The 288,358-nt window shown below is 43.2% G+C and overlaps 1 pseudogene; it reads right to left on the minus strand.

Moving 5' to 3' along the window:
* Positions 1–175,142: 175,142 nt before the first annotated feature.
* LOC147728644 (U2 spliceosomal RNA) lies at positions 175,143–175,318 on the minus strand (annotated as a pseudogene).
* Positions 175,319–288,358: the final 113,040 nt, after the last annotated feature.

Raw genomic sequence — 288,358 nt, forward strand, 5'->3', positions numbered from 1 at the left:
AAGACGCGGCTTCCGTCAGCTCTTTATAATATGCGGTCGGGTTCTTTCTAGAGTCTGGCAACTGGGCCTTCAAGGCCAGTACCTCACTTCTCTTCCATGGTGTATATACCCATTGCTCCTGGAAATGTGCATCTACCCTGTCCCTGGTGACAGCATTCGTGACCGGATCTACCATCTCAGGGATCTCGGGGTGAAAGATAGGGTGCACTTCACGCATTGGATGTATACCTGGAAAATGGGGTGTACCTGCAGAGGGCAATTCATTTCTGTACTGTAATATGGCTCGCAGACTGCGCATCACCTCCTTCACCCCAGTGTTAGTTCTGTAGGCTCCACTTTGTATATCTCGTAAAGTCGCTGGAGCCACACCTCCATACCCCTGCTCCCATAACGATATTAATACATTTGACATGTGCCACAAAGCTGCTGCATCAAAGGCTCAAAATCTTTCATCGTGGACCAAATGTCTTCAAATGAATAAATGTTATTCCTAGCCCACTGACAGGCTTGGTTGGCCACCACTGTTTTCTCATCCAAACCAACCGTAGAACGCGTGAGCAATTTCCGTACCTGCGAAAACAGTCCGCTGCCTGCGCCTCTACTCGGCGTTAACATCTCCTGACTAGGGGTAGTGCTAGCGGAGACAGTAGGGAGTGCTAGAGAAAATTGGGATGGAGCAGGCGAACTGGCCGGGAGTAAAGAAACGAGGGGTGTCAATGATGATGGGGAGGCAGAAATCGCTGCGCCAGGCTGGTGCGGGGCACTCGCTTGTGAACCCGAAACCCCACCAGTAGAGGCAGGAGCTGGTAGGGTGGGATACAATGACTGCGGGGCATAGGGAGGAGGGGGTCGAGTATTCAATATGTCTTCCATCTCATCCTGTTCATCCTCACGTGCTACATAACTTTTATTTTCTTTCAACCTACAGAGCCTATCTTCGCGCTCCAAACGTTGCTCATTCTCATTCTTCGTGTGTTCTCTCGCTTTCTGCGCCATTGTCTGTGCTGACTTTTTTAGAGCCGTCTTCTCTTCTCTTAACTTACGTTCCCTAACTTCCTTCTGCCACACCCTTAAAGAATCGAACATACTTTGACGAGTACGCCTAGCAAATAATTTATCTTGCAAATAATTCAATTTAGCTACCTCGAAGGAACCGGTCAAGGGCCATTGCAAATCCACATTATCAGCAGTATATCGGTGCCATAAAGTGCCAAACAGGATCGGGGGCAACCCGTGTTTGACGTACATGTCAAAGTTTGGAGTGCCCTCTGGAAGTGCAGGTTGGCTCTCAGCCAATCTAGAGTCTGATACACGGCAACAACACCCAAAACATCGTAACTTACTGAAACACGGCATCTTTACTCCGATGTGAAATAAAACCCTTCCTCATAAAATTCGTCACCTTTAATCACTAGCCCGAGCTCGTTCACACACATATAATATACATTGGGGAACCATACACACACATACACATCCTACACATATAAATCCTTCCAAACACTTGTTACCAAATGGGACAAGGCCCGTCGACCAAGTCCTGGGGAACCTGGACCCTACCGCAGACCGAACAGTACACTAACTGTTCTGAGGATGGAGAACACATCCGCCACCCGAGCGGCACTACGGATCACTGTGCACTTTACCACAGGAGACCCAGGACTCACCTCTACTGAACCACCACTCTAGGAGTTCAGGGTAAGTTCCGGAGTCTACCCGTAATGAGCCACGCCTTCACCACAGTACCACCCGGTCGGATTACTACAAACAATATACACAAATATTCTCCCAACCCCCGTTAAGTCTGTCAGAGCGCCTACTCGCCCTCTGAGTTCCCCGGAGCACACTAGCCCCAGGAGCGCACCGGCTCCTCAAACCATTGGAGACACCCTAGTCTCCCGGAGCACTCCAGCTCCTCAAACAACAACAGGTGGACCACTCACCTTCCGTATGCGGTACCGACCTCTACCGTTCTCCACCTCTGGCTGCCAGGACCAACACGGTCAGCTCCAGGTTCCGCCTTCTGGACCCCGGCATAAGATCCGAACCGGGACCTCTCCCGATCAGCAGGGTGGGGCAGCACTGCGAGAACAAAGCTCGGCATCAGATGGGTACCCAGACCCACCGTGCCGACCAGCGGGTCCCCGGTCTTCTGCTACCCCCCACGGGTGAGAAAGATCTTTATCGCGGGGTCCCTATTCGGGCGCCATCTGATAAGCGTGGCTCAAATCCACCCGAGTGACTTACCACACTCACCTATAGTAACTCAGTAAAAAGTCAGCCGGACAGTGGAGAAGAATAAACAGAGCAATTTTAATAGGCCACAAACTCCCATATGAAAGGGCCCTGTCCGACCTCACTCCTAAGAGTGCGCCGAGAGGACTGACTCTTATCATCACAGCAATACATTATAATGTGGTACAGTACATTGGGGTACGCCCCTTCTGGAAAATTACTGAAACCCAGACAGAGGAACAATGTCCTCATGCAAAAGGCATCTGCACCTGCAAGGGATACATTTGCTATCTTTGCCCAAGGCCGCGGAGCTGAGCCTCAGCGTCTCTGGTGCATGAGAACATTACTGATAAAAGACTTGTTAGTTTCGGCCACAGTTAGCCGAGAAACAAAAACTGCTGCATTAGTGAATTTTCCTATTCCTACGGGAGGGGTGGATGAGCGAGTGCGACTCGCAGGCACAGGGTGATACACAAAATGGAGGCACACGAGCTAAGCTAAGAAAACTAATATCATCACACATATAAATGAATAATCATGTAAGGAGTAAGAATAATGCAAAAACGTGTATATATACTTCATCAGTTAGACACATGATGCTAACTCACATATGTAAATAGAGATGGATGGGGCATCGAAAAGTGAATTTTATCACACTGCCGGTGCTTGCTGGTGCCTGAAGTCCAATTCATCACGCTGCAGTGCGCTGCACGCTCAATGTCTAAATTGTTCAAAAAATTAAAACCACAGTGGGCCAGGAAATTGCAATCCTCATTCCTGCGCCATGAATGCCCCCCTGCAACACGACATTCCTGCGAGAATCACGCTGCTCTCAGTTAGCTGCAGCATGAACCACTGTTGCGTGGGGGGGCTCTTCCCGACTGGGACCGGCCGGTTAAACATCCAAAACTAAGGTCATCCCACTTTGAAGAGCCTCCAAACAGGTAGGTTTGAATCTTCGTTTTTATTGCAGGTTACAGCGCAGAGAGGGAAGAGCAGAAGTCCTGTTTGAAATGAAAGCCTGACGCGTTTCGTGCTCGCTGGAGCACTTCCTCAGAGGCTTGTTCGACACTGCGCTGAGCATAAGAGTTCTTTAATCACTTGCACCTGCCATGGTGGGCGTTAGCACTTCCGGTGCTTGCTGGTGCCTGAAGTCCAATTCATCACGCTGCAGTGCGCTGCTCGCTCAATGTCTAAATTGTTCAAAAAATTAAAACCACAGTGGGCCAGGAAATTGCAATCCTCATTCCTGCGCCATGAATGCCCCCCTGCAACACGACCTTCCTGCGAGAATCACGCTGCTCTCCGTTAGCTGCAGCATGAACCACTGTTGCGTGGTGGGGCTCTTCCCGACCGGGACCGGCCGGTTAAGCATCCAAAACTAAGGTCATCCCACTTTGAAGAGCCTCCCAACAGGTAGGTTTGAATCTTCGTTTTTATTGCAGGTTACAGCGCAGAGAGGGAAGAGCAGAAGTCCTGTTTGAAATGAAAGCCTGACGCGTTTCATGCTCGCTGGAGAACTTCCTCAGAGGCTTGTTCGACACTGCGCTGAGCATAAGAGTTCTTTAATCACTTGCACCTGCCATGGTGGGCGTTAGCACTCCCGGTGCTTGCTGGTGCCTGAAGTCCAATTCATCACGCTGCAGTGCGCTGCTCGCTCAATGTCTAAATTGTTCAAAAAATTAAAACCACAGTGGGCCAGGAAATTGCAATCCTCATTCCTGCGCCATGAATGCCCGCCTGCAACACGACCTTCCTGCGAGAATCACGCTGCTCTCCGTTAGCTGCAGCATGAACCACTGTTGCGTGGTGGGGCTCTTCCCGACCGGGACCGGCCGGTTAAACATCCAAAACTAAGGTCATCCCACTTTGAAGAGCCTCCAAACAGGTAGGTTTGAATCTTCGTTTTTATTGCAGGTTACAGCGCAGAGAGGGAAGAGCAGGAGTCCTGTTTGAAATGAAAGCCTGACGCGTTTCGTGCTCGCTGGAGCTCTTCCTCAGAGGCATGTTCGACACTGCGCTGAGCGTAAGAGTTCTTTAATCACTTGCACCTGCCATGGTGGGCATTAGCACTCCCGGTGCTTGCTTGTGCCTGAAGTCCAATTCATCACGCTGCAGTGCGCTGCTCGCTCAATGTCTAAATTGTTCAAAAAATTAAAACCACAGTGGGCCAGGAAATTGCAATCCTCATTCCTGCGCCATGAGTGCCCCCCTGCAACACGACCTTCCTGCGAGAATCACGCTGCTCTCCGTTAGCTGCAGCATGAACCACTGTTGCGTGGTGGGGCTCTTCCCGACTGGGACCGGCCGGTTAAACATCCAAAACTAAGGTCATCCCACTTTGAAGAGCCTTCAAACAGGTAGGTTTGAATCTTCATTTTTATTGCAGGTTACAGCGCAGAGAGGGAAGAGCAGAAGTCCTGTTTGAAATGAAAGCCTGGCGCGTTTCGTGCTCGCTGGAGCACTTCCTCAGAGGCTTGTTCGACACTGCGCTGAGCATAAGAGTTCTTTAATCACTTGCACCTGCCATGGTGGGCGTTAGCACTCCCGGTGCTTGCTGGTGCCTGAAGTCCAATTCATCACGCTGCAGTGCGCCTGCTCGCTCAATGTCTAAATTGTTCGAAAAATTAAAACCACAGTGGGCCAGGAAATTGCAATCCTCATTCCTGCGCCATGAATGCCCCCCTGCAACACGACCTTCCTGCGAGAATCACGCTGCTCTCCGTTAGCTGCAGCATGAACCACTGTTGCGTGGTGGGGCTCTTCCCGACCGGGACCGGCCGGTTAAACATCCAAAACTAAGGTCATCCCACTTTGAAGAGCCTCCAAACAGGTAGGTTTGAATCTTCGTTTTTATTGCAGGTTACAGCGCAGAGAGGGAAGAGCAGAAGTCCTGTTTGAAATGAAAGCCTGACGCGTTTGGTGCTCGCTGGAGCACTTCCTCAGAGGCTTGTTCGACACTGCGCTGAGCATAAGAGTTCTTTAATCACTTGCACCTGCCATGGTGGGCGTTAGCACTCCCGGTGCTTACTGGTGCCTGAAGTCCAATTCATCACGCTGCAGTGCGCTGCTCGCTCAATGTCTAAATTGTTCAAAAAACTAAAACCACAGTGGGCCAGGAAATTGCAATCCTCATTCCTGCTCCATGAATGCCCCCCTGCAACACGACCTTCCTGCGAGAATCACGCTGCTCTCCGTTAGCTGCAGCATGAACCACTGTTGCGTGGTGGGGCTCTTCCCGACTGGGACCGGCCGGTTAAACATCCAAAACTAAGGTCATCCCACTTTGAAGAGCCTCCAAACAGTTAGGTTTGAATCTTCGTTTTTATTGCAGGTTACAGCGCAGAGGGAAGAGCAGGCAGAGGGAAGAGCAGAAGTCCTCTTTGAAATGAAAGCCTGACGTGTTTCGTGCTCGCTGGAGCACTTCTTCAGAGGCTTGTTCGACACTGCGCTGAGCATAAGAGTTCTTTAATCACTTGTACCTGCCATGGTGGGCGTTAGCACTCCCGGTGCTTACTGGTGCCTGAAGTCCAATTCATCACCCTGCAGTGCGCTGCTCGCTCAATGTCTAAATTGTTCAAAAAATTAAAACCACAGTGGGCCAGGAAATTGCAATCCTCATTCCTGCGCCATGAATGCCCCCCTGCAACACGACCTTCCTGCGAGAATCACGCTGCTCTCCGTTAGCTGCAGCATGAACCACTGTTGCGTGGTGGGGCTCTTCCCGACCGGGACCGGCCGGTTAAACATCCAAAACTAAGGTCATCCCACTTTGAAGAGCCTCCAAACAGGTAGGTTTGAATCTTCGTTTTTATTGCAGGTTACAGCGCAGAGAGGGAAGAGCAGAAGTCCTGTTTGAAATGAAAGCCTGACGCGTTTCGTGCTCGCTGGAGCACTTCCTCAGAGGCTTGTTCGACACTGCGCTGAGCATAAGAGTTCTTTAATCACTTGCACCTGCCATGGTGGGCGTTAGCACTCCCGGTGCTTGCTGGTGCCTGAAGTCCAATTCATCACGCTGCAGTGCGCTGCTCGCTCAATGTCTAAATTGTTCGAAAAACTTAAAACCACAGTGGGCCAGGAAATTGCAATCCTCATTCCTGGGCCATGAATGCCCCCCTGCAACACGACCTTCCTGCGAGAATCACGCTGCTCTCCGTTAGCTGCAGCATGAACCACTATTGCGTGGTGGGGCTCTTCCCGACCGGGACCGGCCGGTTAAACATCCAAAACTAAGGTCATCCCACTTTGAAGAGCCTCCAAACAGTTAGGTTTGAATCTTCGTTTTTATTGCAGGTTACAGCGCAGAGGGAAGAGCAGAAGTCCTCTTTGAAATGAAAGCCTGACGCGTTTCGTGCTCACTGGAGCACTTCCTCAGAGGCTTGTTCGACACTGCGCTGAGCATAAGAGTTCTTTAATCACTTGCACCTGCCATGGTGGGCGTTAGCACTTCCGGTGCTTACTGGTGCCTGAAGTCCAATTCATCACGCTGCAGTGCGCTGCTCGCTCAATGTCTAAATTGTTCAAAAAATTAAAACCACAGTGGGCCAGGAAATTGCAATCCTCATTCCTGCTCCATGAATGCCCCCCTGCAACACGACCTTCCTGCGAGAATCACGCTGCTCTCCGTTAGCTGCAGCATGAACCACTGTTGCGTGGTGGGGCTCTTCCCGACTGGGACCGGCCGGTTAAACATCCAAAACTAAGGTCATCCCACTTTGAAGAGCCTCCAAACAGTTAGGTTTCAATCTTCGTTTTTATTGCAGGTTACAGCGCAGAGAGGGAAGAGCAGGAGTCCTGTTTGAAATGAAAGCCTGACGCGTTTCGTGCTCGCTGGAGCACTTCCTCAGAGGCTTGTTCGTCACTGCGCATTAGCGTAAGAGTTCTTTAATCACTTGCACCTGCCATGGTGGGCGTTAGCACTCCCGGTGCTTGCTGGTGCCTGAAGTCCAATTCATCACGCTGCAGTGCGCTGCTCGCTCAATGTCTAAATTGTTCAAAAAATTAAAACCACAGTGGGCCAGGAAATTGCAATCCTCATTCCTGCGCCATGAATGCCCCCCTGCAACACGACCTTCCTGCGAGAATCACGCTGCTCTCCGTTAGCTGCAGCATGAACCACTGTTGCTTGGTGGGGCTCTTCCCGACCGGGACCGGCCGGTTAAACATCCAAAACTAAGGTCATCCCACTTTGAAGAGCCTCCAAACAGGTAGGTTTGAATCTTCGTTTTTATTGCAGGTTACAGCGCAGAGAGGGAAGAGCAGAAGTTCTGTTTGAAATGAAAGCCTGACGCGTTTCGTGCTCGCTGGAGCACTTCCTCAGAGGCTTGTTCGACACTGCGCTGAGCATAAGAGTTCTTTAATCACTTGCACCTGCCATGGTGGGCGTTAGCACTCCCGGTGCTTGCTGGTGCCTGAAGTCCAATTCATCACGCTGCATTGCGCTGCTCGCTCAATGTCTAAATTGTTCAAAAACTTAAAACCACAGTGGGCCAGGAAATTGCAATCCTCATTCCTGCGCCATGAATGCCCCCCTGCAACACGACCTTCCTGCGAGAATCACGCTGCTCTCCGTTAGCTGCAGCATGAACCACTGTTGCGTGGTGGGGCTCTTCCCGACCGGGACCGGCCGGTTAAACATCCAAAACTAAGGTCATCCCACTTTGAAGAGCCTCCAAACAGGTAGGTTTGAATCTTCGTTTTTATTGCAGGTTACAGCGCAGAGAGGGAAGAGCAGAAGTCCTGTTTGAAATGAAAGCCTGACGCGTTTCGTGCTTGCTGGAGCACTTCCTCAGAGGCTTGTTCGACACTGCGCTGAGCATAAGAGTTCTTTAATCACTTGCACCTGCCATGGTGGGCGTTCGCACTCCCGGTGCTTGCTGGTGCCTGAAGTCCAATTCATTACGCTGCAGTGCGCTGCTCACTCAATGTCTAAATTGTTAAAAAAATTGAAACCACAGTGGCCCAGGAAATTGCAATCCTCATTCCTGCGCCATGAATGCCCCCCTGCAACACGACCTTCCTGCGAGAATCACGCTGCTCTCCGTTAGCTGCTGCATGAACCACTGTTGCGTGGTGGGGCTCTTCCCGACCGGGACCGGCCGGTTAAACATCCAAAACTAAGGTCATCCCACTTTGAAGAGCCTCCCAACAGGTAGGTTTGAATCTTCGTTTTTATTGCAGGTTACAGCGCAGAGAGGGAAGAGCAGAAGTCCTGTTTGAAATGAAAGCCTGACGCGTTTCGTGCTCGCTGGAGCACTTCCTCAGAGGCTTGTTCGACACTGCGCTGAGCATAAGAGTTCTTTAATTACTTGCACCTGCCATGGTGGGCGTTAGCACTCCCGGTGCTTGCTGGTGCCTGAAGTCCAATTCATCACGCTGCAGTGCGCTGCTCGCTCAATGTCTAAATTGTTCAAAAAATTAAAACCACAGTGGGCCAGGAAATTGCAATCCTCATTCCTGCGCCATGAATGCCCCCCTGCAACACGACCTTCCTGCGAGAATCACGCTGCTCTCCGTTAGCTGCAGCTATATATTACCTACTGGCGAGTAGGTATATATAGTTAGGACCTCGTTACCATAGGAAATTCCGAACATTCTATTGAGAATAACTTTGGCGCCGATTGAGGGATCTGCCTGTAATTTTCCTTAAATTTGCCTCCCTGGGCTCCGGTCCTTCCCTGAAAGTTTCGGGGGGATTCGTCAAGCAGGGGCCGAGAAAAAAGGGGGTCCCAAAACATGTTTTCCCCATATTAATTTCCATAGGGACATTCTGACAAGGCTCCAGCTCGAACGGCTGAACGGAATTACACCAGATTTGGCAAAATGGTAGGGACTGGTATGCAGCAGTGCCTTTTGTATGTTTGGTGTAAATCCCTCCAGTAGTTTTTGAGTAAATTTAATTTGAAATTTTTCAAATGGCATTTTCTATGGGACCTTTAGACACGGCTACAGCCCGAACGGCTGAACGGAATTACACCAAACTTGGCAAAATGGTAGAGACAGGTATGCAGTAGTGCCTTTTCTATATTTGGGGAAAATACCTCCAGTAGTTGTTAAGAAAATTGAATTTGAGCAAATTATATATCGGTATGCGCTCAACATTCTATTGGGAATAACTTTGGCGCCGATTGAGGAATCTGTGTGTAATTTTCCAGAATTTACGCCAGCTCCACTCCGCTCCTTCCCTGAAAGTTTCGGGGGGATTTGTCAAGCGGGGGAAGAAAGGGGGGTCCCAAAACGTGGTTTTTCCATGTTAATTTCCATAGGGACCTTTAGACACTGCTACAGCCCGAATGGCTGAATGGAATTACACCAAACTTGGCAAAATGGTAGGGCCTGGTATGCAGATGTGCCTTTGCTATGTTTGGTAAAAATCCCTCCAGTAGTTCTTGAGAAAATTGAATTTGAAATTTTTCAAATGCCATTTTCTATGGGACCTTTAGACACGGCTAAAGCCCGAATGGCTGAAAAGAATTACACCAAACTTGGCAAAATGGTAGGGACAGGTATGCAGTAGTGCCTTTTCTATATTTGGTGAAAATCCCTCCAGTAGTTGTTGAGAAAATTGAATTTGAGCAAATTAGATATCTATATGCATTCACCGTACGCGCACCGTAAGCGTACGGTATGCGTACCGTACGCGCGCGTACCCTTACGTGTGCGAGCGAGTTTCTGATTGGCTGGCAGTCGACTGTCAACATTCCAAACTGTCCAAACCAGGAAGTGTTGGCCACCATCTTGTTTTTCAGGAGAACTGAGGCACAAGAGAGCCCAAAAACAGGAGTGGAAAACACGAAAAGGGGGCAGGGTAGAGACCCCCCAACCCTCTAGCCCTTCTCAGGGGGTCCCAAAAGGACCCCCAAGGGCAAAAAAAAAAAAAAGTGGGGTACCCCGCGATTTAAAAAATAAATAAAAATTGTTTGCACTTGGTGGTCCTTCTGGGACCCCCTGAGAAGGGCTAGGGGGCCAGGGGGCCTGCCCCCTTTTCGCGTTTTCCACTCTTGTTTTGTGCTCTCTTGTGCCTCACTTCTCCTGAGAAACAAGATGGCTGCTCAGGTGGTCCCAGAAGGATAATAACATATATAAACGGTAACCTCTAATAGAATTAGCATTTACAAAACCTTTGAAATTTATTGAAAAAAATATAGGTTTCACGCCTGATATAGTTAGGAATTAGCATTTAAAAAACCTTGCAAATTCACTGAAAAAACCATAGGTTTCAAGCCTTATATAGTTAGGAATTCACATTTTAAAAACCTTGCAAATTCACTTAAAAAACCATAGGTTTCAGGCCTTATATAGTTAAGAATTAGCATTTAAAAAACCTTGCAAATTCACTTAAAAAAACATAGGTTTCAGGCCTTATATAGTTAGGAATTTGCATTTCAAAAACCTTGCAAATTCACTTAAAAAACTATAGGTTTCAGGCCTTATATAGTTAGGAATTGAAACCATTGAAATTGATCCTATATAGTTGGTTGTACTAACTATATTTCGCGCACCCGCAATCCACTGCTGATGCTGTCACATATTACATCATTCATGACATGGTCAGTGACATCACTGATGACATCACTGATGACATCTCAAATGACATCACTGATGACATCACTGATGACATCTCATTTGACATCACTGATCACATCACTGATGATATCATTCATGTGATAATACGATGCACCTCCTCACACTCTAATATAACCTTTGATACACCCAGTGTTAAATACAGACTACCATTCTTGAAACCATTGACACACCAATACCAGTTACTACATACACACTCACTGATTCCTAGGTCTACACACACATTCACTCATTCACCCATAGAATCACTCATACATACTGTCACTCATCAATACAACACTATCATATGCACTCATACACCTATACAGACACTCACACACTGCCCCTCATCCATGGAGTTACTCACACACCTAGTCAGTCATGCAAAGAATCAATCACACTTCCATTTCCTCAACTATACAGTTATACACACAACACCTTACTTATTCAAACATATACTAACACATACTTACTCTCTTATACAATCACTGATACAAGTACACAATGATCCATACAGCCACTCGCACATTCACTGGCTCTCATGTATAGTCATTTATATATGCCAATTCTCACATGCACTGTGTTTTACATATGTACTTACTTGGACATGTAGCGCTGAGATATACATTCACTCACCAACACACCCATGCACACAGTCAACCGCCCATATAGCTGTTTCCACATGCACTCTTGAACTCTTACACCTAGTGAATCAACTGCTCACACATCTATGCACAGAGTCACACACCTCCCAGCCACTCACACACACATTCAGTCTCCCATTCAAATACTTGGGCAACCAATCAATAACCCATATAGCCACTCATAAGCTACTGATCAACACATGCAGCAGCTTACACAACAACAGACATACTGATGCACTCATTCAGACAGTTTAGTCACTAACCCATGCATTTAGTAAGACACATTTCATCACTCACTCATACAGTCAGTCACGCTGATGTGTTTTATCTAGGAACCCGATCAATATTGTGACCTTATGCCCCTATACGGCTATAATCAATAAATATCCCTATAATGGCATAATAATCAGAGCCATATTTCAGTAATTCGCCTCTGCAGTCCATGACACAGCAGAAGCCACTTCCTTAGATTCCTAGAGAGCACACCGAGTTCTTTCGACATACCAAACCCCCAGCAACCTGGGAAAGCCCCGCTTGCTTTGTTTTTATTAGTAATAGAACTCCTGCGAGCACAGTAAGAATGACCAGTTCTTAGTGACATCTTTATTGACGTCTTATGTCCAAAAACTTACGTAAAACTCGGCACCTTTCAGGTATAAATATACCAACGTTGCCTTTAACAAACACGGTGGTGGTGAATACTGGAGCAGAACAGCAGTCCCCTTGCAGAGAGCCCAGCAGATGCGAGAAGCCCACGGACGCTGCCCCTCCTACTTGACGCGCTGAGAAAGACCTGTCTTTTCTCCTGCCGAGAAAATCCAGCTCCGGCGTTTCCAGCCTACCCTTGCGGGTGACTGGGATATCGGGTCCTGAGAGGGAGATACCAGACCTCCTACATTCCATTGCAGAGGTACGGTGCTGACTAAACCCTTAGAGAGAATTATTGAATCAAACTCTTGGCAAAACCAACTTAACTTAAACTGCTACTTACTTACTCCCTCCCACGTATTAGGCTTAGGTCAGGTACACCGGGGTAGGCATAGTTAGAAGCACCAGTTGAGGTCGTTAGCCAATGTATATGTGAATGTATATATTTTATTCATTTTAACTATCTTATGGCTAAGAAACCATATCAATGCTTTTACAGTATTATTTCATAATACTCCTTTTACTGTACGCACTTTTCATAATAACGAGTCTTGCAATTGTGGCAATTCATTTCTCTTGCATGAGAAAGAAGACTGCTCAATAAATATTATCTTTTATTGAAAACACCCGTCTCTCTATTCTCTGCACCCTGGTGAAACTAAGAACGCACGTATTACTGAGTGAAATAGCTGTCTATTGTTTCACACAACTCTAGAGATTGACTCTTATTCTGGAGAGCAAAGTTGTCATGTTTATGCAGTTGTCGGAAGCTGAATCCCTTCTGTCTGAGCCAGGGAAGCTGATCACTTCCTATTCAGTCAAGAAAGTTTCCAGTGACCTCTGAGCTAGCTGGCGCAAACCTAAATGAGGTCTAACATAGTCAGTAGAGACCTAGAAGACCTCAGTCCTACGTCTACACTGCTGTTTATGTTATTTCAATGCACAGGGCCTATAGGGAAAATAGGAACTACACTACATGGCGCCCAACGTTTGGTAAGGCGATAAAACTAACGCAAGACGTTAGAGTAACTCAGTCGTGCTTTTTCACACAGACCCTTTCTCCCGTAAATACTACAATAGACGTCTGGAGTGGGTGAAAGGTTAAAATCCGCCGGAACTTAGTAGGAAGAGATTCCTATGTTGAGTTTCTGGTTTAGTCAACGTTGAAGGATACAGTGTTCCAAAATATTTGGCACCTAATCTTTGTTTCCTTGAAACCTGATCTGCAACAAAAAACCTTTCTGACAGTAAAATGGCAGATAGTGATGAGGAAAGGGATGCTACTATATTAGCAAATCAACTAATGGAGGACGACACGAGTCTCCTACAGAACGACCGGGATGCTATCCTCATTCCGGTCAACATAAGAAAAACTATAACTTTAAAACTTATAGAAAATGGACTGTCATCACGAGGTGGTACAGTCATTTTCGTGATAGAGGCACACGAATATCGGCAGACAGAGGTATTCTATTCTTGGATAAACTTTCCAGCGGCAAACGCTACAGCACACGAGTTCCACTATTACAAAATAGAGGAACCACCGGAAGAGTACGCTCCTTTCGAGGAGATTGAAATCCCATTAAAATACCAAGAGCACCTGCTCTGGTTTAAAGGCGCCCTAAAACATAATGATCAAATCACCAGGCTCGGTCCACTAGGTAGACCAGGAGCAACGTGGCCGGTTCTAGCCAGCTACACACCACATCCAGACATTGAAAAAATGTCAAGAGAAGAACTTTTAGCACAGCTAAAATTATTAATTAAAATACACAGACAGTTAGTCCAATATGTAATGCTGACAGCAACAGTCAAACAGCTGTTAATATTCCACAGCTAACCCCTCATCAGGGAAACACAAATAAAATCACACCACAGAACATACAATCATGTCTTGGAAAAACTCCCGCAAAACGGGAGCAAATTCCTTTCTGGTTAGCACAGAAAATTACTCAAATAGAGGCAGGATTCCCGAATACTACCCCTATTGAGAAACACAGAATTCTGACTATCTGCCTTCCAATGGGGGTTGCACCACATGTGGAGGACTGTGACAATTGGGGTACAGTCTTTGCTTCCATTTACACAAAAACACATGGTGTTCCGTCCATGGCGGTAATACCAGATGTGCTAAAACAAATTCAGAATGAATACGGTCCAGAACCTGCTTTAACTCTTGGTATTAAATTACTGAAAGACTTCAAGCAGGTCTCGGCTATATTACTAGCCAACATAAAAGGAGAAGCAGCATCTGTGGCGATCCGCCAGAAATTGAAAGAAACAGATATAACAGATCAACCAATTGAGCTTGCCTGAATAATAGAAAAATGCTATGAAGAATTAGGTAGAGATAGTTTGGGTGGGAAACCAGTAAAACCCCAACTACTTGAGAATAATGAAAAATGATTTATTAAAAATAATCTAAACACTCCTAAAAAGTGCTGGGATGGAAATAAACAATCCACTCCCAAAGAAAACGTTTTCCAGTCCAGAGGAAGGTCTCCTCGACGGAGAGAAATAACTCCGAATCGAGAACACCAGTCTCCCCAGAGGGAGCACTCTGAGAAAAGATATAACCTTAGAAATAGGGATAACTTGAAAAAGCCTGATAGATATCAAAGTATTGATACACGTCCCTCTCAAACTTTTTCGCAGAAATCGGAAAGAAGAGGACGGTCCGATCCAAGGGAAGAGCACACCAAGTCCAAAGACAAGGAACCTGCTCAAAGTAAAAAATTACAATTTCCAAGAAAGAAGGTAGCCAGTATAAGAGTAATCGAACATGCCAAGAATACTGAGGACACAGCTGAAAAACGGAGAGTGGGCACAGACAATGCTAGACAGTGCAGCAGAAATCAGCATAGCTCGCAAGATCCTGATGAGTCATCTGGAGACAGTGGACACGAATGAATACATTCAAGTAGAAACTGCAGATACCAGAGTTAGCAAACCTCATAATATATACGAAATAACACTGCGTATAGAGGGAGATAAGACTAGAAAAATAAGGGGTCTATTTTGGGATAGCCTCTCAAAAGGCTATGACATCCTGTTAGCTGAGAAAGATTAGCCCCCAGAGTTTGTCAGGGAGTGCCCTCAGGGCGAAGAAATGATTATGCCTGCCTTCTCAAATCACATTCCAATTCACACTAAATATATATATGCAAGGAAATTGGCAGTAGCCCAGGCACCAGCATTATATAAGAATCATTTAGGATGGGATGAGGACTCTCCTCCTCACAAAATCCAACTAAAATGTCAACCAACTGCACAAAGGCAGTGCCCAATTAAGCAAGAAGCTAAAAAACAAGTCAGGGAGATTTTAGATCAACTTGAATACCAAGGGGTGATTGAAACATGCACCTCTCAAATGAACAATCCTTTGTTTCCTGTCTCCAAACCGGACGATTCGTATCGTCTAGTCTTGGACTACAGACACCTTAACTCATGTTGCAAAACATTTGCGGTACAAAATTCGTACAGTGCGGCACTAATGAATAACATAGTTCGCAAAAAATACAAAACAACATTAGACATATCTAATGGGTTCTTTTGTCAAAATATTGCGCCTGAAAGCAGGTACTTGACCGCTTTCTCAATAATGGGGTCACAGAAAAATTTCTGTAGGCTCCCACAGGGATTCAAGAACAGCCCAGGACTATTCTCAGCCAGAGTAACAGATTTACTACAAATGTATGATGATGACGCATTATCTTATGTCAATGACATCTATCTCACTGACGACGACTTGGATACTCACTTGAAAAGAGTGAACACCATAATACTAGGGTTCGCACCAGAGGGTTACAAATTCAACTTTAAAAAGTCACGAATTGCCCATCTAACAGTCCTATTTTTAGGATACGAATTATCAAGTGAAGGGAAAAGCCTAGCGGACAACTTCTTAGAGAAGTGCGCTGTACACCAAGCAACAAAAACGCTGAAGAACTTACAATCGATTCTAGGCTTCCTGAATTTCGGAAGAACTTACATTCTAAACTATGCAGAGAGGGTTAAACCTCTCTACGAATTAATAAAACCTGATTTTAAACCAATCAACTGGACTCAAAAACACACAGAAATTTTTAGATCACTGCAAACAGACATGTTAGCTAAAACAAATTTAGAAACACGTGACAATACACGCAACCTTGTAATCCGGGTCATCCCAGGAAGATGCAGATTCACGTACCTGACCTCTAATGAGGGAGAAACGGTACCAATAGCTTACAAATCACATTTGTACACACAAGCAGAAAAAATATTCAGTCTCACAGAAAATACTGTAAAGGCAGTTCAAACTGCTATAGCAAGAGAACGAACCCTAGCCCAAGGCAAAAGAATAACTGTTTTCACAGCAGAATCAGCCTTCGAGGCACTATTCAGCCCAGTAAATCTAAAAACAGTGGCACTAGATCCGAAATGGATACAGTGGGAAAATTCTCTTGCTGCAAAAGACGTGACATACTATTTCGTCCCGAACATGAAAAAACTCAATGATTTAAAATATGAAAAAGAATATCCTCTGCCAATCGAAATTCTCCCTCTAGAACAGTACTCCTGTATAATCTATACAGACAGATTTGTACAGCATTACAATGTAGATGATAAATCATACAATGCAGCCTGCGTGATTATTAAAGGTCACTGGCTCTGCGGTAAATTCAGACCGAAAATAACAAAAACTGAATCATTGAGAAAATGTTCGGCTCAGCGAGCTGAAATCAGATCTTTAAAGATGGCGCTTGAAAATGCCGAACGTGAATTCCCGACACTAATGGTGTGCGATTCGCATTTTTGCGTCAATTCTTACAATAATGATTTGCAGAACTGGGTTCAAAATGATTACAAAGATGACACAGGTGCCACAATCAAGCATAAAATGCTTTGGAAACAAGTAATTCTTTTACAGAAAGAACTACAAAAGACTCACGTGATACACACTCTGAGTCATCAACGTGATGGCGTTCACGTTGCAGAGAATTCATTGGCTAATTCAGCCACAGCGGAAGCAACTACACCGGCTTCCGTAGCCACAAAAAAGCGTTCAGAAAAATACATAGACGGGAAAACCATGCTGGCGGTAAAAAAGTCTTCAAAAGGCAACTGTGCAGCACTACCTGTGAACTATCGACTCAATTATACATACGTAATTGATGCAAACTCTGTTCCTTTTGCTCGAATCCCTGGAGTGGGGGATAGGATAATTCCAAACACGAATCAGAGAATCTTTTTAATAGCAGACGCACACATGGGATTGGGTCCAAGGCACAAACAGATGAAGGAATCTCTGATAGAATTACAATCAGAATACTGGTGGCCGGGGATGAGCCTGCACCATTATAAATTTGTAAAGAGCTGTCCAGACTGCGACAGAGACCGCAGTAACGAGTCAACCGGAGTAATGCCATGGCCATTTCTGTAGGTAGCATAGGGCTATCTACACATGAAATCCAGCGTTCTATTGACTTTTTGGAGACTATATTCACTTACAAATATGGCCCCAGCGCTCGGCTGACGCCAGAACTGTTATAAAAGATTTGCGAGTCTTTATCGGCACATACGCAATTGCCATGCTTCATTCTGACCAGGGTTCTGCTTTTAGCTCTCGAGCTTATAAGGAGGCCATGACCAGCATGGGCATTGGATTGCGGTTCTCTTGTCCCTTCCATCCTGAGGGAACCGGGGTAGTGGAAAGAAAAAACCGAGACATAAAGCAATCTATAACGGCAAAGGTATTAGGTTCGGGTGATGGGTGGGTCCAGCGTTTAACAAGTGTCCAACGTAGTCTTAACAACTTGCCAAGAAATTCTCTAAAAGGTTTCAGCCCGTACGAACTATTGTTCGGAACTAGAATGTATGTTCAGGACTTAGATAGTCATGCTTCAGTGGTAGAAGATAAGAAAAAAGACTTTGACATCAAAGATCATTTGGCTGTTTTACAGGACTTAAATGAAACAAGAAAAGCCCTGAGCAACATAAAGTTAAAGCAACTGCCAACAACCACTGAAGACACACCACCTGTCCCAGCAAGACCTGTCTGGATTCCAAAGATTGGGGATCTGGTCAGAGAGAAAATAGCAGTAAAGAAGGAATTTGGGCCTTCTTACAGAAAAGCAGTACCTGTCTTAGCAATCGACGGAACAAGATCAGTAGTACTACCGCCATTTGCTGGTAAAAAGGAGAACAGAGTTGTATCCATCGACCTGGTAAAACCACAATCATGTGGCCTATAATAAATAGTAGGCCCAGTGGACTCCGAAGAATACCCAAATTTGCTAGCATCCAAGAGGTTCAAACTGAAAGACTAATCACATTTGATAAACCTGCAGTGAATAAAAAAGGACTATGCAGAAATGCCATGGAACTTGTGCCTCTTGAAACCCAAATTGAAACAGTTCGTCATGAAACACCAGTCTACAATGATGTAGCATCAGAATGTGCTAATGAAAGGCAAATTGAGAAAACAATTCCAACAATTGACAGAACTGCATCTGGCTACTTCATCAATTTCGATAACTTTTGAAGATCAAAGCGACCCTGAAGTGACGCCAGCAACAAAGACTTTTAAAGAAAAAGCAACAGAACTCTTTCATCAACTCAAAGAAACCTATCTTATTTCTCCATGGTTAGAATTTTGGATTGGGCTAGGTGTATTTTTTCTCCTGCTTTGGCTCATCATGGTACTTTGGGAAAATTCATTGAGGGAAAATACAGTACAATGGACACAGCAAGTCAGAACATCAACTTAGTTCTGAAGCCTCACAAATCATCTCACATCGAGAAAAGAGAACTATCATCAGTGAATGTCACAGCCATTCCAATACCCGGAGGGGTAGTTTGGGACAAGACAGACTACGAAATATATGGCCCGGTCGAACTCTTGAAATATCCTCATCAATTTAAGGTTTCATTAAGTGACTTCATAAAACCAAGTACATTCTCTGATGATTGGGACTTTAAAAGTATAAATAATATGATGTTGGATTTAGTTTTGTCAGCAAAATTTACTGAACATGATTATTTGCAAGGTTCATCGAATTATGAACAGATGTACTGTTTTACTCATTATGCAGCCCACTATTTACATAAATCTGCTCAACCTAGAAATGTTTTTAAATATAACCAATGGGAAAATTGTGCTACTCCACCTAAAAGCAGTTCAAAAACATTCTATGAGAAATTCCAATACTTCTCAGGGTTTAACACAAGTGATGCAGAAACATTTTATTATAAACTGTTAGATACAACAGGGACAAAAACCATGCTGACAAATACTAAATTGATATATTCGGAAGCATTTTATGAAAAAATGATTACATTTGGTTTTGATTTCTGGAAGAATAACATTGAAACAAAAACCATCTGGGGTACAAAAGATTGGCAGGTACAAGGCCTAGAAGCATTATTTCGAGCCTGCATGATCCCAGAACAAATAATGTTCTTGAATGACACAATTCAACAAACGACCTGTCTTGGCCTAGCCAAGATTAAAGACCTTAACAAACCGTCTATTCCAAAGCCAATACCTGATAAAGCAACCACAGATATTGAGGTAGACGTATCCCAAATTTTAAATGAAAACAGAACACATCCGGATTGGAAAAAGTGGTTAATCTGGCCTACAGACACGAATAACTGTCAAGACAGATTCCTGAACAAATTACAGGGGTTAAAAATGACCGGACCAGACCCTAGATACTCCCAGAGACAACATCCAGGGATAGTAACAACATACAGTGTAGGGAAACTATGCCTTGAATGGCTACAAACATCCACACCGGCACAAATTAAGCAACACTTGTCTTTACTTAAAGATGGTGCTGACTTGCGAGATTTCATAATGGGACCACGCAAACAGCGTCAAAAACGTTTCATAGCGGCCAGTATATATGCTGCTTACAACGAGGCATGGAAAGAGACTCAAATTGAAACAGCAGAGACAATACGAGAAATTGATCGTATTAATTTGGAAAAATCACTTTCTGTTGTGGGCAATGGGTTAATGACTCTGTCCTCCAGAATATATTCACTGGACAGTATTGTATCATCTGCTATTGATATAATAGACCAGGATTTGCTAATGTTACAACATGGCCAGTCCCAATTACGTTCTATTGTACAGCTAGGCTGGACGTTGCAAAACCTCCGTTCGGGCTATGTGCCATGGCGTTTAATCAACACAATGTCATTGTTTTCTATCTTTAACCTTACTGATAAACAAATCAGTTTGGCACAAAAAGAAGCAGATTATACAATCCTGAGCATCGAAAAACTTGAGAGATTACCATTGACAATGTCAGAAAGACCTGTCATTGAATGGATAATACACGGGATTATCACAATTCCGATAACAACTTTCCAGTTTAAAAATTGCCTTGAGTATATACCGGCAGGCCAGTATGAAAGGTTGGGTAAAGGATACATTAAGTCATCGTGGAAATTACCTTATACACATACATGTTATAGTGACAACAACAAAAATGTATTTCTTAGTGGTAATGAGTGTAAACAATCACTAAGTGGTATACTTTTGTGCCAAGGTATTAACTTGCATGGGGCCTGTGAGGGTACTTCAAATAACCATTCATGCCACCAGCACGGCACACCTGCCAACACAGATAGAGCCATTCTTTAGGCAACTTTCTAACGGGAGTTACGTTCTAATAACGGATCACAGCTGTTGTGGCTTGGTGCTAGGGAAAGCATATCTCTTAAGCGTCAATTCCATGGTCACTTGCGGTATGCAAGCATTGTATCCAAATGGCCCTGGAGACTCAGTGGCTCCGATTTGGCCCCCGTTGAATATCTCTTCTATACGAATTGATACTTTAAGCAGAATTAAGTCTGTGCTTTTGCAGACAACAGTGCCCCTCACGTCATCAAAAGAGACGTATGATCTCCAAGTTGCAAGGACAACTGCAGAGATAAATACACTTTTATCAACAAATTGCCCCGTGCATTTCACAGAAATGCTCAGCCAAATCCTAAATATGTTGAATGCCAGTGGTATCTCGAATGTATTTAAGACAATTTTTTCGAGACTGTTAACACCCTTCGAAGCAGTCCTGGGCATCTTTCCCAATTTTGTCCATTCGGTCTTTGGCGGCCTACCACTACTTTTGGGACTCGTAGCAGGTATTTTATTTTTGACCCTCCTGCTCCGATATGGCAAGCCAAAACGCAGACATGACTCCGGCAAGGATGGAAGAAACGATCCTAGGAATACGCTACCGCAACCGTTAGACACCTGTCTTGCACTACAATCAGCAGTACCAATGGATGTCAATACTTTGCTAAGTCCAGTAACGGCTCACGCATCGTGTTGTCCCCAGCGGTTACCAATCCTGATGACGGCATTCGTTGAGACTCCTGCGCTACGATTAGGTGGTGGCAGTGAAGCAAGAAATGAAAGCAACATCACCCAGGCACGACCTTCTGTGAGCATTGCTGATCCTGAAATCGATGATAGCAATCATTCTCACAACTGCCAAGTTACAGCATTATCAAACTTGGTCGAACTGTCACCTGAATATGTAGACCAATTCTTTGCGAGCCTGTATGAAATGATGTTCTCCCTGAACAGAAACAATAACTTTTTGGAAAACAATCCGGCACACAGCGTTCCCATGAACTCTGAATTCGGCCTTCGGCTTTGATAAACAAGAGCTACTGAAAAGCGTTTGGAACTATTTTTGCCCCGCTCAATATGAAATTATTTTTTCCAAAAAATTCCAAAATATTTACCTTTTTTCTGGCACGTGTACTTTGCTTAAAGTAGAACTATTCATAAAGAACAGAGCTTCTTTTTTTAGTAGATCTAGAGACAAAATATTACCTCAGCCTCTAGCACATTTTACAGCAATTGTATTTATATGTGATGAAATAGTCTCGCCCTTCTTTTCTGTATTGAGAGACATTTCATGTGTAATTTTTCGCAAAATCGTACAACTGACTATATATGCAAATTTATTTTGAATGATTACTCTGCTTAAAACTTACAGTACCTATTATCATTTTCATGTATTTCATGTACACCATTTCAAATGCAAAATGTATTTTGGGGTGGGTAGGAATACACGTGCATCTTATTGCTTAAGTTTTTAGTAATTGATGGACATAAATTCGTGGAGTGGGTGATGTGTTTTATCTAGGAACCCGATCAATATTGTGACCTTATGCCCCTAAACGGCTATAATCAATAAATATCCCTATAATGGCATAATATTCAGAGCCATATTTCAGTAATTCGCCTCTGCAGTCCATGACACAGCAGAAGCCACTTCCTTAGATTCCTAGAGAGCACACCGAGTTCTTTCGACATACCAAACCCCCAGCAACCTGGGAAAGCCTCGCTTGCTTTGTTTTGATTAGTAATAGAACTCCTGCGAGCACTGTAAGAACAACCAGTTCTTAGGGACATCTTTATTGACGTCTTATGTCCAAAAACTTACGTCAAACTCGGCACCTTTCAGGTATAAATATACCAACGTTGCCTTAAGCAAACACGGTGGTGGTGAATACTGGAGCAGAACAGCTGTCCCCTTGCAGAGAGCCCAGCAGATGCGAGAAGCCCACGGACGCTGCCCCTCCTCTTTGACGCGCTGAGAAAGACGCTGTCTTTTCTCCTGCCGAGAAAATCCAGCTCCAGCGTTTCCAGCCTACCCTTGCTGGAGACTGGGATATCGGGTCCTGAGAGGGAGATACCAGACCTCCTACATTCTATTCCAGAGGTACGGTGCTGACTAAACCCTTAGAGAGAATTCTTGAATCAAACTCTTGGCAAAAGCAACTTAACTAAAACTGCTACTTACTTACTCCCTCCCACGTATTAGGCTTAGGTCAGGTACACCGGGGTAGGCGTAGTTAGAAGCACTAGTTGAGGTCGTTAGCCAATGTATACATTTTAACTATCTTATGGCTAAGAAACCATATCAATGCTTTTACAGTATTATTTCGTAATACTCCTTTTACTGTATGTACTTTTCATAATAACGAGTCTTGCAATTGTGGCAATTCATTTCTCTTGCATGAGAAAGAAGACTGCTCAATAAATAATATCTTTTATTGAAAACGCCCGTCTCTCTATTCTCTGCACCCTGGTGAAACTAAGAACGCACGTATTACTGAGTGAAATAGCTGTCTATTGTTTCACACGACTCTAGAGATTGACTCTTATTCTTGGGAGCAAAGTTATCATGTTTATGCTGTTGTCGGAAGCTGAATCCCTTCTTGTCTGAGCCAGGGAAGCTGATCACTTCCTATTCAGTCAAGAACGTTTCCAGTGACCTCTGAGCTAGCTGGCGCAAACCTAAATTAAGTCTAACATAGTCAGTAGAGACCTAGAAGACCTCAGTCCTACGTCTACACTGCTGTTTATGTTATTCCAATGCGCAGGGCCTATAGGGAAAATAGGAACTACACTACAACGCACCTACTAAATATTTCATCAAGACACTTATACATCCACTCATTCTTCAATATGTAAAACATATTTAAACTTTACAGAAACACACAGTCACTGGATGATGTCATCAGTGATGTCAAATGAGATGTCATCAGTGATGTCATCAGTGATGTCATTTGAGATGTCATCAGTGATGTCACTGACCATGTCATGAATGATGTAATATGTGACATCATCAGCAGGGGATTGGGGGTGCGCGAAATATAGTTAGTACAACTAACTATATAGGAGCAATTTAAATGGTCAATGGTTTCAATGGTTATTTAAATGCTAATTCCTAACTATGTAAGGCTTGAAACCTATGGTTTTTTAAGTGAATATATATATAATCACAATTTTACTGAAGCAATTATGCGAAGATTATTGAGGGTTGCAAATACAGGATATCTACAGTTTAGATCCGAGTAGCAACTATTTCGGTCTCAGAGGTAAACGAACGGGAGGAGGCAGCATTAAAGATATTTAATGACAGCAATACAAGTGCAAGAAGAGCACCCACAGAAGTAAGCAAGTCTGGGAAATCAGATGACGTTATATCAAGATTAAAGAAACTGGAAAAACTAAAATGCATAGAATTATCCAAATGGTGGGAATCTAAATCGCTACAAAGATATTTCGGAAGTGAAGCGTGTCCCGAGAGGTCTACTCATCTTAATAGCACTCACCTATGAAGATCTTAAATATGATAACAGTGAATCCTCTAGCAGAATGATCTGTTAAAAATTCTGTAAGAAATCGACAAACTCCACGCATCTTTAACTAATGAGTCTGATCAAGAATAACTCAGCAAATATTATGTTGGGGTGAAAGAACGTATTTGCAAACTGGAGGAATCAATAAAAGCAAGAAAGGCCCACAAGTTTGCATGTGATAAAATGGATTATGTCAACTTGAAACTGTACACCTTTGCCAGAAATTTGACAATCTACAAAGACAAAGATTGACAGCTACTAAGAAGCCAACCATTGAGGTACACTCAGATCAAAGTAGTGTGAGAGTTCAAAAGTAGACACTGATGCTGATGAAGGATTGAGTGGGCAGATAAAAGGTCCAATTCCTTCTGTAATCGATTAATTGGACTTTTTTAAGACAGGACAGAAGATTCAATCTGCGGCCAAGGCAGAAAAATTAAAACCCAAATCCTCCAAGAGGAAGAGGCAGAGGAGGAAGAGTAGGAAAGGTGCAAAGCAAAGAAGACCCACTTGAGAAAAAGAAGTGAAGCAAGAAATAGAAGAAATGGATCTGAAAATGAAAATACCATTGTCAACTTATCGGATATTGTCCTTTCAGATCATGAAAAGAAGATCTTGAAATTAGGACTATCCTTTTGCCTGGAAGCAGACATGAATTAAGTGCAAACAAGAATTGAGTTGTTCAAGTTTATAAGGATGCTATAGTTAAAAAAACATTTCATGATACACCAAAAACCAAGACAACAGACAAGGTCAATGGGTGAAACGCAACAAGGAACTCTTTCAGTAAATGATATGAACTTGAAGATGTAGTTAAAGGAGCTACAGAATGAGAGTACAGGGATAGTGGTAACATATGATGAAGAAACCTTAGCACAAGAGCAAGGAGTGGTGGTTTCCGATGATGCACCATCAGGATTCAGACCTAGATCTCGATTCACACCAATGACAGGAAGAGACACTATTGATATTTACAACAAACTTGTGACTAATGAACTTAAAAATCTATATACTTGTGTAAGCAATGAAAAACATACACAAACAAAAGGAATATTATGCAATGATTAATAAGTTATCGAACATTGATGATTGTATTGTCATGAATTCTGATGAAGGGGGCAATAAAGTCCTTTGGGCTAAAAGTAAATACTTGGCCGAGGCTTATAAACAGCTCAATAATAGAACATGTTATGCTAAAGTAACAGAAGATGTCATGTTAACAACATATACCAACTACAATGCAGAGCTACATGAGTGGCATGAACAATGATTGATTAGTCAAGAGGAATATATGTTTTCGAAGATTAATAATCCCACTACACCTGTTTTATATCCAATTCCAAAAGGTGCATAAAGATGCCGTTAATCCACTGGGTTGCTCAATAATTTCAGCAATAGGGAGCGCATTTGTAAATACCTCCAAATGTGTTGATTCCTTTTTGACCAGCTTTGTTAGAACTCTCCTATCCTTCATAGAAGATACAGGAGAATTCCTAAGGAGGATCTATGACCTCCCTTGGGAAGAGGACTTTTTGCTGATTACAATTGATGTATCCACATTATATACCAGCATCAGGCATGAAGATAAAAAATGTTTTTAGGGTGCCAGACCATTAAAGTTATGGCAGCATACTCAGATGTTTTTGAAGATGGTGGAGAGGTGCCTCACGAGCCATTATTTTTGTTCAATGGGGAACTCTTCCACCAGATGTGCGGTACGGTGATGGGCACCAGCTTCGCCCTCAACTATGCAAATTTGCATATGGGCTGGTGGGAGGAGCAGATGGTCCGAACCGATTACCATGATACTTGGGACAATCATATTAAACACTGGTGTCGATTTATTGATGACCTCTTTTTGGTCTGGAAGGGAACAGAATTGGAGAAACTTTTTAGATCAAATAGAGGTCAATGATTTGAACTTACACTTTTCGAGTAACATCAGTGCCCAGAGTGTAAACTTTTTAGATCTTACAGTGTATATCAAAAACAAAAAACTGGAAATAAAGTTTTCAGGAAACCCATGGCTGGGAACATGTTGCTTCATGCAACTAGTTTTCACCTAAAAACCCTGATCAGAAGCATTCCGTATGGGGAATGCATATGGGTAAGACGGAATTTTAGTGTATTGTCAGAAACTAACAGGGAGATCACAACTCTGAAAAGTTGATTCAAAGCATGGGGATACTCTCAAGAATGCATTGAAGCAGTAGTAACAAAAGTAAATAAATAGTCAAGAGAAGAAGAAAAGATCATAAGGAGGAGACACACTTCAGGCTGATAACAACATATAGTAAACAACAAGCCAACATCAGAGGCATTTTAGGAAAAATACCGGTACATCGTAAATATTATCCTATTTTTGGAAAGGTGGCGCCTCTCAAACCACTGATTACATTTAGAGGAGCAAGAACAATGAAACAAGCACTAGTAAGTAATACCTTGAAGGAAACTAGAAAAGCAAGACCAATACGGTTAACTAGTAAATGTAAATCACACTTGTCAAATGAAACAAGAAAGATAAAAGGGAAAGGTACGTGCAAAACAGAATTTTCTGTCTATGAGCTGCAGTACCCATGTGGTCTGCAATACATAGGCAGTACAATTCTGGAAGTTCACAAGCGTATATAATAGCACTTGCGAGCCATTAAAAATGGTGATACCACCTATCCAGTAGTGCGTTATTTTGAAGCCTGTCATAATAAAAACACAAAAGGTTTGTCATATATTGTAATCGATGCAGTGGCTGCCAACATCGGGGTAGGAAACAGAGAGAGCAGTTAAGGAGGCTGGAAACTCACTATACTATAAAGCTTGATACCAAGACTCCAGGAGGCCTAAATATGGAAGAGGATCTTCACACTCACTTGCAATGCGGTCACCATAGTAGATAGGGGCAACTGAACCTTCTAATCCTAGTGTTTTATGTATATCCATTTTTAATTTTCACTGAGAACGAATATTGAGTACCTTTTCGAGATTGGTCTTATAATCAGTTGGTGAACCGATGGTAATATTGCCCACTGGTGCTTAATTATATCTCCGCATTAAATAAAGCAATGAGTTCCTGAAAACAGGATTAACAAAGCGGGCATAGACTTTGAATCATTTTTTGCATTGATATATAATTATTTTTATTAAAATTGTATTTGTTGAATTTATTCAACAATTCACAGCAGTGCACATAAGTCTGTATTGATTAAAAAATACAGCAGAGAGCAAATAAATGATCAGCACAATAAAAGTATCACATCACAGTCTACAATTAGATATGAAACAGAAACAATAGCCACCTGTCAGCCAGTACAACCAAACAAATGGGTCTTCATCACAGCTATAACATCGACTTAGCATTGTACACTGGAATGGCCCACATCATCACACCCTTGCATGACTGACATTATTCGGCACAATAACTCTAATCATCATTTGTCTCACCCACATCTCTTCCCAAAAGATCAAGAGGATGTGGTCAGAGGGCTAGATTGCCGGCCTTGCTGGGGGGGGGTGAGGATGTGGCCTGATGGCTAGATTGCTGACCTTGGTGCTGGAAACCAAGATTCGAGCCTCGCGGTAGCGTCCATATCCTGTGATTCTGGGCAAATCACTTAATCTCCCTGGGCCTGAATGTGTCCTTTTGTAACGTAACCAGTGCTCATGTAAAACTCTCCAATACCTTTGGGTCGAGTTTGCGCTATATAAAACTCTATATAAAAAAAGAAAAAAAAAGATACTGTTTATACAAACCCCAGAATCTTTTGGGGCAGCTCTATGGGTGCATTAGCTCGCTGTATATTTCAGACTGTGTATTACAAAATATCATGTCTTTTTCCCATTCAGACTTTGAGGGAGGAAGGCCGCGTGCCCAGCGCAGCACTATCTGCCGTTTTGCTAAGAGCAAACCCAAACTGATGAGTTTCCTAACATCTGTGTTCAGGGACATTGTATATGCCAATAGTGCCATGAGGGGTTCAGGGAAGAGCGGCGCTCCTATCACATCACCTAGTTCCTTAAATATTTGATTCCAGAAGGCTGCAATCTGGGGACAGGACCATGCCACATGGAACAAATCTGCGCCACTCATACGGAATCACTGTCAAAATATTGACCTACAAAATATCGACCTACAGGAATATCGATGCAGAAATAGGGAAGGCAAGAATATCGACATACTACCTACAACATGGTAAGTACAAAAATATATAGATGTTAAAAATATCGAAGTTAAAAATATGTTTTTTTTCTGTCAAAATATAAATGTAAAATAAAGTAAATGAAACTAATAAATAAAATAAACGTAATTAAAAATATCTAATATTTAAAATTAATAAATAATACATATATAATAATAACACAATAATTAAACATACATAAAATATATAATATATACATACCTCATAAGTTGTAATCATTATTTAAATAATTTATAAATTAACAAAAAATATTATAAATTACAAATACATTAACAAACATAAAACAAAAACAAATAAAAAGTAAAGAATTATGTTTAATAAATTAAAAAATGTTTATATACCTTTAATATTTTAAAAATTAATGATATACTACATTATATAAATTTATACAAAATAAATTAAATAACTAAATAAATAAAAATAATTTTCAAAATCCATAAGTAAAAAAAATACATTAATAAAAATGTTGGATATCATAGAACTTAAAATTAACATTCCCACTCCAGAGAGCGCAACAGTAGAGAAACTGTTGTATAGCGTAGAGGTAAAAATTTCAACTCCAGAGAGTGCAACAGTAGGGAAAACATTGGATAGCGTAGGGGTAAAAATTACTATTCCAACTCCAAAAAGTGCAACAGTAGGGAAAGCGTTGGATAGCGTAGGGGTAAAAATTACTATTCCAACTACAAAAAGTGCAACAGCAGGGAAAGCGTTGGATAGCGTAGGGGTAAAAATTACTATTCCAACTCCAATAAGTGCAACAGTAGGGAAAGCGTTGGATAGCGTAGGGGTACAAATTACTATTGCAACTCCAGAGAGTGCAACAGTAGGGAAAACATTGGATAGCGTAGGGGTAAAAATTACTATTCCAACTCCAAAAAGTGCAACAGTAGGGAAAGCATTGGATAGCGTAGGGGTAAAAATTACTATTCCAACTCCAGAGAGTGCAACAGTAGGGAAAGCGTTGGATAGCGTAGGGGTAAAAATTACTATTCCAACTCCAGAGAGTGCAACAGTAGGGAAAACGTTGGATAGCATAGGGGTAAAAATTACTATTCCAACTCCAGAGAGTACAACAGTAGGGAAAGCGTTGGATAGCGTAGGGGCAAAAATTACTATTCCAACTCCAAAAAGTGCAACAGTAGGGAAAGCGTTGGAGAGCGTAGGGGTAAAAATTACTATTCCAACTCCAAAAAGTGCAACAGTAGGGAAAGCGTTGGATAGCATAGGGGTAAAAATTACTATTCCAACTCCAAAAAATGCAACAGTAGGGAAAGCGTTGGACAGCGTAGGGGTAAAAATTACTATTCCAACTCCAAAAAGTGCAACAGTAGGAAAAGCGTTGGATAGCGTAGGGGTAAAAATGACTATTCCAACTCCAAAAAGTGCAACAGTAGGGAAAGCGTTGGATAGCGTAGGGGTAAAAATTACTATTGCAACTACAGAGAGTGCAACAGTAGGGAAAACATTGGATAGCGTAGGGGTAAAAATTACTATCCCAACTCCAAAAAGTGCCACAGTAGGGAAAGCGTTGGATAGCTTAGGGGTAAAAATTACTATTCCAACTCCAAAAAGTGCAACAGTAGGAAAAGCGTTGGATAGCGTAGGGATAAAAATGACTATTCCAACTCTAAAAAGTGCAACAGTAGGGAAATCATTTGATAGCGTGGGGGTAAAAATGACTATTCCAACTCCAGAGAGTGCAACAGTAGGGAAAGCGTTGGATAGCATAGGGGTAAAAATTGCAATTACAAATCCAGAGAATGCAACAGTAGGGAAAACATTGGATAGCGTAGGGGTAAACATTACTATTCCAACTCCATAGAGTGCAACAGTAGGGAAAGCGTTGGATAGGGTAGGGGTAAAAATTACTATTCCAACTCCAGAGAGTGCAACAGTAGGGAAAGTGTTGGATAGCGTAGGGGTAAAAATTACTATTCCCACTCCAGAGAGTGCAACAGTAGGGAAAGCGTTGGATAGTGTAGAGGTAAAAATTACTATTCCAATTCCAGAGAGTGCAACAGTAGAGAAAGCGTTGGATAGCGTAGGGGTAAAAATTACTATTCCATCTCCAGAGAGTGCGACAGTAGGGAAAACGTTGGATAGCATAGGGGTAAAAATTACTATTCAACTCCAAAGAGTGCAACAGTAGGGAAAACATTGGATAGCGTAGGGGTAAAAAAATATTATTCCAACTCCAGAGAGTGCAACAGTAGGGAAAGTGTTGGATAGCGTAGGGGTAAAAATTACTATTCCAACTCCAGAGAGTGCAACAGTAGGGAAAGCGTTGGATGGCGTAGGGGTAAAAATTACTATTCCAACTCCAGAGAGTGCAACAGTAGGGAAAACATTGGCTAGCATAGGGGTAAAAAATACTCTTCCAACTCCAGAGAGTGCAACAGTAGGGAAAGTGTTGGATAGCGTAGGGGTAAAAATTACTATTCCAAGTCCAGAGAGTGTAACAGTAGGGAAAGCATTGGATAGAGTAGGGGTAAAAAGTACTATTCCCACTCCAGAGAGTGCAACAGTAGGGAAAGCGTTGGATAGCGTAGGGGTAAAATTTACTATTCCAACTCCAGAGAGTGCAACATTAGGGTAAGCGTTGGATAGCGTAGGGGTAAAAATTACTATTGCCACTCCAGAGAGTGCAACAGTAGGGAAAGCATTGGATAGCGTAGAAGCTAAATATAACATACTTATAAATAATTGTTGTAAATAAAAAAAATTAAAAAATAATTTTTAAATAACTCTACATCATTTGCAAATACCCATTAATAATTACTAAAAACATATTTACCATTGAATTATTTAACCATAAATTAACATTAATACCAATAAATATGAATTAATAAATATAAATGACCAAATAATAAATATTGAACACAAAAATATTTTTCAAAACAAAAAACATATTGATAATTAATAATTGATTAGCAATTAAAAAATAATAAACAAGAAATTTATTTTTAAATAAAAAAATTTGGGAAAAATTAATTACCAATTAATAAAATAAATTTCCAATTAATAAAAAGTAAATAACAATTACAAATATCAATTACCAATTGTAAAAAATTAATTACCAATTAAAAAAATTGCCAATTAAAAAATGTCATTTCCAAATAAAAACCTTAATTAATTACCAATTAAAAAGATTAATTGCCATTTACAAAATGTAATTACCAAATACAAACCTTAATTACCAATTGAAAAAACGAACTACCAATTAAAATAGTTATTTACCAATTAATAATTAATTAGAAATAAAAAAATTATCAATACCAATAAAAAATAAATAATTACTTGATTACAATTAAATTACTTCCCACCCAATTCCCCTATAAACCCACAACCCGCTACAGAACTTAAACGCAAAAATTAATTAAAATTAAATCACAATTACTAAAAATTCATAATTAATTTACTATAATTAAATGACTTCCCACCCTATTCCCCTATAAACCCACAACCCGCTCCAGTACTAAAACATAAAATTTTATTAAAAATAACATTTTTAATATACAAAAAATAGTACCATATAATTTAAAACAAATAAAATACTTTAAAAAAACATATAACACATACATAAACAATACATAATAAAATACATAACAACAAACAAATATCTATATTAGTAACATCGAAATTAGTAACATCGATATAATTGATATCGATATAACTAACTTCGATATTACTTACATCGATATAAAAAAAATCGATATTACTTACCTTAGGGTTGATATTCTGTCCAACGATATTCTTGACCTCGATATTCTTCACCTTCGATATTTTAAACTCGATATTAATGTAACTCGATATTTTGACTGTGCACCCTTATACCACAGCGCTCACAGCAGTCTGAGTCTCTCAACCCATACCTGTGGAGTCACGCCGGAGTGTAATATACCCTGTTAAGAAACTTGAAGTGGATCAATCTTTGCCTTTTGTTTAATGACACTGTTTGAGTGACCTCGCAGAAGTACCTCCATTTACTATAATCTATAGGAGCGCCCAAGTCTAGCTGTCACTGTGCTCTAGGCGGAGAATAATTTGTATGGTTGTATTCCTGCATCCGTGGTGTATACCAATTTCTACGGGGATTTGTTGCGAAGGTGGTAGGTGAAAGAAGGGAGAGTGGGAGGCTGCAGATACTTATCCCCCAGCAGTGCCCTCATGGTGTGACGTGCCCTGAAATAATGAAATTGTGTGAGAGTTTTGGAGCATAGCCCCCGGTGGCAACCTTGCCCCAAGTACGGACCCTATCCTCAGAGAAAAAATCACCCATATTAAGGATCTGAACACCGCTCAATGAATAAGTCAACACAACCTCTGCACTCAGTAAGAACGAGTGACACCAGCCCAGTGGAAGCAGAGGAGAGTATAGTAGAGTACCCGCTTGTCTTTTTAATAACTCGTGCCACGCATGAACGATCGAGTTAACTGAGTCAAGAACTCCATAGTGTCGAATGGGTGTCTGGGTGAGTAGCCTGGGGAGAGGGGATGGATCGACTGCGATCCTCTCTATGTGGAGTTGTGGGAGAGTATTTGAGCCATTGCACTAGGAGTAAGCATGTGAGCTCTGAGCTGCTCTGTAGTATAGTTTGAGATCAGGGGCACCCAGTCCACCCATCGAACAAGGAAGTGTAAACGTGTCCATCTTGACCCTGGGGGATTTCCCCTTCCACGCCATTTTGACCATCAATGCCTTCAATATTTTAAAGATGTGTTATAGGATTACCATAAGGATATTGTTAAAGAGAAATAATAATTGAGGCAATACAATCATCTTCATCAGCGAAATGCGACCCACGAGAGAGAGTGGCAGCTTAATCCATCTCTCAATGTCTACCTCTAATTTGGTTATTGCTTTACCGTAGTTATCACACAGTATTACCACCGAGTCAGTGTGCACCTGTATTCCTAAGTATCTCACCGAGTCGGTGGTCCACCGCAGTGGGAATTCCAACTCAAAGGGGACCATAGTAGGGGTCAGTGTAAAAATAATAGATTTATTCCAATTCATTTTTAACCCAGAGATGCCGCCAATTCTTATCACCTCACGAATCAGAGAGGGAAGGTTGAAAGCGGGGTCCAATTTGTATAGTAGCATGTCATCAGCATAGGCTGGCTTGATCATGTCGTAGTTAGGAAATCGAATTCCCCGCTGCCTGTGATATTCCCTGAAGGAAAGAGCCAAGGGCTCTGACACAAAGGCATATAGTAAGAGATATAGGGGGCAGCGCTGTCCAGTGTCAAACGCTTGTTCTGCATCTAAAAATACAGCAGTGGCCTTGACTTTGGGTCTGACATGCTGTATAACACCGAACACTGTCCTTAGGTTTTGAGTTAGTGTGCGTCCGGGTATGAAACCAGCTTGTTCTGGACCTACGAGGGTCAAGAGGAGGGGAGCGAGTCTGTTCACTTATATTTTAGCAAAAAAGTTTGTGTCCACATTAAGAAGTAAAAGTGGTCATTAGGATGAACAAATCTGGGGGATTTGCCTGGTTTTAGCAGTGTGTCTATAAGACCTTCCCTCATTGTTTGTGGAATTAAACCAGTGTCACCTATTTTTTCAAATAGCCTGCTGAAGTGGGGCACCAACAGATCAATGTAGGCTTTATAGAAGGGGACAGTGAGTCCATCCAGCCCGGAGTGCTCCCATCTCACATTGAATTCATGGCTATACGGATTTCTGTAAAGTCCAAAGGTCTCATCAGGTATTCCCTATGCGAGTTAGACTGCCATGGCAGCTGCACATGTTCCAGATAGTCCTGCACAGCCTACTCATTAACTGTGATATGTGACCTATATAAATCTTTGTAATACTGACTGAATTTATTCGCAATATCAGAAGGGTCATTAAGTATAGTACCATCATCTTCAATCAGTTCTGAAACCCCCTTTGTATCCCTCTAGTGTCGAGCCAGTGGCGTTAGCACCCCTCCTGGTCTGTCACCCTCGCCATAGGATTTGGCAACTGCATACTTCCCCATATGCTTAACTTAATTGTCAGCCTCCTCGCTATACTCTTCCAATGTATTTTAATAGCGCCCGTAACCTGAGGATCACCACACCCAAGGGGGTCCGACTCCAGTTCACCAAGTTTTTTTCCCAAGGTTAAATGTCTACCCCTGATAGACCGGAGAACACCTGCATGCTTACTGATAGCAACACACCTAATGTACACCTTGAATGCCTCCCAGTCTGTGGCAAAATGCTCAACCGAGCCTATGTTAATGTCGACAAAATCCATGATAGCCGAGGCCAACTCAGCCTTAAACACCAAATCAAGTAATGAATACGGCATAAACCTCCATGTGAGCAGGGCAACAATGTGTGGGGGAATTTTGACCTCAAGAATGATTGGGGACTGATCTGAGAAAGTGCGAGGCAGCACTGTGCACTTGTGGACAAGGTGGAGGAGCGAACCAGCCAGCACCAGGTAGTCTATTCTAGTATGTATATTGTGGGGGGCAGAGTAATGGGAGAACCCGCCCACCTCTGGATGCCTCGCCCTACACACATCCACGAGGCCCAACTACATTGCAATGTCAGAGATAGCTTTGGCAGCCACCAAGGGGCGTCACACTGGGCCACCGGACCTATCAAGTAGGGGATTCAGAACACAGTTCAGGTCACCGCCCCATAATTGAGGTAACGTAGGATAGTTTGAAGTCTGAGCTAGTAGAGAATTATATGATAGAGGATCGTCCTGGTTCGCCCATAGATATTTACAACCTGGATGTCCAAACCCCTCTCATGACACCTGGAAACAGCATATCTGCCATTAGAATCCGTCTTCAGGGCAACTAGAGAAATCCCCGCTTTAGGGTTAATCCAAGTCATAACCCCCTGGCAAGGAAAGCGCCCTGGAGCCTCCTGTTATTAAGCAAGTTATTATTGAGGGCTAAGTCAGTTTCTTGCTATTTCACTACATCAATCTCATGACGCTTAAGATAGGCCGATATTTTGTGCAGCTTCCTAAAATCCTTTAATCCTCTGACATTCCAAGTGATGAACCGGACTTTGCCCAGATGGCAAAGGGGCATGTCCCCTAGCATCTGTTGCTGCCTACATATTCTATTCTTTGTAGATAGTTACATGTAACGCGCTCTGCTGATCCGAATGTCTCTTCAGTGTGTACACTGGCTGTGAATACAAAACAAAAACACCCCACCACCCGCGCAATGCCTTTCCCAACTAAGCATGTGCGACATATAACCCACCCTCCCATAACAAACCTGAACATTCACTGTGAGATAAGAGATTAAACACAGAACAAAAAGGTCAATAGACCATCCAGAGGTAACCTTCGGAGGCGGATGTTGCCAGACAAAGCATCTAACAACAAACATAACCCACCGTCTAATAAGAAGTGATTTAACATCTCAGGGGGACCGCTGTTCAGGATCATGAAAAAAAGGACCAAATGGAGCTGTAGCATAATTAACGCCCCATCTATGTGAACTACTGATTAGGCCAAATCGCCCGGCCCAGTGAGGGACAAAGCGGACTTAAACTGTAGACTAAATATTTAGTGTAACGGACTGAACATCTATGTGATGCGGAAATCTGAAAAAGAAAAGGGAGGTTAGAAAGACAACTCCAAACATTATAAGGCCTTGATACAAAGCTAGTCGTTATCGTCTAAATTTCCACTCGGGCCCTCATCGCCCTCTCCAGTAAACAAGGCAATCTTCTTGGGCTTCGCCAAACTCCATCCTTTAAGGGACTTTTGAAGAGACTTGGGGCCTGAAAAATCTTCGCCGAACCATTAATAACTGCTCTCAGTCTCACTGGGTAAAGCATGGCATATTCAATGTGCTGTTCTCTCAGTTTGCGTTTCATCAGGACAAATTGCCTTCTGGCTTCTTGGACCTTAAGAGTAAACTCTGGGAATAGTGAGAGTGAGGAACCTTCATATTTTAATTCTCCCAGTTCACTGGCCTTTTTAAGAGCAGCATCCCTGTCCCTGTAGTTGAGTAGCTTAGCAATGATGAGGCGTGGAGGCGCACCCGGGGAAGGCCTGGGACCCAAGAACCGGTCCACCACAAACATAGATGAAAACGTCTCAGCACCCAACAAGGTAGTAAGCAGTCGCTCAACAAAAACTTCCATGACCCCAGTAGCAGTGGATTTTGGAAGGCCAAAAATACGCAGGTTATAGCACCAGGATCTGGCCTCCAAGTCCTCAGCTTTATCTTGTAGCACTGTCAATGCCTTTTCCATCTGCTTTTAGGTGTTGCACGCTTTAGTTTGCGCCTCCTCAACCTCCAAGATTCGCCGCTCTGACATATGTAGGCGTTCCGCGGGCTTGTCCAGTCTTTCAGACATACGATCCATCCAATATGATAAGGAGTCGATTTTGCCGTCAATGGAGGATAGACTTTTTTGCATAGTGTCCAAGATCTGCTTGTTGTCTCCACTCGTGGGCTCAGATTCATCCTCCGACCCAGCTGCTGATGTCTCAGATGCCGCCTCCCTGTGCCAAGTTTAACGTTGGTCGAAGCTCAACTTAGGTTGGGATTTGTCCGGTTTGCCCATAGCCAAAGTATTGCCAACGCAGTTAGGAACATAACAGACTCCAAGGAGCCCCACCCAGCGCAATCTCAAAAAGATGAGTGGTATAATAAAGGTTTGACTCTGTCAATAAAGCGGATAAGAAAAAGAAAAAAAGGGGTGCGCCAAATACAGGTCGAGGGCGACATTCGGCAGCAATCCACAGTCCAAAAAGTGTTTTAGCCCAGCAGTAATTGCGCTCAGCGTGTAGCCCGGCGGAAGAGCCCAAGCAACCAGTACGCCACGCACCAACCCTGTGCCAGGGCAAGGATGCAGCCAAACACAATACTGAAGAGTGTCTTGGGGAGGGAGAGGATACTAAATAACCAGCAAGAGCTCCCCTCCTAGTTGGGGCACTCCGAACAGATGGCAGCCCTCCCAAAGCGCCGCACCCCAGTGCCAGGACGAACAGGAGCAAAGATCGCCGGTCAGGAGGCGGAAACAGGCAGACTCCCGCACCCAATCTCAGGTGCGGGCCGTAACAGGGCAGTTCAGATAGGGCACAGGTACACCGGAAGGCCTTAGGCAGGGCTCAGGGGAGCAGCCAACGCCACACTCTCCATCAGCAAAACCCCGGACAGAGGAAATCCATCAGCCGCCTCAGAAGTTGTGAGCGATAGGCCCGCATTAGGCAGCATCCCCAGGATCCATTAGTTGCTGCGCCGGATGGCCCGCATAGCAGTCAGGTCCACCTCACAGTACCAGGAGTGTTTCCAGGGTCAGCATTGTTTTTCAATAAGGGGAGCTGCTGACATGCAGCTCCCCTTATGGAAAAGCAATCCTGCTTATCTTCATTGAAGCGAGAGCAGGTTTCCCTGCTCTCGCTTCAATGGAGCAAAGAAATTTGCAATGACAGGGCGGGAGCCGCGCCCCCCCCTGTCATTGGAAACAGCAGGATGGGCAGGATGGGCCCCACGGACACTATAGAAGCCGGCCCTGGGGGGTGGCAGTCCCCAGGGCCATGAAGGGCTCCTCCCAGCGTGTGTGAAGCCCCGGGTAGGTGGTGGTCTCCGGGGGTCGGGGGTCGGGGGTCGGGGGTCCCGAATGAGCATACTTAGTGCCCCGGGGAGGTGGCAGTCCATGAGACTTGAGGGGGGCTCGAGCCCCCCAACAGTTTGTTTACATTAAAAAAAACAAGCCCGGTGGTGGTCCCAGGGCTGTGGGGGGCCATGTGCCCCCGCAAATATTTTGTTAAAGCCCGGGGTGGCGGTCTCCGGGGCTTGGGGGCTGCGTACCCCCCCCGAAACTCAATTATTTTGCCCTGGCGAGGTGGCTTTTTTTCACTGTCCCCGGGACCTGGCCCACCCGGGGGCTTCAATACAACGAAGTGTGGAAGCCCACGCTTTGTTTTTTAAATTTTCTCGGCCGGATTCGCGCACCCAGTGCAAATTTGGCCGATCTTTTTTTAAAAAAAAGCTTTTTTTGGCCTTTGGGGTCCCTGTGGGAGCACCTGAGCAGGCCTAGGAGGTGGGGGTGTTTATACCCTGCCCCCTTTTCCTGTTTTTTGCATTTGTTTTTCTGTTTTCTTGTGCCTCGGTTACCGAGGCACATGATGGCTGCCAAAACTTCCTGGTTTGGAGTGTTGACAACCAATTAGAATAAAGCTCATGGTCTGGAGTGTGCGTGGAGCCACTGCGCATCTAAATATCGAAACATTTATTTTTTTATTTTCTCAGTAACTACTGAACGGATTTACACCATTTAAAAAAAAGGTCTCTTTCTGAACCAAGTGATATCTCTTTGCCAAATTTGGTGTAATGCAGCTGTTCAAACTGTAACCGTGTCTAAAGTTTCCTATGGGAAATTGATTTTCTGACCTCTATTTTTTACATTTCTCAGGAACTACTGAACGAGTTTACACTATTTAGCAAAAAGGTCTTTTTCTGAATCAAGGGCTACCTTTTTGCCAAATTTGGTGTAATTCCATTCAACAGTTCGTGCTGTAGCCGTGTCTAAAGTTTCCTATGGTAATTAACATGGAGAAAACATGTTTTGGGACCCCCCTTTTTCTCGGCTCCCGCGTGCCGAATCACCATGAAGCTTTCAAGATAGGAGCTGACCGGAGCGGGCCATAAGTTATAAAAATTTCACGAAGATTTGTCTACTGGCGCCAAAGTTATTGGGAAAACAATAAACGCTTTTCCTGTGGAAACTAGGTCCTAACTATAACTACCTACTGGCGACCGCCGCTAGTTTATATATATATATATATATATATATATATATATATATATATATATATATATATATATATATTCACTGAAAAAACCATAGGTTTCACACCAGTTATAGTTAGGAATTAGCATTTAAAAAAACCTATTAAATTCACTGAAAAAACCATAGGTTTGACACCAGTTATAGTTAGCTGGAAATTTTACTGATATAAAACCATTGAAATTCCCACGTTATAGTTAGTTGGACGCACTATAACTTGCGCGCCTGCAATGCACTGCTGATGACGTCACATATTACATCACTCATGACATGGTCAGTGACATCACGCCAGTAGGAAATTATATATATATATATATATATATATATATCAACCAGTGCTAAATAGGCTCTGCAAATCTCCATTGTCCCTTCCTGTGGTGAATGGGTATTAGAAATGATGACACTGGCACCTCATGAGACGTTGATGTTTAGGCTACAAGATCTCTAATACATCAATAGGGCAACCCAATATTCCCCAAGGAACTGGATATAATCAATAACAGAACATAATTGATCCTTGAGGAATCATTCAACTTTTGATTAATACTTAAGCTGTCACAGCAGTGAACACAGTTTGACAGAACTCAAAAGATCTTCTTCACAAACCAATTCTTTATGTGATGGAATCAATCTATTATCACAATCAAAACATTTTCTTCAAATAACATACAACACTGTGCATAAATCGTATCATACATGGCAACAGAAATGACCACTGTGTAATTTCCTCTTGCATATACAGTAGTCTATGACACCTTTTGTACAGAAATATGGACCATGTATATATCAGCCATATATTATAATGAGTTCAATATTTTCCATTTGTTTCAATAAACCATCCGTTGATACACAAATATACAAAAGAAGTTTCGGTCTCACAATCGGTTAATCAAACCCACTCAGGACATATGTTGCACCGTGAATCTAATAATAAACTATTCAACAAACATATTCTGTAAAAACTCTTTAGTTCCAATATGTATCGTCTGCTTACACCTCACTAAATAAATAATGTGCCTATACACCTTAAGCCAACACTCTTGAACTCTACAGCACTACTGTGATTCTATCACCACCTATGTGAAACACTACCTGTGTAAAACACTAATCAATAAACCTCCACCATGCTTCTAATAAATCACCAGGAACACCTCAATGAAATTTCTCAAAGATTTCCAAAGTTTACTCACGAAGTCTTTAGGCTATTACTTCAGCAACACCTAAAAACAACCATGTCCATCTGTGAGTTAATCATACAACCACGTCAAACACCACTCTCCACCGAGTGAATCTATAAAAATAAATCTTACCAATTGTCACCTTCACATTTAATCTACTAACAGAATACAAAAATGTCAGTAATACAACCCTGCTTGTCCCCGATACCCTCATTATACACATCTATTGTGTCCCTGTACTCACGTTAGATTCTGCAATTCAATCTGCAATCTGTCCAGAAAGTAGAAGACAGAATAATGAGCTAACTACCTTACTCTATTTACAAACTATTAAAAACAACTACTTCCTTCTACAACTGCATGAGTACCAAAACTTGACTTACTAGTATAAATGGCTTGACTTAATCCAAACTCCACTCGACAAACAGACCAAGTGTAGATGCTGCGTCTCATATAACCTCTATGACACGACGTAATCACGCATATACGTTGTATCGGCCATCTTTGTAGTCTTTGTGCGTATGATCTGCGGTATCTCTAGCAGACATCTGAAACCTCATTTATTAGTGTAATATAATAAGGGCAAGATATGTATAGCATTCTTTAAATATTTCATCAAAGTCAGCGTGGCGGCATAAACACTGTATCTTATCAATTGCACATACTCCAACATGGAACCTACATTTAAAACCGAACAGGTATCTCGGTCTTCTAGAAGTATCTAAAAATCGTGCCTTAAACCAGGACACCCTTCAGAATTCTGTTATGTATACCTACTCCAGGTATCACACCGCGCATCATACCTGGGGCATTTAGTTACTACCACTGTAGTTAAAAGCCTCAGTTAGTTTTTCATCAATTTTTTAGCTGAAAATCGGCACTCATTGAACTTCAGCTTTGAGTGTTTCAAACCATAAACGATGCAGAAAACAATGCAAAAATCGATGCCAAAATCCAATGCTCAATGTCTAGATTAATGACATACTTGTACACTAGCAACACCTCATTTGGCAAGGAATGACCTGATCTCTATAAAGTCGCCAGAGTTTGCCACTCAACAAAATAATTCAACCCTTTCTCCACTGTCTTAACTGACCAGATCCACCTGTTTTCTTTTAGTATAAGCAGACGATCCACATTCTGTCTCCTTTTAGAGCTTTTTACAACCTCTAAAACAAACCATTTTATTTCTAACGGAGTATGTTGTTTCTACAAATAATGCTCCACCAGGGGAGCACCTTCAATTTTGCATTGAATGCGAGACTGGTATTGCATTATTCGTTTTTTTACCTCCTGTGTTGTTTTGCCTATGTAATACAACAAACACAGGCATTGAATACAGTAGATAACAGTTCTGTCAAACTGTGTTCACTGCTGTGACAACTTAAGTATTAATCAAAAGTTGAATGATTCCTCAAGGATCAATTATGTTCTGTCATAGCTCCCCAAGTTTCACCCTATCTGGGGCAAGTCCCTAGAACCAGAGAATCGGACGACCTTCTAGTAATGGGCAAACTAAGTATACTTTCCATCGGCCTATAGACTAGTCCGTTGTAGCAACAATATAGTTGCTGATGCTGCCAAACCACACATTAGCCTGCTTTTTCCAGCGAGTTGCATGTTATACTTCTTGCAATCATTATTTACTATACTCAAACCATCATCTTGCTATCCCCCTACACCTCTTCCTTCTTATTTCCTCTTTACATGTTTATTTAAAATGTGTACAGATCCTCATCCTGGTTCAGTAAGGTGTTGTGCGCTGGAACGGTTAATAAGATTATTACATATTATAAAGTATATCCTTTATGCATATTTGGTTAAAATGAACTGTATTCTGTATATCATCTGTGAAACCCATCAATAAATAAATACATCACAAAACAACACTTTAGCAACTGTGTGAGAGGAACCAGCAAATTCATGCTCCTTTCCTCATCTATAGGTGTATTTAATACATTCATGAAGAAAGATATTCACCCCAGTGGTGTGTGCACTGTTGAAATAGTGGAAACCACCAGACATACCACGCACATTAAAAAACATGAAACACGGGAATAAAAAAATCTAACTTCTGAAATGTAGTACCTAAACTATAAATAGCTATGAGCAGGTACCAAGTAAGCAATTCACAGCGATATTGTCCAAAACGTGTTGCCTACTTAATTTGTATATATTGTCTATTCATGTGAGTTTCGACTTTTTGCTAATGAACAAACATTTTCTATTGCCTTCTGATAAAAATGTGTAAAATGTATTTTAAATACCAACAGAAAATGTTTGGAATTCATAATTTTTTTTAACTACGCATACTTAAGGTATACATTTGCTATTCTAATAAGTGCATCAAGTGCATTTAAATTTTTGGGGCAATGCCTATAGTGTCTACTACATTTGGTGTAATGACTACATTTGCACTACATGTCCTTGCCATTTCTCTTTCGCTGCTGTTTTCCGCGGTTACATCCCTCGGAACCAGTGGCGGCTCGCAACGGTAACGCTGTGGGACGGGGAGGCGGGGCAGGGAGGGGATGGGTGGGGGGCAGTGGAGGCAGGCGATAATTATTTATTTATTTACATTCGCCTTTGCTGTCGTATGTCAGACTCCACTACCCCCACCCAGCCCCTCCCCGCCCCGCCTCCTCACCCCACAGCGTTACCTTTGCGAGCCGCCACTGCTCGGAACTTCCATACTTACACGCCTTGCCACATCTTACTCATGAGTGAATTAACACGTGGGTGAATTACAAATGGTTAACTTTGCTTGTTTAGAGTCTCTTGTGCATAATATAGACGTTTGTTGCTTTGAATTAAAATTGCTAAACATCATACTTAACACTTATGCCCTGATAAACAGTGAGCCAATCAAGTTGTAAATTGATACTTGTTGTAATACTGGAGACATGTTGCCTCATTTCCTAATCCCTGCATAAACCCTGACTTCTACCATTTGGAGTTTGGGGGCAGGAGACACATTCAATTCAGTCTTTTCATCAATCAAGTTTTTCAATTGATGTGTAGAAGTTATGGATTGTTTGAAACAATAAAAAGATTGACAACGTCAATAGTTCTGTTTTTTTGTTAGGGGAAGTGAAGTATTTGGTAATAGCTAGTCCACTTTGTGTGTTTTGCCCCAAGTAGTTCTAGAAAGAATATCCCACGATGAAGCAACATACAGGGCTACAACAGTTTGGAAGCTGGGAGTCGTGCCTCTTCGCTGAACAGACAATATTAGCAGAGTTCAGCTATACCCTCAAAGAAGAGTGTTGTAAAACGGATTCTGAAGATGACGTTTGTCTAAACATAAAAGGCAAACCAGTAAACAATTGCATCATATATACTTTTGACAAAGGACCAGTATCTTTGCTGCATCTTTAAGAAATCCTTTGTATACACACAGCATTACTTTGTGAACAAAAAAGCTCTAACTCAAACACAAGGATTAGGGTGATTAGTGACAAGCTAAGTCATCCAAAGCGTAGGCATTTTCTGAACGAAAAAGCCATAAACCAGCATTAAAATGTTTTCGTTAGCAAAGAAAATACAGCAAAGAAAACAAAGTGGCTAAAATATAACAAAATGACTACCTGATGCCTTACCAGCAAAACAGGAATACAAAAAGGACAATGTAACTATTCACAAAATGCCATGGCCTTGATGAACAGCCCTCGCCAGCAATGGCAGTCCATTACAAGCATATGAAAACCAATCTCTGAAGAAGACTGACCAAGCAGTAGCTCATTCTCTCTGTGCTTTGGTTTGTACTTTTGATAAGGAATAGAGGACATGAGAGTTTTAGGACAACTAAAGCTGTCTCTAGCTAGGACTAAAAACCATGTGATATATGAAAAAGAGAAGAATGTAAAAACGTATAAAGAGTTCAAAAAAATGTCTGACGGCCTACACTTCACCCGTAACCATGTTCGTGCATAAACTGCAGTGGTATGTCTGAAATCTGGCAGTCTTACAACTGTGGTCTAGGTTCTACCAAGCCAAGGTAGACTATGAAAATGTAACCATAGCCAGCCTTGTTAAAGTGAATCTGGTACATTGGAAAGCTATGCTTTTATGCAGTAGCAAAGGTAGTCACTCACATTCGCTGCTTCGATTATATCCATCTAGTATAAATATATCTACAATGGCTACCTTCCGAAGCACATGTCACATTTAAAAATGGATGTCATTTTGGTAAAGCAGTACCACTCATGATGTCTTGATCGCCTTGCCAAGAAATTGTGAGTATCAGACAGTCAGCGCGGTTTGAGAAATAAGGATATGCTATTGCTTAAGGTGCTAAGACTGAACAAATATTGACATCAGCAGTGTCCACCTTCAATGCAGGAGAGCCAAATCTGCACTACATTTCCAGGATCACCTTTTTGTTTGTTTAAGGAAACTTGATTAGAATGATTTCTTCAAATGGGTACATATTAGTAACATTGGTCTAATATCTGAACAGAAAGATAATATAACACAGTAATACAGTGAAAGCAATAACCAATATAAAACAAATCTTTAAAATACTGCATTGCACAGTCTATAGAAAGAAGAATAAAAAGAGCAAAACCTATTGAAAAATAGTACCATAATAAAACTGCATTTTATATTTTACATTAAGAAGGAAGAAGAAAATAGGAAAATGAAAACGGTAAAGGGAAAAGGAGATAGCAAAGGAAATAGTGAATGTAGTAATATAAAAAATCAAATATACCAGAAGTAGTTCTTATGAATTAACAAAAAGTATGATGAATAAAGAGAACAGTAAATAATAACATCTTAATGTTATAAACTATAAATGAAAAGTTCAGGGAAATTGAAATTGCTGTCCCACCTTAATGCAAGAAGATTAGATAAATAAGTGGTAAAAGGTGATCACAAAATGTCCTTCTGAAGAAGTTGAAGAGTAGATGTTGTAGACTCTCTGTCGAATCTGTGGTGATGACACATTCAAATTCCACCATCAATTAAAGGTTACTTGGGTAGCATCTTTCCAGTTGGACGTAATGATTTGAAAACCAACATCAATAAGCAAATCCATAACTTACCCATTTTATAAGCACCAATTCAAGTAGAAAAGGAACTGCCTTAAAAAATAGATTTAATCTTAAACAGGGACTCAAAAGAACACATAGGTGTAATCATTCCTAGATAGTGCAATTGGATATCTTAGTATATTTATTGTATCATATTGAAGATTCTAGAAAAGCATATAGTAGTGTGAAAGATTTGGTAAGAATCGGATATAGAATGAGTGATGACGGATGATACAAAATAACGTGCAGGATGGGAAAAATTTACCAAGGCATGGAAAGGAAAAGGGAAAATCGTAGAATCTTCCAAGAGACGCCAAACCATCAACTGTGATTCACAAGAAGAATGAATGTGAGGTAAAACTTGTTTAATTAAAAAGGATGAATGATATGTCGTAAACTAGGAAAATTAACACCTCCTTTATCTTTTAGTTTGCACAAAAAAGATAAAGAAATGCAAGGTTTCCGTCCGTTCAATAAAAATTTACTAAGGAGATTATTGAGAGATTTAAAACATTTTAAAGGGATTTTGATTGGTGATATAGATATATAAAAGTTAATGACAGGGATCATCATCATTTTTATTGTATCTAATCTGCTCCACCAAGATGAATAGAGAGGAGGCAATTTCTCAGACATGTGAAGTATTTTTTGAAGGGCATGCTCTAAATTAATCTGGATGGTTTTAGTGATGGAGGAGGAATATTTGATCCCTAGACGCTTAATATAATTAGAATTTCACTTAAAACCAGTTCCTGCAAACATTTCCTTTAAACAGAATGTACTTAATGGAAAGACTTCAGATTTTGTAAAATTTAATTTGTAACCTGATACACAAGAATAGGTGTTTAACAAATATGTAAAGACAGATATGGAATTTAGTGGGTCAGAGACATATAGAGTAATATTGTCTGCATAGGATGTACATTTAATTTCAGCATGTTTTTTTGATGAAACCATGAACAGAAGGTGAATGACGCAAGGTGTGCAAAAAAGGTTCTATGGATGATATAATAAGTAACAGCAATAAGGGGAAACCTCGTCTAGTCCCACATTGAAGAGAGAAATATGGAGATTGAGTACCTTTAACAAAAATAGGTAGTAGTAGGAGAAGAGTAAAGCAGACTGATAAATTGCTAATTTTGTGGCCAGAATTATATCATTTAAGTGCTCTCATCATAAAGTGCCAATGCACACGGTCAAACACTTTATTACATCTAAAGTAATAATGGCTATAGGAGTGGAGCATTTTAAGGCAAGGTGAATAATATTTGGAAAGAGTCTTGAGTTATCAGTCATATGTCTGCCCTTAACAAACCCAGCTTGTTCAATCCCAATGAGGTCGGGGATAAATTGGTCAAGTCGAAGAGCTAACATTTTTGCTAAAATCTTAAAATACAAATTAATAAAGGAAATTTGTTGCTAATTAGCACAGGAAAAGAAGTCATTGTCTTTTTGGAAATCAAGCATAGCATGTTTCTTAAAAAGGTAGCTCGAGCCTCATTATTGAGAAGAAAATATTGATATGAAGATGAGGAAGTAAAATATGAGAAAACTTTTAAATTAAATTCAGTTGTAAAACCGTCCGGTACAGGCACTTTATCTTTAGGTAATTTAGGTAAAGCAGACTTGATATCTGCTAAAGAGATATTCTTGTCAAGAATAGAGTGATCTTGAGGCAGATGAGAATGGGGAGGAAGAGAATCAAAGAAAGAATCTAGAGCAGTATCTGAAGGAGAGAGTTCCGGTGTGTACAAATTCTGATAAAAATCCATAAAACATTATAGAATTTCATCATCCTTAAGATGATTGACCCTTTTGTCATCTATAATATTTATTATTTTTGATTTTTGAGATTTTACTTTGATGTTGCTCGCCAGCAGCTTACCTGCTCTATTCCATCCTCCATAAAACGTAGAATTGTTTTTTGTTAAATGCCAATTTGATTTGAATAAGATGTTTGAGTGGTTTCATTATTTGAGGTATAATATTCATGTTCCAGTTTTTTAATGGATGAGAGTAGAAGTGCAGATTCCTTAAGAATAGTTTTCTTTTTAGCTACAACAAAATCAATAATATGACCATTTGGCAGATGCGTTAAAAGCGTCCCAAATAATATGAAATGATAGATCGGGAGTTATAGTAGAGTCGAAATAGTCCTTCAGAAAAGTTTCTAAATTATATACAAGGATTTGATATTTCAAGGGATGATTATAAAAATGCCATCTCTTTGGTCTAGAGGATGCAACTGAGACCTCTAAGTCAATAAGAACAGGTGCGTGATTGGTTATTAGAATAGATCCAATTTCAGCATGCACTAACTCTGGAAGCCCATAGACTGCATAGCACTTTTGAATGTTTTGTGCATTCTGTTGTAAAAGGGCCCATAACTTGGTTGCAATCGCCTCCCAAGAAAAGATTAGCATTGGGAAAATAATGTAAAATGTGAGATATATGATCACCAAATTGAACATTTATGCCAGTGGGGCCATTATGTTGAAGAAGGAAATGGGAGTATTATTGATAATAGTGTGAAGAAGAAGCCATCTTCCATTATCATCCTTCTCTTTTCCAATAGAGACAGAAAGTGACTTATGAAATGAAGTAAGGGCCCCAATTTTATTCTGCTGTGCGGGGAGCAGAATACCTAGCTTACCCAATGCTTCTTTAAAGAATGAATATCTTTATCAGTAATGTGAGTTTCTTGTAACAAGCCAATCTTACACTGTAACCTGATTAAATTAACAAGCACTCTCTGTTTCTTAATAGGATTGCATAAACCTTTGACGCTCAAGGACATTAACCATACAAAGAGCGGAATATCATTTAATGTAAACAGAACCGTAAATTAATAAAAGCTATAGTGCAAAATGGAAAGTAAATCCAAACCATTCAATTGAACAAATAATTTGTACTACCACAATGAAGTACGAATAAACCAAAGAGAGAGAGAAAAGGGAAAGGAAGAAAAAAGATGAAGAAAGCGAAGAAACTGCTGATTGAAAAAGAAAAGATGGCAAGAAGCCGATTGGCTTCCACCATATAGAAACTTAAGCACATCCAGTGTAGAAACAGTATCAAATAGGGGGGAGAAGTGCAAGCAACAAGATGAACAGCAGACTCATGACAGCCAGAGATAAGAGACAAAGGCCACAGAGACAATTAATATAAAAATATGAAGTTAGACGGCAGATAAAAAACATAGAATAATCCCTAAGAAATAAACCAATAAAAACAGAAAAAAATGAAACTGACTAATAGAAAACACTTTCCGACAAATGTAGATAAGGTATGTACAATAGGACTGGGATAGGAAGCATATGTGAGAAATAACAGCTAGGGAAGGCATCCGGGTTTAGATAACAGGCATCTGAAAAAGAAAACGTGTTAATAACATTTGAAAAAATATAACATTTCTTAGCATAAATACAATAAGAAAAACTTCAGTCAAAACATTATAATGTTAAATACAAAAAAAAATATCTAGGGGCAATGTGAAGGATTATACTTAGATTTATGATTTTCAACATATAAAAGTATAATATGTCACAGAAATAATGTATCCTTACCTTAAGTAACCCCACATTAATTTGTGCATCGTTAACATTCGCTTTTTGCTAGGCGATTTCATGCTTTTAACATGATTCAGCTCCCCCCCTTGAAAGCTGACTGGTTCATCCAGTATTTGTGTATGTATAATGACCACATTTGCGATAATGATGTAATAGCACATTGTGTATCTGTAATACCTTATTATCAGGCTGCACAATCAAACATGGTAGCTGGGTTATTGCTCATGATTACATGAAAACCAAAAAAGCAGCTTACCGTAGGACTCAAAGCAAGTCCATAAACCAGCTGCTCTCTGCATATGCATCTAGAACCTGAGATCCCTTACATGTTCCTTTGAAACTAAAAACAATTTTTTCTGAAATTCCAACTAGAAATTGAAACAATGCTTTTCCAAAATAGTCTTAATTAATGCTATGTCCTCATTTAGAGAACGTCGGATTCTCTGCAATCATGCTGAAATTCAACAAGCATTGGCAAAGCCAAGAGATCTCGCCTAGGAGAGCTATTGGCTTTGGCAATATATTGTAGCCATGCTGTACAGCAGCATGGATGCTTTGATGTGGTTAAAATAAATTTCAGAACGCTCTATGATGCAGCGAGGGCCAATGCACTTTGTTATGTGCATTAGTGCTGGATTGATCATGGTCAAGGTCACTGCAATTATGCGGCAGGAGATTGTCAAATTATGCAGCAAGGTTAATTAAATTATGAGGCAAGAAAGCCAAATTATGCAGCATAATGAGGCCGATTTTGTAATAGTAATACCTAAATATTTCAGCATTTTTAAATTTAGTAACACTGTCTAGGCATTGGTTGCACCTCAGTAGTACTGGTTTAATACCCAAATAGACTAATAAGCACCAGAAAGGTGACCCATGCATCTTATATTTTTTATTTTTTTATTAGGCCAATAACAATAAGTGAACAAATACATAAAGACAAACACAAGAGGATAAGGCATAAGACATATTGAGCAGTCCATACATAAATAACTTCTATAATATCATATTAACATAAAGGTCGAATGCTTCCTCCTATCTAAGACGAAAATACATACATACATCTTGCTTCATGGATGCCTACGATATAAGGGAGTGGGAATGTAGATGGTACATCATAACCAACATCCCGGAGATCATGCTTTAGCCGTTGTAGGAGCTAAATGCTCAACAAGGGCCGCCCGGATCTTTTTGGCCAATCTCCGTTTCTGTAGCCCTTTAATTGCATATAAGCTAGTTTCCAGCTTACATATAGCATATAGTCTTCCTCTCCACATTTTGAAAGTGGGGGGTACTTTCTGCCACCAAAGTGATGCTATACACAATCTAGCCACCGCCACAGCAATAAATAGGAGATACCTAAATGCATACATTTCCTGGGCGAGCATGCCATCTTCCAGAACTCCCAAGAGCATAACTGTAGGTGTAATCACAATCTGTGCCCCTGTAACCTCAGTCAAAAAGACCTGCATCCTATTTATCAGCTGTCTCAGCTCTGGACATTTGAAAAACATATGAACACTATCAGCCTGATCCATTCCACAGAGAGTGCATTTGTCCTCATTTAAACCACCCCATTGTGCAATTTTTGCGGGAGTATAATATAAATTGAACATAGTTTTATATTGTTGTGTTTTAAGGCTGGAGGATATCAAAGGTTTATCAGCCAGTGCAATTGAATCTTGTAAAATATGTTCTATGTACACGTCGAAAAGTAGAGGGGAGAGGGGACAGCCTTGACGGGTTCCCCTTGTAATAGAAAAGGGGTCAGATAGTTCCCCATTCACCAATATTCTGGCCGATGGGTTAGAATACAAGAGGCTGATAGCACGTGAATAATGCTCCCCAATATTAGCTTTTACCAAGACCTCCGACAGGTATACCCAATTCACCCTGTTGAAGGCCTTGGTTGCGTCAAGTGTCAAGATTGCCAAAGGGAGAGAATCAGTTGTCGCCATATCTATGGCTCCAATCAAGTCATAGGTAAGCTCATGGAGTTGCCGGCCCATCACAAATCCCTTCTGATCAGTGTGTAAAAGAACTGGAGCTACTAGACTTAACCTCTTTGCTAAAACAGTGGCAAAGATTTTATAATCCACGTTTAATATTGAAATCGGCCTATACGAGCCGCATGACAGAGCAGATTTCCCTGGTTTTAGGATCAACGTAATTGAGGCACTATCCCAGGAGACTGGAGGTGATATGCCGTCCTGCAGGATATGGTTAAATAGCTCTGTTAAAATTGGAACAATAGATTGTACCAAGGCCCTATAGATCTCAGCAGGGAGACCATCTGGTCCTGCCGCCTTCCCTTTCTTACTGTTAAGTATAGCTGCCCTCACCTCCTCCTCCGAGATTGTAATATCCAGGGAGGCCCGTTGCTCAGAAGATAGGGATGGGAGTGCCACTCCCTTCAGCCAATCTACGATTTGGGATCGATCTAAACTTTTGTCTTCTTGGTAGATGTTTTGAAAGAAGTCTTTAAAAATTTTCCTTATCTCCCCATCACGTGAGTAAGATACATTATTAAGAGATATAGAATCAATGTTGTTTCTGACCCAATCTGTTTTGGCTTTCCATGCCAGAAGTTTTCCTGCGCCTTCACCAAACTCAAAATGGGCTAACTTACTTGCTTCCCATTTCTCAAGCAGACGCTGGTTCAATCCTGAGCCCAATTGACCCTTAAGTGATGTTAATTTATTTTCAAGTGCCTGCAAAGAAGTTCCAGGTGGAGTATGGTCAATCTCAGCCTGAGTTTCCAACAACTGCCCTTCCATGGAGGCCACTTGCTCCCTATTCTGCTTCCTCCGATAAGAGACCTTATTAGTAATGAGGCATCTTAAGAAGGCCTTTTAACAGTCCCACACAGTCCCCGGAGCAGTAGAACCCAGATTGGTTTGCATAAAGTACTGGGTTCCCAAGCTAAGAAATGAGATATCGTCCGCTGACGATAAAAGCGAGCGGTCGAATGACCAAGACTTAACTACCTTAGGAAGACCACTAAGCTGAATGATCTGATAGGTGAGAAGGGAGGTAAATTATATTTTTTACAACATCTACCAGACCATGATTTATTAAAACCAAGTCGATTCTAGACCGGTGATGATATTTCTGATTATAGAAGGAGACACCCGGCTTCTTTCTATTTACATTTCTTATGTTTTCTTTATTTCTTCTACTGGGCCAGAAGAGGGAAAGAAAAGTATCTATCTACCATACCCACCTCTAACTCACCCTGAAGAGCCTGATGCACCTCCCTTACCCCCCCCCCCGAAGGAGAGCAGTAGCTCATCTGCCTCCTGCACTGATCTTATGTTGAACGTTTTATTATTGTGCATTATTCTCAAGGAGGCAGGGAACTTAAGTTGGACGCTAGCACCCTGGCTCCTGAAAGCCTCCAAACGCCTCCCCAACCCCCATTGCTTCTCCAGGGTAGCCCTGGCTAGATCGGATCTAATTTGGAAGTTAAAATCTTTACCGGCCAGGGATTTCTGCTTCAGAGCTAAATTCAAAATAGTTTCCTTAAGGGTATAGGTATGAAAGTTTACAAGAATTTTACGTGGCTTCGATCTCTGAAGATTTCTCTTAAAAGGTTCCCTGTGAATACGTTGAATGCCTTTATCCAGGTCTTGAATTGAGTCTGGCAGCTTCAGAGAGACCTTAAGGAGATCAATCACATATGATTTAATGTCAGATCCTTCACTTCCCTCAGGAACATTTAGAATTCGTAGATTACTAAGCCTAGCCTGGTTCTCCATCCTCTCCGCTAACATGAGATCTTCCTTCTTAAGTCTGCTGATATCCCCTTTTGCCTGCTCCAAATGTGAAGAAATACCAGCGACAGTTTCTTCAAGAGCTGATGTCCTGGCATTAAGGCCATCAATTTTATTATCCAAGGATTCACAGAAATTCTTTATATCCAGCCGATTCGCTTTGGATGCTTCAAAGCCACTCTTGATATCTGCTGATAAGGCTAAAAGCATAGACTGAACAGACTTGCTTATAGGGTCAGTGGGATCAAACCCTTCGTCTTCCTTGAGCTCCTCCTGTGTGCCCTCAGCCTCCAATCTCATCTTAAATCCTGGTATCACCTCCAGCTCTGCCTCTAAGTCAACCCCTGACTGTGCCTGGTCCAATAAACACGTAGGGTTCCATGATACTCTCAGCCCCAGCTCCAGCTTTCGCTCCCAATACCTCTATAGTTGCAGTCTCTCCCACCAAACCATCAACCTTTGGGAGAGGTGCTTCCATAGTCGCACTACCCCCACACGAATTGAGGTGGTTATTTTCAGGTTCACCAGGTTCACTAGGTTCACTAGGCGGAGGATTAGGAAGAGCCTGAACCTTCTCTACAAATGTAAAACCTGTGTTATCACTTTAAAATATGACCACAGTGAAGGGGTGATTTTTGAGCCACACCAGGGCTGATGTGGTGGTGTTTTTTTGTGTGTTTTTTTTGTTGTTGTGCTTATCCCTTTGGAGAAGGCGGAGAAAAAGCTGTGCGCCGCTTCCTGTGTGGGGAAGGAACGAGGTTGGATTCTCCGGTAGTAGGTGCCGTGCCTCGGTTTCTGACGTGGACATAGTACACTGCACCGGTGCATATACCTGTCTCTCGGCGCGAGCTGCAGGGGATGGATGCATCATTCATGCCTTACGCCAACCAGAGATAGCCATGGGAACGGCAAGCCTCCTGGAGCGGGCGCCTCTAACCTCACCCACCTCAGAGGGCTGACCTGTTCTTCCACCCACGGGGCCCACCAACGAATGGGGGAGGGAGAACCTCCGGCCAGTCCACTGAGGGCCATGTAGCACTGACAGCCCTATCAGGGCCAGATCGTTTCAGTTCTAACACGAACAGATCGTGTTAAAAAACTGTCGCATCATTTAGAACCTGCAGCCCAGGGCAGCGGTGGCACCAGAGGCAGTCTTTTCATTTCAGGGTTTGCCAGACTGCCTGTCCTGACTACCATGTGCCCCATCATGAACTACACACCTAGATTCACGTGCACCTCCCACCTCACCTTCCCCCCAGACCTACAGAGGGGCATCAAGCATGGTGCACCCTCCTAGGCTGCATGGGATAACTATCCAGGTTGATCTGTTCCCCAGAGAGGCTCTGCAGTGCCTTTCTTGTGGGTTCCTTTCCCTGCCAGGCCAGGGCCGACCTCGAAGTCTGCACCTCCCCAGGCTCTCTTCTCTTGGGCCGGCAGCCCAGGCCTCAAAGTGTGCCGCTCGTGGGCTTCAGGATGCCCAGTTCTACCCTTGTGTGATGTCCTTCATGCACCCAGGTGCCACACATAAAGGCTCATGGACGGACCTCCCAGGTTTCTATGTGATCTGTGATGGACTGCTCTCCTCACCACACCAGAGTTCTAGGTGCTCGGTGAAGAGTTGCCAGCGACCTCCTCATGGGCACCAGGTTTGCAGGTGCACCATGTAGGGCTGCCCTTCCTTGATGCGTAGTGCCTGCCTCATGGACTGACCTCCCAGGATACCCTCGTCATGGGCTGCCTTCCCAGGTTTCCGGGTGCCCTGTGAATGGCCGGCATTGTAGGATGCCCAGTGGTCTCTCGTGGGCTCACCACCCAGGTGCTGAGATGGTCCGACCTCCAGGGTTTCCAGGTACCCTCCCAGGTTGCCCGGTGCTCTCTCACGGACCTCCTTTCCAGAGTGCTCTATGTCCCGTCACAGACAACACTGCAAGGCACCTGTTCCCCTCCCCACCCACGATCGCCCCTCCACCCCTGAAGGGCCACCCTGCCTAAGCTCCCAGATGGACCTTATGAGCTCCCTTCCCTGGATGCTTGATGTTGCTTCTGCCACCCCCCATCTAGGGGTTTCCTTACAGACTTCACTGCACACATGCTCTTACTGCCTGCCCCCTTTCATGCTGGCTTGTGCTTCCTCATAAGGGCACTCTATGCCCCTCCTATAAGGGCACTCTATGCCCCTCCACGCTCAAGGATGCGTGACTTCAAGCCATTCTCCCAAGCCACTCCCCCGCCTTCAATTTCAAAGCTTTCTGTCTCTCCCCCTCATGGTTGGCCCATGGAAGCCAATTTGTGCACAAGTGCAGGGGAAAGCACAGGGATGCATTGTATGTTGTTAATATGACGCATCCCTGTGCTTTGAAAATGACGCAGCTCGGTGCAGCTAAATGGCTTGTGGCGCTGCACAATTGTCTTGTAAATGAGGCTCGTAGTGTTATCTTGAGATCACTTCAGAGTGCTGAGATTTATAGAAGAAGGGAATACAAACAGTAAATAGGAGCCTCTCAACTGGAGCCCAGCAAGATGCGTGGACAACTCTTGTCCGCCATTCTACCCTAAAAGAAAGTTATATGAAAGCTACATCATAAGCGCTACAGTGGACCTCTCAGGGCTTGGAAACAACCCCAGATGGGGGTGTGAGAGTGCATAGTGAGAAGGTACAGGACGAAAGAGCAGTTACATATTTGTATTGAGTAAATAACATATAAGGAGTTATAGTAAACCAACATTATACATTAGAAGCTATATTATAGACTAACATTATATATTAGGATATAGACCAACTGTACATTTCCATCTCTTCGGAATGTTTAGAACTCATTTGAGCCGGGTGAGAGACCCACATGAAGCTGTGATTAATTACAAATATTAGACACGTAGCTTAAGATGTAAAGCAGGCAGCTGCCTCGGTTTTGGTTTAAAATTCCATGCAGTACTCACACTGTCAATGATCTTGCTCAGTCTACCGGATGGAGGGGGTGTTGCACTACTTGCGCAATACTTCAGGTCTGTGGTTTTCGAGATAATGAACAGCTCCTCATTTTGGAAGAAATAAAGCTCCTGTCATGAGAGCCATATATTAGGTTGAAGCCTACCAGACAGCAGACAGCTGTGCTGTCTGGTTTGCTAAAGACATCTTTGGGACATTCAGAAAGTTTCCCTGGGAATTCATTCCGCCCGTTGCTTACCATTCGTTTTGAGGTTTTGCATTTCACATGTTATGACTTTCTATTTGTTGGCTTTGTTTTAGACTGTCCAGGGTGAGTTCATCCCTCCCAAGGAGCAAAGTCTTTTCACACCAACTCTCATATTTTTCCACAAGTGTACTTCTGTAAACAGGGCTGTAAATCTTGTTCTTATCTTGTCACATTTTATGTGAATTCAAAGACAGAGGTCATATGTCAGGCTCTGTCTTTCGAGGGAGATTGGTGTTTCATTTCTTTCTCTGACTTCAAAGTGAGAGGATTTCTGTGACAACCTTGCTGGATGCTAGGGACAGAAAAGTTTTTTTTTCTAGCATGCAACATTTAAGTGCAAGTATTTTAGAATATATCAGAATCAGGAATGCACAAATGAAGCACGTTTTTTTGTTAATTCTGAAATGTGTTTGAAACACATACTTTAATGTGATCAAAACAAATCAATGCACTAGGTGATGACATTTCCACACATTATCGTTTGTGAACTCTATCGCTTGATAAGTAAAACTGTATGTCTGTGCAAAAGTAATGTTTTATCTGTAATAGCAGTGTACTACCACAACGTGCATACTCCACTCTATGCCACTCCACTCTACTCTGCACCAATCCATGCCACTGCACTCTACTTAGTGCCACTCCACTTTACACTGCTACACTCCATTACACTCTGCACCACTGCATTCTACACTTCTCTACTCTTCTCTGCACCACTGTACTCTATGCCAATGCATTCTACACCACTGTAATCTACACCACTGCACTCTTTGCCAATGCACTTTACACCATTCCAGTATAGGTCACTACAATCATCTCTGCACAAATCCACTCTACACCACTCTGCAACATTTCACTCTACGCCACTGCACCCTCTGCCAATACACACTAAGCCAATGTACCTTACTCTGTAGCACTCAACTCTACACCCCTGCACTCTACACAAATCCACTGTACGCAACTCTAATTTACTCTACACAACTGCACCCTTTGTGAATGCACTCAACACCATTGCAGTCTACAACACGCTACTCTGCAACACTGCACTTTCTGTCACCTGCACTCTATGCCACTCTGCTCTGCACTACAGCATCCTATGCATATGCACTCTATGCCACTCTACTCTGTATCACTGCACTCTATGCCGCTGCACTCTGTATCACTCCACTTCACGCCACTGCACTCTATGCCTCTCCATACCACGCTACGCCACTATATTCTGCATCCCCCCACTCCACAGCACAGCACTGTACACCACTCCACTCCCCTCTACGCCACTGCACTCTCCGCCACACTACATCACTGCACTCTATGCCATTGTACTCTATGCCACTGCATTGTATGCCACTCTACTCTGCACCACTCCACACTGCACTCTACTATGCACCACTCTAATCTATGCTAATGCATTCTACAATGCTGCATTGTATGCAGCTTAGCTTTATGCCACTGCACTCTACATCATTATACTCTGGAAAACTCTATGTCATTGCACTCTATACCAGTCCAGTCCACTCTACTCTTCACCACTCCACGCCAGTGCGTTTTACTCTACTCTGCAGCATCCTACTTTACGCCACTCAACTCAATGCCACTGCAATCTACAGCACTGTATTCTACTCTGCACCACTCTACGCCAAAGAACTCCATGCCACTCTACTTTAATCTGTATCAGTGCACTCTACACCACTGTATTCTACTTTGTACCACTCACTCTGAACCACTGCACTCTACTATGCAACACTCTAATCTATGCTACTGCATTCTACGACACTGTATGGTAAGCCACTGAATTCTAAATCGTTGCACTCTATACCACTACACTCTATGCCACTCTACTCTGCACCACTCTACACCAGTGCATTTTGTGCCACTCTACTCTACACCACTGCACTTTACGCCACTCTACTCTACATCACTGTACTCTGCATCACTCAACTTTGCACTATTGCACTCTACGCCACTGCACTCTACAACGAAACACTCTAATCTACGCCACTGCTTTTAAGATGCTTCATTGTACACCACTGAATTCTATGCTGCTGCACTCTACACCACTATATTCTGGAGCGCTCTACGCCAATGCACTCTACACCAGTCCACTCAACTCTACTCTACGCCTCTCCAATGTACATCACTCTACTTGACTCCACTCATTGCCATTCCAAAACACAACACTCTCTGCCACTTCACTCTACAGCACTCTTTGTCATTCCACTCTTTGACACTCCATGCCACTCTCCTCTAAGCCACTAACTTTAGCCACACTTAAGAACAGCCACACTGGTGTATAACATGGCTAAAACACATTGGCAAAGCCAATAGCTCTTGCATAGGCGATACCTTTTTGCTTTTTAATGTTTTTTCTGAAAGCACGGTTCCCATAACACGCCTTTTGGTTCCCCAGAAAATCATGGGACATAGATGCAACGGTTGCCATGCATTAAGTACCCCTCCCCTTCTGGACACACAAACATGCCATAAAGTTCTTTCAAGTACAAGGATAGTTTGGGAACCAATACAAGGAGAGCAGCATAAAACAAGCAGGTCTTAAACAGACAATAAACAAGGGAAGTAAAATTAAGATGCAGTTTGTTTTAAGGTATTCTTACATAAGTAAACACTGGGCAAAAAAGTAAACAAGTAACTCAATCACAGCGAGGGCAGTGGAGCGACACTAATTAAGAATCATCAATCTGTGCTAGGTCCATGAGTCGAAGAAGAAACAGGAAGTGACACCAGGCCTGCACTGTCCAATTAGGAAGCAGCAAAGAAGTGACACTGAATCTAATGAATAGTAAGCAATAGGTGGGCTCCAATCCCTTTTTCTTTTTTGATTTTTTTTATTCATCATCATCAATTTATCACATCATTGATACACAACCATAAAACTGAAAGACAATATAAGTTCAGCATGAATTGTCATCTTATACTAATACAAATCTTATACAATTGCAATAAATCCTTATTACTGCACTTATTATGATATACGAAAAACAACATAAACATCATTATGATCATCCCTTCCCAATGATCCATCGTTAATGCAGCCCTACTACCATCCTTCCCCTCTTTTCTCCCTTTCAAGAGGGATCCCTCTAGCTTTAACCTGGGGAGAACACTGCTTATACCTATTCACAGCGAGTTACTCTCCAGCCTGCGTTTCCATTCTGTTAATGGAGCCCAAATACGCTTCCCTAATTGCTTTGCTTTCCATCCTTCTATATAACAGTCGTGACAGCTATTCTTGAAATGTTAGAGGATTTGGGTCTTTCCATAAAGATGCTATACAAATCCTAATAAAAGCCATTGCCAAAAATAAAAATTCCTGGTGAGCTACAGAAGTTCCCTCTCTAATCACCCCCAAAACCATTAATTCATTGTTAAATTTTATCTGGATCCCCAGTGCTCGTCCCATAAAAAGTTCTATTTCCTTTTTAAGAGGGGCTAGGATAGGGCACGAGGCAAACATGTGAATCGTGTTGGCTTCCATACTTTGGCAGCGCGGGCAGCTTATGCCACTTGTACCACCCCATCGAGCTATTCTTTCTGGTAAATAATACAATTCATAGATAGTTTTGTAATGTTGGGCCTGGAGATTCGCCACCTTCAATACTGTGCTTGCCAATTTGAGTGAAGTTTCAAGCTCATTCCATCTATACCCAATTTCATTCCCCACTTTTTGGAGACTTTCTCCAGATCGTCCTGCTTATACTGGTAATTCTCTGTATATCTGTGTGATTGAGCATCCCTGCTGACTTTGCAATCGTTCCATGACCGCTTCTCTTTCAAATGCCTCATTTCCTCCTTGCTTTTTTAACAAAGCAGACCTGATCTGCAGGAACTTATAAAAATCTCTACGTTCTATATAATATACATTTTGTGCTTTATCAAAAGAAATTATACCAGTAGTGTCCGTAAAAAATCCCCAATAGTCCTTACACCAAGCTCATCCCATTGTCTCATTATGTTATCATGAAACACCTCCGATAATGAGGGGTTCTTAAATAAGGGGGTGTAGTAATTCATTCTTCCAAGTCCCAGCTTTTTCTGGACTGAAGTCCAGACCGCTATTGCTGCCCCAAAGCGTGTTGAACTTAACTTTCTTATAATAGCTTGCCTCACTGAACCTTAAAAGCCAGTTATGAGCCTCACCATTTAATAAAAGTTGATAGATATCTGGTATACCCTTACCTACCCTCCATTTATCTAAAGTTGTACCTCCTAGTAGCCCCCTCATATACTGGAGAACCAATACCCAATAATATGCCCTAAAATCAGGTACTGCCCAGCCCCCTCTGTCTCTAGGGAGGGACATAAATTTGATAGCCCTTCTTGTTCTTCCTTGCGCCCAGATAAATCGATTAGCAACTCCTTCCAGCTCTTTAAACCAGTTATTGCCAAATTTCAATGGAATAGTCCTGAATAGATACAGGACCTTTGGGAGGAATATAATTTTTATTATGTTACAGCGCCCTACCATAGTCAAATGTAGATTATTCATTCTATTTAAATCTTTTTTAGATTTTTGAATTACAGGACCCACATTTTTTCCACTATTTTCGTTAAATCTGATGTTATTATTACTCCAAGATATGAATCCGAATCTGTTACTCCTTGGTCTATCAGGGTTACTTTGTTATTGACCACAATTTGTGTCTTGCCCTGGTTTAGTTTATAGCCCGATATTGCCCCATAGATAGCTGTTTCCTGCTCTATTTCCACCAAAGCAGACGCGGGTTCTGCAGACGTAATTGCCAAGTCATCTGCGTAGCCTAGGATCTTAGTTTCACACCCATTCAGTGTTATCGGTAGTATGTGTCTATTTAACTCTATTCTCCTAATAAAGGAATCAATATAAAAAGCAAAACGTAGCGAATAACAAGGGCACCCTTGCCGGGTTCCTCGCCAAATATTAATTACATCGCTCTGCTTGCCCATAGCTTGGAGTCTAATCTTAGGGTTTCTATATAGTGCCTGTAGTGCCTTTATACATCTTGCCCCAACATTTACTTTTTCTAACACAGACCAATGGAAGCCCCACGAGACCCTATCAAACGCTTTCTCCGCGTTAAGCAGTATGAGGGCCCTAGGGTCTTGTGAAGTGCTGTGCCATGAAATAGGGTACAAACTCTTCTAATGTGGTCTGCCATACCCCTCCCTGGGATGAAACCATGCTGTCTAGGAGAAATTACCTTCCTTATTATCGAACTGAGGTGATTAGCTAAAATCTTTGAGTATATTTTAGTATCACTGTTCATGAGACTGATTGGTCTATACGAGCCTGGGTCTGTTGAGGGCTTACCCTTCTTCAAAAATACCACCATTGTGGCTTCTCCCCAGGATTGTGGGGGTGTTTCTCCACTCTGGGTTTGGATCAATAGTTTACAAATGTCTTCTTTTGAAACAAAAAAAATTCTTGTAAAATTCTAGGGGGATAAGGTCAGGCCCTACCACCTTTCCGGCAGGTAAATCATTAATTGCCCCCTGAATTTCTTCCAGAGAAAAGCAAGCCTCCATATCTGCAGCATCCTCATCAGAGAATCTCTCAATTAGAGCCGACTCAAGATAATCATCTATTTCCTTTCTATCCATGTCCCTACCCCTATCATATAATGTTTTATAAAATTCCTGAAAGACCATACATATCTCTTTAGGGGTGGTGGCAGCTAGCCCAGTGTCTGAGATCATCTCTGATATATCCCCTCTAGTTGTTGCATGTCGAGTTTTAACTGCTAAGGAACTTCCTACTTGTTCACTATATTCATATTGGTCTTGTTTCCAGGCCAAAAATTTCTGGTCACTTTAGACGCAATTGTTTCCCCTGCTGCGGCCTTGGCTAATGCCAATTTTTGTGCTATCTCCTCTATACTATGATCAGAACCAATCACCCGGTTCAGTTCTTCCTCTAATGCTATAATTAGCCTTAGCTTCATCTCCATCTCTGCCTTTTCTGCCTTATTACGTTTTGTAGACTAGCTCATGGTTTCACCTCTGATACCGGCCTTCATGGCATCCCAGGCTATCCCAAAATGGGTGCTCCCTCTATTAATTTCAGGAAAATCCTTCAGCCAGCCCTCCATGTGTGCCACATATCTTATATCTTGTAATAAAGCTCGCTCAAATGACCAGCTAGTTGGTTGAGGCTGATTGTTCAGGGTTAAGACCTCCAGCACTAGGGGATTATAATCCGAGATTCCACGCGGTAGCCTGCTTATTTTGGAGATGGAAAGCAACGTAGGAGAGATCAAAAAATAGTCTAGTCTCGCTACAGCTTTATGCAGTGCCGAATAATAGGTGCTGCCACCCCCGCCAGCATTTTGTTGCTCCCACAGATCTATAAGCCCGTTCTCATTCATTATTTGGACTAGAGCCCTATGGCTTTTCTTTTTTCGTCCTACGAACTTGCCAGGATCCCCCTTCCACAAACCATTTAGTCGATTATTGTTGAAATTCTCGCACATTATAATTGGAAGAGGCCAGTTGGCCATTTGCGTGTTAACTTGATTAAGCCTTTCAGGTTCATCAACTGTTGGGGCATATATTGTGCAAAGAGTGAAATTCAATCCTGGCATTTGACACTCTACCATGGCCCATCGACCGTAGGCATCCAAGGAGCATTTTTTAACTATTACGGACTTAGCCCGGGCGAGTATCGCCACCCCGTGTCCTAGCTCCTTGTGTGGTGCATGCTAGTAGTTGAAAACCCAGCTGTTCCAAAAGAAATTTACGTGATACCTCAAAATGGGTTTCCTGTAGGCATGAAACATCCGCCCGCAGAGATCTAAGATATTTTTTCACATTCCTACGTTTACTCGCATCATTAAGCCCGCATACATTAATGGTTACTATTCGCATATCATTTCTTCAGTTTCCCTTACTTTTTTCATGTGTATCCTAGTGTCACTTTTTTTGCTAAAAGATGATGATTTTTTCTCCCCTTTATCTCCCACACCCCACCCCCTCTGCGTTACCTCCCCCCTCTCTCCCCCCCCCCACCCTCCACCCAACAAAATGAAGCAAGCAGACTTAAGGTCTCTATGATGGAGTCTGAAAGTCAGCCTCCCTTTGCCGCTTTCTTACCTAAATTAAAACTAAAAGATGTGCTGAATAAATCTTACGCCTCCTCCTCCCCCTTATGCTCTAACAAGCGCCCCCTTCCTTCCTTTTTTTCCCCACCTTTCCTCTTTTTTAAACCCTAAACAAGTTTATCACATATAAAAATATAAGAATAGGAAAAAGGGGTGTCGAAATCTGGTTAAGTGCGTTATCCCACAATTTCAAACAAGTACCTTCTAATAGAAAAAAAAACAGACATGTTAACCGTCTCCATCATACAAAAAAGAAATGACCGGTCCACTGTGTGTTGCTGTACGAGTAACTTAGAAAACAGGGCTCATGCAAAAAGTGAATGAGTTACAACTGGCTGAGATGTTCCCATCAGCCCACCCTTCTGGCGGATTCTCGTCATGTGGGATTTGTTAATCCATCCAAACGGCCGCCCAAACCATCAAGTGACGGTGCGGCTATGGATGTAAAGTAGAAACTCTAGCCCGAATGTTACTCAAAGGGTAGTGCTAAAGGTGTGTAGTACAGTGCTGTGGTGAAGTGAAATTAAAATTAACGACTTAGACAAAAAATATGTTTAATGTGGATTGTCTAAGTGTCAAGGTTAAAACCCCGCCAGGTAGTCTGAATATATAACTACACTGCGGCGCTGTGCAGGACGGTCAACATGTTTCAGCCAAGTTGGAAATCTCTCCGGCTTTCGTCAGGACCTAGATGATAACAAGCTACTGCAACATGAAAAAACGTGAAGTGTGCAAGATGGTAACAAAATAGGTGTTTAAACTATATAAAAATGTTTATATCTACCAGGAACTTGGAGCCCCAATGTTCACTGGAAGAAGTAAATTATGTCTTAATCCTGATGAGGAAAACATACAAAAACAGACACATATTTACATGTATAACCACATATTCACAAAGAAACTGTACAGACAACACACTAGCATAAGTATTTTATACTCAGCTTATTCTTGAGCATACTAACTCTTTCACAGAAAAAGTAACCTATCTGTGAATACTCACCCCGCTTTGCGTGGGAGACGACCTCACCTCACCCGGCAACCGCTCGGGAATATGAGGTCCCGCTCTAATGTGTAGAAAAGAAGAATGAGGCATAAATACCAAAGTTGTATATACCCCAGCTAATAGCTGGTACATCCAATCTCTAACAATCTAAGATGTGGACACAATCAATGCAAACCATGATCTCAACCACACTGGTATTGGCAAAGGAGAAGAACACATGCTCCTGGCAAAAAAATTTATAAGGAACTAATCACTGCAATCCCAAATCTATCACAGGTTAGATATGATTAAAAACCAACCTGTTCCAGGGTCAAAGATTAGACCTTGTTTGTTGTTATTACTTTTTTTGAAAAAGGTTGGTCAAAATAGCACCAGAAGGTAGAGACCTTACCTGTCTGTCGGTACCTATCTCTGTCATCGGAGAGGAAGTGGAGGTACCGACTGGACCGGCCTCCTCCTTTTTATATTGGAGTCAATTGAATAATTGCCTTGTTTGGCTCAGTTTCGCCCGCCAAACTCAAGGCTGATTGGTGATTACGAAGCGCTTTTATCATTGCGCATGTGTGTAGCTAAATCATAATTGTGGCCCAGTTTGCAAGCTTGCGCGTAAGTGTGGTATCGTGATCAACACAAAATGCGGCCACTAATATTCGGCGCTTGTTAACCGCCTCCCCACAATACTAAGGTGTTACATTTGCATTTCCTGGCTTCAACGTGTCCATATATGCCTTAGCTTGGATTTTAGAGGTAAAAACCCTAGGATTGTTTTTGTAAATAATCTTCAGTTTCACAGGGTTCCTCAGGTACGCCTGCAGGCCCATCTCTCGGCAAGGCTCAATCAACTCTCTCAGGCGCCACTGTCTTTCAACTGTGGTATGACAATAGTCAGGGGTGGTAAAGAATGACTGGTTCTCAAAGGACCGTTTAGCATTCGGGCGAGCTTTAGAGTAAACCTCCTCTTGAAGTAGAAAATTCCCGAAATACACTAGGATCGCTCTGGGTCTAGATACTCCCTCTTGAGTTCTCTGCGGGTTTTTCTTCAGGGTCAGAGGGAAACAGTGGACCCGTTGGATTTCTGCTTCCCAGTTCCAGCGCAGTAGCTCTGGAAAAGCCCCCTTCATTAATTTCAAGACATAGGCCCTAATGTCTTCACCATCCACCCCTTCTGCGATCCCAAGGACTCTAAGGTTATTTCGTCTCTGGCAATTCTCCAGGTCTTCCATTTTCCATTGAACCTCTGTAAATTGTTTATCATAAGTTTTAATCTTAGCTGAATCTTTCGCCTGACAATCTTCAAGGAGGCTTGTACGGTCTTCCAGCTGGAACACTCTGATGTTAGTATCTGTGCATATCTTGGCCACTTTCCTTACTGCCCCTTGTAGATTCTTGGTTTCCAAACTGTTCTTTTTGCCGTCCATTCGTGTCTTTTCCTGAAACTGTTTGATCAAATCAAGTATAGTCCGTAGGGAGGGGGCATTATCATCCGCCCCTGCTACCACCTGCCCTGTGTGTTCTGGATAAACGCTCCTGGTGGCTGATTAGTCCCATTTTAATGTTGGATCTGTATAGCCTCTGCTACCCCGTCGATGTTCATCAGTTGTTTTCTCCAGGGAGTGGGAATTCCTCTGTTTCCTTGAAAGTTTCTTCCTTCTTACAACCGTGTCCTTCGGTGGGGTTCCTGTGCCAGCATCGGAACTCGAGATTGGGCTAGAGAGCAAGGCGTTGCCGCTATCTTCAGCTTCTGAGGGGCTGAGCTCGGATTCATCTGTAACTGAATAGAATTTATCCTCAAGATCCAGTGTGTCCTCGGGGCCACTAGGGCCGCTGCTAACGATGATCCCTTGTACTAAAGCGCTCGTAATCAGCTGCTCTCTGTATTTTGGGTCACCTGATACCCAAGTGTTTTTGCTCACATCTTCCTTTTCTCCCACGAATAGTTCTTGACAGACTTGAGATTCAAGGGGTTGACTAATATTTGCACTTTCACCACCTCCATCTTTACACACATATATATATATATATATGTGCAGTTTTAGTTAAGCACAAGAGTACAATATCATACAAAAAAACAACACAACAAACAATATACAAAATTAGAGTTGTTTCCAGCAGTGGGCCCCCAACCTTTAGATGGATATGTTGGATCCGCTTTGGAGCAAAACAATTGCAACCAGGTGTTGACTCTGTGTCTAGGATGGCCATGCCTAAAATATATTAGTTCACAGTTTACTGTGGTTTAATTGTTATTTAGGTTCTGTACAGAAATCGTTTCCCTGATTTGATTACTAGTGTCCATCTGGCATGTTGAGCTATTTTCTTCTCTTTCTGTTTGTCCTGAAGAGGCCAGAACTTGTCACAGCCGAAATGCATTGACTTTCTTTATAGAGGTGTCTTTCTGAATGGACTGTTGGGTGTCATTTTGACCAACGAGGAGTAACAAAATAAGTGAAGTCTCTCCAGTTCTCTCCTTGGTTTAGTGGTTACCTCTCTGGTATACTGTGGAATGAAATTAGCACAAAGGCACCATTTAAGTTGAATCATTTTTTGGGACAATAAACAACTCTAATTTTGTGTATATATATTTTTTGTGTCTTTTGTTTGTTTGATATTGTAAACTTGTGTTCAATACTTATGCAAATCTGCACATCTATGTATACTCAGGGGCTGTTATGAACTTTAGATTTATTTATTTTGTTTCCATTATTATTAAATTTCATTAATTTGTATATTAAGCTTGATTAAATTAGGTTACCAATGACAATTAATTGTCTCATTGTGAATAAAATATATTGGTCATACTTGCTCCACACTTCAACCCGTTTTTTAGGTCTCGCCTGAGCCAGCGCATGCACTGACTGGCGAGACTTTTAGTAAGTGGACTTCAGAAAATGCTACCACACGCTTTTGCTTGTGGCCTAGAGCTTGCAGTTACGCGCGCGGTTACGAGCACAACCACCATCTGCTTTCCTCTTATCATGGTGCGCGAACTTCGCACACCACTCGCCAGACGTGACGCTGCAGCTGCTTTCACTTTTGCCGCCACATGAGTACGCACCACTCTCAAGCTTTTTTTTCGTTCTTTTAGTGCTCGGGGGCACACAACTCCCGGGCTTACAACTGAGCTCCCTAAACGTTGTGGGCCACCACAGAACTCAAACTACCCCAAAAAAAGAAGCCTCCTCTGAGCATTGCCACACTGCTAACGCTACCCCAATTAGCATTACCCATCGAGAATGAAATAGCACAGCATACTTATGCTAGCTATTCACCTCCGGCTCAAATATTACTGCTTTGTCAGTGAGTGCTCCACCTTACATCATCCACCAGTAAAGTGCAAACGATTCCGAATCCGAACCTCGTTGCACCCAGTCACTATCGTAGGACACTTAGGTGGGCAGTGTTTATGCCGAGTGGCACGTGCGAGCTCCATGGCCACACGCACTGGGATTGGTTGAGGTGCTGACAGTACTCCAATCCTGGGCCGCTTTACACATTACAAGTATTCCCTCCCACTCGACTACCAAAATTGTATTCAGTCAATGCCACGTGTCAAAAGAGAGATAACAGACAACGGATTTAAATGTAGAATTACTGATAGTCTTTCTTATTAGCGGCCAGCGACTTTAGCTGTAAGCAGAATGGACAATTGGAGCTGGTTGGTGCTGGCAGTGCTTAAGGTCTGAACGTTCGTTGGACGGTCTCTCTAAACTCTTAATCTGGTGAGGCATTATGCCACCTCAGATAGAATTTGCTCAGGACTGGTAATAGAAAAATTCACTGCTTTCGCTCTTTTATAGGTGCCACGTTTTTTTTGTGCATGTGTTTCGGGTGTGCCAATGTGGTGATGCTTTCATGAGTCAAGCGCTACACTTAATTGGAATCAGTAATTCTGTTTGCTTGCGTTCGGGAACATGCAATTTTGTATCTAATTGAATTTTTATTTTATGGCTCACATTTTCCTGGCTGTTGTTACATGAGAAGCGGATAATGAAAACATCATAACTACAAGTACTAGAATGCAAATGATAAAGTAATGACTCAATGAACTACTCGCACTGAACGTGGGACCAGCGTGCGCACCACTCCACTCCTCTTCCGTTTCTCCTTCTCTCTTTTCGATTTCGTTTCCCTTGTACCACCGTAACCCCTACTTCAAAACACCTCTCCCCCTTAACCCTAATCTCCCCGCCCCTCTTCTCTCTTCCTGATCTTGCTTCTCTCATTTTCACTGTGTTCTTTTCTTCTTCATATATACCTCTCCCTCTCCATTCTGTTCCTAGAGTTCTCGCGCTCACTTTCCGCCCCTCCGCCTTCACCTCTGCAACTTCGCTCCACTCTCTCTCTCATAGGCCTCAGCCCATCTCCCTTTTCTTTCTCTCAATTACTACCAGTGCCACCCAAACCCCCGTCTTTATGTTCTCTGCTTCAATCACTCTCCTTTTTCTACCATATTTTCGGTGCCCAGATCTCACTCTGCCCTCCCTCTCCCTGTCTGACTCTGAACAATTTCATCCCTTCCCATTCCAGCCGGCTCTCTTCCATTTTCGTGCCCTCCTTTCTCTTGTCGGGTTTTCACGTACCAGGTGCTTTAAATGGACATACCGGAGTGCCAGTACTTTGTACCAGCCCATTTGAAGCACTGGGCCCTACCCAGCAGGTATCAGCGGCTTTCCAGCCAGACGCTGTTTGACACCCCAGGTGACATAGTGCAATAAGCATTGGCATAGTGTAACGACCGGGTTCTCGAACCAGATGGGATCAGCTCCTTAGAGCACCTCCAACCCAGCCGGAATGTAACCACCTCCCTCCTCAGGACCCATCTATCCAGGCACCTGGGTACCTACCTGAGGATGGGGAACTCGCAATATACAAGCTCATATCATCAGAAACACCACTAAATCTATAGGGATTACTAGGAATACTCACTGATTACTAAGGACGTCCATGCCCTACACCACACTCATACCTCATAGTCTCGCGACCACATGGGTCCAGACTAATCTACCCTGGGGCAGTTCTGATTATTTACCATTACACACTGATCACCATCAGTGCTCACTCGACACGCAATCCGGCGTGTCTACACACTAGGCTGCAGCCCTAGTGCTCTCTTCCTCACAGCCCGGTCCACAATCCGGCGGACCTACACATCAGGCTTCCACCTGATGCTCTCTTTAACGCCGCTTTCCCTAGAGGCGATCTCATTACACACCGTATCCCCCCGGTGCTCTCTCAAGCCACAATCTTGTGGGTATACACACTGACCACAATCAGTGCTCTCACTAACGCCGCTACACAACGACGATCACTTTCCTATGAATACCTTCAGCTCTCTCTCTCTCTATGTTGGGAAGTTTCTCTCACTATTCACTAAAGGTTCGCTACTACAATAATAATATGGGATGGCCGAATCACTTAGTGTATCAATGTTATTCCAGCCCAAGGGCTCCTCTCTCTCCCTAATTATTCAGTGGCTACTTACCGGATCAGGGGCAGCATCTGTTCTGGCTGTAACACCTGACTAGAAGGAAAGGTTACCTGTGCTTTAAGAACAAGAGACACACACTGTATGCAAGAGTTATTCCCTGATTTAAATGCTCTCTATTATAAGAACAACCCATGCACACTGGTTCACTAAGAACTGGGGTATCTTTATTACAATAACAATAGAATGGGACACATACACAGATCTGCGAGGTCTCTGTAACTAACAGGAACTGTAACACACCGCTGAACAGGGACAATGTTATCTGCGGGGTCTCTTTGACTAACAGGAACTGTAAAGAAAAGGGATTAGACATACAATAGCCTAGGGAATAAAGACAAGATTAAGGTGTAAGTGTAAAGCAAACTAATTTAGACTACCTCACCTATTAGAAGGAATGTTTCTCTCTCTCTCTGGTAGGATCAGGGCTCTCTGTCTCTCCCTCCGTCACCACAGCTTCACGCCTCTGGCTCAACTGCTTCAGCTGACAGCCTCAACTCCTCCATCTGCTTTAATGCATTCTGATAAACTGGCAGCCCCAGCTGATAGTTCCAGCTTTGTTCATATGACTGCTCTCTCCAGCTTCAGCAATCATCTGCCTTCTTTCTCCATTCCAGAAAACCAATAGAACTGAACTGTACTCTTCAGCTCCAGCAAACATTCTACTCTTCACTCTTCAAGAACCAAACTGACCACTCCTCCTCTTCTGCACTTCGCTAATATGGAATCCTCTCCTCTCATGGAAATTTCCAACAGAGGGCTGCCTCCCACCGAATTCCTGTGCTAGCTCCAGGGCTCTCCGCGCAACCGCAGTGGCCATCTGCATGTTACGTCTGGGCCCAAGAGACAAACACATTCTTCCGATAAGAACCAGTCCTGGCTGGTTTTCCCCTAGCAGACAACAGGCTTAACTATAAACATTACCTTTACCCTTCAAGCATCTCAGCTCTGCAGGGACAGAAAGCAAAATGGAGTCTCTCTAGTTCTGGGCCTTGTAGGCCTGAGAAGGATGAAATAACCCTTAGCTCTGTCAGAGTACCTACACAAACCATACCAATGTGTAATATAAAGTCAGGACCACAGGATCCACCCTCTACTATAGGCAGGATAATGAAAGGACACATAATTATGTCAAAGCCAATAGGCAATAGATGGATTAGAGTCAAGAATAAGGGCTCTATCATCATGTAAAGCAGCTATCCTCTTCTAGGTCTGGAAAAAAGGGCTTAAAAGGGCCAACACAAGGTAAGAATACAGATCCTAGATGTGAGCAAGCTTAAAGTCTTCATCACTCCAAAATAGAGCCAAAAACCCTGTCAAGACACATAGCCAATAGGTCTTTCCTTTGGGACCTTTTAAGTGTTTAGCCATGCAACAGTTGTTGTTGCACCAAGAATATTGTGTTGCATAACTATATACTTAGAAGGTCCCAAAAGCGAGACCTATTGGCTATGCCAATGCTTGTTGTTCTTTTTGCATGCTGTTGTCCAGGTTATGTGGAGTTATATGGGCGTTTTTTTGTTACACAGATGAAAATGCATTTAAAAACTTGCAAAAAAAGGAAATAAATGATTCAACTTAACAGTATGTGCCTTTGAGTTTTCCATGAAAGCATAGAAGATGAAGTTGAGGAATAGTGTCAAAAGAGTCTTCTTGAGATTGGCCTTTAAATTGTCCCCTTTTCACTCTTTGTTTCATGCTTACAGGCTGTGAACTGACACTGTGTGTGAATGGGGTGGTTGAGTTCTTGCCAAGAACACTATCTGATACCCCCGCCCTGGTGGGAGAAAGGATTCCTACACTCCTGTTTGCTGACGACACCCTTCTCATCTCAAAGACCCCAAAGGGCCTGCAGACCCTTTTAGATGGTTTTCAATTATTTTGCACCTCACGAGGGCTGGTCATTAATATTTCGAAAACAAAGTTCTTAACATTGAATCCACCAAGGTAATTTAGAGACCCTCCTTCACTGAATGGAGTCTTACTAGAGAGGGTTACCACATTTGACTATTTAGGTATCCGCATCACTGACTCAATGCTCTGGAGGTCCCACACTCAAAAGATGCTCTTGAACCACAAAAGGGTTGTGGGGGCAATATTGAAAGAACACCGCTCTTCATTGTCCAGACCAATTGCCCCCGCGCTTACGATATATGCAGACAGAGCAGTTAGCTCGGCCCTCTATGGTGCCGAACTGTGGGGCTTTACTAATGTAGATGAAAGTTCCAGATCAGAAAATAAATTTCTGAAAGATCTGATGATGCTTCCTCAAAGAACTCCCACCAAACCCCTATTGCATGACCTAGGTCGCCACCCGTTTAGAGACATTGCCAGACTTCGCCCCCTTTTGCTGTGGGCCAGACTGTGGCGGACACCAGAACTATCAAAATACGCAGCAGGGCTAAGCGAGATAATGGATCTGCACGTGTGGCACAGGATCGGCTGGCTAAAAGATGTTAAAAAACTTTTGTTTGATCTTGACCTTAGAGAGGCTTGGGAAAATAGAACCTGCCCGCCCAAGGCAGAACTAGAGAAGGCGTATTGGTTGTGGGTTAGTAAGAATGACCTCCTTAATCCTAAAGTTGGCAGATTGACAGAGGAGTTTATGCAGCACAAGTACTCCACCTGCCTAGAACCCTATCTAGACATTATACAGAAACCTTACGATAGGGCTCTGTACTTTTAGTTCAGGGTATGCTCACTGCCCAAATGAGAACAAACTGCGAAATGGAGGCCTCCTTATCAGACACCAGCTTCCTGCCCAAGCTGTGAGGCTATTATCGAGACAATTCCACATATCATGTTTGTATGCCCAGCTTACAAATTACCGAGAGAACGATGGCTAAAACCAATTTGTAACCATCTGGGCAATCGTAGCCATTATGCAGCCTTGTGCATCTTGAGGACTGATGCACGGGAACTTTATGTTTGTGGATTGGCTAAATTCTTCAGATGGGCGTGGACAATAAGATTAAGAAATTTGAACGTCAACTTTTAACCTGCCCCAATACTATCTGCTTGCTGCTTTTAAATTTTGTATGTTTTTTTATACTGTATAGCTATTTTTATTTATTTATTTTTAAACAAACTTTTGAGATCATTGAATATGGTACACTGTCTTATGATAATTTGTATTTTATTCTATTTATATAAAATTATGTGAAATTTGCAGCTTTTAAGATATGTATTATCGAAATAAAGCTATTTTGACTGACTGACTGACATTGTGTACCAGTTGTCAGACTTTGTGGGGTGTGCCAGCCTGCAAACATGTTGTCCAGTTAAGGTAGGACTGCTGAGGTAGCCATCAATGCCTCTTGTGCTAATGGAAGGTTTGAGCTCTTGTCAATGACTAACAGCATTATTCTTTCCCACATAAACAGTCCACAGAAGACTGCTCCAAATGACTCCCACAAAGTTGGGAGTACTTGCAGTGTGCACAATGCTTTAGGTGTGAAGGTTCACTGGCATGTGACATAGTGCCATTTATTCAACTTATTTATTACCATGGTATCTAATGATATAAATTACCACTATAGAAAAGTTTCACATTTGCAGTTTCCATGATTTGTTGCCACAATTCCCTTTGGGACTGCCATACAGTTCCCACACAGGTTAATTTTATCACAGCACTTGGGTAACTTATTTTGAATGTGTCTGAACATGTTCATGTTGACAGGTGACATTTGCATACATCCCTGCACCAATGGTGTAGCGTTTCTATTGATGTCTCATCAGCTTGTTGTTATCTTGAAACACAGGGTCAATTCCAGTGAATTCTGCAACTTTGGTGAGTGTGATCTAACCTGGACTAACCTACTGTGCTACTAAGTTAATGTATTACCCAGCAAGAGGTGGTTGGGACATTGTATGAAGCAGGGAATTTCTTGCCATGTACTCATTGTACTCATTGCATAGCTTGTGTAGTTATCTGGAAGCTAGAAGGGATTGGACATCTGTTAAGATTGTGACTGGCTTTCTATAGAGGAACAAGTGATGTGCTCTCAGGTCCACACTACTTCTAGGCATTCCATTTCCTTTTCTGGTCATAATTGAATTAGATCATGTGTTCTCCAATTGGCAGTATTATTCTTCATCTGTTGAAATACCCTCTTGCACTTTAACGGCCACTCAACACCGTAGCCTCATATTATGGCCTTCCTGAGCAAGGTGATTGTGATTTCATAAGGATAATATAAAATGAACACTAATAAACCTATCCCATGAAGAATAAAAGTCCCCCATTGTTAAACATTGAGTTTCTAGTTGTCAAATGTATGCACCCTGCCAAGTAGAAGCCACAATCCTAGTCCTAGTAAGCTAGATACTCACTAAAAGATAACCTGTGCCTCCCTCTGGTATCTTGGCACACAGCTGTCAGGCAAAGAGGCAATTTGTAAAGTATTTGTGCAACACACACACAGTAACATACTAAACACACCTCGAAAAGACTCCAAGTAGGTTTATAAAATTGACAAACAATCAATGTATAGAAGTTGAGATATAGAATTTTAAAGAATAAATGTAGTAAAGAGCTTAGAACAAGTAGCGCTAAAAGGTTACTTTAGGTTGAGCTGGCCCAAGGCAAAGTCAAAGTTCAGGCTGACCTTGTGAAAGCGCAGGCTGGCTACAGGACCAACGCAGTCCCCAGTAAACAAGGTACCTTTCCTCGCTGCAAGCAACAAAATGCGTTGGTCTTCTCCACACAGTGAAAGCAATGTGTTGGTTCTGAAGATGGGTGCTGGTGTTGAGAGGCATCGAACGATGTGCCAGAGTCTGCCACGCAGTCGAGGGGATGAGTGGAACTCACCAAGCTGTAGAAGTGACAATAGGCTGTCCGGTGCGTCAGTCTTGGAGAGGAAAGTGCTGTTTCTGATGCGATGCAACGATTTTACTCCAACAACCAGGTTGATGCGCCAGTTCTGTAATACAAAGACAGGAAATGCATTGAGATCTGTGTCACAAGTATCTTGGACACTTCCAGTGAGCCAGGCACAGGAGCAGGTGTACAGATTTGATGTCTCAAACAACATGAGGCAAATCGACAAGTCCTGAGGATCACTCGGAGGGAAGGCAGAGTCCTGCTCTCAGTCAGCAGAGAGCAGCAGGAAGCAGGGCAACACAAGAGAAAAGCAGAACTTCCAAGTCTACAGTCCAAAGATGAGCCCTTGAAGCAGCACAGCAGTCCTTCTGACTGAGGTTTAGTTCAAGATCCAGAAGTGGCTGATTTAAGGATGTCAGAAACTGAGTTCTTGTACCCAAAAATGTCTTTGATGTGGGGGTGACTTCAAAGAAGCTCACTGAAGTGCACAGGTCCCCCTTTCAGCCCAGTGGTTACAGGGGAATAAATCCGCATTTTGGGGCACATTAGGATTGCTGATTTTGCGCATCCTCCGGGCTGGCGGATGCCACCGCCGGCCCGGAGGATGTGGAAAAACCGCAGCGGACCCACCAAAAACCCACAGCCGCATTAGGATGGCTGGTGGGTCCTGGTTTCAGTCCGCAGCTTTTCCGCCGCAGTTGGCTTACAACCACGGCGGAAAAGCCCTAATATGGTGGCGGTGTCTCTGAGACACCGCCAGCCATATTAGGATGTCCAAAAAAATATGCTTTTCCGCTGCGGGTTTTCCGCCGTGGAAAAGCATATGGACCTTCACTGCGGGGGCCCATTGCGGGCCCCCTGGGTAAAGGGAGGGGTGGGGGTGGACATGGGGGGTACCTATGGTACCCCCCTGCATTTGTATGCAGAAATCGGCAGGCATCGCACGGTGCCTGCCGCTTTCTGCATACAAATGCATTGCATGCATTTTTAACATTGCGGCGGGTGCAGCTTGAAGCCGCACCCGCCGCAATGTTAAAAATAGAGGATGTGACCGCCATGGTGGCGGTCACATCCTAATTGCACAGGAGGGAACTCTGCAGGCCATGCGGAGGTTCCCTCCTATTCAGTGATCGCGGACGGACTCAAGTCCGTCCGCGATCATAATGGGCCCCTAAGTGTGGGTACAGGACACTACCTTTTCAAGTGAAGTGCTAGCCCCTCCCTTCCATCCTGCCCAGGCAAGGGCATCAGAATGCAGATGTATATAGATGGGTACTCACACACACCTATTCTTCCTGTGTTGTGGCTGTCTAGAAGGAATACGCAAAGTGTAGCTAGAACCGACCCCAGGTGTGTATTCGAGGCAGGCTATCAGGCACACAGAGCAGTAAGTGCAGCGAAATGCCCACTTTCTAAAAGTGTTTATCGTAAAGGATAGTGATCCAGTTGAGGACCTTGGAGGCTAGGATCAGTATACATTTTATCATAAAGAGGTACCTCCAAGACCATTAATCAAATATTTTCTATTGAAGAAACTAAATTATTGTTTCTTCAAGCTTCCGTGATTTAGCAGATTTTTTCTTAATGAGTTTATTAAATCGTAAACATTGGACTGTAGGACGCCACAATCAAGTATTCCAAATAATTTTAGGAAAAATTGACAAAGAGTCCTCTTTCTCAATTCATTTTGTTTTTTTGAAAGAATGAAAGAATCTTTGTCAATTTTCCTAAAATTATTTGGATTACTTGACACTATTAAATAAACTCATTAAGTAAAAATCGGCTAAATCACGGAAGCTTGAAGAAACAATAATTCAGTTTCTTCAATAGAAAAGATTTAATTGATGGTCTTGGAGGTACCTCTTTATGATGAAAACACTTTCTAAAAGTGGCATTTCTAAAATAGTAATGATAAATTCAACTTCACCAGTAAGTAGGATTTATCAATACCGGCTATCCTGGGGTTGCACCGATGTGGGCGGGGTAGGTGATTACACGCCTTTGCCAGAAGCAAGTCAGGTGCCAACTACGTAGCACTGGCCCCACCAGGTCAGCCGGTGGGATTACCGACCAGGGACTGCGGTCCCAGGGAAGGGTTGATCCTGCGACACAATACAGGTCGTATACCCGATTCCTTAAATATTGGGGAATCCACTAGCAATTTTATGAGCATTTTGGTCCTGATGAATTGCCTTAGAGGCATGAAACATGTCGACCATACCTGGACTGAGGGTTGAATGAGGCTTGATTACCCTAACCGTCACGCCTCAATACCCCTCATTTTTTCACGCATTTTAATGAGGCAGTGAGCCATGTTATTAAAGTTTTCCCTATTGGACTCTACTGACCTTTTTTAACCTCACTCACGCTCACTTTTGCACTTCCTAGGTCCCTCACACACATGCACTCATTGGCAAAGGAATAAAAGACCTCCGCTAAAGTGCAGCACCTTGTGCTGCCCGACGGGCATTGCATCGCCAGCCTGCCGTAGGAGCAGGAAGCCAATGATGACACTGGACAATCATCGGGTGGGATGACAACAGTCATCCAACCTTTGACTTGTGTGAGGCATCCTTAATTCCGAAAAGGGATTATCACATTCCCTGCCCTGTCACACCCCTTGAGAGAGAGGTTCTTTTGAGTTACTCTAGTTAATCCCTTTTGGGGAACTCTGTACAACTTTTGTTGATTTCTTTATCAATACCATTCCAAACATATGAAACACAAAAAAGCTATTCTTCCCTGATCAGGAGTTGCATCTTAAAAGTGTATTAAGGAATTCTCAATGCTAACCTTTAAGAGGAGTATGCATCATAGTAGTGAAACACGAAACAGGCTGTTTTGTATATTGTATTGTATGATTCACCCTTGTATATGATTTTTTTTCCCCAGCGAGCGTGCACCCAGGATTGTGAATGTTTATTAGCATCTTACCACTTGATTCAATGCTTATAAGCCCCATATAACTCATGTTTAGATTTTACTATATTGTTGACTATTATTCATGTTTGATTATTCACCTAATACGCCTTCTAACAGGAAGCAAATAAATTCCTCATGAAGAAATTCTTACCTTAATAGGAGGGAAATTATATATACCTTTCTTGTACTTTATTTTACGCCCGAAAGGTGTTGTTCATTGTATAGTATGATTCACCCTTGTATATGATTTTTCTTCTCCAGCGCGCATGTACTCATGATTGTAAATGTTTATCGGCTGCTTACCACTAGATTCAATGCTTAGTATAAGCCCCATATAACTCATGTTTAGATTTTACTATATTGTTGACTATTATTCATGTTTGATTATTCACTTAATACCCTTAGATCACCACACTACTTCAAATAGCCCCTTTGCCCTCTCTGGACTATATTTGATTTGTTATGCGTGAACTATTGATCTTATGTTTATTTTACTACCCATGTTTGACTCAAGTTCTGATTGTTACCGTCCCTACAACTTTAAAGCGCTCTGATATCCTTCGAGATCTAGTCCGCGCTATATAAAACTTTATAAATAAAATCCTGCCCTTAGAGCTTCGAGGGCCTACCTTAGGGGTGACTTACATGTAATAAAAGGGGAGTTAAAGGCTTAGCAAGTAGTTTTAAATGCTAAGTTGAAGTGGCAGGCCTGGGACAGGTTTGGAAGCACATGCACTTTAGCACTAATTAACAGTGGTAACGTACTCAGAGTCCTAAGGCCAACAAAAAGATTCAGCAAAACATGGAGGCAAAAAGCAAAAAGATTGGAAGAAGACCACCCTATGGCTGACAGATCTAAAACTCATGTGTATGGGTACTGTTGTTTAGACTGGAGTTAATTGTTTTCTTTGGATTTTTTCTGAGACTATGTCCATAGTATTTAAGTTCAAGTTTATCAAGTTGACATTTGTTGGGATATAATGAAACAATCAGGCGGCGAGTGGGTTATTCATTTTTCCAATTGCCACATAGGACTATTTCTGCTTTGGAAACATTCAATTTGAGATGGCTCCATGTCATCCACAAATCCACGGCTCTGAGATAACTGAAACTTTGTGAGTGTATAATGTCTTTGGGGCTTTCCAGTTTAAAGAGTATCTGTGTGTCATCTGTGTATTTATAGCATGTGAGGTGAAATTGATTAGTAATAGGTTTTCTTCATAGATATTTGTATTCTTTAGCTGTTACCTCATGAATTGAATCCTGGTTAAAACACAATATAAAATCAGGCTGGTTGATGGCTCTGTATCTCTCATGTTTTTGAACAACTTTCAAGCACTACATATACCAGCAGCTGCAGAAGTATGATGGATGTCACAACACCATTATTTTTATAGATGGGCTTCAATGTGAAAACATTTTTAGTTTTGTCAGGGTTTTTTTAATTACTTTCACTTTTTTATTTCAATGATTAGTGGAATTGAGAATCCCATAAATGATCTAAACAATCACACCTTGCTGAATTCAGAATTGTTTCAACTATTTAGAAATGTACAGCTTTCCTGTTCACCCACTGGTTTCATACATCTTCTCCCCTACAGGCTGCAGGGACATAGAAACTGAAAGTAACAAACATTATTCACACCACTTGGAAAATTGCAAAAACTTTGATGCAAATAGAGGGGGGGTTTCAACCCTGGCTGTTTCTGAAAACCGGAAAGACAGCAATCTTAATACAGTTAACATTTTGTTCATGCCCTTTTTAGAAACAAGCATTTGCAATGCAATAGGTCTCGCATTTACACGTGTTTGATCTATTGACATGCAAACGACAATGCCTTTTATTTTTGTTTTCGTTTTCAAAACATTAATAAAAGCCATTTTCATTTAAAATGCCAATAGCTTAAACTCACGTATATGCGAGACCTATTTGCATTGCAAATGTTTGTTGTAGAGGGAGGTACTTTTAATACTTCGCAACAGAGCGTTTTGCACGTGCAAAGCCTGACATTTTTTCACCACAGGTATGAGCATAAACAGGCATTTCGTCCCCTTTGCAGAGCGATCAATTGATATGCAAAAAAATCTCTCAAGGATTTCAATATATGTAAATTTGCTTCATAAATATTCATTGAGAATGTATCGAAAATCGAACTGGGCTTTCAATTTGATAGGTCGCCGAGCCCAGCCATGATTTGATAGGATGTGCATGTGTACAGTAGCAGAGCTGTATTTAACACCAGTCCTTCGGGTGCTTCTGTCCATACAGAGATAGGGGTTCTTTGGTGGCGCTCTATATACGCCATTATGATAATTTATGAGTGTTTTAAACCGCGGTTTCCATGTTGTGCCGTGCGTGTAGCCGGCTGCTGAAGAAAAATGTTTCCTTCATTTCCACAGACCCTGCCCGTGGAGTTCTTTGCAAGCCAGACTTTCCCATTCATTATAATCACCAGATTTCACACAGTTTGAGTAACCTGTTAGAAGTCGCAACTGGTCACATCTCCTCTTCATCAAGGGGTAAATGTCTGATTCCTGAGACCGCCTAACAATTCCCAGTGGTTGACATATGGAGAGAAGACACCAATTAGCTCCTTCCCGCCCTCAAACTGCAATTATTGTTTATGCTTTTTGTCACGCTATCATGTAAAAAAAGGAATGGAAGATGCATTGGGAATCAAGCTTGTGACTCGTAAGTCACACATCTTGATAGGTGCATTAACCCATCAAGCTCTACATTCTGAGACTTGTGTATATGTGCGGTCTAAAACAAGCACTATTCCTTCGTATATATGGGCTTGCTTAAAAAATGCAAAAGTCAGCCAACAGCAATTGAGCGGACCTGCCTATATTTGCGTGTCTCACTGAGCAGTTGGATGTTGTTGCAGCTTCTCATCAGCGTGTCCTGAATCTCCTTTTGCGGCGGAAGCGGAAGGCTTTTTCAGGTCCCGGTGGGCTACAACAGCCTGTTCGCTTTCATGAACTTCATGCAATTAGTAATGCCCCGTCGTCCCGCAGGCTGCACACTTCCGGAAAAGTCCAACGGCTCCTCGGGACGGTCTCCTTGGTGATACAGAAGTAGATGCCTGCTTGTGCCCCGGGGGAACTGCAGGGTGCGCGCTGGTTCTGAGATATGTGGGAAGCAGCATTTTCATTGCTATAGCAACAAAATGGTGTGGGACTGTCCACAGTCCCTACGGACACTCGCATGCTGTCTGCTATGGACAAATGGCAAGAGCAGCCATGTTTGTCCATGCAGGCGCGCGTGCATTCAGCTTTGGCTGAACTGATTATAAAAGGTGCTCTCCATGGCGAGAGCAGCGCATGCGCTGCTTTCGCCAGGCGAGACCTAAAAATGCCTGTGTTCTTGACAAAACTTGTTTCATATTTTTTGAAAAATACTTTATCAGTTCCCTGCAAGGGATACCAATAACTCGAGATACCCTTTCTTTCCCTACAGTGATCGAGGAAAGGATAAAAGTTTATCTTGGATATCTTTCATTAAAAACGTTTTGAAGGCTTATCCTAAAACTGCCCAAAATATCTAAGAGGGCTCAGTAGGTGGAGCATGGGGAAAACAGGGAGGGGGATATCCTCAGTAATTATTGGGATATAAAAGGCAGGGTACATACCTTTGGAATACAGGCCCCATGGTGCATTATGTGCGACAGGCATCTTACAGGAATGGATTAGTTGGAGAATGGCCATAGTAATTGCTTTTTGCGTGACACAACATTCAGTTGGCCATGTATCCATGTCATGTAGTGTTTGGTACCCACATACCAAACAATAAGCTAACAGGGGTGGGAAATTAGTACAGACTATTACAGAGTCAAGTTGAGTGCCTCTTAGTAAAAAGCTTTTTAGATAAAATTACTCAGGCAACGCAATGTACTTTCTTTGAGCTCGAGTGGCAGGTGATTTCGCAATTTGACAACAAGACACGGGCACATTTTAAAAGAATGTCATTTTTGTCAATCTGGGTGGCATGCTATACTCCCAAAGCGCTCCATAACATGTATGCAGAAGTAAAGGATAGATGCTTTCATTGCCAGCAACTGGGAGAGGGAAGCTGGCTTCATATTTTTTTTACCTGCCCAATGTTAACACAGTACTGAGATTTCTGCTGCTCTTAGCTTTGGTTTACAGAGAAGACTCGAACCAGAGGCGGCAATAGCGTGTTTTGGATTAGCAAGGCAGAGACAAAACTTGCCAATGTCTAAAGGGGAGGAAACATTCATAGCAATTGCCTCTCTAGTGGCACGATCCTTGATTTTCCAGAACTAGGTGACAACTTAAATTCCACATTACCTAGTACGGCATATTAAATGATTAGAACAAAAACATTTGAAGAGGCCTAAGTTAAAAGTGTTGATGCCATTAAATGATTTTCTGCTGTATGGAAATCTATAGATGAAGTAGAAAATCTACAAGTGTGAAAATGGGGTAAAAAATTTGAAAAAAGGTTGTTTTGGGGCTCCGGGAATGGGGGGATTTTATGCTAAACTGTTTAGGCATAATTGCTTATATCATGAGTTGTTTGCTGCTAGTGGTGGAATACGAGTTGATGCACTTTATTAAGGTTTAGATTAATTTTATTGGGAGGTAGGGAAAAATGCACTTTATGGAAGTTAAATACATTACACTTTATCAATAGCACCTTGTTTTTCCCGAATTAATCAATTAATGTGTCTAAAAATGCATGCTCAATTACTGTGAATTGGCACAATGCGTGATTTACTTTTTTTATAAGAAGATGTATTTTGAATGTTGCCCCTGCACACTGCACTTTCTGAAATGACTGTTTATTGATGAAACCAATAATGTGTTTTATATATATGATATAATGGTTTATCTTATGCTTCTGCTCAATAAATAATTTAAAAAGTTTAAAAAATATATAGTGTTTGGCATTTTTATTTCTTTGTTACATATAAGGCAGGACTCACCTGGCACAGTAGAATCAAGAGGAGAAGAGGCAATATTGCTTACACATGTGACCTCATCGAGTTGGGATACGCTGTCCATCAGTTCCTCCATGGGGATAGGTGTTGGTTGTAAGCTTGGTCCCACACCTGTTGTTGCTGAAACGAAACCTTTACCACGCATGCATTACAACGCATGCGTGGTAACAACAAGAGCCTTTACCACGCATACCTTTACTACGAAATACGTAGTAAAGGTATGTGTGGTAACTGAAATAAAAAAGGGGGGGTTTGGGGGGTCTCCCCCCTTAAATTAAAAAAGTGTGGTATTAATAAAGGGGGTGGGGGGGCTCCCCCCCAAAAAAAGAACTAACCTGAAGTGCTGCAGATCAAGCAATCAGCGTTGTTAAAGAGGAAGCGGAATTAAACTTCCGCTTCCTCTTTACGACGTACGGCCGACGTAACCAGGAAGATGGAGAGGAGGCGAGTAAAAAAGGTAAGGGGAAATGTAATTTTAAAAAAAAATTAAGGCAGGGGTAATTATAAGGAGTGGAGGCTGGGGACGTGTAAGGGGAGAGGTGTAACCTTTAACAAGAATATGCCCTCACCATGCATACATTAACAACGAAAGTTGTTAATCTATGCGTGGTAAAGGAATATTAGTGGTAAAGGTTATGCGTAGAAAACGAATTCCGTTGTAACGCATGCGCGGTAAAGGCATGCGTTGCAACGGAATTCGTTGTAACGATATATAACCGGACACTGGATGGTCTTGTGCAAAAAACTGGCCACGAGCACGTGCACCCAAGCCCTTTTATTTGGGTGCCACGTCACTCGTGACACCCGTGTTGGATGCGTGTGGGGGTGCAAGTGTGTCTAGCCCGGTTATATGTCGTTATAACGTATTCCGTTGCAACGCATGCCTTTACCACGTGTCCGTTATTGCCCACCATGTGGGCCTGAGGCCCAACATCGCACCAATTACAAAGCTCGCTTTGGAACATTTCACTGAGCACGGGTGTAGGCATTGACATATAAAAGTGCAGGTACTCAATCATTCGAGTACCTGTTTGCTCCTGAGAAGTGTCGGTGGTGCTCTTCCCTTAAAAGTATTGCAGCAGGGCTGAGAAGTGCATGCACTTTCCTTTTCACATTAAAGACATGCATGCACTCAGTACCGGACACTGCTTGGCTATTTAAATCCCTGAATGTGGGGGTGTCTTGTGGCAGCATAAAGCATCATACCCAATGTATCAAGACGGTATCTGGAAATCTTTGCAAAAAGGCTGTCAATGGAGGTCAAATAAAGCTAGATTGAGCCGCGCAGTGTGAGTCATAGAACAACAGAGCTACATCCGGCAACGGTAATGGAATTACTTTGATCCCTGAACTGATTAAAAGAGTAAGGCCCACTTTTAGATGCCAGGAACACAGCGGTAATACAACAAATTGGTAATTGTATGACAGCACCTGGAATCTGTACACTTACTGTAAACATAATTTTGAATGGGGAATAACATAGAAAGCAGTGTTCCAGCCCGTTTGCTGAAAATAAAACTGTGGGGTTAGCTGAAGCTTTTGCAAGCTGTGTTGTATTATGCGTAGACATGCAAATACACCCTCGGTATATCAAGGGTATGTAAATGTTCTTAACATAATGGAAATTAACACACAGAAATATCACACTTTTGCTTTAAAATCTAAAATGTTTTAGGTGTTATAATACATTTACCCATACTTCCACTTACTCTAAAATGATGGCTTAAATTAGTCAGTTTAGTAACATACAAGAAATTGTCAAGCATTGCTTACGCTTACAAACTCAACAGTGCACGTGGTTAACTCTTATATTTTCACTGTGACATAGCATTAGACTATATTATATGCCTATATGTTATAATCAAGGTGATATTATAGATCAGGCCGCAAGCAGCTGTTTTACACTGTTGCTCTGCCAAATTTAAAGCATGCTTTTAGACCTGGCATCATTGGCATAGGTTTCCCCTGTAGTTTTTGCCTTTGCCTTCTGTTATTTTGCTTTGTGTGTTGACTTCATTTTGCTGGTCTAGATGCTTTGGGCACTTGGCCACTGCTGTTTGGTGCCAAAGTTCAAGTGCTCCCTCTGTAAATTGTCATCATAGATTGGTGTTTCCATAATTGACTTATCTGGTTCTTATTCTGGAATGTGGCGGGTCTACGAACAAAGATCAAAGACCCCGTGGCCATTAATTTTTTAGAACAAGGCAAAATAATTTGCCTCCAAGAGACCTGGGCAACCTCAGAGCTCCATCTATTGGGGTACAAAACCTACTCCTCATTTGCTACTCAAAGCGCAATAGGCAGACCCAAAGGAGGCTTAACAATCTACATTGCTAACACTCTATCCCACTTAAAAGTGATTAATCTTTTCACCGACTCTAACTGTCAGATATTCTCTCTCTCCTTTGCAAATGAAGACACTATTACTCTTGTCAACTCATACAACAACTTAACGGAAAATGACTTCCTGACTTTTGTCGAAAATATGCAGGAGAGACTAAGATCCTTTCAACACCGGGAGGACAACTCTAGAACGATCCATCTTATCTGGGGAGGTGATTTCAATACACATCCGTGCCCAATGGCAGACACCCAATGTTGCGGATTTGTAGACGACAACGACGTCCCACTAGCCCACTTCGTCCACAATAAATCTGGCAACGCTCTGAATAACACACTGTCAGAGTTTGACTTATTCATTGCTAATTCCCGGAAGGCGGAGAAAAATCAGTTCAATCCAACTTACGTGGCTAGAGGCCACCAGACAACTGTGGATTACACCCTGCTGTCCCAAAGTCTCGCTACAAAAGTCACAGATCACCAAGTAATTGACAACACACTAAGTGATCACTACGCATTAAAGATTGAATTCCATCCATCGGAATACAAATCCAAGGTTACAGATATAGCAACAGCCCTTACCCAAGATAGCCTGCAACTGCGCAAACATAATGGTTATTCCATAAAATGGGAAAAGGTTGACCCACAAAAACTCACAAAAGAATTAGTTAACCAGGCGTACCCACATATCGTTAACTGCCTGGACCCAGCCCTAAATCATTCCGAGGTCCTGCTGAATTTCGCAGAAATTCTGACAGTAGCCAAGAGACTACTCACGGGGAAAATAACCAACAAACATACAGAAAGGAAAGGTTGGTTTAACCACAACTGCACGAGAGCTCTAACTGACCTAAAATCTGCCCTCCATAAAAAACTAAGGGACGTGGGCCTTATTCAACTTCTGAGAAGAAAATACAAACTGGAACGCAAATTAAAACTACAACAAATGAAAGAGAAACTCTGGAATGACCTAGACAAGAGCTCCCTATCAAAAAACAGCAAGGACTTCTGGAGAACGATTAGATCCCCATTCTTCTCGGACAACAACTCTCCCAAGATAGAGGTGGCTATAGATGAGGGAACTTGGATAGCCCACTTTGAAAATATATTCAAAGACCAAGGAACCACAGACCATCCATCTCACCTCCACAACGAAGTACAATATCCAATTCCAATATCTTTTGACATCTCCGAAATCCTGGCGGCTCTGGAAAAAAGCAAAACAGGAAAAGCCCCGGGCCCTGATGGCGTCCCTGTGGACCTTTTTAAATTCAACCAGGAGCTTTGGGCACCTATCTTGACGAGAGTTTGCACAGCAGCAGCCAGTGAGGGCATCTTGGACTCCTGGACCAGATCAATCATGGTCCCCATCTTCAAGAAAAGGGAACGACAGGACCCAAAATGCTATCGTCCCATATCTCTCCTGGACTCCCTTGGCAAAGTGGTGGGGAGGGTCATTCTGGAGAGACTACAACAGTGGAGTGAGGAAAAGGCTATTATCTCGGACTTACAATTCGGCTTTAGAGAAGGCCATGGGACAGTAGAGCAGGCACTTAACCTCAGCCTTATAATGGCTAAATACACGCACGCAAAGAAATCGACGGTATACATGGTCTATGTGGACCTGTCTGCCGCTTTTGACTGTGTCGCACACGACAAATTATGGACAGTTCTAAGTGAAATGAACGTGGATCCTTCATTGCTGGACCTTCTTAGAGAGCTGTACTCCGGGGCCTCGGCTAGAGTTCGGTTCGGAAAGAACGGTGAGCTGACAGCATCATTTGGCGTGGAGCGAGGAGTTAGGCAGGGCTGCGTCCTGGCCCCCTTCCTTTTCTCGCTCTACACAAATGGCTTGGAGGAGGCGATGCTGAGGGGGGCCCAGGACCTCCCAAAAATGAAACAGAGACCGATTCCAGCGCTCCTCTACGCGGATGACGCCGTCATCCTGACCCGAACGCCGCGTGAACTCCAGCATTCACTAAATAGATATACCACCTTCATGAACGCCTTGGATCTAAAGGTTAATGTAAAAAAAACCTTTGTCATGATCACGGGGGGGCGAAGAAAGGAAAAAAAACAATCTTTCTTGACAGTCAACCACTGGAGATTGCCACACAATATCCATACCTCGGGATCATGATCGATGATAAGCTAACATGGAAACCAGCAGTAGAAGCGAGATGCCACCTTCTTAAGCGCTCAATAGCAGCCCTGCAGACCTTCTCACGGAAATTGGGAAGGAGGCGTCCAGCAGAACTGTTAAGAATCTACAACGCCAAGTGCCAGGCGATTGCTCTTTATGGAGCAGGGGTCTGGGGCCATACAGACGTCGGAGCCCTACAAAAAATTGAAAACCTATTTATAAGATTTCTTCTCGCCACCCCAAAAGGCTCATCAACCTACGCCTCCCACATGGAACTGGGAATTCCTTACTTGCAGGATCTACTCAAAATCCAGCAATTGCTTTTGTGGAGGCGTATATGGACTTCGGATGCTAACATGCTATCACAGTCGATAGTGGCCGACACAATGTCACTTGACCACTCCCTTAGATTAAAATGGCTCCGCTACATTAGAAACTTTTTTACTGACCTTGGCCTCGAAAAATATTACCATCACCCAGAATCGATTGTTGCCCTCCCAAAAAAGGAGCTCAAGGAACTTGCACTACGACATCTGGAAACACTAAGACTGATAACCGAGGCTGCAAAACCTTCAGTGGTTCACGCGAACACAGTCCAGCAAACTTTTGGCATTCAACCGTATCTCACTCTGCATATCAAAATATACGAGAGGATGCTGCTTACCAGGCTCAGACTGAACCTCTTTTTCAGACTGGTTGCTTTTCCCCTAAATAAGGCCTGGGACTCAAACCTGCCTCCGTGTCCCTGCGATGCGATATCAACTCAATCCAATATCCACGTCATTATCTTTTGTAAATTTTACCAACCCCACAGAAAACTTTGGATACTTCCGCTATGTAGGCGATGGGGCCTCAGACAATGTCGACCGGCCTTCCTTAGACTGCAAACCCTAGAGTCTGAAGAAGTCTGTTACCTGGTCTTAAACTTTTTAAAATGTATTATGAACCATAGAAAAAACCTTTAGCAAACTGCACTAGGAAAAAGAAAAATAATGTTTTTTAGAAGCAAAACTCCTCCTCTTTTTAAACAAATGACAGCTGCTTCTTTCTTCCTTATTTGTATAAACGTTCCTATGAAATGTTTTTTTTTACTTGTGTATGTATGGTCCTTTTTATGCTGATTGCTTCTTTTATGGTTTTCTTCGTGATTAACCGAATAAAGAATTATTATTATTATTATTATTATTATTATTATTATCTGGTTTACTGTTCAGTCCCTAGTACAGTGCACTGGGTGTGCCCAGGGTCTATAAATCAGATGCTGCTAGTGGGCTTGCAGCACTAATTGTGCCACCCACACAAGCAGACTTCCATCAGGGTCTCAGATCTGCCATTGCATTGTCTGTAGGAAGTCTGGTACTGCCATGTCGACTTGGCAAATACACCCACTTGCCAAGCCCTAACCTTCCCTTTTCTTACATGTGAGTCACCCCTAAGGAAGGCCCAGGGCACCCCTGTGGGCAGGGTGCAGTGTATGTGAAAGGTAGGACATGTTTTGATGTGTGTAACTTGTCCTGATAATGAAATACTTCCAATTTCGATTTTCACCTGTTGAGAGGCTATCTGTCACATTTGATAGAATGGGGAGTTTACTTATAACATTTTATAAGTATAACATACCCATGGGAACAAGATAGGAAAATAAAGTTTAGTATGCCTGAACTCAGAATATAAAGATGCATCTTTTAGTAAGGAGGATTTTTACATTCTGTGTTTGAAATAACCACTTTTTAGAAAGTTGGTATTTTTATTGCTAAGCCATTCTGAGTGCCTCTGCTAGGTTTGTGTATTGACTGTCTGGCTTTGGAGTGACAGGGGCTTTGGGTGTGCATTCTTTTCAGACAGGCACTGGAGGGTTGAGGTGTGTCCTGCCTTTCCAGGCTGAGTCAGGGCTGGGCTGAATAACCCTGGGCTGCATTTAGAGTAGAGGGAGGAGATTCCTTTAAGCCCTGAATGGGCCTGGTCCACTTTGGCCAATGCTGTCTCAACATCCTGCCAGGAAGCTGCACTGGAGAGGACAGAACTGGTTTGGGCTGGGAAACCGGCTACTCTGCCACCAGAGACAAAATATTTTGTACTATAAAGGTTGGGGCCCAGAACCCTGAATTTTAGATCACTTATGGACTTCAAGAGGGAGGAGGAATACTGCCTCTTTGTTGTGTGCTGTCTGGGGTTGGCATGCCGTAGCTGTTTCTGCCAAGGAGAGGACCTGTGTGTGCATCCTGCTTGTGAAAGTATCTCCAAGGGCTTGGAAGTGGAGCTTGCACCCTGTTCAAGAGGTCTCAAGAACAACAAAGACCTCACCATCCTTCTGGGCAACATCTCTGGAACTGTTGGTTTCAGTCGCCACTGAAGAAAAGGGCAACCGACTCTGTCACCGAGTCCATTGCAGGATTCTGTGTACTGAAGGCCCCGCAGAAGGCACTACTGCACTTCGCACGGCGTCCTTGGTCTCACCGATGCTGTGTTGACGATCGTCACCGAGCCATTGCTCGCACTCCGTTCTGTGGGCATGGCATTCCTCACCGCCTCGCTTCACTCTGCCTGCGGGCACCGCATTACACACCACCTCACTTCCCTCTGCCTTGACATCACTGAAACCGTCGCTGCTTGACCAGAACATCAACCGGCTCCGTCACCTGCACCGCAACCTGCCAGCACCACATCGAGCACTGCCTGACCCTGCACCGTAAGCCTTGGCCTCATCTGACGCCATCTGGACGATCGTCACTGAGCCGCTGCCTGCACCGCAATGTGAGGGCACCGTACCCTGCACCGCTTCCATTTTTGCAATGCATCCGTGGTGGCTGCCCCGACACTGCTCGTACCATCATGTCAGCCGCAATGGGAAAAGTACTGTTTTCGAGTCTTTCAAAGCTTTAGCTGACCCGTACCGATACGGTCGGCTGGAATTGTTAGACTCTGTAATTTTCAGCATCACAGTAGCCCCGGACGGAGATACCGACTCGGAGGAACTGTGTTTTTCAGCTATTTCTGCAATTTAAAGGTTACCTTGCAAAGTAACTATTTTTACAATGTTTTATTGTGAATTTTTGTTGTTGTTGGTCTTGTTTGGTTTAGATAAAGAATTACTTATTTATCTAAACTGGTGTGGTGTCCCTTTGTAGTGTTTTCACTGTGTTACTATATGCATGCACAAATGCGTTACACACTGCCTCTGAGATAAGCCTGTCACCTCGTGCCAAGCTACCAAGGGGGTGAGCAGGGGTTATTTTAGAATTGTATCCCCCTTACCCTGACTAAGAAGAAGGGTCCCTACTCGGACAACGGTGCAAGCCATTGCCAATTAGAGACCTCAATTTCTAACACGTGCCCTATCCTACACATGCTTTCCTTTGACGAGGCTAAAGCTGCTGAGACCTTACAGTGTGTTGCACATGTGTGGGAGGTAAAGATGAAAGACCAGTGTTTCCAGGAGTATTGTGGTAACAAGTTGACTTTGTGGTTGGAATGCATGTGCCGGGAGAAGATCTTGACTATTACATTTTGAGGAAATAGTGAAGAGAATATTGGATCTCAGTCTTGCATGAGCATCGAACAGACGGCTCTGAGATGGAAAAAATATATTAAAAAAACAACACCAGGAATGTAGAGTTAGGTTGTTATTGAGACTCTGGGTGAACTATTTGTAAAGTATTTCCTCAGTCTGGCTCAGAGTTGAAGAGTACCTGCAGGGTGTGCAAGCAAGGTGACAAGGTTGACCATCAATTGGGCAACATATCTTTTCCCCGAATTACCACGGACTCCAAGCTATCATGGAATACCCAAGTGGACAAACTAGCAAGATCAAGTTTTTTTTACTATAAAAACTCTGCAACGCATCTTCCCCCACCTGAGATTTCCACACAAAGTACTGGCTACCATTTCTCTTATTCTGTCTAAACTTGATTACGCCAACAGCCTCTACTATGGATCATCTTTAACAACTATGCAAAGAGTGCAAAGTATTCAGAACTCTGCTGCCAGACTACTCTTACATATAAAGCCAAAAGTCCACATTTCCCCGGCCTTGAAATCCTTACATTGGTTACCGGTTGCCAGAAGATCCACATTCAAGCTGCTTTGTATCACCCATGAAGCCATACATGGAACAGGTCAGCTCTTCATTAGGAATAAAATCACTAAATACATTCAACAAAGGAAACCTCCACTCTAGATTGGCACCTCGCATCAAAATCCCATCATACAAAAAAAAACATAGGTGGCACATCCTTCTCTATTCAAACAGACAAAATATGGAACTCTTTACCCCAAACATAAGATCCATGGATGACCACCTTATCTTCAGAAGACTACTAAAGAGTTGGCTCTACCCCACATAGCCACCTTACTCAAACCTAAATATACAGCATATCCCTCTCTATATTAGCATTTATTTGGACTATTGATGTGTACCTACATATGTGTGTTGCTTTGTATAAACGTGTACACATTTTTAAGCAATATATAGATATTTGTTAGTTCTGCTTAACAAATGTACATATTACTTATGGTTATGTTATTCATTGTTAAAAATATATAAAGGTGACTGCATAAATAAAGAAATCTTATATCAAATCATAACAACTTATCTACAATGGATTCACTATTGAATTACAAAAACAATTTAATAAAAACAAATAAATTGACTTCAAATACAGCAACACTTGAAAACCTGAGTTATTAAAAACAACTTAAATCTACATATATTACCTTCCTTACTATACCTTGCATGCACAAATGTATCTTTACTACTAATTCAGCATCTCCAAGGCACTACCCTATATCACACCAAATCCCTCTCTCAATACATCCTCTACTCCCCCCTCTCACTCATCCTGAACCCCATTTTACTACTACGATCTCCCACACATCCCTACTCTACCCCTCCTTGCATCATCTCATAGCTCTTTTATTATTCAGATCTCCCAAACAAGCTTTTCTACACCTTTCCTGCTGATTCTTTCCCCCTCCACCTCCTCTTTACTCGTCCCAAATAACTTTGCTACTGCTATGAGCTCAAATAAAAAATTTGAAATCCTTCCCTCTTCTATCACCCCACTATCCTTTATAATCCAAATAACAGACTAACATCCACTACTCAAATTAATTTCATATTACCCTATAATAATTACGCACTAATCCTGTTTGGGTTCCGGAGTAGAATGCTAAACACTGAAAAGCGCTTTGACACCTCATCAAGGGTAGCAAGCGCTAAATAAATGTAAATACAAACCCTTCACTCTTCTATCCCACCACTATCCTTTTCAATCCAAATATCAGATTAACATGTCCACCACTAAAATTAATTTCATATTTCCCTATACTAATTCACCACCAATCCTTTTTGAGTTCCAGAGGAGCGCACTAATTGCCGAAAAAGCGCTTCAATGCCTGGTCAGGTTGGCCAATATCCAGGGAAACAGGTCATCGCTTGTGTGCGTGAGCTTATTGACTTCGACAGTAGAGGTCCAGAAATGCACCTTGGAAATGTCAGGAATTTTTAACTTATATGAATTCTCAAGATGTGGGCAGCTGCAGCATTTAAACCCAGGGTTGGCCAGGACCTATGGAATCCTGCCAACCCCAGACATTTCGGAAAATTAGAGCCCTAGTAGAACCCAGGGTTGTGTAATTTTGAGTGGATTTCCTACCTAGAATGCTCTTCGATCATTATTAAAAATGCCTAAAATACACAGTTTCTTCTCACTCTCCATGGGGGATGGCCACAGTATTTAGATCCAGGGTCTCCTGGCATCTTCAGAATGTGACTAGCACTAGGCTTTTCTGAAACCTAGCAGCCCAGTGAAATCCAGGGTGGTGAAATGTTGTAAATGTTGTAAATCCCATCAAGTATTCTTACCCAGAAAGCCCATGTCAATATCAAAGCATGAGTTAAAAAAAACAAGTATTTAGGAGCATCAACATTTGGGGCATAGGCCTTGATAGAAATGGGGTCTCTAGTTGGCAGTGGCTGGCCACAGTCCAAGTAGGGACCCTTCTTCCTAAGTCAGAGTAAGGGGGCTACGCCCTTTGATAACCCCTGCTCAACCCTGTGGTAACATAGCACAAGCAGCTAGGCTTATCTCAGAGGCAGTGTGTAAAGCATTTATGATCATACGCAGTAACACAGTGAAGGATACTACAAAGGGACATCACACAAGTAGTTATAAAAATAAGTATCTTTATATGTATAGACTTAACACAAGACCAATAACGGTAAAAGCCACAATACTGAAAAAGTGGGGTTACTCTTGAAAAGCTGGAAAAAGTTTAAAGTGTTCAAATAGGGGTTCAGTTCAAAGCAGGGGTCTCTGCGACCCTTTTACTTACAAAGTACCTGGATTTCATAGCTAAACAAGCAAAATGTTCCAAACGAGTTGTAGCGATGATTTTCCCCTCGCTAGGCCGGCGATGTGTTGAATCCTTGCCGCAAGGGAGGATGATGCTCTGATCCTGGTGCTTGTGCGATCTTGTTGCGATTAAAGAAAATGGCACCCCGCGAGGGAGCGACGATCCGGGTGCGATGTGAGGAAAATGGCAGACGCAGGGCGCCCGTCCTGTGATATGGTGATGCGATGATCTTGATGCGATGATCTTTGGTTTGCGAGCGCTCGGCGGCAGCATCGCGATGATATTTCTTACGCCCTCCAGCTGCGGCAGCTCGCAAACAGTCGTTAGCGACGATTACAGCACTCTCTTCTCTATAGAAGAACTAGAGGCCCTGGAACTCACAGAGGCCTCACCTACATATAGAAATCCTCGCTGGGAGGAATCAGGAGGCTGGTGGGGTAGTCAGATGTGCCTGTGACTCCAGCAGGAGGCTAGCTCTCTTCTTGCCCTTGGGTGATTGCTTAGCCAAATAAAAGTCTCTCAAAAGTCCTTTTCCCTCTTCTTCCAAGTCCAAGGGGAAGTACTGCAGGCCAATCCAAGAAACAGCACACAAGCACAAGAACAGGTCCTCTCCTACAGATTCCTTCAGTAACATGGACAGAGGTTCATCTTGACATCCAGGAGCAATACCACAATCAGGGGTTTGGGCACAGATATTTATACCACAAAAGTCTTTGTTCTCAAAAGTCTCTAGTCACTGAACCCAGCCAGAACCAGTTCTGCTCATGCCTGGAGCACTTTGTTTACCAGGCTTCATCCTTCCTTTCAGAAAGAGGGGGTCTTCCATCAGACGCACAGTAGGAGGTGGAACCAGCATTCACCTTGCCAGGCACAGCCCTATTCAGGTCAAGGAGCTACCCCTCCCCAATACTCAATGCAAATCTCTCTATTCAACCCAGGTCTGACTCAGCCTGCTTTGCCCCTCTAAACCCAGACAGCCAATACACATTACAGCAGAGCACACTGGAAGGCTTAGGCAAGAAAGGATCACTGACAGAACCTCGACAGACAAAATATCGAGAGGACAAAATATCGAGGTTAAAATATCGACTGACAGAATATCGACTTCCTATCTTCAAACAGGTAAGTGCAAAAATATCGACTCCAAAATATCGAGTGTAGAAAATATAGAATGTCAAAATATCGAATTTTTTAAATATGTTAAAAGTAACTTAAAAGTATTATAACAATAAAATTAAATTAATATAAACATATTTAAAATACTTAAATAAACGTAAAATTAAGAAATAATTAATGTAACTTAAAAAAAAATGTTATATACATATACATATATATATATATATATATATATATATATATATATATATATATATATATATATATAATTAAATTATTAACTAAACATATACAATATTTTTACCATAGGATAGCGAGAGGGTTAAATGTACTGTAACGACTCCAGTGAGTGCAACAGAAGAGAAAACGTTGGATAGCGTAGGGGTAAAAATTACTATTCCAACTCCAGAGAGTGCAACAGTAGGGAAAGCGTTGGATAGCATAGGGGTAAAAATGACTATTCCCACTCCAGTGAGTGCAACAGTAGGGAAAGCGTTGGAATCCCCTATAAACCCACAACCCACTACAGAAAATAAATTACTAAAAATAAATAATTCATCAATGAATCAATTATATGTAATTACCAATTATATTTTAATTAATTACCAATTAATGATTAATTAACAAATAATTTTAATTAAATACCAATTAATTAAATAACATTTTTAATTAATTATAATTAAATTACTTTCCACCCTATTCCCCTTTAAACCCACAGCCCGCTACAGAAAATAAATTACAAAAAAAAATATTTAACAATTAATCAATTATATTTAATTACCGATTATATTTTAATTAATTACCAATTATTAATTAATTAACAATTAATTTGAAATAATTACCAATTAATTAAATAACATATTTAATTAATTATAATTAAATTACTTCCCACCCTATTCCCCTTTAAACCCACAACCCGCTACAGATAATAAATTACAAAAAAGTATATATTGATCAATTAATCAATTAAAATTAATTACCAATTATATTTAAAATAATTACCAATTAATAATTAATTAACAATTAATTTTAAATAAATACAAATTAAATAATAACATATTTAATTAATTATAATTAAATTACTTCCCACCCTATTCCCCTATAAACCCACAACCCGCTACAGATTTATATTACACAAATATTAAACATTAAACATTAATATTAACTTACCTTAAATTAGATATTTTTGTTGTCTACAGTATGTCTAGTCGATATTATGTCCATTCTATATTTTTGATTCAATATTATTGCTATTCTAGTCAATATTACATTTTTATAGTCGATATTTTTGTAGTCTATATTATGTCTAGTCGATATTATGTCTAGTCGAAATTAAAAACTCGATATTATGTCCAGTCAAAATTAAAAACTCGATATTATGTCTACTTACCGGCAAGAAAATACCTACTTTCTAAAAGTGTTATTTTTAAACACAGAATGTTAAAACCAACTTCACTAAAATATGTATTTTGTCATTCTGAGTTCAGGCATACTAAACTCGAATTTCTACCATGCTCCCTGAGTCAGATAGGACTATAAGATGTAATAGCCAGTCTGCTCATTCTAGCCTATGGGGAACAGGTAGCCTTGCAGCAGTGAAAAACAAAATGCAGGGTAATTCACTACCAGGACATGCTACACATATCAAGGTCCTACCTTACGCACACAATGCACCTACCATAAGGGTGACTGACATGATGCTAAGGGAAGGTTCAGGGGCTGGGAAGTGTGGCACTTCACAGCCGAGATGGCAGTCCTGGACTGCACGGATACACTGCAGTGGCAGGTCTGAGGAACACTTTACAAGCTGCTTCTGTGGGTGGTGCAAACCAGCGCTGCGGACACACCAGCAGCATTTGGGTTACCAGCCTGTGGGTACACACAGGCCACACTACTAGGGACTAACAGGTAAACCAAATAAGCCAATCAGGGATATACCAATTCACAGTCATATTTACACAGGGAGCGTTTGCGCTGTGGCACTGAATAGCAGTGGCACTGCGCCCAGAGCATCTAACACCAGCACAAACAGAGAAGACAACAGGGAAAAATGGAAGGGAGACCCACGCCAATGGTGCAGGGTCTAACAGGCCTTGATACCAGGTCTATAACCAGTTTGGGAATCCACACCTTACCATCCATATCAGTAACACACGCTTTGTTACCAACAACCTGTATGTTTGCAGAACAAGACATGACACCATCCCACCGAAAGCATACATTAGTCGGGTAACTCAGGGCCTACCTGAGGGGACAGCACCAATTGTCAGCTGATGATAGTGTATGAGTATATTTAGGGAATGTAGTGTGTTAGAGAGGTCTATGCTGCTTGTGAAAGTATCTCCAAGGGCTTGGAAGTGGAGCTTGCACCCTGTTCAAGAGGTCTCAAGAACAACAAAGACCTCACCATCCTTCTGGGCAACATCTCTGGAACTGTTGGTTTCAGTCGCCACTGAAGAAAAGGGCAACCGACTCTGTCACCGAGTCCATTGCAGGATTCTGTGTACTGAAGGCCCCGCAGAAGGCACTACTGCACTTCGCACGGCGTCCTTGGTCTCACCGACGCTGTGTTGACGATCGTCACCGAGCCATTGCTCGCACTCCGTTCTGTGGGCATGGCATTCCTCACCGCCTCGCTTCACTCTGCCTGCGGGCACCGCATTACACACCACCTCACTTCCCTCTGCCTTGACATCACTGAAACCGTCGCTGCTTGACCAGAACATCAACCGGCTCCGTCACCTGCACCGCAACCTGCCAGCACCACATCGAGCACTGCCTGACCCTGCACCGTAAGCCTTGGCCTCATCTGACGCCATCTGGACGATCGTCACTGAGCCGCTGCCTGCACCGCAATGTGAGGGCACCGTACCCTGCACCGCTTCCATTTTTGCAATGCATCCGTGGTGGCTGCCCCGACACTGCTCGTACCATCATGTCAGCCGCAATGGGAAAAGTACTGTTTTCGAGTCTTTCAAAGCTTTAGCTGACCCGTACCGATACGGTCGGCTGGAATTGTTAGACTCTGTAATTTTCAGCATCACAGTAGCCCCGGACGGAGATACCGACTCGGAGGAACTGTGTTTTTCAGCTATTTCTGCAATTTAAAGGTTACCTTGCAAAGTAACTATTTTTACAATGTTTTATTGTGAATTTTTGTTGTTGTTGGTCTTGTTTGGTTTAGATAAAGAATTACTTATTTATCTAAACTGGTGTGGTGTCCCTTTGTAGTGTTTTCACTGTGTTACTATATGCATGCACAAATGCGTTACACACTGCCTCTGAGATAAGCCTGTCACCTCGTGCCAAGCTACCAAGGGGGTGAGCAGGGGTTATTTTAGAATTGTATCCCCCTTACCCTGACTAAGAAGAAGGGTCCCTACTCGGACAACGGTGCAAGCCATTGCCAATTAGAGACCTCAATTTCTAACACGTGCCCTATCCTACACATGCTTTCCTTTGACGAGGCTAAAGCTGCTGAGACCTTACAGTGTGTTGCACATGTGTGGGAGGTAAAGATGAAAGACCAGTGTTTCCAGGAGTATTGTGGTAACAAGTTGACTTTGTGGTTGGAATGCATGTGCCGGGAGAAGATCTTGACTATTACATTTTGAGGAAATAGTGAAGAGAATATTGGATCTCAGTCTTGCATGAGCATCGAACAGACGGCTCTGAGATGGAAAAAATATATTAAAAAAACAACACCAGGAATGTAGAGTTAGGTTGTTATTGAGACTCTGGGTGAACTATTTGTAAAGTATTTCCTCAGTCTGGCTCAGAGTTGAAGAGTACCTGCAGGGTGTGCAAGCAAGGTGACAAGGTTGACCATCAATTGGGCAACATATCTTTTCCCCGAATTACCACGGACTCCAAGCTATCATGGAATACCCAAGTGGACAAACTAGCAAGATCAAGTTTTTTTTTCTATAAAAACTCTGCAACGCATCTTCCCCCACCTGAGATTTCCACACAAAGTACTGGCTACCATTTCTCTTATTCTGTCTAAACTTGATTACGCCAACAGCCTCTACTATGGATCATCTTTAACAACTATGCAAAGAGTGCAAAGTATTCAGAACTCTGCTGCCAGACTACTCTTACATATAAAGCCAAAAGTCCACATTTCCCCGGCCTTGAAATCCTTACATTGGTTACCGGTTGCCAGAAGATCCACATTCAAGCTGCTTTGTATCACCCATGAAGCCATACATGGAACAGGTCAGCTCTTCATTAGGAATAAAATCACTAAATACATTCAACAAAGGAACCTCCACTCTAGATTGGCACCTCGCCTCAAAATCCCATCATACAAAAAAAAACATAGGTGGCACATCCTTCTCTATTCAAACAGACAAAATATGGAACTCTTTACCCCAAACATAAGATCCATGGATGACCACCTTATCTTCAGAAGACTACTAAAGAGTTGGCTCTACCCCACATAGCCACCTTACTCAAACCTAAATATACAGCATATCCCTCTCTATATTAGCATTTATTTGGACTATTGATGTGTACCTACATATGTGTGTTGCTTTGTATAAACGTGTATACATTTTTAAGCAATATATAGATATTTGTTAGTTCTGCTTAACAAATGTACATATTACTTATGGTTATGTTATTCATTGTTAAAAATATATAAAGGTGACTGCATAAATAAAGAAATCTTATATCAAATCATAACAACTTATCTACAATGGATTCACTATTGAATTACAAAAACAATTTAATAAAAACAAATAAATTGACTTCAAATACAGCAACACTTGAAAACCTGAGTTATTAAAAACAACTTAAATCTACATATATTACCTTCCTTACTATACCTTGCATGCACAAATGTATCTTTACTACTAATTCAGCATCTCCAAGGCACTACCCTATATCACACCAAATCCCTCTCTCAATACATCCTCTACTCCCCCTCTCACTCATCCTGAACCCCATTTTACTACTACGATCTCCCACACATCCCTACTCTACCCCTCCTTGCATCATCTCATAGCTCTTTTATTATTCAGATCTCCCAAACAAGCTTTTCTACACCTTTCCTGCTGATTCTTTCCCCCTCCACCTCCTCTTTACTCATCCCAAATAACTTTGCTACTGCTATGAGCTCAAATAAAAAATTTGAAATCCTTCCCTCTTCTATCACCCCACTATCCTTTATAATCCAAATAACAGACTAACATCCACTACTCAAATTAATTTCATATTACCCTATAATAATTACGCACTAATCCTGTTTGGGATCCGGAGTAGAATGCTAAACACTGAAAAGCGCTTTGACACCTCATCAAGGGTAGCAAGCGCTAAATAAATGTAAATACAAACCCTTCACTCTTCTATCCCACCACTATCCTTTTCAATCCAAATATCAGATTAACATGTCCACCACTAAAATTAATTTCATATTTCCCTATACTAATTCACCACCAATCCTTTTTGAGTTCCAGAGGAGCGCACTAATTGCCGAAAAAGCGCTTCAATGCCTGGTCAGGTTGGCCAATATCCAGGGAAACAGGTCATCGCTTGTGTGCGTGAGCTTATTGACTTCGACAGTAGAGGTCCAGAAATGCACCTTGGAAATGTCAGGAATTTTTAACTTATATGAATTCTCAAGATGTGGGCAGCTGCAGCATTTAAACCCAGGGTTGGCCAGGACCTATGGAATCCTGCCAACCCCAGACATTTCGGAAAATTAGAGCCCTAGTAGAACCCAGGGTTGTGTAATTTTGAGTGGATTTCCTACCTAGAATGCTCTTCGATCATTATTAAAAATGCCTAAAATACACAGTTTCTTCTCACTCTCCATGGGGGATGGCCACAGTATTTAGATCCAGGGTCTCCTGGCATCTTCAGAATGTGACTAGCACTAGGCTTTTCTGAAACCTAGCAGCCCAGTGAAATCCAGGGTGGTGAAATGTTGTAAATGTTGTAAATCCCATCAAGTATTCTTACCCAGAAAGCCCATGTCAATATCAAAGCATGAGTTAAAAAAAACAAGTATTTAGGAGCATCAACATTTGGGGCATAGGCCTTGATAGAAATGGGGTCTCTAGTTGGCAGTGGCTGGCCACAGTCCAAGTAGGGACCCTTCTTCCTAAGTCAGAGTAAGGGGGCTACGCCCTTTGATAACCCCTGCTCAACCCTGTGGTAACATAGCACAAGCAGCTAGGCTTATCTCAGAGGCAGTGTGTAAAGCATTTATGATCATACGCAGTAACACAGTGAAGGATACTACAAAGGGACATCACACAAGTAGTTATAAAAATAAGTATCTTTATATATATAGACTTAACACAAGACCAATAACGGTAAAAGCCACAATACTGAAAAAGTGGGGTTACTCTTGAAAAGCTGGAAAAAGTTTAAAGTGTTCAAATAGGGGTTCAGTTCAAAGCAGGGGTCTCTGCGACCCTTTTACTTACAAAGTACCTGGATTTCATAGCTAAACAAGCAAAATGTTCCAAACGAGTTGTAGCGATGATTTTCCCCTCGCTACGCCGGCGATGTGTTGAATCCTTGCCGCAAGGGAGGATGATGCTCTGATCCTGGTGCTTGTGCGATCTTGTTGCGATTAAAGAAAATGGCACCCCGCGAGGGAGCGACGATCCGGGTGCGATGTGAGGAAAATGGCAGACGCAGGGCGCCCGTCCTGTGATATGGTGATGCGATGATCTCGATGCGATGATCTTTGGTTTGCGAGCGCTCGGCGGCAGCATCGCGATGATATTTCTTACGCCCTCCAGCTGCGGCAGCTCGCAAACAGTCGTTAGCGACGATTACAGCACTCTCTTCTCTATAGAAGAACTAGAGGCCCTGGAACTCACAGAGGCCTCACCTACATATAGAAATCCTCGCTGGGAGGAATCAGGAGGCTGGTGGGGTAGTCAGATGTGCCTGTGACTCCAGCAGGAGGCTAGCTCTCTTCTTGCCCTTGGGTGATTGCTTAGCCAAATAAAAGTCTCTCAAAAGTCCTTTTCCCTCTTCTTCCAAGTCCAAGGGGAAGTACTGCAGGCCAATCCAAGAAACAGCACACAAGCACAAGAACAGGTCCTCTCCTACAGATTCCTTCAGTAACATGGACAGAGGTTCATCTTGACATCCAGGAGCAATACCACAATCAGGGGTTTGGGCACAGATATTTATACCACAAAAGTCTTTGTTCTCAAAAGTCTCTAGTCACTGAACCCAGCCAGAACCAGTTCTGCTCATGCCTGGAGCACTTTGTTTACCAGGCTTCATCCTTCCTTTCAGAAAGAGGGGGTCTTCCATCAGACGCACAGTAGGAGGTGGAACCAGCATTCACCTTGCCAGGCACAGCCCTATTCAGGTCAAGGAGCTACCCCTCCCCAATACTCAATGCAAATCTCTCTATTCAACCCAGGTCTGACTCAGCCTGCTTTGCCCCTCTAAACCCAGACAGCCAATACACATTACAGCAGAGCACACTGGAAGGCTTAGGCAAGAAAGGATCACTGACAGAACCTCGACAGACAAAATATCGAGAGGACAAAATATCGAGGTTAAAATATCGACTGACAGAATATCGACTTCCTATCTTCAAACAGGTAAGTGCAAAAATATTGACTCCAAAATATCGAGTGTAGAAAATATAGAATGTCAAAATATTGAATTTTTTAAATATGTTAAAAGTAACTTAAAAGTATTATAACAATAAAATTAAATTAATATAAACATATTTAAAATACTTAAATAAACGTAAAATTAAGAAATAATTAATGTAACTTAAAAAAAAATGTTATATACATATACATATATATATATATATATATATATATATATATATATATATATATATATATATATAAGTAAATTATTAACTAAACATATACAATATTTTTACCATAGGATAGCGAGAGGGTTAAATGTACTGTAACGACTCCAGTGAGTGCAACAGTAGAGAAAACGTTGGATAGCGTAGGGGTAAAAATTACTATTCCAACTCCAGAGAGTGCAACAGTAGGGAAAGCGTTGGATAGCATAGGGGTAAAAATGACTATTCCCACTCCAGTGAGTGCAACAGTAGGGAAAGCGTTGGAATCCCCTATAAACCCACAACCCACTACAGAAAATAAATTACTAAAAATAAATAATTCATCAATGAATCAATTATATGTAATTACCAATTATATTTTAATTAATTACCAATTAATGATTAATTAACAAATAATTTTAATTAAATACCAATTAATTAAATAACATTTTTAATTAATTATAATTAAATTACTTTCCACCCTATTCCCCTTTAAACCCACAGCCCGCTACAGAAAATAAATTACAAAAAAAAATATTTAACAATTAATCAATTATATTTAATTACCGATTATATTTTAATTAATTACCAATTATTAATTAATTAACAATTAATTTGAAATAATTACCAATTAATTAAATAACATATTTAATTAATTATAATTAAATTACTTCCCACCCTATTCCCCTTTAAACCCACAACCCGCTACAGATAATAAATTACAAAAAAGTATATATTGATCAATTAATCAATTAAAATTAATTACCAATTATATTTAAAATAATTACCAATTAATAATTAATTAACAATTAATTTTAAATAAATACAAATTAAATAATAACATATTTAATTAATTATAATTAAATTACTTCCCACCCTATTCCCCTATAAACCCACAACCCGCTACAGATTTATATTACACAAATATTAAACATTAAACATTAATATTAACTTACCTTAAATTAGATATTTTTGTTGTCTATAGTATGTCTAGTCGATATTATGTCCATTCTATATTTTTGATTCAATATTATTGCTATTCTAGTCAATATTACATTTTTATAGTCGATATTTTTGTAGTCTATATTATGTCTAGTCGATATTATGTCTAGTCGAAATTAAAAACTCGATATTATGTCCAGTCAAAATTAAAAACTCGATATTATGTCTACTTACCGGCAAGAAAATACCTACTTTCTAAAAGTGTTATTTTTAAACACAGAATGTTAAAACCAACTTCACTAAAATATGTATTTTGTCATTCTGAGTTCAGGCATACTAAACTCGAATTTCTACCATGCTCCCTGAGTCAGATAGGACTATAAGATGTAATAGCCAGTCTGCCCATTCTAGCCTATGGGGAACAGGTAGCCTTGCAGCAGTGAAAAACAAAATGCAGGGTAATTCACTACCAGGACATGCTACACATATCAAGGTCCTACCTTACGCACACAATGCACCTACCATAAGGGTGACTGACATGATGCTAAGGGAAGGTTCAGGGGCTGGGAAGTGTGGCACTTCACAGCCGAGATGGCAGTCCTGGACTGCACGGATACACTGCAGTGGCAGGTCTGAGGAACACTTTACAAGCTGCTTCTGTGGGTGGTGCAAACCAGCGCTGCGGACACACCAGCAGCATTTGGGTTACCAGCCTGTGGGTACACACAGGCCACACTACTAGGGACTAACAGGTAAACCAAATAAGCCAATCAGGGATATACCAATTCACAGTCATATTTACACAGGGAGCGTTTGCGCTGTGGCACTGAATAGCAGTGGCACTGCGCCCAGAGCATCTAACACCAGCACAAACAGAGAAGACAACAGGGAAAAATGGAAGGGAGACCCACGCCAATGGTGCAGGGTCTAACAGGCCTTGATACCAGGTCTATAACCAGTTTGGGAATCCACACCTTACCATCCATATCAGTAACACACGCTTTGTTACCAACAACCTGTATGTTTGCAGAACAAGACATGACACCATCCCACCGAAAGCATACATTAGTCGGGTAACTCAGGGCCTACCTGAGGGGACAGCACCAATTGTCAGCTGATGATAGTGTATGAGTATATTTAGGGAATGTAGTGTGTTAGAGAGGTCTATGCTGCTTGTGAAAGTATCTCCAAGGGCTTGGAAGTGGAGCTTGCACCCTGTTCAAGAGGTCTCAAGAACAACAAAGACCTCACCATCCTTCTGGGCAACATCTCTGGAACTGTTGGTTTCAGTCGCCACTGAAGAAAAGGGCAACCGACTCTGTCACCGAGTCCATTGCAGGATTCTGTGTACTGAAGGCCCCGCAGAAGGCACTACTGCACTTCGCACGGCGTCCTTGGTCTCACCGACGCTGTGTTGACGATCGTCACCGAGCCATTGCTCGCACTCCGTTCTGTGGGCATGGCATTCCTCACCGCCTCGCTTCACTCTGCCTGCGGGCACCGCATTACACACCACCTCACTTCCCTCTGCCTTGACATCACTGAAACCGTCGCTGCTTGACCAGAACATCAACCGGCTCCGTCACCTGCACCGCAACCTGCCAGCACCACATCGAGCACTGCCTGACCCTGCACCGTAAGCCTTGGCCTCATCTGACGCCATCTGGACGATCGTCACTGAGCCGCTGCCTGCACCGCAATGTGAGGGCACCGTACCCTGCACCGCTTCCATTTTTGCAATGCATCCGTGGTGGCTGCCCCGACACTGCTCGTACCATCATGTCAGCCGCAATGGGAAAAGTACTGTTTTCGAGTCTTTCAAAGCTTTAGCTGACCCGTACCGATACGGTCGGCTGGAATTGTTAGACTCTGTAATTTTCAGCATCACAGTAGCCCCGGACGGAGATACCGACTCGGAGGAACTGTGTTTTTCAGCTATTTCTGCAATTTAAAGGTTACCTTGCAAAGTAACTATTTTTACAATGTTTTATTGTGAATTTTTGTTGTTGTTGGTCTTGTTTGGTTTAGATAAAGAATTACTTATTTATCTAAACTGGTGTGGTGTCCCTTTGTAGTGTTTTCACTGTGTTACTATATGCATGCACAAATGCGTTACACACTGCCTCTGAGATAAGCCTGTCACCTCGTGCCAAGCTACCAAGGGGGTGAGCAGGGGTTATTTTAGAATTGTATCCCCCTTACCCTGACTAAGAAGAAGGGTCCCTACTCGGACAACGGTGCAAGCCATTGCCAATTAGAGACCTCAATTTCTAACACGTGCCCTATCCTACACATGCTTTCCTTTGACGAGGCTAAAGCTGCTGAGACCTTACAGTGTGTTGCACATGTGTGGGAGGTAAAGATGAAAGACCAGTGTTTCCAGGAGTATTGTGGTAACAAGTTGACTTTGTGGTTGGAATGCATGTGCCGGGAGAAGATCTTGACTATTACATTTTGAGGAAATAGTGAAGAGAATATTGGATCTCAGTCTTGCATGAGCATCGAACAGACGGCTCTGAGATGGAAAAAATATATTAAAAAAACAACACCAGGAATGTAGAGTTAGGTTGTTATTGAGACTCTGGGTGAACTATTTGTAAAGTATTTCCTCAGTCTGGCTCAGAGTTGAAGAGTACCTGCAGGGTGTGCAAGCAAGGTGACAAGGTTGACCATCAATTGGGCAACATATCTTTTCCCCGAATTACCACGGACTCCAAGCTATCATGGAATACCCAAGTGGACAAACTAGCAAGATCAAGTTTTTTTTTCTATAAAAACTCTGCAACGCATCTTCCCCCACCTGAGATTTCCACACAAAGTACTGGCTACCATTTCTCTTATTCTGTCTAAACTTGATTACGCCAACAGCCTCTACTATGGATCATCTTTAACAACTATGCAAAGAGTGCAAAGTATTCAGAACTCTGCTGCCAGACTACTCTTACATATAAAGCCAAAAGTCCACATTTCCCCGGCCTTGAAATCCTTACATTGGTTACCGGTTGCCAGAAGATCCACATTCAAGCTGCTTTGTATCACCCATGAAGCCATACATGGAACAGGTCAGCTCTTCATTAGGAATAAAATCACTAAATACATTCAACAAAGGAACCTCCACTCTAGATTGGCACCTCGCCTCAAAATCCCATCATACAAAAAAAAACATAGGTGGCACATCCTTCTCTATTCAAACAGACAAAATATGGAACTCTTTACCCCAAACATAAGATCCATGGATGACCACATTATCTTCAGAAGACTACTAAAGAGTTGGCTCTACCCCACATAGCCACCTTACTCAAACCTAAATATACAGCATATCCCTCTCTATATTAGCATTTATTTGGACTATTGATGTGTACCTACATATGTGTGTTGCTTTGTATAAACGTGTATACATTTTTAAGCAATATATAGATATTTGTTAGTTCTGCTTAACAAATGTACATATTACTTATGGTTATGTTATTCATTGTTAAAAATATATAAAGGTGACTGCATAAATAAAGAAATCTTATATCAAATCATAACAACTTATCTACAATGGATTCACTATTGAATTACAAAAACAATTTAATAAAAACAAATAAATTGACTTCAAATACAGCAACACTTGAAAACCTGAGTTATTAAAAACAACTTAAATCTACATATATTACCTTCCTTACTATACCTTGCATGCACAAATGTATCTTTACTACTAATTCAGCATCTCCAAGGCACTACCCTATATCACACCAAATCCCTCTCTCAATACATCCTCTACTCCCCCTCTCACTCATCCTGAACCCCATTTTACTACTACGATCTCCCACACATCCCTACTCTACCCCTCCTTGCATCATCTCATAGCTCTTTTATTATTCAGATCTCCCAAACAAGCTTTTCTACACCTTTCCTGCTGATTCTTTCCCCCTCCACCTCCTCTTTACTCATCCCAAATAACTTTGCTACTGCTATGAGCTCAAATAAAAAATTTGAAATCCTTCCCTCTTCTATCACCCCACTATCCTTTATAATCCAAATAACAGACTAACATCCACTACTCAAATTAATTTCATATTACCCTATAATAATTACGCACTAATCCTGTTTGGGATCCGGAGTAGAATGCTAAACACTGAAAAGCGCTTTGACACCTCATCAAGGGTAGCAAGCGCTAAATAAATGTAAATACAAACCCTTCACTCTTCTATCCCACCACTATCCTTTTCAATCCAAATATCAGATTAACATGTCCACCACTAAAATTAATTTCATATTTCCCTATACTAATTCACCACCAATCCTTTTTGAGTTCCAGAGGAGCGCACTAATTGCCGAAAAAGCGCTTCAATGCCTGGTCAGGTTGGCCAATATCCAGGGAAACAGGTCATCGCTTGTGTGCGTGAGCTTATTGACTTCGACAGTAGAGGTCCAGAAATGCACCTTGGAAATGTCAGGAATTTTTAACTTATATGAATTCTCAAGATGTGGGCAGCTGCAGCATTTAAACCCAGGGTTGGCCAGGACCTATGGAATCCTGCCAACCCCAGACATTTCGGAAAATTAGAGCCCTAGTAGAACCCAGGGTTGTGTAATTTTGAGTGGATTTCCTACCTAGAATGCTCTTCGATCATTATTAAAAATGCCTAAAATACACAGTTTCTTCTCACTCTCCATGGGGGATGGCCACAGTATTTAGATCCAGGGTCTCCTGGCATCTTCAGAATGTGACTAGCACTAGGCTTTTCTGAAACCTAGCAGCCCAGTGAAATCCAGGGTGGTGAAATGTTGTAAATGTTGTAAATCCCATCAAGTATTCTTACCCAGAAAGCCCATGTCAATATCAAAGCATGAGTTAAAAAAAACAAGTATTTAGGAGCATCAACATTTGGGGCATAGGCCTTGATAGAAATGGGGTCTCTAGTTGGCAGTGGCTGGCCACAGTCCAAGTAGGGACCCTTCTTCCTAAGTCAGAGTAAGGGGGCTACGCCCTTTGATAACCCCTGCTCAACCCTGTGGTAACATAGCACAAGCAGCTAGGCTTATCTCAGAGGCAGTGTGTAAAGCATTTATGATCATACGCAGTAACACAGTGAAGGATACTACAAAGGGACATCACACAAGTAGTTATAAAAATAAGTATCTTTATATATATAGACTTAACACAAGACCAATAACGGTAAAAGCCACAATACTGAAAAAGTGGGGTTACTCTTGAAAAGCTGGAAAAAGTTTAAAGTGTTCAAATAGGGGTTCAGTTCAAAGCAGGGGTCTCTGCGACCCTTTTACTTACAAAGTACCTGGATTTCATAGCTAAACAAGCAAAATGTTCCAAACGAGTTGTAGCGATGATTTTCCCCTCGCTACGCCGGCGATGTGTTGAATCCTTGCCGCAAGGGAGGATGATGCTCTGATCCTGGTGCTTGTGCGATCTTGTTGCGATTAAAGAAAATGGCACCCCGCGAGGGAGCGACGATCCGGGTGCGATGTGAGGAAAATGGCAGACGCAGGGCGCCCGTCCTGTGATATGGTGATGCGATGATCTCGATGCGATGATCTTTGGTTTGCGAGCGCTCGGCGGCAGCATCGCGATGATATTTCTTACGCCCTCCAGCTGCGGCAGCTCGCAAACAGTCGTTAGCGACGATTACAGCACTCTCTTCTCTATAGAAGAACTAGAGGCCCTGGAACTCACAGAGGCCTCACCTACATATAGAAATCCTCGCTGGGAGGAATCAGGAGGCTGGTGGGGTAGTCAGATGTGCCTGTGACTCCAGCAGGAGGCTAGCTCTCTTCTTGCCCTTGGGTGATTGCTTAGCCAAATAAAAGTCTCTCAAAAGTCCTTTTCCCTCTTCTTCCAAGTCCAAGGGGAAGTACTGCAGGCCAATCCAAGAAACAGCACACAAGCACAAGAACAGGTCCTCTCCTACAGATTCCTTCAGTAACATGGACAGAGGTTCATCTTGACATCCAGGAGCAATACCACAATCAGGGGTTTGGGCACAGATATTTATACCACAAAAGTCTTTGTTCTCAAAAGTCTCTAGTCACTGAACCCAGCCAGAACCAGTTCTGCTCATGCCTGGAGCACTTTGTTTACCAGGCTTCATCCTTCCTTTCAGAAAGAGGGGGTCTTCCATCAGACGCACAGTAGGAGGTGGAACCAGCATTCACCTTGCCAGGCACAGCCCTATTCAGGTCAAGGAGCTACCCCTCCCCAATACTCAATGCAAATCTCTCTATTCAACCCAGGTCTGACTCAGCCTGCTTTGCCCCTCTAAACCCAGACAGCCAATACACATTACAGCAGAGCACACTGGAAGGCTTAGGCAAGAAAGGATCACTGACAGAACCTCGACAGACAAAATATCGAGAGGACAAAATATCGAGGTTAAAATATCGACTGACAGAATATCGACTTCCTATCTTCAAACAGGTAAGTGCAAAAATATTGACTCCAAAATATCGAGTGTAGAAAATATAGAATGTCAAAATATTGAATTTTTTAAATATGTTAAAAGTAACTTAAAAGTATTATAACAATAAAATTAAATTAATATAAACATATTTAAAATACTTAAATAAACGTAAAATTAAGAAATAATTAATGTAACTTAAAAAAAAATGTTATATACATATACATATATATATATATATATATATATATATATATATATATATATATATATATATATATATATATATATATATATATATATAAGTAAATTATTAACTAAACATATACAATATTTTTACCATAGGATAGCGAGAGGGTTAAATGTACTGTAACGACTCCAGTGAGTGCAACAGTAGAGAAAACGTTGGATAGCGTAGGGGTAAAAATTACTATTCCAACTCCAGAGAGTGCAACAGTAGGGAAAGCGTTGGATAGCATAGGGGTAAAAATGACTATTCCCACTCCAGTGAGTGCAACAGTAGGGAAAGCGTTGGAATCCCCTATAAACCCACAACCCACTACAGAAAATAAATTACTAAAAATAAATAATTCATCAATGAATCAATTATATGTAATTACCAATTATATTTTAATTAATTACCAATTAATGATTAATTAACAAATAATTTTAATTAAATACCAATTAATTAAATAACATTTTTAATTAATTATAATTAAATTACTTTCCACCCTATTCCCCTTTAAACCCACAGCCCGCTACAGAAAATAAATTACAAAAAAAAATATTTAACAATTAATCAATTATATTTAATTACCGATTATATTTTAATTAATTACCAATTATTAATTAATTAACAATTAATTTGAAATAATTACCAATTAATTAAATAACATATTTAATTAATTATAATTAAATTACTTCCCACCCTATTCCCCTTTAAACCCACAACCCGCTACAGATAATAAATTACAAAAAAGTATATATTGATCAATTAATCAATTAAAATTAATTACCAATTATATTTAAAATAATTACCAATTAATAATTAATTAACAATTAATTTTAAATAAATACAAATTAAATAATAACATATTTAATTAATTATAATTAAATTACTTCCCACCCTATTCCCCTATAAACCCACAACCCGCTACAGATTTATATTACACAAATATTAAACATTAAACATTAATATTAACTTACCTTAAATTAGATATTTTTGTTGTCTATAGTATGTCTAGTCGATATTATGTCCATTCTATATTTTTGATTCAATATTATTGCTATTCTAGTCAATATTACATTTTTATAGTCGATATTTTTGTAGTCTATATTATGTCTAGTCGATATTATGTCTAGTCGAAATTAAAAACTCGATATTATGTCCAGTCAAAATTAAAAACTCGATATTATGTCTACTTACCGGCAAGAAAATACCTACTTTCTAAAAGTGTTATTTTTAAACACAGAATGTTAAAACCAACTTCACTAAAATATGTATTTTGTCATTCTGAGTTCAGGCATACTAAACTCGAATTTCTACCATGCTCCCTGAGTCAGATAGGACTATAAGATGTAATAGCCAGTCTGCCCATTCTAGCCTATGGGGAACAGGTAGCCTTGCAGCAGTGAAAAACAAAATGCAGGGTAATTCACTACCAGGACATGCTACACATATCAAGGTCCTACCTTACGCACACAATGCACCTACCATAAGGGTGACTGACATGATGCTAAGGGAAGGTTCAGGGGCTGGGAAGTGTGGCACTTCACAGCCGAGATGGCAGTCCTGGACTGCACGGATACACTGCAGTGGCAGGTCTGAGGAACACTTTACAAGCTGCTTCTCTGGGTGGTGCAAACCAGCGCTGCGGACACACCAGCAGCATTTGGGTTACCAGCCTGTGGGTACACACAGGCCACACTACTAGGGACTAACAGGTAAACCAAATAAGCCAATCAGGGATATACCAATTCACAGTCATATTTACACAGGGAGCGTTTGCGCTGTGGCACTGAATAGCAGTGGCACTGCGCCCAGAGCATCTAACACCAGCACAAACAGAGAAGACAACAGGGAAAAATGGAAGGGAGACCCACGCCAATGGTGCAGGGTCTAACAGGCCTTGATACCAGGTCTATAACCAGTTTGGGAATCCACACCTTACCATCCATATCAGTAACACACGCTTTGTTACCAACAACCTGTATGTTTGCAGAACAAGACATGACACCATCCCACCAAAAGCATACATTAGTCGGGTAACTCAGGGCCTACCTGAGGGGACAGCACCAATTGTCAGCTGATGATAGTGTATGAGTATATTTAGGGAATGTAGTGTGTTAGAGAGGTCTATGCTGCTTGTGAAAGTATCTCCAAGGGCTTGGAAGTGGAGCTTGCACCCTGTTCAAGAGGTCTCAAGAACAACAAAGACCTCACCATCCTTCTGGGCAACATCTCTGGAACTGTTGGTTTCAGTCGCCACTGAAGAAAAGGGCAACCGACTCTGTCACCGAGTCCATTGCAGGATTCTGTGTACTGAAGGCCCCGCAGAAGGCACTACTGCACTTCGCACGGCGTCCTTGGTCTCACCGACGCTGTGTTGACGATCGTCACCGAGCCATTGCTCGCACTCCGTTCTGTGGGCATGGCATTCCTCACCGCCTCGCTTCACTCTGCCTGCGGGCACCGCATTACACACCACCTCACTTCCCTCTGCCTTGACATCACTGAAACCGTCGCTGCTTGACCAGAACATCAACCGGCTCCGTCACCTGCACCGCAACCTGCCAGCACCACATCGAGCACTGCCTGACCCTGCACCGTAAGCCTTGGCCTCATCTGACGCCATCTGGACGATCGTCACTGAGCCGCTGCCTGCACCGCAATGTGAGGGCACCGTACCCTGCACCGCTTCCATTTTTGCAATGCATCCGTGGTGGCTGCCCCGACACTGCTCGTACCATCATGTCAGCCGCAATGGGAAAAGTACTGTTTTCGAGTCTTTCAAAGCTTTAGCTGACCCGTACCGATACGGTCGGCTGGAATTGTTAGACTCTGTAATTTTCAGCATCACAGTAGCCCCGGACGGAGATACCGACTCGGAGGAACTGTGTTTTTCAGCTATTTCTGCAATTTAAAGGTTACCTTGCAAAGTAACTATTTTTACAATGTTTTATTGTGAATTTTTGTTGTTGTTGGTCTTGTTTGGTTTAGATAAATAATTACTTATTTATCTAAACTGGTGTGGTGTCCCTTTGTAGTGTTTTCACTGTGTTACTATATGCATGCACAAATGCGTTACACACTGCCTCTGAGATAAGCCTGTCACCTCGTGCCAAGCTACCAAGGGGGTGAGCAGGGGTTATTTTAGAATTGTATCCCCCTTACCCTGACTAAGAAGAAGGGTCCCTACTCGGACAACGGTGCAAGCCATTGCCAATTAGAGACCTCAATTTCTAACACGTGCCCTATCCTACACATGCTTTCCTTTGACGAGGCTAAAGCTGCTGAGACCTTACAGTGTGTTGCACATGTGTGGGAGGTAAAGATGAAAGACCAGTGTTTCCAGGAGTATTGTGGTAACAAGTTGACTTTGTGGTGGGAATGCATGTGCCGAGAGAAGATCTTGACTATTACATTTTGAGGAAATAGTGAAGAGAATATTGGATCTCAGTCTTGCATGAGCATCGAACAGACGGCTCTGAGATGGAAAAAATATATTAAAAAAACAACACCAGGAATGTAGAGTTAGGTTGTTATTGAGACTCTGGGTGAACTATTTGTAAAGTATTTCCTCAGTCTGGCTCAGAGTTGAAGAGTACCTGCAGGGTGTGCAAGCAAGGTGACAAGGTTGACCATCAATTGGGCAACATATCTTTTCCCCGAATTACCACGGACTCCAAGCTATCATGGAATACCCAAGTGGACAAACTAGCAAGATCAAGTTTTTTTTACTATAAAAACTCTGCAACGCATCTTCCCCCACCTGAGATTTCCACACAAAGTACTGGCTACCATTTCTCTTATTCTGTCTAAACTTGATTACGCCAACAGCCTCTACTATGGATCATCTTTAACAACTATGCAAAGAGTGCAAAGTATTCAGAACTCTGCTGCCAGACTACTCTTACATATAAAGCCAAAAGTCCACATTTCCCCGGCCTTGAAATCCTTACATTGGTTACCGGTTGCCAGAAGATCCACATTCAAGCTGCTTTGTATCACCCATGAAGCCATACATGGAACAGGTCAGCTCTTCATTAGGAATAAAATCACTAAATACATTCAACAAAGGAACCTCCACTCTAGATTGGCACCTCGCCTCAAAATCCCATCATACAAAAAAAAACATAGGTGGCACATCCTTCTCTATTCAAACAGACAAAATATGGAACTCTTTACCCCAAACATAAGATCCATGGATGACCACCTTATCTTCAGAAGACTACTAAAGAGTTGGCTCTACCCCACATAGCCACCTTACTCAAACCTAAATATACAGCATATCCCTCTCTATATTAGCATTTATTTGGACTATTGATGTGTACCTACATATGTGTGTTGCTTTGTATAAACGTGTATACATTTTTAAGCAATATATAGATATTTGTTAGTTCTGCTTAACAACTGTACATATTACTTATGGTTATGTTATTCATTGTTAAAAATATATAAAGGTGACTGCATAAATAAAGAAATCTTATATCAAATCATAACAACTTATCTACAATGGATTCACTATTGAATTACAAAAACAATTTAATAAAAACAAATAAATTGACTTCAAATACAGCAACACTTGAAAACCTGAGTTATTAAAAACAACTTAAATCTACATATATTACCTTCCTTACTATACCTAGCATGCACAAATGTATCTTTACTACTAATTCAGCATCTCCAAGGCACTACCCTATATCACACCAAATCCCTCTCTCAATACATCCTCTACTCCCCCCTCTCACTCATCCTGAACCCCATTTTACTACTACGATCTCCCACACATCCCTACTCTACCCCTCCTTGCATCATCTCATAGCTCTTTTATTATTCAGATCTCCCAAACAAGCTTTTCTACACCTTTCCTGCTGATTCTTTCCCCCTCCACCTCCTCTTTACTCATCCCAAATAACTTTGCTACTGCTATGAGCTCAAATAAAAAATTTGAAATCCTTCCCTCTTCTATCACCCCACTATCCTTTATAATCCAAATAACAGACTAACATCCACTACTCAAATTAATTTCATATTACCCTATAATAATTACGCACTAATCCTGTTTGGGATCCGGAGTAGAATGCTAAACACTGAAAAGCGCTTTGACACCTCATCAAGGGTAGCAAGCGCTAAATAAATGTAAATACAAACCCTTCACTCTTCTATCCCACCACTATCCTTTTCAATCCAAATATCAGATTAACATGTCCACCACTAAAATTAATTTCATATTTCCCTATACTAATTCACCACCAATCCTTTTTGAGTTCCAGAGGAGCGCACTAATTGCCGAAAAAGCGCTTCAATGCCTGGTCAGGTTGGCCAATATCCAGGGAAACAGGTCATCGCTTGTGTGCGTGAGCTTATTGACTTCGACAGTAGAGGTCCAGAAATGCACCTTGGAAATGTCAGGAATTTTTAACTTATATGAATTCTCAAGATGTGGGCAGCTGCAGCATTTAAACCCAGGGTTGGCCAGGACCTATGGAATCCTGCCAACCCCAGACATTTCGGAAAATTAGAGCCCTAGTAGAACCCAGGGTTGTGTAATTTTGAGTGGATTTCCTACCTAGAATGCTCTTCGATCATTATTAAAAATGCCTAAAATACACAGTTTCTTCTCACTCTCCATGGGGGATGGCCACAGTATTTAGATCCAGGGTCTCCTGGCATCTTCAGAATGTGACTAGCACTAGGCGTTTCTGAAACCTAGCAGCCCAGTGAAATCCAGGGTGGTGAAATGTTGTAAATGTTGTAAATCCCATCAAGTATTCTTACCCAGAAAGCCCATGTCAATATCAAAGCATGAGTTAAAAAAAACAAGTATTTAGGAGCATCAACATTTGGGGCATAGGCCTTGATAGAAATGGGGTCTCTAGTTGGCAGTGGCTGGCCACAGTCCAAGTAGGGACCCTTCTTCCTAAGTCAGAGTAAGGGGGCTACGCCCTTTGATAACCCCTGCTCAACCCTGTGGTAACATAGCACAAGCAGCTAGGCTTATCTCAGAGGCAGTGTGTAAAGCATTTATGATCATACGCAGTAACACAGTGAAGGATACTACAAAGGGACATCACACAAGTAGTTATAAAAATAAGTATCTTTATATATATAGACTTAACACAAGACCAATAACGGTAAAAGCCACAATACTGAAAAAGTGGGGTTACTCTTGAAAAGCTGGAAAAAGTTTAAAGTGTTCAAATAGGGGTTCAGTTCAAAGCAGGGGTCTCTGCGACCCTTTTACTTACAAAGTACCTGGATTTCATAGCTAAACAAGCAAAATGTTCCAAACGAGTTGTAGCGATGATTTTCCCCTCGCTAGGCCGGCGATGTGTTGAATCCTTGCCGCAAGGGAGGATGATGCTCTGATCCTGGTGCTTGTGCGATCTTGTTGCGATTAAAGAAAATGGCACCCCGCGAGGGAGCGACGATCCGGGTGCGATGTGAGGAAAATGGCAGACGCAGGGCGCCCGTCCTGTGATATGGTGATGCGATGATCTCGATGCGATGATCTTTGGTTTGCGAGCGCTCGGCGGCAGCATCGCGATGATATTTCTTACGCCCTCCAGCTGCGGCAGCTCGCAAACAGTCGTTAGCGACGATTACAGCACTCTCTTCTCTATAGTAGAACTAGAGGCCCTGGAACTCACAGAGGCCTCACCTACATATAGAAATCCTCGCTGGGAGGAATCAGGAGGCTGGTGGGGTAGTCAGATGTGCCTGTGACTCCAGCAGGAGGCTAGCTCTCTTCTTGCCCTTGGGTGATTGCTTAGCCAAATAAAAGTCTCTCAAAAGTCCTTTTCCCTCTTCTTCCAAGTCCAAGGGGAAGTACTGCAGGCCAATCCAAGAAACAGCACACAAGCACAAGAACAGGTCCTCTCCTACAGATTCCTTCAGTAACATGGACAGAGGTTCATCTTGACATCCAGGAGCAATACCACAATCAGGGGTTTGGGCACAGATATTTATACCACAAAAGTCTTTGTTCTCAAAAGTCTCTAGTCACTGAACCCAGCCAGAACCAGTTCTGCTCATGCCTGGAGCACTTTGTTTACCAGGCTTCATCCTTCCTTTCAGAAAGAGGGGGTCTTCCATCAGACGAACAGTAGGAGGTGGAACCAGCATTCACCTTGCCAGGCACAGCCCTATTCAGGTCAAGGAGCTACCCCTCCCCAATACTCAATGCAAATCTCTCTATTCAACCCAGGTCTGACTCAGCCTGCTTTGCCCCTCTAAACCCAGACAGCCAATACACATTACAGCAGAGCACACTGGAAGGCTTAGGCAAGAAAGGATCACTGACAGAACCTCGACAGACAAAATATCGAGAGGACAAAATATCGAGGTTAAAATATCGACTGACAGAATATCGACTTCCTATCTTCAAACAGGTAAGTGCAAAAATATCGACTCCAAAATATCGAGTGTAGAAAATATAGAATGTCAAAATATCGAATTTTTTAAATATGTTAAAAGTAACTTAAAAGTATTATAACAATAAAATTAAATTAATATAAACATATTTAAAATACTTAAATAAACGTAAAATTAAGAAATAATTAATGTAACTTAAAAAAAAATGTTATATACATATACATATATATATATATATATATATAATTAAATTATTAACTAAACATATACAATATTTTTACCATAGGATAGCGAGTGGGTTAAATGTACTGTAACGACTCCAGTGAGTGCAACAGTAGAGAAAACGTTGGATAGCGTAGGGGTAAAAATTACTATTCCAACTCCAGAGAGTGCAACAGTAGGGAAAGCGTTGGATAGCATAGGGGTAAAAATGACTATTCCCACTCCAGTGAGTGCAACAGTAGGGAAAGCGTTGGAATCCCCTATAAACCCACAACCCACTACAGAAAGTAAATTACTAAAAATAAATAATTCATCAATGAATCAATTATATGTAATTACCAATTATATTTTAATTAATTACCAATTAATGATTAATTAACAAATAATTTTAATTAAATACCAATTAATTAAATAACATTTTTAATTAATTATAATTAAATTACTTTCCACCCTATTCCCCTTTAAACCCACAGCCCTCTACAGAAAATAAATTACAAAAAAAAATATTTAACAATTAATCAATTATATTTAATTACCGATTATATTTTAATTAATTACCAATTATTAATTAATTAACAATTAATTTGAAATAATTACCACTTAATTAAATAACATATTTAATTAATTATAATTAAATTACTTCCCACCCTATTCCCCTTTAAACCCACAACCCGCTACAGATAATAAATTACAAAAAAGTATATATTGATCAATTAATCAATTAAAATTAATTACCAATTATATTTAAAATAATTACCAATTAATAATTAATTAACAATTAATTTTAAATAAATACAAATTAAATAATAACATATTTAATTAATTATAATTAAATTACTTCCCACCCTATTCCCCTATAAACCCACAACCCGCTACAGATTTATATTACACAAATATTAAACATTAATATTAACTTACCTTAAATTAGATATTTTTGTTGTCTATAGTATGTCTAGTCGATATTATGTCCATTCTATATTTTTGATTCAATATTATTGCTATTCTAGTCAATATTACATTTTTATAGTCGATATTTTTGTAGTCTATATTATGTCTAGTCGATATTATGTCTAGTCGAAATTAAAAACTCGATATTATGTCCAGTCAAAATTAAAAACTCGATATTATGTCTACTTACCGGCAAGAAAATACCTACTTTCTAAAAGTGTTATTTTTAAACACAGAATGTTAAAACCAACTTCACTAAAATATGTATTTTGTCATTCTGAGTTCAGGCATACTAAACTCGAATTTCTACCATGCTCCCTGAGTCATATACGACTATAAGATGTAATAGCCAGTCTGCCCATTCTAGCCTATGGGGAACAGGTAGCCTTGCAGCAGTGAAAAACAAAATGCAGGGTAATTCACTACCAGGACATGCTACACATATCAAGGTCCTACCTTACGCACACAATGCACCTACCATAAGGGTGACTGACATGATGCTAAGGGAAGGTTCAGGGGCTGGGAGGTGTGGGCACTTCACAGCCGAGATGGCAGTCCTGGACTGCACGGATACACTGCAGTGGCAGGTCTGAGGAACACTTTACAAGCTGCTTCTGTGGGTGGTGCAAACCAGCGCTGCGGACACACCAGCAGCATTTGGGTTACCAGCCTGTGGGTACACACAGGCCACACTACTAGGGACTAACAGGTAAACCAAATAAGCCAATCAGGGATATACCAATTCACAGTCATATTTACACAGGGAGCGTTTGCGCTGTGGCACTGAATAGCAGTGGCACTGCGCCCAGAGCATCTAACACCAGCACAAACAGAGAAGACAACAGGGAAAAATGGAAGGGAGACCCACGCCAATGGTGCAGGGTCTAACAGGCCTTGATACCAGGTCTATAACCAGTTTGGGAATCCACACCTTACCATCCATATCAGTAACACACGCTTTGTTACCAACAACCTGTATGTTTGCAGAACAAGACATGACACCATCCCACCGAAAGCATACATTAGTCGGGTAACTCAGGGCCTACCTGAGGGGACAGCACCAATTGTCAGCTGATGATAGTGTATGAGTATATTTAGGGAATGTAGTGTGTTAGAGAGGTCTATGCTGCAAATTCATCAAAGGCAAAGCAATTCAGGTGTTGAGAAAGGATGGGTCATGTCAAATCCATTGTCAACAATCATGAATATCAAAGGTGCCTTCTTGTGAAAATGACTTTTTTCCTAATTCAGTCTAACCCACTGTGCTGGAAACCTGCATTTGATGTTTACATGATGGTGGTAAATGGCATGGATGAGAGTCCCTTAACCTGGGGCTTTCTCTTGTTTTGACATTTGTGGCCTCATTTCACTGACTATGTCCTCCTTCACAACCAGGAAAACATTAAAGTGAAGGTCATCATGGTGGTGCAGCTTATCCCATGGAGGCAGGTGGGGTAAAGATGTAAGGGGCTATTAACACCTCTTTTGTGTCTGTTCTTGTGGAGGGAGGTATGGGAGTTCTTTCCGTTGACCCTTTTGCATTTGAACTTTCCTGATCATAGCCTATTGAGCCTTGCAGAGGTCCAATGTGGGGGAATCTTTGTCCTTTCATGGAAACATTCATTCACTAGGAACTATACTAGGGGTTCTAGTCACTCTTTGCATCAGGCCCCTTTCTGCTCTTTCTCTAGAGCTTCTATGCTGTTGTTTCCACACCCACACACATGTAACTTCTACTATCCTGGGACTACCCTATACCTACCCAAGCCAGTTTATACAACCGTCACCTGACCAGATGACACATTTCTAAATTCTCTTCAAACGTTTTACAATTAATAAACCTATTCACACTTCATTTTCCATACATTCTATACAGCTCTGTCTGATTTAATTGGTGAGTGGAAGCTCAGGCCTTCATCCATAAAAATTCCCCCTGTAGGAATCTTCATTTTAACTTTGGCGCATGGGGTTATCTTGAAGAATTTATCAAGCTCCACTCCTGACTCTGGCCAAGCATAAGCAGTTCCTGGTCAAACATGGCAGGTGTGTTAAAGAAAATTTGCCCATGTAGAGACACAATACAAGTTTATACCCTTTCATTAACACTGTCAATGGAAATTATGTAATGAGACTCAAACAAATAGTTACACAGGTGCGGAATTCTGAAGTCCTGAGCAAGAACACAATCGACCTTCATTTAACTACTGAAATGTGAACTTTTGTCATTGACCAAGCTATTCAGAAGCATGCAACTAAGGCTTTACACGTCATAGATGGGCAAAACATGAAGACATAGCTACCATGAGCAGAAAATGTCTGAAGCAGTTGCAATTGCACCAAGACAAAATGTTTAAATCTCACAAAAGGGAAACCTTTCCTCCCAGAAAGCAACTTCAGAACTGCAATTCAAGCTCTTCAACTTTCACATCTGGAAGACAGCAGTGCTTCATGACGTCCCGAGATTGACACTGTCCCCTCCCCCCTTTAAGGACATTCTGCAGGATGCAGCACAACTCATTAAGGACCAGAGGAAAGATGGATACATCACAGCCACTGTGGTTGAACTCCACTGGCTCGTTTATCGTCCAACGTCATCTCGTCTTCAAATCCATCACGGCCGGCAATCCTGCCTAACTGGCTGACAAGCTCACCATCTCCACTGGCTCTAGTTACACTTGTAAAAAGAACAATTGATGGACAGGATGCAGAACAATGTCCTACATTCACCCCAGTACAGAGATCAGGGCCCAATTCCATAGTTTTTTTGCTCACCATGCCATTCCAGTTTGGACGCAGCCAAATGCAACCCTGCGCTCAACAGTCCAGCCCAAAATGCCAGGCCAGGTTCTCCCTGGACTGGAAACAAACATCTTAGGACCGGTTTCTGGCTTTCACCCCTTCTCAGCCAGGAAAGCTTGATTCTAGTGGCATGGGGAGCACGGGACCCACGTCTGGGCATACCTGTCCCACTCGGGGTGACAAATGCAAAAAGAACAATTGATGGACAGAATGCAGAACAATGTCATACATTCACTCCAGCACAGCGATCAGAGCCCCAACCCATTGTTTCTTTGCTCACATTGCCATTCCAGTTTGGACCAAGCCATATGCAAATAAGTCTTGAACAATTGATGGACAGAATGCAGAACAATGTCATACATTCATAGTTAAGAATTCTGCATTTGAGATAGGAAATAACACACAAGGGAGAGAGCAAGAAAACAGACGCACTCCCATGGAGTACTGAAGGAAAAAAAGTAGTGTCCTGAGTGCAAGCATTGGAATGACACAAGCCATCCAATACACAATGAAGAAGAAATGCAGTTGCAGGACAAACAAGGAATAGGGAGGGAAACCATTGAATAATAAAAAGCAGGGAGATGAGATTGAGATATACTAGAAAAGCCATTCAGTCAAAAGCAAGGGCTGACCCACCTCACACTTTATATCACACTATATGTATGTATTTAAATGTATTAGTGACAATAGGTCTTCGACAGCAGATAGCTAAACGTTATCTCTAGACAGACCTAAAAAACAAGGCAACAGGACTTCTTTCTCTATGCACCTGAGATCTGGAACGAAATCCCCAAATCCATCTCCAACCCTGCTCCATTTTAGGGAAAAGCTGAAAACTTGCCTCTTTAAAGAACACTACTACATCATGGTGCAGTAACAGTTCACAGGTCAGTACCCCTCCTCACACATTGACTGTGTCTGGGCCTTTCATGCTGTACGGCGCTCACTGACTTTCGCCTAAGTTTGTTCAATATAAATACCGTACATTTCAGATAAACAGTATGATTGTACCTCAAGCCCCACATAAACAGTCGGCAATGTATTTATTGATTTTAGACCAAGCTGGAGCTAGTAGTTCAGTCTCATCACTTAATGGGGTGCCGATGCGTTTCAGGAATGGAACAAGAGCTCTCACTCTTGTCCAGGAGTTTGTAGGAAGTATCAGTCACTTGTCATTAGCCCATAAATGTAAGTTTCGACTCAGCCCGCGTCAGTTACTGCCGAGTTTCACTTCGCTCCAGTGCGGGAGCGCTGGACGGGGGATTGATTACACCTCTCTCAGGAAAGGGAACTCAAAACTATAAAAACAAACTGCAGAAACATTTCATAGCATGGGGCGCCTTTCCTCTAAGGGCCCTTTTCAAGTCCTCTGGCAGCTGTTCAGGTTTTATTTATCTTTCACCTACTTGATAAAAGAGCGGCATTATTCACTCTCATATAAGGTGGAAACTTTTTATGCAAAACACAGTTTCTCTTTACTTACCACCCATGCAGAAGTGCTGCCATTTAAATCTGCTTTTGTTTATTTTGGTTTTGTTGTTGGGTTTACGAGACCTCAGCCACCAACCAGGGCCTGGTGGGCGGCTCCTTACAAAAATATATTCCATCTGTCTACCACACAGGGTGCAGGCGGTGACGCAGCATGAAATGAGGCGAGAAGGAGGCCTTCTTGCCCACACAAACAGCAAACACGCACAATGCTTTCTTAAATTCAATATTCAAAGTGTATCGCGTTCTGTTTTTTGTGAGTCAAAGAGATCATTCATTGTTTTTTAATATAATTATTTAGATTACCTAAACCGAACCCCGTGGCAAGTCATTCGAATGTGGCTTTTTCTTTTTCAAGGTGTCTGTTTTCTGCAAAATAAGTTGCTAAGGATCGGTTAAATTTGTGCGGGGAGGAAGGGGTTGCTGAGCTCCCTCTACACAGGCTCTTGCGCCACCACTGAGGGCCCCCCCTTTACCAGTGGTTCTGGCCACCAATTTCTCTGCAGCCGCGCATAGTTTGTTTCTTCATTGATGGGGGGACACCTTTGAGGACTTAGACCATCAAAGCTACAACATCCAACACTTGCTCCTGCGTCGACACCACCTCAGTACATGCTTGGGATTTCAACATCGGTGCAGTTAACTACAGACACGCACGGCCACCAAACTCCCACACAGGGGAGGAAATTCTCAGAGTGCGGCTGTGGCAGCCGCTATACAGCTCTCTGCCTCTAAAGGACATGGCGGTGTTTCAGAAATAAAAAAAAAAAAAGAAACCTTCGTTCTTCCTCCAGCTAAAGGGTCATTTCTCTCTGGAGTACCTCTGATGAGAACGTAGAAGGAGTTATAGTTAGTGGCAGACAGGGTGCAGCGAGCTGCATCAGCTGTTCGCGGAAAGTGATTGGTGGTATAATCCAACTGGAAAACAGGGCAGTGGAAACACGTAAAGAAGGCTAGAATGGCCTACCTGCCACTGCCACTTCCTGTTTCCAAGGGTCAGTTTCGAGATGCCCGTGTCAGTAGAACAGAAGCATGCCTGCCTTCCTCCAGGGCCAGGAAATGCTACATGTTCTATGGGTTTAGGGTTTCTCGTTTTCCAGTTCACTCGTAGTCCTAGTTACTAAGGTTAATGTGGCAGCGTTCTAGTGTCCCGCTTGACGGAACAGGAAGGGGAATAGCGAAAGCGGAAGGCGGCCATTTTGTATATTGGCGCCGACCGTTAAACTGAAAGGTTGAGTTTCCAGGCGCTCCGTGGAAATAAAGGTTTAAGTAAAACTCGCACAGTGTTTGCCTCCATATATTACCATCTTTACAATGGCGACGAGGCTTATGGCATAACGCCCGACCCACACACAGCGTGCTGCACCAGAAGTGCCGATCTGGCGGAGCACAGCCCAGCCTTACCACGGAGCGTGGCAGAGGACCCCTGCGAGCGCAGGACGGCGCGTACCTCGAACTGCCGAGTACTGCAGGAGCACTACTGAAGGAGGTAGGCCCACGAGCGCCCCACCTTACCCAGAGTACCACGAGGAGTGGAGGTGGACTCTGACAAACTGGCGGAACAGCGCGAAGGCGAAAGGGGGCCGAGCACCACTCACCCTGAGGGAGAAGGGGACCCACAGGCACTGCATGAACCCGCGCACGCCCCGCCAGAAACAGACAGTGACGGCGACCTTGGCGAAAGGGACTCAGCGGTACAACCGGCGCCAGGTAGCCCCCCCGGGGAGAGCAATCCCCGTCCAGCCCGCCAGACGAAGAGCCAACAACATGGCGGTGCAGTCATCATCCCTCACGCAACTTGTGCCTTTCCTGACCAATTCGGGGGAGCCGGAGAGGCTATGGGAGGACTGGAAGAGGTATTTCCTCAACTACCTCGACGCGTTGGAAGAAGAGGCGGGCGCGCCGTACTCCAGCAAGAGAAGAAAAGAAATCCTGTTGCATAATCTGGGCCCTGAAGGGATAAGGGTCTACGACACCATTGTCAAAATAGAAAGAGATGCCACAGATACCGACGTATTTAGCCACGCCATTGCCGATCTGGACGCGCACTTCAGACCTGTCGTGTGTGTTGCGATTGACCGTTACAACTTTTTCCAGAGGAAACAGAAGAGCAATGAAACGGTGGACGAGTATGTAGTAGCCCTGCAGAAATTGGCACTCACATGCAAGTTTGGCGCACTGCACGACGACCTGATTAGGGACCAGATCATCATGCACACGTCAAGCACCCATGTCCAAGAGAAACTATGGGTGAACGGAGATTCCCCCTTCAAGGAAATCTGGGCGATGGTGAAGAAGGTTGAATTGTCCAAACGATGCGCCCAGGCGGCCAAGAAGGAAACAGGAGGGACGCAAACAGTATGCAAGATAATGACGCAGGGGAGGGGTGAGCGTCCCTAGCAGAGAGATCAGCAGAGAAAACAGGAAGGAAGACGTCCTAACCAATCCAATCCAGCAGACCAGAGAGCGAACAAAGGAGGGCGGCAAAGCTGCTACAGGTGCGAGAGTACAACGCACCTAGGGAATGATAAAGTGTGCCCAGCGTTTCGAGCGAAGTGTTCGTATTGTGGAGTGTTCGGTCACTACGAAAAGGTATGCCGCCGGAAACCTAAGGGAACAACAGTCAAGTATGTGGACCAGGAGCAACAGGACGATACAACTGGGTCAGAGGAAACCGAAGACTTGGAAGAAATCCTATACATAGACGTCCAGGTGCTGGAAATGGATGGGTCTGGAACTGACACATCCAGACTGGACATGTACATAGGTGGAATACCTTTGGAAATGATAGCGACAGCGGCGCTCCCATCTCCATCATACAAAGAAAGGTATGGGAAGAAAGATTTGTGTCAAAACACGGAGAGAATCTGCACCCTATGGACTTGCGGCCTGTCACATACACTGGGCAGAAGATCCCGATGTTAGGGTATTGCCCCCTATCGTTTGAATTCAGAGGCCGCCAGGCCATGTGCAAACTATATGTTGCGGAGAAGGGCCCCTTGGTCTTGAGTTGGAAAGACCAAGGTGCCTTAGGGATACAACTTAACCCTGGAGGCATCGAGAAGATCCTACTTATGGATATGGACAGGAGAGATGACGCTGACTTGTGGAAACGAGCATACTCCAAAGTCTTCAACGGCCAAATAGGAGAACTTGCGAGATACAAGCACCTCATAAAGTTGAAGGAGGGAGCGACTCCTGTGGTGCACAAGGTGAGGAACATCCCGTTCAGGAGTAGGGAAGCGGTACAACAAGAACTGGACAGACTCGAAAGAGAAGGCGTGATCAGAGCCATAGAAAGTGCAGAATGGCTTTCTCCCCTGGTGGTAGCCCAGAAGCCAAATGGAAAGGTCCGGCTGTGCGTGGACCTTAGGGAACTGAACAAAAACATTATCATTGACAAGTTTCCCCTGCCGCGCATTAATGAAATGCTGGTGAAGACGAAAAACATCAAATGGTTCCCCACAGTGGACTTATCATCAGCCTACCACCAGGTGAGACTACACCCCTCGTGCAGCCATCTCACGTCGTTCATCACGCCATTTGGCTGTTATGAATTCGTGCGGATGCCGTTTGGCCTGGCCTCGGCGGCTGCCGTTTACCAGAAGATGATGCACAGACTACTGAAGGGAGTGGAAGATGTATAGTTCTTCCAAGATGATATCTTAGTGATGGTAAAGACCATACATGATCACAATGAAAAACTTCACAAAGTACTAAGAACCTTGCAGGACAATGGGCTAACAGCAGAGTGGTCAAAGTGTAAATTTGGAGTACAGTCAGTCACGTACTTAGGTCACGAAGTGAGCGAAGAAGGGATCAAACCTAAAACATCTAACATGAAGGCGATTCTGGACGCCCCCACCCCGGGCAAGAAAGAGGATGTTCGGTCGTTCTTAGGAATGGCCGAATATTACAGCAAATTCGTGCCTCACTTTGCCACCAAAACACATCACCTACGTAAGCTACTCAAGGAAAAGAACAAATTTCAATGGGGCCAGGAGGAGCAGACCGAGTTCGAATCGCTGAAGAGGGAGATGAGTACTGCCATTCCACTCAAGGGATTCGACCCCAGTGCAGAGTCTATTCTCACGACAGACGCCAGTGACAGGGGTCTAGGAGCAGTCTTGATGCAACGGGCAGAGAATGGCGAGACAGCGACAATCAGCTTCGCATCCAGGTCCCTAGCACCCAACGAGGAAAAGTTTAGTGTGATTGAGAAGGAGATGTTGGCAGTAGTGTGGGCCATGGAGAGATTCCGCCAATACCTGTGGGGAGCAAAATTCTTAGTGAAGACAGACCACAAGCCCCTGGTCCGAGTGTTAACCTCAAGTGGCCATGCTCACGCCACACCCAGGATCGCAAAAATGACTCTGCGACTGTTGGACTTTGTATACGATGTAGAACACATCCCGGGACCGCAAAACAAGGTGGCGGACTTCCTTAGCAGGGCGGCAGCCATGGAAGATGCATGCGGCCAAGAGAAACAGAATTGGGAAGGATATGTGGTCGCCACCATTCAAGATGCCAAAAAAGTGATAAGTGCGCAAGAGTGGGAAGAGGCATACAAAGAAGATACCGACCTAGAAGCCATCAAAGGGTACGTCATCCATGGATGGCCAGAGAAAAGACACCTCAAAGAAGAACTCCGGAGGTACTGGGAAGTAAGGGATGAACTATCGCTGTCCGAGAATCCCACTTTCCTGTTGAGAGGGGACAAAGTAGTACCACCTCAAGGCATACTGGAACATTTGATGGTCTTATTACACGAAGGACACCAGGGCATCACCAAGACCAAAGCCCTTGCCAGGCAAGCATACTGGTGGCCGGCCATCGACGCACAAGTTGAACGACATGTGAGACAATGTGAGTCATGCGCCAAGGCGGACAAGTCCCAAAGCATGATCAGACCCCCTCTAGGAAAATTCCCGATACCTGACGGACCCTGGGAAATGCTGTCTGTGGACATAATGGGGCCCGTCCTAAATAAAGCGGGGACACAGAAGTACGTGGTGGCTCTCATCGACAAGTACTCCAAATGGCCGGAAATAGAGGTGAGGGAGAATGTGGACACAGAAGCAGTGGTAAACTTCCTGCGAACCACCTTTGTCAGAGAAGGAATCCCGAAGGTCATCATCAGCGACAATGGGCCGCAGTTCACCTCGGCTAAGTGGATTGCCTTCATGGAGAGAAATGGAATAGAAGTGAAACACACGCCCATCTATCATCCCTCAGGTAACGGCCAATTGGAGCGATTTAATCGTGTAATCATGGGTACCATCCAGGCAGCCATCAACGATGGGCTAGATTGGGAGAAGGAACTGGAAAGGATGATCTGGGCCTATCGGATCACCCCAGGGAGCACAGGATACAGCCCCTTTAAAGTCCTGAGAGGGAGAGAAGCTTTCACCAAGGATAACACAGCGTGGAGGAAGTTGGTGATACAGAGCAAGTGGTCTCCAGCGGTGGTAAAAAGGAACTTGGAAAGAGCACAGGAGGTGTACACGACACATTTCAATAAAAATCACAATGTGAAGAGAGCAGAACTGGAAAAGGGTGACTGGGTGAGAGTCAAGCTGGCCATCCTCAAGAAGAAAGGAGAAAGCAAGTTCTCACCACCCTTGCAAGTGCTAGAGCCGTACGCCCGGTCGGCCTTACTCAGTGATGGGAAGGTATGGTCGCAGGACAGGATGGCCAAATGCAGCAAGATCATTAAATGGGAACGTGAAGTGGAAGATGGAGCTGAGAATGTCGTGGAGGATGGAGAAGAAGGAAGTTGTGGGAGGCGAAGTGAGAATGTAGAAGAAGGAATGCAGCAAGTGGAAGATGGCGAAAGCGAGGAAGGTGCGAGTGAAGGGCTGAGGAGCTGGTGCAAGGAAGAAGAGTATGAGGAAGTGACGAACAATGATAGTGGAAGCGCAGGGAAGCCCATGGGAATGAAGGAACAGGACAGTGATGTAGGAGTAGCGAAGGTGAAGACCAGAGCTGGAAGGGAAGTGAAGGTGCCAGAGAAGTATAAAGACTTTAACTTGGACTGGAAGTAAGAACTCAGTTTTATTGTGTTGTTTGCATAAAGGGGGGAGATATGTGGCAGCGTTCTAGTGTTCCGCTTGACGGAACAGGAAGGGGAATAGCGAAAGCGGAAGGCGGCCATTTTGTATATTGGCGCCGACCGTTAAACTGAAAGGTTGAGTTTCCCGGCGCTCCGTGGAAATAAAGGTTTAAGTAAAACTCACACAGTGTTTGCCTCCATATATTACCATCTTTACAGTTAATTTCCTCCTTGGTGACCAGGGGCATAACACAGGCCCCCCCTCAGCCCGGGGTCGCGGGGGGCTCCATGCTCCAGGGGCTCCCTCACTCTCAGCGGAGGGAGACGGCTGCGCCTGCAAGCAGGCCTCTTCAGTCTTCGCAAATAAAATGGTGCTCTTGCGGGCACTGCCTCCCCAAGTCCCCATCAATGAAACTGTGCGGCATGCCACAGTGACGGCTTCTAAGCCTCCGATACTTCCCTCTCTTTCTGTCTCGCTCCTCAGTGAAAACCAACAGGTATTACCCTCTTTTTACTCCGTTCGTTTATTTGCTCCCCTGTGAAATGGATCCAAAAAAGAAAAACATTTTTGCTGCAAACATTGTCTTTTTCTGACACAAGTGCAGCCTCAGGGTGGTCGGGTGAAGAGAAATAAAACACTCCAAATGTGAAAAATAAATAACTAATAAAAGCAACATAGAGTGGTTGCAAGGTGGCCAGATTTATTTATTTACACCTAAACACAGTAGCGCCACTTTACAGTGTTTGCCAGTGAAGTGATACTTTTGGTTTCTCCTCTCTCTTTGAACAACACTGTTTCCCCTATGTGGGAAGGTGCTCCTTGTCTGGAGGCACAGAAATTGTCTGGAGGCCTGATTGGTGAATTGAAAAATAAAATGTGCACAGCGACTGTGTGTTTACGAATGCGGTCTTTTTAAACCATACCGCCTATGTTTTGAAAGGATATAAGCAATGGGCACTGAAATAGGTCCCTCCGGGCCCTGTAGTCATGGCCTTACCTTTTCATGCAAAAGCACTCACTAATTTCAGAATAATGAGTGTAAAAGGAAAAAGGTAACCATGTTGTTCCTGCTTACATTTCACATGCTTTACTTAATCTTGTATTCCCTATGAGTGTTTGCTTTTTCTAGGAAGTTGTTAATTTTTTTAGACAGCATATTGCTCTTGTCTAGTGGATAATTAGAATTGAGTCACATCCAGGTGTTTATAGCGGGTCAGTGCAGTGCAAGTTTCTCTTAGTGGGGCAGTATGGTGTTCAGTGGGTGAGAGGATGTGGCGCTATGGTCAGAGCTGCTGAAGTGGAACTGGTGAACCAGGTTCAGACTTTAATGACCAGGCTCCCAGACCACTCTCCTGAGGGAGCACATTCCTGTGCTACACCTTAGAAGGCGCCGCAAGATCTTAAAAGCCCTGGGGCCTTATTTATGAAGGCCTTGCGCCATCTGTGCGTCACTTTTTCCCATGTTAAAAGTGACGCACCGGCGGCGCAAGGCCTTCATAAATAAGGCCCCTGGTGTCTTAGCACCAGCAGGTGGACCCTAGCGGTGGCAAGTGTGGATTAACCTTGAAGGCCTATTCACCACTATCCATGAAGTTCCCGTCCAGTCTTGGGGACAGACCTATGAAGCAGCACACCATAGAGTGGCAGTGACTGTCACTGAGGTCACAGGACCTAGGCAGTGCGACCGCACTGGGCACTAACTTCAGGCTGGGGCGTCGTGTTTGTAAGTATAATATGGTTTTAAAAGCACTTGCTGCCTCCTTCCTGGCCTCCAACATTTTTGGGCAACAATAAACATGTCTTGATAATTCCAGTAATTAATGTTTTCATTAGAGAGAGATGGTGTTTTGTCTAGTGGAAGGTTTGACTCATGCAAAGGAATGGCAGAGGTGTAATGTGCATGCTGCTAAGAATATGTGCCATGCAGATCACAAAGTGCACATAATGTGAATAGGTCAGTGGGTTACTGCTTTTGTCAGAGAGACCCTATTGTTACTTGCAGTAAATACATTATAATCCTAACATAGAACAGTGAGCTATTAACTGTCATGTAAGAGCTGCATGCAAACGCCTAGGTATAAGCTAGAGCGTTATGTTTTTTTTCCCCAGTCTTCGATTATCCTAATGTTGCAAAAAATGGTTCATTTCTTTTTTTTTTTTCATAACAGTATTTATTAGAAGTTCAAGCAGATCAAGTGTACAGTCCTCCAAGAACAGGAGAACACATCAGCAGGCAAAATACAGTAGAATATACGTATAGCTCAAACTTCTGTCTAGCCCCCACCCGCCCCATTATCCCCCCCCACAACTGTAACATTTCCCACTACCCACCCCTTATCCCGCCCTAACCCGATGCACGTGATCACAATCAGCTGCAGTATACATAAGAAAACACGACTAAGTGTCTTGGAGCTATCCAGGCCCTGAGATCTCAATCAGTGGATAGACCATCTTCTGTTTCAGCGGGAGGTTCCAATGTCAGGTCTCTATAGTCCGCCCACCGCTTCCAGATCTTGTAATGTTTCCGAGGGCAGCCCCTGGCCTCAAACACCGGCAATTCCAGCCCCATGAGGAAGTCCAAGCCCGCCTTCCATGCGCAAAGTGGGGGGGCGCGGTCACTCTTCCAGGCCCTCGCCAGATCCCTCTTGGCTATAACAAGGCCTAATAGAAGGAGATGGTACTTATAGATGTTCCCACCCACTTGATCTAGGACATGAAGAAGACCCAACCTAGGTGTACGAGGTAGGTCCCATTCCAGCACCTCAGATAGGCAGTCCCACACCCCACCCCAGAACCGGACCAGGCTCACACACGACCACACAGTATGCACCAACGTGCCTCTCTCGGCCCCGCAGCGCAGGCAGTCTGGGGAAGCAATAAGGCCCGCCCTCCACAGTCTCTCTCTGGTGTAATAAGCCCGATGCAAGTATTTATATTGTATGAATCGCAACCTCACTGCTATAGCCGTGCCTCGGGGGGACTCCAGCGCCTCCCGCCAGTCATCCTCATCCAACGGACCAACATCCACCTCCCAAGAGGCCTTCAAAAATGGTTCATTTCTGATACTTTATTATTTTGACATTTTTACACATGCAAACAGTCTCTGCAAAGATTTTTCCTTATTAGTACTAGTGGAACATACAACTGCAGCAATGAGAAAGGTGACCAGTCAACCTTTGCAAAGGGCCCTCCACTTCAAAGCAGCACACGTCAAATGTTTTAGTAACTTTTGATGAGTTTGAGCTATAAACAATTTATTAGTTAAAATCATCAGATTATGCAGCAGATGATGTATTATGTGGCAAATATGGCAAAGCCATATTTATATGGAAAACATTTGCAAACTAGGATATTTTGCCATTCATGTTTGAACTGCTCTTGTGGAAAAAGGGTGAAGAAGTGCTGATGACAGAAACTCCATGTCTGGGAGACAAATGTCTTGCGATTCCACTTTTAAGGATGGTTGGGACATTCTGTGATTGGAAACGTATCCCACTTTGTGAATGTATTTTAATGTCAATAACACATAATTAACCTGAAATAAACATGTGTATCTATTGGTTAAATTAAATAATGTAATAAGCTGTAACAGGTTAGTGAAATGGAAAACGAATACTAAAAATTGGGATATTTTGCTCTTTCTGCCACACCTCTCACTCCGCCCACTGACCCAATCCATTGTTTATTCCCGCCCTCTGATTCTCCTCCCACAGTTCCCCTACTTTTTTCCCCCACTTCTACCACTGCCTGGCACTAACATGCATTAGAGACAACTGTGGGCTTTTACCACTGGGTCTCTTTGAGAGTGACCCCTCAGGTCCATACACTGGGCAAAACACAGCACGTTTCTGGGTTCTCCGCACAACGTGTTTGCTATTTGACGCTAGACTTCTACAGCTTGTGTTGAGGAAATTAAACATCCCCTTGTGCTTGTATAAAACATAGCTGCCAAGTGGCATTGGCACCATATTGTGTCCATTCGTAGCTTTTATCCAACAACACCTTGCATGCTGGAATTTTTAACCCCTTACTTAGATGGTCACAGCACAACTCCCTGAATGCAAGGCGCTGTTTGCTTAAAATCTAGGCCTGGCTGGCGGTGTTATGATAGAGCCATTTGGAGGCAATGGTGAATCTGTAATTTAGGAGGCATGTTTATACTCTTAGTAAATTGTAAATATTGCCCGTGTTGACACACTGAGGTCCGAGGCCTCTTTTCGTTATGAAGTAAGGCCCAGTCTGGTGGTTCACGTCAGTCCTTGCAAGAGAAGCTGCTGGACTTGTTTTTACCATGCACTTTGAATGTATTTTCACCTTGATGCAAGAAGAAAGTTGGTTTGTTTTACAAAACATGCTTGATTTTTGTATATTGCTGGACTGGTGATTGCTTTATTTTGCACTTTGAAAGTATTTGCACTTTTTCTTTTGCTTTACCAACTACAGTTTGTAAAGACTGTCATTAGGTACTTGCTGATATGGTTTGTTTTTATTCTACATGTAGTGTTATTTATGGTGTTGCTTGCACTTGTCTGTAATATGTGTACCTTACATCTTTTTTTTTGTGAACTTTTTTTGTCCTCATTTGTCAATATGCATACTATCAGGAAAGGAGTCCATTTCTACTAGGACAGGGGGGCTCAGTCTCTCCATAAGGAGGAGATGTTAAAAACATTCCGGGTAACTTTAAGGGAAAAATATCCCCCCTCCCCCCTCCCCCTCCCCCCGCCCGGTCAAAAGGCTAACTTCACTGAAAGAAAAGGGAAGTTTGGCATTGGCGCAGATGAGCCAAGTGTACCTTACATCTTGTATTTAGCATTGTTTACACTACAGAAATGATAAATTAAAACAGACAAACATCTGCATCAATGTTCTGAAGCATCCAAACAGTTTTCGGCCTCAGCCTTGTTTGCCTGCCTGGTTTGCAGTGCTTACTAATAAGACATTATGATTGAAATTGCTTCCTCAGTTCACGTTATTATCAAGCACAACCCTTGACAGTCGCTAGTGTGTGGCATGCAGATAATTCACTGGTCTGTTTCTCTTGACTTTCACAGGATACTGAGTTATAGCTTGTGTACTTCTCATGTATATTGTCAGTCGAGTTTTTATGGAATTGCAGATTTGGGTTGGTCTTTCAAAGTTTCAAGGTATTTCAATTCTATTTCAGATCCTTCATAGTTGTTCTTTATTCTTCAGCCAGCAGTACCTGAGACAATAGGATCACTCCTTGGCATTGTTCTGATTGCTGCCTCAGTTACATAATCTGCTTTTGACAGTATTGTTACAAATGGCATAGCTTGTATATTAAGAGTGTTTCCCTCTTTCTCATTAACACTTAGAGAAAGACAATATAGAGACATTTCATTTAAATGTTGGATGTTTCAAATCAAAATATGCTAGATTTCTGGGTGGTAGGGCAAAGTGGTAGATGGTGGGCCGCGCTGCCAGTGGAGGGTGGGGCCCTCCATGTGCTTTGCAGGGGGGCCCCCTCAAGTTTCGTTACGCCACTGTCTTGGTCAGGCTCCACGGATCTTGTACTCTTTGTGTTTTCTCAGGTGCTCTTCTTTCCATGCCCCTTTTGATCTGGTTTACTGTTCCTTCTGTACTGGTTCCAGGTCCTTGAGATGCTGCACTGGCATCATGACACATCCTGGGCATTTGTTACTGCACTTGCTTTGAGGAAATATGGCAAACCCTTTTCTGATTACTTAATATTTCATTACTGTGGCATTGATAAAGGTATGCTTAGTAGAACACTTTGGTAGGCAAAGCTGAAGGTTCTTCATACACAAACCCATTAACAAGTCTGTGCATGAGAAGATTCCCCACACCAGACCACGTTACAAAGTCTCCATCTGTGAAAATACTCATGGTGGCTGTTTCTTTTCATCTTTTCCGCCTGGCCCTAGTTCCTAATTCAGATTATCCTCCATTTGGGAGAGGCTAGTGCTTCATCTGGATTTGTCCTCCCTTGAGATCCTTATACTGCATCAATTAGTTGTTAGCATTGTTTTACTTCAGGGATTGGCTGTGTGGAACTAACAATCACTATGTGGCTGGCTGGTCATACAATAGCCTTCTGAATCGCTCCAAGGTTCCGGGAACCTGTTTGGGGTATTTTTCTACTGTGGTTTACTCTCCAGGCCTTCTAGGCTGCTGCAACAGTGATCAGAGGTGTCTGGGAGGGACAGACCGTTCTCAGACAAAAGTAATGCACTTGTTCCAGCTGAGAGGCTATTGACTGACTAAACTGTAAGCCATATTCAGAACATTCCCACCCTGTAAGCTCTGGAGAGGCATTAGGATTGTTGAAAAGGGGATTTGGCCGTGCGCCACTTGGAATTCGGATAGGGTTTCAAGATCAATTGGAACTGTTTTGTATGATACTATGGAGTAACTTTGAGGTTTGAGTTGGTGTCGTCCTGGGAACCTTATTATTGTACGCAAATTTTAGTGATAGGGTTGAAAACAATGGCCAGTACTTTTGTAAAATGGGACAGTTTTTAAGTACTGACTATGAATGTCACACCAGCCTGCCCCAAGCCCTGCCTCACTATTGCTAGGGGATTCAAAATAATTATATTGTGCAAAATATACACAAAAGGTGAAGGAAGGAGTGTTTGCAGTAAGACTAACCGTGGACCATTTCTCATGGTAGCATTCCAAACTATTGTTCTTTTTCTCACCATGCTCCTTCAGATTAGATCCAGCCATGTTCAAATCAGTCTCAAGTCTTGAATCACGATTCACATAACTCAATCACTGTTTTGTCATTTAATATTCAAATTCCTAAAAAAATATGAATCCCATCCAAAACATCAACAACTCAGTCATAAGGGATCCACTCAAACTAGTGTGAAAAGATTGAGGTGAAAAGAGAAATAAAAACAAATGCCAAAAAGCAAGGATAAAAACGACTCTCCGGTGGTTGCAGCCAAGGAAGTGTGAAGGTGGACTGCCTATATCATTTCCCTTTCTCACGTACTCGATCTCACCTCCCGCTTCAGAAACAAACTACTCAGGATCCAGAGGGCCTGGGGAGGGTTGCCCGGTATACACCTCTTACCAATCCAGAATGTGGATCACCCTATACAATTGCTGCTACACAAAGTCTCCAAGGCCACACAGTGAGGCGACAGTGGACCAGAGCCATTAATGATCATCCGCCACATGCACTGTGATGTGTGGCATTGGAATGTTCTCATCATGTGACGCATCAGTGCCTGGTGCTGACCGAGGTCGATCCTGAGTTATGCCTCTCAGGCACCTGATGAGATAAAGGGCCCCATTAGGATGGCGGACGGATCGCCTTTGCCGGGCCTCAGCGGGGGCGATCTGCCCGCCATCCTTGCAGCAAAGACCCCCCCCACCATAATATAATGGCTGGGTGGTCCGCGGCAGCCGAAAAGACCGTCTGCTACTTTTCCACCCTGTCGACATGTCGACCGGGCGGAAAAGGGTTCTATATGGTGGCGGTGTCTGAAAGACACCGCCAGCCATATTACCATGTGGGTTAACAGATGCCTTTCCGTGGCAGCATTGCCACCACGGAAAGGCATGCGGAGTCTGCTTGGGGGGGCCCGTTGCAGGCCCTCCAGGTACTCAGGGGGTGGGGGGTGCACATGGGGGATACCTATGGTACCCCCTGTAGTTCCATGCACAACATGGCAGGCACCGCGCAGTGCCTGCCATGTTGTACATGGAAGTGCACAATATGCCTCACTGCCATTGTCGCGGGCGGTGCTGAGTGCACCGCCCGCCACAATGTTAAGGATGCAGGATGCGCTCGCCACTGTGGCGGGCGCATCCTAATGGCACACTCGGGACTCCCGCCCATATGGCGGGTGGTCCCTTTTTACGATGGGATTTGTCCGCCCGCCATCCTAATGTGCCCCAAAGTGTCAAAAGTGGTTGTAGTCGCAAGTGCCTTGGGTCCTTCTTTTCTCTTTCAGTCTGGATTTTAGAGGGACACCTATATCCCAAACAGTTGGGCCATGTCTGTTGTTGTTGCTTCAAAGGTTGCTGTGCCATCCATTCATTTGCATCTGTTCCTGCTTTATGGTGCTCTAGCCAATCCCAAGTGCCTTTGGGATCCTCAATTTTATTCCTAGAATTAATGGGAATTGTTTCTTGAGGCACTCTGACACCTCTACACACACTACTTTGTCGCTGACAGCCTCGCCCAGCCGCTCTTTAATCCCGGTTGAGGCGGCGGCGGGCGCCATCTTGGGTGTGGGCAGGGGCTGCGCTCTAGTCGCGCCGGCCTCCCACCCTCCTCATCACCTATAAAATGTGCGTTGGGTTCAGACGGCGCAGCGGGCTGGCGCAGCGGGCGCGCCGGACGCGCGCCGAAGCCGCGCCTAAGCCAAGCCCGTCTGCGCCCGTCCGCGACCGACCGGGGCCAGGGGCCCAAACCCCTACATCTCACGCGTGCCACAGACAGTCCTACACTAGTAAGAGGCTGAGAGATTTGTGCCCCGCTCTACCTACCCTCTGCCATCACACGATGGAGCCTCTGGACCTAGGTCCATGCCCTCACTGTTCATTTAGAGGAAGTTGTTTAGCGCCCATGGTCTCTGACTCTGAAGCGATTCTTGTTAATGGGGGTCTTTTAAACTGTAGATCCATCAGCAAAAACACTCTCCAGCTGTGGGATCTCTTATTGGATGAGGACATGCAGATATTGTTCTTAACTGAAACATGGTTAGGAGAACACTCTGATCCAGACATAGTGGACACTATCCCACCAGGCTATACCCTCCATAGACTTGATAGGATAAAAGGAAGGGGAGGTGGCATTGCCATTATCGTCAAACACCCTTTTGAGTGTGTTCTAAAGCCAGTAAAAATTGATGACAGCGAAGCAGGTGAATTTAGTATTAAGTTGACTCAATACGAGGCTATCTCGGGCATCCTAATATACAGACCTCCTGGCTCCCTGGGCAACTTCAGAAGTAGCTTATTAGAAGGGGTTGCTCAGACCGCAATTAAACACAATAAGGTTTTGGTGCTGGGTGACTTGAACCTACACCTAGAGGATCCCGTACAGAAGGAGGCAGAGGATGTTCGCCTTGTTCTACAAGAATTACAGCTCAACCTGCTAAGTGTCGCAGCTACACATCAGAGGGGTCACTGTTTGGACCCTATCTTCGCCAGTTGGGATATGATAAAAGTACTTACCCCTTGTCAGCTCCCTTGGACCGACCACTTCCTGGTCCCTTTTCAGTGTTTTTACCAGCCTGCTAGGACTATTGACAATGGAATGGGAAACACTATGAAACGCAAATGGAGACAATACTCTAAAGAAAACTTTATAGGTGCCATCCAGAAAGCACAACCATTAAGTGCCACAGACAGTGATCAGGCAAACAAGGAATTTAATATACTTGTAACTGCCACCTTGGATGAGCTAGCTCCCATGAGCAAGGGTAAAGCTAGAGAAGGCAGACAACGTACTGCCCCATGGTTCACTACTGAACTCCAGCAAATTAAATCTAACTGTAAAAAACTTGAAAGGAGATGGAGAAGGAACCTGAGTGAACAAGCAAAAAACAGTTATAGCTCAGCACAACGGAGCTACCAGTATGCGGTGCGTAGAGCTAAAGCCAAATACTTTCAGACACGTATTGAGGCTGCTGAGAGCTCCTCGTGCGAACTGTTCAAAATATATAAAGAAATATCTTTAGTCTCTAGCTTTAACACCCCCATAAAAACCTCCAAGGAGGGATGCAATAGAGTCGCCGACTTTTTCTCTAGTAAAGTTAAAAAGATTTATGCTTCCTTCTCTCAACAACCAGATAAGGGCATAGATTTTATAGCAGACAGCTCACCGGCAGCCCCTGATTCCTCCTTACTAACTTTCGAGGTCCCCGCAGCTGACAAGCTAATAAAGATCTGTCGAAGTGTGAAGTCCGGTTCCCCCAACGATCCGGCTCCGGCCTGGGTCATCTCAGAGGGCCTGATAGCCCTGGAACCTCACATCAGACACGTCCTACAAACCTCCTTTTCCACTCAACAAGTCCCTATGGAGTGGAAGAAGGCCATAGTACTGCCAATAAGGAAAAAACCGAATGTAAGCATGGAGGTGCTGGAAAGCCTTAGACCTATTTCCTTATTGCCGTACGTGGCGAAGGTGGCTGAGAAGGTGGTTAACGCTCAGCTTACGCAGCACCTGGAGAAATGGAATCTACTCCATCCCTCACAATCAGGTTTTAGGGCGGGCTACTCCACGGAGACGGCTCTCCTACGAGCCACTGAGACCTTAAGAGCAGGGGCAGATGCAGGTCATACAATGGCCTTGATCATGCTTGACCTAAGCGCGGCTTTTGACACCGTAGCGCATTCTATCTTGCTACGGTGTCTGAGCGAAGCCGGGGTAGTCGGTCCAGCGCTGTGCTGGCTACAATTGTTTCTTACGGAAAGGTGTTTCCAGGTACAGCAAGGGACATGCCGCTCAGCTGAGATGTCACTAGACCAGGGAGTGCCTCAGGGCTCAGCTCTGAGCCCTACCCTTTTTAATCTATACATGGCCTCCCTGGCGAAAGTTGTACATTCATTTGGGGTGGAATTGGTGTCGTACGCCGACGACACCCAGCTGCTGATCTCCCTATCGCAGAACACCTCCAACACCCCCAACAACTTTAAATCCTGTATGCAGGCACTAGCAGAGTGGATGGATGCCCATTGCTTAAAACTCAATGGCTCTAAAACAGAGGTGCTGGTGGTAGGGGGTAAAAGCGAAAACTGGTCGGCCGAGTGGTGGCCTTCATGTCTGGGCCCTACCCCCATACCATGTCAGGAGGCTAAGAACTTAGGAATCTGGATGAACCCCTCTCTTTCATATGATGGCCACATAAGGCGTCTTGTGGGCAAATGTTTTGGAGTACTAAAGACCCTAAATAAAACTCTAGACCTCCTTCCCTTAGCGGCCAGAAGGACACTAACTCAGGCACTGGTGACCTCGCGGTTAGATTATGGAAACATTCTGTTCCTTGGGGCAACCGAGGGCAGCATAGGCCGCCTACAAGTCATACAGAACTCCGCCGCTAGACTGGTGTTAAGAAGACCCAGGAGAGCTAACTCGAAAAAGGCGCTGGACGCGCTTCACTGGTTGCCTGTGAAGAAGCGTGTGCTGTTTAAGTGCCTCCTTTTCTGACACCGAATTGTCTGGGACAGGTCCCCCGCATACCTAAAGGATTTAGTCAGCCGATATGAACCAACTAGGACCCTCCGCTCGGAGGGTGCCGGACTGCTGACAGTCCCCAGGATTAGGAAGGCTAGAATGGGCGGACGCTCTTTTGCGCTCCAAGCAGCTCAACAATGGAACAAACTTCCCCCTGCTCTGAGACTGGAGAGCAGTGAATCGCGGTTTAGGGCCATGCTTAAAACACATCTATACACAACGTAGATCCTAGGCTCTCTCGCTGCTCACTGATAGCTTCAGCGCGGGGACACGCCGTGATGGCGTTACTGAGCGCTCTATAAGCTCTTTATTATTATTATTATTAAGAAGTGTCTATTGCCAGGTATAACAGTTTGAGCCTAGCCAGAAATATTTGCAGTTTCCGTACTTCTACTTTCCTCAGAGCTTTATAACTAGAACAAATGATGCCCTACGTTTTTGCATTTCCATTGAATAGTCAGGGAATATTGTCACAGCAGTGTTGTCAACCTGCAAGCAGCCTGCAGTTCAAGAGCATTGCAGGATTAGATATCTGTCTCAGTAGTTCAGCATTCGTGCCACACCAGAGCTGGTAGGAACCAGGAGTAGGCAGCTTCACTGGTACCCTACCAGCCCTCTCCAGTGCAAAGAAACTCGACAGGCCATATGGAACCAACTCCCTGTGCAAGCAATCACACAAAAAAGTTATCATATCCGAGTTTTCAATATTCCCCGGGAGACCTACAATGCAAATGTTGTTACGGTGGCTGCTTGATTCTGAGTCTGCTTCCCTGTGATTTAGGGTTTCAATCTTTCTAGAGAGTTCCAGCCCTTGTCCCTTCAAAGCCTCCACAGGTAAATGCATGTCATTTATCGTTACCTTATGGGTCTTGCTTTGTCGGACTGTTTGCGAGGGTCATCCCATAAAATATTTAATTCACTGGTCACTTTGTCTGTTTTGGCCTCAATAATTTCCCATAATTTGTTGACGGCATCTGATATATGATCCAATTTGGATGAAGAGCACTCCATCTGTGATTGCTCAGTTGACAAGGCAAATAGTTCAGGGGTGTCCTCTACATGTGTAGGCATGCTGTCGGGCTCGGCTCACCACCCCCTGCCGTCTTGCTTATACCTGTAGTGCAACACATTTCAGTATTCTCTTGCCTTTTTGTTCACGTGCTAGACTGCACCTCCCCAGCAATGGGCCTTAGTCTGTGATCTTTTTACAGGGGTTATGCCCTTCGTAAGTCTCACCCCTCCTTAAAACTGTAGTTCAAATGAATGTCAGCAAGCATTGTGAGTTCCAAGAGAAAGCACATAATGAGAGCCACGCCTGCTTCTGTTGTACCTCCCGCATGCAGGCGTATTCAGATACTCCACTGTAATCCACTGCATGCACACTGTCAATGTGTGTATTGGTAATGATCTGCTCGGGGGGCAAGTCAAGCCGAATGGCCGCCCAGTGTCTGATTCCCAGCTGGGTTCCATTATCAAAGCACCAGCAGCCACATTGACTTACTTTAGTTGCACATTTGTCAGATCCTCCAGGGGTTGCACCACTGCATCACCACACCCCTAAGGTCACATAATTCATGGCCAGGGAGAGGCCAGTTCTGCCATTTCCTCAGCTTGTTTTCAAAAGGAGTCCTCTTCGGGCCTTCCAGAAAAATTGCATCCTGTGGTCACGCACTCTGTTTCTTGTGTTTCATGGTACAGATCCCTGGGTTCCCAGGCCTCCAGCACCACGTCCTGTGCCCAAGTTGACAGTCGCTCACTATCTACGGGTGTCATGGCCCACCACCATTCCACCACTATGCGTGAGGCATGCAGCCACTGCCGTCAATATCCGCACGCCGGGTCTCAGGAATGTAGGCCAACTAGTCTTCCTGGCCCACTCACTGCAAGCACCACTATGAAGGTGGGCAGCTGAGCCCCGTAAAAGCACCGTGCCTTGACCTATGATACAACCGTCCATGGTGTGCGCAACAAGCTCTCCCCCTCAATCCTCCTCCCAGACGGTGTCATTTCTGCAGGCCCCTGATTCCCATTTAGGAAGTGTAACAGGCAAGGTTTGGGTTTGAGCGCAATGGAGCCCACAACATCGTGACCGTCTCATTGCCATGGCCTGAGGCCAATTGTATGATTAAAAGTATCTGAAGTAAGTCCAAAAGCAAAACAATCTGTACCTGTCTGCGCCCGACCATGACTAGGGCCAGCCATGCTGACTGTTTTGCTCTCCAGTCGCTTCCTTAGGCCTCTCACCAACTGGTGAGCTCTCAACACCCTTTCTACTCTTCAAAAACCCTGTTTTCGCTTCATGGAGGCCTTGTGCTTTGTGCTACTGACACTACTACAAAGGAGGCAGATTCTCAACATCCTTATATGTGGTTAGTGTTGTGCCTGTTTCTAATGCCTGCCCACTTTGGGCCATATGTGGTAACTTGGAAATACCGATTCCTAAATACCGAATTTTACCGATTCGGTATTTAGGAATCGGTATGTCATATGTAGGGAATCATTCGGTAAAAAATACTGAATCGTTAATATTCCTTATTACCAAATCAGTAATAACGATTCGGTAATAAAGAATCACCTACCCATTCATTCCTATGGGCTTGGAGGCCTATAGGAATACATGCGAAGAAATTCGGTATTACCGAATCGGTACTAACGATTCAGTAATCGTGGGAGGTATTTAAAGGGTGCCAGGGTGTCCAAAGGACACCCTCTGGCACCCCTGACATGTGTATGTGTGCACATGTGACGCACATTCATGCCCTAAGGGCATGGATGTGTGCCACATGGCACACTTCAAAAAGCAAAAAAGTACCTTTTGAAAGGAAATTGCTATTTACCACCAACTAGGAGTTGGTGGTATGACACAGCAGGTGGGGTTTTTAGGGTTTCAGAAAGGTTGGGCGCACTACCTAGTGTGAACATCAAGGTATGAAATAAACTTAGTATGGGATGTGATGCGGAAGGGTGAGCGGATAAGACCCCTTAACCGCTCTAATGTGGGTTAGTCACCTAACCTATGAGACAATAAATAACTGCAATGCCCTCGCACACACAAATCACAGTATAACCACAGAGTAGGCAAAGTTACAAAAACATTCTAGGTGAAGAGCTCAATTAAGACAATTGCAATCCAGTTCAGTATCTTTGGGAAATAGATGTAGGTTTATTGGTTCCACAACCAGCCGACACGTGTTTCGTCGCGTGGGAACAGATCACTGCGACTCCTCAGGGCTTAAGACACCACCTAAAGTCCTATAGGTCTCGATCAGTGTGTCTATACAGTCTGATTACGTGGAAGTACAGGTGATCCTACTCGAATTTTAGAAGGTACGGGTATTGTAGGAGATTAGAGGAAGGGATGCTTCCGTTCTCTAAGGAGGTTCCAGGTGTGGTGGTTCCTTCCGTAGCTGGGAGTAGTAAAACGAAGTAAGTTCGTAATAATCTCAACGTGGTGAGTATCCCATCAATTCAGTACTCGCGAGCAGTGTAGTTAAGACTGGTATTGTCGATGGTGCTTGATATCAGTGTGCATCAAGCCTCTGACCGGGAGGGTATGCTAAGTCAGGTTACGGTTCTAGTGGGTGGTACCTGATACCGGAGAATCGTAAGCGTGGTATCCCTCCTCCTGTGGTTCCCAGTCGCCGTTTTCCGAATAAGGACCTGGTGGTAAATAGCGATTCCTTAAGGCTGAGGTGCACTGTTTTAAGTGCTACCTACATTGCATTTAAGGAATCGGTATTACCAATTCCTTGAATGCAAGGCCATAAGGAATCAGTATTAAGGAATCGGTATTTACCGATTCCTTAATACCGAATCCTCCCTACATCTCAAATGCCTAAATACCGGTCGGTAACGGTGAAATTTAACGAATTTCACTGTTACCGACCGGTATTGGGCAACCTACATATGGCCCTTTATTTCTTTTCCTCCCCTAGCATAGAGCCACCTGCTGTGAGTACTAAATTCTAGTGCACAACAAACTAATTTAAATTGTGCTCTATTAAATACTTGTTCTTTGATTAAACATTCACCTAAAGTTTACGATCTTTTAATTTGTCTTAAATTGGAGATTTAATTTTCAATGGCCATTAATTTGTCAAGGAGTCCTAGACCACTAAAACTTCTGCTCTGGATTTTGTATTTTCTGCCTGAGCAGTTTTGAAGCTTTCCATTTTCCCCGACTTGACAGGAAAGGTAGAGTTTAGTGATTATTTTCAGGTGTGCCTTACAAGTGCCCCCTCATTCAATTGATTTATTTCCTAGCACAGAGGTCTTAGGATATTCTATTGTTTCCTCTTTTTCTGTATCCATCACAGGCATTCTTAGTTATAGGACTACCCACATTAACCATATCTTCGGGAGCCTATTTGCTGGTTTTTAATCTCCTTTTTTCTGGCGACTTGGAGATTTTAACTTTTGGTCGAAAGTGTGCATGAACACAAACATTAATGGTTTAATCAGTTCTCTCTGACTTAAACATCAGTCAGTTAGTTTCTGGCCCCACTCACAAAGCTAGGCACTGTTTGGATCTAATCTCTTCGCCCAGACTCGAAAAATCTTTTGTGATATACTCGATTTGGTACTTAGCCTTCCGAGAAGAGCTAACATAAAGAAAGACCTTACAGTATTGCACTGGCTGCCAGTGGAAAAAAGAGTCATGTTCAAGGCAATGTGCCATTGCCACTGCATTCTATTGGAGAACGGCCCAAGGTACCTTCAACAGTTAAGAACCCAATACATCCCAGGACGGAGTCTGAGATCTATGGGGAAGGCACTGGTGACTCTACCGAGAATACTTAGAGCACGAATGGGGGCACGCTCATTCAGGTATCTCGCAGCAAAAACGTGGCACACCATGCCGATGGCACTAAGAATAGAGTCATGTGAAAGTAGATTCCGTAAACAGCTAAAGTCCTGGCTGTTCGCTAAAAGTGAATAAAGGTAACTCTCGGATAGTTTGTACAACCCGGTATGGCATGAAAAGTCAGTTGCATCTTTTCAGTGGTTTTGTCTTAGCGCAGGGACACACCAGTAGTGTAACCATGGGCTCTACAAATGGATAAATAAATAAATACACTGCATTCCTCTGGCACGGACTTATCATTTTATGATACTATTTAGTTGTTTTCTACCTAAGAGATGTAGTTGAGTTAATAATGTTGTTAAGAGTGCTAAAAGGCGAGCTTTGTCTAGACTTTATGCCGGGAGTTATTATAATGCTCTTGCAGAAGAAAGGTGTCCTTCATCTTTTCTGCCCACTTCAATATTGGAAGATGACCTTGAGTTTTTTAATAACAAAATCAGTCTTGCCCTTGAGAAGACTGCCTCGTTTTTCCACTTGCATCTCCCATCGTATTCAGCCATCAGCTCCATGGTACCATAACACATATAGGAAGCCAGACTCCAATGGAAAAAGCTGGAGAGAGAATGACACAAGGATTATGCCCCTTAGAAAATGGAATTAACGACAGTCCAGTGATATTACAAGAGACTTATATACTAGGCAAGGGCCAAGAAGTACGATAGGCTACTCCCAGATCCAAGCACGGAAGGGAGAAGAGCCTGAGGCAGGGACATCTGCGGTTAGGAGGGAGCCCCATGGTGGAAGGACAGAAGATGACCATCAAGAAGATAGAACACTAAGTTGTAGCATGCCAAAACACAAAATAGCTATTTTCTTGTCACCAGAATATCTGTCCCAGAATAGTGAGAGCAAACTCACTTACTTGGGAAGGGAGAAGGGGCAGGTTTCATGGGGTGGGGATACTTCCTTTAACAGTGAAACAATATAATCCTGAGAAAGCCATGGACATTTGGTGAGGAGACGGGAACAGGGACTGGAGGTTTATAGGGCGAAGAGCTTCATGAGAGGTTGACCAATAGTGGATATGGAAGGAGGGCCCAGAATTCGCCATAAAGTTTCTCCACCTATGAGAGTGGAAGGGGAGGGTCACAGAAAGGAAGGAGGATTCTATCAGTTGAGGTTGAGACTGGCTAGGTGGTAATACCTTTCCTTACCATACGTTCTCCTGCTTATTTCCAGGAGGAAGGCGCTAGAGCCCACCAGGCCTTAGGTAAGTACTGGGAGTGAGAACCCAGGAGGAGGAGCCCAGTTCCTGTGGGTAGCTATTCAAACACAGGATAAAAGTTAACCCCAAAGAAGCCCAAGCTCAGAGTATGAGAGATAGGAACTGGGACACATAAGTAAAGTTACAGTGACTGAGAATGATTAACTATGTGAGCAAAAGTCGCGTAGCCAGGGCATATATACCATGTAGGGGATTCAATCTGTGGATGGCAATTAATAAACCTGTCTATCATAACACACAGTCTGAATCCGGTTCTGTCATTAGCCAGTTGACTGGGACTAAAGAGATTTTCAGGATGGTTCATTTACTTTCTTCCCTCGATTGTCTAATGTCCACCCTGATCCTTTTTCGAGCCCTTTGTAACAATCGTTCTGATTTTTATTAACAAGAGTTCAGATTTTTATTGTCAAGTCATTTGCTCCATCTCTCGAGACAGCTCCCTTGAAGCACTCCACATTGTGACAGACAATATGTTTGCCACTACTTAAGAAACTTTCCGTTCATCCGACAGTTTGGAGCAATTTTCATCCAATCTCGCTGTTACATTCCTCATCAAGATTTAGGAGATAACGGAGAGTAAAAGGGCTTCCTCTTTTTTGGAATCTAATTTGATCTTGGACGCAGCCTGGGCTTTCTTAGGCTTTCTTAAAGCACTGAGACTACACTGGTACCGGTACTTGATGATTGCACATGCTGGAAGATGAGAGCGATTCTTCTGGTCTGGTTTTAATAGATGTGCCTTCCACATCTCACACAGTGACCCAAGATATTACTGTCTCTTTTTTTATGACATGGTGCAGAAGGACAATACTGCCTTTGTATTACACAATTGTAAGCTTGCTGTGTTTGACTGGTTGAAGAAGAACTACATGAAACTGAAAAATAACAAAACCAGATTAGCATCTTCTCAGGAAAAACATGCCCCAATGTCTTTCGGACCATCTTTGGCCTACCCAGCTTGACACCCCTCCCCCCTCTACCCACCCCATGCCTGATATGTCGAGATCAGAAATTATTCAATTTTGACATTTCCTCAGCCCCACAGATTAATAAGCTATTTCCTTCCAACATCTTTCAGCTACCAGCTAAACATCTTGCACAATATTTTTGCTTTCACACATCCTGAGTAAATCGCTAACTGATCCAGGCATCGGTCTTAAGTCATCTGGATTACTGCAATGCATTGCTTTTTAGTTCACCCTTTTATTTACTTTCAAGACTTCAATGAAGGAAGCATGTTACTGCCACGTTAGCACTTTGTGCCCCACCTTCGGCCTCTGCATTAGCCTGTCTGAAGTTACTATACTGGTTCTCTAAGAGGATCCTTTTTAAGTCCGTGTTCATTACATTCACAGCTTACCACATCCGGGGCGCAGTCTATTTAAGATGCATATGTATTCATTTTCCCTTCCTCTGCCGCTGAATCCACCAAATCCTGCCTGTTAGCAGCCGCTGAGTGTCTGCATGTTGGCTGGGAGTAAGAGCGGTCTCAGTTTGTGATATAAGAGTTCTGATCAGATAATGACATTCAGTAAACTCCTGAAGACGTTGTACTTGGCAGGCTAGTGAACCCCTCTCCTCACTTGCCGCTCCGTTGTACTCAACGTTTTTTGGTGACTCAACATCTTTGAGGTATTTGCACGCTCTATACAATTTTAAATCAATCAATCGTTCTTTGCGGAGTTTGTGCCCACATTAGATACCAGATGTGGGTGCAAAGGCAAAGAGACCATTATGAGGCACACTGATCTCACAGAGGGGGCACACCTCAGGGCACCCTGTCAAGCTGCTCCTTTAAAATGGGGGAAGAGGATCTCAGGGAGCCCCACAGCATCCCCTGCAGGTGAACGCAGTCACTCACAGGACCCGCCTGCACAGGGATCTCTGCCTCCCTTTGTTGAGGACGTGAGGTTGTTGCTTGCACAGTGAAAGGCAGTTTGGCGGCATTAACCAGCTAGTCCACGTTTGCCCCAAGGGATCCCTGCAAGGGGATATGCAGTCACTCATATAACCCCTCCGCGGAGGGATCTCTGTCCACCTTTCTATTGAAGGCGAAGGTGCTGCTTCTGCAGTGAACCGTAGTTTGGAGGCATTAACCAGCTAGTCCACGTTTGCACCAAGGCATCCCCTGCAAGTAAATGCAGTCACTCTTACGACCCCTCTGCAAAGGGATCTCTGCCCCCCTCTGTAGTAAAGGCGAGGTTGCTGCTTGCACAGTGAAAGGCAGTTTGGCGGCATTAAACAGCTAGTCCACGTTTGCCCCAAGGCATCCCCTGCAAGTAAATGCAGTCACTCACAGGACCCGCCTGCACAGGGATCTCTGCCCCCCTTTGTTGAGGACGTGAGGTTGTTGCTTGCACAGTGAAAGGCAGTTTGGCGGCAATTACCAGCTAGTCCACATTTGCCCCAAGGGATCCCTGCAAGGGGATATGCAGTCACTCATATGACCCCTCCGCAGAGGGATCTCTGTCCACCTTTGTATTGAAGGCGAAGGTGCTGCTTCTGCAGTGAACCGTAGTTTGGAGGCATTAACCAGCTACTCCACGTGTGCCCCAAGGCATCCCCTGAAAGTGAATGCAGTCACTCTTACGACCCCTCTGCAGAGGGATCTCTGCCCCCCCCCCCCTCTGTAGTAAAGGCGAGGTTGCTGCTTGCACAGTGAAAGGCAGTTTGGCGGCATTAAACAGCTAGTCCACGTTTGCCCCAAGGGATCCCTGCAAGGGGATATGCAGTCACTCATATAACCCCTCCGCAGAGGGATCTCTGTCCACCTTTGTATTGAAGGCGAAGGTGCTGCTTCTGCAGTGAACCGTAGTTTGGAGGCATTAACCAGCTAATCCACGTTTGCCCCAAGGCATCCCCTGCAAGTGAATGCAGTCACTCTTACAACCCCTCTGCAGAGGGATCTCTGCCCCCCCTCTGTAGTAAAGGCGAGGTTGCTGCTTGCACAGTGAAAGGCAGTTTGGCGGCATTAAACAGCTAGTCCACGTTTGCCCCAAGGCATCCCCTGCAAGTAAATGCAGTCACTCACAGGACCCGCCTGCACAGGGATCTCTGCCCCCTTTGTTGAGGACGTGAGGTTGTTGCTTGCACAGTGAAAGGCAGTTTGGCGGCATTAACCAGCTAGTCCGCGTTTGCCCCAAGGGATCCCTGCAAGGGGATATGCAGTCACTCATATGACCCCTCCGCAGAGGGATCTCTGTCCACCTTTGTAATGAAGGCGAAGGTGCTGCTTATGCAGTGAACCGTAGTTTGGAGGCATTAACCAGCTAGTCCACGTTTGCCCCAAGGCATCCCCTGCAAGTGAATGCAGTCACTCTTACGACCCCTCTGCAGAGGGATCTCTGCCCCCCCTTTGTAGTAAAGGCGAGGTTGCTGCTTGCACAGTGAAAGGCAGTTTGGCGGCATTAAACAGCTAGTCCACGTTTGCCCCAAGGGATCCCTGCAAGAGGATATGCAGTCACTCATATAACCCCTCCGCAGAGGGATCTCTGTCCACCTTTGTATTGAAGGCGAAGGTGCTGCTTCTGCAGTGAACCGTAGTTTGGAGGCATTAACCAGCTAGTCCACGTTTGCCCCAAGGCATCCCCTGCAAGTGAATGCAGTCACTCTTACGACCCCTCTGCAGAGGGATCTCTGCCCCCCCTCTGTAGTAAAGGCGAGGTTGCTGCTTGCACAGTGAAAGGCAGTTTGGCGGCATTAAACAGCTAGTCCACGTTTGCCCCAAGGCATCCCCTGCAAGTAAATGCAGTCACTCACAGGACCCGCTTGCACAGGGATCTCTGCCCCCCTTTGTTGAGGACGTGAGGTTGTTGCTTGCACAGTGAAAGGCAGTTTGGTGGCATTAACCAGCTAGTCCGCGTTTGCCCCAAGGGATCACTGCAAGGGGACATGCAGTCACTCATATGACCCCTCCGCAGAGGGATCTCTGTCCACCTTTGTAATGAAGGCGAGGTTGCTACTTCTACAGTGAACCGTAGTTTGGAGGCATTAACCTGCTAGTCCACGTTTCACCAGACGCTGCCCCCAGTGCAGGCACAGGCTCTCTCATTTGCACTGTGAATAATATATGTGCTGTGATAGAGAGCACTGTCCCGGTCTGTGCCCATCTCGCACACTTAAGTGTGCACCTTAGCACTGAGTGGGACAGTGTACGATGTATTTAGAATGTTGCCCCAGGTCTTCATTTCCTGTCTGAGGTTTAGCAGGCGGGCAGTGGATTGAGCCTTTTGCGAGAGACCATGCCCCATTTTGGCACTGTGACCAAGAAGGCACTACCCCAGGTCACATAGATCTAATAGAAGGTGTAACAAAACAGTTTAGGGTCAAAAGATATAAAGGATCGGGAGGAAACAGACACAATGAAGCTAGGAGAAATTTCAAAATGCTGTTAAGATAATAACCAGGGACCAGGGGCAGAGCTTTAGGGGGGTTTTGGGGAGTTACACCCCCTAAACGTTTATTCTGTAATAAATAGTTGGGTGCAGGCGCTTTCAGTTGGGTATGGTAAGGCGTCTGTCGGATTTTACCCTCAATTTTCCACTTGACCACACAGACAACAAGCATTTACATTGCAATGGTCTCGGCATTATCAAAGGTAGAGCTATTGGCATTGCTCATGACATTTTTTTTTTAAACATAAATAAATTGTATTGTCATTTACAATGGCAATAGGTGAGCGTTAGAGAGTAGTAGAGAGTATTCGAGGACACAGAGCCACACACAGAGCCCCACACACACACACAGAGCTCCACACACACACACAGAGAGCCACCCCCACACACACAGAGCCACCCATACACACACAGAGCCACCCACACACAGCCACCCACACACAGCCACCCACCCACACACAGAGCCACCCACCCACACATGGTCTCGCCTTTGAAAAAGTTAGAGCTATTGGCATTGTAAATGACATTTTTATTTATGTGTTGGTCTTGAAAACAGATAAATAAAAGGCATTGTCATTTACAATGCCAATAGCTTAATCTCTTGCAAATGCAAGACCTATAGCATTTGCACCCACACACAGAGAGCCACACACACACACAGAGCCACACACACACACACAGAGCCACACACACACACAGCCACACACACACACAGAGCCACACACACACACAGAGCCACACACACACACAGAGCCACACACACACAGAGGCACACACACACACACAGAGCCACACACGCACACAGAGCCACACACACACAGAGCCACACACACACACACAGAGCCACACACACACACAGAGCCACACACACACAGCACACACAGAGCCACACATTGCAATGATTAATAAAATTGATTGTCATCATTTTTTTTCTATAAAACAATAAAAAAAACCTTAACATGTTTTAGTCTTTAATTTTTTTCAATTATTCTCGCGTCTAGAAGCAACGTGACAGGTTCATGTCAAAAACCCCTTCAGCTACCTCACTACAGAGGTGAGGTGACCTGGATTAATTTACATGCAAATAACTACACCAGGCAAAGGATAGTCTACCCAAGCCCCCAACCACCACAGCATTTCCTGCCTTGAAATTCAAATACCTGAGTACAGAGTCCAAGAGAGGAAAAAAGGCATTTCTTTCTTTCAGCCTCACTCCGCGACCCACAGCTATCCCCTTTTCCAGACCATTCACCATTTGTGAAAACACTGAGGCAAACCAAAGCCAGCTAGGTAAACAAGCCAGGGAACCAAGGCCGGTTAGCACAACTACCAGGCGAAAAAAAAAGTTACGTTCAAATCAAGCCAAAACACCTACTATGAGCACCATGGCACTGGCTGAGCAGCCATTTTGTTTCCTGCACACACTGCTATGCTGCGAAAATTTAGCTTTGTTTTCTGACGCTACTCTAGCTCGTTTTGAGCCAGGCACAATGGGAAATGTAGTCCACGCGCCGCTCGGATGTGCTCCCTCTTGCAGGATTTTGGAACACTGAAATACAAACCCCAGCAATCGCCCTTGAATCCACCGCCCAGGCCTAGCAGGGAGGCTCTGAGAACAGGGTGTACCACGCACATCGAACATTAGACAATATAAGAAGCTGTTGGCTTCTGCTGCTTGATCACTCAGAGCTTTAAAAATCACTGCTTCCAGTCCCAGACACTAATGCCGCCTCTTGTTCAATCTCGCTGGCATTTACTGCCAGTGTTCCGGGTTGCCCGGCAGATGAGCGCTCCCCGGTAACAAGCTGACAAATGAAGCGGTTCATTTCATTGAACAGAAAGAGCCCCGCCAGCTGCATGGAGTCTCCCCATTGTCATAACCATTCCCGATTGTCTTCGGTGGATCTGGGGGCGCCACGTGGTACACTGGCGCCCCCCACACACCGCCCCTCCTCATTTGTAATGAAACCCGCCATTGTGTCAGGAAAGCCCCCTTCACATCTGCTCGAATATTTCACCGTGGCAGGCGAGGGATTACTTACATGCAGTGCTCCGACCCTCCCAGAGGCTGCTGGGGCAGCACCCTGATTAAACAAGGCATGTCTGCAGCGCGAGCCGGAGCCCAACAGCTGCAGCCACGCTTATGAAATTAGAGCTTCGCCATCAGTGCCAGGGGAGGGAGGGGGCGCTGTGCGGGGGAACAGAGGAACCGAAGGCAGGACAGGAGGGAGGGAAGAATGGTGATATATACACATGGAAATTAAAAGTGAACGGGAGGCCCGGGGCAGACAGAGGGTACGAGGAGAGAGGAAGGGTGTAACTCCGAGACATGGAGCACATCAGTGCCAGTGGATGGGTAGATAGGGAGGGCAGCCCGGGGCAAGGAAACGAGGAGAAAGGCATTTTTAGGGCGAGAGAGAGGCTTGATAATAAGGGAAATAATCCAGTATCGGTGGGTTAGCAACTTTACACTCACTTGATAGGAATGGATGCTCGGAACACACAGAACATGCGAGCTCCGGCAGCGTCATTTTCGTGATTGGGGGGCGTGTTTTCGTTCTCTTCTCTTCTCATTGGCTGGAAGGTAAAATTCCAGCCAATGGGGAGAGGAGAGAAAGAAAACAAGAAAGAAGCTTAAAAAAAGCCCCCAAATCGGGAAAAGACAGGGCTTAAAGGGAGTGACGCCCTCTCCTCCAATGGCTGGCCAGCATTTACGAGGCCAGCCAATAGAGAAGAGGAGCGGGTTCAAACCCCCTAACTAAGAAACATTAAATCTTCGGACCGAACTGCGCAAGTGCAGCCTACGGTCCTCGACCTAAAAACACACACTCTCTCTCGTCTCTCTAACACCCCTAACAATCCACACTCCCCTCTCTTTCCACTGCCTCTTAAGCAGCCCCCAACCCCATGTCCTGCTTCTCATAATGTATTTTAACAAGAGATGCTTGGGTGATTGTTGGCAAATCTAAAGCTTACAACCCCCAATCTTATTGACCAAGCTACGCCCCGCCTGAAACCTAAACATGATTCTAATCCTCACGGGGAGCAGTGGACATACAAGATACCTCATGCCTTTTCAGGAGGCCTGCACCTAACCTAGCAGCTGCCTATTAAACCAATTGTAAACAGGCATTGATCTTTTCACGCGCCGCAATGTAAACATTATTTGATAGTCAAGGTAAGGTTATATTAAATCGCTTTAATTATAAAATGAAGATGAGATTTATGCTTGACTCCTCTCCTTCTCAGCACCTTTAGATGAAAATGTATGTCCTGGTCACTTTAACTACCTATTTTGTCCAGTCACAGTTTTGGCTCATAAAGTAGCATAGATGGTTAACGCACCTGCTGCAAAGCACATGGTGTAAAATGCAGATCACAGATTTTGTATTTTATGTAGCTAGGTAAATGGGCTACTGCTTTCGACACAGAGATAATTTTATTACCTCCAGTTTGTAAGTTGCAATCCTTCTAATATAGCAGTGATGTATTTATCGGCATCAAGGGCCTGTATTCAAACAGTATGTCATGGGTTTAGATCCTCTTTGGGTTTTTCTCAATCTATTGTTATTCTAAGATTCTAACGAAGAGCTAATTTGGGTAGTAATAATGTCTTGTTAATACAAACAACCACGGTCTCTATGTTACGTTTTATATCCTGACTTTGTGTTTCTCCCAACTATTCACCGTTAACATATGATATCTACTAGTATGGACAAATGTGATTCCTACCTCTAATAACCCTCATTGTCTTATGTATCATTTCCTGTACAATGACATTCACTTTTAGGATTTGTTGTGCCTCTGTGTGTGATGTAAAGGAATCTGACACCCTAAACTCAGATGAGCAGCGCTCTTAAATAATTCAAGAAAAGTAGTAGGTGTCATTTAAATAATTCTTTTTGTAATTACTCATACACACACATAAATCTTGCATTCTTACAGTGCATGCACATCTCTTTCCTATGGGGTTGAAAAAAGAATAAAACCTGCCTCCCCGGGGACAGGTTTCCCCTCAGTGAGTAGGACTGCGGGTTGTCACTGCCTGAGTAGGCACAGTCACCTCTAACATTGTGGCTGGCCCAAAAAACATCGAATAGGTGTTCCGCGGTTGATCCAGTGTAGCGATGTGTCTTTTAAGCGTGTTTCTTCACAACAATTCCTCGGTAACAGCAGCCTTTTTCAAGCAGCCACCTGTATGATGGGTCCAACATATTTAGGATATACCTCTGTCAATTCCACCCTCTGTGAGACAATCAGTGGCGCCGCAGGAGACAAGGCAGCTACAAAAAAATCCAGACTTTTTTTGGGCCCTAATCCGTCCTAAAACAAGAAGTGACATTCAGGGTCTTGAAGAACCAAGGGGGCTAATTTAGAGATTGGGAGCTTAGCTAGGCCATCACAAACGTGGCGCATATCCCATGCACCTCATTGCAAATGCATTATATATCCTTTGGCAATTGTAATACAGTGGATGGGATATCTGGCACTTTTGTGACAAAGAAACCCTTCGTCAAACTCTAAATCAGGCCCGCAAGCATCTCAAATGTAAAATGATGGACCGGTTCAGAGCAAGAGAGGCAAGATAGGATTATTCAGTGCATGACTAGTGCAGGAAGTCCGTGCTCTGAGCATGTTGACACCAGAGTACACTTTCAAGGATCCAAGTGGTAAATGTGTCTGTCCACATGATCTCCAAGACTGGAATAGAAGTGGACCTAGCAAAAGTGCATAGTCACAAGCAAATGTAGAGAACCACCAGGATTTCCTAGAGTTCTAGAACCATTACAGATGATTCATCCTTTGATCACCGTAATCTGCAGGTGAGTCATGGATCTGACTAAGGCATACCCACTAATTAAGAAAACCAAACACATCGCTGCTCTGCCAGTGCAACCCAGCCAAAAAGTTCAAACGCCTTTTGTATCAAGAAAAGGGCACAGTTTAAAGATCTGTTGCCTATGCCTGGAGGAAAGAACTATGGGGCAGATTTACAAAAAATTGATAGAATTCAGCACAGCAACCAAAAATGTTGTACCGCTGTGTGTGAGGGGGGGAGAACAGGACAGTGTAATATCTAAAAAGATGGGGTGCTTCTGCACTCTTTCCAAGCGCTGGTGTGCAGTTAGGCTGCCTTGCGCCACACACACATGATTGGTGATTGCTAACAGAGCTCTTCCCACCTTAGCTTAGGCAAATGCAGCAATGCATGGTAAGGATTCCGTTCTTTTAAACAACTTAATAACCAAAATTTACAAAAAGGTCCTTCAACTTCCCAGCTCTGCTTCACCAGCGCAAATGCGCCTAGAATTCGGCTTAAAGAACAAATCATTGGGAAGACTTGATTCATGCATTAAGGTGTGGTACCAGATTAAGAAGAAATCCAATGATAATAATCTCAATAAATTTCTATGGCAGGAGATGGAAACACATAAAAAATCAGAGGCAAACAAATTCCTGTCATGCGCCTTGGAGTTAACATGCTCTGCAAATCTTTGGGATAAAAATCTGCCAATCGCTTCATTCAAACAGGCATTAAACAAAGCTGCCAACTTTCATTCATTGATCACAGATAAAGAAATGTTTTCCCATTGCTCCAATTCATGGGCCGTGATCAATAGTTACAAATCACTTACCTCAGCAGCCTATTTGGATACAACTTACTCTGTTTTCATTAAAAAAAAGCTGATGGCCCTGAGATTTGGTAAATTTCCAACCTTAGCTGATGGAAACAGACCGAAGCTGTCGCCTGTTGTCTCTGTGGTAGCATAAAAGAAGATTTAATTCATATTATATGCCACTGTATGATGCTGAACCGGGAACAAACATTATTTTTAAAGAATATCTTTCGGATTAAGAGATTACGCACTTGCAGAACTGCTGTCATCGGAGGCTTGGACTTAACGGCTCGTCAAATAAACTCTAAAATGGTAAAGTTCCTGCTGGCCTTTGAAAAACTCCTTAAAACTATTTCAGCCTAATAAGGTCAATGGACAAATTTCTTGTCTCTTCTTTCTTTTACTCTAATTTTAGTATTAGGAGAATTATCATTAGGATTTTAATTATGTTTAAACTAATTTTTTTTACGTGATTTTTTGTTTGTTTTTATGAGATCTTAATTTTAAATATCTTTTGTGTATTGTAAAGGAAAATTGTTATGGTTTTAATTAACTAAACAATAAAGACTAAATTCAAAGGTGTATTTCTCATATTTAGCATCCAGAATGGTACCCATCCACTACAAAATATTTGGCTCTTACATAATTTAAACCTTTTTCTACTTTGCATGTTGTAGAGGACAGGACACATGCAAAATCTAGAGAACAAAGCTTTTCTGCTACTTTGCACCTGACTCAAGGAGGAGTATTTTGTGGCACAGACTTCCTTCTACAAATGTTAGCAGATAGGGCTTTGTGTCAAAATCCATGAGTGGTTGTATGGGAACACCTTTGTACCACCCTTCGGACACTCCCTTGATGCTAAGCAACACCACAAGCAGCACAGTCCGCTATTTTGTGTTACTTTTAGGCAACTTTTCAATGGAAATATATTTTTTCACTGGAAAGTAAAGAACAAATCAAATCAAAATTTAGCTTTGCAGCACTTTTGGTGCCTTTGCACTGGCATAAAGTGTTGATAAACCTGTCAGTATGTAATGTACGTACGAGGCAGAATTTCTTATATTCAAATTCGCAGACACGAAGAGCATTCTCTCCCCTGGACTCAGCTTGTTATCTGCATCAAGTCCGAAGTGGCATCTTCTTGGTGTACTGGCAGCAGTTAAGACTGTCTCCGGCAGTATTTTGTGCAATAATCTGGGCTAAGGACCTCTCCTCCCAAGTGGTCAAGTGGCAGTCCTTATGTATTAAATCTTGTCAGAGATTGGAATTTCTGACATAGGTTTGGGATTGTCTGACATTTATTTATTTATCTATTTATTTATTTATTTATAAAGTTTTATATAGCGCGAACATGATCCCGATTATGTGCATCAAGGTGTGCGTTCCATATCCATATGAACATATAAGGTAAATGAACATTAATTCAGACTACACTATTTTGGCTTTATGTCTGTGTTTGTTCCTATTTGACCTTGATATTTGCCTAGACCGATGCCACATTAGTTGTTATGTCTATGTTATTGTCAGAATGACTTGACACTTTCACAGTACTTGGAATGATAAGGTCAGACGACATCTACGTCAATAGCAGACATAACAATGATTCTGCATAATTTGAGGAAATGGTGAATCCCATTGCCTAAGATAGCATCGGAGCCTACTTTAAATGGAGTCGTGCCATAGGGGCTTTAAGTCACAGGAAGGCAAAGCCTAAGAATACAGATGGGGTGCAATATTTTTAGGGCACTTGGACCATGTATCTGGTCTGTATTTTCATTTTGTCACTTGCCTCAGATAAAATAAGCATTGAAATCTTCTTCATCATCACCGAACATTTTATCAGCGATGCACCAACATCATCTCTATGCAAGGATCAACACACGTACACTGAAACGAAGGTTGTAGGATCAACACACGTACACTGAAACGAAGGTTGTAGGGGATATATTGTTGCAGCTATGGATTTATATAGATGGCTAGCTTGTCTGCATTCAGAACAAAGTGAAATTGAGTTTTTACCTGTGTTCTGTAGTTCCTATAAACCTACATAGGCACTGTAGGATTGGTGTCAGACTGATTCTATACACCCCTGCCGGGTATGTTAGCCTGTATACCAGCTAGCTCACAGTGCCACTAGAAACCCCTCTTACATGACGAACCTGATCCCTCAGAATCGTAAAAAACACAGTTGATGGACAGAATGTAGAACAATGTCATACATTCACCCCAGTACAAGGATCGGGGCCTAAATCCATCATTTTTTGCACTCCACACCACCCTGGGTTAGACACTGGCTATATGCAAATCAGCTCTGACCCTGTGCCTCATGGGAACAGTCCAGTCCGAACTACCAAGCCATGCCTTTCCCAGACCGGAATCAAGCATCCAAGGACCGGTTTCTGGCTATCAGCCTTCATCAGCCTGGATAGCTAGACTCCAGTGGTGTGGAGAGCCTGGGACTCACGTCTGAGTTTACCCCGCACACTCGGGGTGAAAATTGCAAAAAACACAGTTGATGGACAGAATGTAGAACAATGTCATACATTCACCCCAGTACAAGGATCTGGGTCTAAATCCATCGTTTTTTTGCACTCCACACCACCCTGGGTTAGACACTGGCTATATGCAAATCAGCTCTGACCCTGTGCCTCATGGGAACAGTCCAGTCCGAACTACCAAGCCATGCCTTTCCCAGACCGTAAACAAGCATCCAAGCACCGGTTTCTGGCTATCAGCCTTCATCAGCCTGGATAGCTTGCCTCCAGTGGTGTGGACAGCCTGGGACTCACGTCTGAGTATACCCAGCACACTCAGGGTGAAAATTGCATAAAACACAGTTGATGGACAGAATGTAGAACAATGTCATACATTCACCCCAGTACAAGGATCTGGGCCTAAATCCATCGTTTTTTTGCACTCCACACCACCCTGGGTTAGACACTGGCTATATGCAAATCAGCTCTGACCCTGTGCCTCATGGGAACAGTCCAGTCCGAACTACCAAGCCATGCCTTTCCCAGACCGGAATCAAGCATACAAGGACGGGTTTCTGGCTATCAGCCTTCATCAGCCTGGATAGCTTGACCCCAGTGGTGTGGAGAGCCTGGGACTCACGTCTGAGTATACCCAGCACACTCGGGGTGAAAATTGCAAAAAACACAGTTGATGGACAGAATGTAGAACAATGTCATACATTCACCCCAGTAAAAGGATCTGGGCCTAAATCCATCGTTTTTTTGCACTCCACACCACCCTGGGTTAGACACTGGCTATATGCAAATCAGCTCTGACCCTGTGCCTCATGGGAACAGTCCAGTACGAACTACCAAGCCATGCCTTTCCCAGACCGGAATCAAGCATCCAAGGACCGGTTTCTGGCTATCAGCCTTCATCAGCCTGGATAGCTTGACTCCAGTGGTGTGGAGAGCGTGGGACTCACGTCTGAGTATACCCAGCACAATCGGCGTGAAAATTGCAAAAAACACAGTTGATGGACAGAATGTAGAACAATGTCATACATTCACCACAGTACAAGGATCTGGGCCTAAATCCATCGTTTTTTTGCACTCCACACCACCCTTGGTTAGACACCGGCTATATGCAAATCAGCTCTCACCCTGTGCCTCATGGCTGCCTCATTCAGCCTGTGTTTTTTGCAATTTTCACCCCGAGTGTGCTGGGTATACTCAGACGTGAGTCCCAGGCTCTCCACACCACTGGAGTCAAGCTATCCAGGCTGATGAAGGCTGATAGCCAGAAACCGGTCCTTGGATGCTTGATTCCGGTCTGGGAAAGGCATGGCTTGGTAGTTCGGACTGGACGGTTCCCATGAGGCACAGGGTCAGAGCTGATTTGCATATACCCAGTGTCTAACCCAGGGTGGTGTGGATTGCAAAAAAACGATGGATTTAGGCCCAGATCCTTGTACTGGGGTGAATGTATGACATTGTTCTACATTCTGTCCATCAACTGTGTTTTTTGCAATTTTCACCCCGAGTGTGCTGGGTATGCTCAGACGTGACCCCCAGGCTCTCCACACCACTGGAGTCAAGCTATCCAGGCTGAATGAAGGCTGATAGCCAGAAACCAGTCCTTGGATGCTTGATTCCGGTCTGGGAAAGACATGGCTTGGTAGTTCGGACTGGACTGTTCCCATGAGGCACAGGGTCAGAGCTGATTTGCATATAGCCAGTGTCTAACCCAGGGTGGTGTGGAGTGCAGAAAAACGATGGATTTAGGCCCAGATCCTTGTACTGGGGTGAATGTATGACATTGTTCTACATTCTGTCCATCAACTGTGTTTTTTGCAATTTTCACCCCGAGTGGGCTGGGTATGCTCAGACGTGAGCCCCAGGCTCTACACACCACTGGAGTCAAGCTATCCAGGCTGAATGAAGGCTGATAGCCAGAAACCGGTCCTTGGATGCTTGATTCTGGTCTGGGAAAGACATGGCTTAGTAGTTCGGACTGGACTGTTCCCATGAGGCACAGGGTCAGAGCTGATTTGCATATAGCCAGTGTCTAACCCAGGGTGGTGTGGAGTGCAAAGAAACGATGGATTTAGGCCCAGATCCTTGTACTGGGGTGAATATATGACATTGTTCTACATTGTGTCCATCAACTGTGTTTTTTGCAATTTTCACCCCGAGTGGGCTGGGTATGCTCAGACGTGAGCCCCAGGCTGTCCACGCCACTGGAGTCAAGCTATCCAGGCTGAATTAAGGCTGATAGCCAGAAACCGGTCCTTGGATGCTTGATTCCGGTCTGGGAAAGACATGGCTTGGTAGTTCGGACTGGACTGTTCCCATGAGGCACGGGGTCAGAGCTGATTTGCATATAACCAGTGTCTAACCCAGGGTGGTGTGGAGTGCAACAAAACAATGGATTTAGGCCCAGATCCTTGTACTGGGGTGAAGGTATGACATTGTTCTACATTCTGTCCATCAAATGTGTTTTTTGCAATTTTCACCCCGAGTGGGCTGGGTATGTTCAGACGTGAGCCCCAGGCTCTCCACACTACTGGAGTCAAGCTATCCAGGCTGAATGAAGGCTGATAGCCAGAAACCGGTCCTTGGATGCTTGATTCCCGTCTGGGAAAGACATGGCTTGGTAGTTCGGGCTGGACTGTTCCCATGAGGCACAGGGTCAGAGCTGATTTGCATATAGCCAGTGTCTAACCCAGGGTGGTGTGGAGTGCAAGAAAACGATGGATTTAGGCCCAGATCCTTGTACTGGGGTGAATGGATGACATTGTTCTACATTCTGTCCATCAACTGTGTTTTTTGCAATTTTCACCCCGAGTGGGCTGGGTATGATCAGACGTGAGCCCCAGGCTCTCCACACCACTGGAGTCAAGCTATCCAGGCTGAATGAAGGCTGATAGCCAGAAACCGGTCCTTGGATGCTTGATTCCGGTCTGGGAAAGACATGGCTTGGTAGTTCGGACTGGACTGTTCCCATGAGGCACAGGGTCAGAGCTGATTTGCATATAGCCAGTGTCTAACCCAGGGTGGTGTGGAGTGCAAAAAAACGATGGATTTAGGCCCAGATCCTTGTACTGGGGTGAATGTATGACATTGTTCTACATTCTGTCCATCAACTGTGTTTTTTGCAATTTCCACCCCGAGTGGGCTGGGTATGCTCAGACGTGAGCCTCAGGCTCTCCACACCACTGGAGTCAAGCTATCCAGGCTAAATGAAGGCTGATAGCCAGAAACCGGTCCTTAGATGCTTGATTCCGGTCTGGGAAAGACATGGCTTGGTAGTTCGGACTGGACTGTTCCCATGAGGCACAGGGTCAGAGCTGATTTGCATATAGCCAGTGTCTAACCCAGGGTGGTGTGGAGTGCAATAAAAGGATGGATTCAGGCCCAGATCCTTGTACTGGGGTGAATGTATGACATTGTTCTACATTCTGTCCATCAACTGTGTTTTTTGCAATTTTCACCCCGAGTGGGCTGGGTATGCTCAGACGTGAGTCCCAGGCTGTCCACACCACTGGAGGCAAGCTATCCAGGCTGATGAAGGCTGATAGCCAGAAACCGGTGCTTGGATGCTTGATTCCGGTCTGGGAAAGGCATGGCTTGGTAGTTCGGACTGGACTGTTTCCATGAGGCACAGGGTCAGAGCTGATTTGCATATAGCCAGTGTCTAACCCAGGGTGGTGTGGAGTGCAAAAAAACGATGGATTTAGGCCCAGATCCTTGTACTGGGGTGAATGTATGACATTGATCTACATTCTGTCCATCAACTGTGTTTTTTGCAATTTTCACCCCGAGTGGGCTGGGTATGCTCAGACATGAGCCCGAGGCTCTCCACACCACTGGAGTCAAGCTATCCAGGCTGAATGAAGGCTGATAGCCAGAAACCGGTCCTTGGATGCTTGATTCCGGTCTGGGAAAGACATGGCTTGGTAGTTCGGACTGGACTGTTCCCATGAGGCACAGGGTCAGAGCTGATTTGCATATAGCCAGTGTCTAACCCAGGGTGGTGTGGAGTGCAGAAAAACGATGGATTTAGGCCCAGATCCTTGTACTGGGGTGAATGTATGACATTGTTCTACATTCTGTCCATCAACTGTGTTTTTTTTGCAATTTTCACCCCGAGTGGGCTGGGTATGCTCAGACGTGAGCCCCAGGCTCTCCACACCACTGGAGTCAAGCTATCCAGGCTGAATGAAGGCTGATAGCCAGAAACCGGTCCTTGGATGCTTGATTCTGGTCTGGGAAAGACATGGCTTGGTAGTTCGGACTGGACTGTTCCCATGAGGCACAGGGTCAGAGCTGATTTGCATATAGCCAGTGTCTAACCCAGGGTGGTGTGGAGTGCAAAAAAACGATGGATTTAGGCCCAGATCCTTGTACTGGGGTGAATATATGACATTATTCTACATTGTGTCCATCAACTGTGTTTTTTGCAATTTTTACCCCGAGTGGGCTGGGTATGCTCAGACGTGAGCCCCAGGCTCTCCACGCCACTGGAGTCAAGCTATCCAGGCTGAATTAAGGCTGATAGCCAGAAACCGGTCCTTGGATGCTTGATTCCGGTCTGGGAAAGACATGGCTTGGTAGTTCGGACTGGACTGTTCCCATGAGGCACGGGGTCAGAGCTGATTTGCATATAACCAGTGTCTAACCCAGGGTGGTGTGGAGTGAAAAAAAACAATGGATTGAGGCCCAGATCCTTGTACTGGGGTGAATGTATGACATTGTTCTACATTCTGTCCATCAAATGTGTTTTTTGCAATTTTCCCCCCGAGTGGGCTGGGTATGCTCAGACGTGAGCCTCAGGCTCTCCACGCCACTGGAGTCAAGCTATCCAGGCTGAATGAAGGCTGATAGCCAGAAACCGGTCCTTGGATGCTTGATTCCCGTCTGGGAAAGACATGGCTTGGTAGTTCGGACTGGACTGTTCCCAAGAGGCACAGGGTCAGAGCTGATTTGCATATAGACAGTGTCTAACCCAGGGTGGTGTGGAGTGCAAGAAAACGATGGATTTAGGCCCAGATCCTTGTACTGGGGTGAATGGATGACATTGTTTTACATTCTGTCCATCAACTGTGTTTTTTGCAATTTTCACCCCGAGTGGGCTGGGTATGTTCAGACGTGAGCCCCAGGCTCTCCACACTACTGGAGTCAAGCTATCCAGGCTGAATGAAGGCTGATAGCCAGAAACCGGTCCTTGGATGCTTGATTCCGGTCTGGGAAAGACATGGCTTGGTAGTTCGGACTGGACTGTTCCCATGAGGCACAGCGTCAGAGCTGATTTGCATATAGCCAGTGTCTAACCCAGGGTGGTGTGGAGTGCAAAAAAACGATGGATTTAGGCCCAGAACCTTGTACTGGGGTGAATGTATGACATTGTTCTACATTCTGTCCATCAACTGTGTTTTTTGCAATTTTCACCCCGAGTGGTCTGGGTATGCTCAGACGTGAGCCTCAGGCTCTCCACACCACTGGAGTCAAGCTATCCAGGCTGAATGAAGGCTGATAGCCAGAAACCGGTCCTTGGATGCTTGATTCCGGTCTGGGAAAGACATGCCTTGGTAGTTCGGACTGGACTGTTCCCATGAGGCACAGGGTCAGAGCTGATTTGCATATAGCCAGTGTCTAACCCAGGGTGGTGTGGAGTGCAATAAAACGATGGATTCAGGCCCAGATCCTTGTACTGGGGTGAATGTATGACATTGTTCTACATTCTGTCCATCAACTGTGTTTTTTGCAATTTTCACCCCGAGTGGGCTGGGTATGCTCAGACGTGAGCCCCAGGCTCTCCACACCACTGGAGTCAAGCTATCCAGGCTGAATGAAGGCTGATAGCCAGAAACCGGTCCTTGGATGCTTGATTCCGGTCTGGGAAAGACATGGCTTGGTAGTTCGGACTGGACTGTTCCCATTAGGCACAGGGTCAGAGCTGATTTGCATATAGCCAGTGTCTAACCCAGGGTGCTGTGGAGTGCAAAAAACGATGGATTTAGGCCCAGGTCCTTGTACTGGGGTGAATGTATGACATTGTTCTACATTCTGTCCATCAACTGTGTTTTTTGCAATTTTCACCCAGAGTGGGCTGGGTATGCTCAGACGTGAGCCCCAGGCTCTCCACACTACTGGAGTCAAGCTATCCAGGCTGAATGAAGGCTGATAGCCAGAAACCGGTCCTTGGATGCTTGATTCCGGTCTGGGAAAGACATGGCTTGGTAGTTCGGACTGGACTGTTCCCATGAGGCACAGGGTCAGAGCTGATTTGCATATAGCCAGTGTCTAACCCAGGGTGGTGTGGAGTGCAAAAAAACGATGGATTTAGGCCCAGATCCTTGTACTGGGGTGAATATATGACATTATTCTACATTGTGTCCATCAACTGTGTTTTTTGCAATTTTCACCCCGAGTGGGCTGGGTATGCTCAGACGTGAGCCCCAGGCTCTCCACGCCACTGGAGTCAAGCTATCCAGGCTGAATTAAGGCTGATAGCCAGAAACCGGTCCTTGGATGCTTGATTCCGGTCTGGGAAAGACATGGCTTGGTAGTTCGGACTGGACTGTTCCCATGAGGCACGGGGTCAGAGCTGATTTGCATATAACCAGTGTCTAACCCAGGGTGGTGTGGAGTGAAAAAAAACAATGGATTGAGGCCCAGATCCTTGTACTGGGGTGAATGTATGACATTGTTCTACATTCTGTCCATCAAATGTGTTTTTTGCAATTTTCCCCCCGAGTGGGCTGGGTATGCTCAGACGTGAGCCTCAGGCTCTCCACGCCACTGGAGTCAAGCTATCCAGGCTGAATGAAGGCTGATAGCCAGAAACCGGTCCTTGGATGCTTGATTCCCGTCTGGGAAAGACATGGCTTGGTAGTTCGGACTGGACTGTTCCCAAGAGGCACAGGGTCAGAGCTGATTTGCATATAGCCAGTGTCTAACCCAGGGTGGTGTGGAGTGCAAAGAAACGATGGATTTAGGCCCAGATCCTTGTACTGGGGTGAATATATGACATTGTTCTACATTGTGTCCATCAACTGTGTTTTTTGCAATTTTCACCCCGAGTGGGCTGGGTATGCTCAGACGTGAGCCCCAGGCTGTCCACGCCACTGGAGTCAAGCTATCCAGGCTGAATTAAGGCTGATAGCCAGAAACCGGTCCTTGGATGCTTGATTCCGGTCTGGGAAGGACATGGCTTGGTAGTTCGGACTGGACTGTTCCCATGAGGCACGGGGTCAGAGCTGATTTGCATATAACCAGTGTCTAACCCAGGGTGGTGTGGAGTGCAACAAAACAATGGATTTAGGCCCAGATCCTTGTACTGGGGTGAAGGTATGACATTGTTCTACATTCTGTCCATCAAATGTGTTTTTTGCAATTTTCACCCCGAGTGGGCTGGGTATGTTCAGACGTGAGCCCCAGGCTCTCCACACTACTGGAGTCAAGCTATCCAGGCTGAATGAAGGCTGATAGCCAGAAACCGGTCCTTGGATGCTTGATTCCCGTCTGGGAAAGACATGGCTTGGTAGTTCGGGCTGGACTGTTCCCATGAGGCACAGGGTCAGAGCTGATTTGCATATAGCCAGTGTCTAACCCAGGGTGGTGTGGAGTGCAAGAAAACGATGGATTTAGGCCCAGATCCTTGTACTGGGGTGAATGGATGACATTGTTCTACATTCTGTCCATCAACTGTGTTTTTTGCAATTTTCACCCCGAGTGGGCTGGGTATGATCAGACGTGAGCCCCAGGCTCTCCACACCACTGGAGTCAAGCTATCCAGGCTGAATGAAGGCTGATAGCCAGAAACCGGTCCTTGGATGCTTGATTCCGGTCTGGGAAAGACATGGCTTGGTAGTTCGGACTGGACTGTTCCCATGAGGCACAGGGTCAGAGCTGATTTGCATATAGCCAGTGTCTAACCCAGGGTGGTGTGGAGTGCAAAAAAACGATGGATTTAGGCCCAGATCCTTGTACTGGGGTGAATGTATGACATTGTTCTACATTCTGTCCATCAACTGTGTTTTTTGCAATTTCCACCCCGAGTGGGCTGGGTATGCTCAGACGTGAGCCTCAGGCTCTCCACACCACTGGAGTCAAGCTATCCAGGCTAAATGAAGGCTGATAGCCAGAAACCGGTCCTTAGATGCTTGATTCCGGTCTGGGAAAGACATGGCTTGGTAGTTCGGACTGGACTGTTCCCATGAGGCACAGGGTCAGAGCTGATTTGCATATAGCCAGTGTCTAACCCAGGGTGGTGTGGAGTGCAATAAAAGGATGGATTCAGGCCCAGATCCTTGTACTGGGGTGAATGTATGACATTGTTCTACATTCTGTCCATCAACTGTGTTTTTTGCAATTTTCACCCCGAGTGGGCTGGGTATGCTCAGACGTGAGTCCCAGGCTGTCCACACCACTGGAGGCAAGCTATCCAGGCTGATGAAGGCTGATAGCCAGAAACCGGTGCTTGGATGCTTGATTCCGGTCTGGGAAAGGCATGGCTTGGTAGTTCGGACTGGACTGTTTCCATGAGGCACAGGGTCAGAGCTGATTTGCATATAGCCAGTGTCTAACCCAGGGTGGTGTGGAGTGCAAAAAAACGATGGATTTAGGCCCAGATCCTTGTACTGGGGTGAATGTATGACATTGATCTACATTCTGTCCATCAACTGTGTTTTTTGCAATTTTCACCCCGAGTGGGCTGGGTATGCTCAGACATGAGCCCGAGGCTCTCCACACCACTGGAGTCAAGCTATCCAGGCTGAATGAAGGCTGATAGCCAGAAACCGGTCCTTGGATGCTTGATTCCGGTCTGGGAAAGACATGGCTTGGTAGTTCGGACTGGACTGTTCCCATGAGGCACAGGGTCAGAGCTGATTTGCATATAGCCAGTGTCTAACCCAGGGTGGTGTGGAGTGCAGAAAAACGATGGATTTAGGCCCAGATCCTTGTACTGGGGTGAATGTATGACATTGTTCTACATTCTGTCCATCAACTGTGTTTTTTTTGCAATTTTCACCCCGAGTGGGCTGGGTATGCTCAGACGTGAGCCCCAGGCTCTCCACACCACTGGAGTCAAGCTATCCAGGCTGAATGAAGGCTGATAGCCAGAAACCGGTCCTTGGATGCTTGATTCTGGTCTGGGAAAGACATGGCTTGGTAGTTCGGACTGGACTGTTCCCATGAGGCACAGGGTCAGAGCTGATTTGCATATAGCCAGTGTCTAACCCAGGGTGGTGTGGAGTGCAAAAAAACGATGGATTTAGGCCCAGATCCTTGTACTGGGGTGAATATATGACATTATTCTACATTGTGTCCATCAACTGTGTTTTTTGCAATTTTCACCCCGAGTGGGCTGGGTATGCTCAGACGTGAGCCCCAGGCTCTCCACGCCACTGGAGTCAAGCTATCCAGGCTGAATTAAGGCTGATAGCCAGAAACCGGTCCTTGGATGCTTGATTCCGGTCTGGGAAAGACATGGCTTGGTAGTTCGGACTGGACTGTTCCCATGAGGCACGGGGTCAGAGCTGATTTGCATATAACCAGTGTCTAACCCAGGGTGGTGTGGAGTGAAAAAAAACAATGGATTGAGGCCCAGATCCTTGTACTGGGGTGAATGTATGACATTGTTCTACATTCTGTCCATCAAATGTGTTTTTTGCAATTTTCCCCCCGAGTGGGCTGGGTATGCTCAGACGTGAGCCTCAGGCTCTCCACGCCACTGGAGTCAAGCTATCCAGGCTGAATGAAGGCTGATAGCCAGAAACCGGTCCTTGGATGCTTGATTCCCGTCTGGGAAAGACATGGCTTGGTAGTTCGGACTGGACTGTTCCCAAGAGGCACAGGGTCAGAGCTGATTTGCATATAGACAGTGTCTAACCCAGGGTGGTGTGGAGTGCAAGAAAACGATGGATTTAGGCCCAGATCCTTGTACTGGGGTGAATGGATGACATTGTTTTACATTCTGTCCATCAACTGTGTTTTTTGCAATTTTCACCCCGAGTGGGCTGGGTATGTTCAGACGTGAGCCCCAGGCTCTCCACACTACTGGAGTCAAGCTATCCAGGCTGAATGAAGGCTGATAGCCAGAAACCGGTCCTTGGATGCTTGATTCCGGTCTGGGAAAGACATGGCTTGGTAGTTCGGACTGGACTGTTCCCATGAGGCACAGCGTCAGAGCTGATTTGCATATAGCCAGTGTCTAACCCAGGGTGGTGTGGAGTGCAAAAAAACGATGGATTTAGGCCCAGAACCTTGTACTGGGGTGAATGTATGACATTGTTCTACATTCTGTCCATCAACTGTGTTTTTTGCAATTTTCACCCCGAGTGGTCTGGGTATGCTCAGACGTGAGCCTCAGGCTCTCCACACCACTGGAGTCAAGCTATCCAGGCTGAATGAAGGCTGATAGCCAGAAACCGGTCCTTGGATGCTTGATTCCGGTCTGGGAAAGACATGCCTTGGTAGTTCGGACTGGACTGTTCCCATGAGGCACAGGGTCAGAGCTGATTTGCATATAGCCAGTGTCTAACCCAGGGTGGTGTGGAGTGCAATAAAACGATGGATTCAGGCCCAGATCCTTGTACTGGGGTGAATGTATGACATTGTTCTACATTCTGTCCATCAACTGTGTTTTTTGCAATTTTCACCCCGAGTGGGCTGGGTATGCTCAGACGTGAGCCCCAGGCTCTCCACACCACTGGAGTCAAGCTATCCAGGCTGAATGAAGGCTGATAGCCAGAAACCGGTCCTTGGATGCTTGATTCCGGTCTGGGAAAGACATGGCTTGGTAGTTCGGACTGGACTGTTCCCATTAGGCACAGGGTCAGAGCTGATTTGCATATAGCCAGTGTCTAACCCAGGGTGCTGTGGAGTGCAAAAAACGATGGATTTAGGCCCAGGTCCTTGTACTGGGGTGAATGTATGACATTGTTCTACATTCTGTCCATCAACTGTGTTTTTTGCAATTTTCACCCAGAGTGGGCTGGGTATGCTCAGACGTGAGCCCCAGGCTCTCCACACTACTGGAGTCAAGCTATCCAGGCTGAATGAAGGCTGATAGCCAGAAACCGGTCCTTGGATGCTTGATTCCGGTCTGGGAAAGACATGGCTTGGTAGTTCGGACTGGACTGTTCCCATGAGGCACAGGGTCAGAGCTGATTTGCATATAGCCAGTGTCTAACCCAGGGTGGTGTGGAGTGCAAAAAAACGATGGATTTAGGCCCAGATCCTTGTACTGGGGTGAATGTATGACATTGTTCTACATTCTGTCCATCAACTGTGTTTTTTGCAATCCTCAGAATCGTGGCAACAGTGTACTACTTTTCGCTCAGTCACTCGTGCTTACTTCGTCTCAGAGAGATAAACAGAATAAACGGTGGGGGCGTTTTTCAATAAGCATTTATTGAACTAGCCTCATTCTAGTGTAGAATAGGTGTGCTGAAACAACCATTAGATAATAACAGATATAAATGATTATAAGCAGTAACAGAGTAAAAGGATGGTAGATTTCTACCATTGTGCTAAAACAGTGATTACAGACAAGGATATAAAATACATGACAGTAAAATGCGGACTCCTACGGTGTGACCCAAACTAGATGTATCTAAGTGTACCTAGCATGTATGTGGGTGTAAAGACCAAGAATCCCTCTAGGATAAAGTCAGTCCCATCACATGAAGTGAGAGACTGTAGGACCGAGTCTTGGTCTCGAAGTGGACACCCCTCAGGCAGTAATGGCTCCTCGAGGGAGTGCTGCGGGCCAGTGGGGCGGGGCGTGGGAGGGCAGGGTGGGGGGTACAAAACTCTGGCATGCGGTCGAATGGAAGTAAGTAAAGAAATAAATAAATAAAATGAATTACATTGCGAACGCTGCAACGCCAAATGCCGATGCAGTGCTCACAATGTAATTCCTTTTATTTAATTATTTCTTTACTCACCTCCGTTCGGCCGTATGCCGGAGTTTACTACCCCCTATCATGCCCTTCCCCGCCCCGCAGCACTCCCTCGAGGAGCCGCTACTACTTGCAAGGAATGTCAGACCACTGCGAGCTGGAGTGTCTGCGTGAGGAGACTCAACGTATTGCATCAGTGTGTCGGCATGGAAGTCCTTTTTCTCCTCTGTCCCTCCCTCAGAAAGATATGGTGTATATATACCCTAAAGTGGGACCCCCTGGGGATATACCTTGCGGTGTCATGTCGGACTAGGATGACGGAAGGAATTACCCTTATACATAGATATTATGCAGGAGATGGTAGGCCTGCTGTCCTGCTGTGATTCCAAGAATCCTCATGCATAATGAATGAGGCTTAAGCTTTTCGGAGAAAACCCAATGTCATCTCTGGACATTACCATAACTAGGTAAAAGGTCAGTACTAAGAACCGTTATGTGGTGTAATGGTACGGAGAATATAGGTGAAAGGTTAGGTGACTACCTGAGCCTATATTGGGGTACCTATATGGAACATAACACCTGCAGACCAACAGTTATTACTACTTTTTGAAATAGGTGCTGGGAACCTGATTTGAATGCCCTAATTGTCTAACTCCACAACACTTCACCATTTTAGTCTTTTTTATGGACATTAGCTCTTTAATACAGTTGTTTTCATATAATGGTAAAAATCCCATTCTTCAAAATTCCTAATACAGTGATATAGTATTATGGCCCACCACTATGATTTCACAAATATTTGATGACAATGCACATCTAAATAATTCACAGAACAAATGTAAATGTTCAAGCAAAAAATTATTTCTTCTTGATCAAACACATAATGCCCGATTTAGAGTTTGGCAGAGAGGGTGCTCTGTAGCAATGGCAACGGAGTTTCCTCTCCACCAAACTCTTGGTCCGCCACCCAAATTTTGAGTTGGGCAGACCACCAGGTTTATGCCAATAGAGTAAAATATACTTTGTTGGTGTAAACCTTCCTCCAACGGCATTGTATTTAGAATGTACAGCGTTATGTGTATTTTTTCATGTCCATCAGCAAGTGATGTCTTACAAATAGTTCACTCCTACATTGTTTTTTTTTAATTTGACAAGGCTTGTTTTCTTTCAAATAGGAATATATAGTGTTTTACCATGTTCTAATTTTGTTTATAAGATTTGGAATGTAAACTGTTTAGTCAATTGAGTACACACACCTGCTTAACACCTTGGCTGCTAAGGCAATTTTCAGCCTGTGCTGGAAATTGGTATTTTACATGATGAATGACGAGCTCAGCTCGTCATCAGCACAGCTCCACTGTGCCTCATGACGAGCTGAGCTCGTCATGAGCAGGGAAGGGGTTAATCTCCGGATGGACTCTTAATGGTATGAGTAAATTAAATTGTATGGACATACTGGATCAAGTGTTCTTTATTATGACCACATAGCACACCCACACCATGGGAGAAAACTCCCATAGTCTGGGGGTCTCATTAGTGTTATATTTTTCAAAAACAAACTTTCTCTTTGAGAGTTTGTTTTTGAAAAAAAATAATCTTTGGAAGAGTTTGAGTTGCCCATAATATTTGAAGGTGCTGTCTGGCAAACCTTTCCAATATTGACAAGAACTGCAGTGATATAGAGATGTCCACAGAGCCAGAGTACATCTCTCAATTTTGCCCCTGAAGTAAAAGCAGAGTGGCAGACAGAAAAGTCCTTTGTCACCATGTCTGCATTCACTCCATCTGGCAAACCCTAGATCAGGCCCCTACTCTTTAAGGTGACTCAGCAGTTAGACAAATGAATTAGTTTGTTGAGGGAGGGGTTCTTCAATCAACCAGTCCGTTTGTTAGTATATCAAGATTTCCCGCATTCATTAGAACGCAGAGGCTTTAGAAGCACATTGATCAAAGGAAAGTCATTTTTCATTGTTGCAGTTAGAGAGCAGTGTCTTCAATGAATAGTCTGGGGATAATCCGGTAGGACGTAAGATATTTATTGCATGTAGACCATTAGGTTACAGCAACAGTAGGTAGTTCCAGTTAGAGCTCCATCTTCCCTCCCAACTAGTCCTATCTCCTAGCCTCCACTCCAGACCATATACTAACCTTCTATTACATTATTTACTCTCAGCATTCTGGACACCAGCTCAGATATACAGGAAATGAGGACAAACACTGATGGATTTAAAAAACTAGAGAACCAGAACCACCTTTCATCATCCTCTGGTTGAGGAAACACATTCGAGTAATAACTGTCACTTTGTGGTAGGGGGAGATAAAAATAGCTTTCACATGCAGGGTATGAAGTAGTTCTAGGTTGTTGATGGTTCTACGTGCAAGCAATGTGAGTTTTGAGATAGAGAGGCTTTAAGTGGATGCACATGCTAGCTGAAGAACAATTTCAGGAGTGTGGGGTGGTGGAAGGATAATAGCTGTAGCAATGTCAGCATCCCCTGAACTGCAAACACTGACTTGGAAAGATTTGGCTTTACTAGTGCAGATTTTAGAAGGTACCAGAATAATAAGGGTGATATAAACTTGGCAATGGAAAAGGATAGGTTATTGGCTAAGGGGATGAGCTGAAACTCTTTATGAGCCTCACACAGCCTGTAATGGAATGGGAGTGGACCGGTTTCTGAAAGATCTTTCACTGCTGCTGCATGTAGAACACAAGATTACTCGGGAGCACAAGATTTCAGAGGAGGAGGCCTCTCTCGCTTCGGTCCTAACAGAGTTGTGTGAGGCACTACAGCTGAAGAGGTATTCAAGAAACTGGCCAACCCACAGATTACACATGCTAACTATGTTGTGATCAGCTAAGACAGAGAACAGCAATAGTGGTATTGGTTCACAAAATTGGGAAACCACAATATGAGTGTGCATCATAACAGACAATATCCTTTTTGAATATTGAATACTGAGGTCAGTATCCAAGCAATAGCTGGCCCTAAGCATTGCCCATCCAACCATAGCTCCTAAAGAGAGAATTGTTTTTTGAAAAATATTACATTAATGACCCCCCCGACCAAGCAAGTTTTCTCCCATGGTGAGGGGTAGTAATTTATTTTTCTTCCTGTCCCTTGCTGCCAGGTTTTACCTGGTGGTATGTAGTAATACTGAAGCCAAAGTTTTAGCAATGTTTTATGAATCAGTGGCAACGTTCTTCTCTGGTGCCTCTCTTACCTATCCAACAACAGCACTTTGCTCACATGGCCACTTCCAAGTCCAAGAAGGTCCCTTTCAGCTGCATGGCCACCCAGGGTTCCTTCTCGGCTACCGTCATTTTCAATCTCTACATGGAGCCACTTCAGACTCTACTCACCAATAACAGCATCAAAATAAACACACCAGTGATACATAGCTCTACTTGAAAGTCTCTCTCCAAGTATGCCATCTAGTGCCCAAAACACTGCCTGTTGCTCATCCAGACCTGCATGTACTGAAGCTCAGCCCCATCAGAACAGACTTCCTGTTATTTGATAAGAGCAACAACCTACAACTAGCCCAAACTAGGCTCCTCAACATGAACCTGGACAGATTTGAACTTGAGCGGTCACCCTGCACACTAACCACACCCTCACTAAACATGAGAAACAGGATGGCCTGGTAATAGCTCTCTACTAAATAAACAATAAACGGTTCCCCTAGAAAGTGACTTCAGAAATAGCATAAAGGAGTTTATACACTTGCATCATAGTTTATACAACAGGAGTCACCAATAAACCCAAAGGGGCCTGTGTAATATTTATATCTTAGAACAATTTCCCAAAGGGCCTCATTATGTAGAGAACAGTTTTGTCATTCATACAATGCTTCAGACCATCTGTAAATAAATTACAAATAAGGATATGGCCAATAATAATTCAAAACCAGTTATTTCATATTCTTATATTCAATTTAATTTTATTTCTTTGCGGATAAGCCTAGGGATCTAATGGCTGGCGCTACTCATTTTCAGCCCCATCCACCTTCCTGAACTATGCCACCATTGGAATTACAAGATGTAATGCAGCTGAGACAGGGTTTCGGATATTTACCATATAACTTTTAATTCTAAGAGCACAGAATGTAGTTTCCCTGAAATCTAACTATGACCTTATCATCAAACCAGCTGATAACGATGGTGGCATTATTGATGGACCAAGATAAATATATGGGACTGAGATCATGCAACTTCTTTCCAATAATGATCGCTATTGCCCCCTCCCTAGTGATCCCTCAATCAAGCAATCAATCAGGGTTATATAAAGTGCACTACACACCCGTTAGGGCCTCAAGGCGCTGAGGGGGTGGGTGGGGGGAGGGTGTGAGAAGCTCCATTGGTGCCATTCAAAGAGCCAGATTTTGAGGTCCTTCCTGAATTGGTGCAGTGCCGGGCTCCCCCGGAGTAGAAGGATGAGATCGTTCCAGGTCTTGGCTGAGGGGTAGGAGAAGGACCTTCCACCTACTCTGTTCCTGTAGAAGCGTGGGACGGTGGCTAGGGAGAGGTCGTCTGAGTGGAGGTTTCTCTTGGGGGCATGGAAGGAGATGTAGTGGTTGAGGTATTGGGGTCCGGTGTTGTGGAGGGTCTTGTAGGCCTGCATTAGCAGCTTGAAAGTTTGAAACAAATACAATCCCAGATCAGAAGGCCTACTAAATCAGCCTTGGATAAGGATATAATTTCCAAAAAGGAATATCTGTTCCTCAACAATACCAGCCCTTGAACCCCAGCAGTTTATGCATTGGCAAAAATACCCTTCAGGCTGCCCCATTGTTTCAGGTTGGCTCTCAGTCTTGGAAACACTGAGCAAATACATAGATGTGATGATTACAAATGTCATTCTCTTTACTAAAACTTACATTAGTGATAGTATGGACCTATTTGGCTTAATAGTACATGGACTTTGACCCCAATATGGACATCTTGGTAGGATTAGATATAGAATCCTTAGATACAAATATCCCACAATGGGAGGGCATTGATATTACCCAAAGACACTGGACATTAAACCATGCCCCACACGTGTCCCCACAGACTTCATCATTTAGCATCTTGAAATTGTACTCATGCATAATTATATTCTGCATTCAGATATGTTTTAGCTTCAGAAGAATGACGTATCTATGGGGGCTTACTTCTCACCTAACCTTGCGATTCTTTACGTTAAACTGATAAGAACAGATACTAGACTTGATCTTAGCCAAAAGGCAGAGAAGCAATTGTGATTCTTTTCATTGGCGATTTTGAAACCAGCCAAGTGTTGACCACCTAATAATCCTTAATATCTTACTGATCTGGAAAGGCAGCATTGTACCGTTGTCACACTTTGTGAACTGGCTAAATCAGACACATATATACCTACCCATCATATTTGAAGCAAAAGCCAACATCGTACCATTTCTTGGCTTATCTATGCAGGTACAAGGTGGCAAGATAGGCACATATCTATAGCAAAAAATCATATGAGGGAAATACCTTATTGCAATACACTGGAAATTACCGGAGAGGTCTGCGTGATGGTTTGCCTTACAATTTCTACGAATTCATAACGATTGTAAATAGCTCAAGGATCAATTATGTGAAGCACCTATTTTGTCTCAAAAACAATTGCTAATGGGCTATCCCAAATGCCTCATATCGAGAGCATTGCACATGATATTGCCCACGGACATGTTACTCACTCCTAAAGAACAAAGATCAAATGTACACATCCCCTTTGTGTCCACCTTTTGCTCATCTAGTAACAAGGTGAGCAAAATAATCAGTAAGAATTGGAATATAATTCTGTTTCATGATCTATTTTATGTACTTCTATTCTAGTACAAAATAGTACACAACTTGGGCGACGTTTTGGCGCTTACCACGACATGGACCCCCAAGGATAAGTCCAATAATCAATTGATAACTTCCAGCTGGGGTTTGCCCCACTTATAAATGTCAGAATTACTATACGTTTAATGCCAGGGATTTCAAACATAGAACACCTTAATCCCCTGAAACAATTTACAAACTGCAGAGTCACTAATGTAATATAAGCCATTCGGTCCCATGTGGACTTCTCTACATTGGGCAAACCACCCAACTGATCAAAACCTGTTTCATGCAACCCAAAAGTTGCATTAATTGTGGCAGTGAGAACACCCCCTGTTAGCACATTTTTCTACATACAACCACTCAGAAAAGGATTTGGTGTAACAGGTCATAGAACAACCCGACTTCCAATACGAGGCGGCAACTTATCGTAATTGCTCACACGTTGTGTTGTTGGACCTGTAAATATGACACTTTTAACAATGGACTAAATGCATTAGATGAATAGAATAGTACGGTCACTATGTATTTGAAATGACCATCAAACACCTTAACAACACCCATAAGCTTGATTAATCATTGTCTGCTACTATATATCACATGTTGGTTTGTGTTATTCTCGATGATCCTTCTCACTTTGGCAGGCCAGGGTATTGATCATTGTTATTATTTGATATGTGCATTAGAGCCTAGTTGGGTCTTCTTTGTAACTTGTCGCTTGATTTAATAAAGTTGTACCTTTGGCTGGTATACTTTAATTGGGCTTTTGTTCATGCAAATACATACCAATAACTAACACCAGGACTATATCTAGCCTTGATGTTATATACTATGTTTTTTTCCACTCCTGATTATTCCTCCATTTGAGATGCTGAGACATTTCTTACTGTTATGATTGAATATGTGCCTTATTTCTTTTTTACGTGATGTCCTTCTGTCAAGTTACTTCACAAGTTTTCCATTGATTGACATTGTTTAATTGGACTTTTATCCTCGGAACTACGACATTTTGATTGGTTAGCTCGACTTAATATAATTCATAGCATGACTGATTCATTCCCTGTTTTCAATGATTCATTACTGACTTCACACTGTAATATTCGCTGAATCTCTGGTGGTGATTGTTCCCTCATGATCTCTAGGGTTTTTATTGAAGACATCCACCACCATTTTTTTTCCATATCCCGTTGCGGTTTCATTTTTATCGCTGATTCTGTCTACTTTTTCATATTGTTCCCCTTGTCAATGCTTTTCAACCGTCGCGGTGCGCGCTCTAGTCTTTTTTTTCATTTTTTTTGGGTGAAAAGTTTTATTTAATTTAGGCATAGAGTAGAGTTAACACATACACATCAGTAATCATCCTTGTTGACATACATGTATAGATCAGGGACTAGCATAGTAATATAACATATCTTAGACAACCCCGATTCAAATCCGGTCCCGGAGCTTAATCTCCCCCCCATCCCTTGTATCATAAGGCCACACTATTAGGCGACAGTATCCGAGTCAAGTTCTGGTGGTTCACAAATGTCTCCTCTGAATTTGTTCCATGCCCCCCAGACCCTTTCCCATTTTTGAGGGCAACCACTGTGTATGAAGACCGCCCTTTCCGCTACCATTGCCTCGTCCATATCTTTACACTATTTGCGAAGCGTAGGCAAGTTACCGATCCCCACAACATAGCAATATTCCGCTTCACCATCATCATGCCAAGCATAGCCCAGTCCTGTTCCTGATGATTAAGGTAATTTGATTCCAAATATATTCAATAGACAGCGTCTCGGCTCCGGAAGGACCGAGATCTCTAGAGCTTGTGATAATGTGCGCAGAATCTTAACCCAGTACGCCGCAATGCGGGGGCAGTCCCAAATCCGCGCAGACAGTATTTATGTGTTGCTGCCACTATTGCGTGAAGAGTCGTTCTGGTGTAGTATGTGCGGTGTAGTATTTTAAGTTGGACTAGACGGAGCCTGTATGGGATCGCCGTTTCGCAGGTTGAGGATAGAGCCTCCTGCCACTCTGAGTCGTCAAAGTCACCCACCTCCCGGGACCAGGCCCGTCTTAGTTTGGATGTGGGGTCCAGCAAATTATTGACTAGTTTACGGTACGTTAGGGAGGTCGCCTTTTCCGTCATGTACTCTGTCAGGAGTCTATCTTCTAGTGGAGTGGATTCTTGTAATGCTGTGCCCGGTGGTATGGCTGCTTGTAGTGCATGACGGATTTGTAAATATCGGAATTTCTCTGTTTGTGCCATGCCATATTGCGCGTGAAGGTGTTGGAATTCAACAACTGCTCCCTTTTTCCAAAGGTCTCCTACCACTGAGAGGCCAATATTGTCCCAGTCTTGGAAGCCCTTACTCCTGCGAAGGGTACCCAACTGCTGGGAATCCCACAACGGTGTCATCTGCGTGATTAACCCCGCACATTTCAACTGTATGTGAGCCTGATATCAAATGTGCACCGTGTGTGCCGTAGGGTCGATCAGTCCCGGAGGTTTACGGCGCCGAATAGAGATTAGCCATCAGGCCTCTGCCCTCCAGATCGTGTCTGTCAGCCTGATATGCCGGTTCGTCCTGTGGGGTGTGTAACCAACTATTTATCAATTTAAGTTGTGCCGCCCAATAGTATAGCTGCAAGTTTGGGAGTGCTATTCCTCCATCGTACCAGCTACGTATGAGCTTGTTTTGTGCTATCCATGCTGGTTTATTGCCCCACAGTAAATTGGCGGCCTCCGCTGCTATAGTTTAAAAATAAGCCTGTGGGACCAAGAACGGAGTGTTTTCAAGGACATAGAGAAAGCGTGGCAGTGCCATCATTTTATAGAGTGCTGCCCTTCCTAGCAGCGTTAGAGGGAGGTTACGCCACACCGCTACATCACGTTTGAAGCGATCCAACTGGGGCTTTAGATTTTTGTCGTAGAACTCAGAGGGATCAGGCGTTGCATACATACCCAGATACTTAAAAGCTTCTGTAGTAACGTGCAGTGGGCAGTCCGCAGGTAACCGCTGGGGCTGTCCAACCAAAACATAGAGGACCGATTTGGACCAGTTTATTCTATAGCCGGACACCCTGCCAAACTTATCGCAAACATTCAGCAGTTCCAGGATGGACTTTCTAGGGGAGGTGAGATATAAAAGTATGTCGTCAGCATATAGGGATATGTGGTCTTCCCAGGTATCAGACCACTGAAGGCCTCTGATGGAGGGCTCCCATCTAAGCCATGCCGCGAGCGGTTCTAGTACCAGTGCGAATAGCAGGGGAGACAACGGGCATCCCTGTCGCGTGCCTCGCGCCAGCAGGAAGTCTCTGGAAATATGCCCATTGGCCGCCACATGAGCCAATGGTTTGTTATAAATAAGGCCACACTATTAGGCGACAGTATCAGAGTCAAGTTCTGGTGGTTCACAAATGTCTCCTCTGAATTTGTTCCATGCCCCCCAGACCCTTTCCCATTTTTGAGGGCAACCACTGTGTATGAAGACCGCCCTTTCCGCTACCATTGCCTCGTCCATAACTTTACACTATTTGCAAAGCGTAGGCAAGTTCCCGATCCCCACAACATAGCAATATTCCGCTTCTCCATCATCATGCCAAGCATAGCCCAGTCCTGTTCCTGATGATTAAGGTAATTTGATTCCCATATATTCAATAGACAGTGTCTCGGCTCCGGAAGGACCGAGATCTCTAGAGCTTGTGATAATGTGCGCGGAATCTTAACCCAGTACGCCGCAATGCGGGGGCAGTCCCAAATAGTATGATAAAATGTACCTTCACCACCACAGCCGTGCAGACAGTATTTATGTGTTGCTGCCCCTATTGCGTGAAGAGTCGTTCTGGTGTAGTATGTGCGGTGTAGTATTTTAAGTTGGACTAGTCGGAGCCTGGATGGGATCGCCGTTTCGCAGGTTGAGGATAGAGCCTCCTGCCACTCTGAGTCGTCAAAGTCACCCACCTCCCGGGACCAGGTCCGTCTTAGTTTGGATGTGGGGTCCAGCAAATTACTGAGTAGTTTACGGTACGTTAGGGAGGTCGCCTTTTCTGTCATGTACTCTGTCAGGAGCCTATCTTCTAGTGGAGTGGATTCTTGTAATGCTGTGCCCGGTGGTATGGCTGCTTGTAGTGCATGACGGATTTGTAAATATCGGAATTTCTCTGTTTGTGCCATGCCATATTGCGCGTGAAGGTGTTGGAATTCAACCACTGCTCCCTTTTTTCCAAAGGTCTCCTACCACTGAGAGGCCAATATTGTCCCAGTCTTGGAAGCCCTTACTCCTGCGAAGGGTACCCAACTGCTGGGAATCCCACAACGGTGTCATCTGCGTGATTAACGCCGCACATTTCAACTGTATGTGAGCCTGATATCAAATGTGCACCGTGTGTGCCGTAGGGTCGATCAGTCCCGGAGGTTTATGCCGGTGCGTCCTGTGGGGTGTGTAACCAACTATTTATCAATTTAAGTTGTGCCGCCCAATAGTATAGCTGCAAGTTTGGGAGTGCTATTCCTCCATCGTACCAGCTACGTACGAGCTTGTTTTGAGCTATCCACGCTGGTTTATTGCCCCACAGTAAATTGGCGACCTCCGCTGCTATAGTTTAAAAATAAGCCTGTGGGACCAAGAACAGAGAGTTTTCAAGGACATAGAGAAAGCGCGGCAGTGCCATCATTTTATAGAGTGCTGCCCTTCCTAGCAGCGTTAGAGGGAGGCTACGCCACACCGCTACATCACGTTTGAAGGCATCCAACTGGGGCTTTAAATTTTTGTCATAGAACTCAGAGGGATCAGGCGTCGCATACATACCCAGATACTTAAAAGCTTCTGTAGTAACGTGCAGTGGGCAGTCCGCAGGTAACCGCTGGGGCTGTCCAACCAAAACATAGAGGACCGATTTGGACCAGTTTATTCTATAGCCGGACACCCTGCCAAACGTATCGCAAACATTCAGCAGTTCCAGGATGGACTTTCTAGGGGAGGTGAGATATAAAAGTATGTCGTCAGCATATAGGGATATGCGGTCTTCCCAGGTATCAGACCACTGAAGGTCTCTGATGGAGGGCTCCCATCTAAGCCATGCCGCGAGCGGTTCTACTACCAGTGCGAAGAGCAGGGGGGACAACGAGCATCCCTGTCGCGTGCCTCGCGCCAGCAGGAAGTCTCTGGACATATGCCCATTGGCCGCCACATGAGCCAATGGTTTGTTATAAAGCAAGCGGATCCAGGCACAGAACTTGGGTCCAAATCCCAAGTGTAGTAACACAGCAAATAGAAAAGGCCATTCCACAATGTCGAACGCCATGCAGGCGTCGAGAGAGAGGATAACCGCAGGTTCGTGAATGAAGGACCGGCGAGCCAGTACTGCGTGGAGCCGCCGTAAATCAAGAGCCGTACTCCGGTGGTGCATGAATCCTGACTGGTCAGGACCTACCAGGGATGTAAGATGCAGAGTCAGCCGTAGTGCCAGCAGTTTGGCTAGTATCTTAGGTTCGGCGTTGATTAGGGAAATCGGAAGGTAGGAGCCACACTCCGTGGGTGGTTTGCCCGGTTTGTGGATTGTCACGATTGTAGCCAATCGCTGATCACGGCGTAGCTCGCCCACCTGGAGGCTGTCGCGGAACATACCCAGCAGGAAGGGAGCAGTTACCTAAGCGGTACATTTATACAGTTCGACCGGGGCGCCGTTGGGGCCCACAGCCTTACCGGATGCCAGGGAGCCAATGACCATCTCCACTTCCTCGAGCGTGAGGTCAGCCTCCAGTAGCAACGCCACCTCCGGCGTAAGCCGTGGCATGGCGAGATCTTTTATATAACCGTGTGCTTCCTCAACTGTGAACGTAGTACAGGAGGCGTATACCGCCTGGAAATGGTCAGCCAGCGTGTCTACTATGTCCCCAGGGGTCGTCAGTAGGGAGCCATCAACGGCGCGTAGTTGTGCAATAACTCTCCCCGCCCTCTCCTTCCTGTCTAGCCAAGCCAGCATTTTCCCAGCCTTATCTCCCAATTCGTACACCCTATGTCCCGTGGCTCGGAGCCGATCCATTACAGCCTCCTTTTGGTATGCCACATACTCCGCCTGCTTAAGTCTTACTCGTTATGCAGTGAGGGGGGTCTGACCGGCCGCATGCAGGGCCGTTTCTTCCATTAAGTCTGCCTCTACTTGATCAAGTGCAGCCCGCTTGCTCCGTTTATGGCCAGTAATTAGTGCTATAGCTTGACCACGAAGTACCACTTTGTAGGCTTCCCAAAAGGTACTAGGGGAATCTACAGATCCTACGTTTTCTTGGAAGAAGTTTGTGGTGGTGTCTAAGATACCCTTCGAGACCTCCACCACCTGTAAATAACTAGGGTGGATGGGGAACACTCGACGACGGAGCGTTAAATGGCGCGCATAGGTGAGCAGTATGGGCGAGTGATCAGATATGCCCATGGGGCGGATATCCACCTTATCTATTCCGTTCAGTCCGTCCGGTGATACCAGAAAGTAATCTATACGTGTGAGGCAATCATGGACTGCAGAGTGGAATGTGCATTGTCTGGTAGTGGGGTGCTTGTACCTCCATGCGTCTGTTAGTCCTAAGGCGTCAATGAGTCCCATCATACGATGGCTGTATGGTGCCGACAGTTTTATGGGATGTCTGTCCAGTGTACCATCCATGAGGTCATTAAAATCACCCCCCAGTACCAAAACTCCCACCGGCAATGTAAGCAGGAACGCCGTAAGTGCCAAATGCGCTGCGGCGTGCAAGGACGGGGGGATGTACACTGAGACAAAATTGAAAATAGTCCCTTCCCATTGACAAGTAGCGGCTGCGAAGCGGCCCTGGTCGTCAATCCGTGTTTGATGTAGTATAAGTGGGAAGTTCTTTTTAATTAAGACACCCACCCCCCTAGATCCAGAGGTGAATTCTGCGTGGGCCACCATCCTGTAGCCCCAACTGTCCATGGCCTTGCTCGTAGACCCCGTCAGGTGCGTTTCCTGCAAAAGGGTGATCGCCGGTGCGCAGCGTTTTAAATATTGCAGCACCAAGCTTCGTTTCACTTTATCTCCCAAACCCCGTACATTCCAGGTCAAAACAGTCAATGGGGTCCCCGGGGTCACCTGGGTCATAGTATGATCAATGTCCTGTGTAGGGTGTGCAGATATCTGGGGTGTAATCGTGGGCCCACCTCATGTGTTCCTGCCATCCTGATCATGATGAGATTGCGCTTTCTTCGTGTTTCTAGTGTGTGACTGCTGTCAACTCCTGCCTTTAGAATAAACATAGAATAACCAAAACCTTCCTGTCCCTCTCCACCCCCTCCCTGCCTCCCTGCTCAACGGACTTAGAACCGCCCGCCACCTCAACTTGGCAGAGTGCTTTTCCCCAACCCAAACCATAGTACTTGCTTGTCGGGGTACAAGATCCGTGGAGGCGGTCCCCCTCGTGTACCCCCGGGCTCGTCTCAGTCCAGAAGTTGGAGCCAAGCCATTTCAAGTAGGTAGTGCAGTATCTATGTCGGCCGAAGCCGAGAGGTTATAGTTTGAGATCCAGGCTCTCATTGACAATCCCTAGGTCTGGTGAGCGGCTCGACTCCTCCCGTTCATTCTCTTGAGATCTGGCGTGGTCGCCGTCGCGTCGGTTTCTTTGAGTCCGGCCGGTGCGTCGCTGCGTTCCCACCTGCCGCCAGCCCTCCAGCCAGTCGTATGCCGCGTCCGGCGTGTCGAAGAACCATGTTTTACCGTCAGCCACCACTCGAAGCCGGGCCGGAAATAGCATGGAGTAGGGTAGATCACGTGCTCTCATCTCCCTCTTGACTTCCAGAAAGCTTCTCCTGCGGCGGGCCACCTCTGCTGTGTAATCCGGAAAGAATGCCAGCGTGGAATTTTGTACATGGACCGGTTGGGATGTTCTTGCTGCTTGCAGGTTTGCATCCCGATCACGAAAGTTCAACAGTCTGGCCAACACCGGTCTTGGGGGTGCCCTGGTTTTGGCTTGCCCCCTGGAACTCTCTGGGCCCTCTCAACTGAGAAGAAGTGGGATAGACCCTTAGGCTGCAACTTAGTTTTGATTAAGTCCTCCACATATAAGTCCATCGCCTGGGTTCCTTCTGTTTCTGGCAGCCCAAGAATTCGCACGTTGTTCCGTCTCGATCGCCCTTCTTGGTCATCCAGCTTCTCTTTCAGAAGTTTATTTTCTGTTTTGATCCGCGCCATTGCTCTCTGCAATTCCGATGTGTCCTCTACCAATGATTTAGCGACTATTTCGACTTCCTTGACCTGTTCAGACATTTTGTGGAAGTCTGCCCTCAGTAGAGAAACGTCCGTTGATATCGTTCCCACCGTCGTCTGGACCGCTGAAAGTGCTTTCATAATGTCCTCTAAGGTGACCTTATTCACCCCGTGTCCCTCCGGCATCTTCCCAGTGGACACTCGCCCCTCCGTCTGCTGTGAGTTGTTTTTCTCGTAGGCGTATTTATCCAATTTTGCTTGCGTCAACAGGTTCCGTGGACCTCTACCCGCCATAGTGCCTCTATCGTGAGGGTTTCTGTGGCAAAGCAGGCGTGGGGATCAGTCGGCAAGTCGATCCTCGACGAGGAAAAAATGAAGTGTGGCGGGCATAGCCGCGGCGGGTGATCCCTGTATGTCCTGCCTCAGGCATCCGGTAGGGAACTCAGTACTGCTGTCGTCGTGGTATCATTGGCAGGAGCTTGTAACATGCACCAGGCCGCCACGGGGCCCAGGGACAGAAAGGAGGAAAAGGGGGGGGGGCGCAGATCACGCGTCCACGACCACCATCTGCAGCCAGTAGGTCTGGCACCCCACCAGCCTCCGGACCCTTAAACAGGCCCCTCCCCCGCTAGTGATGTTCACTGTGTGCCTTGGTCACTGCACCTGTGAATAGAGTGTCTCTTATCGCAACCACAGTTGCCCAATCGCAACTCTGGATTGTATAGCACCACTGTACTGTATGATGTGCTGGGCAATTGGTCGAGGTGTCCGAGACTCCCGTAGGCTGTATTACGCTGACAGGGTGGGGAGGGAGAAATGCCGTCCAGCGAGGAGGGGCCGTGCGGGGCGCTCTGATGGCGGTGCGCGCCACACATGTCAACGTCCAGTGCCTCCGGTTGCCGATGCTTGAACCCACATGCCTCCCTGTGAGCTCGGAGGCCGTGAGCGCCCACCCACCATGCGCAGTTCAACGTCGCAGGCAGATGCCCCCTGATGTATTCGGAGCCGGGGCCCTTCCGGTTTTGCAGCGTCCGGCCACCTCACACTTCCGCCCGGCTCCTGTAGTGCAGCAGGACCCGGCTTCCCGCTGGGATGAAGGCCCTCACTGTCCGTCGCCCTCTCTCCTCAGTTGGCGGTCACAAAGCGCCTCTCGACTTCCCTGAACAGTCCGGCTCCGTTCCGGACCTCGGCTCTCGCCCTGGGGGGTGAAGATGGAACGGATTAGTGGACGGATTGGCAGTAAGAGGGTGCCTTATTCACGGAGCTCAGCAGCTACACCGCCATTACCATCGGCTGCTAGCCACGCCCCCCGCTCTAGTCTTTTTGATGCACCAGACATTTAACATCATGATGTCTGCCATGTTTATACCTAATTGGTGCATTTACCATAAATCCACAATTTCTCGTTACCAGAACGCCACAATTTCACATTCTTCACCTCTTGGTGCCGTTTCTCCTGTCAGAGGAATTTCTTCCTTACAGGTATGTTCTAATGTTTCTCCTTATCTGCTAGAATATCAGCCTTTACATGGGAGTGAACAATTTCAAGAAGCTCTCTATCACTCCCCTCTGCCAGCTTACTGCACAGCATGATTTCCAGCGCTGGTCTGTGTACAGATGCCCTCTTGCTCCACCATTAAAATATAAGTCGCCACAGTCCCTTGTATAGAGTGGCACGTTTTTACTCTTGCCGCTTATTTATTTATCGCCCCACCTCCTTTTATTTTGTCCCGACTAGTAAAGACATCCCAAAATGTTGTTGTGAGTGTGCATACACTTCTCACGTTGGTGCGATACTGGTTGTGCACCTCTTTCAATGTTGATGCATTTTTGCAGACCTTTTAATACAATTCAAAACATTTTTTATGTCCATCTCATTTTACAGTATTCTTTGGAATGCATACAGGTACTGGAGATGTGGCCTTTTCCAACCCTTTAATCCATGCATTGTTCATTATTTATTTTATTAAATCCTTTCCCCTTGTTGTTATTTTCCCTTTTTGTTCCACACTGTGACTCACCAGGCAGCAATCAAACCCCTTTTGTGCTCCTTTTTGTCCTGATGATGACCTGATAAATTGTGAGAAGGCGAAATGCCATCAACAGTTTTCTGGCTGAAAAATGATATCTATTGTGCAATGATGCATACATAAACTTTTGACCTTTACTTTTACTCATGCACAATACTGGATTACCATTACGTTTGTTTGAAAATTTCTTTATTGGCAGGATAAACGAAGGTATAGTAATCAGAGCATAACATTCCAGTACATAAGCTTCATTGATTACCATTACGTTTTGCCTTTAATTTATTTTATGTATATCACTTTGTGCCATTCACATGAGCTTCACAAGCACTGTGTGTTTACCTTGCACAGTGAGTACTTTTTCTTGCAATTTATGCTTGATGCTGCTATTAATTGATTATAAGAAAATTAAATACCTGCTTTGGATTATTGCTCCCATGATCTTTAAAACTAGCTAAATCATCTACAATGTGATAAAGACCGGTGCCCATGTCTCTCTGTTGTGGCTCTGAGCAGATCTGCAGCAAAGACACTATCAGACTGGAGAAGTGCAAAAAAGAAAACAAACAAGGTAACAGGGCTTTTCCATCTGTGCCCTCGGGATCTGGAACAATCTCTTTATGTCAATCAGTACCACCCCCTTCCCCGTCCTTCTCCAATGTAGGAAAGAGCAGAGGGCACCCCTTTTCAAAGAACACTAAATCAGAATGCAGTAACAATCCACTTCCACTCTAAGGGCCAGCTGTACGTAGGGATTTTGCATTTCTTAAAGGAGCAAATCGCAATTTCAGGCTGTTAGGATATCCAAATGTCATTATGGTATGTAAGAAATATATTTTCAGTGGTGGAAAATGAGATTTCCTTCATGTAGAAATTACATTTTTGGATTCCCAAATACGAAATCGCAATTTGGGATTTCCAAATAGCGAACCGCTAACGCTATGAACAAAAATATTCTTAATTGCGAATAGTCGTAAATGTTCCTTTAGGAAACACAATTACCATTAACATGTATCAGGTAGTAACTATAAAAATTCACCCAAAATGCATCTGGGTCTTTCAGAATGGTGGCTCTGTGTGTCTTGGCGAGGAGGATGAGGATTTTGGCTGGTAGGCAGGGAAGGAGGAGGTGACAGGAGAGGATATTTAGGGTGAGGGTCACCCTGTTTGAACAGACTGAGGAGGAGATATATGAGAATTACTGACTCAGTAGTGATGTAATTTTGGAATTAATCGCTAAGTTGCAACCTCAGCTACAGACCCCAAAAGCAATGCAATCCCACCACATGTGCAGGTATTGTGTTGTCTACACCTTTTGGCGTCTGACAGTTATCAGGGAGTTGTAGCAGTGGCAGAGGGGGTGTCAGAAAGTGCATATTGCCATATGCCCCCTGTCTCCAAATGAAGTCATTTATAGAAATAAGAAAATAACCCATTCACTCAATGTACAGCTAGTGTGTGATGCCTTGTGCATCATAACTGACCTTATAGCCAAATTCCCAGGCAGCTCACCTGACTCCCTTATGTTCTGCCACAATGGAATACATACCCGTCTGTCTCAGGGTGACTTTGAAGATGGCTTTTTACTTAGCAAGAGAGTAGCAAACTCAATTTATACACTGTCCAAAAGTGTGTTTGTAATGTGACCTAATGGGTTCTCCTTTTCATACTATTTAAGGAGAAAGTGCATATGCCTTGCACCCTTGCATACTAACACCATACTTGAATCCAAGGACAAGAAGTGAAAGGTAGTCCAACAGGGCACATAAGACAACACAATCAATATTAGAGCATACCTTCAGTATACTAAGGTCTAGATTCATGATGTCTCCACAAAACTGTGGGACCACTGCTTTACAGACCTGAGACGTCTTGTAAAAACATTGCTACATGTGCCATTCACCACAACATAGACATGAAACAGGGTCTGCGCAACATCGAGCTAGATTCAGATTCAGATGAGCAACTACCACCACTACAACTTTAGCAGGACGGGACATGGGCAGCAGAGGGTCAAGCTCGACATAAGGAGATGGCCAACAACTATTTTTAAGATAAGACCGATGAGCACATCTAAGAACTAGACAACACACTTGATGTTAATGTTTTGAACATAACTGAAAGATCACCTTTTAGGTTGAAGTAATGTAAATCTTCATCATCAACTGTATCCACAGAGGGGGTACTATTGTATCATCAAAGTATAGAAGCACAAACATTCCAAAATAGCCTCATAATTATGAGTGTCTACAAAATTCACTTTACATGGCCTCTGGCATTGGTTACCTTCTCAGCAGCATTGGGCTGTGGAAGAGGGGATATATCTGTTCCTGATGAGTTTCAGCGTGCCCGCCTGGTACAGCCTCCTTCTGGCACAGATGTGACACTGAGGCTAAAGACGTCTTCACTCTAAGTTGGCTGCAAAATGTTAGCGACAGGCAGGTTGTGTGTCTGTATGTTTTCAAGGGCTGTGGTCACTTATACCAGCCTACATACAACATCTTGGCAGCAGTGCCCCATGTCATTTTGTATATTGACAGTTCTCCTGGTAAGAGTAGTTGTGGCTACTGCCAATCGATTGATTGATCTAGTGAAGGTATCATAGCATGCCATGTGCTGCCTCTACCTGCGTCTTTGCAGACATTGCTCCTTCTCCATGGTAGCAAACCAACAGTCTTGTCCCATCTGCAATTGCAGCACTGCCCTTGGCATGCTTTGCAGGTGCCTATTAACAGTTTTATATGTTTGGCTTGCAGTACTGAGAGGATGGATTTCTACAGGCCATCAAACAAAGGAAAATTGTCTAACATGTCATCTGAGACATTATCACTGTGGATTGTTGCTTGTTGGATTCTATGGTGTCTGTGTGTCCTGCACACAGATGTAGTTGTGTTCCTGCTTTGGGATAGCTCCTCATTACCTTCCTCTGAGTCTGGTAGTGGTGACACGTTTGCTCTACTGGTATTTGGAGTTGGAGTAATGGGCGTAGGAGTTGCAATTGTGCTAGCCTCCATTTCCACATGTGTATCAATACCTTCATCAGCCCCAATAGTTTCAGACACGTCCTGGGTGTGATCTGTGGAAACGTATGTATATAGTTATTGTAAATAAATGATTAATGTTTATTCACAATATTGTAAATTGTGATTTATGTGTTTGTGACCTGTAGCTAATGTACAGATAAATGTATTATAGTTGGTGGCATATCGGAAAGGGTGTGGACGACGGCCGAGCCTACCTTGCTCCGCCGAGGCGTCCTTGTGGTTTCCTGCTCCCGAGTGGAGGCCGGGCTTTGCTCCGCCGTGCCTGCTTGCATGCCCTGACTGGCCGGGCTTGGCTCCGCCGGTCGGGGTTGAAAGACTCCAACTCCCAGCAGCCTCGACGCCAGGACACCGCCCCCCTCACTCCTCAGCGCCAGGAGGCACATAAGACTCTGCCTGCTGCCGAGGACCTGGTGGCATATCGGAAAGGGTGTGGACGACAGCCGAGCCTACCTTGCTCCGCCTAGGCGTCCTTGTGGTTTCCTGCTCCCGAGTGGCGGACGGGCTTTGCTCCGCCGTGCCTGCTTGCACGCCCTGACTGGCCGGGCTTGGCTCCACCGGTCGGGGTTGAGAGACTCCAACTCCCAGCAGCCTCAATGCCAGGACACCGCCCCCCTCACTCCTCAGCGCCAGGAGGTGCAAAAGACTCTGCCTGCATCCTCGTCCTGCGAGGACGCGCGCGGGACACGCCTGGCGAAGCCCGGGCAAAGGGCGGGGCCTCTGAGGCCCTCAGAGACCGCAGGAGACTGGGCTGGGCCACCCCTCTTGACTTTGTCTTCTTGGTAACTAAGGTAATCCACTACCGTGTTTGACTGTAAAGAGTAGCAGCTTGTAATAGCCCTGATGGAGGGTAAAAGTAAAAGTAGAGCGGTGGTAAAAAAAAACCCAATGCATGCACGCTCTGCCACAAGAAAACAAACATTGGTGCCAACTCCTTTACCTACCCTAACCGCTATCGATAGAATGCTGCAGCAAACAATTAGGGTTGTGGTTAACGCCATTGAAAACACGGAAAGAAGACTTTCTCTGCCAGCTAGTATGTGTTTAATAACCCAATCGCCAAAAGTAGTCAGTACACAAGTTAACATCACAAATGAAACAACATTATCACATGACTCTCTTTTGTTACAATCTTTTGCAGGCTTGCCTAGGAATGACCAAAATCAATCTGTTGTACCACAACATTTAGAACCCTCTGTGTCTGTGTTAGGGAGAGCAGATTGTCAATAACGCCCGACTTGACAACAAGTGTCATACCGCAGCCCACAATTTGGAATGACGTGTCTAATGACATAGGGGATTTAGATGGTTGTGATACCAAAGGTATTTTCCCCATTGTAGAAACTAGTGACATCAGTTTGTTAAGCAGTGAAACCGATTGCGGCTCTGCCCGGCCTAAAAGGAAATCTACTCACAGTAGGAAAAGGCTGATAATCAGTAAGCAGGGTAAGGCATATAGACGCAAAAAAAAAGAGAGTAGTACAAATTCCAGTAGACCATGAGAGGGAGGGTGAGATACACCAACATAGTGGAAATATACACCCAAAGGAAACACTAATTCCAACTAGTGTCGAGGGACTGGTGCAATATTTGGAGAAAACGATAAAAACCTACATTGCACCAGTGACAGAAATTCTAGAAATCCTTATTAAAAAAGTAGAGAATCTAGAAAAATTGGGTATAGCTAACTTGGACGTCCTAGAACATCTGGGTACGCAAGCCAGGTTTCCTACAACTAATGCATTATCTGGGAGACTGAGCAAAAATACACCAAGTATAGTAACTCGAATTCCTAGTGTGCCTACCACGGTGGTGAATTCTGTAGCAACCACAAGTGGAACAAATAGGTCAGCGACCATTTCCCCAAATATAACAACTGGGCAGAAAGCCGCTGGGGGTCAGAGGAATACAGGTGATCATGTCTATAACAACAAGAATCTGCCAGTACCCAGGCGCCACAATAATAACATCATCCCGGCCACAATTAATTTACCACCGGAATGTAGACCATACGTAGCGATTCTTGCCAATGTACCCAAATTACAGCCCACCCAATTTGAAAATCAGGAAACCTTAAAAAATAAAACCCTGCACTGGTTGGTGAAAAACTGTGGCTTCCCAATACGTGGGGCTAGTGAGATTATCTCTACACAGAGGGTAGGATGGGTGGGACCAAATAAAAAGGAGATAAATGGGGATTGCATAGTTATAAATTACAGGACTACTGAATGGGCGAGAGATTCGATTCTACATGCACCCATGCCATCTAATCATGAATATAACACCACGTTGTTCCCACTTGATTATTTTTATAGGAATCAGTCAGGAAGACAAATTACTACGCATCCCTTCCAGCATCCAAGAGCTGCCCATATTAACCATCTTAATGTTCCCCCCACTTCTTCTTCACTGTTTAATATATATGACAACTTTGCTATTCCAATTTACAACAGATTTCAGGTGTTCAACTCATTAGAGGAGAATGACTGACTGAATGTATCATCTATGGTCCCACACCCTGAAATCGTTGTATCTGGCGATACACTAACTATGGAAAAAGAGTTGGGGGGTCAAAGTTGTGTAAAAGTTGTAACTGAGCAAAATTTAAACTTGTCCAATAATGAATCATGCAAAGATAATGATGTAATTGTGACAAATGTAAACGTATCACAAGACATTAATATGATATTGAGTCTAGAAACATCATTATTGACTAACCATCCTGAGGCAACAAGAGGCAATCATGCCGATTCCCTTGTAATTACCACCTGGAACATAGCGGGAATTGCCGCTAAACTAAGTACCCCATTTTGGGACAACTTTATTATACATGGTTATGATATAATATGTCTACAAGAGACGTGGCATAGAGACCAAATACAAGTTGATGGTTACACCTCTTACAGTGTGGCAGCAGTAGCCTCAAAGGCTGGTAGAGCAAAGGGTGGCCTACTGACTCTGGTTTCCAAAAAACTAACGGAATTTAATGATGGGGGATATGTGGTGGTGGGTGAGCACGCTTCAGTTTTGCGCTTAATACACAGTAAAGGCAGGGATTTAATTATCGTGAATTTCTATAATAATATTGTGAGACCCAATCAGGATAAGATTGTTCCTGATGTTGAGTGTGCAATAGAAGAAGCAATCACACGTTCAAATAACAGCACTGTAATACTCTGGGCAGGAGATTTTAATATCAAAGCATGTAGTCAAGCCCGGAAGGGGATTTGTGGACACCGAGAAGAGTACCCGGGTGGTGACAATATATTTTTTAATCATTTCCCACACAGTAATTATGGTAGTGCACTGAACAATCTGGTAGCTAAATTAAATCTGGAGCTACTAGAATGTACAAAGAATAAAAACAACGAAAAGTGCCCCACGTTTAGAGGGAGGGACGCCCCCTCTAATATTGATCATATTTTGGTGACTAATGGCTCTGCTTACTCCAACGTCTGGGTAATAGAGCAGCCTGTGAGTGACCATAATAGTATCTCAGCGGAATTAATGGGTTGAGGCCCAAAAACAACAGTATATGGTAGGCCTGTCCAAGGGATCATGGCCGAGAGACCGAACGGCATGAGGATCAAATGGACCAAAATAGACCTTAATAATTTGACGAAGGACATCATTTGTAAATGGTAGAGAGGTCGATTATTGCCTAGCACCAAATGTGACTGTGCCCACCTTACTCTCTAACTTTCTAAAAATAACGAGTACTGTTGAGAACTCTTTGGCCGTAAGAAACAGAAAGCCCAAAAGAAATAAAACTGTGTGGTTTGATAAACATTGTGCCCAGACTCTAAAAAAGCTAAAAATAGCGCTTGACGATAAACCAAGAGACAAAGAAAGAGTCAGAGAAGGACGAATTAATTATAAATCTGCTTTGGCATCTAGGAAACAAGAGTTGCAAAACGATGCTTGGTACAAACTAGATATGGCTGCTGAAACAAAAGATCACAAACTATTCTTGGAAATTATCAATGGCCCCTTCCTAAAGAATGATAATATTCCCGAAGTCAGTTCTCATGTCAGCAGCCACGCATGGATTGTTCATTTTTCAGAGATTTTTAACTTTGATTTTAATTCAGATGGGTCTGTTTTTAATGCAGATACATTATTATGTCCTAAATGGCAGAAAATGCAGTTATTTTTAACTCTGGATGAAGTTACAGAGGCAGTTAAAAATAGTAAGGGGGTAAAGCACCTGGGCCTGATGGGGTACCCATGGATTTTTATAAACATGAAATGATTCTATGGGCTCCAATTTTAACATGTTATTTTAATGCTGCAGTGGAAGATACCTTACCACTTACATGGGGTCAGTCAATTATTGTACCCCTTCACAAAGAAGGATCCAGGTCCGAGGCCCGAAATTATCGACCCATCTCACTTTTGGACTCGACAGTTAAAATCCTTAGTCGAGCCCTACTAGTGAGATTGGAAGACTGAGCTGAGGAAAAAAACATCTTATCCCCAGTCCAGTATGGGTTTCGCAGGGGGATGGGTACAATGGAGCAGTGCGTGAACCTGGAACTCATAGTCGGCAAGTACACCAAAGCTAAAGCTGGTAATCTTTACCTGTGCTTTGCCGACTTGAGTTCAGCATTCGATCTGGTGGAACACGCACTGCTCTGGCCTAATCTGTTAGCGATGGGTGCCCCTATTGAAATTATCCATCTGCTTGCCCGACTGTACAATAATTTGTCCAGTAAAGTTAGATTTGGAAGAGATGGAGAATGCACCCCTTTTTTTAAAATCAGGAGAGGTATCCGACAAGGATGTGTACTTGCCCCTCTACTGTTCTCCCTTTATATTAATCAGGTTGATCAAATTTTAAGACAAACTAATGCAGATGCACCTATCATTAATGGTAACCCGATTCCAATCCTTTTATACGCGGATGAATCGGTCCTCCTTTCTAGGACTCATAATGGACTGCAACATCTAATTAACCAATTCCACTTATTTATTGAAAGTAGGAAGTTGAAAATTAACAAAGGGAAGACGGTTACAATGGTATGTGGTAAGAAACCGAGAAAATGTAAGCCTTTCTTTTTAGATGGGGAGAGACTAGAATCTGTCAGTAGTTTTTGTTATTTGGGTATTACTTTTTCAGGAGACGGGAGATGGGTTAATGAACAAAAAAGTGTCCTTTTTAAAATGGTTAGGAATACAAGTTGTATTTTTAGATTCGCAGCCAAATTAGGGGGTCGAAGAATTTATGAAATATTATCCATATTTAATGCAAGATGTATATCTTCAGCCATATATGGGGCCGGGGTTTGGGGACAGGATGTCCAGAGTGCCAAACTGATTCAGCGTGAGGAAAATGTGTTTTTAAAACGACTAATCAGTGCCCCGGCTACGGCTTCAACTGAGATAATACACAGGGAACTTGATATGAATCATGTTAATGATTTAATTGTTCTACGTCCTCTGTCCCTATGGCGCTCAATTTGGGCAAAGGAGGAGACAAAGTTTACCCAGGATGTAATTACTGATTGTATTAAACTTGACCGCCGATCAAATATCCCCTGGCTGAGCCATATACAACATTGGTATAAGACACTGTATGGTCTAAACATTTTTAAAGATCTAGCAACAGGTTTTACACCATCGAAACGGGAGCTTAAAATTTCACTCCTTAAATATACAGCTGGGATTAGAACGGAAAAATATGTAAAACAAAGTACGTTCAATCTCTACCTGGAATATAACATTAATGAAGGCTTCCAAACTTATCTTACTGTTGTTAGTATCAATTCCCATCGTTTTGTATTGACCCGTCTCCGCTTGGGAATTGTGCATCACTTAGTGGCCTTTCCCGTGGTTAAGAAACCCGCCACCTGTTTGTGTCCCTGTGATGGTAAATCCAAACAGAACATCTGTCATTTTATGCTATCCTGTAACTTTTATACCTCTTTTAGAAATTTTTATTTGAAACCCATCTTTTTAAAATATAACACGCGTGGTATACAAACAGCGATGCAACTGATGTTTAATTTGGAGACCCCAGATGTATGTTTTCATGTGGCCACTTATATTTTAAAATGTATTTCTGTAAGAAAATCAATTATTATATGAATTCATTCAATGATGCTTTTTCTTTTTCAAGTATTCGGATTTGTGCTGCTAAATGTATTTTGTACCATTGGTAGGATGATACTGACACTTTGCACTTTATCATGCTAATTTGCACATATATGAACGTTGTATAATTGCTGCTATTGTATATTGTGCACTGAAAGAATGGTATAGCGCTTGCACTTTACTTTGACGTAGTTTAGACCTTTTAAGTATTCGGTTTTGTGCTGCTAAATGCATATTGGACTTTAGGAAGGATGGAATTGATACTTTGCACTTTATCAGGCAAATTTGCACATATATTAATATCGGACGAATGCTGCTATATTATATTGTACACAGAAATAATTTTATAATACTCTGCGTTTTACTTTGATAGATTTTGTACATATTTTAGCGGAAACATGCTCCAAAAACCTGATATATATGTATGTTGTTTTGTTTATTATGTCTGTTGCTATATGGTTGTATTTTTACATACCGAATAAAGCATCTTTGACTTGACTTGACTTGTATTATAGTTATCAGCACACAGTACACCATGTAACGTAGATGTACTACAACTCCCATAATGCATTGCCAAAGTAGAGTAAACACCTCAATGGAGTTTTGTTAGCTAAGATCTTGTAACTGATGACTTTCAAACAATATGTTACGGTAAGTAATTAAATGGAAAATGACTTATCTTTGCTGGAGCATACAAGATTGGAAGTGTCAATGTCTGACACTCCCACCACACTTTCAGGTGTTTGGAACGTTCACCACCTATGCCATTAACCTCCACCATCCTACAAGCCACCTTCTCTTTGGTGCAGGACCTTAGGTCACACCAGCATTTCCTGATCTTTGGTATGGTCCTCTGGGTGACACCAAGGAAGTTGACTTTCACTAGGATGCTGTTCCATATTTTGTTTTTCTGGTCCTCTGCTTCCTTCTGCCAGAGTCCTCGTAACCAGGCCCGGACTGGCCGTAGCGGGCACCGGGCAATCCCCTAGTGCGCTGCATGGGTGGGGGGCCGGTTTGGGGCCCCTGGGGGCCGTTTTTGTTATAGGGCCGTTTTTGCAGCATAGCTGCAAAATCGGCCCTGTAACAAAATCGGCCGAAAACCGGCCCTGGCAAAGAGCTCGGCGGCACCCACAACCCCGCGGGGGGAGGAGGGCCGGCCGAGCACTTTGCCAGGGCCGCTTTTGGTTCCCAGTCCGGCCCTGCTTGTAACCCATCTTCCTTTGACATGGTGTTCTCCAGGGATTAGGATTCCACTGCAGTTGTTAGACAGGAGCACTCCTTTTTTCCAGCACCTTCCTAGGCTTCTGGGTTGAGGCCACCTCCTTTATTTGTATTTCGGTTTCGTAAAGCGCATAAAACCAGCATGGCATCAAAGCACTATAACCAGCAAGAGCTTACGGGGTGTTGTAAACCATTTTAGGACACTATTGTAAATTTCCCGATTCATGCCCTTATATAGGTATAAATCACTGTGTCCTTATATAGGTATAAGAATCATAACCATATTTAGACATAGCTCATGCAGTCCAAATGCGGCAGGGCTACTTCCACTAGTTCCGAAAATCTACAACGATTTCTTGGAAAACTCAGCTTCAGCAGCTAGGGACTTTCCCTTGCTCGAGAACTGACTTGTCCAAGAACTCATGGAGTTGTCAAAGAACCGAGAGTCTTTAATGACGTTATTATGTCCACCTTTATGTCAAACTCAGGAACTTCAAGGTATAAATATGCCCACACTTGCCTTAGCAAACACACAGTGGTTTGAAGCAGTTCGACCGATGCATCCTGCTACAGCAAGTGCCGAAAGGAACCCGACCGTCCAGCAGACGCACTGAGAGAGACGCTGTCTTTTCTCCTGCTGAGAAATCCAGCTCCAGTGTTTCCAGGCTACCCTGGAAATCGAGTCCTGAGCCTGACCTTCTTCATTCCAAACTAAGGTATGGAGCTAAGAGAAATCTTGGACAGATTCTTGGCAACAGAATACTACATATATGCTACACCTCACTTACTTCTTCCCTCGTACTAAGCTTAGGTTAGGTACATCGGGATAGGCGTATTTTAGAAGCACCAGCTAAGTACTTTTAGCCTCTGTTATTTATGTATGTATTTATCTAAGGTTTAGGAACCATACAATGCTCTTACAGTATTATTTTATCCTACTCTTTATACTGTATGCATTATATTTTACAACCAGTTTTACGATTGTAGCAGTTCATTTCTTATGCTTCAGAAAGAAGACTGTTCAATGAAACCTTTTTATTGAAAACGCCCGTCTCTCTATTTCTTTGCACGTCTGGTGAAACGAAGCATGCACGATTGACTGAGTGAAATATCTATCTATTGTTTCCACAACTCTGATGATCAGTTTTATCTTGGGGAAACAAAGTTGTCATGTTTATGCGGTTGTCAGAAACAAATCGATAGAGACCTAGTAGACCTCAGTCCTATGTCTAAAGTATAGGATATATTATTCCAATGCGCAGAGCCTAATGGGAATATAGGAACTACACTACATGGCGCCCAACGTTTGGTAAGGCACTAATTTAACGCTAGATAATAGAGTAACTCAGTTGTGCTTTTCACAGAGACCCCTTTATCCCGTAAATACTCCAATAGACGTCTGGAGTGGGTTAAAGGATAAAATATACGCCATAAACTGAGTAGGACGAAAAATCCTATGTATTAGTTTTGGTTTTGTTCAATGTTGAAGGATACAGTGTTCCAAAATATTGTGCACCTTATCTTTATTTCTTCGAAACATGCTCTGCAAAAACTTTCATTAAACAATGTCGAATAACGACAACAACGCAACCGGTGGAACTGCAGCACCAAGAGCATCAGGTTTGGTTTAAAGGCGCCCTACAAAATCAAAATCACACCACAGACTATACAGTCAGTAATCGGTAAATTACTCGCAAAAAGGGAACAAATTCCATTCTGGTTAGCCCAGAAAATTACTCAAATAGAGGCAATATTTCCCGATAGTTGAGAGAAAACAAGGACCCCCTGGGTATCAATAATACACAGATTCCTAGGGCAGGGTAGAAACCAATGTGAATACAAAAACCTAGGCCATCCACAAAATAAGTGACCATAAAGGCTAGGACCAATGGAGAAAAAAGAATTGTCGAAAGCTAAAGTGTATATTAAAAAATATATATATTTTTAATTAGACATAGATAAAAATCATATAGAGACTCAAAAATATAAGTCAAACTATATGATACAATAAAATAGTTACATATACAATTCTTGAAAGAGATACATCAAACACATTCATTAAAAAACAAATACATCATCGTTACAGAGTAGATCCTGACTGATTTTAACGTTTATACAAAAAAAAGGGTTTTTTTCTCTAAAATGACAGTTGCACTTATTGGAAGTTTATTAAGTGGACTCGACGCGCGTTTCGGCAGTAGTGGAACTGCCTTCTTCAGGAGTCGTTGATGAAACTCTGAAAAGAACATTATAGGAAAGAATGTTATGCATAAACGTGCACATGTTCGTTTACATACTTACTACATCTATTTGATTACATACCTATTTATTCGTTACACAATACAGAATTCGAAACAACTCTTTAACTAACCGAAGGGTCCAGGCATAAAAATTTGTCACTTAACGTCATATAATAGACTGATCTATGTACAAAGTTAGTGCAGTACTTATCTAAACATAAAGAACCATCAAAGGTATAGGGTTCATTCTTGATATAGGTACAGTTGATTATTATAAAGAACATTTACATTTAATTTCTCAATGTCAATTCACTTACATTTGTGGTGTTGTATATTACTCCGTTCATGACAAAGGAATCAATGATAACTTCCTTATTTTTTAGAAAGGAGACCAAAAAACACACAGGGCCACTTGATGAGGCTGATACCTAATTTAAACAGAATTTATTGTGAGGTCAACTATATGGATAAAAAGGAGGGGAGAACACTTTGAACACAGTGGGTTAACTCAAGATAATTGCCTAGTGCAGAGCGATGTAGTCTCATACATAAGTAGTTATCGAAAAAAGATATATATATCGAGTGGGGAATTGCTAGTTTCCATTCCTTTTGTTACCAAAATACGGCTAGTCCTGTTTCTGAGTAAATTGATACAGAAAGAGAAAATCACTGAATGCGAGAAACATTGTTGGAGTCAAAGGTTGAAATAGCAGATCGCCATGTTCGTTATAACACAGACACAAAAAGAAAGGACAGTTTATACAGGGAGTATTTTACCACTAAATATATCGATATAAAGCCCAATGTCAAATGGGCGATGTCCTAAGTGACTGGGTAAGTAGATTTCTTGTAAAGACAGAAAAAAATACCTGTTGTTTTCACAGCAAGGATGTTGTGGCTCACTAAAGCGAGATATTTCGCTTCATGGTAATATTCAATAGGTGGCAAGTAACAATCACTGCAGGTAGGTATAAAAGATATAAACAGATCTTAAATCATTCCCATTGTGTACCGAGAGTTTCAAAAACACACATTAAATTGCAACTTATTAGGCTCAAAAGTGCTCGCATAGTTAAAAGCTAGAAGGTCATGGAAATTACCTCTAATTATGTGGTTCTTGACAATCCAATCGTGGTTCACATATGTTACTGGATGTAATGACAAAATAAAAATGCACAAGGCATAGGATAGGCTGAAAGATATAAATAAAAGAGCGACGAGCGTTAATGCAAGCCAACTATAGCTCTATGAATATCAAGGCGTGAAGAACGCTGGTTTAGTGGATAACACAAATAATTTATGGTGAAGAACATTATATAGATAGAAACGCAAGCATTAGTCAAGTGCCGATATGGCTGATTAATAATTACCTACAAAGAGGTATCTAAATGCTGGCAGCAAGGTGGTGCTGTTCCACTGTATAAAATGAGTTAGAGTTGTAGCTGGTCATGCAGCTGCTTAGTTCCGTAAAATAGGATCGTTTCTATAGAAAAGTGAAAAATAGACGGAGATTTAGTGAATGACCACTTGTAGCAATATATGTGGTTCAAGATAATTGGGACGGATGATTGGGACGGATGTGGTTCTCACCTTCATGTAGGAAAAGTTTTGTGGGCTGCAGGATGGTGCGATTCCAAGCGGCCAAGTGGCGGGACAGCTTCACCGATGTAAAAGGATAGGCGCTATGGCAATGACAGCTCTTTAAAGGTGGAGAATAGGCGCGAAAATGTTAACTCAACGCGGGGTGTATCAGAAAGAGAGAAAGGACGAACCATCATAGGATTCTTATATATGGAAAAACCCTTTCTAAGATGGCGCTGGAAGGATGAAGGGTATTAGCGCACCATTCTGAAATTAAGATAGTCCTCCACGAGTTGTGATGAACAAGGAGAGAGAGGACTCTGTTTCGATCGATATTGTATTTAGATACACAATTAAATAATGGCGCCGAAAAACCGGTTGATAATCGTGTACGTTATCTAATGTTGAATGCGAATATTGCATATAGTTGTGGTGTATCTATATCATGGACGGATCCTACATATGTATGTAGGATATACTTTACAGAGATATATTAAGATCTATATAATACTTGCTAGTGTGTAGGAAATTCCATTACAAGATGGCGCTGGAAATTGCGTCCAATTCCTAGTTGTTAGGACAGAGGCTTTCTATGTGGGTCTCAGAGTTGATATATTTGGATGTCACCTAGAAATGGAAAAACGGCGGGGGGCGGGGGAGAGGAGCTAACTCATCCACTAGGGTATATATTTAATAAGAGATCAAACAAAAGAGGAGGCTATATTATTATATTGGAGGCTATGTTATTATAAGGGGCAATGATAATATTTATACAGAGGACTAAAAGATAATCATACAATGTCAAGCTCAAAGTGCTAGGAGGGCCAAATTTCCAGTTTCAGAAGAATAATAAGAAATGCATGAGCCATAACTGACATATTGTTACGTGATGGCATTCTCCCATGGGATCTCGGCATTTAATCCTTTTTTTAAAGTTCCCAGGGAAAAGATCCAAAATACTTCTCTTTTCTTTCTAATTTTTTTGCCGCCTTTGCTGTCTGGGAGCCTGATTTTTTCTAAAATGCACCATCTAAAATCTTCTGGACCATGATTGTTCTCTCTAAAATGTTTGACCAGAGGTGCCAGAGTTTTGTTGGTACGGATGGCTGAGCGATGCTCTGTTAGTCTGGTTTGTATCGGTCTAGAGGTTTCGCCAACATATCCAAGTTGGCAGGGACAGAGGATCAGATAAATGCAGTTGGCTGTTCTACAATTCCACATGTCGGTAGCATTAAACTGACAACCATTGTGTTCAAAGGATTCTCCTGGTATAATATTATTACATGATTTACATGAGGAGCATCTAACAGTACCTTTTACTGGGAAGTTGTTATCGATTGACCTTTGACTAAATTCAGAATTGGCTTCTTTAGAGGTAAAACGAGAATGCACAATCAAGTCTTTAAGATTCTTGTTCCTTTTATGTGCGAACAAAGGTTTTTCCAGTTTACCGTTGGTTGGATTAGAGTTTAGTATGTGCCAATTGGAGTTCACAATCTGACGAACAGTATTATCTAAGGTGGAGTGTTTAGTAATACAGACTAATTTTTTATTCTCTGAGGGAGGCTTTGGTTTAAGGAGTGAGTCTCGATCATAGTATCGAGCTCGCTTGTATGAGTCCATGACTAGTCTGTGTGGATAGCCTCTATTGAGAAACTTCTGTCGCATGATGTTTGCTTGAAGGTCAAAGTCTGCTAAGTTGGAGCAATTTCTTCTAACCCGAAGGAACTGGGAGAATGGAATGCTCTCTCTTTGACATCGGGGATGAAAGCTTTTAAAATGTAGGAGGGTATTCCTCGCGGTGGGCTTGACGTAGAGATCGACAGCCAGTTTATTGTTCTGATGTTTAATGATAATATCCAAGAATTCCACTTGGTTACTATCAAAATGGGCAGTGAATTTTAAATTTGTATCCACTAGGTTGATCCACTCTAAAAACTCACACAATGAGTCCCTCCCATTGGTCCAGATAAAAAAGATGTCGTCAATGTATCTGGACCAATGGGAAATGGACTCGAAGAATGGGGCTATTTCGTTGTGGATAGCTTTAGTTTCGAAGGCCGCCATATATATGTTGGCAATCGACGGGGCAACTGAAGCCCCCATGCTTACGCCTCTAGTTTGGCGATAGAGCGTATTACCAAATTCTACAATGTTTTCCGATAGTACAATATGAAGAAGTTCCAAAAGAAATTCTTTGGGGCAAGGGATATCAAAATGATCAATAAACCATCTAGTGGCTGGCAGAGCTTCCTGTTGGGGGATGTTACTGTACAACGCTTCAATGTCCATCGTCACTAGAAGGTCTGTGCATGGATCAAAGGGTATGTTCTCTATTTTAGATATCATGGAACCTGTGTCCTTGATGTATGAGGCAATCTTTGGTATATGTGGACGCAAAAATGAGTCCACAAATTTTGAGAGAGGTTCGGTGTTTGTCCCTATTGTAGATACGATAGGCCTATATGGTGGGTCTGTGATATCTTAATGGATTTTAGGCATCCCATAGATGCATGCTGTTTTGTGTTGATGGTGATTCAGAAAGTCAAATTCTTTTTGGCTAATGTCACCCGCAGTTAGTGCATTGGTGGTAAGATTACGGATTTTTTAGAGGTTGACATCAGAGGATTACTTCTTATTGAGGTATAGGTGGTGGTATCTGAGAGCATTGTTTTCATTTTGCGTTCATAATCATTGGTATCTATTAGAACGATTCCGCCCCCTTTGTCACAGCTTTTAATGACAATGGTATTATCCTGTTGCAAGGTTCTCAGGGAGTCTGATTCCTCCCTATTAAGATTGTAGATTGGTTTCGGGATAAAGCGAAGAGCTCTCTCAAGTTGTTGAAGGACAACCAGCTCGAAAGTGGCGACCTCAGGGCCTAGTTGATCTAGAGAGGGGTTAAAGGTGGAAGGTAAAGATAATTGTCTGATTTCTTGAGACACATCACTGTTATCTGGCTGAGAGGAAAAGAATTTTTTAAGTCTGATTCTACGAAAGAAAGAAATAATGTCTTTCTGAAGTTCAAAAATGTCAAGATAGGAATGTGGGACAAAGGAAAGACCTTTAGACAGAAGAGATTCTGTGTGGGAATCTATATTTTTTGAGGACAAATTGAAAATCAGGATTACATCCCTTGTCCCCAATATTGACGATTGCGTGTCTCGCGAATGAATTGGGGATCCTGAGGTTGATGTTGTTGGTGAGAATGTTGGTGTTGATGTGGATGTTGTTGCTGATGATGGGCCTGTTGGAAATTGCCACTGGTCTGATTCTGGAAATGGACTCTCGGTCGTCCTCGCCGTGGGCCCCTGTTGGATAAAAAAGCCTGTTTTGGGTGAACACCATTGTATTGGTTGAAATTATTTTCTTGATCATAGTAGTTGGAGCGGCCTTCGTTCTCTGAGTCCGAAGAATCAGTAAAGTTATTCACTCTTTGAGGTGTTGGTCTTGTATCATCCACATAATGGTTTTGTTTATAAAAGTCTTGCCTCAGGTAGGGATAGGTACCTTCTAAAGTATAAAAGCGTTTTTCTTTAGTTAGCTTATCGTTCTTACGTTTGTTTAGATAGGCACTAAAAGACTCCAACTCTTTGTTGGCTTCTTCGATTTTCTTCATTGCCTCTTCTATGTTACCTGCGGTTTTAAGTTTAGTTTCTAGGGCATCAATTTCCTTCTTGATGTCAACAGCTAGTTCTTTGGCTGTCTCGATGATGAGAATCATCAGGTCCCTTGAGCACCTATTCGCAATGAGACTCCATTTTTCTAGAAAAGGCCTATAATTGACAAAAAGTCCTGGTATATTGCGGATTTTTAACCCCATGGGGATCATGCCATTTTTCAGATAAGCAAGCATAAATTCCCCGTGAGCTTCCATACGTGTCAATTTCTTTTTCAGTTCAATAAGGTTGCGGCTATCCTCATTATTTGATAAGTTGGAAGCTCCCCCATTAGTGGAGGTGATACTAGTTCCAACTAAAGAGGCGAACACTTCATCTGAAAAGCCGAATGTTGGTAATTGGGCCATGATGTATACACAATAAATTTGTTGGTAAGGTTAATGTTGATGAAGATTGGGGGCAAAAGTACTGACACTATTTGATAATGTTAATGTTGATGAAGATTGGGGGCAAAAGTACTGACACTATTTGATAATGCAGGTAATGATACAGAACAGAGAAAGGCCCTACACAGACAGGCTGTGGGTAAACAATTGAGAGAAAACAAGGACCCCCTGGGTATCAATAATACACAGATTCCTAGGGCAGGGTAGAAACCAATGTGAATACAAAATCCTAGGCCATCCACAAAATAAGTGACCATAAAGGCTAGGACCAATGGAGAAAAAAGAATTGTCGAAAGCTAAAGTGTATATTAAAAAATATATATATTTTTAATTAGACATAGATAAAAATCATATAGAGGCTCAAAAATATAAGTCAAACTATATGATACAATAAAATAGTTACATATACAATTCTTGAAAGAGATACATCAAACACATTCATTAAAAAACAAATACATCATCGTTACAGAGTAGATCCTGACTGATTTTAACGTTTATACAAAAAAAAGGTTTTTTTTTTCTCTAAAATGACAGTTGCACTTATTGGAAGTTTATTAAGTGGACTCAACGCGCGTTTCGGCAGTAGTGGAACTGCCTTCTTCAGGAGTCGTTGATGAAACTCTGAAAAGAACATTATAGGAAAGAATGTTATGCATAAACGTGCACATGTTCTTTTACATACTTACTACATCTATTTGATTACATACCTATTTATTCGTTACACAATACAGAATAACAGAAAATCCTGAAAAAGTTTTTATCAAAAATAATCTAACTACTCCAAAAAAGAAATGGGAAAATAGCAGACAGTCACTTCCTAAAGAGAAGCGTTCTCAATCCAGAGGTAGATCTCCTCAAAAGGAGCACTCTGAAAAGAGGTATAACCTTAGAAATAGGGATAATTTAAGAAAACCTGATAAATATCAAGATACTAATACACGGTCCTCTCATACCTTTCATACTTCCTCGTAGAAATCCGAAAGAAGAGGACGATCAGAACACCAAGAAGAACGTGTGAAGTCCAAAGACGATCAACACGTTCCAAAAAATTAGAAAACTTAATTCTCCAAAAAGAAGGTAGCAAGTATTAAAATCAGACATGCCGAGGATCTTGAGGACACAACTCAAGAACGGGGAGTGGGCCCAGACAATGCTGGACAGCGCAGCAGAGGTCACCATAGCTCGCTGGATCCTGAAAGATCATTTGGAGACAGTGGACCTGAATGAATGCATTCAGGTTGAAACTGCCGACACCAGGGTTAGTGTACCCCATACGTTATATGAAATAACACTCCGGATAGAGGGGGACATAACTAGGAAAATAAAAGCACTCTTTTGGGAAAAACTATGTAAGGGTTATGACATCCTTCTGGCTGAAAAATACTGGCCACCTGAATTTGTCAGGGAGTGCCCACATGGTGAAGAAATAATTATGCCAGCCTTCTCAAATCATATTCCTATTCATAAAAAATACACCCATGCCAGAAAATGGGCTGAGGCCCAGGCTCCAGCAATATATAAAAATCATGTGGGATGGGATGATGACTCTCCTCACCATAAAATTCAGTTAAAAAATCAACCTACTGCTCAGAGGCAGTATCCAGTAAAGCAGGAAGCTAAAAAGCAAGTCAGGGAGACATATCGTCTAGTTTTGGATTGCAGATATTTAAACTCTTGTTGCAAAACTTTTGCAGTACAAAATTCACACAGTGCAGCACTAATGAATAACATCGTTCGCAAGAAATACAAACCTACATTAGATATTTCAAACGGTTTCTTCTGTCAAAACATTGCACCTGAAAGCAGGTACTTGACCGCTTTCTCAATAATGGGGACACACTGACACTTTTGTCGTCTCCCCCAGGGATTCAAGAACAGTCCTGGATTATTTTCAGCCAGAGTAACAGTTACTACAAACGTATGATGATGAGGCATTATCCTATGTCGATGACATCTATCTTACAGATGATGATTTGGACAGGCACTTCACCAGGGTGAACACCATAATACTTGGATTTGCCTCTGAAGGGTATAAATTCAACTTTAAAAAACTCATCGTCCTATTCTTAGGAGTACGAACTTTCAAGTGAAGGCAAAAGCCTGGCAGCAAACTTTTTAGAAAAATGTGCGCTGCTCCAACCTCCAAAATCGCAAAAACTTACAGTCAATTTTAGGATTCCTAAACTTCGGAAGAACTTACATTCTGAATTACGCAGAAAGGGTTAAACCTCTCTATGAACTATTCAAACCTGATTTCAAACCTACTACTTGGACTCAAAAAGACACAGACATTTTGCGTTAAGTTCAAACTGACATGTTGGCAACAGCACACTTACAAACACGCGACAATGTACGCAACCTTGTAATCCGAATCATCCCAGGGAGATGCGGATTCACATACCTAACCTATAATGAAGGTGAAAAGGTACCAATAGCTTACAAATCACACTTGTACAAACAAGCTGAAATGAAATTCACTTCAACATAAAAAATTCTGCCAGCGGTTCAAACTGCGGTAGCAAAGGAGAGAGTTCTTGCACAGGGTAAACGCATTACAGTTGTTACACCTGTACCTGCCTTAGAGGCAGTGACAAAGGCAAGCTTCCCAAATGCAAAAGCTCTACATCCAAGATGGATAAATGGGTTAATTCTCTTGCTGCAACAGACGTTGAATACGTTTTTGACGCTTACTTGAAGACACAAGAATTTCTCCAATACGAACAAGAATGCCCTCTGCCTACTGAAATTCTACCTCTAGAACATTACGGCTGTATAATATATACAGACGGATCAGCACAACCCGCAATTGGAGGTAAACAAGCTTAGAGTGCAGCGTGCGCGATTGTTTAAGGTCGCTGGCGCCATGGTAAATTCAGACCTATGGTCACAAAAAGTAAATCTCTAGGAGACTGTACAGCTCAGCGAGCTGAACTACAGGCTTTCAAGATGGCACTCGAAAATACCGATCGCGAATTCCCCACACTGATAGTGTGCGATTCGTACTACTGCGTCCAGTCTTACAATGAATATCTGCAGTACTGGGTTCAAAATGTTTTTAAAGACGCAAAAGGTGGCACAATCAAGCATAAAATGCCTTGAGAACAAGTAGTTCTTTTGCAGAAAGAACTAAAAAGACTCACGTGATCCATACACTGAGTCATCAGCGTGATGGCGTTCAAGTAGAAGGGAATTAATTGGCTGATGAAGCCGCGAAGGCAGCTGTGACAGCGGCTTCCGTAGCTGCAATTAATCATTCAAAAACGAAGATAGACAGCGAAATAGTGCAAGCAGTCACTGATTTACTAAAAGACAGTGGTAAAACACTACCAAAAGGCTATCCACTCAAGTACTCCTGTATAACTAATGTGAATAATGCTCAGTTTGCTCGAATCCCTGGAGTAGGGGATAGAGCAATCCCATACATGGAACACAGGTTAGGACTAATCTTAACAGCACATGAAGGGCTTGCCTCTGCACACGCAGGTGTTTCCGCCACAGTTTCATAATTAAAACAGCGATACTGGTGGCCGCGCATGAGGAAACAAACCAGAAACTATGTTTTGGAATGTGAAATCTGCCAAAAAATGAAGGTTTCAACAGTGAAACGCCTGGCACAGACGCCCCTTCTAATTTTAGATAATCCATTAGCATGTGTTTACCTGGACCACTGTGGTCCCTTACAAAGGGATGGTAACTATAAATATATCATGGTCGCAGTGGATTCATGCACAAGATTCATTTGGATGTGGCCTCAGCGCTCGGCTGATGCCCGAACTGTTATAAAAGATTTGCGAGTCTTTATCGGCACATACGCAATCGGCACGCTACATTCTGACCAGGGTCCTGCGTTTAGCTTTAGGGCTTACAAGGACAAGGGCTTACAGCTTGGGTTTTGTATTGTGATTTTTGAGTCCATTCCATACTGAGGGAAATTCGGTTGTGGAGAGAAAAAAACATGACATAAAGCAATCTATAACAGCTAGGATATTAGGTTCGGTGATGGGTGGGTCAAACATCTAATACATGTCCAACATAGTCTTAATAACCTGCCAAGAAATTCTCTGGGTGGAATCACTCCATATGCAATCCTTTTTGGTACTAGAATGTTGGTTGAAGATCTTGATCGTCACACTTCAGTGGTGGAACAAAAACCCTTTGATATCAAAGATCATTTGGCTGTTTTACAGGACTTAAATGAAACAAGAAGAAGTCAAGCAACACTAGTGAAAAGCCAACGACCGCTGATGAAAAACCACCTGTCTCAGCAAGACCTATCTGGATTCCAAAGATTGGGCATCTGGTCAGGGAAAAAATAGCAGACAAGAAGGAATTTGGGCCTTCATACAGAAAACCAGTACCAGTTCTAGCAGTCCATGGATCAAGAACAGTGCTACTGCCGCCCCTTGCTGGAAAAAAGGAGAACCGGTATGTATCAACTGACCTGGTAAAACCACACCATGTGGTCGATAATAAGTAGTAGGCCCAGTGGGCTCCCAAGATGTAGCAGCCGACCTAATCTTGCTACTATCCAAGAGGTTCAAACTGAAAGACTCATCATGTTTGAAGATTCTAAAGTAAGAAAAGAAGGACTATGCAACAAAGCCATGGAACTTGTGCCTCTTGAAACCCAAATAACAGTTTGTCAAGAAACTCCTGTCTACAATGAAGTAGCATCTGACTATACAAACATGTCAAGGGAACAAGCAACTCCAGCGATTTCAAAGAATCCGGATGCGATACCAACTATTGATAGAACTACCTCTGGCTATTTTATCAACTTTGATAACTTTTCTGAGGATCTCAGTGAACCTGAAACTATGCCAGCAAACAAAACTTTCAAGGAAAAATTAACGGAACTTGTTTAAGAGCTTGCCAAAACATATCTGGTTTCACCATGGGTCGAATTTTGGATTGGATTAGGTGTATTTTATCTCCTGCTATGGTTCATTCTTGTTTTAAGTTTGGGGCAGCTGATAGATTGGAAACACATACAAATGGACATAGCAAGTAAGAATATCAACTTGCTCCTGAAGCCACACAAATCATCTCATTGTGAACAAAGAGATCTGTCATCAGTGAACATCACAGCTGCTCCTCTACCTGGTGGAGTAGCTTGGGATACAACTGATTATGACATTTATGGCCCTGTCGAGCTGCTGGAAATTCCACAACCAATTTAAGGTTTCCTTGAGTGACTTCGTTTCACCCAGCACATTTTCTGATGATTGGGACTTTGAAACTGTTAATAATATGATGGCAGACTTAGAAATGTCAGCTAAATTTATAAAACATGAATACTTAGAAGGCTCATCAAATTATGAAGAAATGTATTGTTTTAATCATTTTGGCCATCATTACTTTCATAAATCTGCAAACCCTAGAAATATTTTAAATTATAATTAATGGGAACATTGCCCAACACCTCCAAAAGGTAGTTCTAAAACATTGGTTAGAAAAATGTCCATATTTTACAGGTTTTAATATTACAAACCCAGAAAGTTTTTACTTTAAAAATGTGAATAAGACAGGCATGAAAAGTATGTTGACAAATACTAAACAGATTTATTCTGCGGCCTTTTATGCTCAATTGTCCACCTTAGGCTTTGACTTTTGGAAAAACAACATTTAGACAAAAACTGTTTGGGGCACAAAAGACTGGCAGGTACAAGGTTTAGAAGCATTGTTCAGAGTCTGCATCATCCCAGAACAAATTATGTTTTTAAATGACACTGTTCAACAGACATCTTGTCTTGGCATTGCTAAAGATAAAAGATTTAAACAAACAGTCCATACCAAAGCCCACACCTGATAGTAATTTAACTTCAGGTGAGGAGGTAGACCTAAACTATATTTTACAACAGAACAGAAAAAATCCTGAATGGAAAAAATGGTTATTCTGGCCCACAGACACGAATATTTGTCAAGATAGATTCCTGATCAAGACACAAGGGTTTACAGTAACTCGGCCAGATCCAAGATATATCCAACAACAACATCCAGGGATAATAACAACTTATAGTGTAGGTAAACAATGCCTTGAGTGGCTGCAGAAATCTACACTTACAGAAATAAAACAACACTTATCTTTGCTTAAAGATGGCGTTGATTTACGAGAATTTCTACTCTGACCTCGTAATCCATGTCATAAACGTTTCATATACGCCGGTATATACGCTGCATACAATGAAGCATGGAAAGTCACGCAAATTGAAACAGCTGAAAGAATACGAGAGATTGATCGTATTAACTTAGCGAAATCACTCTCTGTAGTTGACAATGGGTTAACAACTCTGTCGTCCAGAATATATTCTTTAGACAGCATTGTATCCTCTGCCATAGACATAATGGAACAGGACTTGCTAATGTTACAACATGGCCAGTATCAATTACGTTCTATAATGCTGTTAGGCTGGACATTACAAAATCTTCATTCTGGCTATGTGCCCTGGAGTTTAATCAACACTACTTCATTGTTTACTGTGTTTAACCTTACAGATAAACAAATCTCGTTGGCACAGAAGGGAGCAGACTATACGGTGCTGAGCATAGAAAAACTGGAGAGATTACCTTTGACCGTTTCTGAGAAACCATCAGTTGAATGGATAATACATGGCACCATGACGATACCAGTGACAACTTTCCAGTTTCAGTATTGCTTAAAACACATACCAGCAGGCCTGTATGAAAGGTTGGGTAAAGAATACATTAAGTCGACCTAGCATTTACCATATACACACAAATGTTGGAGTGGGGGAAAGGAGGTATTAATTAGTGGTATAAATTGTCAAAACTCACTAAGCGTTACTACACAGAGCCTGTGAGGGTTCTTCCAATAACCTTTCTTGCCACCTACAGGGTTTGCCCACAGCGGTGATAGATCCAATTTTTAGGCAGCTTTCCAATGGTAGCTACATTATGTTAAATGATCACAGCTGTTGTGGAATGATGCTAGGAATAGGCTATCTTGTTACTGTGTCAGCCAGGGTCACTTGTTGTATGCAAGTATTGTTTCCGAAAACCAAGACAGACGGGGAGTCGCCACTATGGCCTTCACTGAACATCTCTTCTATACAAATTGATACTTTAAGCAGAATGAAAGCCATTCTTTTGCAAAAAACGGTGCCACTGACCTCCTCCAGAGAGACGTATGATCTGCAAGTTGCAAGATCCTCTGCAGAGATACATGCATTATTATCAACAAACTGCCCAATACATTTCGCAAAATGTTAGGTCGTATCTTTAGGTACACAGTCAAAATATCGAGTTGTAAATATCGACCTACCAAAATATCGTGTCAGAAATTTCAAAGGTATAGAATATCGATGTCAAGAATATCGTTGGACAAAATATCGACCCTAAGGTAAGTAATATCGAAATTATTTATATCGATGTAAGTAATATCGAAGTTAGTAATATCGATAGCATATATATCGATGTCACTAATTTCGATGACACTAATATCGATATTTGTATGATTTTTTTGTTTTTTATTATGTATGTGTTATATGTGTTACTTAAGAATTTAAAATAAATAATATTTATGTGTATAAATTTTATATAATAATAAATGTATTTATAAGCAAATTATATGTTTTAGTACTGGAGCGGGTATTGGGTTTATAGGGGAATAGGGTGGGAAGTAATTTAATTATGTTTAATTAATTATTAATTAGTAGGAGTTATAAAATAATTTTAATTAATTGATAATTAATTTTAATTAATTGATAAATATGTTCTGTAGCGGGTTGTGGGTTTATAGGGGAATAGGGTGGGAAGTAATTTAATTATGTTTAAATAATTATTAATTAGTAGGAGTTATAAGTTAATTTTCATTAATTGCTAATGAATTTTAATTATTGGAAATTAATTTTAAATAATTGATTAATTGATAAATATGTTTTGTAGCGGGTTGTGGGTTTATAGGGGAATAGGGTGGGAAGTAATTTAATTATGTTGAATAAATTATTAATTAGTAGGAGTTATAAATTAATTTTAGTTAATTGCTAATTAATTTTAATTATTTGGAAATTATTTTTAATTAATTGATAAATATGTTCTGTAGCGGGTTGTGGCTTTATAGGGGAATAGGGTGGGAAGTAATTTAATTATTTTTAATTAATTAGTAATTAGTAGGAGTTATAAATTAATTTTCATTAATAGCTAAATAATTTTCATTAATTGGAAATAAAATATAATTAATTCATAAATTGATAAATATGTTTTGTAGCGGGTTGTGGGTTTATAGGGGAATAGGGTGGGAAGTAATTTAATTATGTTTCATTATTTATTAATTAGTTGGAATTATAAATTAATTTGAAATAATTGCTATTTAATTTTAATTAATTGGTTATTAATTTTAATTAATTGGTAAATAATTTTCATTAATTCATAAATAGATAAATGTGTTCTGTTGCGGGTAGTGGGTTAATAGGGGAATATGGTGGGAAGTAATTTGAATGTAATTAAGTAATAATGTATTTAAATTAATTGTTTTGTTAATACTATAATTGATAATTAATTTTTAATTGGTCATTAAATAATATACATTGGTATTTTTTAATATTTAATTTGGGCTAAATATATTTTGATAATCATGTCTTTAATAATTATGTATAGGCATTGTGTATGGTTTATATTTATTTAATAGTTTAAATTTTTAATACTAACATTTTTTTTATTTATAAGTATGTTATTTTAACCCCTACGCTTCTCCCACACTTTCCCTACTGTTGCACTCTCTGGATTGGGAATAGTAATTTTTACCCCTACGCTATCCTACGCTTTCCCTACTGTTGCAATCTCTGGAGTTGGAATAGTAATTGTTACCCCTACGCTATCCAACACTTTCCCTACTGTTGCACTCTCTGGAGTGGGAATAGTAATTTTTACTCCTACGCTATCCAACGCTTTCCCTACTGTTGCACTCTCTGGAGTGGGAATAGTAATTTTTACTCCTACGCTATCCAACGCTTTCCCTACTGCTGCACTCTCTGGAGTGGGAATAGTAATTTTTACCCCTACGCTATCCAACGCTTTCCCTACTGTTGCACTCTCTGGAGTGGGAATAGTAATTTTTACCCCTATGCTATCCAACGCTTTCCCTACTGTTGCACTCTCTGGAGTGGGAATAGTAATTTTTACCCCTACACTATCCAACCCTTTCCCTACTGTTGCACTCTCTGGAGTGGGAATAGTAAATTGTACCCCTACGCTATCCTACGCTTTCCCTACTGTTGCACTCTCTGGAGTTGGAATAGTAATTGTTACCCCTACGCTATCCAACGCTTTCCCTACTGTTGCACTCTCTGGAGTGGGAATAGTAAATTGTACCCCTACGCTATCCAACGCTTTCCCTACTGTTGCACTCTCTGGAGTGGGAATAGTAATTTATACTCCTACGCTATCCAACGCTTTCCCTACTGTTTCACTCTGTGGAGTGGGAATAGTAATTTATACTCCTACGCTATCCAACACTTTCCCTACTGTTGCACTCTCTGGAGTGGGAATAGTAATTTTTACTCCTACGCTATCCAGCGCTTTCCCCACTGTTGCACTCTCTGGAGTGGGAATAGTAAATTGTACCCCTACACTATCCAACGCTTTCCCTACTGTTGCACTCTCTGGAGTTGGAATAGTAATTGTTACCCCTACGCTATCCAACGCTTTCCCTACTGTTGCACTCTCTGGAGTGGGAATAGTAAATTGTACCCCTACGCTATCCAACGCTTTCCCTATTGTTACACTCTCTGGAGTGGGAATAGTACTTTATACTCCTACGCTATCCAACGCTTTCCCTACTGTTGCACTCTGTGGAGTGGGAATAGTAATTTATATTCCTACGCTATCCAACGCTTTCCATACTGTTGCACTCTCTGGAGTGGGAATAGTAATTTTTACTCCTACGCTATCCAACGCTTTTCCTACTGTTGCATTCTCTGGAGTGGGAATAGTAATGTGTACCCCTACGCTATCCAAAGCTTTCCCTACTGTTGCACTCACTGGAGTGGGAATAGTAATTTTTACCCCTATGCTATCCAACGCTTTCCCTACTGTTGCACTCTCTGGAGTGGGAATAGTAATTTTTACTCATACGTAGGGCCCCGGTTTTATGGTATTTATTTTTTTGCCATTTCCGTCTGTATTTATCCATATTTATTTTTTGGGCATTTTTTCTGTATTTATCCACATATATTTTGGCCACAAGCAAAAGACGACGCTCCAGCTAGTATTTTTCCACATTTATTTAAATTGACAGTGCACACATGCGCTCACTTAAACTAACGATTTGTTGTGGCTTTAGCAGTGCTTTAAATGGTCTGGTGCTGAGTAATTTGAAAAGGAGAGTACCTGTGTTTCTCAGTTCTGCTATAAAAACACTTTAGTACCACACAGTGCTTAATTTGTGCCGACCAGAGCATTACTGTGTTAAACTCCGTCAGTAGTCAAACACAGCACTCTTGGGAGCATTAGGTTGTCTTTTAGTTGTATTTCTACAATAGAAAGCCATCATGCACACTCTCAGCCACTGTTAGATTAAAGCTCTGTTACAATCTGTATAATGTTTAATAACACAAACAATATTTACCTTGAACTACCTACAGTATTAAAACATAGAAATGTGGGGAACAATATATCCTAAATAAAATATTTAAGAGGATAATGCCCAACGTTTGGAAATAAACTTTTGTGAGGACTGAAAAAAATGCAGTATTTAACAGAATTTTATATATCTAATCCAGGCCTAAAAATGTTTTTCTAGGTATCTGCTACTGGCAGTAAATTACATAAAACTAAAGGTCCTTCAGATCAGCCTCACATTTACAGCTTTCAAGTTGAAAACGTAAACAAATAAAGTCAGTCAGTGCGTGTTGAATTGGAATGTGAATGGTTCGGAACACGCAGTAAATATAGAATACTGCTCACCATTTCTGTAATCCTTATTCGTACCCGTGGGAAGCAAAGGTCACTTACTAAAAAGCAATTCACTTTTGAAGACACGTACTGTATGCTAAACTGCTGTGATGCATATGAAAAGTTAGATAGTGATACAGAAGCAATTCTGTATTCCATGTTGTGCTGCTGCCTAAAAAACATGAATAACTAGAAGCAATTCAGAAGACATTGAATTTTCTTTTCCCACTTCCAACTCTGTTCAGGTCTCACTGAGTTGCCCCCTCCACCCAAGGCACCTTTAACTGCAGGCGAAATAAACACAACCCGACACCCAAGATGACTAAAAACTTCAGTTTTTGGAGACTGTTCACGTTTCACAGAGGACTGGAGACAAACTTGCTGCACAAACCTGAGCTGAACATGCAGTGGCATTACTCGGCTCTCTCTACGTATCTCACTTTCATCGATCGTTTTCCAGCAAGTACGTCACTAACTTCTGCGTCTGCTGCTGCCCCCTTCCCAACTCGTCACAGTAGGGTGGGATCAATGAGGCTTGCTGATGCACCCAATGATCAGCAATGGTGTGACGAGCTGGAAAGAAAGGTGATTGACACGCACTCATGGGATTCACAGGCTGCAGCCTGAAGTGCCCAAGAGGCAGTCAGTCAGCGAGGGTGGGGTACGTGAGGCAGGAGGAGTGGCATTACATTCTGACCGAGGTTTCAATTCAAACCAGGGCTGAAGTCACTCCAGCTCTGAAAAACCTGCGACATGGCACATGCGAAGTAAGAGCATGTTTCCTGTGTGCTGACACTGCCTGACCCTCGCGCACAGAGAGGGGTAGAAATATGCAGAACGATTGTTTCTGCAACAGGTGCAAGCCACTTATTTAATTACACAAATAATGGAGGCAAATGGGGTTAGGGGGTTAGGGGCGCAGCCCCCCCCCCGCGCGCCCTTATTAAGAATGCGCCCCTGAGAACAATCAAGCCTCGTTACAAGTAAATGGTCTTTCAAAAGACCTGTGAAGCACTCGGGTGCGGCTGTGTGTGCCCGGGAAAGAATTTCCAGCAGAAGGAGGGGGCATGGGGAAATAACTCTGGATTCGAGCATGCCAGACAGCAACATTTTTCAGTATTTTGCCGTTTTTACATATAGATACAGACAACGGAAAAATTGTTTTCCGTCTGTATTTATATGTAAAAAACCGTTTAAACGGAAAACCGGGAGCCCTACTCATACGCTATCCAACGCTTTCCCTACTGTTGCACTCTCTGGAGTGGGAATAGTAATTTTTACCCCTATGCTATCCAACGCTTTCCCTACTGTTGCACTTACTGGAGTGGGAATAGTAATTTTTACCCTTACGCAATCCAACGTTTTATATAATTAATTGTAAAAATATTAAAAGTATATTTAATTTTGTATGTTTTTTACATTTTATTTATGTTATTGTTTTATGTTTGTAAATGTATTTGTAATTTAGAAAATATTTTATTAATTTATAAATTAGTAAAATAATTATTACAACTTATTGTTCAGTACATATATATTATATATTTATTATATATATTTAAATAATGTTTTATTATTATATATGTATTATTTATTAATTTTAAACATTATTAGATACTTTTAACTATGTAGAATTTATTTATTAGTGTTATTTACTATATTTTACATTTATATGTAAAAAAAACGATATTGTTAACATCGATATTTTTATCATCTATATTATTTTTTTCGATATTTTTGTACTTACCATGTTGTAGATAGGATGTCGATATTCTTGCCCTCGATATTTTTGACTCGATATTCCTGTAGGTCGATATTTTGGAGGTCGAAATTGTGTCAGTGATTCGTATCTTTAACATGTCTGATACCAGTGGTATTGCACATGTATTTAAGACGATTTTCTCGGGACTGTTAGCACCCTTTGAAGCAATCCTGGGCATTTTTCCTAACTTCGTACACTCTGTGTTCGGCGGCCTGCCTCTCATCTTGAGACTCGTAGCAGGGATCCTGTTTCTATTCCTCCTGCTCTGTTATGGCAAGTCCGGCCACCAGCGATACCCAAGTCACCATGGAGAATGCGCTCCAGGCCATGAGGTATCGTGAGAGAATAACACAGATCCTTGGCTTGGCTCGTTTGAGAGATCTGAATACCACATGGTTCCTGTCATTCAGACCAATCTGGCAAGATTGCAACTTACCTGTTCTACGAAGCTTGCTTTGTGGAGAGGAATGCGTATTAGATATCTGTCTAACACTACCACCGGCTATGCCAACCGATGCTGACGCACTACTGGGTCCGGTAATGGCTTATGTGTTGTGTTGCCCCCAACGGCTACCAATCCTGATGACGGCATTCATTGAGATCTCACCTGCAAATCCAACTGGAGGTGAGATACGCGGACCAACAGGCACACAGGTACCATCTACTGCGAACATTGCTAATGCGACTGACGCTGACGGCGATGCTTCACATCTGTGTACAATTGACCTTCTTAATGAAATGGTTGAACTTTCATCTATTGTGGTAGACGATTTCTTTGCCAGCCTTGATGACTTTATATTCTCTCCTGACACCGAGAATAACTTTTGAAATTATCACACAGCGTTCTTTTTGGAACTCTGAAATTCGACCTTCACTTTTTTCAAAATAAAAGCTTCCAAGTTTGGAACTCTATTTCACTACAATTTAATTTGACTTTTTATCAAAACAAACTGAACTTTGGCACTAAGTAATCTGCTTAAAGTAGAACTGTTCTTAGAGAACAAGAATTCTTTGACTACTTCCTAGAAACAATATTGACCTAATGCACAAATCATACTAGCTTGTATATTCTGCTATGGGATGGTCTAGAATTTTTTTTCTGTATCTAGAGCCATTTCATAAATGTAAATTTCATGATTCATTTGGTTAGCATTGATAAATATCATATCATATGCTTACAATGAAATCATTGCTTTTAGATGCATACTGTACAAATGCTCATTTTGTGTACGACCATTTTTTAAAATACATTTCATGTATTTTTAGGGTGGGATTGTATAAACACATACTCTGGCTTCTATGTTTTAGTATTTACTCTTAGATGAACATAATAGCGTGGAGTGGGTGTTGTAAACTATTTTAGGACACTATTGTAAATTTCCCTGTTCATGCCCTTATATAGGTATAAATCACTCTGTCCTTATATAGGCATAAGAATCATAACCATATTTAGACATAGCTCATGCAGTCCAAATACGGCACGGCTACTTCCACTAGTTCCGAAAATCTACAACGATTTCTTGGAAATCTCAGCTTCAGCAGCCAGGGACTTTCCCTTGCTCGAGAACTGACTTGTCCAAGAACTCATGGAGTTTTCAAAGAACAGAGAGTCTTTAATGACGTTAATATGTTCACCTTTACATCAAACTCGGCAACTTCAAGGTATAAATATGCCCACATTTGCCTTAGCAAACACATGGTGGTTTGGAGCAGTTCAACTATCTACTTGCCCGATGCATCCTGCTACAGCAAGTGCCGAAGGAAGCCGACCCTCCAGCAGATGCACGGAGAGAGACGCTGTCTTTTCCCCTGCCGAGAAATCCAGCTCCAGTGTTTCCAGGCTACCCTTGCGGGTTGCTGGGAAATCGAGTCCTGAGCCTGACCTTCTTCATTCCAAACTAAGGTATGGAGCTGATTAGACCCTAAGAGAAATATTGGACAGATTCTTGGCAAACGAATACTACATTTATGCTACACCTCACTTACATCTTCCCTCGTACTAAGCTTAGGTTAGGTACATCGGGGTGGGCGTATTTTAGAAGCACCAGTTGAGTACTTTTAGCCTCTGTTATTTATGTATGTATTTATCTATGGTTTAGGAACCATACAATGCTCTTACAGTATTATTTTATCCTACTCTTTATACTGTATGTATTATATTTTACAACCAGCTCTACGATTGTAGCAGGTCATTTCTTATGCTTGAGAATGAAGACTGCTCAATAAAAACCTTTTTATTGAAAACGCCTGTCTCTCTATTTCTCTGCACCTCTGGTGAAACGAAGCATGCACGATTGACTGAGTGAAATATCCATTTATTGTTTCCACGACTCTGATGATCAGTTTTATCTTGGGGAAACAAAGTTGTCATATTTATGCGGTTGTCAGAAACTAATCCCTTCTTGTGAATTCGAGAAAGTTTCTAGTGACCTCTGAGCTAGCTGGCACTCACAATTTAGTCTATGTATTCAATAGAAACCTAGTAGACCTCAGTCCTACGCCTAAACTATAGGATATATTATTCCAATTCGCAAAGCAGATGCAATTATGGTTGCAAGAATTGCCTCCTTTAACATGCCTATGAAACACGGAGTAGGAATTAAGGTTCACAATCTGAGCAGGGAGAGTGTTCGATAGTCTGCTGCTGCCACAGAAAAGGCAAGCACAAGCCATCTCACCTTCCTGAATCTGGGAACAATCACTTGTTTCTGACTTGCCGATCTCAACTGTCTGGAAGATACCATTTGAAGGCGGTTCTCAGATAGCAAGAGCCTTGCTGGTTAAGGGCCTTATCACCAAACACATGGCTTTAAAAATCCATCTCTTCCTCACTGGGAGCCAATAAAGGGTCTGCAATCCTCCCTCACCGAGAGAAGTCTTGGAAAGCCCAACACCAATCGAGCAGCTGCATTCTGGATGACCTGCATTTTATTAAGCGAATACTGGTTGGCATTCAAATGGGTTGCATCGCTTTTGCACCAAGTAACGTAGTGCATTAGCAGAGCAACCTTAAAATGCGATTTATTAAGCCACGCAAGGCCACATTGCGTGACCCTGATGGTTTGATAAATCCAGAGTAAAGCAACACAGCACAAATCACTGCGTTACATCACTCTATCCCAGGGAGACATTCCATGGGTGTTGCATTAGTGTTCCCCTGCAACTCCCGTGGATTTTGGTCCATTCACAGATTTACCATTACTGGTAGACCTGGGAATGAGCCAAAATGCTACACCTTCCCAGATGAGGCATAATGAGGAGAAATATTGTTATTTCTCCTTGTTACTTCCTCTTTCTATGTGTGCTGCATTCTTCAGCACACATATATATAGAGGAAAATGCCTCAGGGGATTCTTTTTGTGCAGGAAGGTCCTCCTTCCTGCACAAAAACAATCCCCCTTTCAACGCAGACACCCTGGCACCGTGATGCTGGAGTGCTTGCATTGGAACTAGTCAGCACATTGTACACTAGCGCTGGGAAAAGGCAGGAATGCACCGTATTGAGTAAAATACGATGCATTCCAGCGCTCTACCTGTAACGCAGCACAGCAAGGTGGCTAGCTGTGCTGCACTGTGTTACATCAAGAAAAATATGGCCCCTAGTATTTGTACTCCATCAAGAGCTGTCTCAGAGGGTCTATAGACATGTAATGGGTTGGTCAGTTGAGTACCATAAAATAGACAAGGAAATTAAGTAGGTGGTGGTGAGGGGGACCATCAGGCTGTACCCCTTGGATTGACTTCCATCTATGTACCAAACCCGGAGCGGGAGCCTTTCTTCATCAGGCCATACATTGAATATCTGAATAGGCAAATGTGTCACTGATGATAGGGTGGGACCTTCATAGAATCAAGTGCCAGACTATAGAAAGAAACAAAACTGTATTGGAAAGATTGTTGTACCCTTAGGGGTCTGGAACATTTTGCTGGAGAATTTAGGGTTGGTAGATGCTTGGCGGCACAGACACCCTCCATTAAAGATGGATTTCTCACAATACTCAGTGGCACATAACTTTATGTAATGCATAATCACATTTTAGTGGATAAGTGACTCCTGGGACGGGTTTGCGATAAAGCAAGGCCCTATGGCCCTGTTGGATTATGGCCCATTTGCATCATTAAATGGACACAGAAGAGAGACATAGTGAAAGTACGAGGGTGGTGCCTAAAGGCTGATCTGCTGGCAGACCCCATAGCATTGAGGAATATCAGATAAGGCAATAAAGACTATCTCACTGTAAATTATATTGGCAAAAATCGCATACACAAATTATTCAAAGATCCTAAGACAGTTCTATGAGATTAGTTCAGAGCAGAAGAAATTATTTCCGGAGGTCTTTCTGGTAAAGATTTAAGGGTGACCTAGTGATGACAGGGGGAAAACATAAGTGCTAACACCTACAAAAGCTATAGAGGAATGTGCTTTTATTGAGGGGACAGATCAAAATGCTGGAGATGGGCAGGACAAAGTTATTCATTGTAAAACTGGATATGAAGTTTGTTAATGAGCGAAAAAAGGTTTACAGGATTTTGGTCAATTAATTTCTTGCTAGGAAAGCCTCGGAAAACCCACAGTTACATAGCAAAAATAAATAAAACACAAATCCTAGGTTGCTTGTGTTCCGGTTCAGGGAGGACCTGGCCTGGCAGTTCGGATACACTGTTCCCATGATGAGCACGGCCAACACTGATTTGCATATGGCTGAGCCCAAACTGAGGTGGCATGGTGGACAAAAAACGATGGATTGAGATGCGGCCCGTGTGATTGCCAGTGGCTGAGATTAATTCAATCATTTTATCCATCACCTTTTTATTTTTTCACTCTTGTTGAAGGGCAGAATTTCACCTGTAAAATGACAATACTGCCCAGGATCTTAACCGCATCGCTGCTGCGGTGATTTTTGCGCTGTGCGGCTGTTTTCCGTTTTCCGCGTTACATGACGAGCTCAGCTCGTCATCAGCACAGACCACCCGTGGCTGATGACGAGCTGAGCTCGTCATCAGCAGCGAAGGGGTTAATGTATTCCGGGTGACCCCTTTATGGTTTTTGCCCAATGCGATCAGAAGACTGCAGGTGCCTTGCATTGACTACACATCGCATAAAGGAAGAGTCAGATTCTATGTGCCCCTCTTTTCTTGGCCATACTGGTGTTCTTGTTGTGACCTTAGCTGCCACAGCATCACGTTTTTATTCAGATGTACATTCAATCCAGATGGGTCCTCTGCTTTCGCAATCCCCCCCCGGTACCCTCTCCTTGGGCAAAATAAGTCACATGTACACCCCACATCTCCGTCTCCGAAGACATGAATATCTATACTGTGTGTCACCATGGACGTAGTGACGACCAACGTGAAAGTTTGATATCTTGAACTCAGTTGTAAGTTGTTTAGTAACACAAAAATAAAAAATAAAAAAGCGTTAGACCTATGACTCATCCCACATGTGACCTGGTCGCTACCAAGTACGCTCAATAATATTACGCCACCGGGCCCCAGGGTTGTCGGCTAAAGGGCTGTGTTTTAATCCGTAAGTATTGATGTGCACCTACAGATGCCACGGCCGGCCCCCAGGGTTGTAGGCCTTCTGCTGTATTTTTGTTTCCGAAGAGTGTACAATAAAGGTCTTTAAAAAAATAAATAAATAAATAAATAAGTCACATGTTGCATTACATTTGAAACATTATGTTGTAGTTCTTTGCTTCATAGCACTTGGGGGAAAGCACCTCTTCTAGAGCCGGCTATCTCTGTGTGCCTGCTAGCACTTGACTTGCTTTTTCACTTCCCAGAGGACTTGTGGTCATGTTAGCAAAATGTAAGTGTTTTAAAGAGCTTATCTCTTCTACATTTTCTGTGTGCAAAGGTAGCCATGCCTCGCTCTCTATTTTTCTTTCATTCTCCCTGGTTTTTCCCCTCACTTGTAGGTGCCAGGGTGCACTATCCCATAATTTGGAAGATATTACATTGCCACCCAACTTTAATTCATAATGTTGTTTCCATTTCAGCATATAGCAATGAGTGAGTGAACATATGGGTGAATCCTAAAGTGTGAGCTACCTTCCTCTTAGCAAGAGCGAGTAGTTGAGGGGTGGGTGTGTATCTACTCAACTAAATGCTGCCGAAGAGTGTTCAGGTAACCTCACCATGTGTGCATTCTCAATTGACACCTCTATAATAGTAGGATGTTCAGGGGAAACCAAGACTGCAGAATGTAGTGTCCTGGTTTAAATTTTACAGTACTAGATCACTGGTCCAGCTTTAACCTCAGAGGTTTTGCATACCCTTAGTGCTTCGAAGTGGGCTAAGGATGCTATATGTAGTTTGTAAGCAAACAATGATGCTGTGGGACATTATAATTAGCACAGTGACACAGAGGGACACACACTGACAGAAGGAGACTAACACAGAGATACCAACAATGACATGGGGCACCAGGGCTGGCTTGAGAGCTGGTGGCGCCCGGTACGACAATGTTTGCTGGCGCCCCCCCCATCCATTGTGGTGAACACCTCTACCACAGATTCCATCACCACCACCTTTTAACAGTGCCCCTTAAGTCTCCATAACTAATTAGTTATATAGTGCCACTCATACCCCTATAGGGTGTCAGAGCACTTTGGATCACACACACAAATTACACAGAGACAGTTAATCATACATGTAAATCAGTTTACATGAAATGTTACATAAGCCAGAGGACTACAAGCTGTAGGAGTGGCATGCCATCCATACTGGCTGGCAATATAGTCTAAGAGTGTTTGTTCTGGAGAAGCAAAAACTCAGAGTTAAAAACGGAACACCTTAGTTGGGGGGTTCTCTTTAATAATAATAATCGATTTCTACCCAATTGAACCCTTTATGCAACATTAATCCATGCTTTAATCTATACTTTGCAGTGTTCATGCAGTTCTTTGATGACAGTTAATAATTCACTGTTCTATATTAGGATTTTAACTTCTAACTTGCAAGTAACAAAAGGATGTCTCTTAGATAAACAGTAACCCACTGACCTATTTACATTATAGGCACTTTGTGATCTGCATGGTACACGTTCATTTCAGCAAAGCATATTAATCCTCTGTGCTATTTTATGATCAGTCAAAACCTCAACCAAGCAAAACTCCAATTTGTCTCCAGGAAGAACATTAATCATCCGAGTTATGTTGACATTTTTATTGTTGCCTTGAAATTGCTGGAGGAGCTGGTGCTTTTTAAACCAAAATAAACTTGCAAACACTGCGCCCCCTGAAGTCAGCTCCCCGGTGCTGTGGCACCGGTCGCACCGCTCTGCAGCACTGACAGATGGGCATCGACAATGTCATTGACACACTGTGAGAGGAGCACCAGCAGTGACATGGGTACATGGTAAGAAGGCACTGACCATAGGGCGCTGGCATGGGGACAAAGACATAGAGACACTGGCAAATGAACACTGCTACTACAACACTGACACATGCTAATCAACACTGACACTGCAGCGCTGGCAAAGGGGATACAAAACAGGAGTATCACTACTGGCATGGGATCAGCAACAATGGAACACTGACATGGGACAGAAGAACCAATGCTAAGACACTGGCACAGGTGTTCTGGAGCAGAGAGATACTGACACTAAGGTAATAACACAACACTAAAACAGTTAGTGACATGATATACGGACACTGGCACAGGGGCATTGACTGGGGTGACACATCGCTAGTATACTAACATATGGATATTGACAGGGGGCACCAATACAACCATACTATAACAGTGACAAAGGGCCATTAACACCCACATGGGGATGTTGGCACTCAGATAGTGATACTGGAACTTTGACCACAATCATTGACATTAGGAAACTGAAACAGAACACCAACCCTGTCATTGGGACACTGAAATAGTAGTACCAGCAATCACAATGCAAAACTCACACAAGTGCACTGACACAGAGATATCTTGGGCCCGATTCACAGGACTAACTTGAGACAAAATCCTAAACTTACTACCATTTTGGTATTCACAGAAGGCACTTACTCATTTTGGTATACACAGAAGGCACTTCTGTGAATTCCAAAATGAGTAAGTGTCTTCTGTGAATACCAAAACGAATAAGTGTCTGCTGTGAATACCAAAATGGTAGTAAGTTTAGGATTTTGTCTTAAGTTAGTGCTGTGAATCGGGCCCCGAGACAGGAGCACCAACTCTGACACGAGGATATTGACTTGAAGACTGTGACACTGGAAAGCTGACAGAGGGCACATACATTGATGATGGGACAATGTCATGGGGCTGTGACAGACCCCAGGATTGTGACATCACGTTTCTGCTGCTTGCACACAACACAAGGAAAGTTACACTGCACAATGACACTAACACAAGGACACTTGCTGGGGGACAAAGGACCGGGGTACTGACCTGCGATTACCAATATGGGGATGCTGACACTAGGATACTGGCATGAGGACATTATACATGCCCACACTGACAGGGACACAGGCAATGATGCACTACCAAGGTTTACTGGCTCAGTGACAGCACCTGGGTGCAAAGACAGTGACACTGGGAGAAGAGGGCAATGACAAAGAGAAGAAACTAACAGTGACATTGGCATTGGCACATGGACCATGACACAGAAGAACTGACAAGGGGTCCTTGACACTTAGGCACTGAAGCCAGGCACCAGCACTAGGATATGGATAGATTGTGAAATAGGGACACTTACATGGACACTTGAACACTGATGGGGACACTAGCAGAGGGACATTAAGACCTATACACAGTGACATGGGGACTCTCACCCAGAACCACTGACACAAGGGTGCCAGCATTGGGAATGTGAGAAAGGGATGCTGTAACATATGAATGCAACACTAGCAATAGAAAGTGGCACAGCATAAGGGCACGAGCATGAGGCACTGATCTGAGGTGCTGGCACTAGAGCATCGATACTGACACAAGTAAACTACCATGGCAACACAGGACTGGGGTACCAACCAAAACCTGCATTATGAAGCTCACATAGGGATACTGGCACATGAGCACTGATATGGGTACATTGAAGCAGGAACACTGGGATATTGATACAGATACTGGAACACTAGCATAGGTGTGGGAGTCTTTCTCTGCCATGCGGACACAGCCACACACACAACAGAAACAGACTCTAGGGCAGTTAAAGCTATATGGGGCACTCACGCTAGGCGCCACAGCCAATGCTATCAGATATTGGTAATGGAGCAAGAATAACAATGCTGAAGCTGCCAATGGAACAATGGGCACATCCACAGTGTAAAACAGACTCTAGTATCTGGACACAGACAAACCGAGATTGCGACTGACGCTGGCATTAGGAGACTGTCAGTGTAACATTGACACTGGACATGGAGATAGAGGGACAAAGGGCATTGAAACTTACAAAAGGTCACTGAGACTTGGCCAAGAGAACCTATGCACACAAGTGCATGGGCGCAAAGTGTAAGCCAGGGGAACAGATGAGTGGCACTCGAGCCACTAACATAAGAACAATTAAGCCCATAGTCCTAGCTAAATAACATTCTTTAACACTAGTGGCAAGAGGGTGCAACATGGGCAAATACATGTCAGCAATCCTTCCTTACCTTTAATCTTGAAGTCATAAGGCAGCCTATCAGCTCCCACATACAATAGCCCCAGCACTTTCCAAATCCCCAGTGTTGGACTTGGACCTTTTTGCAGGGTCTTCCCTGAACTTTTTGCCTTCCGCCTGTATTTTTACTGACCTGCTGTTGGCTGTTTTATGACTGTGGGCACTTTACCACTGCTGATCAGTGCTAAAGTGCATATGCTCACCCTTTGTAAATTGATGTATGGATTAGTGACTCCATGATTGGCTGGTTTGGTTTACTTGTGCCCACGGCTTGTAAATCAAATGCTGCTGGTGGGCTTGCAGCACTGGTTATGTCACCCACAGAAGCAGCCTGTAAAGTGTGTCTCTGGTCTGCCATTGCAGAGCCTGTGTGCAGTCTGGTACTGCCATGTTGACTGGGCAAGTGCACCCACTTGCCAGTCCATAGACCTTCCCTTTCCTGCATATTAGTCACCCCTGTGGTAGGCCCAAGGGCAGGGTGCATTGTAGGTAAAAGGTAGGACATGCCCTGATGTGTGTGGCATGTCCTGATAGTGAATTACAGTCATTTTCGTTTTTCACTATTGCAAGACTACCTGTTCCCTATGGGCCAGAATGGGCAGTTTGATTATAACATCTTATAATCCTAACTGACTCAGGGAACTAGGTAGAAATTTGAGTTTAGTTTGCCTGAACTGAGAATGATAAAATACATCTTTTAGTGAAGTTGGTTTTAACATTCTGTGTTTGAAAATACCCCTTTTAGAAAGTTGGTATTTTCTTGCCTAACTATCCAAGCCTGCCTCTGCTAGGTTGTGTATTCTTTGTCTGGAGTTTGAGTGACAGGGGATGGGGGATTCCAGGAGACAGGGTGAGTCAGCACATGGCTGAATAGAGCTATCTGCTTGTAGATGGATCCGAATAGGGTTGTGCCTGCCTTCCATAATGCTGGCTTCACCTCCTGTGGTGTGTCTGATTTCCCTAGCCCACACTGTGAAAGGAAAGAAGGAGTCTTGTCAACAAAGTGCCCCAGGACTGTTCAGAACTGGTGTGGACTGGGTACAGGACCCTCTGCCTTCAGAGGAGAAATGATTTGAAAGTATAAATCTTGGGGCCCAGACCCAAGAACTTTAGATCACTTTTGGGAAACAAGAAGAACCTTTGCTGAGGAGAGGAACCAGAGAACCTGAGGAGGAGACTATCCCTAAGCTGAGTGCTGTTTGAGGGATTGGTCTGCAGTGGTTGCCTAACTGCCAAAGAAAGGAGAAAGGACTTTGTGCTACTTTCAAATCAACTTGTGAAAGATCTCTAAGGGCTTGAGATAGAGCTTGCCTCCTGCTGAAGTCTCAGGGACAACAGACTACACCAACCAGCTCCCCTGCCTTCCCTTGCTGGGAATTGAAGTGCCTGCTGTTGAGCTGGGCCTTCTGAGAGACTGTGTGTCGCTGGGAGTTGGAAGCGCGACTCAAGATGAAGAAGCGCATCGCCGCCGCAGCAGTTGTCGTCACATCACTGGAGAAGCGTGCTGCCGCTATCGCCATCGCATCACCCGAAGCGCCTCGCATCACCGGAGAAGAGTGTTGCCGTCGCAGCTGACGCCGTCACATTACCAGAGAAGCATGTTGCAGGGACTGTCACGGCTCAGAAGAATTGTTGAGTCACTGCACGGCCGTCAGGCGTGCATGCATAGTGTTACATCAAGAAGAAGAAGCCATTTTGTTTCATTACACCGGATCTTCATCGCATCACGGCGCTGCTGGTCACATCACCACGGAAGCGCAGTAAGAAACCGAGGCATCACCTTCCCACGTGGAGAAGAACCGACGCATCCCCTACGCAGCAGAAGAGACCCGACGCATCACCGTTCTTGTGTGTAAGGAACCAACGCATCACCTTCCCTGCAACACTTCCATTGTATATCATTACCCATCCAAAGGTACATTGAACTTAAAGTGTCACATTTCACATCTAAAGAGAACTAAGCTATTTCTACCATTTTTTATGTACAGTATTGTGGATTTTTGTCTTTTGTGGTCTTGTGTTAAGTCTATAGAAAAATACCTATTTTTATACTACATCTTGTGTGGTGTCCATCTGTAGTGTTGTCACTGGGTTACTGTATGGGTTCACAAATGCTTTACACACTGCCTCGGAGATAAGCCTGTCTGCTCTTGCCAAGCTACCAAGGGGGTAAGAAGGGGTTATTTTAGGAGTGTACCCTCTTACCCTGACTAGACGCAAGGGTCCCTATTTGGTCAAAGGTGCCAACTAGAGACCCCCAAATATAACACCCAGACTCTGCCATTGTGAGGTTCCAGAATGCACCTTTTGGTTCCCATCATTGGAAGAAGGGCGCTTGTTTTCTGCTTTCCCCGCGCAGAAAGGGGCAGCTTCAATCAGGCTAGGCTTGTGTATGTGGAGGAGAAAAATGGATCATCTTACCCTTGCTGGTTGAGCTTTTTTTCAATATTTAAATTGCACTGCCTGCCATTTGATCAGTCAATCTGCAATCAATGTGCAAGGAGTGGCAGGCATGAGAAGAGACCAGGGCAGAGAGAAAGTCTGGATCCAAGATTAATCATTACCGCTTACTTCAATGGCTTGTGGTCCAAGCAGCGTTTAATTTGTTACAAGTAAATAAGTGCATAGGCCTGAACACTTTCTTATCAACCCTCTGCCAGCACTACTGAATGTTATGGCTTGTTTTCTTATCTTTCTTTCTCCCTTTACTAGTTTTCTCTCTTTTGGTCTGGTTTAAATTCTGATTATGAAAAATAAGTACAGGGCCCCAAAAATTGGATCCAGTGCCCACAACATGTGCAAATTAAGCATTAGTTCCATGACTCTAGAACAATGGCTGGGTGGCTGCCAGGCAGGTTCTTGCTCCCTTGACTAGTGTAAGTGAGCTCATCACCGCAATCACCCCCTGAGCTGTGACCATGCACCACCAAAAACCTATAAATACCTGATTGCCATATCCTGGCTACTGTTCTCTGGAGGTCTCTCCTGCAAAATCCAGGAACTGCAGGAATTCAGTGAAGAAGTGTAGTACTAACTGGCAGTGGAGCCCTGTCTGTGTATGCAACATCTCTGTGTATTCTCTGTGTACTCACAACTAATGCTGGAACTGGAAAAGATTTGCTCCGGGAACCGAGAAATTGTGGGTCAAGGTGTGTCCAGTGCTTTAAATGGGCCGGTACTGAGTACCAGCACTTTTTATTTTTACCAAGCCGAGTGCAGGCACTTCTCCACTGTCAAGGATAGTACCGGTACTCAGGGTCGGACTGATAAGGTGGCACTGGACTGGTACCCGAGGGCCAGCTGAGTGACATTTTTTGGCAGCATGTTGGCGGTTGCAGTCCGTCTGTATTATTCAGTTGTAGCAAGTTACCTGATGGGGCCTGAACGGCCTATTTGAGGCCTGCCACTGGGTCATCTTGTTAGTGGTTGGGACAATGATGAGGGCCTGTCCATGAATAGACATGGACGAAGGCTGGTACCAAGGGCCATTTTCACCCATTGGCCTCCCAGTGGGGTCTGATTGTCTTTCTCCTCTCTCACTTGCCCCTGCAAATCCACCCCCCACCCCACCCACCTGCTGGGACATTGCGTCCATGATGGGCAGGGATGAGGTAGTGGCCTCACTGGTGCCCAGGTGAGGTTGGTGGAGGTCAACTGACCTTTCCGTTGGAGGCCAGTATTGTTCTTCCCCTGATCTCTACCCTGATGGCCTCTGCATATGCTCGGGACCCTGCAGTGCTCACTGTCTGCCACTGCAAGCTCTCCGGCCGTGGGGCCCTCTGCCGAGGGGAGAGGAGGGAAAATGGGGGTGAGTGAAGGTGAAGAGTGAGGAGGAAGGAGCAGAGAGTTTAAAGTACGGAAATATAGAGAGGCAGAATGGGTAAGCGTAGATATAAATATATAATAATAGTTACATTTGTAAAGCGCCTGGTTACACTGAGGCCAGTGTGTCCCCGCGCTGCGGTATCAAAGAAGGGAAACAATAGCAGCAACCAAAACTGGCAATAATTAAGAAGCTGGAAATAAGTGCGTCTTCAGACCTTTCCTAAAGATGGATTCAGAACACTCCAGCCGGAGTGACTGAGGAAGCGAATTCCACAACTGGGCTGCTAGATTACAAAACGATTGTCCAGCCATCCTGGCTCTTTTCATTTTGGGGACCTGCACCCAGGGCCGGACTGGCTACCGGGCAGTTGTGTGTGCTGCCGAGCTGGGGGCTGTTTTCGTTGATAGGGACCTGCGTGTGAAAATCGAAATTCGTTTTGCTTTTTTTATTTCAATGCACACGCAGGTCCCCATCAACGAAATAAGCCCCCACCACAGAGAAATTAGCCCCCAGCTCGGCAGCACACACAACTGCCCGGTAGCCAGTCCGGCCCTGCCTACACCCTGCCTGTTCCCCTGGACCTTAGCAATCTAGTAGGTGCATATGGAGTTAAAAAACCATACAAGTATGCGGGTCCTTTTCTTTGTAAAATTCGATGTCTCACACACAAAGCCTTGAATTTTACTCTTTCCCTAATAGGGAGCCAGTGCAAGGAAGCCAGCGCATTGAAGCACTCTAAGGGAGCATGAGAATTAATCTTGCTGCTGCATTTTGAATGCATTGCAAGCGCCGCAGGCATCTGACAGTAGCACCCAGGTACAGAAGATTGCCGTAGTCCAGGCGGGAGGTTATCAAAGCTTAAGAGATCCAGACGGCTACAGAAAGAGGTAGAGATGCACAGAGAGGGCAGATTAGAAAAAGAAAGAGTGATGGTAGAGAGAGTGATATGATAGAATAGGGGTATAGAAAATGGGACAGAACTAGCTACAAAATGGGAGGGAGGTGAGTGTGGGAGGGATCTCGAGGTTTGAGATGTAAAGACAGATAGTGTATGTTTGAGAGGAACAGAATCGGGACGTATTTGGCAAGGAATGATTGTTTGTTTTTGTGCACTTTTGAATATATAAGGATTGCATCAAATGCAAGCAAGTAGTAACATTAGAATTATTATGATAATAAGAAGCTGTAAATATTACAAAACAAGGAAACATGAACATTTGGTCTTTATTTTGGGAAACGAGTTAACACATTTTGTTTAGATTGATACATTTCTCACATCTTTTGTTCTGTCCCGCAACCGATGTAAGTGCCAGAGTCTCTCTCGCCCTAGAGCACAATAATCATTAGCCTGAAAGTGCAAAAGTACTGTTGATGGCTTGGCACATTCAGGGTTTTAGCTGTTAATCTGCACATATGGAAAGTTTGAGACCACGAACTAGGGAAATACAAGGGCAAAATGAATACCCAATAGAAGTGTTTTTGTATCATCATGTCTCGCTCTGCCTCTAACCCCACCCACTAGCCACGCCCCTAGCTCTATTTAATGAGTACCTGCACTTATTTCTGTCCCATTTAGAGCACTGGGTGTGACAGAGGAAAGGCAGTGGAGTCATGAGGGGCAGAACTTGGAAAAGTGAGTCTGAGAGTCAATGTACATGTTTTTTAATCTGCTGCAAATAAATTGGCCACAAGAGCATATGTGACACTAAATCTGTTCTACCGTATTTAATTCACCAAAAGAGGCTACATTCTAGAATATTTTACATGGTTAAGACATCTGCTGCAGAGATCTTTGTGTACCCGTCAGCAGTAAAATAACTCTAGTAATTTACCCAGTTCTGGGAGAATTCTGTCTTTTGTCCAGTCACAGTTTTGACCCATAAAGTAGCATAGATGGTTAATGCACCTGCTGCAAATCACATGGTGTAAAATGCAGATCACAGATCTGTATTTTATGTAGCTAGGTAATTGGGCTACTGCTTTCGACACAGAGATTATTTTATTACCTCCAGTTTGTAAGTTGCAATCCTTCTAATGTAGCAGTGATGTATTTATCGGCATCAAGGGCCTGTATTCGTACTGTATGTCATGGGTTTAGATCCTCTTTGGATTTTTTCCCAATCTATTGTTATCCAAAGATTCTAACGAAGAGCTAATTTGGGTAGTAATAACGTCTTGTTAATACAGACAACCACAGTCTCTATGTTACGTTTTATATCCTGACTTTGTGCTTCTCCCAACTATTCACCGTTAACATATAATATCTACTAGTTTGGACACATGTGATTCCTACCTCTAATAACCCTCATTGTGCTATGTATCATTTCCTGTACAATGACATTCACTTTTATGATTTATTGTGCCTCTGTGTGTGATGTAAAGGAATCGGACACCCTAAACTCAGATGAGCAGCGCTCTTAAATAATTCAAGAAAAGTAGTAGGTGTCATTTAAATAATTCTTTGTGTAATTACTCATACACACACATAAATCTTGCATTCTTACAGTGCATGCACATCTCTTTCATATGGGGTTGAAAAAAGAATAAAACCTGCCTCCAAGTCATAGTTTCTCTAAAGTACTTGTCAAGTGAAAAGCGCTGTACCTTTGTTTCCTCACATTCTATTGACATCCAGGTAATAGTCTCCAGATAGCTCACAGCTAGGGTGATACTTGAACAAAAGAAGGGCTAACGGCCCTTTAAATCAGGCCGTTGATTGAGCTGCAAGTAAAAAAAATAAGAAAGCCCCCAGGCTGCCTACAGGTGTGCCGCACTGAACTGAATACAGAAGTGCGGGTGCTGCTGAATTGTGTGCTGGTGATGGAAAATGACATCAGGATAAATTCATGATGTTTCCATGGTTTGGCCGGATCCCAGATCCGGTGCAGGAATCGCTGCTGCAACCGGGATCCGCTGGGATCACCCTACTTCGAAGCATGGCTCACAACTGTGCGAATGTGTTTGTTAAAGATTGTTTGTAAAACGCGCCTAGAAATGCTGCATTTGCCACAAATTTCCTCAAAGATGTCTTGATTGAGAACACACAACCACTTATATAACTGCATTTATGTTCAATTCAGTTTTCATCCATTTTACTGGTCGGAAGCGGTTTCAAAACACCAGTTGCCACATATTTCTTTTAAAATTCCCAATGTTAAAGGCGTCCTGGGTTTTTTAAAGCACCGTTTACCTATTAATAATCAAATATCTGTAGAGGTAGAGTAATACAAATACTTTAAAAAATGCTTCAAGCTATGTAGCTTTCTTCAAATGCCACCACATTGATAGCTGTTTAAAAGACATTGTGGTGGGTGGCTCCGAGGCCCCTTTAATGTTATAATTGTGCCTTGGGGAGGTGGAGGGGGTTACCTGCAAGATACCTCTGCCTATGGGCTATGTTGGAGCGCAGACCCCCACACTGACATTCCAGCTGTCACCCCGAGTCCCGCCCCTCGCTGGATGTAGTGTTTTGCGTGTGCTTCATTTACTTTCTTACTATCCACGGCGATTACAGGCTTTCCGACAAGGATCAGTGTTCAAACATCCAGAGGCCTCTGCTCTGGGACATGAATCCCCCCGGGTGCGAAGAGGGAGATTTGCTTTAAATTCTTGGCCTTGAAATGTGATCCTCCGCTAAGCACGGGGCTTCTGTGGACGGTGCCCGCGGCTAATGCCATTACTCCTGGAGTTTCAACGAGGAAAGACTCGCACCCTCGTTGGAGTTTCGATGAGGAAAGGCGCGCACCTTCCTACAATAACTGGATGGAAGCTATGGGAGAGTAGGGACGCATGGTGTACGTCTACAAAGAGTGGCAGGTACCAACGTGGGTCTTGGATCCTGACAATTTAGCAATTAGACATGTTTACACGTTTAAGCGCCGCTTTTCATTTATTGCAGTTGTCCTGATGTCACAAGGTAACTGTTCTGCTTTTTGTTAAATGCTTTAATTGATTAGCCCTGGGGGACGCCGCAGACGATGTCGGTGGCTTCGGATTGGAAAGGTGGGAGGCGGGCGCTCTGGGTTCTGCCGGAGAGGAAGGAGGTGGTCCAGCCAAGAGCCTTCTCTTGGATTCCGGCTTCTAGGAGGCGTTTCTTTAGAGTGCGTGTCGAAGGCGGTTGACAGGTCCAGGAGGATGAGGGCTGATGTTTTGCCGTTGTCTAGTTGGCGTCTGATGTCGTCTGTGGCGGCGATGAAGGCTGTCTCGGTGCTGTGGTTTCGTCTGAATCCGGACTGGGACGGGTCCAAGATGTTGTTGTCTTCGAGGTGGCGGGCCAGTTGCATGTTGACGATTTTCTTGATGACCTTTGCCGGGAACGGGAGCAGGAATATGAGCCGGAAGTTCTTGAGGTCCTTGTGGTCCGCTTTGGGCTTCTTAGGCGTTGATTTTGGCGTGCTTCCAGCTTTCCGGGAATGTCGCTGTTCGAAGGAGATGTTGATGACCTTCCGTAGTTGGGGTGCGATGGCTGCGTCTGCTTTGTTGAATACGTGGTGTGGGCACGGGTCAGATGGAGATCCTGAGTGAATGGAGTTCATGACCTTGCGTGTCTCGTCATTGTTGACGTTGGACCAGGAGGTCAGGTGGTTGGCGCTGGTGGTGTTCACAGGGGAGGTGGAGTCTGGCATAGTCGGGCGGTCGTGGTGTTGAAGATGTCAGCGATCTTGCGGTGGAAGAAGATGGCTAGTGAGTCGCACAGTTCTTGTGAGGGCGGGATGTTGTTGCCGTTGCTGCTGGGGTTGGATAGTTCCTTTACGATGCTGAAGAGCTCTTTGCTGTTGTGTGCGTTGTTATCCAAGTAATCTTTGAAGGAGGATCTCTTGGCTAATCTGATGAGGTGGTGGTGTCTGCGGGTGGCGTCCTAGTGGGCTGTGTAGTTGTCCGGTGTGCATTCGTGGAGCCATGTCTTCTCCAGTTTCTGGCATGCGTGTTTAGAGGTCTGGAGCTCGTCGGTGAACCAGGTGGCTCTCTTGTTTGCGTGGCTGATGGAGGGTTTCTTGAGCGGGGCGAGGGTGTTGGCGCAGTCGTCGATCCACTGTCTGAGGTTTCGGGCTGCGGCGTCTGGGTTGGTGGGGTCGGTGGGTGGTTTCTTGGCGAGGGAGGTGATCAGCTGGTCTTCGGTGACTTTACTTCAGCAGCGGGGAGGCAGCTGTTGGGTGCGGTGGTGCGTGGTTGGTTTCTTGAAGTTGAAATGGATGCAGCGGTGGTCGGTCCAGTGGAGTTCGGTGGTGTGGTCGAAGGTGACGTGGAAGCCTGTGGAGGAGACAGGATCCAGCATGTGGCCGGCGGCGTGGGTGGGTGCGGTGACGAGGTGACGAGTTGTCTGAGGCCCAGGTTGGCGAGCTTGTAGATCAGGGTGGCGGAGTTGGCGTTGTTGTTGTTCTTGAGGTGGAAGTTCAGGTCCCCGAGGAGGATGTAGTCCGTGGAGGCGAGTGCGTGGGTGCTGGCAAGGTCGGCGATGGAGTTGCTGAATTGAGCCTGAGACTTGTGGACAATAGCTATTCCTACTCCGATTCCTTTGGCACGATCCCAGCGGGTGATCTTGTAGCTGTCCGGGATGGCTATGGCGATGTCGGGCACCGAGGAGTCGTTCCACCAGGTCTCAGTCCGGAAGGCCATGTCTGGGGCGGAGGTGTCGAGCAGATCCCAGAGCTCGACGGCGTGTTTGCGTGCGGATCGGGTGTTGAGGAGTATGCAGCGGAGGTGGTTGGGTCCAGTCCTTGGAGGTTTGGTGGTTCTGTCACAGGTGAAGCTGCAGGTGTGGCAGGAGAAGGGTCCGTGGGTCCGTTTCGGGGCGGCCTGGAAGCAGGTGTGGTTTCGGCCGGCGTTGAGTGCGTGGAGGGTGCTGGCGTCGTATTAGCCCTACCTCAATGTAGCAATTAAGAATCAACATTTTCACTGCAACCTGTGAACAATTAGTCACGTGATTTCTGGACCAACATACAAAACAAGTATAATGATAAAAATACAACTATTACATTTGAATACTTTTGATTCACTTTGAGATAACAAATGCAAAGAAGTTGTGGAGGCTATTTAAACAAGCATTGACAATGCCAATAGGTTTAGATTTTCAATTAAAATGCCTCCTCAGTCAGTGATGGGTTTTAGGTGTTGAATAAGTCATTATATATGCACTGTGTCACTCATGTTGGCGCTCATTCATTCGGCTACTGACTCATTCTTGAATTCATCCATTTACACAACCATAATAACCTTACATACAAACTCAACCACATATGAACTATAAATTAAAAGAATAAAAGGATAAAAGGTAGAGAAATAAAACATACTGCTGGCAGGCACATGGATGTATTAACAAATAAAATGAAACTTGGCAGCAGGTAGCTGTCTTGCAATAGTACTGTGCACGGTGTTTCGAGTTTCGAATTTCCCGCGTGGCTGACATGTTTAGAAACAATGTGTTGGCCATTGTGCAATGATAAAACAGTGGTACTATGGACAATACCATTCCATGATGGTGGATTGGTCTAGTGGCATCGCGGGATGTAGTGCACTGCAGATGACTTGAACAGCAGCTGAGCAGCACTGTCAAGTCAAGTCAAAAAATTACTTTATTTGGTATTTCACAACCATAAAGTATACATATCCAAAAACAATTTAAAAGTAACAAACACTTAAAAGTTCCTTTAGTTAAAAATGTCTTTTCTCGTTTTTTCATTTACAAACTAACCCAGTCATTATCGAAGGTCTGATTCTGCTTTTTGAAGCTTGGTCTCTACAGAATTCATAAACTTTACCCCGCGGCATATCAAAATGTTTGAACCTGCTCCCATCCAGCTGGTCACAGCTTGCCTGCAGGTACGGATCTGTAGCATATTAAAAATTGGTTTCAGTAAAATTTTCCTTTCTTCTTTAGAAGACTCACACGTGTACAGGAGGTGACACAAGGTCTCACTGTGATAATCACATAATCTACATCTTCGTTCCTGGTGAGTGACCTTCCATGACGGAATCAAGTCTTTTGAGAAATGGTTGCCCATTCTGAAGGCCATGAATTTTGTTTTTAGTGATAGCCGGAAGTGCGCAGTGAGATAAGGTTGAGGTTTTAGTCGTTTATACGAATTTAGAATGGTCCATGCGTGTCGACGTTTGGCCAAAGTCTTTTGCGTTTAGATTGCTAATTTTTTTAAAGGACGTTGTTTCCGGTGGGTTATTCCAGATCTCCACTATTTTTAGGGTATCTAGTGATGCTCTCAGGTCATAGCCCCATGAGTCAGGTTCCTGTTGGTCATATTGTTTTTTAATTTCTGGCCAACATAAGTTGTTTAAAGATCCAGTTTCCGATAATCTAAATTTCCAGCACCATTTCACTAGAGCTGCTTTCCTCTGGTAGATTTGATTTTGTAGACCAAATTCTAGCCTTATTTGGGCAGGGGCTGCTCCTTTGTATATGTGAAAGACAGTTTTGTATATTCTTGTCTGGAGTGCGTTTAGAGTAGCTGCTTCTTTCCCATGCCATATTTCCAGTCCATATGAGAGGAATGTTAAGACTTGGGCTGTCATTACTTTTAACAGGTGGTCATATGATGGACATTGCAATTTCTTTTGCAAAACCTTGTAAGCAAAGCTCAGTGCTTGTGCCTTTGCGGCAATTGTTCTTTTATGATCTGTGAGGGACATGTTTTTACTTATTGTAACCCCCAGATATTTATAAGCAGTTGTTTCCTCAATGAGTTTTCCTTTTGTTTGCCAATTGAAGGATTTTCCACTGGTGCCCGTCAATCTCACCACCTTTGTTTTTTTGATTTTTATTTCCAGACCTTCTCTCTCGAAATAGTCAGTTAGTTCCGATATTACTCTTTGTAGGCCTATTGGAGTTTGGCTTAAAACTACAATGTCATCCGCATATTGGAGGCACTGGATGCTTTCATTGGCCAGTTTGGACGGGTGTCCATTAACATTCTTGAGATGATCTTTCAAATCGGCCAGATATATATTGAAAAGGCTTGGGGAGAGCACGCAGCCTTGTTTAAGGCCATTAGTTATTTTTTGTTCAGCAGATATTCTTCTTCCATTACCCAATTTTACCTTGGCCCATGTTCTGCTATATAAAGCCATTAATGTTTCCGTTAGTGCCGGTGGGAGACCCATGAGATCCAGTTTTTCCCATAGTCGTTTTCTGGGAACTCGATCGAAGGCGGATTTCAGGTCTATATAGCAGGCTATTAGACCGATCTTCTTTTTCCTTGCTCCTTCGATTAGTAAGGACAGGGCTGACAGATTGGTTAAGCAGCCCATGCCTTCCCTAAAACCGGTTTGAAAGTTGGGTATTATGTTGTGATCTTTTATCCATTGTCGTAGTAGAGACAATATGCAAGATGAAAAAAGCTTTGCCTCCACATCGATTAGGGCTATTAGTCTGTAGTTACCAGGGTCCATTCTGCATCCACTTTTAAGGAGAGGGTGGAAAATGTTTCCTTGCCAAGATTCTGGAATCTTTTTTTCCTTATAAATGTGGTTAAATAATGGAGTCAGGTAAGTTGCCCAGAAGTCGATGTCATATCTGAATAAGGCATTAGGCATTCCATTTGGGCCAGCTGCTCCCTCCACTTTTAATTTCCTTATTAGGCCGGTTAGCTGTTTGGCAGTTGTCAAGGGCGTTTGATCCTCTAAGGCAGTGCCTTCGGGCTGGTACTTTTTCCACTGTCCCAGGGTTTTTTCTTTTTGTTCTTGACCTTTTTTTGGGTAATTAGATGTTACTGAGTTAATTGGGGGGCTCTGGAAGTTATACAAATTGTCGATATATGCAGCCCATGTATCTTCACTTATTCCTATGTTATGTTGATCACCAGCTCCTTTTGATAATTTATTTATGATTTTCCAAAATTCTCCACTGTTTGGTAGTTTGCTTGTTCTTAACAGTTCTATCCAAATTTCCTCTATGTAAGATGTTTTTGCTTTTCTGCAATCTTCTTTATATTCTTTCCTCATTTTTTGTATAGCGGTGTGATCTACTTCTTTTCCTAATCTTTTTTCTGCGGCCATTTTTCTTAACTTTTTCGAAATTTCTCTTTTCTTATCTCTTAGGTTGAAATTATACCACGGATCTTTGTTTACTTTGTATCCATAAATTACCGGAGATTTTACAGCGAATTTTCCTAGTACAAATTTATGTAAATTCTCCCAATTTGTTATGGGTGATTGGTTTATTATGGCGTTCGTGAAATTTACGTGTTCCAGTACCGAGTCCATAATTTCTTTTTTTATATTGCCTTTGCTTTTGATTTTCTTCAATTTGTATATCTCCGGAATCGCGGTTAGAAATTCTAATTGAGTTTTCTCTTCGATGTTTTTCCTCATTATAATCTCTTGTGGGGAATGGTCGCTCTCTGGTCGGATTTGGATTCCGAAATAATCTATGCTCTTTTTTAGTTCATTGCTTATTAAAGTGAAGTCGATTATAGAATTCCTTTTGCCACTGGTAAAGTTGGTTTTGGCAGGTATATCTCCCTCTGTGTTTCCGTTGAGGATTATTAAACCTAGAGATTCCAGTTTGCCCTAAATGTTATGTGATTTATCCTTGGTCGTATTGGCTTTTATTAGGGTGCTGTTGAAGTCGCCGGAAAGAAATATCTCATGAAATTGATAAGTTTTGCGTAGGGATATTATCAAATTTGCTAAAGTTAGTGCTTTATTCTTTTTTGTTGTCTTATCTGGGTGGATATATATATTTATAATTATTAAATTTCATCCTGGACTTTTTTTACTTGCTTTTGACTCGATTTTGACCAGTTGTAACCAATTTTCCCCTACATCGAGCAATTCGGTTTTCCAGTCTAGGTTGTTCATAATAAAGATAGACAGGCCACCCCTTGGGTGTCCAAACTTTGCCAGTCTTTCTGCCAGTGTGTGGTGTTCCTCGTATCCCATAATTTGCTTCGGGGTTAGATTCCATGTTTCCTGAAGTAGTATTATTTCGAAATTACTCAGGTAGTCTATTGTCTCTTGATCTTGGGACATTTCTTTGAAACCGTGTACATTCCATGAGCAGATCTTTATTTTTATTACTGGCTTTGAGATTAATTTGATATTTTGTCTTTGATTTTTTAGTGCCAGTTTCACTACATCAGGATCGATGAGAATTTAGTGCCTGAGCTACCCAAGGCCAGTCCTTGTATTCCTTCTGACGCTGGTATTCCTGCTTTGTTTTGATACTGATTAGATCTTGTTCGGGGATTGTTTTATTTCTTGCTACCATTAGGATTGATTGCGTTTTTTCCTTTGAATTATTAGATTGGGGAAATGTGTTACTTAACAGTGGGAATGGATATTTTATTGGGGTGTGACGCTCTAGAGTTATTCCCCATTCTGAAAAGTAAGTCCTAGTTGAAAAAATAAGATCTGCTATTTCTTTGGATCCCCAGGTGGTTCTACTTATTTCCATGTCTGTTTCCTTGGATGAATTCTAGGGCTTTTAGGTCGCTTATTGTTATACCCCTTAATTTTGGTATCACTTCGAATAATCGCGGGATGTTTCCTCTGTTCAGTGTGTCTGTGTTTCCTTTTGTTTGATATTCCGGCTTAAACAATAATGTACATTCTGCTTCCATACTGACCGATTCAGGATGTCCGATTTGGTAGACTCTCCTTTTTCCCTCACTTGGAACAAAATGTATATGAGCTATGTTATCGTTCTTCTCAGTTTATTTGTATGTTGTTTACGTTTTGCCCTATTTTATCAATAGACTCATTTTCGGGGCCATCTCTACAGGTTCCTCCTTTATTTCCTACTGTAATGGTCAGATGAATATTAGAATCCCTCACTTGGTCTGCCTCTGTTTTTTGTCTTTGCTCGTGTTCTGTTATTTTCTGGTTGAATGGTGGATTTCCACCATTATGATAACTTGATCCTTTTTTTGGCCAGAGTTTCGCAAACCCTTTCTTGCGTGTTCTCCTGAGTTTTTTGTTGTTCTACGGCTTCTCTGCGGTTTGGTTTTAGTGTTTCATTTTTGTCGTTGGTTTTCTTTGGAAATGACTTTTCCTCATCTGTTGGTTTCCCTTCTGTGTTTGATGGTGTTTTGGTCTGATCTGAAAGTCTTGTTTGTTCTTCTATTTCCTCTGTGTTTTTTACTTTTTTCCCATCCTCTCTGGTGGAGGTGTCTGTAATCTGATTAATTAGGGCAACTTTTGTCTTTTGTTCGAAAATAGCAAAGAGTTTGTTTACCTGCTTACTTTTAATGGCCTTCCTTGCCCGTTTCCGTTGTCTTTAAGTTAGGGGTTCTGACGTGCCCGACGAACTCATTGTTTTGTTTTCTTCCAGGCTTCTCGTTGGTGGTTAATTTTTGTCTGAGTCATTTAAAGTTTTTTCTTCTATGAATATGGTAGATCTCTTTTGATTTACGAGTTTATTGACCTCTATGGCCTCTGTGTTGAGGTTGTCACTTTTGTTGGATTTCCCACATGTTACCTCTAATATGTCTTTCAAAATGTCTGGGAGGGTTGCTATTTTATCGATTATTTCCTTGCCGACACAATTTTGGTCTGTTAGTTTCTTTTTCCATTGTTTTTCCTCCTCCTTTTCTTTTATGAGGTATAACGCAATTTTTTCCAGTTTCAAATTTATCCCTGAAATGTGAGTTGCAATTAGGTTCATTAAGTCTACCTGCACATCCAGTTTGTTAGATTGAAAATTCAGTGCACTAGTTGCTTGTTGTAGACTTTTTAGAAGCACATCCCCACAGAGTGTAGATTTTTCTTCGGTTTGTTCTGACTGTATCCCTGTTGTCCTGTTTAAACTTTCTGATGAAGAAATAGTTATGGGGTGTGCGTCTTTTATTGAGTTTTTACCTATGTCAGAGACCTGGCTTTTATTTCCTGGCTGTTTGATTGGACTTGATGTAAGGATTATTGGGGAAGATATTAGCTTCATTTTCTGTCCAGTTACTTTCCTTGTATCCATATTATCATGAAATTCTTGTTTACTTAAATTTTCAAGACTCAGGTGCGTTAAATCGACTTCCTTGTTGATGTTTTCTTCGAGCATTCTCCGCAATTCTGTTTCTTCGAAGATCGAGAATGATTTTGACCACTCTGTTTTTTGTGCGCTTTTCTGTAGATTTGTTTGAGATCCCAAGTTACTCTGCGTGATGTATGCTAGATTATTTTCATCAACCTCATCTGGTATGTTGTTTGGTATTGACTTTGTTTCGTTGCATGGTGCGTGAACTTGGGCTGTTGTTTTTATCAGCCAGTTTTTTATTGTCGATTTTTCTTTGAGATTAGGGCTCGTATATATTTCAGAGTCGTTACTCATCTTGCGTTTTTTGCGTGTTGTGGTCAGACCAGTTGTTTTATTTTGGCTTTTTTGAAATTTTGCGCCAATGCTGTTATTTGGTGTTATTCCCCCTCGCTCTTTTAAAAACTGGAAATTGTACATCACTTTATCATCTCCAAATTTGAAAGGTTCCACTGAGGGGGTATGTGCCTGGTCTAAAAAATCATTCCCGGTTTGATCTTTTGGATTGTTCTTATTCCCTTGTTCCTTTTTCCCTTTTACTGCCAACCTTCTTTTAGCTTTCTGTATTCGAGGTTGTCGAATTTTTCCTGACCGCATCTTCGGTGCTTCAAATACCGGAAAAGGGGTTCCTTCCTACTCCTATCCTGTGTTATTTTTCCGAGGGCTTCCCTGGCCCGTCTGCCACTTAAGCGACAGCTGCCGTCTGGGGAAAGCACTTTAGAAATATGATCTGGGATTGGATTGGATTGGATGGAGGGTTCTGTAGATTGCTTTATTAGCGGGAACGATGAGAGTATGATTCTGAGTTATTAAAACCTGGACTCGGAATGGATAATTCAGCTCTCTCAGTATTCCTTTGTGTCGTACATTGTCTTTACTATCCGTAAAAAAAGTGCGTTCCTCTTAGGTACTGCTCTCCAGCTCATTTGCTCTTGCTCTGTTCGAAACTGGGTCGACTGGGCTAGTACAGAACAAAGACCAGACGAATGCCGGTACTTTCTGCTGCCCCGAATACCCCAAAATACTGCCCCAGAGGTTTCCGGCTAGTCCTTAGCTGCTCCCAACGCCACTCCTTTTAGGCTCGTCCGCCTCATATGCGTCATGTGCCTCATATGCCTCATATGTCTCTTGTTGAGTCTTTACTGTTTTGCAAACCCGCGTGGCTCCTCCAACTCCAACTCCTTCAGCCACTTCCTACTCCTCTCCGTAACCAGAGCCTTGGGGAGCCTTGGGAATGCTTTAGACCTTTTTTGCTTCACTTCGCTAGCATAGCTAACATAGCTTTACTCCTCTGCTCCCGCACTGCCAAAAAGTCCTCTTTTCTGGCTCAAGGGCTCAAAGTCTCAGGGGGTTTCATAGTGTTCAGAGCGCACAGGGGGCTACCTGATGCCCAAATTCCCTCTGCCACCCTCTTGGATTAATTAGCTGCTTTGGCTTGTCTTAATTTGTCTTAAATTGACAGTAAACTGTCAATATGTAATAAATTGACAATATGTTCGTTTTAGAAAAGCTGCAGCAGCATACTCTTACTCTTGCTACTCCCACATGGCAGCCTAATAGCTCCACAACGCCACAAACACTGCAGATGCCAGCAGTGCTAGCTCACGCTACTTGCCTCAGCTCTTGCTCAGCTCGGCTCGGCTCCACTTTTAGACCTCCTCTGCTGGCTGCCGGGTGCTGCCGCTGGACGCCTCGCCGTTTGGCGGTGCAGCAGTTTGGCCGCCCGCCTGCCACTCAGCCTGCCTGTCTGCCGATTCCTCAGGTGCCCTCCTCAAAGCACCATGACCCGTGACCTGCAAACTGGCAGCGGTCTACAAAAGAACGCACTCGTACTCGGCCGTGGCAACCAAACACGCCGAAACGCCGCCACCTTCTCCTCCGCCGCTGCTGCCGCCGCCGCTGCTCTCAGCACTCTCCGAAAACTCTCTGATTCCGCTCTCTGATTCCGCTCTCTGGCCAGCACTGTTTATTTAGGGAGCTGTATAATGTTCTGAAATAATGAAAATAAAATGATGAAAGGGAAAAAAAATTGAGGAAAAAATGGAAAAGCGAAGGAATGCCACCAGACCTGGTACTGGAGCACACTTATTTTTAGGTGGATGTGCATGTGATCAGAAAAAAGCTGTCAATCAGGCAATAATAAAGCCAGTGTATGAAGTGGTTGACCCATTGTCACATGCTGGATGCTATCATCGATGCAAGTCGAGTGCTTCAACAATTTGTTCTATTTCCCTATGGTCTTGTTCAGCATGCATTGTCGAAACGCATAGACTTAGAGGCGAATAAACATCTTTCACAGCACACCTGAGTGCACGTTTTCTCAACCTGTGGATGAGAGGAGTTTGTGATAAATAATAAGCAGCTACCCATATGTAATGCACCACCTCCATAGGACAAAGAACTGAGGAGCAAGCAAATTGCATTGGTATAATTATATGTAAATATATAAACAGAGGATATGAACTAACGGCCTAGCTGCCGACTTTGGAACTGGGGAACCAGGTTCGAACCTTGGCGTTGGGTCAACATTCTGTGATTCTGAGCAAATCACGTAATCTTCCTGTGCCTACAAAAAATCAATGTGTCCTTGTGCAACATAACTGGTGCTCATCATGTAAAGCTCTCCAATACCTTCGGGAGGAGTTTGCGCTATATATATGTATATTTCAATCGAAATTGCTCCCACAATAGAAGACATCACACAAAATGTTTCAGTTTCACCATTTATTGCTTGGCAAGCTGCAGCATGAACAGATACGGCTTTCCCGCGTAAAATCTGACATACGTGTTTCAAGTTTCCCCTTGTTCACTGGCTTGGCTTCGTGGTGAAAGTACAGCTATGCATGATCTCTCGCACCTGTGGTTGTTTACACCACACACGATGTTTCAATTTCACCAGTTACTGCTTGGCAGGCTGCAGCATGAACATGTATGGCTTCCCCGCGTAAAATCTGCCATCCGTGTTTCAAGTTTCCCCTTGTTCACTGGCTTGGCTTCATATATATATATATATTTCCTACTGGCGGTCGCCAGTAGGTAGTTATAGTTAGGACCTAGCTACCATAGGAAATCCGCAACATTCTATTGGGAATAACTTTGGCGCCGTTTGAGGAATTTGGTTGTAATTTTCCAAAATTTAGGCCAGCTCCACTCCGCTCTTTCCCTGGAAGTTTTGGGGGGATTAGTCATGCGGGGGGCGAGAAAAAAGGGGGGTCCCAAAACGTGTTTTCGCCATGTTAATTTCCATAGGACGATTAGACACGGCTACAGCCCGAACGGCTGAACGGAATTACACCAAACTTGGCAAAATTTTAGGGACTGGTACGCAGAAGTGCCTTTTCTATATTTGGTGAAAATTGCTCCAGTGGTTTTTACGAAAATTAACTTCAAAAACATATATATATCTATATGCGCGCTTCGAGCTCTTACAGGTACGCGTACGGGGAGCACACCCGGCGCGACACGGAAGTGCGCGAGCGGAAAGCTGATTGGCTCTCGGGTGTCTGTCAATATTCCAAACAGTCCGGAGAGCCCGCCATCTTGTGTCTCGGTAGAATCGAGACACAAGAGGTGTAAAAAATAAAGGGGGAAATGATTAAAAGGGGGCAGGGTAGACACCCCCTGACCCCCTAGGTTTTCTGAGGGGGTCCTAGAAGGACCCTGTGATGCAAAAAAACTTTTTATAAATTTTCGCGGGGTAAGCGCTGGGTGCGTTCCCATGTACGCTTCCAGGTACGCGTACCCAGAGCGTACCACAAGGAAAAACAGTGAAAGAAAATAGTGTAAAATAAGAATTTGGATTGCTTAGAGGTAGGGTAGCTCTAAAAAGAGCTGTTGTGTTATGTGGGTGATTTAAGTACCTACAAGTAGGTACCGATGCAGAGTCTAAAATTCAAGAGAAAGACTCTATTCCCCTCATCTGCGAAATGTACACCGTCTCCTCTGTAGATATCTTGCATGTTGTAATGCAAGTTATTGTGGTATATGGAACTCATACCATAGTCTCTCAGGAAAGCCGAGACAGATCCTTTTGGGACCCCCTGAGAAGGTCTAGGGGGTGAGGGGCACTCTACCCTGCCCCCTTTTCACGTTCTGAACTATTATATTTCACTCTCTTCTGTAACTACACAAAATGACGGCGATAGGTGCATCAAAGACAGACAGTGAGAGAAAGGAGGCAGGAGATGAAGAAGAGATGTCAAATACACATTGGAGAAAATATAGTGGGAGAAGGGAAGTAAATATGAGTAAACTTACTATGTAACATAAAAATGTTGCACTCTATACTATAAGTCTCACATTATACTACAATCACTTTGCTACTACCTCTTAAATTAGAAATAAAAATGAATACTATGTCAAACAATTTTTAATTTCTAAATATTAATTTATTGTTCTGAATTTTCATAATTTAAAAGAACTTGTAACATGTCCTCATCAGGAATTTCCTCTTCAATCATATCATCAGGAATCTCCTCATGAATAGTCTGCAAAGATGATTGTTGGAACTCTATGGTCTCCAAACATTCGATAAATTTGCTGTCAAGAAACTGATCAAAAAAATCATTCATGTCATCTCCTCCTTGCGAAAATATTTCATTATTGGTGCTGTCAATATCCGGGACATTTAGAATTTCAATAAATGTAGTGGAAAATTCAAAAGAAATTTCCATGGTCTCTTCATTCTGATCCATTTTATTTTTAAATTTCTTGCTGTAAATTGCAGAAAAAAGTAATCACTTTCATTTATCGTTTTTAGTAATACATAATATAAAACTAGCTTTATCAAGTATTTAGTTCTTTAAAATTAATTGGGCAGTGTATAGTATCAGGCAGGAACTAGAAATATAAAGCACTGCATGTGATGAAGCCTATCTTAATCCATAATTATAACATAAGGACTGTAAATAACTAACAGAAAACATTTTTTAAATTATCTTAAAGTGTACAACATAGTTCCCCTTACAAATTAACAACTCACCTTTTTGAAAGTAGGAGAAGAGTTAGTACTGTGTAATTCAAACACCAGAAATTGAACACCAAAAATTCCTCACAAATGTACCTCAGACAGTAGTATCACAAAATGGCCGTGTTTCCCTCTCATTTTTCCTATATATTCATGTACATAACCAATCAAACTTCATCACACACAAATTCAAAACCAAAGTAACATTTTAATTGGTTCTAAATTTCAATACTTTCAAATGTGTTTTCCCCATGCAATTTTCCATAGGACATTTAGACACGGCTACAGCCCGAACGGCTGACGGAATTACACCAAACTTGGCAAAATGGTAAGGCCTTTTCCATATTTGTTTAAAATTGCTCCAGTGGTTTTTACGAAAGTTAACTTCAAAAACACATATATATCAAATTGCACGCTTCGAGCGCTTACCGGTACGCGTACCGGGGAGCGCACCCGGCGCGCCACGGAGGTGCGCGAGCGGATAGTTTATTGGCTCTCGGATGTCTGTCAACATTCCAAACAGTCCGGAGAGTCCACCATCTTGTGTCTCGGTAGAATCGAGACACAAGAGGTGTAAAAAAAAAGGGGGAAATGATTAAAAGAGGGCAGGGTAGGCATTCCCTGACCCCCTAGGTTTTCTGAGGGGGGCCTAGAAGGACCCTGAAGGGCAAAAAAACGATTTTTTTGTTGTTGAAATTTTCGCGGGGGAAACGCTGGGTGCGTTCCCATGTACGCTTCCCGGTACGCGTACCCTGAGCGCACCACGGGTAAAAACAGTGTAAAAAATTAGAGTAAGAAAATAATTTAGAGTGCTTAGAGGAAGGGTAGCTCTGAAAAGAGCTGTTGTGTTATGTGGGTGTTTTTTGTACCTACAAGTAGGTACCGATGCAGAGTCTAAAATTCAAGAGGAAGACTCTATTCCCCTCATCTGTAAAATGTACACCATCTGTCTTATAGATGCCTTGCATGTTGTAACGCACCCGATAACAAAAAAACACAGGAAAAATACATTGACAAATTATTTTTAGAAAAATAGACATTAGTTAAATAATTTTATAAAAATTATAATAATTAATAGCTATAAAAAATAGCTATTAAAAAACCTTAATAACTCACTTTAAAAACCGTAGGTTACAAACTCGTTATAGTAAGTAATCAGCTTTTAAAAAACCTTTGAAATTCACTGAAAAAACCATAGGTTTCACACCAGTTATAGTTAGCTGAACATTTTACTCATACAAAACCATTGAAATTCCCACGTTATAGTAAGTTGGACTCACTATAACTCGCGCGCCCGCAATCCACTGCTGATTATGTCACATATTACATCATTCATGACATGGTCAGTGAGATCACTGATGACTTCACTGATGAGTCATGAGTGATGTCACTGACCATGTCATGAGTGATGTAATATGTAACGTCATCAGCAGTGCATTGCAGGCGCGCAAGTTATAGTGAGTCCAACTAACTATAACATGGGAATTTCAATGGTTTTATGTCAGTAAAATTTCCAGCTAACTATAACTGGTGTGAAACCTATGGTTTTTTTCAGTGAATTTAATAGGATTTTTAAATGCTAATTCCTAACTATAACTGGTGTGAAAGCTGTGGTTTTTTCAGTGAATTTCAAAGGTTTTTTAAATGCTAATTCCTAACTATAACTGGTGTGAAACCTATGGTTTTTTCAGTGAATTTCATAGGTTTTTTAAATGCTAATTCCTGACTATAACTGATGTGAAACCTCTGGTTTTTTCAGTGAATATATATATATAAATATAAATTTATATATATATATATATATATATATATATATATATATATATATATATATATGTATATATATATATATATATATATATATATATATATATATATATATATATATATATATATATATATATATATGTATATATATATATATATATATATATATATATATATATATATGGCTCAAAACTAAATGAAGGGACTGCATTCGATCGAAGGTGAAACTCGGTTATTTTATTTCACCGAGATGAAGCACAGGACGCGTTTCGGCTTCGCACCTTTTTCCACTGTACAAAGTGCCGTAAGTTCATCAATATTATATCCTGGTTACACGTATCACTTCTAGTGCATGTTATATGAACATACAGGGGCTAGAGGGTGCACTGCGGGATGGCTGCTCACTGAGACAGCTCCGCCGGTCAGACCCATGATCCACTTGATATAACCTCGCAGCGTACATTACCTATCGGTAATTTGGCAGCAGTAAGCATCGGAAGGTGCCGTGATGCATCAGAGCGTACTTTAACCCTGATTTGAGCCGGGGGCAGCGTTCAATATGACTTACAACACTGCCGGCCCAGCGATAATGGAATTCGGCAAGATGGCGATCGCCAGTGCGCTTGGCAACTACGGGACGCAGTCAGCAGACGACCACAATGTGCTAATTCGGGACTCTGTCAAACAGCTGCGTCATTTTTTAGATGATCGAAGGTGGCGCCCATTAAAGTGACGGGATGCGGGCCGCAACGACATGGCGGCGCCCTGCTACCTGGCGTGATCTGCTCTCTGCGGCGGCTGGTGAGTGACTGCGCACAGCACCAATGTCTCTGAGCATCCCGGTGGTCGAACTGGGACCCCCGCTGGGCGCGATAAACATACCTGGCTATCCCGGTAGTTCTCGTGCTCCCCAGTGGTGTCGAGACAACGGCTGCGGATCCCCTTAAAAAACACGCGAAGCCCCCAGCATAAAATGGCAGCTATTGATCTGGATTTACCCGTGAGTTGGTTGTTTACGCGGCTAAGAGGCTGTTGTTAGCACTGCGTCAGGGTGAGACTGCTGATCTTGGCTTTGTATGGATGCAGGCTGCGGAGGAGTTACCGACGATGCAGCGCTGGGGACTTGCGGTACACTGCACTGGTGAAAGTTGCGGGGACTGAAATGGCGGCCAAGTAGATAGAAGGGAGGACTGCCACACACAGATGTACCTGATCTATGTGAAGAGATGCTTTGCCCATGAATAACATGTAATGCACAAATGGGTTCGACAGGCTGTTCTACTTGGTCTCCTTGTATCTGTCCAGTGAGTGGGGGTGTACACGTCAATTGAAGCTGCCTGAGGGCCCTGGGCCCGGAGTTGGTTCTGGCGCGGTGCCGCACTGCTTCTGCCTCCGTATATCACGTCTGGTACATGTCCATATAATCTGGTCCAGCGCCTACAGTAGTATTTCGGTCTGACGAATGCCAGGCTCCAATCAACTTTCACTATGGCTGAAATCAAGCCTCCTTAGCGTATTGCTATGTGGCTGTACTGCTGAGGGCGCCGTGTGTCTTCATGCTTCTTTCAGCTATTAACATGCCAGCGGCCCCGAATCTTCCTCGTGCATGGTAATCTGCGCCTATCACTGCGTGGATGTGGTATTGGCAGGTAGCACTACTTGGTTGTGACATAGACAATAATTTGGGAAATTTGTATCATTGTAGAGGCGTGCAAGGATTCTGCAAGATCGGCTTCGCTTGTGTCTTTAATATCACTCATTGGAGGTACTCCCACTCCTCATCATGGGCAAGCCAGACAAACAGCAGCCGAAACTTACATTCGAATCATGGAGGCAGACGAAGGATACCACAGCGCACTCCGACACTGAAGCCGAGACGGACGCTACAGCAGACAGCGGCATGGAATCTGTCCTTAAAGCAATCCAATCCAGTCTACAAGATATCAACGGGAAACTGGACCACCTCGCGCAGCGTGTAGACAACATGGCGGCGAAGTTGGACAAACAGGGGGAACGTCTGGATGAGGCCGAAACCCGCATTACAGCAGTGGAGGACGAGGCACATGCCACGACTAATAAATGTGTGGAGATGGAAAAGATACTAGAGGTGATAAAAAGCAAAGCTAAGGATTTAGAAGTGAAATCGTGCCGGAACAATGTTTGAATCGCAGGAGTACCCGAATCCACCAACACCGGCCATATGGAAACATACGTGGAGGAGATGTTTCGGGCCATCTTAGAGCTGAACACCTTTCTCCAATCTTCATAGTGGAGCGTGCACATAGGTCACTGGCACCACATCCACCACCGTGCGCCTCCCCCAGGCCCATAGTGGCTCATATCCTGAATTATAGGGATAGAGACAATATTCTGAGGATGGCGCGTGAAAAACAACAGGTGTCATATCAGGGCAACAAGCTGGAGTTTTATCTGAATTACACGATGGCTGTACAGCAAGCTTGCAGAGAATTTGCACATGTCAAGGTGAAATTACGAGAGATGAATGTGGATTACGCCATGCTCTACCCAGCGCGTTTGAAAGTGACATGGGAGGGTCGCCCGACGATCCTTCAGTCACGAAAGCGGCCCAGGATTTCATTAAGAAAATTGCCACCAAACGTAAGGAGCAAAAACGCAATGACCAGCTTCGGGATTCAGACTGAGATATCGACATAATGGAATGGCTCACGGGACGGCGCTGGTACCAGGTGTGTTATTTCTGGTCTGCTCCACAGTCATCAGGTCCTGCTGGTTCGAGTGCTACAGACTACTTATGGACTAGTATGTTATCGAGCAGTAAGGGAAATGGTTGAACAATGGCTATGCAGTGCAGTGTGCTACAGGGTTGCATGCTGCATCTGATGGATGCTTAGAAATTTGAGAGAGACCCTTGAACACCAAGTGAATAGGGTATTTTAACAGTATAAAAAAGACTTTTCCCTAGTGAACCTATGCGAGACTACAACTTATACTTAATGTGACTAACAGACCTAGTTATAGGTCCGCTACACTCATTCACTGACTAATCACTTCAACAGCAGTAATGTAGTACATCATTTATTGTTGTAAAAATATATTTGTACAAATACAGTTAATTCATTAAAAAGCACTCATTTGAGAGCTGATTCATAAAAATACACATAAACAATATGTAAAATGCAATCTATAATACACAAATTTCAAAAAGCAGTACACTCAATTGGCATTAATAAAACTCGAAGATAAAAAAGATGAAAAGGAAGGATGAGAACAGAAAAAGGAGAGACATACACATGACACAAAACTTGTCAATAAGCGTTGCACGTTGTGAGGCTGCATATACACATAATCCTGACAATATATAATTATTGTTCTACAAGATAAGTGTTTATCTCCCTTGATCGTGCGGTAGAGCGTCGACGCGTTTCGATGGTCTTAGTGATAGGTTACCATCTTTATCAAGACTATTCTAATTAGTCTCTCCCACTTATTTCGGCACTGGTTGGTTGCCCGTGATGTCAAAAAACTCCTGCAGATAAACATATTGCCGTCAGTGTCTTACATATCATGCATTTAAGTACAGACAGCTCTTATATTTTTTGACAATTCTCATGTCTGGACATATCTACAATATTTGAGGAAATATAAATTTTATGGTCAAGAAATGTTCCCTAACGTGTACCCCACCGTCCCCATGTACGAGTTTAAAGTGCATGTAACTTCCCTCCTGTGCCAGCTATGAAGACGCAAATGCATTTGCGTCCAACGTTAACATGTCCTCTTTCAGACCCGCCATGAACGGGTTGAATATTCAGTTCTTAAGTATGCTATGCCAACGTCTTTTTGTGGTGTACTTTACACGTTATTCAGCTCTGGCGAAGTAGGCCCCGAATTCTGCCATCGAGCCTTTTTCTGTCTTCTGACTCTGAACGCCTCAGCCTGGGCTGCCTCTGTACCCGTGACCTCTGCCTTACTCCCTGCGCGGCCCACGGCGCTTAGCTCAGCCTGCTGCCTGCCAAGACCAAATTCAACCTTCGCATTATCTGTTCCGCTCCTCGAAAATACATTCCTACCTACTAGTCTAAGAAAACATCCCCCCAGCTGCAGAGCAAAGGGCCCGGCCTCACTGTCTCCGTGCAAGTAATTCATAGCCTCTGTTACCATGGTAGGCCCATGCCCCCTCGCATCTCATGTAGACACTTAGACGCTTATACACGCACTCACAATCCGTATAGAATAGCTTCTGCCCCAGAGACCTTTCCCTTCTAGATAATATGGTTCCTAAACATCAGATATCAGATATGATAGTGGTACGAGTTGATCTGACATGCCAGACTTCTGTCTCTTTCCGCTACTGTAAATGTCAAGTCCCCTGCACCCTCCAGTCACACGTCATGCACACGTCATGCAGCTGCGCGCGCATCCAGGCTTCAGATTTCTGCTGACATTGCAATATTCTGCTTTGCACCCACCTACTTGTGATACTTACATATGACGTTTCTAGCACACGCCTCTATGATCACGCCTAGTTCACACCTTCTAATTACGTATCACTACCACGTGTGTGCTCTTATCTTGTTTCTCTCAGCTGTTACGCCTACTATATTGGTTTCTATAATATGATTTAAGTATATAAGCTATGTATTGTCAATAAAATATTGCTCTATCCCTTCCTGCACCCCAGTGGTGGCAGGAACCCGATATCCGATCTGGTCCGATCTGGTACCATGACCATTCCTTTTTAAGGAATAAAACCCCTAAAAACTCTAACACCACGGACTCTGCCTCTTTCTTTCCGAGTGAGTTATTTTTGTTTTAGTACTTACCTGCATAGAAATTAAGACGGTAAATCAAATATTTACCACATTATTCTGGCGCCCGAACAGGGACCCCTCCCCCACCTCACGCGCCGGTTGGTGCGTTGCAAGCTTTGCCCCCTGCCATCAGTCAAGACGGAACTACGCGTACCCGCAGGATTTCCTGTATCTTCCTCTGGCCCACGGAGGTGACGGAGACTGCGATCAGCACCCAGACGAGGCGGTGAGGAGTGTGGAGGATCCCGACCAGAGCCTAGCCGAAAGAAGCAAGGTCCGAGGTGTCAAGAGGCCCACCAGTTTCCGAAGTATCCACGTGTCGAGTCGAGTCGAGTCCGGTCCAGTCCAGTCGAGTTTTCCGAGGCCTTCTGTTTCCGTGCTTCCCGGTGAGTACCATTGCTGGGACGTATCTAGACGGGTGCATTATTATGTATCCGGTAAAGACGGGTTTGGGTACACAAACGCGGTCTGAACTGTTTTAGACAGTGTATCTGTACTGTTTAGCAGTATATCCGTTATTCAAGTTCTTGCACTGTCCTCGACAGTGTATCTGTGCTGTTTAGCAGTACATCTAGTTCCGAGGGTAGAGATATATGTTCAAAATGTTTTCTCATGTGATTAATGTCGTGGTATGAGTGATTGTTTAATGTGCATTATTGTGTTTTTGTGTAACTAGTTGTGTTCAGAGTTCAGTAGCAAGGATTGAGTTTCCAGTATTAAGTAGACAAGATGCCGTTTTTCAATAAGTTAAAGCAGATAGGAACTAGGAAAGGGATGCTAGAGGAAGAAATTCCTATCCCCCCTAGGGACACGCCTGGGAATTACATGTACCACAAGCATGGCATAGACGCCATCCTGTATCTAGATTTATGGGCCGATTATACTAAGCACCTAGAAGAAAGACACAGATGGCCCGCTATAGGAACATGGGATGCCGAGTGCATCCTGAAAGTAGAAGAAGCACTATGGAGAAAGAAAGCCAGACAATCACAGAAAGATGCCATAGAATTATGGCGTAAAGAATCACATAAACGAACTGAAAAAGAACTCCGAAGAGAAGATAGACTTAGAGAAGCGCCGGATAGAGTCCGAGAAAACGAATTAGTTAATGAAGGGATTTGAGTAAAAGCCGAACAAGTAGACCGTGCACGAAACAATCTTGTAAATGGCATGTATTTAGTGGCCGAGGGTTCGCCTGAAGCCATTTCAGAAATACCGAAAAATCTGCCGCCACCATTGGTTCCAACTAAAGTAAACCACAGGACTACTAAAGACATATTCCTGGCTTCATATCTGGATGATGTAGCGCCCGCTTACACCAACCCACCTGCCCGTGTACCGCCTACTGACGGTGATGGAGGTGGCAACCCGCCTCCAGACCATATTCCGCCATTACCGCAACAGAGTTCCCCCGTTCGACAGCCACAGCCTGTCCCTCCACCCCCACCACTTCCCCCACCTAAGGTTAAGATACCAAATCCGACGTTGCCTGATCCTATTAAGAGACAAGTTCAGGTACACATACAGACTCCACAGAGAGATGATGCCCAAGCCTCCGCCCCAGGAGGTGCAACAGGGGGTTTTCAGACCCCGCCAGCGACGCACAGATTACACGTCAGGGACATGCTGAAGCCATATACACCCCAATCACCCCGTCTCGACATACTCAAAGAACCCCTTCCAGTTTGCAGATATGATCCAGTACCTGGTAAAGACGACAGAATGTTGATAGCATCACTACGTTTGCGACAAGCCACAGATTACCTAGTGTTATTCCCGGGGATGACTGATCACCTAGATAGAATATATCATTTTGTCCAGACTGGGGAAAATCCTGAAAGTATTAAGGAGGCCCTGGCACACCAGAAAGTTGACACTCAAGCATATGTATTACGTTTTTTTATAAATTGCTTAATAAGAGACCGAGACAGGCCTGGGGTAGACCAGGAAGAGATGGAAGGACTAAACAGGTGGGGTCAAAATATAGCCGAAGGAAAGCATGATAAGCAGAATTGCATAGCTAGCATGTACAAGAAAATAAGAAAAGCAGTAATAGAAATACACGAAAAAGAAAAGGAAAATGGCTCCTCCGAGGAGGAGGAAGGACCTGAAGAACAAGAAGCGACTACAGATATGATAGCGTATGTAGGTAAAGGAACTTACCTTAGGAAAGGCATTCGCCCAGAAAGCAAGAGAGTTTTTCTCTCTGGCATATCAAAATCGAATTCTCCTGAATATCTGTTTCAAGACACTGATAAAATGCTTCAAAAACGAATGGGGTACCATGTACTCAATTCTATGGATGAACAAGAACTAGCCCGGTCAGCAGTACTATGGGCTGACAATCCTAATATATACAATGATGACACAGTAGCACATACATTTCTGAACCTTTCCCCAGACGAGCAGAAATTAGCAGGTATATACATGATTCAGCACCTCCTCACGTTATACAGAAATCAACATTCTGATCCAGGTCCCTTACCTGACACGTTAGAAGCACTAGTTATGAATAGATGGAGAGGCCTAAGTACCAAGTTAATTCAAATAATTCTAGAACAACGACACAGATATAACACTTTCTTAGGCCCACAATATGTTTCCGCTCCGCCCCCAGAAAGGAAAATGTTTCATATGGAACGTTTTGAAAGGCAGAACCCATTACGAGAAGTACATCCAGTTATGGGTCCCGATAATGCCCTGAAACGTGTGTATGTATACACACCTCTGACCAAGTTAGAATTATTGGAGATGAAGAAACTAGTACCCTGTCATGATAAAGACCCCGCAGGTTTTCACAGAGAACTTAAGGATATGTTGCTCATGGGAGATTACACCTATACTGATATTATGAAATTGTTAAAGGTTCTGTTGCCTACCGGCATCTACGAGAAGCTCAAGGAAAGAGAATGGGAGGTGGGAGAGAAAAAGATTATATGGACTGAAATAGAAGACGAGGAAAGGATTCGTACTCCAGGGCTAGGCCTTGGGGAAAAAGCTAAAGCACTACCAGGTTTGATAGTACAGGTCTTGCCAAGATTATTGACAACTAAAAAGGAAGACTGGGATGCAATCTCAGCCTGTAAACAGAAACACGATGAAGATACTAGTGACTTCTATTCAAGATTCGAGAAATGTTTTATTATTAATAGTGGCCTGAAACCAAGTAGCGAGTCATACCCACACCTTTTTGTAAGTAAATTAGTAGAGAATTCCCTAACGCAAGTTAAGAATCGAGTATATAAAGTCGAAAGCACATGGCAAGCAAATACTCCATCCCAGATGTTAAAAATGTTACAATATCATCAGAACAGAATTAGAGAAGAACAGGAACATGAACAAAGACGTATGAAAGACACGAAAATGAAAATACTAGTTGCCCAGACAGCCCCGGCTGACGGTCAGAAAAAGGGTGGGACACAGACAAATAATTCAGCAGCTCCCGTTAAAGGGACATGCAACTATTGCAAGCAGCCAGGCCACTACGTACATGAATGTCCAGTCCTGAAACACAATATAGCAACAGGTAAAACTAAAGAAAGACTGCATCAGGCTAGACAAGACCAGGTCCAACAACAGACTTCGCAGAATTCACAACAAATGCATGCTTCATCACATACAGGACAGGCCGCAGCGGCATCACAGCCACAGCCCATTGCCGCGACACAGCAAGTTTCACGACAGATGTGCCAGTATGCCCAATCAGATTACCCCGATTATCAGCGATACACATGAAACAGCCTAGAGAGGGAGGTTGGCTTGCCTCTTATTGAGATTCCTGTAGATCAAGAGGGTCCTTATGTACACAGTCAAGTATTGGGAAAAGACAGAAAGTTTTTAATTGACACAGGGGCAAGCCGCACAACAATCAGCCATGATGAAGTCCCAGGGGCACCCCTCTTAGGCTCACAGAATGTTTCCCTTGGTTTTTCAGGACAGCCTATTGTAAATGAAGTATCAAAACCTGTCCCCTTAGCGGTAGGTCCACTATCACGTGTTACAGACTTGTTACTCACGAAATCATGTCCAGAAAACTTGTTAGGTATCAAAACACTGAAGGCTCTAGGAGCCGTGATATGCTGCTCTCCGGAAGGAGTTAGACTTTTCCTGCGAGACTTCAAGGGTCACTATGTATTACGAGAGTTTGATGTCAGATTGAAAAATGTACCAGAACACCTGTGGGCACAAGGCCCAACCGATGTAGGCTGCATGCACATTACACCATATCGTGTTACACTCAAGCCAGGTGTTGTTTTACCCCGAATCAGACAATACAAGTTACCACCCGATGCTGTAGTGGCTTTACTGGAAATCATTGAAGAACTCATTGCCCAAGGAGTGGTCGTAGAGACCGACTCCAATATCTGTAATTCCCCTATCATTCCGATTCTTAAACGTACTGATCCCAATGCACCGCCAGTATATCGGCTGGTGATTGATTTACGAGAACTGAATAAATGCATTGTTCCACAGTACCCTGTGGTTCCCGATATCTCATCCTTATTGACTGCCATTGACTCAGAAGCAACGTTCTTTACTGTAATTGACCTCAAGAACGCCTTCTTCAGTGTGCCCATTGATCCAGAGAGCCAATATCTCTTCGGATTCAGTTTAAATGGACGAAGTTTCAAATTTTCACGCGCACCTCAAGGATTCACAGAAAGCCCCAGCATCTATAGCCAAGCACTGAAAAGACAACTTGATTGTATCCAAATGCCAGTTAACACTGCCTTACTGCAATACGTCGATGATCTGCTGATCACCGCACGAAGTGAGCCCGAATGTGAGCAAGCATCACTGACGGTTTTACATTTTCTGGCCGACAAGGGACACAAGGTGTCTCCTTCGAAGCTACAATTCTGTGTTCAGCAAGTTGTGTACTTGGGTCACTTGCTGTCCAAAGTGGGGAGACAGCTCACTCCTGATCACATCCAGTTAATTGTAAATATGCCACAACCCCAGACACAAAAGGAAGTGCGGGCCTTTATAGGCCTCACCTCGTACTGCAGACAATGGATTCCTCAGTATGCATTTCTAGCTAAACCACTCATTCAGTTAACAACACAGGAGGCAGCGACTTCGACCGCCCTTCCTTGGACTCAGGAACATACACAAGCTTTTGAGGAATTAAAGAAAGCTTTATGTCAAGCACCAGTTCTAGCGACACCATGTTACAGCAAACCGTTTACACTTTTTGTTACAGAACGTGATGGTACAGCGTTATCTGTCCTCACTCAAGACCAAGCAGGTTCACATAAGCCTTGCGCTTATTTTTCAAGTACATTGGATTCAGTAGCCCAGGCACTCCCTGCGTGCTTAAAGTCAGTTGCCGCAACAGCCTTAGCAATCAGACAGAGCGATTCAATTGTATTAGGACACCCATTAACAGTACAAGTTCCACATTCTGTAGAGGTCCTTCTAAACCGAACCCAGACTCAACACTTGACTATAGCACGACTGACAGGTTATGAATTGACGCTATTCCAGCCACACATTGAAATCAGACGCTGTAACATTCTAAACCCCGCAACATTGTTACCTTCAATTATGACAGATCCAGCCCCACATGATTGTATAGAGATCATTAATGCAGTAACAAAGCCCCGACGAGACTTAACAGATGTTCCACTGACAAATCCAGACCTGACACTTTACGTGGACGGTTCATGTATGAGAACAAGTACAGGAGAATTAGTGGCCGCGTATGCAGTGACCACTGAAACTGAAGTCAAAGAAACACATCGTATTGACACACTGTCTGCTCAAGCGGCGGAGCTCATCGCTCTGACCCGAGCCTGCATACTAGCCAAGAACAGAAATGTTAACATATACACAGATTCCCGTTATGCTTTCGGAGTCGTACACGACTTCGGAGTGTTATGGCAAGAACGAGGTTTTTTGACCTCTCACGGTGCCAAGATCCAACACGGTTCCCTTTTTCAAGCCCTGTTAGAAGCAATACATCTGCCTTCAGGCATATCCATCATGAAGTGTAAAGCACATACTAAAGTTACAGATTCTGTTTCCCAGGGTAATGATCTGGCAGACCAAACAGCAAAACATACAGCATTGACTCACACCCAGACAAAAGATGTGACAAAGACAATAGTACCGACACAGTGTATGTCAGTTAGGGATCCCACACTAGATGTAATCGATATTCAGACACATGCCACTCCAGATGAAATCAGGAAATGGACCGAACTAGGAGGGATTCAGACAGATCAAGGATGGATGACAAAGGGAAAATCTACATGGTTTCTCCCTGACTCTATGGTTCAAGTCATAATAAATACAGCACATAGTCCAGCACATCTAGGAGAAAAAGCTATGTTAGACAGTTTACAGAATCTCTGGTACAACAAACACTTACGAGCAGCAGCAAAACAGAAAGTGCGTACTTGCATGATCTGTTGTCAGTTCAATCCAGGTAAAAGCGTCCCTGTAGAGCAAGGTGGATTTCATCCTCCCGACCACCCTTTTGAAGTCCTCCAGATGGATTATATCCAGATGGACCGTTGTCGAGGATTTAAGTACGTCCTCGTAGTTGTTTGTGCACTTTCCCGTTGGACCGAAGCATATCCAGTCCCAGATTACACTGCCCCGACCACTGCCAGGCAGCTGGTCCGAGAATTCTTCCCACGGTACGGCTTGCCTCGTATCGTGTACTCAGATAACGGACAGCCATTCTCATCCGAGCTCATGAAACAGGTTTCCCTTCTGCTAGGATATCAGTGGAGGTTCCATTGTGTCCGACATCCCGAGACCGCTGGCCTTGTAGAAAGGCATAACCAGACATTGAAAACCCGCCTTGCAAAAATCTGTAAAGAGAAAGGGGTCGACTGGATAGTCGCCCTGCCCGTTGCACTGTTTTACATGAGAATGGTCCCCCATTCGAGATCAGGGCTATCCCCGTATGAAGTGGTCTTTGGCAGACCACCGAATATGTGGGGGACGCCCATGCCTAAGAAAATCACCGATGTTGATTGTAATATGCTGACAGATTACCTTGCCTCCTTGATGTCTGCACTCCAATCATGTCGTTCACAGGTTGCCGCAGCTTTTCCCGACAACACTGATGTAAAGCCACATGATGTCCGTCCCGGCGATGCTGTGTTGATTCGCAACTTCGACAGGAAAAGTCCGCTGGAGCCCCGCTGGAAAGAGCCGAAGATCATCCTTCTTACCACGAGGACCGCGATCAAGGTGGAAGGCCGAAAGGGGTGGATCCACACGAGTCATATTAAAAAATGCAACGAACTGCTGCCAGAAACGGACTCGTCCACCCCCTCAAAGGACTGCCTCGAATCTAGTGACTGTAAAATTCCCAAGCGAGAGAAAACTCCCCAAGAGGAGTATCGAACAAAACTTCGATCTAGCAAGTCAGACAGTTTAATTGTTTAAGTCCTCCCCTAGGTGAATCGGTTAAATAGTTTCTGACATGTATCCCCTAGATCAAGATAGAGAGAGAGAGAGACAACTCAAGAAACGTACATACTGTAAATCACTCCGCAGTCACTGTATAGTGACATTATTGGTTATGTTTTTTCTAAGTCTTTTGATTATTGTTGCTAGTATACTATTGCCAATATACTACCCTATCTTCAAGCGTGAACAATCTGCTTACAATGTAACTGCCGAACATTCTTTTAGTGAATTACCGCCTCATGAACTCTCCTACAGGCTTGCGCTGCGCAACAACACATTCATTAGTATGTTACATCACTCCCATCAGACTAACAATGCTACAAACTGTTGGATATGTGGCCGACTCCCTCCCTATCAGAAATATAAGGGAGTTCTGCCTCTCTTCCCGTACCCGTTCACTCACAATGGCTCCTGTGGTGCATGGTTTAGATTAATTAATTCTTTAGATTCTGATATTGCTGTTTTCGAGGGGAATTGGATTTGGGGAAACCTGAACCTAGTTCTGCTCAACGTCTGCTACCCTGACAAGAAGGGACTTCCCATTAGGACAAGAACTGATCTAGAAAATGAAGTATATGGATTAGGTAATTATACAATTAACCTCATGATTCTTACTGTTGAATCCGAAGCTGCACCAGTTCTCCCTGCTATGTCAGTATTACCAGTCACAGGTGACTTATGTGTCAGAAAGAAGGGTTCAGTACACTTAGGTCATAGTAAATGTACTACCGTGGTCGAATTCAGTGATCATGGCAAGTCTTCTTTTAGAGCTACTCGTCATTCCTATTTTGTTTGTGGTCATACCGCATACATACGTTTACCTCTAGATTGGGATGGTACCTGTTATATTGCCTTCCTTCTGCCACCTGTTTTCCTAGCCCCTCCTGATTATCACAGAAATACAAATCTAGTAAAGAGTAGACTCAGAAGAGATCTCCCGATTGTCGACTATACTGAAACGGCATGGGAGCAATACACAGATTTCAATAAAGGATTCTTTTTCTTCACAGGCCCCGTCCAAAACAGTAAACTAATAAGAAGATTAACTAGAACACTCGAAGCAGTAGTGAATGAAACTGCCTCCGCTCTAGGCAACTTAACAGAGGAGCAGTCCGCCATGCGGGTTGTTGTTCTTCAAAACCGTCTCGTTATTGACGTCATCTTGGCAGACAGAGGCGGAGCTTGTAAGGTCATCGGGTCAAGTTGCTGTGTTTTCATTCCAGAAAACGCGCCAACGGTATACCAAGCTATTACACGTCTTCATAAAATTGCAAGTTTGATACATCAGAATCCAGGCACCTGGACTTGGTCTGGTTGGTTCTGGACAACATTGACTGCTTGGGGATGGAAGATCCTATCCTTCCTAGGCATTGCCCTTGTCATAGTATTCAGTTGCTGCCTGTGCCTACAATGTGGGCCAGCGATTTGTGGACTGTGTGCCACGTCGTGCATTGCACATTCCAGTTTTCACTCAAAACGCAAAAAGAAGAAAGAAGAACAAATGGTGTTACAAGAACAGACTGATCGATTCATGAGGATCGATATATCATGAAGGGTCCGTAGGGAACAAGGAGGGAATGAGGAAATATACATTTTATGGTCAAGAAATGTTCCCTAACGTGTACCCCACCGTCCCCATGTACGAGTTTAAAGTGCATGTAACTTCCCTCCTGTGCCAGCTATGAAGACGCAAATGCATTTGCGTCCAACGTTAACATGTCCTCTTTCAGACCCGCCATGAACGGGTTGAATATTCAGTTCTTAAGTATGCTATGCCAACGTCTTTTTGTGGTGTACTTTACACGTTATTCAGCTCTGGCGAAGTAGGCCCCGAATTCTGCCATCGAGCCTTTTTCTGTCTTCTGACTCTGAACGCCTCAGCCTGGGCTGCCTCTGTACCCGTGACCTCTGCCTTACTCCCTGCGCGGCCCACGGCGCTTAGCTCAGCCTGCTGCCTGCCAAGACCAAATTCAACCTTCGCATTATCTGTTCCGCTCCTCGAAAATACATTCCTACCTACTAGTCTAAGAAAACATCCCCCCAGCTGCAGAGCAAAGGGCCCGGCCTCACTGTCTCCGTGCAAGTAATTCATAGCCTCTGTTACCATGGTAGGCCCATGCCCCCTCGCATCTCATGTAGACACTTAGATGCTTATACACGCACTAACAATCCGTATAGAATAGCTTCTGCCCCAGAGACCTTTCCCTTCTAGATAATATGGTTCCTAAACATCAGATATCAGATATGATAGTGGTACGAGTTGATCTGACATGCCAGACTTCTGTCTCTTTCCGCTAGTGTAAATGTCAAGTCCCCTGCACCCTCCAGTCACACGTCATGCACACGTCATGCAGCTGCGCGCGCATCCAGGCTTCAGATTTCTGCTGACATTGCAATATTCTGCTTTGCACCCACCTACTTGTGATACTTACATATGACGTTTCTAGCACACGCCTCTATGATCACGCCTAGTTCACACCTTCTAATTACGTATCACTACCACGTGTGTGCTCTTATCTTGTTTCTCTCAGCTGTTACGCCTACTGTATTGGTTTCTATAATATGATTTAAGTATATAAGCTATGTATTGTCAATAAAATATTGCTCTATCCCTTCCTGCACCCCAGTGGTGGCAGGAACCCGATATCCGATCTGGTCCGATCTGGTACCATGACCATTCCTTTTTAAGGAATAAAACCCCTAAGAACTCTAACACCACGGACTCTGCCTCTTTCTTTCCGAGTGAGTTATTTTTGTTTTAGTACTTACCTGCATAGAAATTAAGACGGTAAATCAAATATTTACCACACATAATCCTGACAATATATAATTATTGTTCTACAAGATAAGTGTTTATCTCCCTTGATCGTGCGGTAGAGCGTCGACGCGTTTCGATGGTCTTAGTGATAGGTTACCATCTTTATCAAGACTATTCTAATTAGTCTCTCCCACTTATTTCGGCACTGGTTGGTTGCCCGTGATGTCAAAAAACTCCTGCAGATAAACATATTGCCGTCAGTGTCTTACATATCATGCATTTAAGTACAGACAGCTCTTATATTTTTTGACAATTCTCATGTCTGGACATATCTACAATATTCGTGGTGCTGATATCATAACATTTCTCATCTCTATATGTTAAAAGTAGAGGGATGGACTTCAAATTGCAGTGTTATATGCCTGTATTTACAAAGAGTAAGGGATCTGCCCTTCTACTGCACACAGAGTGAGATAATTATCACAATTCTACAAATTTCACAGTCAGATATAAATAGGTCAATGTCCTGATCCTTTAATATTGGATTCCACCCTTCTTATGCATTTCGCTGTTTAGCACGTTGGACAGAGTTATATTTATTAAAAATAGAGATTTTTCTAACGATGCCATGCTGTTTCGTAGTTACAGCTCTAGGATAGTTCTGTGCCCTCGTTTCAACATCTCTATACTCTTATATAGTAGGAGCCTATTTTACCTTTCACATGTTACTGGGTCTTATACATATTCAGCTTGAGTGGTCGGATGTTCATCTCCCACAACATACTCTAAAAAGTGAATATACTGACATTAGCTCTCTGTATTTAGTCACTCTACTCTCCAAATATATCTATATAGCTGCATGATAATTTTACCGTTTAGGTTCTGTTCCTGATCCTGGTTTTATATATTCTGGGTTAAATATCCCTTCCACTCGCGTTTCATAGGCTGATCCCTGTTGGGCTTTCTGCATGTAGAGATATAAAGGTATGGGCCAGTTGAGTATTGCTCATTTTCACAACTATTTATCACGTTTTATAAACATCCGGGCACTTTTTAGTTTACCTTAAGTTTATCTTTAGGTTTTCGAAGGTTCGTGTGCTACACTGTTCCCTTTGCGTTTTCTGTGGGACTTCACAGCGCGCTGGTCTGTTGGTTTAATTGTGGACAAAAGGTATACGTTGTTTTATTCTAATTGCCCATATTTTTTATGTTGTGCACTTAAACCCCTTCTTTCCCCTACTTACGGATGTTATATCTGTTGTTCTTCTCACGTGGCGGGTACCTTTTCACTGACCGTTTCTATCGGAAAGAAACAGATAGGGCTGTTTGTTAGTTTTGTGTTTAAATTACGGGCCGGAATTCCCTGACTATTCCAGTTTGCCTTCCGCTTAGTAAGGGCTCTTACCTGAATGAGGCAGAATCCTCTTCTCCCTCACCCCTCGTCCTTCACGATTAGTCAGTGTCTCAAGCTGACCGCCGGTCGTCTCACGTCTAATTAAACGAAGAGACCGTTGCGCATTTTACGTTGTTTTTAAATATCACGTTCTAGTGCGCTATTGGGTAAGGCTCTCTTGTACCAGGTGAGCGCTGTGAAGTAATTAATTCTGTGCAGGGATATTTTCATCTGTGTTTACTTCCGCTATTCCTGTGGGTTCCACGCCTCGTTTTGGTACGCGGCCATCTTTAATCATCTCTCATGGAATAGACCGCGTTATATGTTTCATTAAACGCTAACTTTATTATTAGTCCCATTGTCTTGCTTCATGCACTGATTCATAATTGCCTAACATAACTATTATCTCCATTATTGTATTTATACTGACCAACCACAATCAATTCTTGTTTGTTTACGAACCAAATATATATTGTTATTTTGTTTATTAGCGGGTCACTACTTTTAATATAAGTTTGACAACTGTCTAGTTTGGATATCTGGTGCTCTGAATGCACCCGAGTTATACAGATACATCCTGTCTAAAAGTGCATACAGGCAGATTTTGCAAGGCATCAGTTGTTATAAGTGTGTGGTACTCCCTGTCGCACATATATAAGGCAGGGTGCCTGGTATCCAGATTTACTCGTGCGGACTGACCGGGCATAAATGTATTCATTGATTTGCCACGATTCTCATCCAGTCCTCTCTGGAATTTAACCCTTTATTTATCGTGTCCAAGTATATCATGAACCACTGCTCTTGTGATTTGCGTATCATTTCTACATTGCCGCCTCTTCTACTTACGCTCACCTTTTCTAAGATGAACCATGTGAATTCATTACATCCATGGTTCTTCATTCTATAATGGTCTGTTAGGGGAGCGTTTTCTTTTAGATTTTTAATTGCTGATCTGTGTTCCAACAGTCTGATCCGGAGTTCCCTCCCTGTCTCGCCCACGTAGCCGTAGCCACATGGGCAGATTAAGAGGTACACTACACTCTTACTTCTGCAATAATTTAGACTCTGAGGATTCAATGTTTTGCCATTGAAGTGAAGTGTTTTACTTTCAATGCAATTGGGGCAAATGGAGCATGATCCACATTTGTAGTTGCCTTGTGCTTTCTTGTTGCCTGTCAAAGTGCTTTGGGACGGGCCCCTAGGATTTTTATAAGTATGTACCAATGCATTTCTAATTGTCTTGTTCCTCCTGAAGGAAAACAAAGGTTTTGGCATTGGTGTCGACAATTCGCTATACAGAATTTTCCAGTTTCGGTTCACAATATTTTTTAATTTGTTACTCAACCCTGAATATTGGCTGAAAAACACTATTCTATTTGCTGTCTTATCTGTTTTCTCTTTATTCATATCTAAAAGGGCCTCCCTGTTGTAAAATCTAGCTCTTTTCAGAGATGATTTTATTAGTTTTTTCGGATAGCCCCGATCCAGCAATTTTCTCTCTGTGATCTCTGCATGATGGTAAAAATCATCTAAGTTCGTGCAGTTCCGCCTTAAACGCAGAAATTCCCCAAAGGGAATGTTATCTCTCTGGGATTTTGGGTGATTGCTTTGATACTTTAACAAGCTATTTTTATCCGTTGGCTTGGTGTATAATTCTACCTCCAGTTTCCCCTGGGAATCTTTTAATTTGATATCTAAAAATCTACACTACTGTTGCTGTAATGCGCGGTAAATCTAAGATTGTTATCACCTAAGTTGAGCCATTCTAGGAAGGAAACCAGCTCCTCACTGGCACCGTTCCAGACAAAGATGATATTGTCTATGAAACGGTGCCAGTGGGTGACATTTTCAAAATAGGGTGCTGCCTCGTTGTGGATATGTTTTGATTCAAAATTAGCCACATAGAGGCAGGCCAGACTGGGGGCACAAGTGGCCCCCATACTGGTCCCCTTGACCTGTTTATACAGGTCCTCTTTGAACAAGAAAATATTATTTTTCAGGACCAGTTCAATACAGCCCAAAATGAATACTTTGTGGCCGTCACTGAGGTCAATATCCCCCAGGATGGTCGATATAACCTTAATGGTATCATCCTGGGGGATATTTGTATATAAGGCCTCAATATCTAGAGTGACCAGATATTGAGTGTCCCTATTGAAGGCCATACCTTCAAAGATAGAAATTGTGTGGGCTGTATCTTTCAAATAGGATTTCTGGACCTGTACCACTGGACGTAAAAAATAGTCCGCATATTTACTAAGTGGTTCTAATAGAGATCCAAGGCTGCTGACAATCGGGCGCATAGGAGGATTTTCAGCATTCTTGTGGATTTTAGGTAATCCGTATATTGCTGGAATTATCGGAATCCTATTAAGTAAAAAATTGTATTCATCATCGCAGATTACACCGGTCTCTCTACCCTGATTTAAGAAGATAGAAACATCTCTCTTTAATTTATCAATTGTTTTGTATGAGGTGGGGGTATAATGATCTGTTACATCTAGAAGGGACTTCATTTTCTTATCATAGTCTGAGCTGTTAAAAATAACAACCCCACCCCCCTTGTCAGCGGGTTTTATTATTATTTGATCACAATCCTGTAGATCTTTTAGTGCTGTTCTTTGACTATTTGACAGATTGTTTGTTGTGCTTCCTACTGATGCTAGGGTGTTCCTCACTTCTATCTCCACTATCCTCTCGAATAATTCTACGTTCCTTTCTACCTGATTCAGGCTAGGGGTAAAGGTTGATTTTGGTTTAAAACCAGTTGTATTTTGTTTAGGTTCATAATCTCTATCTGCAAAATATCTATTGAGTCTTACTTTCCTGAAAAAGCTTTTCATATCTTTCTCAAGTTCAAATTTGTTAGGTGGGGCACTGGGAGCGAAACTAAAGCCATATCTCAGGACTTCAATTTCTTCAGTTGTTATTATTCTGTCGGAAAAATTAATAATAGGGAAATCCCTTATCTCCAATACCTCGCATTCCGTGTTTTTAGGTAGTTTGGAGTGCCTAAATTTTGAGGTTGTTGGTTCCTCGTGGGCTCGTCCCGGGAGTAATTCCGGTAGCCTCTGTGCCCCCTGAAGGGGTGGCCTCCTAAAAAAGGTTGCTGTTCCTTCTGATGGATGTAATGAATTCACATGGTTCATCTTAGAAAAGGTGAGCGTAAGTAGAAGAGGCGGCAATGTAGAAATGATACGCAAATCACGAGAGCAGTGGTTCATGATATACTTGGACACGATAAATAAAGGGTTAAATTCCAGAGAGGACTGGATGAGAATCGTGGCAAATCAATGAATACATTTATGCCCGGTCAGTCCGCATGAGTAAATATGGATACCAGGCACCCTGCCTTATATATGTGCGACAGGGAGTACCACACACTTATAACAACTGATGCCTTGCAAAATCTGCCTATATGCACTTTTAGACAGGATGTATCTGTATAACTCAGGTGCATTCAGAGCACCAGATATCCAAACTAGACAGTTGTCGAACTTATATTAAAAGCAGTGACCCGCTAATAAACCAAATAACAATATATATTTGGTTCGTAAACAAACAAGAATTGATTGTGGTTGGTCAGTATAAATATAATAATGGAGATAATAGTTATGTTAGGCAATTATGAATCAGTGCATGAATCAAGACAATGGGACTAACAATAAAGTTAGCGTTTAATGAAACATATAACGCGGTCTATTCCATGAGAGATGATTAAAGATGGCCGCGTACCAAAATGAGGCGTGGAACCCACAGGAATAGCGGAAGTAAACACAGATGAAAATATCCCCGCACAGAATTAATTACTTCACAGCGCTCACCTGGTACAAGAGAGCCTTACCCAATAGCGCACTAGAACGTGATATTTAAAAACAACGTAAAATGCGCAACGGTCTCTTCGTTTAATTAGACGTGAGACGACCGGCGGTCAGCTTGAGACACACAAAACTAACAAACAGCCCTATCTGTTTCTTTCCGATAGAAACGGTCAGTGAAAAGGTACCCGCCCCGCCCCGTGAGAAGAACAACAGATATAACATCCGTAAGTAGGGGAAAGAAGGGGTTTAAGTGCACAACATTAAAAATATGGGCAATTAGAATAAAACAACGTATACCTTTTGTCCACAATCAAACCAACAGACCAGCGCGCTGTGAAGTCCCACAGAAAACGCAAAGGGAACAGTGTAGCACACGAACCTTCGAAAACCTAAAGATAAACTTAAGGTAAACTAAAAAGTGCCCGGATGTTTATAAAACGTGATAAATAGTTGTGAAAATGAGCAATACTCAACTGGCCCATACCTTTATATCTCTACATGCAGAAAGCCCAACAGGGATCAGCCTATGAAACGCGAGTGGAAGGGATATTTAACCCAGAATATATAAAACCAGGATCAGGAACAGAACCTAAACGGTAAAATTATCATGCGGCTATATAGAGATATTTGGAGAGTAGAGTGACTAAATACAGAGAGCTAATGCCAGTATATTCACTTTTTAGAGTATGTTGTGGGAGATGAACATCCGACCACTCAAGCTGAATATGTATAAGACCCAGTAACATGTGAAAGGTAAAATAGGCTCCTACTATATAAGAGTATAGAGATGTTGAAACGAGGGCACAGAACTATACTAGAGCTGTAACGACGAAACAGCATGGCATCGTTAGAAAAATCTCTATTTTTAATAAATATAACTCTGTCCAACGTGCTAAACAGCGAAATGCATAAGAAGGGTGGAATCCAATATTAAAGGATCAGGACATTGACCTATTTATATCTGACTGTGAAATTTGTAGAATTGTGATAATTATCTCACTCTGTGTGCAGTAGAAGGGCAGATCCCTCACTCTTTGTAAATACAGGCATATAACACTGCAATTTGAAGTCCATCCCTCTACTTTTAACATATAGAGATGAGAAATGTTATGATATTAGCACCACGAATATTGTAGATATGTCCAGACATGAGAATTGTCAAAAAATATAAGAGCTGTCTGTACTTAAATGCATGATATGTAAGACACTGACGGCAATATGTTTATCTGTAGGAGTTTTTTGACATCACGGGCAACCAACCAGTGCCGAAATAAGTGGGAGAGACTAATTAGAATAGTCTTGATAAAGATGGTAACCTATCACTAAGACCATCGAAATGCGTCGACGCTCTACCGCACGATCAAGGGAGATAAACACTTATCTTGTAGAACAATAATTATATATTGTCAGGATTATGTGTATATGCAGCCTCACAACGTGCAACGCTTATTGACAAGTTTTGTGTCATGTGTATGTCTCTCCTTTTTCTGTTCTCATCCCTCCTTTTCATCTTTTTTATCTTCGAGTTTTATTAATGCCAATTGAGTGTACTGCTTTTTGAAATTTGTGTATTATAGATTGCATTTTACATATTGTTTATGTGTATTTTTATGAATCAGCTCTCAAATGAGTGCTTTTTAATGAATTAACTGTATTTGTACAAATATATTTTTACAACAATAAATGATGTACTACATTACTGCTGTTGAAGTGATTAGTCAGTGAAGTAGTGTAGCGGACCTATAACTAGGTCTGTTAGTCACATTAAGTATAAGTTGTAGTCTCGCATAGGTTCACTAGGGAAAAGTGTTTTTTATAACGCATCTGATGGATGGCCAATAGTGGTGGGGTTTGACTGCAATAGCGACGGAGGAAGCACTCTTGCTTGGCCACTGTGAACAATATGGGATCCCATGGCTGTCCTGTACTCCCCCTGGAAGATATGGTCGTGATTGCCATATGCGTGAAGGAGATGCCCGCTAATGGGGTCCTGTATAGACTTGGATGGGGTAATAACGACTGACTTCTTCATGATCCCATTCTATTTATTTCGTTCTCGATGTGGTTTGATTGGCCCCAATCCGTTGCGAGAGACCGCTGTAAGTCACTCACTGATAAGACTAAGCCGCTGGTATATACCCTGTATCACGCTGTTAGATCATGTTGGGCGGGAGGACGTTGGGATATGCTGCATGTGCAATGTTTGACCATTTGAATGTACAATGGTATGTTTCCTGTGTCCCTGATGCAGGCCAAGGCAAATGTTAGTCTGTTCCTTGATTTTAGGGATTGGGCTTACTATGCTTAGTAATGACAGATTGGAGATAGCGGTGGGGTCGTCTTGGATGGACATATATCAATGTTCGAGCCACGTTTTTGGGGGCGACTTACGTGGGTGCTGACCATTTTTCTATATATGCTAGTTATGTAGTTATGCGAGGCTGCCACACCCCACTTTCAGCGGCGAGGGGAGATATTACTGCTGCTGCTTGGCTGAGATGTAGAGAAAATGTATACTCACAGGAATACAGCATGTAGCCCTATGTGACATGTAAGTTGCTGTCACTTATTCACTATAAGTTCGATTGGGTTTAGTCTGCATTTATGTTTGAGGTCTGATCACGTCCATTAACTTGGATGGTGTTGTGTGCCCCTGGCGGACCCTCACACGGGAGTTCCCCATGAAGTTTTTGTTTGGGTGGGTATACTACTCTGGGGTCTGTCTTTGGCATGTTTGGGATGCTGAAGTGGGTGGTGGGTGGTTGGGTTGGGATTGGGTAATGTTTTGCGGACCAGGACACTTGAGATGCATTGCTCAGATCCACAATTAATGTATATCTTGTGATGAGACTCACATTCTACCACACTACAGATGGCGCATGGAGATGGGACACCTCATACAAGTTATGCTTTATTGGAAGTTAACTACCTGTAATTGAAATGGCTGCCGTTGACCCGAGACATGCGCACTTGAAATTGCTCACGCAGAATATCAGCGGGCTTAACAACCCCAAAAAAGTCAGGCAAATGTTCGCTTATTTTGATAGATTGCATATTGACATTGCTCTGTTACAAGAAACACATATCGCCCCACGCACTAGCCGCTGCTATGGTCGGAAATGGGCCGAATCGATTCACAATTCCACATATTCCTCATATTCTAGAGGGGTCACAGTCTTGGTAAAAAAAGGGCACAAATGTTGCAGTTGAACACACAGTAGCTGACACTCAAGGTCGGTATATCATTGTTGCAGGCAATCTTCGGGGGCAACAGATTGCGATTATTAATACGTATGGCCCAAATACGGATGAGCCTGACTTCTATCACGAGATCTGGCGGACGTTGCATGAAGAGTCGGGCAGAATCTTGCTTTGCGGGGGAGACTTCAATCTTGTATTAAATGAACAACTAGACAGATCGGGCATAACTACAGAACCGCATCGGAGGGCAATGGCTAAGGTACTAGATATTATGACAGAAATGCAGTTACACTATATATGGAGGAATCAGAACCCAGGACGCATGGAGACGACGCACACCTCGGCGGCCCGCAGCAGTTTGTCGCGTATTGACTACTGGATAGGGTCGAAAACTGCTCTGCTTTGGACCAAAGATATACATCACTTACCTAAGACATTATCCGATCATAATCCCATATTATTGTCCATTAATGTACCATTTTACATGCCACCCCCATTTAGCTGGCGATTCAATGCGACTGCACTGTCAGATTCAGTATATAAAGACACTATCACTAACGCTGTTACAGATTACTTTTGGATAAACGTGCCTTCTACTGATGTCCCTAGCTTATTGTGGGAGGCTTTCAAAGCCACCTTGAGAGGTGTGTGTATAAGCACGACTGCGGGTATACTGAGGAACATACGTGGACAGCTCACTAAATGCGAAAACCAGTTGAAAGCGCTTGAGCGCGAATATGAGCTCACACAATGTCCGCAAGTATTGGGGAAAATTAGAACGGTAATGACAGAGTATCAGTCTTATGCTGAAGGTGAGCTTAAATACCTAGCCGGACGTCCTACTGCCAGGGCCTTCGGTGAAGGGGGGCGGCCGGGTAGAGTATTAGCATCAAATATTTGTGATGGCCGTGGCACCCAGTCTGTGTTACAAATAAGGGGAGAGGACGACCGTCTGAGAACGGATGCCACAGGTATATTGCAGGGTTTTGTGAGAACATACAGCACGCTATATGAGTCACAGCTGGTGGCGTCGTCCATGGAGATTATGGATTATCTGGCAGACGTGGCCATTGCCTGGCTATTGGATGCACAACGTGAATATCTGTTGTTGCCAGTCACTGTAGAGGAGGTCACAGAAATTATTAAGTCATTGCCAAACGGTAAAGCCCCAGGCCCAGACGGGTTCACTTGTGTATTCTTTAAGACTTTTGTGGACCTAATAGCCCCTCACCTGGTTGCGATGTACGGGGATGCATTTAATAAGATGGTACTCCCTCCCTCCTTAAGAGAAGCTGTACTGATTGCCCTCCTTAAGCCTGCTAAAGACCCCGAAAGTTGTGATTCCTATCGACCACTATCACTTCTTAGCGTTCACTCTAAAATATTGGCCAAAATGCTAGCTACGAGATTGCAACCCCTCATGTCTAACTTAATCCTCCCGGACCAGTCTGGTTTTATACCATCTAGGGCGACTACACATAACACTAGGACATTGTTCGCACTCTCCCACTACCTGATTCATAGCATGAAGGCAGCAGGGGTTATGTTAGATGCAGCCAATACATTTGATTCCATAGAATGGTCATACCTGCTGATAGTGCTACGGAGGATGGGCTTTCCCCCTATATTTATTCAATGGGTTCAATTATTATTGTACACAAAGCCAACGGCTCGTGTTCGAGTCAATGGTTATTTATCTGACGCGATACATATAACGCGTGGGACGTGACAGGGATGCTCCCTGTCACCGTTATTATTTGCACTGGCACTTGAACCCTTGGCATGTAAAGTTAGACAGGGGCATCACTACTCGGCTCTACAGTTTCCACAGAGACCCTTACATATTTTCCTATATGCAGACGACATGCTACTTTATGTGCGTGACCCAGAGCAGAACTTGGCCCCCTTATTACGGGAAAATATTAAATTTGGGAGACAGTCAGGTTCACAAATTAATTGGGCAAAATCTTTAATCATCCCGCTAACTGATACCACGCTCCCACACCCCACAGAATTCCCTTTAGAATGGCAAACTGACCCAGTGCGATATTTAGGGGTTTTTGGTACCATCGGGATCCAGAGATCGTCATTAGGACTAACTATGGTAGAGTGATATCCTCCCTAGACGAAAAAATTAATAGCTGGATTCAATTGCCTTTACCTCTGGCAGATAGAGTCGCCATAGTGAAAATGGTAATCTTGCCAAAATTCCTCCACCTTTTCAATAATATTCTGATCACTCCCCCAGCAGAAGTTTTTCGCAGGCTGTCATCGTTAGTGATTAAATTGATCTGGGCAGGTAAGCAGGCTCGTATAGAACTGTAAGCTTTAACTGTGCCATATTCCAGAGGTGGTTTTAGAGTGCCCGATTTTATGCTGTATTACTTATGTGCTAAAGCACAATACGCTACCTACTGGTATCATCAAATCCCTTATTTAACACACACACACACACACTGTTATAGAAGAAGGAGACGCTTTACCAATACCCCTGACGGCAATCATCCCTCACCGACGACCGCCACTGCACTCCAAAGACATTAACACTATTGATGCTACAAATGCGCATGTGGTAATCTGTATGTTCTCTGTTGGTGTAGACTTATTATACCTGGATGAAGGATGCTGTAGTGCAATGGTCCGTAACTTTGTTTACTATTGACATGTTCTGTCTTTGAAAATGTCAATAAAAAGTATTAAAAAAAAAAACATAAAAGACAGACTCAAAAAGATATGCTTTGGAGAGGCGTCATGATAACACTTAATTACAAACAAGGAAAACCTCAAGAAAGTATATACAATCAACTCATGATTGAATTTCATTCCTGGTTTGTAAGAATTCGTAATTCATTCTTCAACTCAATTTAAAAACACAACATGATTTGTGTTCCTGTTGTAAAAATATTTGTTAGCGACTGTCATGGGAACATTTCTATTGACATATACAGTCAGTCACATCCTGACAACTCAGCCATATGAGTTACTAATTAAATCAACCATTGTACTATTCTTTAAATACTATTCTTTAAGTACATACTGACAGTCAAAGTCACTGACCATATCAGGAGTGATGTAATATGTGAGGTCATAAGTAGTGCATTGCAGGGATGTAACTTATAGTTAGCTCAGATAACTATGGGCCAGATGTAGGAGCCCTAATACCGGTCGGTAATGGCCGAATTCGGCCGTTACCTACCGGTATTAGGGTTTTCGAATGTAGGGGGCCTATATTTTACCGATTCGGTAAATTTACTGAATCCGTAAAATACTGAATCTGTATATTTACCAATTCGGTAAATCCAGATGTAGCTGGCACTTCAAAGAGTGCCACAATCCCTTTAGGAGTCGGTATTTACCACCCAATCCTATTGGGTGGTAAAATACCGAATTCAGGTGTACATGCACATCTGTGCATGTACACCTGTGCCATGTGACACACAGACATGCCCTTAGGGCATGTATGTGTGCCACATGGCACACAAGCCTGGAATTGGGGTGCTACAGGGTGTCAAGTGACACCCTGTTCTCCCTTGCAGGATTCGGTATTTACCGATTCGGTAAATACCGAATCGGTATTTCTCATTGATTCCTATGGGCTTCAAAGCCCATAGGAATCAATGTGAAATACCGATTCGTTCGAATCTTACAGCTTCGGTAATTGTAGAATAAAAAGTACCTACATCTTCCTATTTACCTACTCTTAAATACAGAATCAGTAAAATTCGGTATTTAAGAGTAGGTAAATTGGAATTACCTACATCTAGCCCTTAAACTTCTGAATTTCTATAGTTTTGTATGAGTGAAATCTGAGCCTAACTATAACGTCCCTGTAACCTTTGTTTCTTTCAGTGAATGTATACGTTTTTTTAAATTCTATTTCCTAACTATAAAATCCCTGAACAGTTTGATTTTTTTAGGTGAATGTCTAAAGTTTTTGAAATGGTATTTCCTAACTGCAACCTTGAGTGAGTGTGTGAGTGAGTGCATGAGTGTCTGAGTGGTTCGTGAGTTGATGCATGAGTGCCTGAGTGGATTTGTGAGTTGGTTTGAGAGTGTCTGAGTGCGTCTGTGAATGGGTGCATGGGTGTCTGAGTGGGTCTATGAGTGCATGTGAGAGTGTCTGAGTGGGTCTGTGAGTGACTGTATCACTGTCTGAGTGGGTCTGTCAGTGGGTGTTTGACTGCCTGAGTGTGTGAGTGGGTGTCTAATTGTCTGTGTGTGTGTGTGTCAGTAGCTGTATGAGTGACTATGCCAAAACGGATCTACACCTGCCCCTTTATCCAACAAGAGTCCATAGTTGTGCATAACATTTCTACTCAAGTGGAGCATTTTCTTCTGGTTAATTAGAAACTGCTACCTCATTGGGTAAATGTCCAGTGAGTATCCTACATTACATCTGTGTAATGGACAACGAGGAAATGTCTCGAGTTACCTTGTGTGCATTTCGTCAATGTGATCGTTCCTTGTTCATCTTTAGCCAGAAATCTGTGATAACAGGAATTCTCCTATAGAGAGGACCACAAGACTACAAATAGGTATATCTCCACCAAACAAGAGTACCTCCTCTTAGCTGTATGAAGTAAGTGCATATTTAGTTTGGTGGAAATGGCCTCATATTCCTCGGCATGAAGAATATGTCACCACAGGAAGACCTTTGCATACTACTAAGGTGGGCGGTGTCAAACGGGCGAAGCTTCCGAGTGATTTGCACATTTCCATACCCATAGTCATTTAAAGAGAGAACTATAGACTCTGTTCTCACCAGGACAAGACAGCAAAGAACACACTCATCAGAGTCACATACAGATTGTGCTCCAGTAGATCAATGATGCAATCAGGTCCACAAAAGATTTTAGATCGTTTTTCAACATGGAATTTGCGAGAAAACACACTTGATTTGCCTTCATCAAGCAGAGGAGTTAGGATTATTTTTCCTTTACAGAAGTGAAGCACCTTCTATGTTTATATTTAAAAGTGTCTTCCGTTGAGGTTTAATTTCTGTGAAATGAGCTTAAGGGCCAAAACGTCCCTGCAAATACATAATGGGGGAGGGGGCCTCTCTGGGCTGATTTCGGACCCGGGGACTCCATCCCCTGGGGCCCAGCTACAATGCATATGGGGAGGGGGGCACCATACCCCTGAACAGGTCACAAACAAATGGGGGAGCCCCCTCCCTGTGCTGATTTCAGTTCCAGGGACCCCATCCACCATCCATGTGATCATTTGTCCATGGGTACCCTTATCCCAGCCAAGGCATCCAGTATGCACAATGGGGACCGGAGGAAGCCTCAAGGCCCCTGTGGGCCCAGCCGGCTACCACTCCTCCCGTGACAGCCAGCATTTCAGGCACATGCAGGGAGCTGCTAGAAATGCAGCTCTCTGCATGCAATAGTAATATTTTCATCTCTTTCCCTGCCTACATGTCTAGGGCAGGGAAAGAGACAAAACCTCTTCTTCCGGAAAGTGGAGCAGTTTGACAGCTCCTGCTTGCTGGAAGTGGAGTGTTTGCTTTTTCTTGGTGGGAGCTGCAATAGCAAACACCTATGTCCCCGGGATGGGCCCACTGGGACATAGCAGGAGCTGGCCCTGGGGGTGCAAGTCCACAGGGCCATATATGGCTTCAGATGGGGAGGCTGCGCAATCCCCTTCCTTTGTTGTGCACAGGCCGGCCTGAGGAGAAGTGGTGGTCCCTGGGGCCATTTATGGCCTGGGATGGGAGCCCCCTCCTTATTTTTACAAAAGCAATTTGCTTCTTCTCTGACGGGCTCTACGCTACCGCCCCAGGTAGTCCCTTCTCCTTTCTTTACTGTCCTTCAATGTTTACCTTACTGGTCTTTCTTGGCTCGTACCTCTCCCTTTTTCCCCCTATACAGCACTTACCTTACTCACGTAACCCGGCCCTGATGATGACCTGAAATTGTACAGGTTGAAACGCCATCAACCCTTCAGCGCAATTGTGGACGTTACTGTGGTCTCCTTAAACAGTTGAATCCCTTTCTGTAAAATTAAATGGTAACTGTTTTCTTGACCTGCAACTCAATTGTATTTTTGCGCCATTTACGCTGTTTCTTCCCCTTGCCCTATTGTCACTGCGCCGTTCACCTTCACGAGCACGTATGTGCACACCTACTTTTGGGTTACCTATACATATATTGTAATTTAGTGCTGATATAACCACTTGCATTCCAAACAAGATTTACCTCCTCTTTACATTTCCCTTGTGGTCTCCCTTTTTTTACAGCCTCTCTCATATTGATTTGTTTCTCTTAATTTGCATCTGCCTTACTAAATGATTACTGGTTGAGACATTGTTTCTTGTTTATATACAATTACCCGGGTCTCGACTGGTTTACGGACTTTCTCCTGTTCTTGTTTTTGCAGACTGTAGGGTGTCATAAGGGGTGTGTAGTTTGCAAGTAAAAATAAGTTATAAAATTGCGGTTTATCCAGAAGTTTCATTTAACGATTGGGAGGTCCAACTTTGGTTAAAATAGATGGTTATGATTCATGGCCGCTTAATGGACACCTGTAGTAAGAGTGTTTGTATGTTAATATTGTTTGTCGATTCAGTGTTTGTTATCAACAAACACCTGTCTGTTCGGTATAACCCTTCTTAGGGTTTTGAGACTACGGGTGTTTTGAGCAAGTTATTCTCAGGATATATATTTTGTGATTGTGTTGCTAAAGTGACAGACTACAATATGCATTGTCTAGAATTAAGTGCTGGTTACGTACTGTAGCATTAATGTTGGTGGTGTGTGGGCACGAGCAATGCAATTCTTTGTGCCATATGCACTTATCTTTGCTGGATTAGGCTATGTGTGTCTTGTTAAGGATCCTAAGTTCTTTTTGGCATTGTTTGGATGCAAAGTGTGGTGTGAGAGGTGGATTTTATTAAAGCTAGGCATATGACATGTTTAGTTCACTCTTAAGAATCAAAGGTGGGGTGGGGTGGGGTGGTATGGGCTGTGGGTAGAGTTGTGGATTGGCCAAAAGAAGGGGAGACATAAAGCTGAAATGAGCATCACTGTGTGTGCCTTTTCAGGCGTTCTGGGGCAATCACAAGTTACTGGGCTCAGTTAAAATGAATTTGAGACATTTACCGCTGGTATCCTGAGTCTTACTGTTACTATTTGACCCAAAACTGGTCACCAAGAACACCACATTGGCACTTGATTGTGAGGGTAGTGAAGTTGAGCAGTCCAAGACTTACTCAGGCAAGTAGTGTGGTGTTATAGACTCAGAGCACAGCAGATATCAAATAACTCTCAATTAACTTCATTTTCTTAAACAAAAGTACTTTAATCTTACATACACAAAACTATCATTTTACATAGTAAACCGAGGACATTTTCTGGGGCACTAATGAGACCGTAACCTTGTTATCTCAGAAAGTGTATAATGGTAGAGTACATTGGCTCTTGGCCTTGAGCCAGAATATCAGCAGATCTATTGGGGCAGCTCCTGCAGTTCAATTCATTCCCAGTTTTGCATGTATCTTCCCCCATAGGTGTGTGTCCCACAGAGCGGAGAGATGCCAGTCCTGGCCCCAGCCCCACCAGTGTGTTCACCCTCAGCATGGTGAGAGTTGACACCCACAACATAGGGAGCACCTGCACCAATTTTGAGGATACTGCACCTGAGATTGCAATGCTTGTTACTGCGGTGTTCCTGTGGTGGGATACTTCCTTGGGGCCAGTCATAAACTCACCACCCAAACAAGTTCAGAGTCTACCCATCATTGTAGCAGTGGTCATCCTGGCTGATCCAGTCTCCTCTTCTGATGTCTATCTCTACTTGTAGTGTAGTTCCTATATTCTCAATAGGCTCTGCGCATTGGAATAATATATCCTATAGATTTGACGTAGGACTTAGGTCGACCGGGTCTCTATCGAGTATATTAGACTTAATTGTGAGTGCCAGCTAGCTCAGAGGTCACTAGAAACTTTTCGAATAAACAAGAAGGATTAGTTTCTGACAACCGCATAAACATGACAACTTTGTTTCCCCAAGAATAAAACTGATCTTCAGAGTCGTGGAAACAATAGATAGATATTTTACTCTGTCAATCGTGCATGGTTTGTTTCATCAGAGGTGCAGAGAAATAGAGAGACGGGCGTTTTCAATTATTGAGCAGTCTTCTTTCTCATGCATGTAAAGTGAACTGCTACAATCGTAATACTGGTTGCAAAGTATAATGCGTACAGTAAGAAGAGTATTATAAAATAATACTGTAAAAGCATTGTATGGTTCCTAGACCATAGATAAATACATACATAAATAACAAAGGCAAAAAAGTACTCAACTGGTGCTTCTAAAATACGTCTACCCCAATGTACCTAACCTAAGTCTAGTACGAGGTAAGAAGTAAGTGAGGTGTAGCATAGGTTTAGTTTGTCTTTGCCAAGAATCTAACCAAGATTTCTCTTAGGGTCTAATCAGCTCCGTACCTTAGTTTTAGAATGAAGGAGGTCTCGTATCTCTGTCTCGGGACTTGATTTTCCAACACCCCGCGAGGGGAGCTTGGAAACACTGGAGCTGGATTCTCAGCGAGAGAAAGGACAGCCTCTCTGTCAGTGCGTCAGCTGGAGGGTCGGCTTCCTTCGACACTTGCTGTAGCGAGCTGCGTCGGGCAAGTAGATAGTCGAGCTGCTCTGAACCACCGCGTGTTTGCTAGGGCAAGTGTAGGCATATTTATACCTTGAAGATGCCTATTTTGACGTAAAGTCAGACATAATAACATCACCAAAGAACCCCAAGGGAATGGTATTTCTTTGAAAACGCCATGATTTCTAGGACAAATCAATATTCAAGTAAGGAGATGTCTGTGACTGCTGAAGCAGAGTTTTCCAAGAAATCGTTGTGGCTTTTTGGAACTAGTGGAAGTAGCCATGCCTGTATTTGGACTGGATGGGTTATGTCTAAATATGGGTATGATTTCTGTGTCTATATAAGGGTAATGTGATTTATACCTATATAAGGACATGAATCGGTAAATTACGCTTGATTCTAAAATGCTTCACAACACCCACTCCACTTTATTATGTTCGATATTACTAAATTCTAAGCATTTTTAAACATATCTAAAGCAAGATGTGTATAAAATCCCTCCCAAAATACATAAAATGCATTTGAAATGGCAGTACATGAAAGATGAGCATTTGTGCTGTACGCATTTTTAAATGCAATATTTTCATTCAAAGCATGTAGTGTGACATTGGAATATGCTTATCCGAATAAGTCATGAAATAAAATCTTATGAAATGGCTCTTAAATACAGAAAAAAAAATCGAGACCATTCCATGACAGAATATATATACTGTTTACGTTGTGGGCAAGGTTAAAGATTGTCATTTGGAAGTGTTTCAAAGAATTCTTGTTCTCTACGAATAGTTTTACTTTAAGCAGATTACTTTGTGCCCCAAAAAAAGTTTCATTTTAGAAAAAGTCTAATCGCTGAAAAATAGAGTTCTTAAAGGTAAAGATGGAAGTTATGTTTTGAAAAGTGAAGGTCGAATACAGAGTCCCATAGAACGCTGTGTGCTAACTTCAAAAGTCATTCTCGTTGTTTGGAGAAAACATTAAATCTTCTAAGTTGGCAAAGAAATCGTCGACCACAGTAGGGGAAAGTTGGACCACTTCATTAAGTAAACCGATAGCACAAAAATGTGAAGCATCACCGTCAGCGTTAGACGCATTAGCAATGTTTGTCGGAGATGGAGATGAAGGTGGTACCTGTGTGCCTGTTGATCCACGTATCTCACTGTCAGCAGATTGCGTCTGTGAGATCTCAATGAATGCCATCATCAGGATTAGTAGCCGCTGGAGACAACACAATGCATGGGCCTTTACCGAACCAAGCAGGGTATCAACATCCGTTGCCAGTGCTGATGGAAGTGTTAGACAGACGTCCAACACGCATTCTTTGCCACATAGCAGGCATCATAGAACTGGTAAGATGCAATCTTTCCAGATTGGTCGGAATGATAGGAACCATGTGGTATTCAGGTCTCTTAGACGAGCCAGGCCCAGGATCTGTATCATGCGCTCACAACACTTCATTGCCAGGAGAGTGTTCTCAATGGTAATCTGGATGTCATTGCTGACCGGACTTGCCATATCGGAGCAGAAGGAACAAGAATAGTATTCCTGCTACGAGGCCCAAAATGAGAGGCAGGCCGCCAAACACAGAATGCATGAAGTTTGGAAAAATGCCGAGGACTGCTTCACAAGGTGCTAACAGTCCAGAAAAAACTGTCTTAAATACATGTATAATACCACTGGTATCAGACATGTTTAAGATACGACCTAACAATTCTACGAAATGTATTGGACAGTTTGTGGATAAAAGGACATGTATCTCTGCAGAGGACCTTGCAACTCGTAGTACATACGTCTCTTTGGACAAGGTCAGTGGCACAGTTTTTTGTAAAAGAATGGCTTTCATTCTGCTTAAAGTATCAATTCGAATAGAAGAGATGTTCAGTGAAGGCCATAACGGCGACTCCCCGTCTGTCTTAGCTTTAGGAAACAATACTTGCATACAAGTGACCCTGGCTGTCACAGTTACGAGATAGGCAATTCCTGGCATCATTCCACAACAGCTGTGATCATTCAACATTATATAGCTCCCGTTAGAAAGCTGTCTAAAAATTGGATCTATCACTGCTGCTGGAGAACCTTGCAGGTGCCAGGATGAGTTGTTCGAAGAACCTTCACAGGGCCCGTGTAAATTAATACCCTGGCATAAAAGTGTACTGCTTAGTAGCGCTTTTACATTGTGCACCACTAAGAAATACCTCTTTTCCCCCACTCCAACATCTGTGTGTGTACGGTAATTCCCAGGTTGACTTTATGTATTTCTTACCCAACCTTTCATACACAGCAACTGGTATATGTTTCAAACAGTATTGAAAGTTGAAAATTGTGACAGGCAGAGTGATTATCCTGTGTATTATCCATTCTGTTGCAGGCTTTTCTGAAACAGTTAATGGTAATCTTTCTAGTTTTTCAATGCTCAGCACCGTTTAGTCTGCTCCTTTCTGTGCCAAAGTGATTTGTTTATCTGTAATGTTAAATACAGAAAACAATGACGTGGTGTTGTTTAGACGCCATGGCACTTGTCCAGAACGAAGATTTTGCAATGTCCAGCTTAGTAGCCTTATAGAACGTAATTGTGACTGTCCATGCTGTAGCATGAGCAAGTCCTGTTCCATTATGTCAATGGCAGAAGATACTATGCTGTCCAAAGAATACATTCTGGATGACAGGGTCGTTAACCGATTGTCAACTATAGAGAGTGCTTTCTCTAAATTAATACAATCAATTTCTCGTATTCTTTCTGCAGTCTCTGACTGTGTCTCTTTCCAAGCTTCATTATAAATGGCATATATACCTCCGTATATGAAACGTTTATGACGTCGTTTTGCCGGACCTTGTAAGAAGTCCCTTAAATCAACGCCATCTTTAAGTAAAGATAAGTGTTGTTTAACCTCTGTAAGTGTAGATTTTTTGCAGCCACTCAAGGCACAGTTTTCCTACACTGTAAGTTGTTACTATCCCTGGATGTTGTCTCTGGACATATCTTGCATTTGGCCTAGTTACTGTAAACCCTTGTGTCTTGTACTGGTTATTTGTGTCTGTTGGCCAGATTAACCACTTTTTCCAAACAGGATCAGTTCTGTTTTTAAGTAAAATAGTTTTTACATTGACCCCTCCCTCTGAAGTGTTTTTGCTATCAGATGTAGGTGTAGGTATAGACAGTTTGATTAAGTCTTTTATTTTGGCTAGGCCAAAGACAGGAGGTATGTTGAATAGAGTCGTTAAAAAACATTATTTGCTCAGGAATAATGCAGGCTCGAAATAAAGCTTCTATTCCCTGCACTTGCCAGTCTTTTTAACCCCAGACAGATTTTATTTCTATGTTGTCACTCCAGAAGTCGAAACCTAACAAGGACAGCTGGGCATAAAAGGCTGCTGAATAAATTTGCTTAGTATTTGTTAACATACTTTTCATTCCTGTCTTATTAACATTTCTAAAATAAAATGTTTCCAGATTTGTGGTGTTAAAACCTGAGAAGTATGGAAATTTTTCATAGAATGTTTTTGAGCTGCCTTTTGGTGGCGTTGGACAATGTTCCCATTTATTGAAAGTATAAACATTTCTAGGGTTTGCAGATTTGTGCAAGTAATGATGACCATAGTAATTTTAACAATACATTTATGCATAATCTGATGAACCTTCTAAGTATTCATGTTTTGGGAACTTAGCAGACATCTCTAAATCTGACATCATATTATGGATGTACATCAGTACAACGCAATCATTTTGATCGCGGTACTTTACGACGCAGCCATTACAACGCAAGTCGTTACAACGACTTGCGTTGGAGGGCGCTGGATTGTGGATTAATTTAATGTTCTATTCCAACTCCAGACCACGTAACAGTAGGGAAGGTGTTAGAAAAGAAAATCAAACTATTCCTGAAGCAAGAGCGCCCTCCAGCGCAAGTCGTAGTAACGACTTGCGTTGTAATGGCTGTGTCGTAAAGGTTGCGTGGTGTAAAGACCGCGTTGTAAAGGATGTTTCCCTCATACTATTAATAGTCTCAAAGTCCCAATCATCAGAAAACGTGCTTTGCAAAACAGAGTCGCTCAAGGAAACCTTAAATTGATGTAGAATCTTCAGCAGCTCTGCCGGACCATAAATATCATAATCAGTTCTGTCCCATGCTATACCACCAGGTATAGGAACGGCTCTGATGTTTACTAAAGTCAAGTATTTTTGTTCACAATGAGATGATTTGTGTGGCTTCAGGAACAAGTTGATGTTCTTACTTGCTGTGTCCATTTTACTATATCTTTCATTTATCAGCATTCCCAAAGTTAATACCAGGATTAGCCAAAGTAGGAGAACAAGTATGCCAAGCACAATCCAAAGTTCAACCCATGGTGAAATTAGATAAGTATTTTCAAGTTGTCGAATAAGTTCTGTTACTTGATCTTTAAAAGTTTTATTTGCTGGCGTCATTTCAGGCTCACTGGGATCCTCAGAAAACATATCAAAGTTGATGAAATAGCCAGAGGCAGTTTTGGCGATTGTTAGAATTGCATCAGGATTATTTGAAATCGCTGGGGTTACCGGATCCTTTGTCATATTAGTGTAGTCGGATGCTACAGCATTGTAGACAGGAGTTTCTTGACGAACTGTTATTTGGGTCTCAAGAGGCACACGTTCCATTGCTTTATTGCTTAGTCCTTTGTTTTATGCTGCAGAGTCTTCAAATGTTATTAGTCTCTCAGTCTGAACCTCTTGGATAGTAGCAAGATTTGGTCTTCTGCTACATCTTTGTAATCCACTGGGCCTACTACTTGTTATTGGCCACATGATGTGGTTTGACCAGGTCAATGGATACAAACCTGTTCTCTTTTCTTCCAGCAAGGGCGGCAGTAACACTGTTCTTGATCCGTAGATTGCTAGTACAGGTACTGGTTTTCTGTAAAAAGGCCCAAATTCCTTCTAATCCATGATCTTTTCTCTGACTAGATCCCCAAACTTTGGAATCCAGACAGGCCTTGCTGGGACGGATGGTTCTCCTTCAGTGGTTGTTGGCTTCTGTATTGTGTTGCTTTGACTTCTTCTTGTTTCATTTAAGTCCTGCAAAACAGCCAAACAGTCTTTGATATCAAAGTGTTTTTGTTCCACCACTGAAGTGTGACGGTCGAGGTCCTGGACAAGCATTCTAGTACCAAATAGCATTTCATATGGAGTGATTCCACCCAGATAATTTCTTGGCAGATTGTTAAGACTACATTGGAAACTTATTAGATGTTTGACCCACCCGTCACCCGAACCTAATACCCTAGCTGTTATGGATTGCTTTATGTCAGTTTTTTCTTTCCACTACAGAATTTCCCTCAGGATGGAATGGACTCGAATACCGCAATGCAACACCCAGATTGGCCATGGCGTCCTTGTAAGCTTTGGAGCTAAATGCAGGACACTGGTCAGAATGTAGCGTGCCGATTGCGTATGTGCCAATAAAGACTCGCAAATCTTTTATAGCAGTTCGGGCGTCAGCTGAGCGCTGAGGCCACATCCAAATGAATCTTGAGCATGAATCCACTGCAACCATGATATATTTATAGTTCCCATCTCTTTGTAAGGGACCACAGTGGTCCAGGTAAACACATGCTAATGGTTTATCTGAAATTAAAAGGGGAGTCTGCGCCGGGCGTTTCACTGTTGAAACCTTTATTTTCTGGCAGATTTCACATTCCAAAACATAGTTTCTGGTCTGTTTCCTCTTGCGCGGCCACCAGTATCTTTGTTTTAATAATGACACTGTGGCAGAAACACGTGCGTGTGCAGAGGCAAGCCCTTCATGTGCTGCTAAAATTAGTCCTAATCTGTGTTGCATGTTTGGAATTACTCTATCCCCCACTCCAGGGATTTGAGCAAAAGGAACATTATTTACATCAGTTATATATAAGTACATGAGTGGAAAGCCTTTTGGTAATGTTTTACCGCTGTCTTCTTTAGAAGCGGCGACAGCCTGCATTATTTTGCTGTCTATTTTTGTTTTTGAACGAGTGATTGCACCTACGAAGTCGTTTGCACAGCTGCCTTTGCGGCTTCATCAGCCAATGAATTCCCTGCATCGTGAATGCCACCATGCTGACGACTCAGTGTATGGATCACGTGAGTCTTTTGTAGTTCTTTCTGTAATTGAACTACTTGTTCCCAAAGCAAATTATGCTTCATTGTGCCACCATTTGCATCTTTGAAACCATTTTTAACCCAGTTCTGCAAGTATTCATTGTAAGACTGGACGCAGTAATACGAATCGCACACTATGAGTGTGGGGAATTCGCGATCAGTATTTTCCAGCGCCATCTTGAAAGCCTGTAGTTCAGCTCGCTGAGCTGTACAGTCTCCGAGAGATTGTGTTTTTGTGACCACAGGTTGGAATTTACCATCGCACCAGCGACCTTTGACAATCACGCTCGCAGAGCTATATGCTTGTTTACCCCCAATTGTCAGCTGTGCTGATACATCTGTATATATTATACATTTGTACTGTTCTAGAGGCAGAATCTCAGTTGGCAGAGGACATTCTTGTTCGTATTGTAGAAATTCTTGAGTTTTCAAGTAGGGGTCAAAAACGTATTCAACGCCTGTTGCAGCAAGAGAGTTAACCCATTGCATCCATCTTGGATGTAAAACCTTTGCATTAGGAATGCTAGCTTTTGTCACTGCTTCTAAGGCAGGTGTGAGAAGGTGGCCTGGTATGCAGTGCTCACTATTCTAGTGAACACTATGTATCAGTCCAGCAACCCTTATTGATGATTGGTTGTAAGTCAACCTTATAGACCAGCTATCCTAGTAGCATGGATACGAGCAGTCTAAGGCTAAAGACTCGAGAGGGCGTGTTAAGCCAGCTGTTTACCACACATATACCCCTTGAACACCAAGTGAAAGGACACCACACAAGTGTTATGAAAATAAACAGTTATTTATTAAAGATCACAACAGCCCTGTACTCTCACGCGGGATGCGGACAAAAGTCTATGGTAGCTAGGAATTAGAAAGTTAGTGTCCTCGGGCGAACCCGACCTGGTAGGGAGAAAACGAAAGTAGATTCTGACCCTTGGATAGTGAGGCTATGCTGGGGCACCGAAATGCCGAAGTTACCTAGCCCAGGGGCTGCAGCTGCATAGGTCTGAAAAGACGTCGGGAATCCTCGTAGACGGACCAGGAGCCGGAAGAAA

This window comes from Lissotriton vulgaris, chromosome 3_1 (genome assembly GCF_964263255.1).
Source record: "Lissotriton vulgaris chromosome 3_1, aLisVul1.2, whole genome shotgun sequence".
Classification (NCBI taxonomy): Eukaryota; Metazoa; Chordata; class Amphibia; order Caudata; family Salamandridae; genus Lissotriton; species Lissotriton vulgaris.